Here is a 288,358-nt window from a genome sequence, read left to right as displayed (position 1 = left end):
GGTAATTTTAGATGATTACTGGTAATTTTTGGTAATTACAGGTAATTTTTTGGTAAATTTTTGGTAATTTTTTTTATAAATTTCTGGTACATTTTTTGGTAAATTTTCAAGAACTTTTTGGTAGGACTTTTTTTTTAACAAGTTAATGTTATTTGTGAATTTTTACCAACTTCTGGAACTTTTGGTAAATGATTGATAATTTTTGGCAAATTTTTGATAAACGATATTTTTTGGTAAAGTTGGTAGTTCTTTGATAAATTATTGATAACTTTTAGTAATTACTGGTCATTTCTGGTAGTTCCTGGAAATTTTTGATAATTACTGGTAATTTTTGGTAATTACAGGTAATTTTGCTAAGTTTCTGGTAATTTTTTGGTAAATTTTTGGTACATTTTTTGGTAAATTTTCAAGAACTTTTTGGTAGGACCTTTTTTTTTAACAAGTTAATGTTATTTGTGAATTTTTACCAACTTCTGGAACTTTTGGGAAATGATAGGTAATTTTTGGCAAATTTTTTTGATAAACGATATTTTTTGGTAAAGTTGGTAGTTCTTTGATAAATTATTGATAATTTTTGGTAATTACTGGTAACTTTTGGTAAAACTGGTGATTTCTCGGTAGTTACAGGTAATTTCTCGGTAATTACAGGTAATTTCTCAATAATTACAGGTAATTTCTCGGTAATTACAGGTAATTTCTCGGTAATTACAGGTAATTTCTCGGTAATTACAGGTAATTTCTCAATAATTACAGGTAATTTCTCGGTAATTACAGGTAATTTTTTGGTAATTATAGGTAATCTTTAGTAACCACTGGTAATTTCTGGTAAATACTGGTAATTTTTGGTAATTAGTAAACATTTTTGGTCAATATTGGTAATTACTGGTTAATTTTGAGAATTTTTTGCAATTACTTATTGGTGATTTTTTTGTTGAATTACTTCGGTGGCTTTTGGGTGTGGTCACTGCTAATCCTTAGTGAATTACTGGTAATTTTCAGTGCTTGGAAAAGTAATGAAATATTCATGTCATGAGTTGATTCTAAAATGTTCAATGGTTCCTTATTTCAATTTGGTTGGGGGGGAAGGTGCTGAGAGGGTTGAAGGGGAGTGGAGTGGAGTGGAGTGGAGTGGAGTGGAGTGGATTGGAGTGGAGGGAAAACTTTCATAGTTGTTCTTGATGATGCTGATTTCAAATTTGGAGCCATTCAAGCTGCATAGGTGATTTTCAAGTACATAAGGGGAGGGGGTTGCTAAAATTTGTACCTACTTTGGGAATACTGATAACTGATGGGATATGGTCTTGATTTCAAGATTTTTCAGTGGAGCGATTCTGAACAATAAATTTATTTTTAAAGTTTATTTGATTTTCAGGTTAACGCGGTGTTCGTAATGTTGAAAAGGGAGGGGAGGGGAAGGTCTTGAGAAACTCGAATCATAAATTAACATGTAAGTAAGTATAGAATTTCAGCGTTTTCGGTGATGCTGATTTCAAATACGATTTTCATTTTTGACTCTAGTACCTGGTACAATTCTCAGGTTACACGGTTTTCTGATTAGTGTTGTGGGAAGGGATGATGAGGGGGGGGGGTGTATCTGAAATATCTCAATAAACTGATAAGATGTTGTCATGTGTATCAATTTCATGGTTTTCGGTGATGCTGATTTCAAATCCGACGTCCGTTTTTAGCTCTGATGCGATTACCATATTACACAGTTTTATGAGGAATGAGAGGGAGGGGTGGGGGTGGAACATTTAAAGAAACTGATTACATATTGTCGTGCATATCGATTCCATGGTTTTTGATGATGCAGATTTCAAATCATGACGTTCGTTTTTGGTTCTGATGCGATTAGCACGATATACGGTTTTGTGAGGAGTGTTGAGTGAGGAGGGGGGGGGGGTGGAAGATCTAGAGAAACTGATAAGATATCGTCATGCATATCGATTCCATGGTTTTCTGTGACGCCGATTTCAAATCCGACGTTTGTTTTCAGCTCTGATGCGATTACCATATTATACGGTTTTATGAAGAGGAGTGGGGGTGGAAGATTTAAAGAAACTGATGACATACAAATCGTCATGCATATCGATTCCATGGTTTTAAATGATGCTGATTTCAAATCCGACGTTTGTTTTAGCCCTGATGCGATTACCTTATTACACAGTTTTATGAGAAATGAGGGGGAAGGGTGGGGGTGGAATATTTAAAGAAACTGATGACATATCGTCATGCATATCGATTCCATGGTTTTTGATGATGCCGATTTCAAATCTGACATTCATTTTCGGTTCTGATGCGATTAGCACAATATACGGTTTTGTGAGGAGTGTTGTGGGAGGAGGGGGGGGGTAGAAGATCTATAGAAACTGATAACATATCGTCATGCATATCGATTTCATGGTTTTCTGTGACGTCGATTTCAAATCCGACGTTTGTTTTCAGCTATGATGCGATTACCATATTATACAGTTGAAGGGCGGTTTTCCAAAAAGCGATAAGTCAAAAATCATGATTTCGAGATAAATGACGTTTTTAGTGCCCATTTGAAGCCATGATGCACTTGGAGTATGCAACCTGTCCTGCATGTTGCATTAGGTCTACCTCAACACGTACGTGTTTGTTTCGCGGTGTAACTCGAGTTCGCAGCGCTTCTGCGGCAGAAAAAGTAAACTGACTTATCGACTTTTGGAAAAACGATTTTTCAGTTTTTCATTTATATGATAAAACCAGTGGTGCAAATCGATGTAAGTCAACTGTTAATCACAAAACAAAAGTAGAAAACCAAAAAAAATCGATTACAAAAAATGTAACCTGTATTTTTAACAAAAATTATCCATTTTGGCAATCAAATAAAAACAAAAGTACCTATATTACGATACTATCTAAGTATTGGAAAAAAAACAATTTTCACAGCTCTACTTCAACGAACACGAAGTATTACAGTAGGTACAAAAAATTTAACCCATATTTTTAACACCAAATTCAAAGGTTCACTGGATAAATGGTGACTTATCGCGTTTTGGAAAAACGATTGCGATCTGCAACTTACGGAAAAGCTGGATTGCGAGTAAATAAATAGGTATTTTGGGTAGGTTAGGCATTAAATAGGTGAGATACAACCTACAGAACACAATGGCGTGAAAAACTCAATTTTCAAAAAACTTGACTTATCCACTTTTGGAAAACCGCCCTTCAACAGTTTTATTAGGAGAGGTGGGGGTGGAAGATTTAAAGAAACTGATGAGATAAATCGTCATGCATATCGATTTCATGGTTTTCAATGATGCTGATTTCAAATCCGACGTTCGTTTTTAGCTCTGATGCCATTACCATATTACACAGTTTTATGAGGAATGAGGGGGAGGAGTGGGGGTAGAACATTTGAAGAAGCTGATTACATATCGTCATGCATATCGATTTCATGGTTTTTGATGATGCTGATTTCAAATCTGACATTCGTTTTCGGTTCTGATGCGATTAGCACAATATACAGTTTTGTGAGGGGTGTTGTGGGAGGGGGGGTGGAAGATCTAGAGCAACTGATAACATATCGTCATGCATATCGATTCCATGGTTTTCTGTGACGTCGATTTCAAATCCGACGTTTGTTTTCAGCTATGATGCGATTACCATATTATACAGTTTTATTAGGAGAGGCTGGGGGTGGAAGATTTAAAGAAACTGATGAGATAAATCGTCATGCATATCGATTTCATGGTTTTCAATGATGCTGATTTCAGTGATTTCGAATCCGGCGTTTGTTTTTAGCCCTGATGCGATTACCATATTACACAGTTTTATGAGATATGAGGGGGAGTGGTGGGGGTGGAAGATTCAATGAAACTGATGACATATCGTCATGCATATCGATTCCATGGTTTTTGATGATGCTGATTTCAAATCTGACATTCGTTTTTGGTTCTAATGCGATTAGCACAATATACAGTTTTGTGAGGAGTGTTGTTGGAGGGGAGGGGGTGGAAGATCTGGAGACACTGATAACATATCGTCATGCATATCGATTCCATGATTTTCTGTGACGTCGATTTCAAATCCGACGTTTGTTTTCAGCTCTGATTCAATTACCATATTATACGGTTTCATGAGGAGGAGTGGGAGGTGGAAGATTTAAATAAACTGATGACATAAATCGTCATGCATATCGATTTTATGGTTTTCAATGATGCTGATTTCAAGTCGGACGTTTGTTTTTGGTTTTGACGCAATTAGCGCAATACACGGTTTTGTGATGAGAGACGAGGGAAGTGGGGGGGGGGTGGAAGATTTAAAGAAACTGATAACATATCTTCATGCATATCGATTTCATGGTTTTCAGCGTCGACGATTTCAAATCTGGAGTCAATTCATCATTTAAATGAGATCCTCTGGCGTAAAATTGAAAATAGACTTTATGAAAGAAGTTCAGCCTGTCATTAGATTTGAAAATGAAGCATGATGTTTGCACAACAGTGATTCTGGAGTAAATTTGAACTTCAGCCCTTTTTTTTTGAATATACCACAGCTTACTCGCTTTCAAGTTTTAACCTGATTAAAGGTTCGGTAAGCGTGTGGCTGTTCGTCGTTATTCCTCGATCGTTTATAATGATTTTTTTGGGTTGCTTTTTCGCTGAAAGTGTGTACTGTATACTGATGGCGTTAGATTTCGAGTAAATCGAGACTCGGTCGGGTGTGCATGTGTATAGGTGTATCCGGCGATGTGGCGTGTGGCGTGCAGAGACGTGACCGTCTTTCACGTCATCTTGGACGATGACGACGACGGACGCTCGTATAGGTATAGGTACATATAAGAAGAGAAGAAAAAAACACACCAGCCGACCAACTGCGCGGCGGCGTATGATGAGGCAGGGAAGAAGTTTACTGTTTCTGTTCTTCTAATACGAGATATAGCTGCTGCGGAGTTGGATAGTGTGCGAGAGTGAGACACAGGGTATGGAAAAGAAACACAAAAAAAGAAGAGAAAATAAAAAAGAAGGCTACTGCGAGTAAAGTAAAGTATATAAGGTAAAAAAAAAATATATTCGTTAACGCAATACGTGCGCGTTTGTAGTGTACCTATGTGTATTAGTGAGAATATGGCGTATGCCTATTGCCTGCCTATAGTGCTATAGTAGTAAACGGTACACGTACACCACGTATATACTACATACATACTCGTAGGTAGGTATATAGATGTAGGCACGCATACACATGTGAGAGTGAAGAAGCCGAAACAGGAGGATCGGAACGGGTACAAAGGCTCCTTTCACTTCATCGGGTCAGATCGCAGAAGCTGATTACCGGTCGCGATATATACGTATATAGTGCTCTGGCTGTATAGTGCTGTAGTGCTATGGTGGTAGTGTGGTGGTGTAGAGGACGGCTGACCGTGGACAGTACCCGCGTCCCTAGCCCCAGATGGTCTTCGCTGGCAGTGGCAACTGGCAATTCACGAAAAACCCCGTACGCCGGGCGATTCTGCCGCCTGTGCTGCGGATGCTTCGCGTCGTCCTACGTCGCAGTCGCTTTCCAACCGTACACACGGGACGCGTTCGGCGTTCTCGCGGACGTGCGGAAAGCGCGAGGTTCGCGGACCACGTCGTGTTCGCCGTTTTTAGCGTCGTCGTTGACGTCGTCGTCCTCGTCGTCCTCATCGTCCTCATCCTCGTCGTCGTCGTCGTCGTCATGTCCTCCCCCTTTTTTTTTTTACAGTATTTCGGTGTGCTTGCCGTTGCCTCTCTGCTTTATCCCTTTGCCACGGCATTGGCATCGGCATCGCGTAAGGCTTCGTCAGTACGGCGCCCGTCGCCGTCGTCTCTTCTTTAATACGACGCGAACGGGCGAACCGTTACCAAACGACGTTCTCATTCCGTCGTACGCCTTTAGGCTTTAATATCCTCTTCGTGAAACACGTCCCTCGTTCGCCGCCTATACCGCCCCATATTCCCATCCTCCGTACCGCTTTTCATTTTCAAACTGCGTTTTTCACTTGGCAAGGCTCGACTCGAGCTATATACGCACGTTATAGGGTGGAGTTGCTTCTTATTCAGCCGACTCGACTCGACTCGACTCGCTGCTGCTGCTGCTGCTGCTGCTGCTGATTTTTTTTTTCATTTCATTTTTCTTTTTTCGCCGTATATATATACGAGTATTTGGTGCTGATCGATCCCCTCGTGTCGCCGACTCTGGATGAACCCACGCAGGGGGAGGATCGCAGTGGACACGTGCGAGGTGCCAAATCATACGCGTCGCGGACGCACGTTGCATAGTGAAAGACCCCGCGAACCGGCGAAACTCAAACAAGGTGTGTTGGGTGAAACAAGAGGCGAGTTATTAGATTGACTATACGACGAGTACGGCCCTGTTCTGTACAATGTATTCAATACGAATTGATTCGAAATCTGGATGTTTTGATTAAATGAGATGTATGAATGAGGATGTTTGAGACTACTTTTTTTATGAAAAAATAGAACAGGAAACATAGATTGGTCAGTGGTTATATGATTGGACGAGTTTTGATGATCGAGAAGATTAAATTTTGAGGCAGCGGGGTTCTCAATGGCTGAGAACGTCTAAGAAAACATGAAATTTCAACTTTCTGTTCAAAAAGTCCGAAATTTCGCTCATAATGACCCATGTAATGGCTTCAGGAAAAAAAACTTTTTTTTATAATCCTCGAAAACAATGTTTTCTGAGAATTTTATCTTCGTTTTTTTTTTTTTTTCAGACATAGGACATACCCTATTTGAGATATTAGTCAAAAAACTATTCGTCTGTTTGATACAGGGGAGGAGGTAGCAGATCATTTCTCACACATGTTGTTTGCCGATATGAAATTTTCCCAATTTCTGTGAAAATAGGAGCAATATTGATAATTTTCAATAACCGAGAATTGATTTTCTAATGTGTAAGAAAAAACATGCAGATGGGTAGCATGTTTTTAGAAAATTGAATAATTTTATGAACATGCTGTGATTTCAGTTGAAAAAATAAAAAGAACCTGGTAGACGTCTTTTTCGCTTTTCTTCAAGTTGTTATAATAGTTCAGGGAACAGTGATAAAATTTTATAAAATTCTTCATTTTTTTTTTCACCATCCTCCCGTTGAATTTTGTTCAGTTGTGTGTCTGCAAAAAACAAAACAAGTTGAGGATTCCAGATCTTTAAAATTTTTTGTCGCTGCCGCATGAACAATTTTGTCAGCTGTCTGGATTTTTTTTCTGTTTCTCAGTTCTCAAAAAACAGCACACAAAAAAGTACTGCAAGTATTACGAGTAAATGAAAGGTTCCAAATTGCCAAGTGATCGAAAAAGTACCCAAAAAAGCGCAAAATATTTTTTTGGTCAAAATTGTGAGAAAGTTTTCTTCTTGCCAAACTGCTTCTTTAATAAAATTGCGAGAAAATAGCGCTTTTTTACCTGTTTTTTGGTCACAATCACCAAACAGCTCTGATTTTGTGCCAAAATTGAAAAACAGTCCAAAAAGTTCTGCTATTTTGGGCAAAATCGAAAAAAGTTGTGCTTTTGCGCCAAAATTGCTGGAAAAAGTGGGTTTTTTGTTCAAATTTCAAATAACTCATCTTTTGAAAAAATTGCCAGAAAATTTTGTTTTTTTGACCAAAATTATGGGAAAGTTTTGCCTATTTGCCGAAATTACAAAAAACAGTTTTGCTTTCACCAAAATTGCTAAACAAATCTGTTTTGTTTGTTTGGTTTTTTTTTTGTACCAAAATTGCCAGAAAATTCTGTTTTTTTGTCAAAATTGCATGCATGTGTTGGTGTGTTTTTTTTTCAATTGCAAAAATAAAATTTGTTTTTGCGGTAAAGCTAAACAGTTGTATTTTTCATGCCAAAATTGCTGAAAAAAGTGGATTTCTTTGCTAAAATTTCAAATAAAATCCCTTATTTGCAAAAATTGCCAGAAAATTATGTTTTTTTGAAAAAAATTATGGGAAAGTTTTGCTTATTTGCCCAAATTGCAAAGTAAAGTTTTGCTTTCACCAAAATTGCTAAACAAATCTGTTTTTTTTTTTTTTTTTTGCCAAAGTTGCCAGAAAATCCTGTTTTTGTCAAAATTGCAAGAATGTTTTGTTTTTTTTTCCAAATTGCAAAAATAAAATTTGATTTTGTGGTAAAGCTAAACAGTCGTATTTTTCATGCCAAAGTTGGTGAAAAATTTTCTCTTTTGCCAAAATATCAAACTATTTTTCTGTTTTGTAAAAATTAATCAAAAGTCCTGCTGTTTTATAAAATTTTTAAAGGGCCAGCTTTTTTGTCAAAGCAGCAAAAAAGTCATATTCTTTTCAGAGTTGTGAAATGTTTATTTTGTCATTCTCATTACTTTTAGATTACCAAAAAAAAGTCTTGATTTTTTGCCAAAGTGCAAAACGTCCTGTTGTTGGAAAAAAATACAAAATCTTACTCAGTTTTCCAAAATTTCAAAAATTCTCTTCTACTAAAATTTGTTAAAGAAACTGGTTTTTTTGCCGAAGTTTTGTAATTCAGGTACCTATCCTGTTTTTTTGTGTTGTTTTGTCAAATTTTCGAAGAGAACCTATTTTTCTTTTATAGCTGCTAAAAATCCTGATTTTTGTTGAAATTGCAAAATCTTGCTCAATTTTTCTGACTTGCAAAAATTCTGCAAAGAAGTTCTGCTGTTTTGCGACATTCTCAAAAAAAGGCCTTTATCCGTGCTCAAAATACGCCAGGGATTTGCAAAAGTCAAGTTTTGAGCGTCCCGAATTTTTCTCATGTTGCGTCGTGACAGAAAGAGATGGAGGGAGGGAGGGTGTAAACAGTCAGAAATGTGTTTTCCTCCTGAATGCGTTGAGATAGCGGTCTGAAATTTTGAAGGGGTTGATTTCAACTCATGAGTCAACCATCTCTGTGAATTCTATCAAAATCCGAATCATTTTTTTTATTCCTCTTCTATCCGCTCAGCAACCTGGCATAATCATTTTAAAATGACCAAGATTTTTGGCTCCTGGCGCAGAACCCGCGTATGACTATTGATTACTTTTGGAAATGTGTTAGTTAGGGTTATATGGAAGTGTACTGTAAAAATGTACAGAAGAAGGAAAAGAAAGGGGCACTGAATTAATACATGAGCAGTCATTTTTTGAAATAATTGAGTTTGGAGAATATATTCGGTTTTTATGGAAGTGTACCATGAAAATTACCGGAGGAGGGGAAGAAAGGGGGCATCGAGTGAATACACGAGCAGCCATTTTTATGTGTGTTAGAATGGCCAAAATTTTGGTTCCTGACCCAGTGCCCGCATTATTCAATTAAGTGAAAATATAATTATGAAGGAAGGAGAAGAAAGGACATTGAATGAATTCACGAGCAGTCATTTTTGGAATTTTGGCTCCTGGCGCAGAACCCGCTAGGGCCATTGAGGACTTTGGAAAAATATGTACTCGACTTGGACGTGTGATAATGTACTGTTGAAATGAGCAGAGCAAGGAGAAGAGAGGGCATCTTGTAAATACACGAGCAGTAATTTTTTGAGATTTTTTGACTCTTGGCGCAGAGTCTACTAGGGCCATTGAGCATTTTGGGAAATTGACCAAGAAAACTGAAATTTAGGATATACTCCATTTATGTCAAATCGGTTGGAAACTGTTTCAAAACCGTTTTGAGCTGTTCTGGAGCCTCCAGCTGATTTTTGAAACTCGGAATTCTTCCAAAATTTCATCATAAGGTATTGGAAAGCCGAAATTTACTCTGCGACCAATGTATTTTGGAGCCTTCAACAACTTTTTGAAAAATACCGTAACCTCCAGTAGATTTTTCAAACTTGAAATTTCCCCGAAATTTCATCTAACGAAGATGGAAAGCCGGAATTTACTCTGCACTCCAATTTTAACACTCTCTGAAGACGATTTCAGGTGGGTTCAAGTCATTTTGGAGCCTCCAGCAACTTTTTGAAAATTACTGGAGTCTCCGCCAGATTTTTGAAACTTGAAATTCCCACAGCATTTTATCAAATGGAGTTAGCAAGCTGAAATTCACTTCGCAAACTAATTTCAATACAATATGAAGTCGACTGCATGATGGTTTCAAATGGTTTTGAAGCTTCCAGCTATGCTTTTTGGAAATTTCAATTTTCCAAAAAACGCTATTCAACCTTTCAAAGAGCCGCTGGAGGCTCCAAAACGACTTGAAATCCACCAGCAGTCGACTTCCTAGCGTATTGAAATTAGTTTGCAGAATGAATTTCGGCTTTCCATCTCCATTTGATGAAATTTTGGGAAATTTCAAGTTCCAAAAATCTACTGGAGGCTCCAGTAATTTTCAGAGTCGCTGGAGGCTCCTAAACCACTTCAAATCTACCTGCAGTCAACTTCGTAGTCATTTGATGAAATTTTGTGGGAATTTCGAGTTTCAAAAATCTGCTGAAGGCTCCAGAACTGCTCAAAACGGTTTTAAACAGTTTCCAGTCGATTTGGGGTGTCGAAAATAGGGTTCATTTTAAATTTCAGCATTTTTGGTCAATGATTTTTCCCCTCATTTTTGGCTTGATTTTCAAAAATTCACCAAAAATCGAAAAAGGCACTTTAGCTCTTGAAATTTTGACAGGTGATGAATTTTCGCATGATCTTTCGATCTACCTCTGTACGGTTTAAAAAACGTCGTGCAAGTCCTATGTTGGAACGCAAAATCTGCGATTTTGGCTGTTCTGTCAATCAAAATAGCCGCCATTATGTTAGGAAGGCCACTTTTTTTTTAGGACAAGGGCTAGAAATGTTCCTTAGGACTCCCTCTTTAAGAAAAAAGTTGTCCTGGAGGTGTGAGGGGGTGCAATAGATCATTTCGATACCACACTCGACTTTCATCCCATTTTCCGCCGAATTTCAGTCAGTTACCAATATCTCTGAGGTCTGGACACCTAAATTTGCCCACAATTTGAATTCTGCAATGACAATTTTAGTTTGAATTGAATAGCATGCTTTCAAACGATCTATAAGCAGGTTGAATCGTTCAAACGTTAAAAGGAGACAATGATGGGTTTGAGACATGGGGTCAACCAAAATGGCCGCCATTTTATTAGTTGAACCTTTTTTTTTTTTTTTTGAATACCTAAAAGATCTATTTGGATTCATCACCTTTCCAGAATAAAGTTATTTCGTAGGCTAGCATTTATAGGATGGGGGGGGGGACAGCAATAGATCATCATGTGAGCCCCCTGACTAAGTGCCCGGAGAAGCTATATAAAGAATAATAGGGGAAACATTGAGTAAACATACAAACAGCCATTTTTGAATTTTGGCTCCTGGCGCAGAACCCGCTACGGTCATTGAGTACTTTGTAAAATATATTCAGCTTATACTGACGCGTGTCTTGAAAATATACATTGGAAGGGGGGAAGAGGGCATCGAATATCTTTGTCGTGCTGGGCGAATACATGTTCAAGAAGCCAAAATTTTGGCTCCTGGCGCAGAACCCGCGTCCGTGAATCGAGTACTTTGGGAAATGTATTCGACTCATGTGTACATATAATATGGCAATGTTCAGCGAAAATATGCACGAGTAGGAGCGGGGAAGGGGGCATCGAATAAATAACACGAGCATTCATCGCCGTTGTACGCGACATATGCATGTCGAAGTGGCCAAGATTTTTGGCTCCTGGCGCAAAGCCCGCCTCGTCCAATCGAGTACTATTGGTGAAAAGTATCCGACTTGTAAGGCAATGTACGGTGATACTATATACAGAGGAAGGAAGAAAAAGGGCATCGAGTAAATACACGAGCAGCCATTTTGGTTGAACTACGGGTACTCTCTGTAGTAGGTATAGCCGTCGACGTCGCCATCTCCGCCGGCGGCGCGGCGTGACGCAAAAATCCATGAGCCGTCACGCGAAGGCAAAGGCGAAGGCGAATGCGAATTTCATCGAAAACCCGGGAGATCGTTATTTTACGGACACGTGTAAAGAAAGCGTGGAAATTTTTTTTTTTCGCTTTTCGCCTATCGCACGCGATGGTGTTTTTTTTCTTTCTCTCGTGTTTTTTTTCTTCTTCTTCATCGCAATAAGGTTTCCGCGTGTAATGCGTATTACACACATACTACTCATAGTGAGCAGCAGCAGCAGCAGCAGCAGCAGCAGCAGCAGCAGCAGTAGAAGAGGAAGGAGAAGAAGAGTAAGAAATGTGGCGCTCGCTATATCTGAGCGTGATGATGGCGGAGTAACTCCATGTTATATCTTTCGCGAGTCGAGTCGACAGTCGACTGCGCTATTTGGCGTGTTAGAAACGGCGGCTGGCGAAAGAATTGCCACGTTCTGCTTGCGATATTGGTGGCGCGGCCCGCGAGTATAATAAGGTTCGATTCTCCGAAGTGGAAGAGTTTGCTTTCGCGATACTCTCTACTCGTCGGCATAGCGTGTTTTCTTTCTCTATCTTCATCGTCGTCGTGTCGCTCGCTCGCTCGCTCCGATGACTGTGTAGCTCGTACATTCGAGTATACGAGTAACACCCCGACACAGTGAGCGAGAAAGAGACAGAACGCGAGTCGTGTACCGAAAACCCTCACTCTCGAACAGAATTCCCCCCCGACTACATCCCTTTACGACCCTAACTGTAATTTCCTTTCTTAATTCGTTTCCTCTTTACGCTGAGAAAATATTTTCGGGCGGCCTGATAACGAAAATTACATTTTTATCCCCGAAGAGGATCGATGCGACGGTGAGTCGGGGGCGTTAAATTTAGCGATGGTTTTTTTTCTTTTCCTCTCTATCTGTCTCTTTCTCACTCTAACGTTTTACACCGCAGATATCGAGGTTGGCTCTCTTTCTCTTTCTCCAGCTGTACGGGTTTCTAACGAGCCCTTACGCTTGTCTCACTCTGCCTTCGCAGCCTTTCTTTTTCCTCGACGAGCTTTCGCAAACTCGTACTCGTATGTGTGTGTAAGCGCCATGTTGTGTGACGTACAAATAAATAGGCCTACGCGAGTATACTCGTAGCAGCAACGGATTGATTTCAAATGAAAAAGCTCGCAGCCAAAACCGCCATTCGACTGGAAAATAAAACTCTTGAAAAGAAAAAAAACCACACGCGTATTCTCTGAAAACTTATACGTACGTATATCCCTTCCAACAATTGAGCATCCTTCCACGGATATGTATAAGCATGAGCGACAAATTCGTAGGTACCTATAATATTTGTAAAAAAAAAAAAAAAATGAGCAACACGTTGATATCAATGTTGATACACAATACATAAATACGTATATACGAGTGTGTAAGAGAGGGGGAGAAAAAAGAACCGTTGTAAAAAAATTATCATCCCCGACGTAGTAGTAAGGTTAAAAAAGTCATAAATAAAAAGATTTCTCCTTTCCCGCGCACTACACAAATAAAATATGTTTAAAGTTTTGTCACATTAATAAAAGAAAAAAGAAAGAAATAAGGAAAGACACGGTTATTTATAAAAAGGAAAGATAGAGCAACAAGTGAGCTTTAGAATAAAATTAATAAACAAGAGGGGACCGGAATGTATAAAAGAACGAATCTTTACCTACTCTACAAATTCACCCTTACACACTACAATTTCATTACGGCTACTATGTAGTTATAAATGTTTTGAAGGATATATCACATCAAATTTTACAATCTGAAAACAGTGGTTCGCAAAACGCGACCCTCTCTATGTTTGTATACATTTTCTCGACGAATATCTTTTATTTTTTTTACCTTTTTTTCCTTTCATACGAACGACTACAGACCGGCTGAGTTGGTGTTTTCGTGCTCGAATAAATGTGCATTGTTTTGCGTTCTTTGACTTTGAGCGATGTTTATGTAAACGAAATGTTTATTAATGGGTAATGGGGTAATTATGTCGAGTGTGGTTGAGAGTGAGGTTTTGGAGGATTTGTTTCATGAGGAGGACTGAAAGGAGGAGAATAATGATTGTACCTCTATTTTGGTGGTATAAATGAGACTCATTTGCTAGAAAGCTTGGACTTTTTAGGTATAAAATTTGATAGAAAGTCGCATGCTTCAACATTTTAAGGATCTGCAAAAAACTCGCCCAATTAAAAAATCTTTGATTCGTGAAATTAAAATGAAAACTCTAATTTAAATCATGAGAGACTTGAAGATGGGATGAAAAAAAAGGGTTTAAATGCTAAAAAATTTTTAGAAATTTTTTTTAATTTTGAGACTTGCCAAAATTGTTGATTATTTTCTGTTTTTTTTTTTTTATTTTTTTTTTTTGCAATTTTTGCGAATGCATTCTAAAAGTAGGAGTATTGATTTTTTAAATCCCATTTTTGTCAAAATTTCCTAAAAGTTCTCTTTTTTTAGTTCATTTGTTTTGTTTTGTTTTTGTCAAAATTACCACAAAAGATCTTGTTTTTAAATGAAGATGCCAAAAATCTCGTTTTTTGCCCTTATTGTCAAAATGGCCTAATTTTTGCCATGATTCCAGAGAAAATTCAACTTTGAGATTCCCACAGGCTCGTCAAGAGCCGATGCAGGCCCGGGGCAAATAACATGTTGGGCCCCCTTTCCAACGCGAAAGGTATATTGGGGTTTTTGAGAGGAGGAGGGGGAGGGTTTGGTGTCGACTGAAAATTTGTCCATTGATGTGGGAGAAAAATATAAATTTTACCTATCGATATAATGTTTATATTTTCTTTTTGAACTCGATTTTTTTTATTTTTACAAAATTTGATTTCGGTAGCACCTCCCCAAGGGCCCCCGAGGGGTCTGAGAGGAAAAAAAGACCTCAGATTTGTGTTTCTGGACCCAAAAAACCTATATTTTGACATATCACTCGATTTTTTTTATTTTTGAAAATTTGATTTTGGTGGCACCACCCCAAGGGCCCCCAAGGGGTCTGAGGGAAAAAAAGGACCTCAGATTCGTGTTTTTCGACGCAAAAAACCTACATTTTGACATATCACTCGATTTTTTTTTTCATGTTTACAAAATTTGATTTTGGTACACCCCCCTCCCCCCAGGGGTCTGGCGAAAAAAAGAGCATCGGATTCGAATTCCTCGTTGAAAATTACTACTTTCAACTCTGAATATGGTCATAGTTTTGTTGTAAAACGCCATGCGCGTCTTTTTTCGCCATCTGAGTCACTGTGCGAGGGCGAAAGCTTTTGAAAATTTGCATTTCGAGGGGCATAAAAATTATATTTTTTTATACGAGGGGAAAGTTTATTTTTAAAAAGAAAACAGAGCAGGGCCGAGCGAGGGTGAAAACTCTTGAAAATTTGTATTTCGAGAAATATAAAAACGATGTTTTTTGCAAGAAGTTTATTTTTTGGTTTTAAAACTTTTTTTTTCTAGAAATTTCCATTTTGACTTTTAAAAAGATAAAAAACAAGCTTGAACAAAGCGAGACAAATTCTTTCAAAAATTTGTGTTTCAAGAAGTGAAAAATTGGGGTTTTCTTTCATCACAGGCCCTTATTTTTCTTGACTCTCCAGAAAATGCGGGCTCGGGGTAGACTGCCCCCTTTGTCGCCCTCTCTCGCCGGCTTTGGATTCCAAAGGATCCAAAAGTAATAAATATAATAATTGTGGTGTTTAGTTGTCCACAAAGTTCTGTTTTTTTTCTTCAAAATTGTCGAATAAAAGCCTTGTTTCTCTCTAAAATTGTCAAAAAGGCCCAGTTTTTGATTTTTCCAATTATGACAAAATTGTCACAAAGTACATCCAAAACATGAAAAATGTATTGCTTTATCGTTCAGAGGTTTGAATCATCCCCCCTCCTTTCCAAAAAAGTGGCAAATAAAAGTCGTAGTTTTATCAAAATTGTCAAAAATTCATGGTTTTTCAAGATAGGCTTGATTTTTGTACGAAACATTCATTAAGGGTAGAGGCACCAAATATGGACCACTTTTTTTTTGGAGGATTGCCACTTGAAAACTATAGGGGGTAGAAACCTCCACAAAGGCTTAAAATGAAGTTCCATCCTTCCACTAACACTGTACAAAACTTCAGGGGTGAAGGTCAATTTTAAGTACGTTTTTTTATTGTTGAGTGATGAGTGTCAAAATGACAGTTCAAAATTTTTATTGACAAATAGTTGGCTAGTATGTCTCATACGTCGGATCGTTGTAAATACGCGAAAATATAAATAAACAATTCATTCGTTTGGTCTCCGAGATACTGTGTACTTCTTTCTAGTATTGTAGATGTTGATATGGTAGCGTAAGCGAGGTTTAATAATTCGCGGAAATTAATCTGATTTATTTTCAAGTAGTAGATAATTTTTAGTCAGGTATGGCAGCGGCGGCGTGGCAGCAAGAAATAGATAGACTCAGGGCAGAAGTTGCAGATTTAAAAAAACAGCTAACAGAGAAAAGTTTACGGACTAATAATCCTCCGACGATTTTAACGAATTCAAGCTCGTACAATGTGTGGAAGAATGTTTTATATACTGAATTGAAAGAATTGGATCTATACTACGTAATTGAGGAGAATGACAGGTATCTTAATTTACAAGACGATGAAAAACTTAGAATTGATGCAACCGTGGTATCCTATATTTTATCTCGTTTGGATGAAACAAATAAAAGAAATGTGACTCACGAAACTACTGCAAAGAGTATTATAAATAGGTTAGACTCAATAAAATTAAACAAAAGTTTAACAAATGCATTATCTCTTGATCGGAAATTTTCTAATATTAGGATCGGTAAAGGTGAATCGATTAATGATTATATTATACGTTTTGACGATATTATTAATGAGTATATAGCTAGCAACGAACCGTTAGATGATCGAAAAACGAAACTGAATTTTCTGCAAGGGTTACGTGTAGTGTATAAAGAAGCTGTTGGAAAAATCGATAAGAACGAACTGGATAATATGATGCTTGATGATCTGAAGGCGAAAATTATCGACCATATAAACGACACATCCGAAGCTCAAGATAGGTACAATAATGGTGATTCGATGATGGACGTTGAAAATAATAACGGTAATGTTTTTTATGCTAATAATGATCGTCGTGATGATCGTCGTGGTGATCGTCGTGGTGGTACTAGGGGTCGTTCTCGAGGTAGGGGAATTTTACGTGGAATTTCGCGTGGAGTTTTGCACGGACGTGTTGATCGTCGAGAAAATAATCGTAATCGTAGTTATGACAATCGTAATCGTGATCGTTCAAATTCGTTCGATGGACGTTCTAAAACCTTCAGTGACATTTGTTTTAATTGTGGCGATGGTGGTCATTTTTCGAAAGATTGCACAAGCAATGCTTGGATTTGTTACAAGTGTCTGAAAAAGACAACTACTCATACCGCAGCAACATGTAGAGGTGTTCGACGAGGTAGAGGCACACACAGGCCAAGTGATCTCCTAAATAGGCAGTCACATATGTTGAGTCGATTTTCTTTGGATAATAGGAAACGTGATACGAATGGGTCGTCGTCCAAGGTGAACGCTGCTGGTACAGATGATGGAACTAAGTCTGAACAAGACGCATTGTCTGCTGGGTTAGGTGATTTTCAAATTTTGAAATTTATCGTAGATAGTGGAGCGTCGGTATCTTTGGTAAAAGATTTGAGCTTGCTGAGTAATGTTTTAAAATACTCAAGCCCTAAAAGATTGAATTGTGCAAACAAAGATGAAAGTGCAAGCTTGATTGTAACTCATGAAGGAAAAGCGATTATAAAAGGAGTAGGTGGTAGAAAGATCATCGTAAATCACGTATATTATGCACCGAATTTAGCTCAAAACTTACTTTCTGTAAGAAATTTAATTTTGAATGGAGGTAAAGTAAATTTTTCATTGAACGGAGTTGAGCTATTGAATAAAAACAATGAGAAATTTTTAGAAGGTGAATTTAACGGACGTTTTTTTATTGTTAATTTTGAAAAGTTTAATGACTGTGCCGAAAGTAGGAAAGTTGAAAACGTTGATTTTGGTCAAATTAAAAGGAAGATGGATGAAAATGAAGAGGAAAGTGTAAATAAAAAACTGAAAAGCGGTGATGAAGAGGAAAGTTATGTAATTTCATATGAAGATTTTCGTGATGAACTTACTTTGAATAAATATATCGAATGTGTAGGTGAAATTTATAATTCTGAATTGAAAGTTTTATCTGAACAGAATGCTGAAAATTTAAGGAAGAATTTAGGACTTTTGTGGCATGTGAGATTAGGTCACAGCTCAAAAGACTATTTAGAGAAGTTGAGTAAAGGTCAGACTGAACTAAAAGACGTTGTTTTTGACGAATGTTTGAAAGATTGTGAAATTTGTAAGTTGGCTAAAGCTAAAAGGTTACCCTGTAACGAAGTACGTAAAGTAAGTGATATACCGTTGCACAGAGTGCATACTGATTTGATAGGTCCGATTAATCAAGTAGGTAGGAATGGAGAACGGTATATTTTGACTATTATTGATGATTGTACACAAGTAGGTAAGGCTTATGCGTTGAAAGACAAAACTGAAGTTCATGTGTACTTTGAAGGTTTTTTAATTGAAATGAGATCGTTGGTTGGTGATAAACATCAGGTTAGGTTGATGAGATGTGATAATGGTACGGAGTATAAGACGAAGGAAATGAAAGCTCTGTTGATTAAGAAAGAAATTCTTGTTGAAAACTCTGAACCATATACTCCAAAACATAATGGAAAAGCTGAACGATTTAATGGCACGTTGATGCAAATTATCAGGTGTTTGCTTTTTGATGCGAAGTTGCCCAAAATTTTTTGGACTGTTGCTTTAACTTTTGCAATATATTTGTATAACAGGTTACCTCACCGTAAGTTGAATTTCATTACTCCCTATGAAAAGTTGTTGAAAGTGAAACCTGATTTGAAATTTTTACGAAGATTTGGAAGTTTAGGGTATGCTTTTAATCCTGATAAAACTAAATTGGATGAACAAAGTAAACGATGTTTTCTGATGAGATGTACGAATTCAGGTTACGAAATGTATCAACCTGAGCTTAATAAGTTTTTTGAAACAAAACATGTTGAATTTATTGAAAGTAAAACAATTGGTGATTTTTTCAAGTGGAATGAAAACAAGAAAGTATTTGAAGATATTAGATTTACTCAAGGTATAAATGAAAGTTACCTTGTAAGAGAACTTTTTAGTGAAAATATGATGAAAGAAGTAAAATCTGATTTTGAAAGTAGAAGTACGAATTTTGAAAATAATTCTGATAATTTTGAAAGCTTTTTAATTGAAGATGAGCCACAATCTTTTGATGAGGCTATGAGAAGTACTGAAAGTGAAAAGTGGAAGAAAGGTATCAAAGACGAAATTGATTCTTTAATTGAAAATGAAACGTGGGTATATGTGAACCGCAAAGATGTACCTAAAGGTGAAAAAATTATTGATAGTCGATGGCTTTTTAAGAAGAAGAAAGAAGTGAATGGAGGTGTATGATTTAAAGGTCGTTTAGTGGCAAGAGGTTTTCAAGATACTAATTTGTACGATGAGATGGAAACGTACTCACCTGTGGTTAGAATAAGCGATGTACGATTTATGTTATCTATTGCGAATAAATATGATCTCGATATAAATCAAATGGATGTAACTACAGCATTTTTGTACGGCGAATTAGAAAGAGAAATTTATATGGTGATACCACAAGGGGTGGCGGTTGATGACGAATTTCGGAAAAATAATGTATGTAAGTTGATTAAAAGTTTGTATGGGTTGAAAGTTTCACCAAAACGTTGGTATGAAAAGTATAAGGAGAAAATGTTGAAAATGAATTTTAAAACCTATCCGTTTCAAAGTTGTATTTTTTTTTTTTTTTTTTTTTTTAAACGTTGGTATGAAAAGTATAAGGAGAAAATGTTGAAAATGAATTTTAAAACCTATCCGTTTCAAAGTTGTATTTTTGTTTGGAGAAAGAAAGATAAATTTGTAATTGTGGTTTTGTACGTAGATGATATTTTGATTATTGGTAATGGCAAAGATAAAATACTAGAAACTAAAAAGCAGCTTTGTAAGGAGTTTAAGATGAAAGACTTAGGTATTCCAAAGAAGTTTTTAGGAATTGAAATTGAAAGAAATGGAGAAGAAAGAAAGATGATTTTAAGTCAAAAGTCGTATGTGGAGAAGTTGTTGGAAAGATTTGATATCAATAAATTTCATGCAGTTGATACTCCTATGAAGACGAATCAAAATGAAAAACATAGTAAAGAAGATACAAAAGTTGAAATGGTATCTGAAACAATGTTTCGTGAAGCTGTAGGAAGTTTAATTTTCCTCAGCAATACAACTAGACCGGATATATGTTATGCCGTGAATGTTGTAAGTAGGTATCAGCAAAACCCAAAATTAGAAGATTGGCTAAAAGTGGTTTATATTTTGAGATATTTGAAAGGTACGAAGAATTTAGGAATTGTGTATGGAGTTAAAGAAGTTGAAGGTGAAGGAAAAATTGATTGTTATGTTGATGCTTCATTAGGCACAAACGATAAAGAAGGTAAAAGTACGTGTGGTTTTGTTATCTATTTGAACGGAGATATTATATCGTGGAGGTGTAAGAAGCAAAAACACGTTGCGCTATCTTCAGCTGAAGCAGAATTCGTAAGCATGAGTATGGCGTGTAAAGAAGTAGTATGCATGAAAGAATTATGTAAGAGGATTCTCAAAATTTTCATTATTCCAACAATGTATGAAGACAACAAAGCGGCTATAAAAATTGCCAAAAACGAAGATTCAAACACTTTTAAGCACGTAGTAAAGTTGAGTTACCATTACATAAGGTATGAAGTGGTAAGGTGAAATTTGAGGTTGGAATTTATTAAAGGAGAGAATCAAATCGCTGATTTCTTTACTAAAGCATTAAATAAAATAAAATTTTTAAAGTTTCGAAAGGAGTTGGTTGACGAAGTATAGATTGGTGAACAGTGAACAATTTTGATGATTTAAATTATTATTATTTTATACTTAATCGTTGATTTTATTTTTCAGATGCGATGAATATTTGATTTGATTGTTATGGTTAATATTGATGACGATTGGATGATGGGATGATGTTTGGACCATGGAGTTTTAAAAAGTCGAAAATTATTTGCTGTAAAGTTTAAAGTTAAAATTTAAAAAAAAAAAAAAAAAAAAAAAAAAATATGAGGTGTATTGACAAATAGTTGGCTAGTATGTCTCGTACGTCGGATCGTTGTAAATACGCGAAAATATAAATAAACAATTCATTCGTTTGGTCTCCGAGATACTGTGTACTTCTTTCTAGTATTGTAGATGTTGATAATTTTGGACGCCTAATATGGACCACCTATAAAATTTCAAAATAAACATACTTTCACATTTTTCAAAAGGTTATATTTATTTGTAGAAATGAACAAAAAAACTTATTCTAAGCAGTTCAGGTTAATTTTGAATATTTTTTTTAAATTGTTGACTGATGAGTGTCAAAATGACAGTTCAAAAATGTGGACGCCTAATATCGACCACCTAAAGAATAATTTCGAAATAAACATATTTTTACGTTTCAAAACATCATATTTATTAGTAGAAATGAACAAAAAAAAAGTATTTCAAGCATTCCCATTTTCAGCGGCTGCAAAAAATGAGTAAAAAAATTCAATATCACAGATGGTCCATATTAGTGCACCCCATAAAAAAAAACTTTGCACCCAAAATTTCTGTACATACCCTCATTTTTAGCAAAAACTGATCACTCCAGCAGAAACTACATCCTTTTTTGATATTATAAACATCAATGACATTTAGAAAATTACACCACATATATATTTTAATAAAAGTTGAAAAACACACTAAAAAAAATTTTCAGTGTCTCAAAACAGTTTTTTGTAAATTTCTCAGCGAGTTTTGACTTTACAGTTGTAATTTTGGTCTCATTCGTTTTTTTGGTGAAAAATACATCAGAATACATTTTTCCCTGACAGATTGTGCTAATTACAAACGAGAAAGGGTGCTGGTCCATATTGCGGACTGGTCCATAATTGGTGCCCTTACCCTTATGCTTTAATTTTTACCTCAATTGTCAAAACCATCCAGTATTTTTTTAAAAAGTGTCAATAAGTTCCATTTTTGTCAAAATTTTTTAAAAGTTCTAATTTTTGCCAAAATTGTTTAAAGTTTGCTAAATTGGCAATTATGGTCTATTTTGTGGTGACTGGAAAGTCCAGTCTATACCACAATATAGTAAGCCCAGGGAACCTAAACTTGCCCGATATCCTTACGAAAGATATCAATCAGCAAAGGTGACGAGACACCGCAGAATAGATCAAATGACCGCAAATGATGTGACAAGTTTTATTGTAAACATCTCTGATATAAACCCGACAATGATAATTACAAATAAAACGCACAAACATTATTAAAAAAAGCACTTGCAATAGCGATTGCAAGTGGAAGCTCTGAAATGCATCCGAATAGGAACACCAGTGAAAATATACTCAACGTTTTGTAACGTCTCTAATGGCGGAGTGGCTCAGCTCGAACTAATCCGACAGAGTGCACTACTTCGTCAGTGCTGCCACTCCAGAGGAACACATCTTCCCTCTAGGTGGAAGCTGTGGGCGCATCCCCTACGGTCACAATTTTTTTTTTTTCAGAAACAAACTGTAATTTTTTATTTAAGTATGTATTCCCTTTTGTCAGAATTTTGAATTTTTCAACGCACTTCTCTTTGAATCTGGAAACATTTTGACCTCAAAAAATTTTACTCTGAGAATTGATTTCAACCCTTTTGTACTCCCCCATCCCTTCAATTTTGAAAATTTTGAAAAATTGATCTGTGAAAGGTCCAGTGTTGTCTTGCTCTGGCATGTTGTCTAATTCGTTGGACATCCTGTGATTATAAAACGTTTAGCTTTCACAGCTTTTCAAATTTTTAATTGCTGCTTTAAAACGAAGAGTGAATTTTTTTCAAAAATTAGATAGGTATGTTTTATCAAGTTGTGCTCTTTGAATGATGTTTATCATCATTTGAGGGGGAGGGTGTCAAGGGTACATTTTCCTCTCCTTCGCTCTTCACTTTATCTGACGAGCAGGGGCGTAGCAAAGTAATTTTACAAGAGGGGTAAATTCTAAGAAATGCCAACTTTGAAATGTTAAAAATTCCAACTGCAAAATCGACTATTTATCAAAACTTTCACTATACCTATACTCATCCCCTTCTACAATCATTTTTCGAAAATGTGAAAGGGAAATTCAAGTGGCGATGGCCTGAGCGAAGCGAGGGCAAAAGCTTTCAATAATTTGTAGCACAAAAAACCGAAGAACATCATTTTTGATAATAGAAAATCATTTTTTTGACCTTTGAATTTTTCAAATACTCACAATATTTTTCTAAAAAATGTAAACTTACTTTGAAAAAGGAAAACAAATTAGCCCTAGAGAAGCGAGGGCCAAAGCTTTTGGAAATGTACATTTTAAAAACTAAAATAGCATAAAGAGCTATCACAATTGTATTATTTGAAAAATAAATAGGCAAATGAAAAAATTAATAAGGGATAAGTTTGTCAAATAAGTAGTGTACAACATTATTGGTCAATTTGTCAACTGAGTCCTCAAGTATTGTATCATGCTCACATCAATTGGCAAATTTAGAATAAAAATAGCCGAATTAAATTTTAATTTATAGCGTTGAGTCAGATTGAACAAAATGAACAATTTCCTTGAAAAGTTGGCAATTTTGAGTTTCCATTTCTCAAGTACTCAGTTGGAAAAATAGGTGCATTACATTTAAAATTAATAATTGTACATAATTTATGTAGTTGGCAAATCGAATTTAATTTTAACAATTGCAAATTGTCAACTTTTCACTTAGATAATAAGTAGAAAATAAAGTTGACAAATGTGAGTTCTGAAGTTCTCAGTTGGCAAATCAAGAATGCCTTATCAGTTAGTAAATTAGCTTGATTGTAATATCGAACTGTCAGTAAAAAACGCCAACTTTTCAACAATTGATTAATTGAAAAGTCATCATTTTTGAATTTTCATCCTCGTAAACTCAAAAATGCCAACTTTTTAATTTTTCAAACCTGCCTGGGGGTACAGTACCCCCAACCTCCCGCTTGCTACGCCCCTGCTGACGAGATACTCATCAAAATAATATTGCTATCACAAACGCAATTTTTCCTCCACTAGTTTGTTGGGAAATTTCAAAAAATATTACATCCTTTTAAGAATTCATCGTGTATTTTATTTATATCACACGTGACCGATTAAAAGGACGTATTTTCCTTCTCATTTACGTTTATTTCGTTTTAGTGTGGCGAATAATATGCGAGACGAAACAAGACGACAATAGCGTAGCTTAATCACGATAAGGAAAACTTAACCGCCGCAGTCGTTTATAGGTTGTTAAGTTATACTCTGGTATACAAATAGAATAGCTTAGCTTTTCAAATGAAATTTCCATCCCGGAAATGAGTCTAGGTTTTAGTTATAGAAAGATTAAAATATACGCGGGATGCGATAATACATATAATATCATCATCTGCAAAAAGAACGACGATTCTCTCCTCAAACAACAACACAGCATTTAATGTGGTGTCATCGATAAGCTTTTATTATTGTCGGTGTTTTGTTTTGTTGCCGACGACGATGATGACCCGGAGGGCGGGGGGAGGGGGAAGATTGTGTCTGCTAAGGGTCTGGTGGGTCTGGTATTATATAATAAAGTGTTGTAAATTATGCTCGGTGTATACAAAAAAGATACACTACACGCGGTTATAGATAATCCACATTTTACGCCTCGATTGGGCTAAATTAACGCGTAATTTCCGTTCGTTTATTCGTAACTATAACGTTGAGCTTTTCGACGAGATTTGAAATTTGATGAGAGACAAATTAGCAAAGCGACGACGGCGACGGCGACGACGGCGGAGTCAATTTCCATACGTTGAATGTTGAAATACGCGTGACGAAGTCGACGTCGTCGTCGCTGTAATTGAAATGGCGGTAAAGTTTGAGGCTTTGCTGTAATCTGTTGGTAATTTGACGAAACGTGACGTAATTTGCTCCCTGTATAATTTACCAGGAGGGTGATTTTTGAGAAAAATAATTACCGCGAATTACAGTAAAATTTTGGTAATTTTTTCTGGACGGTTTACCCACGTCCCACGTGTTGATTTGAAACGAATTTTGGAATGCCACATTGACTGGTGTTTTTTATATAAAAGAGCAGAGTTTGATTTTCAATATATAGGCTTTTTTAAAAAATGCCTTATCCCCCCCCCTCACACACCCAAAATATCTAATCCTTATTTTAACAGTTGGAATTTTATAGCTCTCAAATACGAAGTTGAACACTTCTCTAGCTTGATTGTACATACAATGTATTTTGGATATGAGGGATTGAAGATGGACTTGAAGAAGGGCAGGAGGGTTAAACTTGAATGTTCTCGAAAATTTGAAAATTAATATCAAGTATGTATCCACGAGTATAATCATTTTAGCGTTGTATGAACCCATTTTGGAGGCTCATCCCTTTTTTATAATGGGTTCTTGGTGTCAAATTCATTTCTTTAGAAAATTTAAAGCACAAAAATCGATAATCGGATGTAATTTTTTGAAAAAATTTCATTCTCAGGTCGCAGTGATTATGTTATAATTTCCAATTTTTACAAAAATAATATAAAAGATTTTTTAAACAAGATTCTGACGACTCCAATGATCATTTTAAATCTTTCGATTTGGGAGGAAGGAGGGTTCAAATCTATTCAAGTCAGAATTTTTTTGTCAAAATTTTCCATCTTGAAGGAAGAGAATAAATGAAAATAAGTAATTACAAAGTTTGATTTAAGAAACGAAAAAAAAAAAAAAACGAAAAAACAATAACACTGAACTTGAGTTGATTGCTTTGACAAAAACCTGAGACTTTTTGGCAATTCTGGCAAAAAAAGAGGGTTTGATTTTTTTTTGGAACATAAGTTGATCTTAGTAGTAGAGATTTCAACAAAATTCACTCGGGTTTGAGTAGGGATGACCTTGGCTCAATATTCGCGGATGTCCAAATTTGTGGGAGGGGGCAGAGAAAAGTGAAAAATACCAAAAAAGACAAATTAAAGAGCCAATCTATAGAAAATCAAAAGTTGTATAAGAATTCCAAAAAACAGCCTTCTAGAGCAACCAGTTTTTTTTGGTGTTTTTTACCCTTCAAAAATTTGGAGCACGCCCTCACCCCTCCAAATTAATTTAGGAGGCTGAAAATTGTCATGTACATACGTCTGGAGGGCGACTTAGATGTGCCTTTTGGAGGTTTTCAACTTTTCAACCCCTCCCCACCCCTTGTCAGCTGCAAAATAGCGTTTTTTCGCGCCTTTTTCAAAGGTTCTTGATTTTGTGTCATTCCTGAAGTCTCTCCAAATTGACATACCGAAGACTGAGAGTTCCTTTTGGGTTTTTTTGACATTTCGGCCCTTCCCAGCTACAAAAAAGGTGGACTTTCGCGCCTTTTTAAAAATGGTTTTTGATTTTGTGACATGGCTGCATCCTTCTTAAATTGGCCTAGGAGGCTGAAATTTTGTATGTACAAATACATCCACAGGATGTCTTAGATGTGCCTTTTGAGGGTTTCGACTTTTCAATCGCTCCCCACCCCTTTATAGCTGCATAAAATACAAATGTAAGCTTACCTAAAAAAAAAAGAGGAAATCGTTCTCCTGCAAACAAAGTACAGAAGAGGGGGGCATGTGCCCGCCCTGAAAAAAAAACAAAAAAATACTGTTGAACATCAAAGGTCCCTTCAACTTTAAAAAAAAACATTTGCTGAGAAAGTTGTTCAAGTAGTGGACTTTTGCCTACCTTTATAGTGTTTTGTCTGTGTTTGTTGAAGGTGCATGAGTTTGGGAAAATTGTTTTTTTTTTCGACATTATGGTATGAGGAAAAACTCGATGCTTTTTGGTCTACATAGGTCAAAAAGGAGAAATTTCTCAACAATTGTGGCATAAATTGGGACTTTGAGATTTGGACAATTCTGAAAAAAATGAGACTTTTGCAATTTTGACAAATTTTTAGACCGCTAAAGTAAAAATTCATACTCTTGGCGTGTTTTGGCGGAACAGCAGGAATTGTTTTGTAACTTCTGCAAACTTCAGGATTTTTTGGCAATTTATGTAGGTTGGAAATGAGACTTTTTTCCTTTACAGAGGAGCTAGATGGAGCCTTGAAAACCAACAGACTTATTAAAGAACGCCACAATAACTGTTAAGAAGAGACTGCTAGCTTTCTATAATAAAATACTATCAGGTGCTGCCATACCTGAAGACTTCCATACAGCAATTGTAATACCCATTTTCATAAAAGGAGACTAAAACTACCCAGGAAACTGCCGTGGAATAAGCCTACTAAATGCTGCTTACAAAATACTTGCAAAGATGCTAGTGAGAAAAGTCTAGAGCCATGTGAAGCCATTAATATTGGAATGCGAAAATGGATTTTGAAAGGGAAGATCATGCATTGATGGAGTATATGCAACGAAGCTACTGATGGAGAAGAGACGAGAGTATAACCTAGAAACACGCATGTGCTTCATTGATCTGGAGAACGCATAAATGATCGAGTACAAAGGAAGAAGCTGTTCAAGATCCTCAGTAAAATCAAAGTGAATGAACAAATAGTACGCTTAGTTGAAGAAATGTACATGGACAATGTAGGGTAAGGTTGCTGAAATCATACCAGCGCCCAAATCATGCCACCCCCTCTATCGCAGAAACTATTCGCAAATAGCACTTTCTACCGATAAAATATGTTACTAGCTTGGATTTCAAGATCCCTGATACCAATATCGGGTATATTGAATCATTCAATTTTTTTTATCACGTTTTTTTAAAAAATTGCATCTTCCATTAAAAAAACTGACCTGTTATGTAAGGTAATTGCGACAAAACAATTTTGAAAAGCCAAGTTACATTTAATCCTCACAAAAGTATGTAATATTATCTACATTTAGAGATATTTATGAAAAAATTTCATCAACATCAACCTGAGTGAGGGAAACATCAACCTGAGTGAGGGAAAATTGATGTTAAAAAATGCGAGTTGCTCAAATCATACTTGTTGATGGTTGCTCAAATCGTACCATGATTTCAATACAGATATGTAATGTCATCGAATGTTGAGAAAAAAAAATATGGAAAATGGTATGCGGAAGATCTTGAAGGGCTTTTTGAAGGAATGTGGTGGAAATAAAATGGGTTTGAATGAGTGCTGCTGTAAATATGAAGTACCCAAGCCCACCTTTATTTGACATTTTGGAGGCATTGTAAAAAGTGGATCAGCCGATCAGATGAAGGAATGGAGGTCAAAGGGCGGGGGAAAACATTATAATGGCCACGTAGGGAGAATTAAAATTTGATTTTGAGGTGGTGGGAGGTCACAGAGCTTTATTTCTATCAATTTTATTCATGGGTGCGCTTTGAGAAACTGGTGGTACGATTTGAGCAACTAGGTCCCTAAATTGTACCTTTTTGAGACCTTTGCGCAGATTCAAATAGCACCTTTGCTATTTGAGATACCATTTTCGTTTTTGCGCTCAAAGGTAGGCAAAAGACCAAGGTACAATTTCGTGCATGAATGGTTTCCAAAAAATAATTAGAGCGTGGTCCAGGTTGAAAAAACTAAAAAGTGGTACGATTTGGGCAACCTTACCCTAATAAGAATAAGATCTGGAAACATGTTGGAAGCAAAAAAGATAGGAGGATGTGTAAGACAGGGATGCCCAATGTCATGTAGTCTATTCAACATCTACTTCGACAACATGATGAAAAAATGTCTGAAAACCAAGCCAAAAGGGCTAGACATCAATGACACCCATGTCAATACCCTGTTATTTGCTGATGATCAGGGGATCTTTGCTGACAACAAAGATAACTTGCAGAGAGCAATGTACAACCTTCAGAAAGTAGCAGATGAATACAGAATGAGAATCTTGTCATCAAAAACAAAGGTGATGGCCTTTGAGGGAAAAGAGCCAATACGCTGTAAAATTGTTGTAAATGGACTGCCAATGGAACAAGTCAGAAGCTTTAAATATCTAGGGTGCGAGCTATCTTACAAAGAAGAGGAGGTTGGTCAATGCACAACTTAAGATCAACAAATTCCTTAGAGTAAGCGGGGCTATAAACTGAGCCATTCCTCCAAGAAAAGTCAGCACTGAAACTCGAATAAGAATCTATAATACGCTGGCAAGACCAATGCAGCTGTATGGAAGTGAAACATGGACGATGAGAAAGGATATAAAAAGCAGAGTACCCGCAGCAGAAATGAGATTCATATGAGCCATGGCAGGATATACAAGAGGCGATAGGAGAAGGAATGAAGATATCCTGAAGGAGCTAGGAGCAGAGCCAATCATAAGATGGGTGAAGGATTACAGAAAGAAATGGTGAAGACATGTAGATCCACACCACCTCCCCTTTTTGGGGAACCGCCCTTTTTTTTAATTTCAATAACACTTTTCTCAGCTCCATTTCAACCCATTTTGAAAATTTTTCTGGAAGTCATGTATATCCTTAGTAGGTATCCCCACAAAAATTTTCAACCCCCTCCCCTCATATTTACCCCTCTTTTTTCATTTTTTTATGCCTATTAACAATTAAGATTGTGAGGTACAAAGTTTAGAAACACGTTTTTTGGATGTATTTTTGGCCCTCACACATCATATACTATATTATAAATTTTTGCTTTGGTGCGCCGTGGTGAAAACTTGGAATAATGTATTGTAGGGGAGTTGGGGGGGGGATGAAATGGGAATTTTGAGAAAAATAACTATCAATGAGTAGGGTATCGTTTTCATATGATTCAATACCGCTGAGCACGAATATGATCTCAGATTTTCTGCTACACTCATCTACCCCTCTCCAGAGCCCCTCAGCCCCCCTCAATTTTCACGATTTTCGAAATAAAGTTATTTTGATGACATTGGTGTCGTTTTCATATGATTCGATACCACTGAGCACGAATATGACCTCAGATTTTCTGCTACACTCACCTACCCCTCTCCAGAGCCACGTAGCCCCCCTCAACGTTCACGATTTTTGAAGTAAAGTTATTTTGATGACATTGGTGTCGTTTTCAAATGATTCGATACCGCTGAGCACGAGTATGGCTTCAGATTTTCTGCTACAATCACCTACTCCTCTGCAGAGCCCCTCAGCCCCCCCCCCAATTTTCGCGATTTTTGAAATAAGATTATTTTGATGATGTTGGTTTCATTGGTATGGGAAAATTACGACGACATAAGTTCATTGTTATTGTACATACAATTTCTCGTAGAATGAGCTACAGCACATGGCTCCCCCTCGAGGGGGGTGGACCCGTGAATACATTTTAGAGAATTTTCACATCACCTTATTAATTTTTTAGAATACTTTAATTGCATGTTTTATAATATTTCAGCAATTTTTAAAGTATTTTTGGAATATGTTTGATAATGTTTCTCCAAATTGATAAGATTTAATGAGTAATGTTTTGTAATTTTTTTTTTTTTTTCAGGTTAAGAATACGGCGTTAAGCTGTAAGACTACAGCTTCGACCAAGAAGTTCAACCCCACGATAACGAGTAAAAAGGTAGGCTTTTCATTTCGTTAACAATATTTTGACATATTTGTTCATTTAGAAAATGTTTTGATAATTTACTCGAGCGTGCTTAACACGTTGATATTATTATGGATGTGATGGGTAAGAATGGGTATTCGTGCGTATACAATAATTATACATCTTATAAACGTGTGTCCCTGTCCACCCACAGTAGGTATACATCTCCCAAACCTGTTCACTTGTTAAAAAGACTATACCATTTTCACCCTTATATCCCGCATACACGAGTTTGTTCCATTTCATTCATGGGTTCATTTATTCTCGATAGGTATACCTGCCTTGTGTATAATTTATAGCCATATTTACTCGTGAATGGACGCAGAAGAATACAAGAAGATTGGAAATGACAGCTAATCCGATCAATTTCTTTATTCGTTATTGTTCTCGTGTAAACATTGGGTGGCATGAATGGTTGAAATGGACGAGCCTGATTTGAAATATTTTTAGGCAGAAAATTTGTAGGAAAAAAGTTCACTTGGGAAAGTTATCGATAATCGACTCGTTTGGTAGGTAAGCAGATAGTCAGATAGGTAGGTAGAACTTGGATGAAAAAAAGAGGGCCCAGGAAAAAAAAAGAAGTAATTTAGCCAACCTTGAAAATGCTACGTCGTCGGTATCTCTGGTCTGGTTTTTATCGTAAGAATACTCGTACTCGAAGTATAGGCTCTGGCGTTCGATTGTTATTTGCGAAAGAGAATGAAGCAGCGAACGAACGTGTTAAAAGGCTTTTTTTTCGCTCTATTTCCGGTAATGAGATGAGCTCTCTCGCTTTTTGGCTCGTTTAAGTTGGATAGTAGCCGAGTTGATACCTCACTAGCAGCTCTATACGTATATACTTATACGAGTATATAGCGTAGGCAGGCAGCAGCCTTATGTACCTTTAGGGGGAGAAGGCAAACCTTCGTGAAGAATGTTTAATTCTTTTTTCGGCGTGCGGAATTTTCCGCTACAACGGTATAGTAAGACCTTCTGGAACAGGGTTTTTACTCCTCTTTTTTTCTCTCTGTCTCTCTTCTGCATCGCTGTTGCTGCGTTAAACGCAGTAAGCCGAAGCTCACAGCAGAAACAGCGGCGACGTGAACGAGAGAAAAAAATAGCGGAATTTTCAAAGGTCTTTTCGCCATTTTTAAATTGCTCGCTCGCTTCGTGTACTCTGTGCTCGCTGCTGCATTCGCTGGTACGAGTATATTCGCGGCCGGCCGTCTTTGTTCCATATGTTTATCGATTTTTTTTCGGTTGGCCAATTCGTGTGTCCGGCCGTCGTAGCATTTACGACGTACAACGACGACGATGGCGACCAACCAGAAAGTTGCAAAAAGAAAAAAAGTTGGAAAATAAAAGGAAAAAAATCTCTAGGCCTTGTACTACGACGAGTATAGGAATATATCGACTATCTGTACATACGAGTATAATATACACGTTCGCATACTTCCACTATTGTCATTGTAGGCTATTTTGTACGTACCGAGTTCATCAATTATTTTCGCAAATTATACAGACTCGCGTATCTACAACTATACGAGCAAAAGCCGCCGAAAAGAGACCTTAGCTGGAAGTACCGCAAGCTTTTTTATAGACCGTCCGGCGTTCGTCCGTCCGTCCTTCTAAACTATTCCGAAGTTGAGTTCTCGGTGTTGCTGGATAGACGAGCAGACTGCGTATAAAGTCGTAGAATTGCAAATGCGTTCTCTTTTAAAAGCGCTTTGAAAGCGCGATGGCCATAAAAAAAGTTGTGTATCATCGTCGCAGACGTAATAAATCGCCCAGAACGAACCCGGCTAAAGTACCCAGTGCTCCGATTTCTATTCTTTGGGTTGGCGATTTAAAGGCTAGATGTCGTTTTTAAAATAATATATTCAGCCTCTACGCAGCGTAGGATCTTCTGAAGACGGAACCAAAAATGGCAAAAAGTCCTGAGTTTTCGGCCAAAATAGGAAAAAAACAATTTTTTGGTGAATTTTTTTCAAAATGTGCTGTTTTATGGCAATGTTTATCAACGGGTCCTGTTTTTTTTTTCTGAAACCAAAACGATAAAGGTCGTCAAGTTTTAATTTTCATCAAAACCGTCGAGAAATCCTGCTATTTGCCGAAATTGCTAAAAACGTTGCCATTTACTTTTCAAAACCTAAAATTTTGAAGAACTTCTACTTTTGTGCCAAAATTACAAATTCTGTTCTGTCATCATAGCCAAAAATTCAACATCTTTGACAAAACTGTAAAAAATGTTCTTTTTTATTAAAATTGCGATAAAACTTTCTCATTTTTTATAAAAATTGTCAAAAAGTGTTGTTGTTGTTGTTTTTTTTAAGAATCCAAAACTGCACAAATTGTTTGTGGTTTCTTACTGAAACTGCAAAAAAAAATTTGTTCACTTGCATTACCAAAAAAGATCTAGATTTTTACCAAAACTGTCAGAAAAATGAATTTGTTGAGAAAATAAAAGAGAAATGTCCTGCTTTTTTGTCAAGACTTGAAGTTTTTGTGAAAGTTACTTATCTAAAATTTTGTTTTGTGGCCAACGTTGCAAAAAGTTAACATTTTTTTGTCTTACATTTCCAAAAAAGACTCAAAGGTCATGTTTTTTTGCCAGAATTTTTTTAAAAAAATTTCTACCATCCCTCTTTGCTGCCAAAAGTGGCCAAAAGTCAACTTATATGTCGAAAAAGTACTGGTTTCTGCCAAAATTGTAATGAAATATTGTTTAATTTTTTTTTCAAATTGCAAAAAAATGCTAGGTGGTTACTTATTGTGTATTTAAAATCGTCAAGCTGTAATTTTCTGCAAAAGTTGCAAGAAAGTTTTTTGTTTTGGCAAACGTGCTAAAAAGTTCAACTTTTTATGTGAGAGATGGTGAAAAATGTGAAATTTCCGAAAACATTCGTTCTAAAAATTGTCGAAAAATTCATCAAAAAATGTAAAAATTTTCTGGTTTTTTGCCAAAAATTGTCAAATAGTTTTTTTTTTGTACTAAAACTGTCAGAAAGTCCTACTTCTATCATGAAAATTGCGAAGAAATCTTGATTTTCGGCCCAAATCGCAAAATAGTTCAATTTTTCTTGCCAAAAAGCTCACTTTTTTTGATTAAAATTGTGAAGAAATCCTGTTTCTGCCAGAGTTGAAAATCGCAAAAAAGTCGTGCTTTTCTTGCCAAAAAATTCTGATTTATTGTCAAAAGTACCAAACAAAATAGTTGAATCAAGTCCTCTTTTTTTGCTAAAGTTGCAAAAAAATTGTACATTTTTGTGAAAATTGCAAAAAAGGTCAAACGTTGAAAAAACCTTTTAAAGAAAACTGAGCTTTTCTGATGAAAATTCTAATTTCTTGTCAATGGTGCCAAAAAATTCAAGTTTTTCGCTCAATATTACCCAAAGTCCTGTTTTTATTGCCAAAGTTACCAAAAAGTTATCAATTTTTGTAAAAATTGACAAAAAAAAATTAATAACATCAAAGAAGTTTTGATTTTGTTTTGGTCAAAACTGCAAAAAAACCAAAGTTTTTTTGCCCAAAAGTGCCAAAAATTCACTTTTTTTGATCAAAATGGTTAAATTAGGTTGTACAATTTTGTAAAAATTGTGAAAGAAAGGTCAAACGTTGAAAAACCCGTTTAAATAAAAAACTTGAGCTTTTCTGATGAAATTTCTAAATTTCTTGTCAAAAGTGCCAAAAAGTTCAAGTTTTTTGCTCAAAATTGTCCAAAATCCTGGTTTTTTTGCCAAACTTACCAAAAAGTTATCAATTTTTGTAAAAATTGCCCAAAAAAATTAATAACGTGATCTTGAACTTTTTTGACTTAATTTCTGATTTCTTATCGAAAGTGCCAACAAGTGCAAGTTTCACTTTGCTCAAAATTGTGCAAAAATCCTTTTTTTGCCAAAAAGTCATCCATTTATGTAAAAATTGCAAAAAAAATTGATTACGTCCAAAAAGTTTTGATTTTTTTTTTGTCATAATTGCAAAAACCCCAAGTTTTTTTGTCAAAAAGTTCTGATTTCTGGTCAAAAGTGCCAAAAAGTTGAACTATAAAATTGTTAAGTAAGTATCCATTTTTGTGAAAGTTTCAGAAAATGTTCAAGCGTTGAAATAATCTTGTTTTTTTTTGCAAAATTGCAGAAAAATTGAGCTTTTGTGATAAGTTCTGATTTTTTTGGTAAAATTGTCCAAATATTCAGTTTTTTTTCTGAAATTGCAATATAGTCATCCATTTCTGTGAGAATTGCAAAAAAGGTCAAATGTTAAAAAAATTGTTTAAAAAAAAACTTTGGTTTTTCTGATGAAATTTCTGATTTCTTGTCAAAAGTTCCAAAAAGTCCAGATTTTTCGCTCAAAATTGCCCAAAATCCCGTTTTTTTCGTCAAAGTTACCAAAAAGGTATCAATTTTTTACAAATTGCCAAAAAAATTAATAACGTTAAAAAAGTCTTGATTTTTTTCGGTCAAAATTGCAAAAACCGAAAGTTTTTTTGACAAAAGTTCTGATTTCTAGTCAAAAATTCCCAAAAAGTTTGCCTAAATTTTTTTGGTCGAAACGGTCCAAAAATCTTGTTTTTTTTTGGCTGATGTTGCAAAAAAGTCGTACCTACATTTCTGTAAAAATTGCAAGAAAAAAGCAAACGTTGAATAGCCTTTTTTTTTTTTATAATGAGCTGCGAAAATCTTGGACTGTTTTGACTTAATTTATGATTTCTTATCGAAAGTGCCGACAAGTTCAAATTTTTTGCTCAAAACTGTTCAAAAATTCTTTTTTTTGGCCAAAGTTTCCAAAAAGTTATCCATCTTTGTAAAAATTTCAAAAAAATCAACGTTAAAAAACCTTGTTTTTTTTGTCAGAATTGCAAAAACTCGAAAGTTTTTTTGGCAAAAAGTTCTGATTTCTGATCAAAAATGCCAAAAAGTTGAACTATAAATTGTTTTAGTCTCAAAATCTGTTTTTTGCTAATGTTTCTAAAAAGTTATAAATTTTTGTAAAAATTTCAGGAAATGTTCCAGCGTCGAAAAATCTTGTTTTGTTTGCAAAAATTGCAAAGAATTGAGCTTTTCTGATTACTGTTCTGATTTTTTTAGTAAAATTGTCCAAAAATCCTGTTTTTTTTTCTGAAATTGCAAAAAGCCATGCATTTCTGTAAGAATTGCAAAAAATGACCAATAGCGTCGAACAAATTTTTTGTTTTCGTCAAAAATTGCAAAAAGCAGGAGCTTTTCTGCCAAAATTATCTGATTTTTCGTCAGGATTATCTGGAAAATTTTTTTTTACTCGCTACCTTTCTCCTTTCTTTTCAATTTATAGTGAATTCCGAATGTTTCTACCATCTCTTAAATCAACCCATGAAATGTTCTTGAAAAAAACTGTCGATTCGGGCAAATTTTCATTTGCTCAAAATCGATTTTTCAGATTCACTTTTTATGGGGGTTTTGTAGTACTTACAATTATGTCATAGAAATGTCTTACCAGAATATGCTTAAAATACAACCTTGAGAAATCCTAAATAAATTACGAGGTATCATTTGGAAAAGGGACGTGCTTCATAGAGAACATTAACAAAATTCCCGAACTGAACGTAAGTTAAGGAATAAATGACCTTCGAAAGTATACACGAACCTTCTCAACATTTTTACTTTCTCCAAATTACTCAGAATTACGAATTACCTACTGAGTTTTTTTTTTCAATTGGACAATAAAAATTCGACTGACACAATCAAGCAGAATTTAAGGTGGTGAGAATTCTTTTTTTAAAGTGAATTTTCTATTTATTTCAAATTTGATCAGTTTTCCATGGGAAAAAAATTATTGATCAGAAATCTGAACATTGTGTTACTTTTAAAATTATAATTATTTTTCAGCCGTTGACAAGTTTTTAAATTTTCTAGCCTCCCTCCCCCCCCCCTAAAAATTGATCAGCTGAGTTATGAAAAAAGTCGATTAATGACAACATTTTTTAGAAATTGTTCTATAAAGAGGTAACGTAAAAAAAAATAAAAAATAAAAATCTACAAAAACTTTGAAAGTAAAAGTTGATGCACGCTTGCTAACAAAAATATCTATCGAACTCAGTAAAACACAATGCATTTTTCAAAATCCATCCATCCTCGTAAATCGTACTTTAACGCGCGACAATTCTCACAGTTCTGATTTAAATATTCCTACGAAGTATATACTACTATAGGTAGGTATTATACAAAGACTGGAGAAGAAAAACCGCACATCAATACGAACGTATTACGTCAGGGTTCCGGGCCTGAGCTGCGGTGCGGCGGATCCGTACAGCACATAGGGGGATGACCGGAGAGAAGTCGTAAAGAAAACGCACAAATGTAACAAGTAGTTGTCCCCCTCCCCGCCCGCACACTCCACGCTTCTTTCCGCGTCTGCTTCTTTTTGCTAATATTTATGTCAACGTTATGGGAATATTAACAAAACAACATGAATTGCGGCAACGACGACGACGACGACGTTCAACAAGTAGTTGATTTTTAGTTATGTTTTCAAAAACACACAGAAAACAGACAATCAAGAGAGTAATCCCTGTACCTCCTCGTACCCCCCCGGCAACGTCCTTTCAGTACGATTTGCCCGGCTTATATAATACTCTCTATCGCATGTATACGTTTTCGCCTCCCTCTCTATATTTCAGCCCACAATTTTATCCTACCTACCACCAGCGTGCCACTTTTTACTCTATACTTTATGTATGTATAGAGTAACAGTATACACTTAATGCAAAACGAGTCGAAAACGAAATAAGGTGGGGTGGGGGCGAGAACGAGGGCGAGGGCGCCGGTGTTCTCTCGTATTTCCAAGAGCGTCGCCGTCGCCATCATTTGTATTGTCGCTATTTTCTTTCGTGAATGATATTTAATGCTTAATAAAAGATACCCTTTACTTTTGCTGCGGTGGAAATACGTGGTGTATTGGAAAAGTGATATGGGGATGGTTTTTTTTTTGGCCGAAAAAAGGGGTTATTGACGGGTAGTTTTATTATTTGCGATGTTTGATTATGTTAATTAATAGAAAATGGTGACCTGAAAGCGTCAATGTATCGCGATTAGGGCTCCAGTAGCTTTTCTTCTACACTTGTACTCTTTGTTTGATTGTATACACGGGGTGTTCACAAGCCTGGAAAACCTGGGAAAAGTCAGGGAATTTGTTCAGTCTGGAAAAGTCAATGAAAAGTCAGGGAATTTTGGAAATTTACAGCATTTTTTACTCAAAAGTCAGGGAATTTTGTGAAAGGTTACTTCAAACAGATTTTTTCATTTCTCATAACGAAAAAATTCACCTTCGCTTTGCTCATGCAATTTTTTCGCTGGTCAGTTTTGTCATAAATTACCAAATTTCCAGAAAGTCTTGTTTTTTGCAAACATTGTTGAAGTCTTGCATTTTAGAAACTTGTGAGTTATGAGTATCATTAATAAATCTCACTCTTTAGCGCTAAAATGTTTCGCTTTTTTGATAAAAATGGTTAAAAAGCCATGCCCTTCACTGAAATTATTGTAAAAGTCTAATTTTCTGTCAAAAATAGCAAAAAGCCTTGCTTTTAGCCTAAATTGTCAAGAATTTTCTCAAGAATTGTGTTGTTTTTTGCATCCAAAAACTCCCACTCTTTTCCAATAATACCTAGTTATAATTTGTCGGGTTTTTTGCCAGAAGTTGCTAAAAAAAGCTTCTATTTCGCTGAAATTGTCAAAAGTCTTGTATTCATTGCCAGAAATCGCAAAAATTCTCAATTTTTGGTCTAAAATCACCAAAAAAAATTTTTTCAATCAAAAAGTTGCCAAATATTTTGTAGTTCCACTTTTTTGGCAAAAATTGAAAAGACAAAAAGACAGACAGATGGAAAGACGGAACGACCATGCAGTATTCAATTCAGTATTCTGTCCAGTTCATCATTCGTTTAATAAAATATGTCAGAGGGTTCAAATAAAAATTTTAAAAAGTTTTGAAAAATAATGTTCTTCCATTGTGTTTATGCTTGTATGTGAATTATTAATACAATTTTTGTTCTTTTAACAAATTGCCTCTCTTTTTAAAAATTTTGATACCATCGATTGAGCTCAGCGCATTAATATTTATCTTGATTTTTCCCACTAAAAAACTGAAAAAAAATTTCCCCGCCAAGTTTAAATAAGGGCTACCTTATTGAGCATGCAGTCATGCTTGGAAAAAAAGGTTACAACTGTAGATCTATTAACGATATTTGGAGCTCATGCCCGTTCAACAATGACCATGCTAATTTTGATGTAAATGTCGATCCATCCTCAACCGTCACTTTTGGATACCTCATGTGAATGTGAATTTCAACCCTATTTTGACACAATTGTTGATGTAATTGTCAACCAATGTTGTTCAACATTCATGTCGACAATTGGTCCAACATAGGGTCAAAATTTGCATCAACATGGGGGATCCAAATGTGACAGATGTGGATTGATCAACATTTGCTTTGAAATGTTTGTCAATATCCTGCTACAAAAAAGTTGACAAATTAATTTCAACTTGAAAAATTTATCCGAAAATGATCTTCTGAAAGGTGGCCATTGCTTGTGCTGCAAGCAGCATTGACGCAGAGGCCACCTCCAAGAGGTACAGATGGAAAGTCTGTACAAAATATGAAGTTGAACATAAACTCCTTATATTGAGAAGGTGCAATCTAATATGTACATTTTCATGTTGACAACATGATGATGTTAATGTCTTTGTGAAATTTGACATCAACAATTAAGACATCAACAATATCAACATCATTGTCAAAATTTGAGAAATCTTTGAAAATTTGGTCGAGGTTGATGTTGATGTATTTGTGGACTATCGACTTTCACATCAACAAAACATTGACAACTCCAAACTATGAAAAAAAGAATAATTTTGTAAATGCCATCACAAATTTGTTCTTCTGTTCAAACAAGATGATATCTTAAAATGTTTACTGAACTTTTAAACGCTAAAACAAAATTTTAATTCTGAAAAATTAGTTGACATAGTTGTGGACTTCATTTTTGAGCGTCAAATTTTACATGAACATGTTGATATTGCATGTTTAGGTATCAGAAATAATGAGAAAATTTCAAAAATGTTTACTAACCTGGCTTATTTACAGACAGAAAATTCCTACTAAGTAACTAATTGATGACTTTTCCATCATTATACTTATCGAAAAAAAAAAACATGGCCAATGCAAATGTCAATGTCGACAATTGTTGTGTGGGTGTAATTCATTTTTCATGAATCTGGAAAATTGGAGAAACTGGTCTGGAAAACCTGGAATTGTCAGGAAAAATCATTTCCAGAAATGAGTGGACACTCTTGACTTTGTTCCCAGTACAGATTCCTTATTATTTGTACATATTTGCAGGTCTTTGTCATCGACATTGAACTTCTTTCGGATCTTCAGAATCCTCTCATGGTTAACACAATCAAATGCCTTTTCATAATCGATTAAAACATACAATTTTTTCACTGTTTACATTCAGTAATCTCTGAATGATCATTTTCAGTAGGGCTGTTGCATCTCTGCTCCCTTTCTTTGCCACTAAGCCATATTGAGTTTCACTGAGGTTCTCATCAATCTTCTTTTCTATTCTGGCATTTATGATGGTAAGTAGCAGCTTTATGTGGGGCTGATTAATGTGATAGTTCTGTACTCTGAGCATTTTTGCAAGTTATTCTGTTTTGGTATTGGTATGAAATTCACTTCTTTGAAGTCATTTGGTAGCACACCTTCATCACATATTTCATTTATCACCTTCAAAAGCTCCTTTTTGTACCATGGTGTTATGTGTTTGATCAAGTCTGCTAGTATTAGGTATTCTCCCATTGCCTTGTGGTTTCTGGCTCCCTTCTCTTCATTCCTCAGCTGCCACATTTCTATTTGTGGTGCCTCTTCAGTGGATGTAACTTCAATTTGAGCTGGCCGTGTATCATCTCCATAATATAGTTCTTCTATATTATAATCTATCCAGACCTCTTTCATTTCTTGATTATTAACACTGTATTTTCCATCTTTCCCCCGCATATAGTACCCAGTTCAAACCCAGCTACAGAGGCAAGCTTGTGCGTGTACTTAAAAAATCTTACATGAGCTAACACAGATCATGCACGCCATCTGTTAGCAGAATCAAAAAGCTGAAACTGGTTCGAGCGTCTATATAAGTCAACACTGAGGAGCTCAGAGTCTCTAAACAACCCAGCTAGCTCCAAGGTGCTTGTGTAGATGTCATACTAGTAAGCAAGAGGGAAACCACTAGTGGAAGTTTGAAAATAAATTTCCATGAGATTTGTAATCAACGCGATAGAGGCAACACCAACATAATGGATGTTAGCCCAAATACTGAATTTGGCATAAGGGTATGCGTTGATTTGAAGAGTGATATTCCAAAACTCGCTTTGTCCATTTTTATCAAAGTTGGGTTTTCAGTGGTACCTGGTAGATGAAGTATTGACTCACATTCCTACATCATCAACCTACCAAAATGAGGTGTTAAACTCACCTAAATAGCCAATTCACTAAAAATTTTAAAAAAAATAATGTTCCAACACGCGCTTTGCCCATTTTTATTGAACTTTTTTTCAGCAGTATTTAGTGGATGAAATGTATACCAACACTCCTACATCATAAATCCACCCAAATAAAGTGCTAAACTCGCCTAAAAAGCCAATTTACCCGTTTAAAGGGAAACTGTTTTTCCTCTCTCCTGAAAAGTTGTGAAAATGGACAAAGCGAGTTTTGGAATATCACTCTTCATTTGTATAAGATACCACCTGGAGTGGTTATACGACTGAATGATGATGATATACGCTCAGTAAGTTTGATCACATGACTCCCACATTTTGGTGCTGTTCTCGTGAAAATGATAACACGCAAACGGGAACTCGTATTCTACGAGTGAATTTGAGCATAATTTGTGCAAATTGATCGACTTTTGTGAACTCGTGTTTTAAAATAATGTTTTCTGAAACGAAAGGATTCAATATCACAAGAAATTGAAGCATTTGCGCTATAATTTGATGAGTTTTTACCAAATTTTGACCTCTCAGAGACACTAAACCGATCGTAAAATCCGTCCTTAAGTACTTAGCTTGTACAATTCAGCTCATTGTTCTTCAGGAGGACACAAATAACAATTTAAAACTCTGACACTAAAAAAATTCACCGTAGATCGTTCATAATTGAAGTCGGAACTTGGTCATATGCAGGGAAACGGGCAATTCCCGTTTCCTTGCAATCATTTTCACGAGAATAGCTCCACCATGTCGTGCTCACGCGATCACGCTTACTGAGCGTATTGAGTCGAATCGATAAAATAAGGCCAATTTTTGTGTTCAGCACCTTCGAGAACATACTATTTGATATGCCACATGACTTGGGACATTTTTTTCAAATTCCCCCCAGATTTTGAGAAAGAAACATCCCTCCCTTTTTGGATCAAATCTGAAAAAATTGATAAAATCATGCGACATATCGAATAGTATGTTTTTGAAGCCTTTGAACTCGAATCTGAAGTCATTTTTACAGAAATCGGTCATAATTCGTAATAAGTCGTCCACTCGCCTGATCTTTCGGCCCGGTTCTCGCTTCACGAGCAGAAAACTCAACGAGGGAGCAACCTCGAGCGATGATTTCCTCCTCCCCTTAGCTGGTAGCAGTAGGTATAGGAAAAACGATGCCTTTGCGGGCAATGGCTATTAGCCAAAAAAAGTTCTTTTTATCTTTTGCCGCGTCGAGTTCGGTATTTAATGATGGGTGGCCGAAGCACTGCACAGCACCAGCGAGCAACGAGAATGTGAAGGTTTTTTTTTCTCTGCCAGTTTCCTATCTGCACACACATACATAGATATACTCGCATACTCCACGTATACTGAACGTATAATGGTCTATTTGGAAAAGAGGACGACTATAGAGGCGAAGATGGAGGTGGAGGCGGCACAGGCCGAATTATAGAAGCTTATATTGCGAGCGTGTTTTCTATCCGTGGAGCCTAGCTTTTTAAACGCTATACCATACTTATAGTATATACTCGTCCTCTGCTCTACTCTCTAACGAAATCGATCGCGATAAAAATTCGACACGTCGAGTCCCTAGTCCCGGACCCGGCGTTAACGTAAAAAATGATACTCTCGCTTGGTCGACTCTCTTTTTTACTACCCTTCATCCTCCTTTATCATCTTTCTCGCTTGCTCTCGCTGCATTGCATACGAGTATGTCCTTCGTCCTTTCCGATGGTTCTTTTTTCGCAGCCACTCTCGAGCCATCGCATCGCGTATCTCGTATACCTATATACCGAAACTCTAAATATATAGGTAGGTATTCTACACGGATGAGGCCGTAGATTCGTTATCACGTTTGAAATCCGCGGAGGTTTACCTTTACTACACGAGCATAGAATGTACATCTATCTAGTATGTACCTATACCTACCTACCTGTGTGTATATCTATGGATTGGATGGATGGCTGCGACGACGACTTCGAATTTCCCAACATGATTTGTCGATTCGGTTCTCTTCTAGCATTCGTTTTTTCCCAATGCCCCACATAACATTCCCCCTTCCTCCTGTCCTCATTTTCCTACATTATTTTTACCCGATGAAAATGGAAACAGGCTACCGAAAACACTGTAAGAGATCATCGTAATAGAAAATTTACTACCCCTGAAGGGCGTCAGTATGAAGGACAACGCTTAATGATCGTGCATGCTGAAAATTTCGGTAGGTTTAAAGTTATATTCAAGCAATAAACACGTGAAATATTGATATAGTGATTGGGTCATTTAAAAAATTGGAAAACCATTTGCGGAGCTGTTCAAGGAACGCGTTAATTCCTACAAGGTTATTAATTATGATCCAAGGATAGCGTGTATGACTCAATGATGATTGTTAGTTTCTCGATTCGACCCTACCATGCCACTGATGCCTTTATTTGGTGTCTTTCGATAAGAACTAGAGGAGGAGGGAAGATGCAGGTAGATCGGAAAAATAAATATAAGGTTAGATTCGAGTTCGGAGCTTTCAAAAACTTTTGATATGTCGCATGATTTTTTTTTTCAGATTTGACTGTAAAGAGAGGCGAGGATGGGGGTCCTGTTCCTCAAATTTGAGGAAAATTTTAAAAAAATTGTTCAAGTCGTGCGATATAACGAATAGTATGTTTTAGGCGATGCTGATCACGAATATGATATTTTCTCAATTCAGTCCTTTTCAACCCCCTCGAGCTTCATTGGGAGAAACCAAAAGGCCAAATAAAGAAACCAAGGCTGTATTCGGGGTTTAGTTGCGTCAAAAACATACTCAGCATTCGATATAAGTATGTATTGCATTAATTTATCATTTTTTCATTGTTTGACTTGAAATGAAGAAAAAGTGCGTCCTGTTTCCCAAAATTTGGGGAAAATTTTTCAAAAAATGTTGATATCATGCGATATATCGAATGTCATGTTTTCAAAGATGGTGAACAAGAACATGACTTATTTGTTTCGATTCGACCCCTTCCAAGCCCCTGTTTCCATTGGAAAAAATATAATAGAGGTCAAATTGAAACACTTGAAACAATTACTGAATTTCTGAGAGGCCATATACAAGCAGGCAGACGACCTTGAGGGGCTACGCAGGGGGTAACTGACATTAAGAGGCTAGACAGACGTGTCCATGACTCCAATAGACCAGATAGGTTAACAGACGACCTTGGAAAGCCAGACAGACGGGCCCAATGACCCTAAAAGAACAGGAAGGCGAACAGATGACCTTGGGAAGCCAGTCAGAGAGGTCAATCAACTCGAGGCACAACACTGACAATTGTGAAAATCCATACAGAGGGTCAATGACCTTAGGATGCCAGACAGACGACCTTGAGAAGTTAAACGGATGGGTCAATGACCTTTCGAGGCCAGACAGATAACCATAAAAAGACAGGGCGGTGATGCTTGAAATTCGTAATCGGCCTTATCGGCGTGATCGGTCGTAATGAAAATTTTGATGAAACGGTGTAAACTGCGTTATGAGGAACTGCTATGCTTGAAAAGTTGAAAAAAAGTTGCTGACCAAAAAAAAAATAACGACCGATAAGGCCAATTACGATCGATTACGATTTTCAAGCATCACCGCCCAGCCAGACGAGTAAATGACCTTAATAAGCCAGATAGACTGGCTGACAGACGGCCTTGGAAATGTAGACATACTGGTCGATGACCTTAGGATTGCAGACAGTCAGATAGATGACCTTGAGAAGTGATACATACGGGTCAATGACTCTAATAAACCAGACAGACTGGTCCATGACCTTGACAAGCCAGACAGACATGGCGATGACCTTGAGAAGCAAGACGAACGGGTCAATGACCTTGGACGGCCTGACAGACAGGTGACCTCAAGAGGTCAGGCGGGCGTATACATACGCTCAAGGGAGGTCAGACCAGAGGGGTCAATGACCTTTAGAAGTCACAAACGACTATGAAAAGCAAGACTGACGAGTCAATGACCTCAGGAAGAGACTTTAAGCCCATTCGCTTCAAAATTTACGTCACATTGATTCGCGTCACGCTGACTTTTGAGGATGGGGGGGGGGTGCGGGGTATTTTTGACATTTGGCCAAACTTGAAAAAACTTGGAAGACAACCGATCAATCATGTGAGGTTGACTTTTGAAAACTTTTGGGGGAAAATCCGTTGATTTTTTGACATTCGATTATGTCAGAATTTTGAAAATTCAGAGAAAGACTTTCTGATTTTCTGTAATGGCAGACCTTTAAAAACTTGAAAAAAATCGACTGATTTTTTTGACATTATGTCTGATTTTGGGGAAAAACCAATGAATCAGGAAAAAATCATACTTACCTATCAAATTTTCAAATGTCACTTTCTAATATTTTATCAGCGTTTTTTTTTTTTTTTAATAATTTGAAATTCTGAATACTTATTGAGTTAATTTGAGCAAAAAACAAATCAATGATTCAAAACTTTTTTTGGAGAGATTCACATCCATTTTCAGATTTAACCCAGAAAAAAAGGAAAGGGACATTCCGGTATCATTTGAGGGCAAATTTTATAGGTGTGTTCTAGAAGTTCCTGAATACGCAAATGACCTTATATTTTCAATTCGAATCCTCCCATGCACCCCAGTCACCCTTAAAGTTGATCAAAACTTGAAAATAAAAATAAAACCGCGCGATATATCGAATAGCATTTATTTTATAAGGTAGGTAGGTACCTTATTTTCTGACCAGATTCTGACACTGACCTTTTTTTAGTCCCTCAGCATACCTCTTCTATTGGGGTCCATGGTCCGAAAATGGTAAGGTGATGGAAATGTTGAATGGTGTATTTTTTGGAGGTGCTGACCAACCCCCTCCCCTTCCCCCACCCATGTTGAAAAAATGACTAAAATACTCGCTCGCTCCCTAAAATCAGTGGTGGTTTCCTTAGTTTTTGATTTGGTCGGTGTTGTATGAAAAATTGAAAAAAATCCAAGAGGATCACTTTGAAACCTTGGTGGAGGGGAAGCCGATTGAGAAATCTGGTTGCAAAATTGTGTGTTCAGTTCAGAAAAGGGGTCCTTATGGATTCTTGGGGGGGGGGGGGATTGGTATAAATTGGGTTTTTAGTCTTTTTCCTTTTTTTTTTTAGTGATTTCACTAGCTTATCGAATGTACCAAATTTCGAAACTATTTCGTTTGCAGCCATTTCGCAGCTGTCAAATTGTCATCCTGTACCCAAGAACATAGGGTGTGCCAGCGGGTGCAGTACACGATAAATTCGTCAGTGTTCGGACATCCGTTTTCGATATTAATATTCTACGTCGCGCTTTTGAAAATTCTGTTCCAACGACACGACTGACTGCGACTGTAGTAAATAACATCGGCATGGCGAAGAGAGGTACAGTAAGACAGGGAGAGAAAAGACCTTCGTCGCTGCTTTCGCATACATATATACGAGTACAATACCTCGGTGGTGGCGAAGGCGGGGCGGGGTGGGGTGGCGTCGAGTCCACTAGCAAAAAACCTTCTTTGGGTCGCGTGACCGCGCCGAAATACGCCTTTTGCCATCGTCGCCTTCAATTATTCATGTACCTAAACCTATATACTGTTGTTGGTCGTCGTTGTCCACAAAGTATTATCGAGCCGTGCTTCCGCTCCGGTCTGCAGCCGAAAGCTATACCATATACCGCGACCGAAAGCGAAAATTTTCTAACGATCGAGTGGGCCTATATATATACCAGAGACAGACCTACCTCACCCCCCCCCCCTCACCAGCTGCAGGCTGTGTAGCGTATAGTGTAAGTCGCAAATTCCATCACTCTTACCCTTTTTCTTCTTCCGAACCCTCGCTCGGTCTCTTCCTCTTCGACTACTCTTCTTGTTTCTCTTCCTATCGTCGTCATGTCGTGGTAAAAGATAAGAATAGGGATATTCGTCGCGGCGTCGACGACGAGGAGTCAATAAGACGCCTACGCGAATTCGTATAGTCGTTTTGTACCCCTTCCTCTGCCATGCCACCGGTCTTTCGTCGTTTATGGCTTTCCCAATTTGAAAGCTGAAAAAAACACTTGATGGTTTTTTTCCTCGTCGAGACGAGGGTGAAGAAGGGTACAGTGTATTGGAGTGAATGACGTGCGAGGTATGAGAAATTTATATCAATATGGTTAAGTTTCACGTTCTTCGGATTACAAACGTCTCGATGATAAAACCAGCGAGGCAAAGAAGGATGAATTGGCAAATTGACTGGGAAATGAAATAAGCTCGGGTTTTACCGTGCAGATTTTAATTCCATTCTGCCCTTTACCATCATCGAATTGCTTCAAAAATGTAAAAAAAGTAAGTGAGTATGATGGGGAGGTCTTTCGGAGATTTTCTTTCAAATGCTCCAGAAATCAACCAAGGTTTTTTTTTTGGGGGGGGGGGGTCAAAAAATTACGATGAACGGTTATGTTTTTCAAAAAGGACGAGAAAGTGAACAACGATTTAAAGCTAGAGTATTTTTTCCAAATAGATATTTTTGTAAAAAAAAAAAAAAAAGAAAGACGTGGAATAGATTTTTCTACTTTTTTTTTGTGTGTCATCTGCTGATGGTTCAACAGCTGTTTTAAAAAGTTCAAAGTGTCACTCTCGTGTCCTAACCTGAAATATGCTCATAGAGTACCTAAAAAATTATTAGATAAAATTGGGTGCGAATCTACTTTGTTTAAGAATACACTATCACTGTCTCCTCTCGGCGAGAAAAATATTGCGTACTTGTTTGTGTGAACACAGGAAATATGTACTTACTATCTGTGAAAGTAGCACTCTGGAGATTCTAAGAAACCCGGAGTAATCATAATTAACGGTGTATTTGAAGTTACGTGGACTCGTGGGGATGTTTTCGAGAATTTTTAATTCAGGCAGTTTGTAGAACTTTTCGAATTCATCTCTGCTGAGCAGATTATATTCTACAAGATTTAAAAAGATAATTTTCTTAAAACTGTCTTTTTTTATTTTTCAAATGTGAATACATGATGCTTAATAAGGGACTTGAAATTTTCAAAAATTTACCAAAATTCCAGAAATGAATTTCGGGACCTCAAATTTTGGTTACGTTTAGTTCAAAAGGTTTTTTGTTAGATCTACTCGGTAGTCCATCTCGGTACATGATCTAAAGTTTTAAAATGATTCGTTATTTTATATGTTTTTTAGGAACCCCTGAAAGGAAAATGTGCAAAAAATGACGCTTGGAATTCATTTGACGGCATTGATTCTCTGTCTAACTAATCCGATTCAGCGATCCAGCCTTTGATAAATTATTTCGACGCATAACGAATGAATAAGGTAAGATATTCGTTTTTATAACGTTATTTTTTATTTTATTAGGTACTTACGAGTACCTAAAATTGTGGACATCTTGGTAGAAATTATCGATACAATATCCATTGACATTGTGAAGATACGATGGATCTATATTTTTCTTCAAGACCTTCTTCCCTTATTCTCTCTCTTAAAGTATATAACGTTATGATAACGAAATAATTTTCAAGATTTTTCGGTATTGTAGCAAAATGAGCCCAATCACTTTTACATATTTTGATCTTCAACAATTATCGGTTTTACCTTATGTGAGTTGACTTATTTTAGTTATGAAACTTTGGAAAAATTCTGGGAATTTCTGGTAACGATAAAATAACGCAATGGTATCATTTGTAACGAAACAATCTTCTGAAGTGGCACCACTTCCTGAATAATGTTGGCAAGCGAGATGTTTAAAATTATTGAAGAGAATGCAATGATTCAGAACAATGTTCATGAGAACTAGTTTTTGGTCAGATAACGTTATAATAACGGAATTTATTTGTTTTTTTTTTGGTACTTGAAGTATGAAATTTCCTTCTGGATTGAATGTTTTCATCGTTTTTATCTCATTGTAACTTCATTTTGTTATTTTCAATATTGAAAAGCTCAGAAATTTCCAACGTTCGGAACAGTAACGAAATGATTCTTGAATAACGAAACAGAAACTTGGTTACGTTATTCAATTTCCTATACTTACTCTGAAGCGTTAATAACGTAACGGAATTATCTGCTCTTAGTTGAGGTCAATCCTCTGAACCAGAAATGAAACTGATTTCAGATCAAATAACGTTATAATAACGAATTGTTTCGAGAGTTTTTTGTACCTTGATAACGTTTTTCTTGGTTTTTGAAATTTTTCATATTGTTTTTACTCATTATTGACATTTTGATTAGTTATATAACGTTATAAAAACTCCAGTATTTTTTTGTAACGAAATAATAACGGAATGATTTTGGAAATGATGAAGACATTCCTCGAATTAAGGTGGAAATGTACCATTGAAAAGCCAATGGATCACCAGAATGTTTCCAAAAACGGATTTTCGATCGAATAACGTTATTAACGAATTGTTTTCAGAGTTTTAGGTACTGTGATAACGTTATTTCTTGATTTTTTCGAATTTTCATCGCGTTTCTTCACGTTAGTACTTAATGTTATTTAGTCATGTGAAGTTATGAAAATTTTTTTGTTTTTTTTTTTTTTTGGTAACGAAACAATAACGAAATGATTTCGATAATAACAAAACAAAATCTTCGAGTTAGCACCAACGTTGTGAAAACGTTATTTTATCGAAAACGAAAAACGAAAAAAAACGATATTTTTTAGGTTTATGGAAACATAACGTTAAACGAAAACATTGAATATATTATAACAATATTTATCATTATATGAAATGGATTTCGTTTTTTTTTTCGTTATCAATTCATTTTCTTCAAACACTGGAAATAGGTCTCAAAAATGCAAAAAAATTGGCCTGCAACTTCAAAAAAACAAAAAAAACTTTCTGCAAATTTCTCATGTTTTCAATTGTTTTAATTTTGCTCTTTTCCTGAATTTTTTTTTCTAAATCACTGAAATTGGCCAAACTTGAGGAAAATAATGAATAAAAAAAAAAAAAAAACGGTAAACAAAACGAAAACGTTATTTTTAATAACCAAACAAAACATAACTTAGCGAAAGCTCAATTTTTCCAAAAACCAAAACAACGCTGGTTAGTGGGCAAATGGACAATGGAAAATCCTACGAGTAACCAGAATGTTTTTAGAAATGGATATCTGGCAAAATAACGTTAGAATAACGAATTGTTTTTAGAGTTTTTGGTACTATGATAACGTTATTTATTGGTTATTGCTACTTTACGAGTGGAGTGTTGCGCTTTTTAGTGTAAGTGATGTCGCTTACACGTTATAACTTAATAAAAACCCTAGTACAGTTGGATATACTTTAGTAACGAAACAATAACGGAATAATTTTCATAATACAAAGAAATTCTTCATTTTGACATGCAATTGTATTATATTTAAATCCAATGAATCACCAGAATACATTTTGAAACGGATTTTAGACGTGATAACGTTATAATAACGAATTGTTTATAGGGTTTTTGCTGTGGCAATAATGTTATTTCTCAATTTTTGCAAGTTTTCATCGTGTTTTTTAACGTTAGTAACATGATCTAGTTACATAACGTTATGAAACGTCGGTATAGTTTGCGGTAACGAAACAATAACGGAATGTTTTCCATAATAACGAATATATTTTTTGAGTTAAGCGGCAAGTATACAATGACAAAATCCAATGATTCGTTGAAATATCTTTTGGAACGGATTTATGACCAAATAACGTTATAATAACGATTGTTTCAGTGTTTCTAAAACTGTAATAACGTTATTTATTGGTTTTTGCTGGTTTTCGTCGCGTTTCTTCGCGTTGCGAACGTTCTTTGGTATAATAACGTTAAAAAGTGGCAAGTTATTCCTTTAAGCCAATGTAACGTTATATTTATTTCAATTTTGTACCGCATAATGCTTAAAATAACGAATTAAGTTAGCGTTATTATCTAAATTTTGTTTTTTTTTTCGCTCTGTTGGCTTGAAATGAGATCAGTGCGTCTTAAAATCGTCCGAGAACGTGAAAATATCGAAATTACTTTGAAAATCGTAATTGTAACGTTTCGAATAACGTAACGAAAACGGATTCTTTGATAGTGATAAGATTTGGAAAATGATCACGGATGATATGTAGCTCACAGTGGGCTGTGAGCACCCTCAAAACGCCAGTAATCCAAAAACTTACTGTGGATCCTAAAACAATGGTACAATAATATCCTCCCTTATGTTTTTGGGGTCGCAGAATACGAATTTGACAATATTTTTTTGTAGGGGTGAGGGGGTAAAGGGGGTGAAAAATTCAAAATTTGACAATAATGATGTGTGATATGTCGAAATGTATGTTTTTGAGGGTGTAGATTACGAATCTGACAATATTTTTTTCGTAGGGGATGAATGGTGGGGGATGAAAGTGGTAAAAACGGCGAAAATTCAAAATTTGAGTATAATGATGTGTGATATATCGAAATGTATGTTTTCGAGGTCGCAGAATACGAATTAGGCATTATTTTTTTCGTAGGGGTGAATAGTGGGGGATGAAGGGGGGTGAAAAATTCAAAATTTGACCATAATAATGTGTGATATGTCAAAATGTATGTTTTTGAGGGCGTAGATTACGAATCTGGCAATATTTTTTTCGTAGGGGTGCATGGTGGGGGATGAAAGGGGTGAAAACGATGAAAAATTCAAAATTTGACCATAATGATGTGTGATATGTCAAAATGTACGTTTTCGAAGGTGAAGGAAGGGTGAAGGGTGGGGGGAGGAAGAATTTTATGTTGGGGAGCCGTCAAAGTCCCAGTAAGAAACATTTAAACAAAATTCACTAAGATTTTTCACTACAATTGACTGTGGAGGTCGTTGGGTCACTTTCGGTCAAAAATGGCAATTGACATCTTGAAATACACTATCTCAAGTATTATCAGCCACTGGAATTTCCCGTGCATCTACGTGAGAAAATTTTTATATTCCAATTTATGCAGCCAAGTAGGCAAAAAACGGAGTTTTGAGATGAATTTTATCTCTATAATCACTTTATAAAAACTAAAATCCAGTAAATTGATGAAAAGAACTTACTTTCAGTTGAATTATTCATACTTGGTACATTTCGACATATCACACATCATTATAGTCAACTTTTGAATTTTTCACCGTTTTCACCCCCTTTATCCCCGCCATTCACCCCTACGAAAAAAATATTGTCAGATTCGTAATCTACACCCTCGAAAACATACATTTCGACATATCACACATCATTATTGTCAAATTTTGAATTTTTCACCCCCCCTTTACCCCCCCCCCCCAATCCTTCACCCCTACAAAAAATACTATCAAATTCGTATTCTGCGACCCCAAAAACATAAGGGAGGATATTATTGTACCGTTATTTTAGAATTCATTGTAAGTTTTTGAATTACAGGCGTTTTGAGGGTGCTCACAGCCCACTGTGTAGCGGGTTGTTTTAAAATTTATTTCAAATGTCACAGTTTCGAATACGAATGGATGAATAATTGATGATTGGGGTGATGGGTTGAGGGGAGGAAGGGGTAATGTTGTCACGACAATGATGATTATGACGAAATTTGCGAGCGAATGTTTATAACTCGAGATTAGAATAAGCAAGTTCAATTTTATATACGAGCAAAACAAAAATACAAGGAGATGAGTGTGCAATTCGGTATGTTTCATCTTTTGAGACCCACTGGCCATCGGACGCGTCATAATTTATTCTTCATACCGTATTATATTATTATGGCTTTTATCGCATTATACGAGTCTGTATTATAGTATTCGGAAAGCCGAAAGCAGCAGACGAGAAATACTTTTCGCATAAAGGGGTGCGGTACAGAGAGTGTGCTGGAAAAGGTTGCGGAGAAATTAAATGACGATTGTTTTGTTTATCGTTGTGTCTATGTCTCGTCGTGGTTCTCCTGTAGCTCGTCTATTTGTGGCTGAGTGGTGGAGTGGTGTGGCGTAGTGTCTGGTATGACAGGTGGACGAGATTATGATGATTGGTCAGAGGAGGAGGAGGAGGAGGAGGTTGAAGGTTGAGATGTGATAATTGGCTAGAGAGGAGGAGGAGGAGGAGGAGGTTGTTGTGATGGATCGCGAATTTGTTGATTATGATAGCTTATAACGAAATGAATTTGTATGTAATGTACATACGATCATGATGCCCTCATGTATCGAGTGCTGCTGACCCATGTGAGGCTATGATGGTGGATGTTCGGCTGATTCGCAACGTCCGACGCGGCGCCCTTTCCCGGTGCGTTTTAATTGGGCGATTTTTCTTTTAATTGGTTTTTAAAGTGCGAGTGAGAGTATACGGCGGCCTTTTAGCGTGATGGCAGCGTGTTGGGATATTTACCCAGAGTTGGCAAAGAGGTAGTAGAGGATGACGATGAGTGACTGGGGCAAAGTAAGGGTACATAGGATGGCGCTGGTGTCGACGAGCAACGTTGGCGGGGGCAAGCAGAGGCACGACAACTGCGACTTCATCATTTACCGAGTATATGGTACGAGTATGCAGAGGCAGAGCGGCGTAGTACACGACGACGTCGACGACTACGATGGCGATGGCGATATCGAAGGCAAAGAGGTCGGCGGTGGTACGCATTATCCGATAACGTCTCCACGCTTCTAGCCTCGTTTAACACCAGCACTGGCGTCTCTTTCTCTTTCTCTCTCGCTCTCCTGTACATACTATATGTGTACCTATGACTATACATATATACGGCGGTGGCGTGAGTACCGTAGGTCTCTGCGGCCGCTGCCACCGCCACCGCCACCATCGCCAGCGCCAATGCCGCAGCAGCGGTACACACGGTCACACACTCACACACACATACACGTAAAGAGGCAGCCGTGCGTTCGCGTCGTCGTCCCATTTTGCCAAAACTTTTCTGGAGTAGCATCATTAGATGGGCGTCCAGTTTAAACCTTGCTCGGCGCTTTAAATTATATACCTACGTACCACGCCATAAAGGATGGGGTTGGCGTGTAAGGGTGGCTCGTCGAGGTGCGGACGACGACGACGATACTCGTACACTGTAGTGTGTACTAAGACGCTGTGTTTGGGCGTCGCGAGTATACGGTACGGTGTACACGCAGCAGCGCAACGACGACCGCGACGAAGCCAAGGGTTGTTGGAGCGGGGCGTAGAGGTGCACGGTTAAAGTCCACTCGGGGACAGCGAAGGCGCGGGTGAGGGTGATTGTCGCGCGCGAACTGTGAAATGCCTAAAGTGGTGGAGGGAGTATTGATCAAAGGATCCTTTTTAACCGGCAGGCGGCTTCGCGAGAGAGATGGAGATACCAGATACCCGCCGAATGTGCGTGCGAGTGAGAGAGACAGACTATAAATACGCTAGTACGTGGTACACGTTGCGCGTCGTGGCGGCAGCGTCCACGGAGGCGGCAGCATCGGCTGAAATACTGCCGAGTCTCGAATGTGCATTGCTGTGCGAGTGTGTAGATGTTGGCGTTTGAGTCGAGTGTTTTTGGCTGCATGTGTGTGTGTGGGAATATTGGGATTTTTTCCCGAATAGGTTGGATGAGGATGAGGTGTTTTCGAAGGGTGGATTTTTTTCCTTCGCGAAGTGTCGGTTGTGTTCTTCTCAGGGTTGGCTAAAATCATGAAAAATGTAAGTCGGATCACGATTCTGGAATCAATCTCGAACAAAATTCGAGTAATCATGCTACCATCTCACTGCTTGAAAGCCGAAGAAATTTTCATTAGGTACAAAATTATCTCTGTAAAGATTAATTTTGATATTTTGATGAGATTTTTCATGGCTATCAACGAGATTCGTACATGTAGATAATCATCAGGCTGTCGGTAGTGAACATTTATGAGCAGATATACTGTCTAACAAGGGAACTACCTGAATCGGTAGAAACGAAAATGAACGAATCAAAGCTAGATCTAAAGGGGCCCACCTCAGGACCCCAAATCCTAAATTTCAAGTGCTAAAGTTGATTTCTCGATTTTTGGTGAATTTTTGAAAATTGAAAAATCCGAAAAATTATCAAATAATTCCAAAAATAGAAAATATTGATGAAAAATGGAATTTTCTCGGGAAGTGGTTCAGATGACGTCCCGAACTTATTTAAGACCATCGAAATTCGTAAAACCTCAATTCCAGTCATTCTGGAGCCTCCAGCGATTTTTTATCATTTCTCCAGAAATTTGAAATTGCTGTGGAACGGCTAAAAATCAACTTTAGCACAAATAACTTTATTTGGGGCCTATGTGGGTTGCCTTTAACCATTTTTTGCGGTTGTCGCAAAAATCGGCGTCTGCCGGTTCAGCTGTAGCTGCAGAAAAATAAAAAGCAAGTCAAAATTTTACTTTTATCATACCTTCGGAGTAATAAGGTTACATCTACATGCATAAAAAGTGGGGGGGGGGTATTTTGAAATTTTTACATTTTTGGAGTTGGAGTGCACATCTGTTGTCTGTGGTGATCAAGTGCCTGGAGGAAGTTAGTGCTAACAGGACAAAAAAAAGATTATGTATGATAATCGACAGGCCAACCAACAACTTGCCAGAAACTCAGGAAGTTAATGGAATCAAAGTTGTGAGGCGATTTTCCTACCTTGGATCCATCATTGAGAACACTGGTGTGTGTGAAACTGAGATACATCACCACTTCCAGGGCACCAGAACTGCAATGACCCCTTTGAAATGAATATGGTGCAATTTGGTGATAAGCAGTAGCAGTCTGCATGGGCCAGCCCAAAATCCTGAAACGAGCCCAAATGCAATGCTATGCTGTGAGTGACATGTAGGATCACTACATTCATGTTGGGCGCCAAAGAAACCAAGCCCGACCCAACATGATTGTAGTGATCACATGAGTCACTCGCAGCGTAGCATTGAATATGGGCTCGTTTTGGGCTTTCGAACCAGCCCATGCAGACTACTAATAAGCAGTAACTGGTGAACGCACAAAACCACAAGATACTTATAGAACAACCAGAAGAAGACCTAAAACCAAAACACTTCAAAGAGGAAACCCAAGCCAGTAAATGAAATGCAGAGGCTGCTGAGAGTCCTTTGGACAGTAAAAAGAACTAATGCCTCAATACTCAGAGAAATTGGTGTGACCAACGGGCTATCTGCAGTAGTCCTGGAAGTACTTCTGATGGATCACAAGGGTGGATGCTATGGAGACAATATTTGTGCAAGAGCAAGAAGATGGTTGTTGACCCAGTGAATTAACTCCATTTGCAATGCAGCTGGCCGCAGCTTTGCCAAATGTGTGAGAAGTGCACAGGGCAGGGAGCAATGGTATGCTGGGCTATATACCAATGAACATAAACTGTATGGGTATCAGGTATAGGTATTTAGCATACAGTACCCGAGATGGTATTGGTATTTTGTAAGACACTGCACCTGCGTATAAGACAACCAACTGGCAGCCATCTTGGCAAAATATCCTGTGTAACGCCAATTTATCCCACTGGGTGCTCTTTGCAGCGCAGTAGTCGATTTGGCAGGCAACAGGGAAAAGATTGACTACAGCGCTGCAAAGAGCACCCAGTGGGATAAATTGGTGTTACACAACTTTTCTTTACCATTTCCATTCCCCTCGGCCTACAGTTTGGGTTGTCTTATTCCGCAGGTCCAGTGTCTATAGTATTTCAGTATTTTCAAATACAGATGTTATTTTGGTATCAGTATTTCAGTATTTTGTGGATTTTATTTTGGTATCTGGTATTGGTATTGGTATTGGTATTGGTATTAGTATTGTTCCAATATAATACCGAATTTAAAAGTGTGTTTTTAGGCCAAAATTGACCATATTGCCTACCTAGGTTCAATACTTATGAGAGTTGAGGATGAAAATTCAATAGAGGAGAAGGTACAATTATGGACCCAGGTACAAATATGGACCCTCCCTTGGTTTAGTGTACAACTACTAGTGCTACGGTCATGCTGAGTACTAAAAATTATACTTGTAGTGTAGTATCAATGATCCAAGTACTTATTTTGGATCCATGCATACTTGGGTGTCTCTCATCAGCAATTGTTTTTTTTTGCATGTTATTTTCTTCCCAATGGAATATTTTACAAGTTTTTCATTCAGTAATTCATCAACTTCAAATAAAGTTTGAAAAAAAAATTATTAGCGAAGTAAGTAGCTTACAATGAGTACTTTCAAAATATACTTTCATATTTGTCTTTACTTCAAGTGATTTTCATAATTTTTTTCATTTTTCATAAACTAAGCCGATTTTTTGCATGGGTATAAATATGGACCCCTAAATTTTTTTACCTAATTTTGATTCAATATTTTTTAGAATGTTGAGAAAAGTGTTACTTATTAACAAAGAAGACAAGTCCCAAAGTGTCGAAAATGAGTCATGATTTTTTTCATTTTTCACAAACATAGCCAATTTTTTGCATGGGTGTAAATATGGACCCTAAATTTTTTTTCATCTAATGTTGATTCAATGATTTTTAGAATACAGAGAAAAGAAGACAAGTCCAAAGCATCAAAAAACATCTTTAAATAAATTTTTGTACAATTTTCTGAAATATTTATTCATTTTTTGAGGGGGTCCATATTTGTACCCAGTCCACATTTGTACCACTTTATGTCACTTTTCTAAATTTCTTCTCGGTGGGTTTTCAACAAAAAAAATTTTTTTTACACAATATACTAGAGTCTTTGGCCTTTGGAATGGTATATTCAAAAAAAAATTTTGATAATTTTTTCTACCCTTTAAAGCCAAAAAGCTAGAGGGGGTCCATATTTGTACCTTCTCCTCTACAAAATAATAAAGAAGTCAAAAACTTCAAAATTTTTAAATTTTTTTTGGGACTTACAATTTTTTTTATATTTTTAAACACCTCGATTTTGGAGTTACGTTACAAGTTTTTCAATATGAAAATTCAAAAGAGGTACCAAAATAATACCATTGAAAATTATTTTGGTATTGGTATTTTGATATTAATACTGTTTCAACAAGTTTATCAGTATTTTGTAAATTGGTACTTCGTCTGTCTGCTAATTGTAGTGCCTTACTAATTGGCATTGGTAAAACGGTATTTGTAAATTTTTTTCAAAATTATGCCAGTATTGGTATTTTGGTATTTATATCTGTATACAGCCCTGACATAACTGTAATGATCAGGATAACTCTGTGTGGGGTAATAACTTATGATGAGGATGATCCCCTGCAACTAACCTTATTACTCTGAGGTATAGTGGCACCATTCTGTGAACAAACTCGAATCAAGTTAAACCAAGTTTAAGTGACATATCAATACAAATTTTTGTATGGTAAAAAATAGCCAACAATTTTTATTCGCATTTAAACCGAGTTTAGCGTTAATCTGAGTTTAAACCATGATGGTGCAACTAGCCCTTAAGGTGTGTTATGGAAAGGAACTGAATCATTTTGGTTTATGGAGGGTATTTTGATAATTATTTCAGAGGTTGTGATGTGGTGTTGTTATGACAGATATGTAAGTCTTGTTTTTTCCTTGGATCTTCCATATTTTCTGTTCCAGTGGAGTTTCAAGAAAATGTCCTAACTTTTTCTCATTTCCCATTAATCTTATTAATTTCTCCCTCCATTTTCAGAATTCCCTGATGAATATTACTAAAAAAATTGGAATCCTCCATTACTACCCTGTTCGCATCGACCGTTTGCAATGGATAGTGACTGAAGATCCTATGGTTCAGACATTGATTCAGAACATAGACCAAAATCAGATCATTGTACCTACTGGGATTTCCCCGGATGGAAAGGAATCCTACGAGTCACGTTATAAGACTTGGCTAGGTATTGCAAAAGCCATGAAAAACACCACCAATAGTTACTTGAAAGAAATTAGAAGTGTACTTAGCGGTGTAGGACTTGATGTGAATAATGAAGAATTAATTGCATCAACTGCAGCGGTATTATCTAATGTAATGTCAGGCGAATCGAAAACGGATGATATAGAAGTAAAATATCAAAGTGAAGATGAAGTCGTTGCAGCTCTAGAGACTTGGCGTATAAAAGACAAGAATCAACTTGCATTAGCGAGAGCTATTTTTCGATTAGATCTGTAATGGGTAGAATTTGTAATTATTTGTCGGTTATGTACTTAAGTACTTAAGTATATCAATTTAAAACATTCAGGTAGAAACTTTTTACGTTTAGTTCCCGAATAAAGTTTTACCCATCTACTCATTATTTTATAAACTATATGGATGAGTTTTATTTTTGCGGAAAATTTGCGTTGAAATTTGTAACTTTCGAATACCATTTCCACAGTTTTTCTGCATGCATTAGAACATTTCAGAAACTTGCCAATGCGATGTTGATGAACTGATGAGATGATAACATTTTTTTAGGGAAAAGTTTTGATCACCCTTTTCTCAAGTTTTTAAAAGTCCAACGTACTTTTACTCATAAGTATTTTACCAATAATTTACCGAAAAATGACAGGTAATTTACTAAAAAAAAAAAGATCAATAATTTACTTTTAAAAAAATAACCAATAATTTATTTTAAAAAAAGGACCATTGATTTGCTAGAAAAGCAGAGTGTCTACTGGCAAGAAAAATGCGAGAAATTGACATGTGTGGCAAGAATGCAAGAAAATAGTATAGAAATTCCTTCGAAAATCACGAAAATTTCCAAAATTTCACATAAAAAATCTCTGAAAAATTGAAGTTATCCCACCAATTTTTAAAAATGTAGAGATCAGAAAAGTCGAATCCTTCATTAAAATTGATGTTACTTTATTTTTCAAATTTCAAATTTTCCAAAGCTTTTGCCTTCGTTTCTCTCGGGCTATTTTTTAAGATGCTAGTTATGAGTAGGGCAACCCAAAATATGCTCTCATTCAAGGTAAAATATTCAATATATATTCGATTTTTTGAGGTGAAATATTCGACAAAAATATTCGATTACCCCTAAAATATTCGAAAATATTCGAAATCAAATTTGGTATCGTTTCACTCGCCTTTACAAGCACATTACAAAAATGGCTACATCGTTGGGTTTTGTTTCCTAAATCACATGAACTATTCGCAATTTCGCAAAATGGAACAAAATTGTTGAATTAAAATTCTATTTTGATCGTCAAAAAAAGAAAAAAAATCTAAGCTTGATTTAAAATTCAATCTTCATCATCATTTCATCAATCATCAATATCATCATCATTAAAAAGAACCATTTTTTTCATCTTCAACATTCTGTGAAAATGACGTTTCCTGTGTTGCGATTCTCAAAATGCAAAAATTTCCAAAATATTCAAAAATATTCAAAAATATTCGATAAATTGCAAAATATGTGGTAATTTTAGACAAAAATATTCAAATAGCAATCAAATATGCGAAAATATTCATTTTAAGGCAAAATATTCGAAAATATTCGAAATGAAGTAGGTCTTAAATGAAAGGCAATTTTCTGAAACGTAAAATGATTTTGTTACATTTGTAAACGGAGTGCAACAAAAAAAGATTCAAAAAAATATATTGGGTTGCCCTAGTTATGAGACTTTACAAAATTAAAAAATTGAATAGAAAAATTCCAGAAATACTCGTAGCATCCAAACTAGTCGAAAAGTGAGAATTTCATATTTTTTTCTGAACGAAACCACTGATTTTTCAAACAAAATTTCGAAAAATTTTCGCTCTCGCATCGCTCGAGCAGTGATTTACCTACGTTTCGATAGAATATTCATTCATAATGACGGATTTTCGGAAAATTACCCAAAATGTCGATTTCTTATTTTCTTGCTTCAACAAATAAATTTTTTAGAGAAAACTGGGGAGGGGGAGCGAAGATTTTTTTATGCGTCAACATGAGGGGGGGAGGGTACAGAACTTCATATTTGAAAGCAAGAAAAAAGCACGAAGTAGGCAAGAAAAAGGCAAGAAAAAAGCAAGAAATATGCTTCTTCGGTTTCAGTAGACACTCTGAAAAGTGACCAGTAATTTACTAAAAAAATAACCTGCAGTCATTTACTACAAAAATTGTCAGTATTTTATCAAAAAAATAATCAGTAAGTAATTTACCTACTTTCAAGAAATGACTGGTAATTTACCAAAAAAAGACCTATGATTTACAAAAAAACAAATGACTCAAAAAATGGCCAGTAATTTACTCAACGTTTACAAATAATTTACCAAACAAAAATTACCGATAATTTACCAAAAAATGACTGGTAATCTACTTTAAAACATGACCAATAATTTACTTTTAAAAAATAACCAATAATTTACTAGAAAAGTGACCAGTAATTTACTGAAAAATAACCAGTCATTTTCCGCATAAATTGTGAGTATTTTACCAAAAAAATAATCAGTAATTTACTTTCAAGAAATGACTGGTAATTTACCAAAAAAATGACCTGTGATTTACAAAAAAACAAATGACTAAAAAAATGACCAGTAATTTACTTAAAGTTTACCAACAAGTTACCAAAAAAAAATGACTGATAATTTACCAAAAAAATGGCCGGTAATTTACCAACATAATTACCAGTAAGTATTTTACCAAAAAAGTGACCAGTAATTTTCTAAAAAAGTGACCAGTGATTTACTAAAAAAGTGACCAGTAATTTACTTTAAAAAATGACCAGTTATTTAGCACAAAAATTGCCAGTATTTTACCAAAACAAATTATCAGTAATTTACTTTCAAGAAATGACTGGTAATTTACCAAAAAAACGACCTGTAATTCACAAAAAAAAAAAAAAAAAAAAAAATAATGACTCAAAAAATAACCAGTAATTTACTCAAAAAATCACTAGTAATTTACAAAAAAAAAACAAAAAAAAAATGGCCAATAATTAACATAAAACATTACTAGTAACTTCCCCAAAATTACCTACAATTTACCCGAAATTACCAGTAATTTTCCCAAAATCTCGAATTCCCAGTTTACCATCAACGTAAATAAAATGAATAAATCAGGTACCAGCAGTTTACCCGGCCTCAATTATCAGGAATTATCAGCAATCCCCCACAAATTACCAGTAATTTGAGAAAAAATTACCAGTGGGAAATTGGTAATTTTTCTAAAATTATCAGTGTGGACTGTTTGGTAGTTTTAAGTTGAAAAAAAACATAACTTTTTGACTTTTTTGAAGAAAAGCAAGACTTTTTGGATTTTTTCCTCCTCAAAGAAAAAATAAGTACTCAATTTTCAACAATTTTGGCACGAAACAAAATTTTTGTCAATTCTTGAAAAAGCGGAATTTTGGACAATTTTTGGTGAAAGGCAAGACTGATAATGCTAGTAAACAGCAGGAGCGTTTTACAACAAAACTATGACCATATCAAGAGTTGAAAGTAGCGATTTCGTAGTAATTTTCAACGAGGAATTCGAATGCGATGCCCTTTTTTTCGCCAGACCCCCCGGGGGGGGGGTGGTATCAAAATCAAATTTTGTATAAATGAAAAAAAATCGAGTGATATGTCAAAATCTAGGGTTTTTGGGACGAGAAACACGAATCCGAGGTCTTTTTTCCTCAGACCCCTTGGGGGCCCTTGAGGAGGTGCTACCAAAATCAAATTTTCATAAATGAAAAAATCGAGTGATTTGTCAAAATATAAGTTTTTTGGGCCGAGAAACGCAAATCTGAGGTCCTTTTTTCCCTCAGACCCCATGGGGGCCCTTGGGGAGGTGCTACCGAAATCAAATTTTGTGAAAATAAAAAAAGTCGAGTGATATGTTGTAATCTAGGTATGTTTTTTGGGTCGAGAAACACGAATCTGAGGTACTTTTTTTCTTCAGTCCCCTCGAGGGCCCTTGTGGAGGTGGTACCGAAATCAAAATTTGTAAAAATATAAAAAAATGGAGTGATACGTCAAAATGCAGGTTTTTTGGGTCGAGAAACACGAATCTGAGGTACTTTTTTTTCTTCAGTCCCCTCGAGGGCCATTTAGGAGGTGGTACCGAAATCAAATTTTGTAAAAATGAAAAAAAATCGAGTGATACGTCAAAATGTAGGTTTTTTGGGTCGAGAAACACGAATCTGAAGTCCTTTTCTTCATTCAGCCCCTAGGGGAGGTGTTACCGAAATCAGTTTTTGAAAAAATCACAAAAAGGAGGGGTATCGATAAGGCCATTTTTTGGCCCCTGACAGTTATCGACTGAACCACTCTTAAATTGTTGTAATAAATGCCCCAAATACGAATCCGTGGTTAGTTGACCCAAAATGACCATTTTTTGGGCTCCAGGGGTCCCCAAAGTTGCGAATAAAAAAAGAATTTTTGGAACCACTGAGTATTATTTTCAAAAACTTTTTTGGCGTAAAATATATGCTTGAACCCGTTAAACATTATACGAGACAATTTTACTATTTTCGACTCTCAGAGGCAGAAATTGGGGGGTTTTAATTTTTGGAAAATTTTGGAACCACCATTTTGAACCTACCCCTTTGAACCCCGCTAAAAAGCTTTTTACAGTTCATTATTATTTGAAAGACCTCCATCCTACCAAATTTTCAGCTCAATAAAAATTTTCGCTGGTACTCAAAAATCCAATTTTCCAATTTTTTGTAATTTAGATTTTTTGGGAACCCCTGGATAGCTGGAAACCTGCGATTTGCGCCAAACGTAACGTTTTGAAGTATATATTCAATTAACCAGATGAAAAAGTTTAATTAAGCTCCGTGTACATTTGTAATTTTGAACCCTTTTTTCAGAGCCCTCCATTTTAGGAACCCCGAAAAAGACGATTATGCATATTTTTTCAAATAAATTGAAGAATTTACATTTGGAAAACACTAGCAAGAGCTCAATAATTTTTCACTTGATTTTACCAATAATTTTCAAAATTGAGCTTTTTTGGGCCAAATTCTGAGATTTTACTTCGTTGAAATCATGAAAACGCGATTTTAACGTTTTTTCGAAGAGTAAAATCTCAGAATTTGGCCCAAAAAAGCTCAATTTTGAAAGTTATTGGTAAAATCGAGTGAAAAATTATCGATTTCTTGCTAGTGTGTTCCGAATGTAAATTCTTCAATTTATTTGAAAAAATATGCATAATTGCTTTTTTCAGGGGTGCCCAAAGTGGGGGGCTCTAAAAAAAGGGTTCAAAATTATGAATATACAGGAAGCTTAATTAAACTTTTTCACATAGGTAATTGAATATATGCCTCAAAACGTTACGTTTGGCGCAAATCGCAGGTTTCCAGCTATCCAGGGGTTCCCAAAAAATCTAAATTACAAAAAATTGGAAAATTGGATTTTTGAGTACCAGCGAAAATTTTTATTGAGCTGAAAATTTGGTAGGATGGAGGTCTTTCAGATACTAATAAACTGTAAGCAGCTTTTTAGGGGGGTTCAAAGGGGTAGGTTCAAAATGGTGGTTCCAAAATTTTCCAAAAATTAAAACCCCCCAATTTCTGCCTCTGAGGGTCGAAAATGGTAAAATTGTCTCGTATAATGTTTAACGGGTTCAAGCATATATTTTACGCCAAAAAAGTTTTTGAAAATAATACTCAGTGGTTCCAAAAATTCTTTTTTTATTCGCAACTTTGGGGACCCCTGGAGCCCAAAAAATGGTCATTTTGGGTCAACTAACCACGGATTCGTATTTGGGGCATTTATTACAACAATTTAAGAGTGGTTCAGTCGATAACTGTCTGGGGCCAAAAAATGGCCTTATCGATACCCCTCCTTTGATTGAGTTATCAAAATCTAGATTTTTTTGGTTGAGAGGTTTTATTAGTCAGTTTTTCAATCATTCGATCCGATATCGTCGGTTATTTTATATCATTACATACTTGAGAAATCGCACCTAATCGCAGAAGTAACTAACCACACACCCAAATTCTACACACTTCAACACACATTTTCACGCAATCGCGGTTCTGAAGGGAGTTGAATGAAAAAACGTATGCCTTATACATAGGTACACTTACAATTACTTCGCGTTAATTTAGTTAAAATGTAGTCGCGTTTGAGACGAGATATCTCAAGAATGGTAGCACCTCTCCAAGGGCCCCTGAGAGGTCTTAGGAAAAAAGGACCTCAGATTCGTACTCCTCGATCCAAAAACCCTAGATTTTGACATATCACTCGATTTTTTTCATTTTTACAAAATTTGATTTTGGTAGCACCTCCTTATGGGGTCTGAGGGAAAAAAGAACCTCAGATTCGTGTTTTTCGATCAAAAAAACCTAGATTTTGACATATCACTCGATATTTTTTCATTTTTACAAAATTTGATTTTGGTACCACCTCCCCAAGGGGTCTGGCGAAAAAAAAAGGGCATCGGATTCGAATTCCACGTAGAAAAATACTATACGAAAGCACTACTTCCAACTCTTGATATGGTCATAGTTTTGTTGTAAAACGCCATGCGCGCCTTTTTTCCCAATCCGAGTCACTGTGCGACACTTGAATGTGAAACACGTCTAATTGTGTTCAGATGGGTGCCCGCATGATAATGATATCCCTTCATCTTCAATAAACCATATTCACTCTTCCAAGATTGAACATGTTTCACTACGTTTTCGTACCTTTTTAAAAAATCGAAGAGTGTCTTGAAAATGTAATTTGAATAAAAATGTATTTTTTTTCCTTTTTTTGAGGGAAAAAAATGATGGTTCTTCTCATGGGCTCCCACGTTAATTTTTATTTTTCTCGATCATCTGCTGCATGTGTGTGTGTATGTGAAAACGTTTCTTCTTTTTCGTTTTTTTTCCCGCCCGAACATGTGAGATAATATGTGAGAGTAGTTAGCAGGACTCATGCATCGTGCACACAAGTGCATCAGCAGTGTGCAAAACCGCTCATTAGACGTCTGAAAAAGCCATCTTTCACTGTCATTACGCCTATAATTTTGTGAGATATACGCGACCATACGAAGAACCCCTGCCGTGCGTATGGTGGTAGAATGTTAGGTACGTCTACGTACGTAGTACGTACGGGCGAATGTGTGATTCGGCCGGGCGGAGGCGGCGTGGCGTTTTATTATCACACTCGGACTCGGGACTGCTCGTACTCGTACTCGCGCGACGCGGACACTATAACGGCGAGTGCTGGCGCGGCTGCTTTGATGACGGACGCGGACGGGCGGCCGCGGCTGATCAAGTAGGAGTGGGAGGAAGAACAACACAAGCACATCGTCGATCGCGCCGTTGTGTCGAAACATGTTCACGTTGGGACTCGACTCGGCCGTTTATTCGCGATCGTGCCGGCGTTTTGAGTAGTTATACGTGTGAACGTTGCGATCCTCGAAGGGTGTTTTTTTACGACGACGACGAGAATATTCGTGCTTTTTTATCTTTACTTACGCATTTTTGTGCGGTATTTTTAATTTTACGTAATTATTTTTCCAACGTACGTAAATTGCTACGGTACGAACGTATGTGTAATTTTTTTTACCATATTTTGAGAACCGTTTTTTCATTAGTATTTCGTATCGAAGTATTATTTTTTTCGATTTTTATTCAAATTCGCGAGATGCGTGTTTGCTCGCATGCAATTTTTTAATCGCGATTTTACCTACGTACAACTTTTTTTGTGAAGTTATTGTTTCGAGTGTGTGGTAACTTGGTGGATTTTGGATTTTCAGACTTGGAACTGCGAGTCGAATTCCCATATTGGACTGGAGTAGTGGATTATTTTTTGCAAATAGTGGTGAGTTTATAGTTGGATATTTTTCGAATATTTTTACTACCCCTATGTTTGGAGTACTCGATGTTGAGAGAATTCGATTTTTTTTTTTTTTGGCTGAAAGAGTTTTTGTGAATTTTTTCTCACGTGTTGAAGAAAGAATATTTTTTTCACGTTTCGAGTCGGTGGTTCGCAACATTTTTCCAATTTTTTGTTTCGAAACGTGCATTTTGGCTGGAAAAATTATATTTTGTTTTTTGAAACAATTTTTGGAATAGGTTTTTTTGATTACTTATTTAATCTGTTCATTTTCTTGAATTTTGTAATTCTCCAGTTGAAATGTTCCTCATGATGCCAAACCTCTGTGATAATTTTTTTAAAACTCGATTCTTCTCCCTTAATTTCTTGAAAAGGGGTGGAATTGCACTTTTTCTCCAAATTTTTAATGTTTTAACGGTTTCCATTTTATTTTTTATAAATTTACAGAAATGTTAGACACACCAAAAGTTGATGAAATTTTTTTCAGAATTTTTTCATGGTTGAAAGACCTTTGAAAATGCAAGAAAATGTTTTTCCCTCAATTTTTATCTCCTGATATGGTCAATTTTGGTTGGAAAATTTTTTTCTCACTGTTTACCCATAAAATATTCCTAACCAAACCGTTAACCTGTATTTTGATGAAATTCGTTCATTTTTTAGTGTTTTATGATTTTTGAATTTTTTTTCAAAAAATGAAATTGTGTCACTTTGAGAACTGACTTTCCAATTTTTTTTTTTCAAAAAATGGAATTGTGTCACTTTGAGCATTTCTGAGTCTTTTTTCGGGTGAACTAATTTGGAAAACGTACAGAGTACATCATTATTTTATACCGCAATTCCAGAGAAGTTGAGAATTTTGAATTTTTTTGCTCTCTTCTTCAAATTTAGATAATTGCACTCTTCATGAGTAAAAAATAGCTACTCGAAAATTTCCAAATTCGTCTTGGAGATTCGATCACTTGCTCGATAAACTCGATGAAATTAATGTTACAATTTTTTCGAAATTTTATCGAATGATTATTTTTTGATGATGAAAATTGAAATGAATTTAAATGCTCTTGCTTTTTGGAAATCTGCATTTTCTTTCGTCGTCTTGAATAATATGGTCTTTTGGAATTGCGAATTGCTGATTTTTTTTTTTTTCAATTGACAGAAAGATGTGAACAACCAGAATAATTTTTGTGTTGTGAACAGCTCTTCGATTATTTATCTTACAGGAAGATCTTCGAAGCTCTGGAAAATCAGAGGAAGGTATTGAGAAAGCATGATTTTTGAAAGCATTGATGAACTTTTTCCCCTCTAGGAAAATTGAAGAGTTACGTCGAAAAATACTCCCCCTCCCCTCTCCAAAAAAACAACATTTTTTTCCTCTTGCAATATTGAATCGAAGGAATTCGATCAGAAAAAGTTTCAACCCCCCTCCCCTCCTCCCCTCTCCCATAAAAATTGATACGCAAATTTGGAAAAATTTCCTATTATTTTTTTAAAATTTATGTTTTTTTAATTCTACTTTAAAATTGAAGCTCTAGAAAACCAGAGGAAGGTATTGAGAAAACATGATTTTTGAAAGCATTGATGAATTTTTTCCTTTCTGGGAAAATTGAAGAGTTACGTCGAAAAATACTCCCCCTCCCCTGTCCAAAAAACCAACATTTTTTCCTCTTGCAATATTAAATCGAAAGAATTCAATCAGAAAAAGTTTCAACCCCCCCTCCCCTCCCCTCTCCCATCAAAATTGATATGCAAATTTGGAAAAATTTCCTATTATTTTTTTAAAATTTATGTTTTTTTAATTCTACTTTAAAATTGAAGCTCTAGAAAATCAGAGGAAGGTATTGAGTAAGCATGATTTTTGAAAGCATTGATGAATTTTTTCCTTTCTGGGAAAATTGAAGAGTTACGTCGGAAAATACCCCCCCCCCTCCATCCCCTCCAAAAACAACAACAGTTATTTCTCTCGCGATGTTGAATCGAAAGAGTTCAATCAAAAAAAGTTTTGACCCCTTCCCCTTCCCCTCCCTCATCAAAAATTGATTATCTATATTTGGAAAAAATTTCCTATAATTTTTTTCAATTCATTTTTTTTCTAAATTCCACTTTAAAATTTTCCAATTTTTCTCAACTTTTCTCAGAAAATGTCTATATTTTCACTCATTTTTTTCTCGAATAATGATTGACAAAAAATTTTAGGATTTTTAATCATTTCCGAATTTGGTTTCCAAGTTTGTACCATGAAAAAATTATTAAAAAATGTTCACCATTCTCCTACCCCCCCCCCCCCTCTGCAGACTCAAAAAATATACTTTTTCTCACCCGGGTTCGTTCCGAATATTCTAATTCATTGTTTGGTAAATTTTTTCTCTTGCGATATGAAATCGACAAAATTCAATCAAAAAGAGTTTTTATTCCCCCACCTCCTCCAGCCTGAAAAAAATTGATATTTGGGAAAATTTCTCATTTTTTGGGGGGTTTTTTCTTTTCTAAATTCAACTTTGAAATTCAACATTTTTTCTCAACTTTGCTCATAGAAATTTGTATTTTTACTAATCATAATAATTATTAACAAAAAATTCCAAAAATTTTAGAATTTTGAATTATTTTCAATTTGTTTTCCAATACAAGTTTGTACCGCGAAAAAATTGGGAAAAGTGTTGATCATCTTCTCCCTCAATCCCTCACCCATCTAAAAAAAAGAGTTTCGACCCCCCCTCCTCCACCCTCGAAAAATAATATATATATTTCGAAAGATTTTTCTCTTCTAAATTCAACTTTGAAATTTGCCATTTTTTTCTCAACTTTTCTCTTAGAAATTAGTTATCATTTTTCTCAAGATAATACATACTTGAAAAAAAATCCCAAAAATTTTAGAATTTTGAATGAAATACCTATTTTCAATATGTTTTCCAAGTTTGTACCGTGAAAAAATAATTGGGAAAAATGTTGATCATCTTCTCCCTCTCCCCCTCCCCCCAATGTTTTCCAAGTTTGTACCGTGAAAAAATAACTGGGAAAAATGTTGATCATCTTCTCTCTCTTCCCCCCCTCCCGCAACTGAAAAAGAGTTTTGATTTCCCTCCTTCCCCCTCATAAAAAAAATATATTTGGAAAGTTTTTTCTTTTCTAAATTCAACTTTGAAATTTGCCATTTTTTCTCAACTTTTCTTATAGAAATTAGTAATTAAATTATTTTTCTCTAAATAATATGTACTTGACGAAAACTTCCAAAAATTTTAGAATTGAGAATTTTTTTCAATTTGTTTTCCAAGTTTGTACCGTGAAAAAATTGAGAACAATGTTGATCATCTTCTCCCTCTCCCCCACCTAAAAAAGAGTTTTGATCCCCCCTCCACCCTTAAAAAATATATATTTGGGCAATTTTTTCTTTTCTGAATTCAACTTTGAAATTTTCCATTTTTTCTTAACTTTTCTTTTAGAAATTAGTAATCATTTTTGTCAAGATAATACTTGACAAAAAAGCCAAAAATTTTAGAATTTTGAATTAAGTATTTTCAATTTGTTTTCCAAGTTTGTACCGTGAAAAAATTGGGGAAAATGTTAATCATCTTCTCCCTCTCCCCCCTCCTAAAAAAAAGTTTTGATCCCCCCTCCACCCTTAAAAAATATGTATATATATATTTGGACAATTTTTGCCTTTCTAAATCCAACTGTGAAATTTTCCATTTTTTCTTAACTTTTCTCTTAGAAATTAGTAATCATTTTTCTCAAGATAACACTTGACAAAAAAATTCCAAAAATTTTTAGAATTTTGAACTATTTTCAATTTGTTTTCCAACTTTGTACCGTGAAAAAATTGGGGAAAATGTTGATCATCTTCTCCCCCCCCCCCCAATTGACGTTTGCAGAAAAGTCCTGCTAGAAGTCTCGATTTTTGGCTTTTTTCCATTTTTGAATCATTGAAATTTTCTATTTATTCTCCCCTCGGTCAGTTCAGAATTCGAATTCTTTCGTTAATTTATCAATCAAAAATAATTTTTACCCCCCCTCCCCCTCAAAAAGTTGATATTAATTGGTCAAATTTTCGACCTTTTCCGCCGAATTCAACTTTAAAATTTTCCATCGAATTTTGAATGTTTTCTAAATTTGTTTTCCAACTGTGCACTCCATGAAAAGATTGGAAAAAATTGTGGCCATCTTCTCCCTCCTCCCTTCCCACTCTCAAAAAATAAAAACTCGCAAAAATGTCTCGTCAACTTGCTAGACGCTTTGTGTATCTTAAACCTCATTTTTCACCCGGAAATTTGAAATAAAATTCTGTCCAGAAGTTGAATTTTGAAAAATTACGATAAACTATTGCAAAAAAGTGCACTTTGGGTCAGTTTATAGCTCACTGAGTATACGAAAGTGAGATCTAAGGCTGACTGTATCGATAGAATTTTATTACGAGTTTTGCTTTTCAGAGACCCCATTTCTGTATTTTATTTCAATTTGAAGACTCGAATTTCTCCACATCCTGATTATTCCCCCTTTTACGAAAAAATCGTTCCTCGTCCTCATGCATTTTAAAATAACGCCGACGACGACGACGACGACGACGAAGAGCTCGTATTGTATTGTATACGTGGCTGCTGAAATCAACCCCCCCTCCCTCCTTCCCCTCTCCTCCTTGGTCTATTCTCGTTAACCCAATTCGGCGTCGAGCTCGACACGTCCTCCGACGTCGCGTCGAACGAAAGAAGAGAAAAAAATTACCCCTTTTTAAAGCGAGCTTCTCACCAACACTACCACACACGTATAGCTTTTTTTTCCCAATTCTCTTTTGTCGCGTATGTGTCCTTATACGTACGATATGTGTGCGAGTTAACTTGTAAAGTTCAGCATACGAGGAATATATGTATACGAAAGCTCCTCGTCCTCGTATACGTCGCATCGTGTCCCATGTCGTCGTCGTCGTCATCGTCGAGTTAAAAAAGATAGGACGACGTCGTCGACGTTCGAAGGACGCGCCGGTGGTCGTAATAATTCTGGTAACATATTCGTCGGCGTGCCGCATGCCGCATTATGCTTTACGAGTATTTCGAGCTGACTCGTGTACGAGTTTTTTTTGTGAACCGATAACAGAATTTATAATATAAATGTGTATAAGGCTGTGTTGTGGATGTGGTGGTAAAAGTCGCAGTCGATGTGCTGTTGAGTGTTGGTAAAGGGAGTGGAGAGTGGAGTACTTTACGAGCACCAGCACCAGCACGACCAACGCGAACGTGAACGTGAAAAACCACCGCCATCGCCACTAGCGAGCAGCGAACGCTTAAAATTGATAAGAGAAATTTATACTTGATAATATTATGCTTATAGTGCGAAATATTGGCCGACTAGTCGTCATCGTCGCATCGTGTGTGTGTAATGTGTATATCGAGCAGCGAGCAGTTTGCGACGCGACGACGACGTGTCGAAAAAAAGAGCATAATGAGGCCGAGGGCGATATTGTATCTTTACCTATCTACCTAGCACCTCACCTAGTCCACCTAACCGCCTATCGTGTGTAGTGTGTACCTCTCTATAGTTTCTACCTACATCTATACGTAGATATCTGCGAACTGCGTCACTAGCTTGCGTGTTCGTGTAAACCGTTAGCATATTAGCGATATGTTTCCAACTTCGATACTACCTATAACGAGTAAATGGTAAATCCGCGTAGATTAGGTATTATAGGTTAGTTCGTTTCGTATACCTACCTCTACCTACAAATAAGTGCGAAAATATACAGGTATAGTGTTGTCGAATGGCTCCAATATATTCAGTATCGACCCCCCCCCCCCCTACCCTTTCACTGGAAGTCCTCTCGCGAAAGAAAGATTTGATTTAGTAAATGAATCAAAAAACCAAGTTCTTTTTGGGATTTTGATGATAAATTTGAACTTTTTTTGACAATTTTGGTCAAAAAGCAGCACTTTATGGTAATCGAGGGCGATATAACAGGACTTTTTGGTATTTTTTCCAAAGGAACATGCATTAAGCAAAACTCTATTGCAATTGTCAATTGGGGGGGGGGGTGGAATCTGATTTTTTTCTGAATTTTGAAAAAAAAACTGAATTTTTGAACAATTTTTGCGATAAAACCGAGACTTTCTGGGAGTTTTGAAATCGAACTGAGATTTTGTGGTTGAGAAAGGTGGGACATTTTTTTATAATTTTGGCAGAGAAGCGAGACTTATGACGATTTTGGCGAAAGGAAACTGGACTTTTTGGTCATCAAAAGGTGATGAAAACAGGACTTTTTGGTAATTTTGGCAAAAGAACATGCATGAGAGCAGAACTCGATTGCAATTGTCGAGTTTTGGGGGAAAATCTGATTTTTTTTTCAGATTTTTGAAATGAAAAACATAAATTTTTGAAAAATAATTTTTGGGAAAAACTGAGATTTATAGAGAACTGAAATCGAAGTACGACTTTTTGGTGAAGATAGGTGAAGAATTTTTGAACAATTTTGGTAAAAAAGCGAGACTATTTTGCAATTTTGGGGCAAAAAGTGCAAAAATTGTTTGACAATGATTTTTGCAAAAAAAAATGAGAATTTTGACAATTTTGGTTAAGAAAAAAACTGGATTTTATGGTAATCAAGGGTGATATTAAAACAGAACTCTTTGGTAATTTTGGCAAAATAACATGTAGAAAATCTAAAATTGTCAATTTTAAAAAAGTCTGATTTTTTCTACAATTTTGCAAAAAACTGATTTTTTGAACGATTTTTGCAAAAAAAAAAATCGAGACTTTTTTGGAATTCTGAAATCGAAGTAGGACTTTTTGGTGAAGAAAGATGGGACATTTTCTGAATATTTTGGCAGAAAAGCGAGACTTTGTTGCAATTTTGACAAAAAACTGAATTTTTTAACATGCGTTTACCTCAACTGTGGATTTTTGGGCGTTTTTGACAAAAAAGTCTAAATTTTGGACATTTTGACAATAAAGTAAAACATCGCGATCGGTTGGAAAAAAATGAGAGGTTTTTTAATGATTTTAGTCGAAAAAGTAGAAGTTTCTGGTAATTTTTGCTGAGAAGAGGGACTTTTTTTTCTAAAGTAGCAAAGCCTTTTTTTTCTTTTTTCTTTTTGCAAATTACATTTTTTGTATAAGTACCTAAAGTGAAAAAAATACAATTTTTTTTGAAATTTGACCAAAAGAGGACAGGTTTTTTGAAAATTGTGATAAAATATCGTACTTTTTAGAATTTTGACGAGAAAGTAAGTAAAATAATTCTAAAGAAACTGAACTTTTTTTTTCTTATTCAATCATGGCAAAATACTTAATTGGATTTTTGAACAATTTTCACAAAACGTGATATTTTTGGCAATTCTGTTCAAAAAAAAAAAACAAAAAAAAACAGAACTTTGGTTACTATGAAGACATGATCATTTTGGGAAATTTTGAACCCTCCCACCTCCCTCCCCACAAAACAGAGACCTTTTTCAATATTTGGGCAAAAATACGAGATTTTTGGGCAGTTTCTGTGAAATGACAAGATTTTTTGACAATCTATGCAATTAAAGTAGGACTTCAATTCAATTTGAATAAAGGAAGGATTTTTTTGTGGTATTTTGAAACCAGTGAAATTTTGAGACTCTTTCAATATTTTTGGTTTTCTATAATTTTGTACAATTTTGATTCCCCGTCCCCTCCCCCCTCCACAAGAAACGGACCTTTCTCAAAATTTGGGGAATACAATGGGCAGTTTTTGTAAAATTGCAAGATTTTTTGACAATTTTTACAATAAAAGTAGGACTTTAATTCAATTTGAATAAAGGAAGAATATTTTTGCAATTTTGAAAACAGTGAAGGCTATTTCAATATTTTTGACTTTTAACTTTTTTGCCAAAAAATCATGACTTTCTAGTCATCGCTTTTTGACAATGTCGTTAAAAAATCTGACTTTTTTGACAATTTTGCCAAAAACGCTAAATTTTTGAACTACTTTGCCAAAAAATCGAGACAATCCTAAACTTTGGGCTTCTGACTTTTTTTGCGAAAAAAAATCAAAAATCATGAATTGACAAATCTGCCAAAAACATGGGACTTTTCAACTGTTGCTCCAGAAAATCATATTTTTCGGTTTTTGACTTTTTTTTTACAAACAATCTTGACCTTTCGAATATTTGTCAAAACCTCAGGATTTCTCGACTAAGTCATTAGGTAAATTTGTGGAAAAATTGAATTATTTTGACAAAAAAGTGGAATTTTCTGACAATTTTAACAGCGAATCCAACATTTTTGACAATTTAGCGAAACCTAAAATTATTGTTATAGGCTATTTTGCCAGAGAAATCAACTCATTTTGATTGGAAAAAAAAAAATTTCTTGGAAATTCAAATTTTGGCATGAGGTCCAACATTTTGACAATTTTGGCAAAAACGTATAACTTTAAGGCTATTTTTCCAGGCTTTTGTCAAAAAAATTTGAAAAAGTCCAGATTTTTAGCCAGAATTGGAGAAAAATCCTCATTTTTTTTTTTACAGAAATTGAACAATTTCGAAATCGACCCGATTTATTTTTAAAAGTTTAAAAAACTAGAGTAATCTTGGGTTGGTTTGAAAAAAATTCGTGTTTTTTTCTAAAATTTCAAAAAAGTACCAATGTTTGCCATTTGGAGAAAATTTTGATTTTCAAGCGAGAGGTTGAAAAACTTGATTTTTTTCAAGATTTTAATAGATAGGTATATAAGTCACAATTTTCATCAGAAATTTGAAAAAGGTCACGATTATTTAGCCAACATTTAGAGAAAGTCATAATTTTTTCCAGTAATTCGAAAATATCTCGATTTTCCAACTGCCTGATTTTTTTCAGAATTTTTTTCAAAAAGTCTCAATTCTTGTCAACATTTTAGATAAGTTTTGATTTTTTCCTAAAATTTGAAAAATTCTAATTCTTGCTAGTTTCTAGTTTTTTGGTAAGGGATTCAAAATACCTAGTGGCCCTATCATTTTTTTTTATTTTTTAAATTTTTTTTTAATAGTAAACAAGTCTTGATTGAATATCAGGAAATCAGAGAGGTGCAGATTTTTTTTATAAATGTGCAATAAAATCTTGATTTTTGCCTGAAATTTTTAAGTCTTGATTTCTTACTTTGGCAAAAAATTTTCTAGGACTATATCGATTATTGATCGATCGAAAATCTGAAATAGATCAACGATCAATCGCTAAAATATCGATTAAAGCAGCAATAGTAATTCATTATGGTTTTAGTTGAACCAACAGCTCTTGGTCCAACTGTGATCTCAAATACTAAATGCAATTTTTTCCCGAAAATTTCAGTGTTACGAATCAAAGAATTGATTCATGTTGAATTTTTTCAAAAATCAAACTTCATGCTCGTAAAAAGGACAAAACGATTTATTTTCATAGAATTGTGGAAATTTTTTTTTCGGTTCGGTTTCAGTTTCGGTTTTTAATGCCTGTTCGTAACGTTTTACGAAATACGAAGCTTATTTTATGCATACTCGTAGGTATAGGCAGGTCTTTTAGGTATACTAATACCTTGATGTGGAGTATGAGGTAAAAGAGCGCGGTGTGAAAATTGGCGCTCGTGTCAAAGTACCTGGTTTAAAAAGCCTCGCCGTCGTTTCTCCATCTCTCTTCGTATTTCTCTCTCTGGGTGTGCTTTTACCTTGTACTGTCAGTGCGATGCGACGACAGCGACACCGCGCCCGTTTCAATGGATTAAGACGAGTCTTTTCCTTCGCGTATCGTACACACAGAGTCAGATGAAGTGAGAGAGAAAGACACACAGACGGGGGGGGGGGGGTTGAAATTCGGGCTCAATATTCGCTTTGCGGCAGAAAGTCGGCCTGACGAGGTGCGGTTCTCGGCGTAATAGCAATTGCCTCGGCGAATGTGTATGTAGGATGGGGGTAGGTTGGCAGTTAGGTAGGCAGAGTGACTGTACCCCCTACGTAAGCCGAGCTTCTCAAGCGTTCGCGAGAATTTATACGCGGATAGGGATTGGGGCATAGGCGCTGGTGCTGGTGGTTTTCGCGTTATACACTTTATACAATAAGGGTTGGCGGAGTTGGCGTCGCGGGGATGCCGATGCCGTATACTCGACGATCGTGTACGAGTATAAAAGGGATGAGAACCAGCGCCAGCGTCAGCGTCAGCGAGAGAATGTCGACGACGACGACGACGATGGTGGCGTGTACCTGGTGCAAAAAATTACCCGACATTACCTGCTTGCCTGACGACGACACACCGAAGTTGCCGACGAAGCTGCCGCATCGTCGTTGCTTGAGCTGGCGGCAATGATGGGTGTAAAAGAGACGCAGAGAGAGGTGTATCGTCGTCGTCGTGCTGCGATAGTGGAAAACGTGAACAGTATACTCTAACTTTGACTGGTCCAATGTGTGCGTGTGTAAATGACGATGACGTGTATGTTATGTACGAGTACGAGTACGACGAGTATACGTAGATATGTCTACGTAGGTATTTTACACGCACGTATACTTATTCGTCGTATTCGTCTTCACTCCTCCTAACCATAAGTATGCTATATACGATGTAGAAGATACGCAGAATATGCAAGCTAAATCAGCTTCGTTCTAGTTGTCGTCGTCGTCGTTGTCGTATATATATTTATTATAATATGAAAAACGAGCATCGAGCAGAGGAGAAAAAAAACCGCGGGAACAGACAGACAGACTGAAAGAAAGAAAGAGAAAGAGCCACCCACGCTGGCACACGCTTCGACGACCATGCCCCGCCAATGCATATCGCGTCGTCAACTCGATCGTATATTGTACTTTTACTATGTATACTTGTATTACATCTACATACGTATGTACTTCCATCCAATCCCACACCTACAACACCACCTCTCGATCTAGATGAGAGAATTCCCGCCATTAACCCTTAAAGACCCAGGCTAATCCTGAGATGTTGTGTGAAAATGCTTTCAATTTCCTGAATTAGATCATCACAAGCATCACTTTAACCCACAGTTTGCCCCCCAGCCCCTTAAAGCCGTCTCGTAAAAGCCGTACCGATTTATTCAATTTTCCTTGAAAACCGAGAAAGCAAAAACCCCAATGAGGTCAATCATGGAACTGAATGATATAGTATCATTAGGTGTACTGAATGAGTGAAAGCATATCCCCAAAGAACACCCCACCCCTTTTTGGGGGGCAAATTTTCAAAAAAGTTGGTATAAAAAAATTGGACCCATGCTCCATTTTTGGATAAACATATTGATGGTAGACCCTTCACAAAATGAAATCATGAAAGGTGTGAAAATGGTGGACCAGAGCGATTTTTTGAAAATTTGATTCCCTTGTCTCGATAAAAACCCGAAAAAACAGAGCATGAATACGCAAAGTACATAATATGGGAAATATTATCAAGTAGGCTTGAAATGACAGAAATAAGAATTGAAAGGAACACAGATGCTTTGAACAGCACATAAGTTCAGATAATCTACAATCCACCCATCAAATCTGTTTATCACTCCGTGGATATTCTTTCTCGATATTTGTCACCAAATAGTTACATCCTACAAAGGTTAGCAGTACGATTGTTTTTCTGCAGAAATATCGAAATAGGTTTATCAACCACTTTGAAAAGCTTTACACAGTCAAATTGCAGCACTCCCTGGCATTTCATAATGTTCAAGCATTCATGAAGAAGTCACTATCCCTTCTCGATAATAGATAATGTAGTTCTACATCATGAAAATTGCACGAGCAGAAGTCGAGGTTTACAAGCATGAGATTGTGTCCAGCTTATGACTACAGGATTCAGGGGATTTGAGATTCAGTAAAAAGCTTTCGACTGTTGTTCAACCACAACTCTGAACTTTTGAATGTTTTGAGAAATTCCTGCTGAAGTTGATATTCTTTCTCGATATTTGTCAACAAATAGTTACATCCCGCAAAAGGTTAGTGGTACGATTGTTTTTCTGCAGAAGTATCGAAATAGGCTTATCTACCACTTTGAAAAGCTTTACACTGTCAAATTGCAGCTGTCTCTGGCATTTCATAATGTTGAAGCATTCATGAAGAAGTCACTATCCCTCCTCGATCATTGATAGTGTAGTTCAACATCATGAAATATTATGATTGGAAACAACAAATTCTGCTCAAGCAATTTTCAAGATGTACAACTTCACTATCAATGATCGGGGAGGGATAGTGACTTCTTCATGAATGCTTGAACATTATGAAATGCCAGGGAGTGCTGCAATTTGACTGTGTAAAGCTTTTCAAAGTGGTTGATAAACCTATTTCGATATTTCTGCAGAAAAACAATCGTACTGCTAACCTTTGTAGGATGTAACTATTTGGTGACAAATATCGAGAAAGAATATCCACGGAATGATAAACAGATTTGATGGGTGGATTGTAGATTATCTGAACTTATGTGCTGTTCAAAGCATCTGTGTTCCTTTCAATTCTTATTTCTGTCATTTCAAGCCTACTTGATAATATTTCCCATATTATGTACTTTGCGTATTCATGCTCTGTTTTTTCGGGTTTTTATCGAGACAAGGGAATCAAATTTTCAAAAAATCGCTCTGGTCCACCATTTTCACACCTTTCATGATTTCATTTTGTGAAGGGTCTACCATCAATATGTTTATCCAAAAATGGAGCATGGGTCCAATTTTTTTATACCAACTTTTTTGAAAATTTGCCCCCCAAAAAGGGGTGGGGTGTTCTTTGGGGATATGCTTTCACTCATTCAGTACACCTAATGATACTATATCATTCAGTTCCATGATTGACCTCATTGGGGTTTTTGCTTTCTCGGTTTTCAAGGAAAATTGAATAAATCGGTACGGCTTTTACGAGACGGCTTTAAGGGGCTGGGGGGCAAACTGTGGGTTAAAGTGATGCTTGTGATGATCTAATTCAGGAAATTGAAAGCATTTTCACACAACATCTCAGGATTAGCCTGGGTCTTTAAGGGTTAAGTCGATAAGGGGAGATCCCACTGAGCGTTGACTCGCTTCACTGACTCGAACTGTTTGTTTTTTTTTTGAAATTTGACTGCTGAAAAGGTTCACACGCTGGTGATAAGAATGTAAACGAATGACCCCTTGATCGGAATATGGTGGTGAATGAACGCCGAAGTGAATTGGTGTTGTAAGTTGCGCACTACGTTAAAGTATTTTTACTAGGGAACCTTTTCAATCCGTTGATTCCGATCGAGATGAAATTCGGATCGCTGAAAGAGCATCTTATTCGCTTTCTACAGATGAAATTCTCAGCTGCATGGGTTTATTTTGCGATTTTTTGACGAGTTTCTGAAAATGACGAAATTTTGTATATGGAATGTGTTTTGACTCAAGTCTTGTAGAGAGTCGAGTCGAGCTTCTGTGTGAAAATGATTGATTTTTTGTCAAAGAAGTATAAAAATCCGGCGTTTTTGTCAAAATTGGCTCATATTTTGTCAGAATTTTTTTTTTAGCAGAAGCCTCGAGCAGTTTTGATTTTTTTGTTTTTTGGTCAAATTGTCAGATAGTTCAGTGTTTTTCCAGCATTGTCAAAAAAATTTGGACGTTTGGCCCTAAATGTAAAGAAAAATTTCATCTTCTTGTCAATATTTTTTGGATTTTTGTCGAAACTGTTGAAATGTCTCGTTTTTTTTTTCAAAAAGGTCTTGGTTTTACTCAGAGTTATCAAGAAATGTGTCTTGATTTTTTGACAAAATGTCTGAAAAATTTCGCTTATTGTTTTAGTCAAAATATGTTGATTTTTTGGGAAAGTAGCTCTAAAGCGTTACATTTTTGCCAAACCTGTCAATAATGTTGGATTTCTTGTCAAAATTTCCAAAAATTATAATTTTTTTGGTCAAATCTTGGAGATACAGTCAAAGACTCCGATGATTTAAAAAATGCTATTTTTTCCCCCGTAAGTAGTTGCCAGAAATTCGTGATTTTTTTTGGGTGAAAAAATTCAGAAGTCCAAAATGTATGTACAATTGTCTCGATTTTTTGCTGAAGTAGTTCAAAAGTTTTGTGTTTTTGACAAAATTGTTAAAAAAAAGTTGAGGTTTTCATTGAAATTGTCAAAAAGTCGTGATTTTTTGGCAGAAAAGTTCAGGACCAAAAATTTATTGAAAGAGCCTCCATTCCTGGCAAAATGATCGAAAGTCCAACGTTTTTGTCAAAGTTGTCAGAAATGTCGGATTTCTTGCCAATTGGTCGAAAGGTGATGATTTTTTGATAAAAGAAATCAAAAGCCAAAAATAAGTATTGATAACGTCTTGATTTTTTGGAAAAATATTCAAAAGTCTGACAATTCTGGCAAAAAAATAGAGTATTTGGCAAAATTTCCGAAAAAGGTCACTTTTTGCCAATTTTGTCTAAAAAACTTGATTTTTTGGCAGAAAAGTCAAAAGCCAAAAACATTGAAAGAGCTTTGATTTTTTTTAGCAAAATAGTCAGAAATCCAACGTTTCTGGCAAATCTACAAAAAAAGGTCGGATTTTTGTCCCATATCTAATTGTTATAGATTTCGGATCTTTTGGCAAAATGGTCAAAAAGTCGAATTTGTACCATAATTTTCAAAAAGTTTGAATTTTTCGCCGAAATACTTAGTCAATAAGTGGTGATTTTTGGTGTAAAAGTCGAAAGCGAAAGAGTCTTGATTTTTTGGCAAAGTCGTCAAAAGTCAATATTTTTTATGGAAAAACGAATAAGATTTCTGCCAGGATTACCAAAATCTCAATTTTTTCTCAGTTTTTTGAATTTTGTTATCATTTTTGTTGAATTTTCGTTATATATTTTATGAATTTTGCTATATTTTTGTTGAGACTATTATGCCGGACGTCATAAAATAAAACTTTTGATGATGATGATGATGATGATGATGAAAAATCAAATCATGAAATTCTCCATTCATCTTCTCCTTTCGTGTGTGTGTTTTAGATTTTGATTTTTTGCTTTGTTTTTTTCTAGTTTTTCTCATGACCAGAAAAAATTTTGGTCCGGCCTTTTCTTTCTCCCATAAAATATTGAAACGTTTAAAAGAAGCAATAATTACAATTTGCTAAATATAAATAATGTGTTGCCGTCGTTTTTGTCAAAATTGTAAAAATGACTTATTTTTGGTAAAAATTGTCGAAATTTTTTTTTTTTACCAGAAGTGTTGAGAAAGGTTGATTTTTTGGTCAAATCGTCAGAAAAAACTTACTTTTTTAGCTCAAATTGTAGAAACATTGGCATCTTCTAGACAATTTTTTTTTTTTTTGAGTTTTCCTTGTTTTTTTTGGATCGAAATTAGTCAAAAAGGTCTTGATTTTAACCAGCGTTGTCGAAAAGGGTGTTTTTTTTGTCAAAATTGTTAAAATGTCTTGATTTTTTGACGAAATGTTTGACAAATTTCGCATCTTTAGCTAAAATACATAATGTTGAATTTCTGGTAAAACAGCCCTAAAGTGTTACGTTTTCGCCCAGAATTGTCAATAATGTTGGACTTTTTGTCAACATTTTAAAGAATTTTTCATTTTTCTGTCAGAACGAAATGATTTTTCTGGAAAGATATATTCTAAAAATTGTAGGTTAGAAAATTGTCACAAATATTGGATTTGTTGTCAAAATTGTCTGGAAATTTTACCTTTTTGTCAAAACTCCTCGATTTTTGGTCAGGAAATGTCACTTTTTTGTCAGTCGACAGTCCTGAGTTTTTTTTTCAAATTTTCGAAACGCTAAGATTGTTTGTTAAAAAAGTTAAGAGTCGAAAAACATGATTTTTTTTAGAAACAGTCAAAAAGTCCATTGTCAGAAATTCATGATCTTTTTCGGTAAGAAAAGTCAAAAGTCCAAATTATTGAAATTCGTCTCAGTTTCGTGGCAAAGCAGTTCAAAAGTCTTATATTTTTGGCAACAATGTAAAAAAAAAGTCGGATTTTTGACGAAATTGTCAAAAAGTCATTAATTTTTGGGAAAAAAGTTGGAAGCGAGGAATATTGAAAACGCCTTCATACCTAGCAAAATATTCGAAAGTTCAACGTTTTTTCCAAAGTTACCTGAAAGGTCAGGTTTCTCGCAAAATTCGTCGAAAGGTTATGGGTTTTTTGACAAAAAATTCAAAAGTCGAAAATATGGAAAAAGTTTCGATTTTTGGCAAAATACTCAAAAGTTCAACACTTCTGGCAAAAAAAACGAATTTTTTAGAAAAATTTCTGAAAAGGGTAAAATTTTTTGCCAAATTAATCTAAAAAACATGATTTTTTGGGGAAAAAAGTCAGAAGCCAAAAACATTGAAAGAGCTTTGATTTTTTTTACAAAATAGTCGAAAATCCAACGTTTCCTTCGAAACTATCAAATAGGTTGGATTTTTTTACCATAATTATTGTTGAAAATTTCGGATTTTTGGCAGAATGATCAAAAACTCGAATTTGTGCCATAATTGTCAAAAGGTCGAATTTTTTGTCGAAATAGTCAAAAAGTAGTGATTTTTTGACGAAAAAGTCAGAAGTCAAAACATTGAAAAAGTCTCGATTTTCTGGACAAACTATCGAAAGCCAACGTTTTTGGCAGAAAGGTTGTCAAAAAGGTCGAATTTCGTGCCAAATTCGTCTAAAAAACATTATTTTTTGGTTAAAGAGTCAAAAGCCAAAAATATTTTAAGTGGTTCAATTTTTTTTGCGAAATAGCTCCAAGTCCAACGTGCTTGGTAATATTTTCTAAAAGGTAGCATTTTTTTCCAAAATTGTCAGAAAATGGTAAAAAACCAAAAAACATTGAAAGAGTTCGTTTTTTTAGGGGGGGGCAAAGTGGTCAAAAAGTCTTACAAAATTTTCAAAAAAGTCTGAAAAGTTTTTTTTTGCAAAAATTGGAAGGAAGTTTTGCGTTTTTGCCCAAGTTATCTTCAAGTCGAATTTTCTTGGGAAATTGTCAAGAAAAGGTTGATTTTTTGTTGAAATGGCTTCAATTTTTGTCAAAACTGTCACAACTTCCTACTTTGTTGTTAAACCTTTTTTTTCTGTCAAAATTAGTCAGAGTCGAAATTGTCAAAAAAAGTATGGATTATTTTTAGTAAAAAAATCAGAATGGCATAAAAGTATATTTTTGAAAATTCTGATTCGTACTTCACAAATTACGTACGTAATTAAATATCGTGAATTTTGATCAGATTTTCACATCAGGTTTTCTTCATGCGAGTAAAAAAAATCTCCAAAAAAATCAGCAAATTTCCATCTCAACGATCTCGATAACTCCTCGAGTAAAGCTCTGAATACGTCGTCGATCGTGCACTCGAAAATCTCGTCTCGTGCTGTTCAGCTGCAATCGTGTGGATGTCGTCGTCGTCAAAAGCACAACACGGCAGAACGCGTAAAAATAATATCGAAAATAGGAAAACACGAAAAGGCAGCGAAGAGGCAAAGGCACCACCGGCACCAGGGCCGAAAGGGGTAGCGTCGTGGCGCCCGGCGCCTCCTGCCTACTGCGCGCGCACCCGGCACCCGGCACCCGGCACACGCTACGAGTATTTTACCCATTTCAGACACAGTTGATTTTCACAGTTACGTAATCCTTTTATGATAATCATACCTTTTATATTTTTCAAGTCTCGACTTCCTTAATAAAGAACGGATGTAATTGTAGAACACTTGTTGATTCCACGTTTTCGTGTCTCCTCCACATCGATTCATTCGTTCGTCGTTCGAGTCGTTCGAGTCGTTCGCACTCGGTCGTCTCGCGTCGCGCTCAGCCTCCCTCCCTCCTCCCTCTCTCACCCTTTTCAAAGTACGAGTACAATAATCGTATTAAAGATTTTCATACAAAAAGCTCCCATTTTCTATCCTCTTTTCTCTGTTGTGGGCTGCCCTTCGTCGTGTCTCGTGCTTCTGCTCCTGCTCCCTCGCTCTAGTAACTTTGACGGGTAGACTTTTACTACTACGACTACGAGGAAAGTAAAAGTGAATAATTGATGTCGGCTTCGTTTAATATAAAACTTTTTTTTTCACCACGTTACATTTATACGCGAGAAATCTATAAACCGAGCTCGGGCATTTCGACGTTTAAGACGATTGCTTTTTTATTCATTTTAGACGCCTGAATTCCATCACCCCCTCCCCTGACTTCCCCCTCACCCCTTCCCTTGTTCAACGTGGACGCGTTTTTCACGCACATTTCAGAGGCAGGCAGAGTGACTGACGGCGAGAAAATTGATAATGCAGTTTTTCTCTCGCCAGACGAAGGAACCCTTTGCTTGGTACCCTCCCCTCCCCCTCCACGGGTCACCTCATCATCTCGACGTCTGCGAAGTTTTCTACGCTACTCTAGCACCCATCGGACCCCCCGCAGACGGAGCCGGTACGATTGATGACGGGTCGCTCCCGCGCCATCTTACCCCCATATCGTTTTTTTATACGCAAAGGCGGCGTCGTCGTCTCTGTCATTTCTGCCGAAGCAGCGTCAGCGTCGTCGTCGGTGCTGCTGCGGTTGTTCCAATGATGAGTGAATTATCGCCTTGCAAAATGTGACTGGAATTTTTTTCTCGTTCATCTGCGGCGTGCTTTTGTACGCGGTTTTTTTTTCTCGTTTTATTTTTTTATTTTTTTTCGGCTACGCGTTGAATTCGTTTTTACAGTACGATACGATACGAACACTCTCTTGGAGCCGTATCAAAAAGGTAACATATTCCCATGACGTCATCGATATAATCTATCTCTCTCGCTCGTGTTTGTTCGAGTCGACTATACGCCTATCTCACTCGCTTGTTCGACGAGAGAGAGAGAGCTTGGGATTCGTTAAAAGTTTCATTACGCTATCGGCTTCTTTTACCCTTCATCGTGTTTTCTCATCATTCTGTCTCTGTTTCTTTCATCGTTGGATTTTTTTTCTCCTCGGTTTTTCGTCTCTTTCTCTGTCTCTCTCTTTCGTATCCTGGCGGCCTTTTTTTTTCGCCTACGACGACGTGACTCAGCAGCAGCAGCAGCGACGACATCGTTGCCCCGTTGGTGCACACAAGAGTTGGTAATTCGAGGTACGCGAATTTCCATTGGTCCGAACGTCGCGTATTTTTTCTTCTTTTTTTTTTTTTTTTTGGTGCCTTTGCTGCTTTTTTTTTTGTAGTCGATGTCGTCGTCTTTTCTTCTCTTTTCGACGACGACGACGACGACAAAGTTCGTTTCGTAATGACATCGTTATGTACGTTGGTAAATGTTTTAATACGACCGAGTCCTATCTCTCTTCTCAACGTAGCTTTCACGTTTGGGATTACAGTCTTCTTCTTATTCTGCTGCTGCTTTTTTTTCCTCTTTTCGTTCGTATCATTTCGCGTCTTATTTTTTCGGCGTTTTTCCTCCTCTTTTTTTTGTTGCTTTTTTTACTCTCATCTTTTGCTGTCTTCTTTCTGTCTCTGTGACTGGCTGGAGCTTTGGACACAGAATATACGTACACAATGCTGTTGACGATGGAAAAATAGTCTGTCTGTCTGCGGATATACGTATATTTTTTTGACAACGAACACCACCACAACGACGATGACGATAACGTTGTCGAATGAAATGTCGTTCTCGTATTTCTCAAAGGCTGTCTATACCCCCCCCCCCTCCTATTGTACGAGAGGATGAAAGAAAACGCGATGAAAAGCAGATTTTTTTCTCTATATTTCGAGTTTCGGTAATTTATTTTTTTTTTTGAAAAAGAAAATTTCGACAGAATTTTTTTTTACTGTGGGGATGGTTTTTTTTTCTTTGGGAAAATTCGGCGATTTGAAAAAAAATTGATATTGCGAAAAGAACTGGAAAATGAGTCGAATAATTGGAAATTTGATACGGTATTTGATTTTTTTAAATTTTCAAACGGATCAAATTTTTTTATTAAGGGTACCAATTTGTGGATTTTTGATTTTTTCTAAAAAATTTTGGTGGCCATAAATTGCCTGGAATGGGCTAAATGAGGTTGAAATTGTTTTCTGAGAGAGGTTTATGATGTATTTTTTGGATTTTAGGTTGAAAAACGTGAAAAAAATACTGAGGTGTGAACTTTGAAAATTTGCAGGGCACGAACCCCCCCCCCCTTCCCCTTGCAGGTTGTCTCATGATATTGATATCTAGTATCAAGGGTATTGCTAGAGTTGTACGTGATATATTTTAACGAGAAAAATACGATTTTTGAAAAAAGCAGGGCTTGTTGAGAGCTTGATAGCAAATTTTTGAAAATTAAAAATAGTGTTTTTTTTTTAACAATAATTTTTAGTAAAAATCATGAAAATGACTTTGTAAAATTATCAATACTTATCGATTATTTTAAATATTTGATTCTGCCGGATTTCTGGCCCTTTCTCTGGAGCCTGCAGCTTATTTTTTGATTTTTCTATTATTTTTGAATTTTTGATTTTCAGCTTCCCAAATTAATTTCTACCCCTTTTTGGTCAAAATTTTTAGTGAAAATGATGGAAAAATTCTGAACGAATACGCTCTCATTTTAAGCCATTTATGGAGCCTCCGCCCACTTGAGAATTTTTCCATTATTTTGGAATTTTTTATTTTTAGCTGTCTATATTAATTAATTTTCGTGCTGTCTGGAAAAACGCAAAAATGTTCAGTAAAAATGGTGAAAATGAAATCAATTTTTCACGAACCGAATTCCACCATTTTTAGCCATTTCTGGAGTCTTCTAGACGATTTTAGATTTTTTTTTTGTTGTATATTTTTTCATTTTTAGCTTCCCAAAGTTGATCATTTCCATGCCTTTGATTGTGGAAGAATCAAAAAATCGTGCTAGAGGCTTCAAAATTTGCATTGGTGAAAATTATGGAATTTGATTTGAGGCACTCGATGATAATTTCAGAACTGATTTCTTCAGTTTTACTTAGGCACTATAGCGTGTACATTCCCATTTAACGTTCCGAATTTGTACCCTCTGGAGTCTGGACAATGCAGGGTTTCAGAGGACTGCAGGCTGGTCTGAAGATTGAAGAAATGCAAAAAATTTCCATAAATCAATATTTTCGAGTCTGGGGAAGGGATCCAATTAGGCGAAAAGGCGATTCGGAGGAAAAAACATACACTTTTATTGATGGAATTCATTATTTATGAGGGAGATCGGGAGGGGGGGGGCTCTAAATTTTGGTCAAAATGGGGAAAAAAGTGAAATATAGTGTGACATATCGTTTCACAATTTTCGAGAGCGCTGAATACGAATATCAATTCATTTTTCCAATTCGACCCCTTCAGCACCCCCTCCCCCCTCAATTGACCCCAAAAATTACTAAAAACTGAAAAAATCGTGTAACATATGGTTTACTAAGTTTTTGGGAGCGCTGAATACGAATATCAATTCAATTTTCCAATTTGACCCCTTCAACACCCCCCTCCTCCCCATTTGACCTAAAAAATTCCTGAAAAATCAAAAAATCGTGTGACATATGGTTTTTCAGGTTTTTGGAAGCACTGAGTACGAATATCGATTCAATTTTCTGATTTGACCCCTTCAACGCCTCCTCCCCTCCATTGACCTTGAAAATATGTGAAAACTCAAAAATCGTGTGACATATGGTTTATTAGGTTTTTGGGGACGCTGAACACGAATATCAACTCATTTTTTTGATTTGACCCCTTCAAACCCCCCTCCCCCCAAATGACCCTGAAAATTCCTGAAAACCAAAAAAATTGTGTAACATATGGTTTATTAGGTTTTGGGGGAGCTGAATACGAACATCAACTCTTTTTTCTGATTTGACCCTTTCAATGCCCCCAACACCCCCCCCCCCCCCCCAATTGACCATGAAAATACGTGAAAACTCAAAAATCGTGTGACATATGGTTTATTAGGTTTTTGAGGGCGCTGAACACGAATATCAACTCATTTTTTCGATTCGACCCCTTCAACACCCCCTCCCACCACCATTGACCTTAGAAATACATGAATAAAACTCAAAAATCATGTAACATATGGCTAACTAGGTTTTTGAGAGCGCTGAATACGAATCTCAACTCATTTTTCTGATTTGACCCCTTCAAAACCCCCTTCCCCCTCAATTGACCCTGAAAATTCCTGAAAACCAAAAAAATTGTGTAACATATGGTTTATTTATTAGGTTTTGAGGGAGCTGAATACGAACATCAACTCTTTTTTCTGATTTGACCCTTTCAATGCCCCCTACCCCCCCCCCCCCATTGGCCGTGAAAATACGTGAAAACTCAAAAATCGTGTGACATATGGTTTATTAGGTTTTTGGGGGTGCTGAACACGAATATTGACTTATTTTTTCGTGTTGACTCCTTCAACACCCCCTCCCCTTCCATTGACTACATAATTTTTTGAAAACTGGAATAGTCGTGTGACATATGGTTTATTAGGGTCTTGAGAACGCTGAATGCGAAGATCAACTCAATTTTTCGATTTGACCCCTTCAACATCCGCTCTCCCCCCCCTTCCCCGAATTGACCTTGAAAATACGTGAAAACTCAAAAATCGTGTGACATATGGTTTATTAGGTTTTTAGGGATGCTGAACACGAATAACAACTTATTTTTTCGATTTGACCTCTTCACCCCTCCCGCTTCCATTGATCTCATAATATCCGGAAAATTGAAAGAATCTTGTAATACGTATTGACTCGTAGTTTATTAGGTTTTTGACGACGCTGGATACGAATATCGCCTTGTCTTTTTGATCCGGCACCTTGCGAGGCTGTGACAATGTGACACCTTCATGTGCTCCCAAACTTTCATGAAGATTGAAAAAATCGTTCTCATTTTCGATTTGAGTTTGAAATCGGTATTTTTTTTTTTCGAGAGACGAAACACGTTCACAAAGTGAAGTTGCGTTGCAGTTGCAGCTATAATCGTTCACGAGAATGATTCACTCGCAAATTGGGTCTCCGTCTCGATGGCGGAACAAATCGATCGATCGAAAAAACGTGTATGACTGTACGAATTTCTTGTCGTATCCAGACGACACCTACTCGTTTACAGGCTCGATAGAAATATCGCACTCTGTATTTTTTTATCAATATATCGCCTTCGCAAATCAATCGGCGCAGTGCGGTATTCACCTTCATCGTCACCATCATCATCATCATCATCATCAGGTATACGACTACGTGCACCGTGGAACGTCCGTCTTTCGTAAAAGGAGGGAAAGGCTCTCTCGTTCACTCGTGTATTGAAATTGAAAAAGAAAAAAAAAAGAACGTAATATACGTCAGAAGTGTGGTGTGTGTGTGAGAGAGAGAGATACACGATCTGGGTACCTTTACCGTCTTGTGTGAGAGCGGGCAGCATGGAGCAGGGACCGCGATAGATGAAGTGATAGGAACGCGAACAAGACCGTTAAGTGGACTGACGGGCGGCGGCAGCGAATTAACTTTCAATAGGCGTACGTACCAGTGTAGGATGGGCAAACGAGTCGAAGTCGGCTCCTAGCTACGCTAACGAGTAACGAGTGTGTTGGAGAAAGACCGACAGAGATATAGAAACAGACTGATTCTGTCTCTCTTTCTCTCTCTCTCTCTCTGTGTTTAGAGAAGAGTGTAATGTGTACTGTACGTAAAAACGTATGTGTCAGAATACTATAAGACGCAGCAGTGGGCAGGGGACGAACGCGGCGCCGACGACTATGACTACTATACTGATTGTGAGAGGACTACAAACTGTACTCTGTACTGTAGGCGAGAAAAAGACAGCGGTATCGGCAAAGACGAAGATAGAGTCGCAGAATAATCGATTCGAAAAAAGGCACGTCCATGTATGAGAGAATTTTGGCTCGGTACATAACACGACGCCACCGCTTCTCCTCTGCTCCTGGTCTTTCTCTCTTCTGTGGTGGTGTTGTTGTTGTTGTGTATGTGTAAGACTCTCGACGACGAGTGTCCTATCCGCGACACGTCGAACAAATATTTCGGCGGCGCGATTTCTATTTTTGTAAAACGCGACGCGCGACGTCGTTATCGAGCCTCTCTGTCGAGATGGCCAGACTCGATGCATCGGCGACGGCGACCGCGACGATGTCATGGAGTAGAAAAAATTTCACATCTGAGCCGATAAACGAACGATATACTCTCGTAAATTCGTGTCTGTAGAGTTAGGAAGATGAGAGATAGGAGACTCCTCTGCGTGAAACGAACATACGAGTACGAGGAGGACCGAGGATCACGAGATATGTCATGAGCCAAGATGGGAGACGAGGGTTCGTGGCAGAACACTCATCGCATCGCGTTCTGTCTGCGATCTGCGATCTGCACTCTGCAGCGATCAGACGATGGTCTCGGTTCGAAAATCCAAATGCAAAGATCCATGGGTGGCGAACTATGGCCTGTGGGATTACCAACTGCATGAACAGTGGAACACAGAATCGCGAGACGACTTGGGACTTGGTACACAGTACAGCGTCAGCTGAACAGAGCGAGAAAATAAAAACAAAAAAAAAAGGTGCTCGTCGAAAATACGAGTACTACTCGTATATACAGACAAGAAGAGGAGATGGTGGTCGTGGTCGCTGTATTACGAAGCATACGGCGCGGTGTGGCCCGCCCGGCCCGGCGCAGATCGCAGAAGAAGGTCACGGCAGCTAGGTTGTTGTAAACCGGTGGCCACGAATACTACGCCGCCGCCCAGACAGACGTAGACGATAATCGCGAAAAAAAAAGCCTGACGGCTCTGTAAAAATAGACCGAGACGCGATAATAATTAGGATGAAGAACTATACGCCACTCCGCGCCGCGCCGTGACCCTTTCTAAATAACCTATTGCCTCTCTTCGTCTTCTGTACGCTGTGTACGTCTAGTACGTCGTCGTCGTCGTCGTCCGTCGTACGAGTACGAGTACGACTGGGACTGGTGGTGGCGTGTATTTATAAGTACTAATCGCGCCGCCGAATAGCCGAACCCGAAACGACGACTCACACAGACTGGTAATCGAAATTATTTGACGAGCTGAACCGTCTTCTCACCACATAGCACTGAGAGATGCACGAATATGCTGTACAAGGTGTCCCACAAGTGCTCAATCAGCTGAATGATGGTGAAATGGTGATCGAATGTGGTTTGCTGATCGTTGGGAGGTGATTGATTGAGAAAGTGGTTGCGGTTTTTTACCATGAAACTCGATGGGAAGTCTCATATCCACCCTCACTGGTGTAGGAAGATGTAAAATGCTCAAATTTTGCATAGAAAATGGCCCAAATTCCTCACATTTTTGAGTTCAGTTGGTCCGGAAGGTTCGGAAACTCGAATCGTTGATTTTTATGGGGGGGGGAGGGGCAAAGTACTTTGCAGGTTACAAGACCATCAAAAAGTTTTGAAAAATACGATTTTATTAAAAATGAACGTAATTTGAAAACCCCTGGTTCAGCTCCCTGAAGAGTTGGTGGACTCAAACTTTTTTTGGGCTTTCTCCCACTCGAAGTCAATTTTCTCGCCAATTTTCGCCGAAATCCATGTTGTGTTTTTTTTTTTTTGAAACTAGTTCAGGGGTTCTCATACAGAGCTAAGATTGGAAATCACGGAGCATGAAAATTTATTTATTTTTCATCCAAAACTTTTTTTCATGCAGCGAAGCTTTGTTTTGTATTTTAGGAATTGATTGGAAACCGGTTGCGAATAATAAATTTTTTTCAAAAATTGATATCTAACCTTATCAGACTTTGATTTTTAAAGTTTTTTTAACTGTCGTTGAAAAGTTTTTTCTTCGTATTATGCGTTTTGAGACATTACTGAGAACTGGTTGCGTGGTTTTGAACCGATTTGAAAATCAGAGATGGTTCAATTTCTGTAATAATCTTCAATCGCTCTTGAGATATTATATTAGAAACTTTTTTTTTACGGATTATTTGGAAACTGGTTCAGAGTATCCAACTAGTCCTTGCGGTCCTGGGGTCAAAAAAGAACTTCTTTTTTGCCTGATAGTCCTTTATTTTCAAAAAAAAGTCCTTTCTGTCCTTTGTTTTTTTTCTGAATTATTCAAACTGTAATTTTTAATGAAAAATTGCGATCAATATTAAAAATCTCAATTTTTCATGTTTGAATACGTCAGTTAGAGTGAAAATACTTTGCTATTTCTAATGTTCCTTTTCATGAATTTTTATTTCATGTTATGCATTTTTTATTAATTATTATGCTTTGTGTATTCTGTAATTATTTTATTAGCAATCAATATTAATGAATGATTTTTTGTTTTGTTTCAGGTGAGTAATGTATTTTAACCGAAATATTTAAGGACATGAAAAATGTTTAAAGTATGTAAGTACCACTTGTATGTTTTTATTTTGAACTACTTATGCTATTCCTTCCATCTCTCTAGCAGTGTCATATGAATTTTTTTTAAAAATGCTGATCCCAAAAAAGAGATGTAACTCAGTTTTTGAACCTGTGATGCTAATGGGAGAGCATCTATAAACTTCAAATAGCCCTTAACCTAATTTTTCTACCTTTTCAGGGGGTTCCAAAATTTTGAAATAGAGTCAAAAATTGAATTTTACTCATGCGGATTTTTTCAGAGGATTTTTTGATGACGTCAGATTTTTGATTGGACCCCATCCACCTATTGGGGAAGGTTATGGGGGCCATGGATGAAGTCTATTTGAAAAACTATTGCTATATTCGTGTTCAGCGATATCGAAAACATACTATTTCATGTGTCACACGAATGTAACCATTTTGGGGGGTCACCCCCTTTAGGGAGGTGCTGGGGGCCGTGGACGGGTCGAATCAAAAATCTAACGTCGTATTCGTGTTCAGCGTCACCAAAAACATACTATTCCATGTGTCGCACGAACAAAACACTTTCTTGAACTTTTACCCCCTTTGGGGAGGTGCTGGGGGCCATGGATGAGGTCCTATCAAAAATCTGACGTCATATTAGTGTTCGGCGTCACCAAAAACATAGAATTCAATATATCACATGCCCCAGATTTTCTTTCGAAAGTTTCGCCCAAAATTGGGGGTGGGGCTGCTCCCCTTCCATCGAGAGATCCCACCTCGAAACTTGAATATTTCAAAAAAGCATCAAAAGGTACATCTATGGAAATTTTTTCAAAATTTTAAATGGTAGCTCCCATTCACAGCGCCATTTTGAAATTTGGAAAGTTCAACTTTCAACTTTTGAAAATTTCAAAATGTTTAAAAAGTTCTGAATGCAATGCCCTTTCGAGCTGTGAAATCAGTTTTGATCAAAGTATCGTAGTTTTGGTGGAATGGACTGCTGATGTTGAGTACCTCGAGACAATGTAAAAATAACGGAAGCCCCCCTACCCGCCCCCTGAGGGGGCTGGGACCAAACTACTTGCGGGGGTTCTTTTCTACTGGATGGGTATATATTGTAAAAAAAATTGAGCGAAATCGAAAGACATGACTTTCAAAATCGCCTTTTTTTGGTTGAGTTGACATGGAATGACCCATTGAGGAAGCCCTTTAAATTGAAAAAAGTGAACAAAATCTTCATCAAAAAATTTTGTGTTTTTGAATCAAAATTCTTCTGAACAATCATCTTTTCAAAAAAAAATCTCACCCACTCAAGCTTTTATGCTAGTTTGACCTCGTCTTATATGGAGCCACCAAAAAGTTGAAAAAAAAACAAAAAATGAAATAAGTATTTCAGGCACGATACATTTTTCTATAATTGAACCAGTTTTCAAGAAAAATCCTTTCTCGCCCCCCCCCACCTCCAAAAATATTAGTTCGATTGCATGAAGCTTCCCAAAATTGGAAAATATCAGTAATTCATTTACCTAAAAACCAATTTTACTAGTGGATAATTTTCTAACGATTTTCATGCTGTAGAAAGATATCGAGGAGAGAGAACCAAATACACGTCATTTTGTTATCATTGGAAACCAGTTTCTAAAATGTTCACTGGATAAAAAATTCAATTTGGTTATTAGTTTTTGATATTCCTACTGTCATGTCAAATAAACGGTCAATTTTTAGTGATCAATAGCATTGATTTAGATATCATTTGAATTTTTTCGGGCTTTTCATCTTGGCAATAGAAATTGGAGCCACTTTGTAGCTTTGGAACCGGTTTCAATAGATTTCTCATGCGAAAAAGTTGATTTCTGGAACTCAGTTGGTTTCTTGCAGTGAATTTTGGAACTGGTTGCAGATTTTTGAAACCGGTTTCGATATATTTTGTTGGATGGATGGTCAATTTTTATAGTATTGTAGGGATTCTATTTGAAATTTTTTAATGGATTTTTTCTGGAGTAAGAACAAGAACCAGTTTCGAGCTTGGGAACCAGTTTCAAATGTTTTCCAGGATGAACAGTTGATATTTTCAATGCTCAATGGATGTTGTTTTGAAGTTTTTTTGTGGGATCCTTCATTTTTGAATCAGCAATTAGAACTGGTTGTGAGCTGTCTGAACTGGTTTCAAAAATATTCATCTCATAAAAATTCAATTTTTTAGTCCTCAACCAGTTTCATTTGACGTTTTTTCCTGTTCTTTTGATGTTGAAACTTGTAAGGTACTTTTGGTACTGGTTTGAAACATTTGAACCGGTTGCAGTTCTTCAGAAATATTCCTTCGATGAGAACTTAATTTAAATAAACAATTATTGGTTCCTTTTAAAGGCCCCATCGATTATTGTTCAGCTGTGCAGTTTTAATTCGAACTGGTTGCATACATTTGAACCGGTTTCAAGAATGTTGTTTCAATGAATAAACAAATTTTCAGTACTCAACAGGCTTAGTTTGTAGTTCTTTCATCGGTTTCATCTTGAAACCAGTTTTTAAACATTTGAACTGGTTTGGAGAAAGTTTTCTTTTTGATAAAAAGTCCAAATTTTAGTACTTGACCGGTTTAATTTGAAGTTGAATCACTGCTTTCATCTTTACATATTTCATTTAAACCGGTTTTTAAACATTTAAACCGGTTTGGAGAAAGTCCATCTTTACATATTTCATTTAAACCGGTTTTTAAACATTTAAACCGGTTTGGAGAAAGTCTTCTTTTCACTGAAAAGTCAAACTTTTAGTACCCGACTGGTTTAATTTGAAGTTGAATCACTGCTTTCATCTTTACATATTTCATTTAAACCGGTTTTTAAACATTTAAACCGGTTTGGAGAAAGTCCATCTTTACATATTTCATTTAAACCGGTTTTTAAACATTTAAACCGGTTTGGAGAAAGTCTTCTTTTCACTGAAAAGTCAAACTTTTAGTACCCGACTGGTTTAATTTGAAGTTGAATCACTGCTTTCATCCTTACATATTTCATTTAAACCAGTTTTCAAACATTTGAACCGGTTTCAACTCTCAAGAATGTTTTTTTCAATGAAAAGTCAACATTCTAGTACTTGACAGGTTTAATTTTAAGTTCTATCACTGCTTTCATCTTTGCAGTTTTTCATTGAAACCGGTTTTGCAAACATTTAAACCGGTTTTAGAATTGGTTCCACGATGAAATGTCAACTTTTTATTGATTAAGGGTTTCATTTGACGTTTCTCGAGGTGTTTTTCCGCTTTGTAGTCAGCACTGGAACCGGTTTCAAGCATTTGAACCAGTTTTTTAAAACGAGTACAATGAAAAGCTGAAGTTGTGGGCTTCACTGATTTTATTCAAAGTTCTCATTGTGTTGGAACCAGTTGTGAACATTTTTTCTGGTTTTCAAAATATTTTCCTGATGAAAACTCGAACTTTTGAACTGGTTTTTAGTCACAGGATGAGGAACACATTAACTGGTTTCCAATTGCAAAAATTCGCGAGGATTGTGAATTTACTTGGCATTACATGAAATTTGAATTCTGAATCATTTTAAGCACATTCTGTGAAATGAAAAAGAGTTAAAGTTTTTTTCGTTGTCTTGTATTTTTTTTTTTTTTTTTTGAAATTAGATGATAGATTTTTGAACCGGTTTCGATTTTTTCAAAATTTGTCGACCAAAAGTTTTCTATTTCTCAAAAACTCATGTAGTACGAATTATCAAGAAAGAAGGGAGGAGAAAGGGGTAAAATCTCAAGTTGATGAGACACCCAATTTTAAAAGGACTGTGTCACTGTCCTGTGTGAGAAAAGGGGCAAAACAGCGTACGATCAATATTGTCGACATTCTGTAGAATTTTCGGAACACCCTGTATTTTCGTACATTTATAAGAAAAGCCACGCCGCGACGAGGGACGTACAAAAAAAGATACTAGAGAGAGAGAGAGCACACGAAGAAGCATTACGATGCGGTTTCTCCTCTCTCTCTCTTTCTCTTTCTCCTTCGATGTGTTCGAAAAAAAAACTATGCACATCTGCTGCTGTTATCGCTGCTGATGTCGCTACTTTGCAGCGACAACATCGACTCGACGCACAGCAACGAACGTCGTCGTGGCTTTTTTTTCTCCACTTATTCTTCTTCTTTATCTCTTATGGCCGGGTCAATTGGCGCGTACGATGGTTTCCATAAATAAAGGATACAGGTTGCTGCTGGAATGCACGTGCCGGTGCCCATGATACGCCGGGCTGGGCTATAGCACGGCGGTGGATGGCGAGGGGTCGCCGTCGGTCGTCTGCGTATACTCGTATATACGCTACGTGGTCATGCGAAGACGATTATGGCGACGACGATGGCGACGGACGACGGCTGTGTACCATATAATTATATATAGAGACGTAATTACGCACGCGAAATTGTTCAGTGAAATCGAGAACGAAACCATCTCTCGAGCAGGCATCGTTACTTGGTCTGGTTCTGGTGTGCCTGTGCCCGTACGAAAAGAGATGCTCGATGGTGGATGAAATATTACATGAGAATTGAGAGTGTTGCTGTGGCTGTGGCAGTGTGCAGTGTGCAGTCGGCTGCCACCAAGACAGACAGACAGGCGAAGAAAGAGTTGGTTGGTTACGTTTTTTTTTCTTTCTTCGTCTTCTTTTTTTTGCGAAGGTGTCCAGACGAAATGAAAGTTCGCGAATGGGTTGAGGATGATTTTCGCCATTCGCCGCTTCGATATATATCTCGATCTCGATGGTACTCGTATACGAGTATTAGTGAACACGAGACGAGTCAAGAGTCGAGTCGATAAAGTGAAAGAGAAGAAAGAGGAAATGCGGGCGCGATCTACTGATCCATTCGGGTCAAAGAATCGCGTCGCGAAGGTTAACAAATACTGTGTCTTCCCTGCCCCTCCCCCCCACACCTTCTCATCTTTATCGCTAAAGAGAACACCGAATAATGGCGAACAATACATACACCAGACCCGTGGTATTATTGATTTTTTAACCCAGCGGGTCACAAAAAATCCGTCGTCGCAGTAAAGGCGAAAGACTGACTTTTGGTGCTGATGTGACTATTGACTAACTGATGTACGTGTACGTGTATTCGTATAGTATATGGATAGGATGGATAGTGGATACATTACACGCTAGAATAATACCAATGCGTACTCGTAAATCCGAAAGGCGCCGCCGACGTTTAAGCCGTCTGAACTAGGTAGCCTCGTAAGTGTCGATGTCGATGTCGGTCGCGTTTCTTTTGTTGAAGAAATGCCGTGCCGTGCCGATGCCGCCAGCATACGAGCACAAGATAATGATGACGAGTGGGTGTAGGGGCGCGAGCGTTCAAAGACACAATAAACAACAAGGTTCTCTGCGATGAAATAGGGTCAAAATACGTACATGCGAACATTTACCTTTTTTTTTTCATAGACGTAAAGAAAGGTATACCTACATTGGTAACGTGGAGAAAAATCATATTTTTGGGAGAGCTGATTGAAGCTTGTTTGATATGATGGAAAAAATTGAAGGATATTTTCATCGATATTATGGGGAAAAAAGGAAGATCTCGAAACAAGAGAGTTGGGATAAATCATGGTGCCCAAAATCATCTGCTCAGTCTTTTCGATTGGAACACATCCAATAATAAATTGATTTATGTACTATGAAGTAATGCCTCGAATTATGAAAATTTGAATAAGGAGGGGGCGAGGGGAAGATAAATTTGTACCATGTTCAAGAAATGTGTGGAAAAAATATTGCATACCTATTATGAGTTCAATGAAAATTGTAAATAATTAGGAAGCCTATTCAAAGCATAAAAATTCTAATCAGAATTAATAACGCTTTTTTTTTCTGAAAAATTTGCCTGAAAATTGGATCATTTTGTCAAAATTGCCAGTATGTACCTTTCTTTTTTTTTTTTTTTGCAGAAATTGCAATTGGAAAAATTGTAAAACGATCCCTTATTGAGACCTGGGCCAAATTTAATATGGCCCCATTCCTAGGGACGAACCTGATATAAGGACAAAATACTAATTTTGCCAATTTATATCGTATATTCATATTACGATTTATAAAAATAATATTTTAATTTTCTGTTTTGGATTTTTGGAGACCCAAATGCGAATTTTTAAATTTTAAAACAAAAAATGAATTGACCCCAGCAAATCAAAGGCGAAAGGTTTTAATAATTTGATTTCGGGAGGCCTTAAAACGATGTGTTTTTTAGGAAGCTGAATTTGAAAAAAAAAAATGGTGGGACAGGCCAGAGTGAAGCGAGGGCGAAAATTTCCGAAAATTTGTGTTTTGAGAAGTAAAACAACAGACTTTTCTTTCACCACAGGGCCTTCTTTTGCCGGGCACTTCGAAAAGCGTGGGCCTGGGGCAAACTGTCCCTCATTGTCCTCCCCCCTCGATGGCCCTGTTTGCCAAAAGTGTCAAAAAGTCTCATTTTATCCAAAATTACGGATTTTTCTCTGTTCTTTTTTTTCTTTTTCTTATTCCTTTTTTTTTAACCGAAATCACAATTGGCAAAATTTTAAAATGTCCTTCTGTTTTTCTGAGATTGCAAGTCTTCTTTCGGGAGAAATTGCAATTTCAAAATCACAAAAAAAAATCAGTTTTCCCAAAAATTACCCAATTTTGAAAAAGCTTCTTTTTTGGTCACAATTCCAAAAAACAATTTTAATCACGAAAAATTTATTTTTTTTGCCAAAGTTGTTGAAAAATTATAATAGTCCGGCATATGACAATAGGAGTTATTGCACCCCCCCCCCCGCCGATCCACCGGGACAACCTTTTTTCTTACAGGGGACATCCTAAGGAACAGTTTAAAGCAAACTTGCCCAAAAAAAAGTTGGCCTTACTTACAAAATGGCGGCCATTTTGAAAAGATCATGCAATAATTTATCACCTGTCCAAATTTCAAGTGCTAAAGTGCGTTTTTCGATTTTTGGTGAATTTTTGACAATCAGCCAAAAATGAGAAAAAAAATCAAAATTTTACCAAATTGACCGAGAAAGCTGAAATTTGGGATATACCCTATTTTCGACATGTCAAATCGAATGAAAACCGTTTAAACCCGTTTTGAGCAGTTCTGAAGCCTCCAGCAGATTTTTGAAACTCAAAATTCCCACATAATTCCATCAAATTGGAGTTGTAAAGCTGAAATTTATTCTAAAATCTAATTTCAATACGCTACGAAGTACTGCAGGTGAATTTCGAGTCGTTTTGGAGCAGCAAGCGACTTTTTGAAAATTCCTGAAGCCTCCAGCAGATTTTTGAAACTTTAAATTTTCACAAAATTTCATCAAATGGAGATGGAAAGCTGAAATTTACTCTACAATGTAATTTTAACACCCTCTGAAAACGACTTCAGGTTGGTTCAAGTTATTTTAGAGCCTCCAGCGACTTTTTTGAGAATTACTGGAGCTTCCAGTAGATTTTTGAAATTTGAAATTTCCCCAAAATTTCATCAAACTGAGGTGGAGAGTCGAAATTCATTCTTCAAACTAATTTCAATACGCCACGAAGTGGACTGCTGGTGGATTTCAAGTCGTTTTGGAGCCTCCAGCGACTTTTTGAAAGGTTGTATGACTTTTTTTGGAAAATTGAAATTTCCTAAAAGTAGCTGGAAGCTTCAAAACCATTTGAAACCACCATGTAGTCTGCGAAGTAAATTTCAGCTTGCCAACTCCATTTGATAAATTAATGTTGGGGAAATTTCAAGTTTCAAAAATCTACCGGAGGATCCAGTAATTTTCGAAAAATTCGCTGGAGGCTCTAAAATGACTTGAACCCACCTGAAGTCGTCTTCAGAGGGTGTTAAAATTGTAGTTTAGAGTAAATTTCAGCTTTCCATCTCCATTTGATGAAATTTTGTGAAAATTTAAAGTTTCAAAAATCTGCTGGAGGCTTCTTAATTTTCAAAAAGTCGCTGGAGGCATCAAAACGACTTGAAATTCACCTGCAGTTCTTCGTAGCGTATTTAAATTAGTTTTTAGAATACATTTTAGCTTTACAACTCCAATTTGATGGAATTTTGTGGGAATTTCGAGTTTCAAAAATCGCTGGAGGCTCCAGAACTGCTCAAAACGGGTTGAAACCGTTTCCAATCGATTTGGCATGTCGAAAATAGGGTGTATCCCAAATTTCAGCTTTCTTGGTCAATTTGGTAAAATTTTGATTTTTTCCTCATTTTTGGCCTAAATTCGATTTTCAAAAATTCACCAAAAATCGAAAAACGCACTTTAGCACTTGAAATTTTGACAGGAGATAAATTTTTGCATGAACTTTCGATCTACCTTTGTAAAGTTTGAAAAATTTCGTGCAAGTCCGATGTTGAAACGCAAAATCTGCAATTTCGGCTGACCTGTCAATCAAAATGACCGCCATTTTGTAAGTGAGGCCAACTTCTTTTTGGGCAAGTTTGCTTTATGTAAGAAAAAAGTTGTCCCGGAGGATCGGGGGGGGGGGGGGGGTGCAATTACTCCCATTGTAATATGCCGGACTATAATGTTTATTTACCTGAATATTTCAAGTTGAGTTTTTGCGGAAATCGCAGTTATCGAAATTGTAAAAAAGTTTTTTTTGTAAGGACTATCCAGAGACCCTGTTTTGCCCGAAGTTAGACCAAGCCTTTTTTTCGTCAAAATTTCTGAGAAGTTCTTTTTGTCATGTAGTAAAGAAAAACAGACCTTCATCCTAATATGTCCAAAAAAGGTTTTTTTTTTTGCTGTCAAAATCCTTAAAAAAGTCCTGTTCTGCCAAAATTGCGAACTTTGTTTACAGAAATTGCGATTGTCAAAATAAACTCATTTTAACGAACACAAAAAGTCTTCTTAGCACCAAAAAATTTCAAAGAAGTAATTGTTTTTGTTTGCAGCAAAAATTGCCAAAGTTGCAAAAAAAAATGGTGTTCTGCCAAAATTACTTACGCAAAAGTCCTCTTTTGGACAAAGTTACAAAAAGGTCCTTTTCATCAAAATTAAAAAATACAAAATCACCAAAAAAAAAAATCGTTTTTTTGTAAAAATTATCAACTTTGTTTCACGTAAATTACAATTTTCAAAATTGAGTCATTTTCTGTGAAAATTTCTGAAAATTCCATTTTTGGTTGCCAAAGTTGCAAAAAAATTACCTATACGCAAACGTCCTCTTTTAGACAAAATTACAAAAAAGGTACTTTTCATCAAAACTAAAAAATATTCACCAAAAAAATGGTGTTTTTTTGTCAAAATTATCAACTTTGTTTCACGTCGATTACAATTTTCAAAATTGAGTCATTTTCTACGAAAATTTCTGAAAATTCCCGCTTTTTTGCCGAAGTTGCAAAAAAAAAAAATCTGGAGCCTTATCTCGGATAAAATTACAAAAAAAATCATCAAAATTATCAACTTAATGTGGCAGAAATTTCAATTTCCAAAATGCACCGAAAATTCCCTGCAAAAAAGTCCTTTTTCATCAATATTGCCAAAAAGTCCTTTTTTTGATCTAATTTCATCAGAATAATTTTTTTTTCACCTTTTTATTTGGAAGTTCTGAGTGTACTGATTTTCGGTCCTTGCTTTTTGAAAACAGAAAAATTTCACGACGAAAAAACTTCGACTCGAATGAATGTTGGTGAGATCCCCCGCCCCTCTCCTCCACTAAATAGAATCATTCATTTAAAAAAGAAAATCCTATCATAAAAATCCACATTTGTCTCAAAAATTGTCAAAAAACAGTTCTGCCGCTTTCAATTTTTTTTTTTTTTTTTTTAATAGAAAAAATGTTGGTCTGAAAAATCTTTTTTGATTTGAATGAAGTTGGATCACGTTCCATTTTTACCTAAATTACCAAAAAGTCCCGCTGTTTTCCATTTTTTTTTAACCGAAAAACTGTTGGGCTACCTCGAAAAATTTTTTCAACTCAATAAATTTTGATTCTTACCCCCTCTCCCCCCTTCCTTATTGAAACATCATATTTATACTTTCGCCCTGCTTTTGCATGATCTCCTCCTGCTACTTTTGATTTGGAGTATGAGAGATTTGAAATAAATTAAGGAAGGGATGTTGTTGAAGTAAGGAAAGGGGTAGGGATGAAATTGTTGTAAACGTGAAAAAGTCCAGATTCACGTATTTGGGTGCAATTTACAGGGTGTCCTGAGAAAAGAGCACACATTTTTGGGCTAATTTTACATATTATTTTAGGAGCTGCTTTTCCTGGGATATATGTAGCAAGGGGGGAGGATCTCCCATAAACCCAATAAATTCTTTTCTTTATTTGAAATATAATATTTTCCGTGGAACGATGTCAACCAATCATCTCATCTAGGGTCCTTATAACCAAACCATTGCGTGTTATTTTGCGATGATGCGATGTTGGTGGAATTTCCCTTTGGTAAATTGCGGTGTATGCGAGATACGAGATGCGGAGTCGAGTCGTTCTACCTTGGTCCATTATGCGCGATAATAGCGAGGATAAATTCACACATACTTATTCTGTCGGTCCTTCTCGGTCGCGGGTCGGTCGAAGAAGAGAAAGAGAAGACGACGACGATGGCGATGCGTTTTTTTTTTCGGTACCGGCGGCGGTGAAGGTGGCGACTAACTCAGCACCGCCACTCCTCTTTCCTTTCTATCTGATATATGAAAAATCCGGACCGTGTATAGCCGCCGCCGCTTGGTTCTTGGTGGCGATGATTAGCGAGGCGAAAAAAGTAATTACAGTGGCGGCGGGTCGCAGCTCAGCAGTCAGCAGTCGTATCTCGTATATGTAATATGTCGAGTAAGAGAAGAGAAAAAGAGAAAGAGAGAGTATGGTATAGTACACACACACACGGACCGAAGTTGAAGACTCGGCGAGATAGAGATGGAGAGAGACAGAGACATATACGTAGATAGGGAGTCGTTGTACGCAGGACATGTGCTACGTCTTCTCGAACCGTATACACAGTACACACGGTGCAGCTATGGCTATGGCAATGGCAATAGAGGGACGTGTAATTAAAGAGAGACAAAGACGAAGCGAGAGCCAAAGAGCGAGATGGCGAGATTACAAGGCGCTGTGGCGATGACTGTACACTGAACAGTGCACAGTGTCTTTTTTTTTCATTTTTTTTTTCTTCTTTTTGTAATTGAATATAGCGCGTTCGTCGACGAGCAGGCTCGAGGCTCGACAACGAGAATCGTTATATAGACGAGTTTAATTTACTCGACGACGACGCCGACGACATCGAAGACGATGAAAAAGTGAGAGAGAAAGAAGCGAAGAGAAAGATACACGTATCGTGTACCCGCGCAATGTGCGATCGCTATGGTGCTGGTTGTTGCTGGTGGTGTTTGGCGAAGCATCGGGGCAACAGCAGCCGGTGGCGGTATCGCCTTCACCATCACCGTCATCATCGCGGATCACGCATCGATGAACGAGGAACGAATGTTGTTGTTGTTTTTGTATTTTACTTTACTTCTTCGTGGTCCGCGTTCTGCATCTGCTTGGACTTGAGGGGAAGCTACTCTCTAAATTTGAAACAGTCAATTTCACTGCTTAGCAGTCACGACATTTTGCCTTTTTAAAGCAGTATTTTTTTTTTACTGCAAAACAGTGAAAAATTACTGAGTTGGTCAGTAAAAAATCATTTTGACTGACCAATTCAGTAATTTTTCACTGTTTTGCAGTAAAAAAAAACTACTGCTTTAACCCTTTCGGCTATGAGACAAACTGACGGATAAAATTTGAAGTGCTTTAAACTGAGTGAGGTTGGTTGCTGCCTAGAACTCAAAATTTGCTGGAAATCGCACATTCAGAAAGTATTCATGTCACAAATGGCAATAAACCTTAAATTGACTATTTTTCCATTTATGACACCGGATATCATTATAAATCAAAATCAAGCCTCCTGAGGCATCTGATATTTCAAGATGAAAACATTGATAACAAGCATTTTTGAAGATAGAAAAAAAGATGAGCTAAAATAAAATAAGTTTGTGTAAAAAAAGAAATTTTTGAAGAAAAACAAGGCATGGGACTTCAGATGGTTATTCAAACTGCAAATGTTTGAAGGTGATTGCTTGTGGGAGGATTAAAATTGATGGAAAAATCTTTGTGTTATAGAGAGCATTTTTTGAAATTTTGAAAACTTGTGTCACAATTCAACCTGAAAAGTATGACATCGTTTTCATTTTCTGACATATACATCTCTCTTGAGGTGATTTGCTTTGGTGAGTAAGTTACCTCAGAAGATGACTAGGTGAACTTTTGCGAGCATTTGAATTTTATGATAGATACTGTGTCATAATACAGCCCTCAATCTGTTTGTCATAAGGAGATAATAAAAATAAAATACGTACGTCATGTTGTGGAATTACTGGAATTACTGTTTAGAAGTCATCTTACAGATAATGAATTGATTGAACGCGGTCTTTATGACACAGTATCCATCATAAAATTCAAATGCTTGCAAAAGTTTACCCAGTCATCGTCTGAGGCAACTTACTCACCCAAGCAAATTATCTCAAGAGAGATGTATGTGTCAGAAGATGAAAATGATACATATTTTTCAGAGTTTCATTGAAAATTAGCGTTGAATTGTGACATGAGTTTTCAAAATTTCAAAAAATGCTCTCTATAACACAAAGATTTTTCCATCAATTTTAATCCTCCCACAAGCAATCACCTTCAAACATTTGCAGTTTGAATAACCATCTGAAGTCCCATGACTTGTTTTTCTTCAAAAATTCATTTTTTTACCCAGACTTATTTTATTTTAGCTCATCCTTTTTTCTATTTTCAAAAATGCTTGTTATCAATATTTTCATCTTGAAATATCAGTTGCCTCAGAAGGCTTGATTTTGATTTATAATGATATCCGGTGTCATGAATGGAATAATAGACAATTTAAGGTTTATTGCCATTTGTGACATGAATACTTTCTGAATGTGCGATTTCCAGCAAATTTTGAGTTCTAGGCAGCAACACGCCTTACTCAGTTTAAAGCACTTCGAATTTTATCCGTCAGTTTGTCTCGTAGCCGAAAGGGTTAAAAAGGCAAAATGTCGTGACTGCTAAGCAGTGAAATTGACTGTTTCAAATTTAGAGAGTATAATGGTGTGAAGAAATTCGAACAAATTGCTGCAGATGGAATTTTAGGTCTGGACTGTTGTAGAGTAGTATTTTTATTTTTTTTTTGGGATGTCATGTCTTACTCCCCTCTTAAAATGATTCGATAATGATTTAATTTGGTTTCAAGTTTATGGTTCGTACCTGGAATTTTCACATTTCACTTTTACTTTCATTGGACTTTGCTTTTGGGTCATTCCACGTCAATTGGACCAAGAAGTGGTAGGGGGATCGGCGATTTTTTTGAAATTTTTCCTGTGGAAAGACCTTTCGAAGGGATGACCAATGGCGCAAATCGCAGCCCTCTAGCCCATTTTTAAAGGCAGCCAAGGGGTGTCAAAGTTTTCGAAGTGATCCTAAATATCATCCATTTTAGCAGTGGATTACTCGATAACCGCGATACCTATCAAAATGGAACATTTTCCCATAGTTAGGGGTTTTGAAAGGATTTTTGGTGATATCATAAAAATCAGTGTTGCCACTTTTTTTCGTACAAAAAATTAGCTCAAAAAGTTTCGAAACGTAGTTTTCATATTGTTCCGACTCTCAAAAATTCTGAAAAAAATATATTATGGACAACTTTTCATGCTGAACAACATATTAAAAAATTGGGATGGTAACACGTTACAAAGTTGATTTAAAAAAATTTAAAGTTTGCAAAAAATGCGATTTTTTGATTTAGAACATGAAACAAAGTTTTGATAGCTGAAGTTGACCTGTGTGACCTCTATTTTTACGTATCTGTTGAAAAAGTTGAAAAAACACTTTCACTCGATGAAATGAACTCCTCACAAAAAATCAAAATTCAAAAAATAGACGAATTTTCATTTTTTCTTATGAGTGTGACTTTTATCAACTTTTTCATGGAATGCGTCAGAAAGAGGTCAAAATAAGACAACTGAATAAATTCAAACTTTTTTTAATGTTTGGAATTGAAATTTGAATTTTTTCGAATTTTGATGTTTTTGTGATAAGTTAATTTCAATTTTTTTAGCCTTTTGAACTTTGAAAATCAAATTTAAAAAAGGTTCCATGCATGTATACTACTGAAGAGCTGTTTCTCAATTTCAATTTTTGCGCTTCCTCCCCCCCCCTCCTTGTTGGATTTCACGAGAAAATAATTCCTTTTTTCTGGATTTCCCTTAACCCTTAAAGACCCAGGCTAATCCTGAGATGTTGGGTGAAAATGCTTTCAATTTCCTGAATTAGATCATCACAAGCATCACTTTAACCCACAGTTTGCCCCCCAGCCCCTTAAAGCCGTCTCGTAAAAGCCGTACCAATTTATTTAATTTTCCTTGAAAACCGAGAAAGCAAAAACCCCAATGAGGTCAATCATGGAACTGAATGATATAGTATCATTAGGTGTACTGAATGAGTGAAAGCATATCCCCAAAGAACACCCCACCCCTTTTTGGGGGGCAAATTTTCAAAAAAGTTGGGATAAAAAAATTGGACCCATGCTCCATTTTTGGATAAACATATTGATGGTAGACCCTTCACAAAATGAAATCATGAAAGGTGTGAAAATGGTGGACCAGAGCGATTTTTTGAAAATTTGATTCTTGTCTCGATAAAAACCTGAAAAAACAGAGCATGAATACGCAAAGTACATAATATGGGAAATATTATCAAGTAGGCTTGAAATGACAGAAACAAGAATTGAAAGGTACACAGATGCTTTTAACAGCACATAAGTTCAGATAATCTACAATCCACCCATCAAATCTGTTTATCACTCCGTGGATATTCTTTCTCGATATTTGTCACCAAATAGTTACATCCTACAAAGGTTAGCAGTACAATTGTTTTTCTGCAGAAATATCGAAATAGGTTTATCTACCACTTTGAAAAGCTTTACACAGTCAAATTGCAGCACTCCCTGGCATTTCATAATGTTCAAGCATTCATGAAGAAGTCACTATCCCTTCTCGACCATAGATAATGTAGTTCTACATCATGAAAATTGCACGAGCAGAAGTCGTCGTTTACAATCATGAGATTGTGTCTAGCTTATGACTACAGGATTCAGGGGATTTGAGATTCAGTAAAAAGCTTTCAACTGTTGTTCAACCACAACTCTGAACTTTTGAATGTTTTGAGAAATTCCTGCTGAAGTTGATATTCTTTCTCGGTATTTGTCAACGAATAGTTACATCTCACAAAAGGTTAGTGGTACGATTGTTTTTCTGCAGAAGTATCGAAATAGGCTTATCTACCACTTTGAAAAGCTTTACACTGTCAAATTGCAGCTGTCTCTGGCATTTCATAATGTTGAAGCATTCATGAAGAAGTCACTATCCCTCCTCAATCATTGATAGTGAAGTTCTACATCTTGAAAATTGCTTGAGCAGAATTCGTTGTTTCCAATCATGATATTTCATGATGTTGAACTACACTATCAATGATCGAGGAGGGATAGTGACTTCTTCATGAATGCTTCAACATTATGAAATGCCAGAGACAGCTGCAATTTGACAGTGTAAAGCTTTTCAAAGTGGTAGATAAGCCTATTTCGATATTTCTGCAGAAAAACAATCGTACTGCTAACCTTTGTAGGATGTAACTATTTGGTGACAAATATCGAGAAAGAATATCCACGGAGTGATAAACAGATTTGATGGGTGGATTGTAGATTATCTGAACTTATGTGCTGTTCAAAGCATCTGTGTTCCTTTCAATTCTTGTTTTTGTCATTTCAAGCCTACTTGATAATATTTCCCATATTATGTACTTTGCGTATTCATGCTCTGTTTTTTCGGGTTTTTATCCAGACAAGCGAATCAAATTTTCAAAAAATCGCTCTGGTCCACCATTTTCACACCTTTCATGATTTCATTTTGTGAAGGGTCTACCATCAATATGTTTATCCAAAAATGGAGCATGGGTCCAATTTTTTTATCCTAACTTTTTTGAAAATTTGCCCCCCAAAAAGGGGTGGGGTGTTCTTTGGGGATATGCTTTCACTCATTCAGTACACCTAATGATACTATATCATTCAGTTCCATGATTGACCTCATTGCAGTTTTTGCTCTCTCGGTTTTCAAGGAAAATTGAATAAATCGGTACAGCTTTTACGAGACGGCTTTAAGGGTCTGAGGGGCAAACTGTGGGTTAAAGTGATGCTTGTGATGATCTAATTCAGGAAATTGAAAGCATTTTCACACAACATCTCAGGATTAGCCTGGGTCTTTAAGGGTTAAAATGATTCGATAATGATTTAATTTGGTTTCTTTATGGTTCGTACCTGGAATTTTCACATTTCACTTTTACTTTCATTGGACTTTGCATTTGGGTCATTCCACGTCAATTGGACCAAGAAGGGGTGGGGGGTTCGGCGATTTTTTTGAAATTTTTCCTGTGGAAAGACCTTCCGAAGGGATGACCAATGGCGCAAATCGCAGCCGTCTAGCCCATTTTTAAAGGCAGCCAGGGGGTGTCAAAGTTTTCAGTGAACCTAAAATATCCTCCATTTCAGCAGTGGATTACTCGATAACCGCGATACCTACCAAAATGGAACTTTTTCCCATAGTTAGGGGTTTTGAAAGGCTTTTTGGTGATATCATAAAAATCAGTGTTGCCACTTTTTTTCGTACAAAAAATTAGCTCAAAAAGTTTCGAAACGTAGTTTTCATATTGTTCCGACTCTCAAAAATTCTGAAAAAAATATATTATGGACAACTTTTCATGCTGAACAACATATTAAAAAATTGGGATGGTAACACGTTACAAAGTTGATTTAAAAAAATTTAAAGTTTGCGAAAAAATGCAATTTTTTGATTTAAAAGATGAAAAAAAGTTTTGATAGGTGAAGTTGACCCGTGTGACCTCTATTTTTACGTATCTGTTGAAAAAGTTGAAAAAACACTTTCACTCGATGAAATGAACTCCTCACAAAAAATCAAAATTCAAAAAATAGACGAATTTTCATTTTTTCTTATGAGTGTGACTTTTATCAACTTTTTCATGGAATGCGTCAAAAAGAGGTCAAAATAAGACAACTGAATAAATTTGAACTTTTTTTAATGTTTGGAATTGAAAATATAATTTTTTCGAATTTTGATTTTTTTGTGATGAATTAATTTTAATTTTTTTAGCTTTTTGAACTTTGAAAATCAAATTTAAAAAAGGTTCCACGTATACTACTGAAGAGCTGTTTCTCAATTTCAATTTTTGCGCTTCCTTCCCCCCCCCTCCTTGTTGGATTTCACGAGAAAAGAATTCCTTTTTTCTAGATTTCCCTTAAAGCACCAACATTTTCGATTGAAAAAAATTACAAAAATTCACTTCAATTTTCATTTTTACACCAGAATTCTTCAAAATAATAATTCCCTTCTCAAGAAAAAACTACTCCTGGTCAGTGGTCTTCTAATCTATGTTAATTTATAATACTTTTTATATGGAGCCCCCTGCCCTTCTCAAAGTTGAAAACAATCAAGAAAAATAAAAAATTAAAGTTTGCAAAAATGAAAAAAATATGTACCATAAAAAATTGCTAGTAGTAAAGGCGTGAACTCGCACCCAGCTTTTTTGGTACCTCTGCACCCAGTACCTATAAACCCAGTTAGTATAGGGTTATATGGAACGTGTTTCGCGAGGCGGGATGCGGGGAGGAGGGATGGTCCGCGTGCAGGTAGTTTGCAGGTACGATGCGTGTTATCTGTTCTAGCCCTCCCACCCCTGCAGGCACCGACAACGGGTATTTCCTATATGTGGAGTGCGGGAACCCCCTACCAATACACTTGTCGCATTCGTTTTCTGCACTATGTGTGTATGTATTCGAGCGTTGAAAATCAGTATGTTTGGCTTATGCGATATGCACGATTTTTTTTGGGGGGTAGGTACGTACGTGTATATAAATAGGTAGGTACCTATACTTTTTTTTCCTCGGACGTGGGTAGGAACAACACAGTGAGTTTCAATTTTGCTTTGGGAAGTAAAATTGGAACTTTTGCATAACCTTAACCTATAAAGGGTGGAGGGTACTGGAACACAAGTGGAAGGACCCGTAACCCCCCCCCTTCCCCCAATCATTCCTTTTAATTTGATAAGTAGGTTTTAATTATTTATTCATTTAATTCGTTTGTTTAATGGGTATACATTAGTGTTTGAACATAATATAAGTAGGTACCTACCTATAAAAAAGAATACAGTGAAAATTTTCCATCATTGATAAGAAGTGTATCGTTTAGTGAAGTTGTTTTTTTTCAAAACTGAGTTATGGATATCGAATGGAAACACCCCTTTTCTGCAATTGTAGCAGGACCTTCAGGGTGTGGTAAAACCCAGTTTGTAATAAAATTTTTAAAGTACTTAGATGTAATATGTGATACAAAATTTCATGAAATTATATGGTGTTATGCTGAGTGGCAACCTTGGTATTCGGAACATCCTGAGATTCATTTTGAAGAAGGCTTACCAAATGCTGCGTTTCCAGATAATAAACCTCGTTTAGTAATTATTGACGATTTAATGCGTGAAGCGGATAACAAAGTGGTTGATTTGTTCACAAAAGGATGTCACCATAAGAATATAAGTGTGTTTTACATAACGCAGAACCTTTTTCATCAGGGTAAAGGACAACGTGATATTTCTCTCAATGCTCACTACATTGTATACTTTAAGAATCCTAGAGATAAGGCACAAATCCAACATCTAGCTAGGCAAATAAGTCCAGAGGACCCAAGATTTTTACAAGAAGCCTATAATGATGCCACATCTCAACCTCATGGATATCTGTTACTGGATTTGAAACAAAGTACCCCAGATGAAATTCGGTATCGTACCAACATTTTCCCATCTGATAAAGGCTGCTATGCTTATGTTCGCAGGAAATGAATAAATACTTTTGTTTTCTTAATAAAAAAGTCAGTTTTGCAAAATGTCTCTTAATGTGAAGAACAACATTGAGCTCCTTAAGGCTCTACCCAAAGTAAATAGTACGCAACGTGTGAATATATTGAAAAATGCGGATGTAAAATTAATTAATGCCATTTGTGAGTGTGCATTGAATACTTTAAAAGGAACAGTACCATTAAGTTCACATCAGAAGAAGAATTTAGCTCGTTACAAGCGGTTATTGCGTATGCTTGTTCAAAGAAGAGCATCGTGGAAACATAAGAGAAAGCAATTGGTTCAAACTGGGAAAGGGGTATTCTTACCAATCCTTCTTGGAGCAGCCTTGAACACTTTATTGAATTATATTACATCACATTAAAATGGATTCTAAAATCAAGAAAATGATGTTGGTACCAGCGGATGCTTGGAATGCCGAGCGTTTAATTAATCATGTACCACCAGCTCCTCCTCCTGTCCATACTGTACCTACTTATACAAACGATCCAGTAATAGCCGGCCCAGCCAAACTCACTATTCATGAGTTGGAAAAAGAAATGTCCAGAGTATTGAGTGATAACCAGCTAGATGATCGAGATAAGTGGAATATGTACTATCAGACTCTTCAAAAATATTTCCATAGGACTAATAATGTTAGAAAACCTTTGGTTTTACCAATTGTGGACCGTGCAGATGTTGAAAAGGCAAATATATCCAGAGCAATTATACCATCCCGCCAACACCCTGACTTTGAGAAATCATTACAAGATGGTACAAGAAGTTTATCTGAACATCATATTTTGGCACCATTACCCAAAACATTTAGACAGAAGGCTATAAGATTTCTTAACTGGATAAGGGATACTAATGTAATAACATGGGATGATGCTGGTACCGTGTATGTTCATGGAGAAAGAATACCTAGATCTAACATTGCAGACCTGGTGAGTGATTTTATGCGCAATAGAACAACAGTTGGACCTGCTAACGGATGGTATGCTTTTGGACATGCGTTGAAAAATTTGAATGTACCTAGAGACTTTATAGGAAACACATTTAGGTGGAAAGCTTTATCACAAGTTGCACCCATTTATGAAGAAGAAGACTTTGAAGGTGTGGAGCTAGTTGATAAATATTCACCACTTTTAAAACCTATGACTCGTGCCAGTAAACAACAGGCAATATTAGAAAGTAATCGTTTAATGAAGAAAAGACATTCTTGGTTAACTTTTAAGTAAACATGGACAGCATAAATGAAGATAAAAATCTAAAAATCTTGGAAAACTTGTATTATAACAAAGCTGAAGCAACATCCTTTTCTGGAGCAGCTCCTTTGGTGAAACGTGTAAAAAATGAAATACATTCTCAAAGAGTAAATGATTGGCTAAGAGGACAAGACACATATACATTATTCAAGCCAGCACTAAGAACATGTAAAAGGAATTGCTACATAACTAATAATATTAATGATCTTTGGCAAGCTGATCTGGTTGATTTACAAAATTTAAGTAAAAATAATGACGGTATGAAGTACCTGTTGACAGTGATCGATGTGTTCAGTAAAAAAGCTTATGTGGAGCCATTAAAAACTAAATCATCAACAGATATCATTTCAGCATTTGGAAAAATTATCAGTTCTCAAAAACCCCGTGATTTACAAACAGATAAAGGTAGTGAATTCATTGCCCAAAATGTACAAAAATTTTTCAAGGATAACAACATCAACCATTACACTACACAAAACCCAGATGTAAAAGCAGCAGTAATTGAACGCTTCAACAGAACCCTGAAAACAAAGATGTGGCGGTATTTACACTATATGAACACCCAACGTTACATTGATGTATTGCAAGACTTGGTAAATGGTTACAATAATTCCTATCATCGCACCATTCGTATGTCACCAAATAGTGTAAGTGAGAATAATATTTTACAAGTTTACAAAAATACCTATGGTAACATGGATTTACTGGATAAGACTATTTATAAGAAGCCAAAACTTCAAGTAAATGACTATGTAAGATTACGCAAAGAAAAGGGAACATTTGAAAAAGGATATGAAACTAATTTTACAGAAGAAGTTTTCAAAGTAAAGAGAGTGATAGGACATGTATTACCTGTGTATGAAGTTGAAGATTTAAATGGGGAAGTGCTTGAAGGTAAATTTTACGAAGCAGAGTTGCAAAAAATTAATTTTGATCTGAATGTTGATTTTAAAATAGATAAAATACTGCGCACTAAAGGTAAAGGGACCAGTAAACAATTGCTTGTTAAGTGGAGAGGTTATCCGGACTCGTTCAATTCTTGGATTTCTGAAAAAGATTTGGTAGATGTTTGAAGTTGAAAATATTTTAAAATGTTTAACAGTTCTTTTTATATTACCTTACCGAGCAATGCTTCGATGAAACTGTATCCTGAAAATACTTTGGCATCTTACACCAACAAACTTGCAAACAGAATTACATTGAAAGAAGATGACTGGGAAGTAGCATTGGTAGAGATTCAATACCCTGCTGTGTTCACTAATATTAAAAGTAAAGATATTTGGATGAAAATTGAACATGAAGTAAAAGATGATTCCTCTACTACTGTGATCAATGTTGCTGATGGTATTTATGACAACATCGAAAGTCTTCTACTGCTTTTAAATGAAAAATTGAAAGGTCCACCATCTATGGGTTTTGAATTTGATTACTTCAGCATAACAAACAGAGTAAAATTAGAGATTTCAGCAGCAAGATTGACAGAAATTCATTCCATTCTTCTTAGCCCCCTTCTGGCAATAGTTTTAGGGTTTGCATTACCAGAGGAATTGGAAAATTCAGTCACATTCACATTATACACAGTTTTAGTTAAGGAAATGAGTTCCAGTGCAATTTTACATGACCAGATTGAAGAGAGTTTAGCAGACTCTAGAACCTCATCACTTGCAGTACAATCCCCTTTCCCTCCTAGCTTACAGTTTGATGTTCCTCCACATATGTACATTTACAGTGATGTTGTAGCACCTAACTTTATTGGTGATACTTTGGCGCCTTTGCTAAGAATTGTCAAAACTGGAGAAGTTGGAAAAAATATTAGTCACACATTCACAGAACCTTACTATATACCAGTATTGAAGCGAGATTTTGAAACAGTTGAAGTAAATATAAGGAAGGACAGTGGCGAACTTGTTCCATTCTTGTGTGGGAAGTTGAACGTGCGGCTGCATTTTAGACGAAATGGCTCGTTATCGCAGAAATCCAACTAATGTTTTTGATGAGTATTACGAGTTACAAGCTGGTGGCAATGGTATGGCATACTTTCAAGGCTCTCCTTATCAAAGGGGGCATGGCATCGGTAGTTTTCTTGGTGGACTTTTTAGAGGCGCTTTACCATTGCTTAAATCTGGTGCAAGAGCTGTTGGAAAAGAATTATTACAGTGTGGTATTAATGTTCTTGATGATCTACCTGAGGCAACGTTGAAAGATTCAGTCAATACCCGCACTGGTAAGGCTGTTCAAAAAGGATACCAATTGAAGCAAATCTATGAAGTGTGGTCATACAAGAGTACACAGTATGATAAAAACACCAAAAAAGGTGGATTATTTTCTGAATACATAGATTTATTCTCTACCATAAAGCAGAAATCGTCGGGATACCCGCCCAATGTAAGAACAGACGAGGATAAGAAGAAGTTTGTAAAGGAATTATATGACAGGGAGGGTATAACTCTTAAAGTGGATGAAATCCAGTCTAACCCGGGACTGCGATCACTAAGTAAACTGTGCCTGAATAGGTGAGCTTCTATTTTTTTTCTTATCAATAGGTTAAGCGTATTCAAGTAGAGAATTCAAATACTTATCTCGTTTTTTTTCTGTTTCACAGTTTATGGGGAAAGTTTGGCCAGCGTAATAATGTGGGCTCAACAACAATTATAGACTCCCAAGCCACCTTGTTTCAATACTTGGAGGACCCATCTAAAGAGATTTCAAGCATCATGTTTATGCCAGGTAGAGATGGAAACGATATTGCCTACGTAAATTGGAAAGTGATTGAAGAATGCGCGGAAGATTCCAACTTCATAAATCCTATAATATGTGCACATGTAACTGCTGAGGCACGTCTGGTGTTATATGAGTACCTGGAAAAGTTGGGTAATCGCGTGTTATACTGTGACACTGACTCCATAATTTACACCGAGTTACCACATGACCTTAAAATTGAAACTGGACCATTCCTTGGTCAAATGGGAGATGAGCTGGCTACAGAATATGGCGAGGGGGCCTATATAACTGAGTTTATATGTGGTATGTTTTTTTTCTCCATTATTATTGCTCTTATTAATTGTTTACAATCAATAAATTAACTGTTCTTTTGGTGTATGTATGTGTTTCAGGTGGACCAAAGAATTATGGATATTGCGTCAAAACAGCGAAAAATGAATATAAATATGTTGTTAAGATTCGAGGGATCACATTAAATCATCAAGTCTCCAAATCATTAAATTTTGAAAATATGAAAGAATTTATCCTGAACCCTCCTCCAAATCCTGTACAGGTAAAATATGAAAATAAAATTCAACGAAAAAGGCCGTTCATGGTAATAAACTACGAAGCAACTAAAAAATATGGAGAAGTTTCATCCAAGAGACGAAAAGTGGGACTACGTACTCTACCTTACGGATACATTGACCCAGATATTGATATGGATGATCAAGATTAAAAGTTATGTCAATATTTTTTTTTTTTCAATACACTACTGCTCCTCTTTTTTTTTTTTAATACTCTGTATTTTTGTAATTAGGTATAGTTAGGTACTATTACTTGGTTCATATAAGTACTCTTACCTTATACATACGTTTTTTTTTCTTCTTTGCATTAATCTGTACATACTCATACTTTGTATTATTACTATTATTATTTTTTTCTTCTTCTTTTTCTATGGTAATATAGAAAAATATATGTTCTTTTAAACAAATGAAATCATTTTTTTTTCGTGAATTAGTACAGGTAATGAAAAATATTTTTATTGCTTAAGAATTTTTTTTGAATAATTTCCTTCTGAATCAGAAACCGCCTAGGGTCTTTCAAGTTATTTTGATACCTCTGCACATAACCAGCCAAAGTACATTTTAAAAAAAAAATGGAATAATTTTTGAAAATTCTCTATTTTTTAGTCTAAATCCCTTTCAAAAAAAAAACATCCTTCTCTCTCTAAAAAAAACAACGTACTTTTCATTACATAAAGACCCGCAGCAAAATTGAAAAAAAAAAACAAAAAAATAATAAATAGAAAAAATTTTCTGTTTTTTTGATCAAATAATTTCTCTTTTCAAGAAATTACTTTCCTCAGTTTTCCGAGCAAAATTAATCTTTATTATTATTATCCTCGTAAAAGTTCTAAAACAGAAGTAGGCAATTTTCAAAAAAAATCATGATTTTTTTTTGCTTTACCCCCCCCCCTACCCGACCCGTTTTGGTAAAAAATGGCCCAGTCCCATAAGATAATTTTTGAGATTCTACGACGTCCTAAACCATTACCATAAAAATCCAAGACCACTTTTAGGGTTCTACCATGCAGTTGAAAATTCGCCAATCGCCAATTTTTGTGTAAATTTGTGCTTTTAAAATGCTTACTTCTGAAATATTTCGCATGCTTAAATCGGGCCAAAGCATGGAAAGAAATAATTTTTGAAACGGGGGAAATATTTTAGAGCGCAGTTCTGTCGAATGTCACTCGAGATCCAACACGAGTTGGGAATTAATTCAAACATTTTTTATCTTTTGGGAATTCAACTCACCAAACCCAAAATTTTCATAGAATTTTTTCTTTCGATAAAATGGGGGTTTAAATATTTAAAAATTCGCCACAAGAAAAATCAAAAACATTTTTTCACGAGTACCTATCAAAATAAGAGCCATCTTACAGAATCGCCATTTCAAAAATTCAAAAATTCTGAGTGAACTGAATCAACTTTTCTAAGAGGTAAAAAAAACCTACGCATAAAAAAAAACTAAAAAATAAGGGGTTGTCTTGATTTTGACATTTGTACAGCATTTCCATGTTTAATAAATCCCAATTACCTACCTAACTACTCTAGAATGTTCTCGTACTAATCCCAAGTTGGCCTGCCTGAATTTCCTAACCTCTTCATTACTTCCCAAACACCACAACAAAAAAAACTGATCAAAGGAAGAATCATTAATCGCTGTCCTGAAAGGATACGAACACATACATTGCCTCAGATAATCAATTACACGCGTCTTCATCTCGTGCATCATTTGTTCCGATGAAAGAAATGTTTGAAAAAATTTTATAAATTCGTTCGACATGCTCATTAATACAAGAAAAAGCCATCGTGATAAATTTTCTGGATTCATAAGAGACAACAACAGTTGATTTTTGAAATTTGTAGCAAGATCAACGTTATTATAAGCATCGCAGATGAACTCGTTGAATTAAGTATGTAGTGTGACTAAGATGATGAGACTGGAAAACAGATCTTCCATCGAGAAAATTTGACCGTAGCAACTGCTGCTTGGAAAGTTTCGCTGTATCTTCATTAAGGTAACAAAAATTCACAAAATTATTCAATTCTTCAAAATTAGGTTCCTTTATCAACTTGACAAAGAGATTCTGTACGTGTTGGCTTGTTACCATGACTTTCTGTTTGAACTGGATAATTGTATCAGCGTTCTCAAAATACATTTCCATTATTTGTTGCAAATCATATGCACTTTTGCCAAGGATCAAATGATGCCAAGAGTTGGTTCAAAATGAGCTTCTCGTTTCGAAAGTTGCACTCCTCAGAACTACCAATAGGACCTCCAACGAAGTGTTCATGAAATTTTCAAGACGATAGGAATTGAACAGATGTAATTGGGTTGATATTTGGTTAATCGCCGATTGTTTCAAATCACTTGGAGCATTGTACCATATCTTACAACATAGCCATAACCTTTGTAGATCATGATTCTCCACACTTTTGTGGCGCGTACCTACACTCCATTTCTAACATACCCACGACTAGGGCGATAAAATTTCGCTTGTTTATTTTGTTTCTCATGCTCATCCATGTTCGAAGTATGATCCTTTCATCAGCATATCGATTTTTCAACAAATCACAGATCAGATAACAGCCTTTCCCATCGAAAAAATGAATTTAACTGGTGCTTGTGGAACTTTGGAAAAAAAATGAATCTAACAAATGTATCTCCATCACGCTCTTGGAGTTTCCCAGCGTTTCGAAATTGGTCTTGGTAGGGTATCCGATTCCAAAAATATTCCACTGATGGCCCATTACAAGGCATGCGATTACTGAACATTAATTCATCGACAGTCCCAGTCTGTAGGGTTATCCTATGTAGTTCATTTCTAAGATGGCAAATCCAATAATTGAGGGTATTCACGAAAATTAATATTATTCAAACCTATCTTCTTGCGTATAGATGGCAAAATTTGTCTGATATCGTCTTCGAAAAAATACGTACACGCTATTTTAAATTTCTCGTAAAGTATAGGTACCTACCTATTTATATACACGTGCGTGCCTACCCAAAAAAAAATTCGTGCATAAGCCAAATATACTGATTTTCAACGCTCGAATACATACACACATAGTGTAGAAAACGAACGCAACGAGTGTATAGGTATTGGGTTCCAAGGTACAGGGCAGTGAATGCATCGGACGCACTCCACGTAGGTATGTATACAAAATACCCATTGCCGGTGGTGGTAGCGGTGGGAGGGGTAGAACAGATAACACGCATCGTATACCTGCAAACTACCTGTACGCGGACCATCCCTCCTCCCCGCATCCCGCCTCGCGAAACACGTTCCATATAACCCTATACTAACTGGGTTTATAGGTACTGGGTGCAGAGGTACCAAAAAAGCTGGGTGCGAGTTCACGCCTTTACTACTATTGCTTTCAAAACATTTTTTGAAAATGGGAACCAATGATGACGATTTGAGGAACTTGAGAAAAAAGCCGATTTAAAAAAATTCAAAGTTTGCGAAAAAATGCGATTTTTTGATTTAAAACATGAAAAAAGTTTTGATCGGCGAAGTTGACCCTTTTGACCCCTACTTTTACGTAGGTATCTGTTGAAAAATTTAAAAAAACACTTTCACTCGATGAAATGAACTTCTCACAAAAGAAATCAAAATTCGAAAAGATTCAAAAAATGAACGAGTTTTTATTTTTTTGTGTGAGTGTACTTTTTATCAACTTTTTCATGAAATACGTTACTGAATAAATTTAAACTTTTTTTGATGTTTGAAATTGAAAATTGAATTTTTTCGAATTTGATTTTTTTGTGAAGCTTTGTTCATTTCATCGAGTGAAAGGGGGTTTTCAACTTTTTCAACAGATACGTAAAAATAGGGGTCAAATGGGTCAACTTCACCTATCAAAACATTTTTTCATCTTTTAAATCAAAAAATCGCATTTTTTCGCAAACTTTGAATTTTTTTAAATCGACCTTGGAACATGGTACCATCCCAATTTTTTAATTATGTTGTTTAGCATGAAAAGTTGTCCATAATTTATTTTTTTCAAAATTTTTGAGAGTTGGAACGATACGAAAACTACGTTTCAAAACTTTTTGAGCTAATTTTTTGTACGAAAAAAAGTGGCAATACTGATTTTTATGATATCACCAAAAAGCCTTTCAAAAACCCTAACTATGGGAAAACGTTCCATTTTGGTAGGTATCGCGGTTATCGAGTAATTCACTGCTGAAATGGATGATATTTTAGGTTCACTGAAAACTTTGACACCCCCTGGCTGCCTTTAAAAATGGGCTAGAGGGCTGCGATATGCGCCATTGGTCATCCCTTCGGAAGGTCTTTCCACAGGAGAAATTTCAAAAAAATCGCCGAACCCCCCTCCATCACTTCTTGGTCCAATTGACGTGGAATGACCCCCCCCCTCCCCACCTTACCATATCCAAGAAAAGAAACTTCCAAAATTTGTAAAATCAGCCCGAAATGTATGGTCTTTTCACAGGACATCCTGTAGATTGCACCCTAATACATAAATCCGTACTTCAACAACACCCCCCCCCCCCGCCTTAACTTATTTAAAATCGCTCATACCCTCGAATCAAAACCAGTAGGGGGTGTCCAAAAATTCGGGCATTATGCAAAAGCAGTACGAAAGTATAACTTATGACGATGTTTCAGTAAGGGATGAAGGAGGGGGGAGAGGTAGAATCGAAATTTATTCAGCTCGAAGCAGTTTTTCAAGGTAGCCCAAAGCATTTTTCTGGTGAATCAAAAAATGAAAAACAGTGGGACTTTTCGATAATTTTGGTCAAAATTACCGGTGATTTTTTTTCAAAATGTTTTAATAAGATGTGAAGGGGGGATGGGTCAAGTCCAACTATTCAAATCAGAGATTTTTCAGCCCACAGTCCAAAGCAGCAGGACTTTTTGGCGGTTTTTGAGAAAAATGTGGATTTTTATGACAGGATTTTAAAAAAATCAATGATTTGAATAGGAGGATGAGAGGGAGGATCCCACCAACATTTTCTGTTTTTCAAAAAGTCAGCACAGAATAATACGTGTGAGACACTCAGAATTTCCAATTTAAAAAAAAAATGAAAATAAATATGAAGAATTTCTGATGAAGTTCGATTGAAAAAAATGCAAAAATAACAAGACTTTTTTGGCAATTCTGATGAAAAAAAATGAATTTTTTGGTGCATTTTGGAAATTGAAATTTCTGCGAGACAAAGTTGATAATTTTGATGACTTTTCTGATTTTTTTCTAAGTGAAGACTTCAGATTTTTTGGCAACTTTGGCAAACAAGTTGGAATTCTACTTTGAAATTTTGTCCAAAAGAAGTCTTCTGTGTAATTTTGGCAAATCACGACTTTTTTGCAACTTTGGCAACGAAAATGGAATTTAAAAAAATTTCGGTAGAGTAAGTCTTGTTTTATAATTTCAGTTAAAAGAAGTTTTTTAGTCATATTAACAAAAAAGGAAGTTTTGTTAATTTGACAGATTATTTTTAATTTTGACAAGGACTTTTTTTTGAAAATTTACGAGTAGGTGGAAAAAATAAATCTTTTTGTGATTTTGACGAAAAAATTGGCCTGAAAGAGACATTCGTGTTTGGTAAAATGTTTTTTTTTTTCTTGCAAATCTTGACAATTGCAATTTCTGCAAACAAAGTTTGCAACTTTGGCAAGAAAAGACTTTTTTGTGATTTAAAAAAAAAGTGTTTTTTTTTGTAATTTTGACACCAAAAAAAAAACATTTTGGAATTCTGAGGGTATAGATCTGGTTTTTTGATTTTTACAAAAATAACTCGAAAAGAATTTCTTGAAGATTTTAACGAAGGAATGCTTGTGTTTAATTTCGGGCAAAACAGGGCCTCTTCGCAATTCTGGCAAAAAGGACCTTTTTTTGACGAAAAAGTAAATGGTAATTTTTTTAAAAAAAGAACCCAACTTGTGTAACTTAAATTTTTTTTGGAATTATTTTGAGCAAAAAAGAGGTTTTTTCAAAATTTAGGTCGATAGGGGACTTTTGGATAGTTTTTGAGAAAACTGATTTTTTTTGAAACTTTATTTTGACAATTATTGCAATTTTGGCGAAACAGCTAAGAATCGTTTTAAAATTTTGCCAATTGCAATTTCTGTAAAAAAAAAGAAGAAGAAGAAAGAATTCTACAGTTTTGGAAAAAATTAAGACTTTTTGACACTTCTGTCAAACCGGGATGTCGATAGAGAGGGGGCAAAGAGGGCAGTTTGCCCCAAGCCCACGCTTTCTGAGGGGGCCCGACAAAAGAAGGGTTCAGAAAAGTAAGGTTAGTGTCTTTTTCAGGACATTTGTGAAGTTATAAATATTATTTCGGGTTCATTTGTGTACACTCTTAGTTACAATTTGCTTGATTTAGTCATTTTGAAAATTATTTTTATTCGTTTTCTAATGTTTTTGTTTCATTTTGTTACGATTACAGGCCTCAGATTATAAATGCCGCTTTGCAATATGATGGCCATGCAGCACCGGAAGAATAAGCGTGGCCTGCAGCAACTATCGGACGCCCAAAAGCTCGAAGCGATTACCAAAGTGCAAAAAGGCGAAACGAAAGCGGCCGTTGCCCGAGAATTCGGCGTCCCCGAGTCTACCTTGAGAGGATGGTGCAAGAAAGCCAAACTGAACGGACATTGTCACTCGGTTATGAATAAATCGCTTCAAGTTACGTCCACAATGTCGCCAGTCTTGTTAACGTCAGAGGTAAGCACTAAGCCGAGAGTTATAGTACATGTTAATCGCCCCAAAGGGTATACCGACCTAGCTTCTGATACCACGACGACGTATAAAACACAGATCCGATATACCTACGAGTTACGAGTATGTAGGTGTCGTAGGTAGTTTTTAATGTAGGATTACGTTACAAAGATATACCGAAAGCGTCATTTCGTGCGTATTTTCTCCTTTCTTTTTTTCTAACATTTTTTCCTTTTTCTATTTTATCGAATTATTTTTTTTTCACGAGGAAAGAAAATGAAAAGGAAAAGGGTTCTTTCTTTATTTTTTTCTCTTTTTAAGGAAGGATTCAACGACGACGTAGATACTCCCACTCGCTCGAATTTATATATCGAGATACAACGAATTATCTACTAAGAGAAAGGACCAGCAGTATGATAAAATGTCAAGTATATGTGAGTTTTTGAAATGGGTTGAAAATATTATCGAGTATATTCGTTCCTTATGTTGGTTGTTCCTGATTCGGTGACTCCACTTTTTTCCCGAAAATTGCTCAAGACCATGCCTTTTGCTGGAATTGTCAGCATCTTGCATTCTGCCAAAAATTAAGAAGTCGTACTTACTTTTTACAAAAATCGCCCAGAAAATTGCAAAAAATTCTCAATTTTTTTTGTTGCTAAAAACAGTCATAAATATTTACCTTTTAGTTTTTCACCTAAAATGTTGAGAAATAATCCAACTTTTTTTTTTTTTGCTAGAGATTGGGTTCATTTTTGGTCAAGAATTTCCAAAAAGACTTGCCTTTTTCAAAAATTGTCTAGTCTGAAAGGTGAACCCCTATCTTTTTTTTCGCCGAAAGTTGGAAAAGAACAACCGAAAAAAAACGTGAAATAACCCAGCAAAGAGGTCTCAAAACTTTTCAACACATTTTTAAAAATGTTCAAAAATTTTTAAAAGTTGAACTTTTGAAAAAAAGGTTTCAGAAGTATTGTAAAACAATTGGTCTAGAACGTTTCACTTCAAAGTATAGTTTTTTTGGTGGGTGGAGGGGGAATAGAGGTGGGAACCTTACTAGTCATCTGAAAAAATGACGAACAAAATTTTTGAAAACTCGATTGACCCCTCCCCCCTCGCTCTCTTTAAAAGTGTCTTGAAAAATGAATATTATGTTGTTGTTGTTTTTTTTTTTTGTATCCTCCGCTGTTCACAATTCTGAGGAAAAATGATGAAATATTTTCATCAAATATATTTTTAGGAATCAATTTTTTATTGTATTTTTCATTTTTACAAGTGGTGGGGGGGGGAATCTAAAGTCATGACCCTTTATCACTTGTCAAAATTTCAAGTGCTAAAGTGCCTTTTTCGATTTTTGGTGAATTTTTGACAATCAGCCAAAAATGAGAAAAAAAATCAAAATTTTACCAAATTGACCGAGAAAGCTGAAATTTGGGATATACCCTATTTTCGACATGTCAAATCAATTGGAAACGGTTTCAACCCGTTTTGAGCAGTTCTGGAGCCTCCAGCAGATTTTTGAAACTCGAAATTCCCACAAAATTCCATCAAATTGGAGTTGTAAAGCTGAAATTTATTCTAAAAACTAAATTCAATACGCTACGAAGTAGTGCAGGTGAATTTCAAGTCGTTTTGGAGCCTTTAGCGACTTTTTGAAAATTCCTGAAGCCTCTAGCAGATTTTTGAAACTTTAAATTTTCACAAAATTTCATCAAAATGGAGATGGAAAGCTGAAATTTACTCTACACTCAAATTTTAACACCCTCTGAAGATGACTTCAGGTGAGTTCAAGTCATTTTAGAGCCTCCAGCGACTTTTTTGAAAATTACTGGAGCCTCCAGTAGATTTTTGAAACTTGAAATTTCCCCACAATCTCATAAAACTGAGATGGAGAGTCGAAATTCATTCTGCAAACTAATTTCAATACGCTACGAAGTTGACTGCTGGTGGATTTCAAGTCGCTTTGGAGCCTCCAGGGACTTTTTGAACGGTTGCATGGCGTTTTACTGGAAAATTGAAATTTCCTAAAAGTAGGTGGAAGCTTCAAAACCATTTGAAACCACCATGTAGTCTGCGAAGTAAACAGCTTGCCAACTCCATTTGATAAATTAAAAGTTTGGGGAAATTTCAAGTTTCAAAAATCTACTGGAGGCTCCAGTAATTTTCAAAAAAGTCGCTGGAGGCTCTAAAATGACTTTAACCCACCTGAAGTCGTCTTCAGAGGGTGTTAAAATTAGAGTGTAGAGTAAATTTCAGCTTTCCATCTCCATTTGATGAAATTTTGGGGAAATTTAAAGTTTCAAAAATCTGCTGGAGGCTTTAGGAATTTTCAAAAAGTTGCTGGAGGCTCCAAAACGACTTGAAATTCACCTGCAGTACTTCGTAGCGTATTGAATGTATTTTTTAAAATAAATTTTAGCTTTAGAACTCCAATTTGATGGAATTTTGTGGGAATTTCGAATTTCAAAAATCTGCTGGAGGCTCCAGAACGCTCAAAACGGGTTGAAACCGTTTTCAATTGATTTGGCATGTCGAAAATAGGGTACATCCCAAATTTCAGCTTTCTCGGTCCATTTGGTAAAATTTTGATTTTTTCCCTCATTTTTGGCCTAAATTCGATTTTCAAAAATTCACTAAAAATCGAAAAACGCACTTTAGCACTTGAAATTTTGACAGATGAATAATTTTTGCATGATCTTTCGATCTACCTTTGTAAGGTTTGAAAAATATCATGCAAGTAAGTCCTATGTTGAAAGTTGAAACGCAAAATCTGCGATTTCGGTTGACCTGTCAATCAAAATGGCCGCCATTTTGTAAGTAAGCCCAACTTTTTTCTGGGGCAAGAATGCTTTGAAATGTTTCTTAGGATGTCCCCTTTAAGAAAAAAGTTGTCCCGGAGGATCGGCGGGGGGGGGGGGGTGCAATTACTCCTATTGTCATATCGCACCTCGGGAGTAATAAGGTCACATCTCAAAAAAGTGAAATTTTTAAAGGAGAGTGATTTTCTTTTTTTTGAAAACTTGATTCATTATTTTTATCAACTTATAATTAATTGTGAGGAATGAATAGCACCTCATTTTAAAGATCTGGTATCCTACCTTCATTTAGCATAAGAACACATTGAAAAATAAAATCTTAAAGAGGATATATTTCAGTGTTTGGAAAACATTTTGAGTTAGAACCTTTCATTAAAGTTGATGTGGAGGCGAAAGGAAGCGTCCAAAAAAATTTCATTTTAACAAAGTTGTAGAGAATTAAATTTCCAATCGACATAATGTCGTTAGTTTTTTTCTAGAGTGCTTAGTTTTTGAGTTTTTCTCAAACAACTAAAATTTCGTGATATGTGCAAATTCATTTTTCTGAAAAGTGATCAATTTAAAAAAATTTTTCCATTTGGTACAAACCAATAAAAAATGCACTCTTTGTGACTATTTCTAACTGACAAACATTCAAAACAATCAAAACTGTTTGTTAACACTTTGCATGTACAAAATTTGCTCAAAAAAGGTGGAGTTTTTTGAGATGTCACCTTATAACTCCAAACAACTTGCAATGTTGTTGGGATTTTGAGTTAGGTCATTTGGGTTTTTTACATGATCTAGGTAATGTACCCAACTCAAAGTGTTATTTTTGGTTGAGGGGGGTCATACAAGCCCCAAAAATGCAAAAACATCAAAATCAATTTTTTTTGAGATGTGACCTTATTACTCCCGAGGTGCGATATGCCGGACTATAAGGAATCCTCTATCACACCCTCACCAACCTCAAGCGAATTCGATCAATTACGAATTCCACCTCCTAACCCCTTTGGTAATTGTCAGTTATTTTCGATGAAAAATTTGCAACGAAATGGCCATCTTTCTAGAGCAGTTTTTCGTTGTGCACATTCTGTTGGACACGGTTGCCAATGTCATGCCGGATCCACAGTCCACACATACGAGTACACCTTTACTTACGAGTATTGGACTATGGGTGCGTGTATGTGACCGGATGTCGCTGTCGCGGCGCGTAACGGCGTGGCGACGACGACTATACGATGGTGGACGGTGCCTTCGACCGGTTTATAGCCTTCGAGTGAAATTCAAGCAGAGTAGCGACGCGGTGGCCGTATAATTTCTCGTATAGGTACTTCTGGCTTCTGGCCTGACAGGCTAAAAACGCTGGCTGGCTTCGACAACACCGTCACCGTCACCGTCATCATCGCGATCCCGATCCCGATCCGGTGCTCGACAGATGGGCGAAATCGCCAACTGAGACCACTCTTCTCGCCTCCTTCGCTGTGTGTCACGCCGTAGTAGTAATAATAACAATAATAATGATAATGATAATAACAACGAGGAGAACGGTGGCTATGACGATGGCGATGGCGCTGGCAACTCATACCCATTTATCACCATCATGCTAGCCTACTCCAACTAGTCATGATGAGGTATCGCGGATAGGATACCTCTCTGGTTCACGTTCACGTACCTTTTTTTCTTTTTCTTATAGCATATATGGTATGCCATGCTAGAGCCCACCGACCACCGACCTGGGACCAATATGTACGAAGAGTCTCTTTGCACCACCGACCCCGACCGCAGCTCCACTTCTCGCTCTACGTATATTTTTTTTCTTCTCTCCAATTCCGAACGACGATACGATGATATTTATCGTTCGCCCATCGACGGACGGATATCCCGCCGCCGCTGCCGACGGCCATAGGCACCGCCATACCATCACCGCGACCACCATCACATAAACTTGCAAGTCGTACTCATGAGTATTATGCCGGTCGATTAATGCACGTACGAGTAGGTACACGAATATGCCAGAGTACCATACGACGACAGCAGGAAGGCCCCGTCGCGCCAACGGCCCAGCGGCCAGCAGCATTTCAATTCGCGAAAAAACCGGGTTTGGCTGTTTGGTGTTTACTGTCCAGTGTCCACGGCCATGTCCATCGCTGTCTATCTCTCTCGCCCTCTTTCTCTTACCCTATCATAATTATCGTAGAATGGACAGCATTCAGCTCAGCACTCGACAGAATGGATTTGTCAACAGTCCTAGCACAACAAGGTTATATGGTTCTACTTTTTTCTCACTCGGAAGGAGCTGACTGACATTTTTATGGACCATAATATGGATGTGATTGGCTCGTCTCGTCTTTAAAAATCAACAGGTTGCGTGGTTCGTCTATTCGATGAATTGGAAAACTTTTTGCAAACTTTGAAGATGAATACATTAATCTTCGGGTGGACTTTTTAGTCGTTACAGGAGGCTGAGCCATCAATGACCATAAAAACAGTAATTTTGAAAAACGAGATTTTTTGCCACTTTTTGATCCTTTGGAATTGTGAAAATCGTATTATGGATGAAATTCTACGTTCGTATAAAATAATGAATTAGGCCAGTTTGATCGGTATTATCGTAAAAAGTGTTGGTTTTCGGGATATTTTCACCTGCTGAACACGAATCTAGCGTTAGTGTTTTGTGAAAGGAATTCTTAATGCTGAAAAAATGCTGTATAGTTGATAAGTTATTTTTGCAATTCGCAATCTTTCGAAGTTCAAGTGCTTCGTAGAGAACTAAAAGTGATCTTGAATTTCGGTGGAGGGGGAGGGAGGAGATTGAAGGACTACATAACTTACATAAGCTACGCTTCCTACAAAATGGCGAAAGATAAGTTCTTGTCCGGGAGCCCACTTGAGGATAAATTGCACCCCCCTACCGATCCTCCGGGACAACTTTTTTCTTAAAGGGAGAGTCCTAAGGAACATTTCTAGCCCTTGTACTCAGAAAAAAGTGGCCCTACTTACAAAATGGCGGCCATTTTGTTGTTTTTTGGAAAATTGAAATTTCCAAAAAGTAGCTGGAAACTTCAAAACCATTTAAACCCATTTGAAACCACCATGTAGTCGACTTCATATCGTATTGAAATTAGTTTGCGAAGTAAATTTCAGCTTACCAACTCCATTTGATAAAATGTTACGGGAATTTCAAGTTTCAAAAATCTACTGGAGGCTCCAATAATTTTTAAAAAGTCACTGGAGGCTCCAAAATGATTTGAAACCACCTGAAGTCGTCTTCAGAGAGTGTTAAAATTGGAGTGTAGAGTAAATTTTCGCTTTCCATCTCAATTTTTTGATGAAATTTTTAGGAAATTTAAAGTTTCAAAAATCCACTGGAGGCTCCAGGAATTTTCAAAAAGTCGCTGGAGGCTCCAAAACGACTTGAAATCTCCCTGCAGTTGACTACGTTGCGTATTGAAACTAGTTTGCAGAATAAATTTCAGCTTTCCAACTCCATTCTGGTGAAATTTTGTGGGAATTTCGAGTTTCAAAAATCTGCTGGAAGCTCCAGAACTGCTCGAAACGGTTTGAAACAGTTTCCAATCGATTTGGCATGTCGAAAATAGAGTGTATCCCGAATTTCAGTTTTCTTGGTCAATTTGGTAACATTTTGATTTTTTCCCCTCATTTTTGGCCTAAATTTGATTTTCAAAAATTCATCAAAAATCGAAAAACGCACTTTAGCACTTGAAATTTTGACAGGTGATAAATTTTTGCATGATCTTTCGATCTACTTTTCAAAAGTTTGAAATATTTCGTGCAAGTCCTATGTTGAAACGCAAAATCTGCGACTTTCGGCTGACCTGTCAATCAAAATGGCCGCCATTTTCTAAGTAGGGCCACTTTTTTTTAGTACAAGAGCTAGAAATGTTCCTTAGGACTCCCCCTTTAAGAAAAAAGTTGCCCCGGAAGATCGACGGGGGGGGGGTGCAATTTATCCTCAAGTGAGCTCCCCGACTGTCAGTGGCACAAAAAAATTCAGGGTTAAAGGAGTTCATTTTTCGTTCATTGAATCAAAGTTTGAGAAAAATGGCTTCATGGCTTGTAAGGTCGAATTTTAGGTTCGTAGCACTCCCCCCCCCCTTTCAATTAAAAATGAACTGTTGCAGAATGATTCAAAAATAACTTTGTAAACTATCAAAATTGATTAAAATTTCGTCAAAAATGTTTTTTTGAGCATTTTTGAAAAATTTCAGCCCCGAAATTGGGTCGTGATTTTTGGTATTTTTGGATTGTCTTGTGACTTACTTACATTAAAATGAGTCAAAATTTCGCGATAAATTCAAATGTGTATTGAGACGAAAATGCTATTTGAGCATTTTTTAAAAATTTCACGCCCAAAATTGGCTCACGATTTTTAGTATTTTTGTGAAAGTGCATTGCAATTTATTAAAATGGGTCAAAATTTTGCGAACAATTCAAATACCTATTGGGGTGAAAATGGGTTTTGAGAAATTTTGAAGAATTTCAAGTTCGAATTGGCCATGATTTTTGGCATTTTTTTTTCAAGTAGTGTCTCGTGACCTATTCAAATGGATCAAAATTTCGCGAAGAATTCAAATACTGGGGCGAAAATAGGATTTTAAGAAATTTCGAAGAATTTTAATTCCAAAATTGGGTCATGACTTTCTGCATTTTTTAACAAGGTGTAACTCGACCTTTTAAAATGATACAACATTTTTCGGGGAAATCAAATACGTATAACTAATCCGATACCAATGATCATTTTTTAAAAAACATTTTTGAACAGTTTTCAGCTCAAAATTGGTTTAAAATTTTTGGGACTTTTTAAAATTTGATATGCTTGTCTCAATAAAAACCCGAAAAAACAGAGCATGAATACGCAGAGTACATAATATGGGAAATATTATCAAGTAGGCTTGAAATGACAGAAACAAGAATTGAAAGGAACACAGATGCTCTTAACGGCACATAAATTCAGATAATCTACAATCCACCCATCAAATCTGTTTATCACTCGGTGAATATTCTTTCTCGATATTTGTCACCAAATAGTTACATCCTACAAAGGTTAGCAGTACGATTGTTTTTCTGCAGAAATATTGAAATAGGTTTATCTACCACTTTGAAAAGCTTTACACAGTCAAGTGGCCACTATCCCTCCTCGATCATAGATAGTGAAGTTCTACATCATGAAATATCATGATTGGAAACAACAAATTCTGCTCAAGCAATTTTCACCTATTTCGATATTTCTGCAGAAAAACAATCGTACTGCTAACCTTTGTAGGATGTAACTATTTGGTGACAAATATCGAGAAAGAATATCCATGGAGTGATAAACAGATTTGATGGGTGGATTGTAGATTATCTGAACTTATGTGCCATTAAGAGCATCTGTGTTCCTTTCAATTCTTGTTTCTGTCATTTCAAGCCTACTTGATAATATTTCCCATATTATGTACTCTGCGTATTGATGCTCTGTTTTTTCGGGGTTTTGTCGAGACAAGCATATCAAATTTTTTAAAAATCGCTCTGGTCCACCATCCACACACCTTTCTCAATTTCATTTTGTGAAAGCTCAACCATCAACATGTTCATCCAAAAATTGGACATGGGTCCCTGTATTTTATACCAACTTTTATCAATGTTTGCCCCCCAAAAAGGGGTGAGGTGTTCTTTGGAATTATGCTTTCACTCATTCATTACATCTAATGAAACTATATCATTCAGTTCCAAGATTGACCCAATTGGGTTTTTTGCTTCCTCGATTTTTGACAATAATCAAAAATTATATCATTCAGTTCCAAGATTGACCCAATTGGGTTTTTTGCTTCCTCGATTTTTGACAATAATCAAAAATAAATGAGTCCATCATTATCGAGGTGGCTTCAAGGGGCTGGGGGGTGAACTGTGAGTAAAAGTGATACTGGTGATGATCTTATTCAGGAAATTGAAAGCATTTTTTCATAACATCTCAGGATTTGCTTGGGCGTTTAAGGGTTAATTAAGCCAAAAAGACCGATAAATATCATTCTCTGAAACTGCAAGGGAAATATTCTGAAGCTCAATGGTGCCCAGTTTTTGTTCATTATTGCCAATTTCACAAAAAAAAAAAAAAAAAAAAAAAAAAACGAAAAAAATTAGTCAAGTACGTTTTCTGCCATTTTTTATAAATTTTTTGAAAAATGCCCTCGACCAAAAAATTGTCACCGCTGCTTTCCAAAATAGTTTCCCTTCTAAATGAGCACTTTTTCGAGAAAAACCTCCCTTCCGTCCTACTAATGATGTTAGTCCCCTAATCCCAATAAACCCCCTCAAAAGTCGAATAAAATCAAAAAAAAAATGAAAATTCATCTGCACAAATTTAAAAGTAAGTACTTTCAAATAAGTAATCACATTTTTAAGAAAATTCCTCATATTTGATCCTCTTGTGTGAAGCCCTTCAAAGTTGAAAAATATGAAAAAATTGATGTCTGTAGGTAGTTACAAATTATTTGAAAATTTTTCATCTCCGAGTAGAATTCTTCCAGACTTCCAGAAAATTCTATTTTCAAGAAAAACCTTCTCCCAGCCCCCCCCCCCATCCCACAATGTTGGCACCAACATAGAAGCCGCCGGAGGTTGAATAACAAATAATCCGAAAAATTGAACCAATCGATTTTTTTTCCTCGAAAATAAAATCTCCTTTCAGAGTTTTTTCAGATTATTTCTTCCCGAGAAAAATCCTGCATACTTGTTGATGTTTCATTTTAATTAAGGCGATTGTTTTTCTTCGAATTATTCCAATTTACACGCATTGCGTACGAGTCGCAACCCTCGAAAATTATCATATGCTTTAGACGATGTCGATATCACTATCAGTGTGCTGTGTGGGCGGGGGAGGGTGCATTGACAGCCGGGACGTGAAGACGATGATGATCGACGTGTATTTCTAGGAAACAGAGGAGTCTTTGTCGGCGACGTCGTCGTCGGGTCGACCAGGGCAGGCCAGTCGGAGGCGCGAATACATCGACCATATCGTTTTCAATTCCAATTGTTTGCCAAACGATGCGATAAAAAGAGAGAGAAACGTTTGTACATGCAGCTTGCACCACGTCTTGTTGTCTGTCGGCTGATCCGATACGATATACCATTCGATGGCCAGGGCATGGTAAGCACTCGAGCAGACAGGGAGAACGTTTTACGCGAAACCAGTTTCGATTAACTGGTATTGCGCGTTAATTACACACACACAACTACAGTCGTCGTCGTCGCGTCGCTCGTCGTGTGTACCCGGTTGTGGCGAAATTTTCTCCGTCTGTCTGTCTGTCTCTCTATTTTGGCGGTCGCTGGTCGCGGTTTCGATCAAGAAGTAACAAGAGGAGGTGCAGTGGTCATGACGAAACATGGATTGTACGTAGAGAGAGAGATAGTCTTTTTGCAACGTGAAGTGAAGCAAAGGGTGATAGAAAGACGACGACGACCACTTATTGCTCGTATAAAGAAAGAGTTAAAGACACCTGCCTGTCCACTGTCCAGTATGTCCATGTTGTGTGTACCTGCTGGTGCTGGTGGCTGGTGGGTCATTCCTCCTCCCTTCTTTGTTACCATTTTATTGGTTGATCGACGGATCGACTGATCGCGACTGCTAATCGATGACGAGACACTCCGCGTAATACGTGGAAAGATATTATAGATGAAATTATTGACTGCATGATTCATATATACCTTCCACCTTCCTCTATACTGTACTTATATTATAGCTATCTACTCGTAATAAAGTAATAATAATGATATGTTTTGTGGACGGTTACAGATGGCTTATCGTGATTGTAGTTATTCGAAAGGCAGCGGCAGCGACGAAGGCAGCACGACGCATCCGTTCAGCGACGAACAAGAAGACGACGACACGGAACGCGAAGCTAAACCGCCGGTAGTCGCTATACCCATACCGGAAGAACAGCGCAGAGTATTAGATTGGTTGAATTACGGACACTATCCTCAATTACCAGTAACGCAGCAGACGCCGCCACCTCCGCCGCCGCAGATGATCGATACGACGACCACGACGACGACGACGACGGCGGCCAAGCCAGCTCAACCAGTTGTTACCAGTTCGACTTGTGATGATGTGAGAAACGTGGTCGCCAAAGTGGCGAAAGTCTCGTCCACGAAGAAGGATAAGGCGCAGTGAGTATTCGAGAGTAAAGTTACCCCCTTCCCCCTCGTCCCCCTTCCCTTGCCATCAGCCCTCAGTCTTCAGTTTGCCCTTTACTATGGTCCAGACTCCAGAATGGAGCAATCTGATTGTGTGGAATCGAGTTGGAGGGTTTCGAGTATTCTGGTTTCGTGTTTTCAGAAGGGTTCGAGCGTTCTGAGACGAAGTTTCATCCCAAAATTTCTCATGAGTAAAATCTAGCGAATAAATTAGGAAATTAAGTTTTCGAATATAATAATCTTGAAAAATTACCTTCAAGAAGCTCACATTTCGTTCTGAATTTATCGTTATAATATTTGACCCCACTCCCCCTCCCCCCACAAGCTCGTACTCGGTTACTTTTTGAATAACCGAATGACTGCAATTACTAAAATCAACTTTTGGTTACTTTTTTTGTAAAATTTTGGTCACTGGAGTTACTTTTTCCGAAATTTAAGTTTCTCTAATTTCGGTCTTGATTCGTGAAGAAAACAATAAAAAATTTCTTGATTTTTGTTAGAAATACTAAAAAACAAAAGCTTTGCCAAAAAGCCTCGTTTCTTGATAAAAATTTCTAAAAATTGTGGTTTCTCGCAAAAAATTCCAAAAAGTCTCATTTTTGCCTCCAAAAAATCCCAAGTCTCGTTTTTTTGACTGACATTATCATGTCGAAGATTATTTACCAAAAATCGAAAAAATGAACACTTTTTCAATAAAAATTATCAAAAGTATTGCTTTTTACAAAAAACATCTTGCTTTTTAGCGAAATTTCTGAAAAATTACCCTTTTTTTTCAAAAAAATTGAGCATCCCAAAGTAGAAATTTTTTTTCCAAAAATTACCAAAACGTTGCGCTTTTTTGCAAAAATTTACCGAAAAGTATCACTTTTCGCCAATAATTCCCAAAAAGTTCAGCTTTCTGCAAAAATTGTAAAAATTTTTCGTTTTTTCAAATTTATCGTCAAAATTTTCCATTGTTTGGTAGAATTTTTAAAAAATTGCCAACAAGTCCTGCCTTTTGCTAAAAAATGTTGTCGAAGGCTTCGTTTCTTGCCAAAAGTAGCAAAAAAGTCTCGCCTTTTGCCTCAATTGCCAAGAAAAGTCTCATTTTTTACCAAAAATTGGGAATGTTTTTTTTTCACTGTTTTTCAAAAACTTGTTCTAATGTGTCACTTTTTTTTACCAGAAATTATTAAAAAGCCCTTTCTTTTGCTAGAAGTGTCAGAAGTTTCGCTTTTTGCCAGAAATTGCCAAATTCTCACTTTGTTGCCCCGAACTGCCAAAAAAATCATTGACCTTTTTAAATCAAAAAGTTGCAAAATCGGCTTTTTTGCCAAAAATTCCAAAAAAAAAGGTCACTTTTTTGGCTCTAATTGTCAAGAAATCTTGATTTTTGCTAAAATTGTTCAAGTTTCTATCCAGTTTAATTTTTAGAGCTTATAAAAATAAAAAGGTTTGGTTTTTTGGTGATTTTTTTTCTGCGTTAAAATAGGTACTCGTATGTACAATTTTTTCCGTATTTTGTCATTTTTTTTTTTTTTTGGTTACTTTTTCAAGTTTTTTTGGTTACTAAAATTACCTTTTTTTTTAAATTTATTTTTTTACCTAATGCAATGAAAAATGAAAAGTTTTGTTATGAAAAAAAAAAAATCAGTATGAGTCTTGACGTCTTCACCTTTGCTATGAAAAAGTAGAACCTGGTCCCTCCCTTAGTTTCTAAAAATTATTTGATTTGTGATCTGATTAATCTATTTCTTGAAAAGGTGAGATTCTGCCCATAAATGAAAAATTTTTAAAAAATTTCTGTAGACATCAATTTTTTATTTTTCCCAAAATGGGGGAGTGAGATATTTTCAAAAATGTTCCCTGAGTTTGATTTACTATCATTTTTTCTGAATTTTTCTACTTGAGGGGCTCCTTACTTAGGGGCCAATATAATTAGAAAGGTAGGGAAAAAAATTTTCTCAAAAAGGGGATTATTTGAAAATATTTGACTCAAAAACAAAACATTTTGATGAATTGAACTTCTTTTGCATTTTTATAATTTTTTCATTTGTGGGGGGGGGGGACTAACAGCGCCACTTTTTTTACAGATAGGGAATGAATAAAAAATATGGAATTATTTTCTCATCCCAGGTAACAACTTAGGGGGTGGGAGGTGGAAAATTCGAATTTAGCACAATATGGGGTAAGTTTGGTGGGAAATGTCATCAAATTCGAAGGAATATTACGAAATACTCGAATTTCAGTTGGCAAATGGTCGAAATTTGTGGGAATTTTGAGGGGTGAGAACTGACATCAGTTAAATACTACAGTTCTTGGTTTTTTTTTCTCAATTATTTTGGAAATACATAGATATAAATCAATCTGTCGAGCATGTGGATGAAGGGATGGTCTAATGAACGCATTGTACGTAAACACGTTGTATTGAGAAGCCATGTGAATCATTTTTTTTTTTTTGGCGGTGACTTATGAGGTTGCTGGAGAATGGTCACCAGCTGTGTAAAGATATTTTTTATTGTCCCATTTCCGAACTTTACCGTTAATGATGTGATGTAATGTGTTACGTTTTGCTGTTTGTTATTATAATCATCGACGATGTTAGTCGTAGACATACAAATGTGTACTGAGGAATTGTATAGAAAAATGTCGGGTTGGAGGGGGAGGGGGGCGTTTTTGTTTTGAAATGGGCTGAAAAAAATATTAAAAATCGAAAATTAACCAAGTCGAAGAAAATAATTAACATTTTTGTCGATTTTCGAATTTTATAAAAATTGAGTCGTGATTTAAAATGAGCGCCTCTAAAAACCTAGCAAACCATAATTTGCATAGTATTTTAAATTTTTTATAATTTTATGGGCTTATTGTGAAGTTTAGGGGGTTCGTTCAGAGATTCAAAATTTGTAATCTTCACCTTTAAAAATCTGAAAAACCACGCGTCACTCGAATTTTTCAATTTTTTTTTTTTTTTTTTTTGAATTAGGATGCTTGTTGTGAGATTTAGGAAGCTCGTACTGGAAAATTGAGTTGAAATTCGTAATCAGCACTTCTTAAAACCTAGCAAACGATGGGTCACACGAATTTTTCAATTTTTTCGAAATTGGAACATTTGTTGTATGGTCTGTGAAGGAGGGAGGGCGGAGGGAGCTCGTATTAAAAAATTCGAGTTGAAATTCGAAATCAACTGCTCTAAACACCAAGCAAAGCATAGGTCGCATAATATTTCAATTTTTTCGATTTTATTTTAGGGGCTGATCATGAAATGGGGGGGGGGGGAGCTAGGATCAAAAAATTAAGTTCAAATTTGGTATAAATATCATGAAAAATGTCACAAACTATGTGTCACGTGATTTTCAATTTTTTTCCCACCAATCTCGACGAACAATTTTCAAGACAGAACCAAAATTTTCTCAGAATAAGCGAAAGTATTGAAAGTGTCACAAAATATGGTCTAAATTTTCATGGAAATTTGCAAAAATACAAAAAAAAAACTGCGAAATCACATAGTTTTAAAAAAATGAAAAATTTGTGTGAAATTTTGAAAAAAGTTATTAAAACGTAACTGAAATTTTGTGAATTCGAAAGAAATCATCCAAAAATCAGTAGAATTATAATTTGTGCAGAATTTAGACTAAAAAAAAAACTTGAAATTTTTTAAAAAACCAAAAAAAAAAGTAAAAACGTGAAAATTGTTTGAAATTTTTAAGGAGTAGAATTAAAATTTGTTCGAAATTTAAACTGAGAAAAAAACAGAAATTGTCGAATAAAAAAATTTCAAATAGCCAAAATTGATAAAAACGTCGACATTGCTTAAAATTTTTAAAAAATTGCTGAAAAATCACCAAAAAGTTGTATAAAAAAAATTGCCAAAAAAAAAGATCACTTTGTTCAAATTGTACAAAAATAACGTTCAAAAAAAGAATTAAAAATAACCAAAAATTGTAAAAATTACCGGAAAAAGGTCATAAATAACGATCATAAAAGTTTTCTATAACTAATTGAAAGTATGATAAAGTTCGATCAGAATTTTTCAAAATATACAAAAACGTGGTCGAATTTGTTGAAATGTTGCCGAAAATCCGAAAAATATGAGCTAATTTGGCAACTCTGTTTACAAATGCGCCAAAAATGAGTAAAATTGAAAATAAATTTGATTACAATTGTAGAATAAAGATAAAGAGTTCAAAAATTGAGAAATAATCGCCAAAAAATCGTTTTTTTTAATGATTTTTTTTTGTTTTTTTTTTTCAAAGTTTCAGAATTTACGAAAATTTGATGAAATTTTCTCGAAAATCTGGGATTATTTTCATAAATTTGGTGAAATATTGTGAGAATAATGTAAAATTAGTGAAAAAAAATAGTAGGTAAGTAGGTAATAATTCTGATGAAAATTGTTCAAAATTTTTTAAAATTTGCAAGACATGACTCAATTTGGAGAAATCTTGCTTATAAATGTATTAAAAATCAGCAAAACTGAAGAACATTTTTTAAAACCTGAAATACGTAAGAATTTTGTAAAATTTTGTAAAAACCTCAATTTTTTTCCAAAGTTCAAAAATTCAAAAAATTTACGAAAAGTTGGCTCCGAATTCTTCAAAATTGACTGAAAAGTTGATGAAATATCAAAAAAATTGTGTTAAAGAAGGGGGTTCTAAAATCTTGAAAATTTAGCACAATTTTGTATATTTTTTCAAAATTGGTTAAATAAATTGAAATGTAATCAAAATTAGGTCGAATGAAGCATTATAAAAAGTTGGTTGAAAGTGCCCAAAAATTCGGAAAATCATTCTGTTACCTAACGAAAAAAAAAAAAAATCATGGTTAGACTTTTACTTAATTTTTTCTTGAAAATCATCAGGATTAATGAGAGAATATTGTCAAAATTTGAAGAAAAAAATAAGTCCTGAGGTGTGAAAAAAATTCGTTTAAATTACGAATAAATACAAGAAAAGACACGAGTATCTTCTTAATTGACATAAAAATTGAAAAAACTTTACCAAACTTGTGCAAAATTCAGCAAAAATAGGCTGAAAATTAATCAAACAACGACGAGCTTGAATAAAAACTCATCAAAGAACATTCGAAGGTATCAATACATCAATGCTCCGGTGATTTTTTGCATCATTGGATGAAAAATAAAATAATTGTTATTCAACACCTTCTCCCTGCTCCTTATTTGATGATATTTCAGCTCCTCCCCCCCCCCCCCCTCTGTCCAATAAACTACCTCAATTTTGATCAGTCCGTTTCTAACACACGATTTTTGAATTTCCAGATCAATCAAAGGACCGAACAGCATCAGTGGCAGCATCGGCGGTGGTGGTGGAGGAGGTGGTAATACCAATCACCACCACACCAATAATCACACCATCATCAACCACATCAACAACAATAACCACAACAACAACAACAATCATCATAATCATCATCACCACAACAACAATAACAACAGCATCACCAGCAACAACAACAACAACATCATAATCAACAACAACAATCTTCAGCAAAACCATCAAAACGGCGTAAATGGTTTCGGCTTCTACAACTGGTGCAAATCGAATACCTCGTGCGGCGGATACTCATCGCCAGTCTCGCCTGTCTCGTCAGATAAGAACGATTCGTACGACGACGAACCTCTAGCTTTGATCGTGCCGAGCAAAAGACGTATCTCAGACCTTGAGTCTGCGCTGAAAAACCAACTCAGCAAAATGTACCAAGAACAGCAGCAACAGCAGCAGCAGCAGCAGCAGACCAACGGCAAACAAACGTTATCGGTCGAAGAAGCCCTACAGCACGGTGAAGTATTCCTCGATTGGCTGCGAGCCTGTTCCGATCCGAATGTTACCGTTTTGCAAGCCATGCAAATCGGCACCTTGATTAAAAACATACGCTCTAGTCTGGAAAGGAATCAAAATCGACGATAACGAGGTTCCCCCCAACCTCAATTCTTTTACCCACCCTTTGTATCTCTCTATTTGCGCTCCTTATGTTATGTCGATTCTTATAATCCTCGGTCGAGTTTGTTGCGATTTTGTTTTTTGTTTTGGTTTTCATCCCTCGTGTGATGATGAGTTTTCCTACCTATACGTCTTATTCCCGTTTACGATCACCCTGTTTTTATCGAGCTAAAAATTACCTACTTATTGATTGTGAGGATTTCCTTTTTCGTTTTTCGTTTTTTTTTTTTTTTTTTTCGTTATTTTGCTAGTCTTTTTAATTATTTTTCGTTATAATTACGTTGTTATGATTACGATTTCCCTCTCGGTTTGTTTCGTTTCGTTTTTTTTTTTCACTTTCGTGTGTGTGTTTTTCTTTTCTTTATTTGGAAACTCATCCCCCTCGTCCCTCAATCGGAGCGTATTTTTATTTTTGTCTGACCTCACTTAAAAGTTACTATTTATTTTAAGGTGTTTTTTTTTCTTTTGTGCGTAGCTGTCGCGTTTTTATTCCAATGTTATTCCACTTGGCATTTTTTTTCCTCCTTTATATCGTATAAGATTTGTACATTTTCGTGTTATACTTGTAAAAAGTCTCCCTGACCCCCATTGACCTTTCCTTTTTTCCTTACCTCGAACGTTTCAGTTTTAGATGAAGGACCCCCCCCCACTCTCCTTGAAGACGTGCTATATGATTATAGTGGTACTGTTGTGTTGATAGGGCAAGTATTTTAATATTCTGATGTGTTTTATAAATTTTTAATGACGTTTTGAAAATTCTAAAATTTATGATTTGGAAAAATTGATAATTTTTTTTTAATTAAAAAAATTACTGTATGTTTGGAAAATATGGAATTTTTGAAAAATTTAAAAAAAATGAACTGTTCTTGTAATATTAAAATTTTTTTATTCAAAAAAAAAAAAGAATAAAAATTATTTGAATGCAACTTTTGCAAAAATTTGAAAAAGAACTCATATTTTTTGTAAAAATGAAAAAATTGCACATTTTTTTGAAAAATAAATGAAAAAATTGCACACTTTTTTGAAAAATAAATAAAAAAATTGCACATTTTTCTGAAAAAAAATTTTTTTTAAATTTATTTTTTTGTCAACTTATGAAAAATTGTACTTTACAATGAAAGCATTTGAAAACACACCTATTTTTGTAATATTGAATTTATTCAAGAAAATTATGAAAATTTTTAAAAATGCAATTCTTCCAAAAATCTTAAAAACGACAATTTTTTGTTAAATATAAAAACTTGCATATTTTTTTGTAAAATTTGAAACCCAAAGTCCATTTTTTTTGTAAAATTGAAAAAAAAAATGTTTATTTTTTGTAAAATTTGAAAAAACAGCTGTTTTTATTGTACCAAATTATTTTTATTGATTGAAAAAAAGTGAAAAAATGCTTTTTGGATGCAATTTTTACCAACATTTAAAAAGACAGTCATTTTTTTATAAAATTAAAAAAAACTAAATCATTTTTAAATCACTTTGAAAAATATTTTTTTAAAAAACCTCCCTTAAATTTATTTTTAATTGCAATTTATCCAAAAATCTGAAAAAATCCACCCCTCCTATTTTTTTGTAAAATTAAAAAAAAATTGTTCATTTTCTGTGAAATCTGAAAGAAATTGCTGATCACGTACTTTTTGCAAATTATTGTTATTTAAAAATGAAATTTTTGTAAATTTTTTTTTTGTGAAATTGAAAACAACGTTTTTTTTGAGAATCTGAAAAAATCCCTACTTTTTTGTAAAATTGAGAAAAATTGTTTATTTTGTGCGAAATCTGAAAGAAATTGCTGATCATGTACTTTTTGCAAAATTATTTCTATTTGAAAACGAAAGTTTTGTAAAATTTATAAAAAATTATCTTTTTTTTTGTGAAATTGAAAACGTTGCATTTTTATTTGCTAAATTTGAAGAAATTGCAGATTTTTTGTAATTTTCTTTTGAATATATGATTTTTGTTAAATTAAAAAAAAATTGCATGTAGGTAAAAGTTAACGTTTTGTAAAAATTGAAAAAAAATCATATTTTTTATAAGTAGGTAATTTCTTTATACATAGAATTGCAATTTTTGTGAAATTTGAAAAAAAAACGTACTTTTCGTAGAATTGAAAAAATTGCATTTTTTTTGTAAAATTTGAAAAAGTTTTATTTTTTTTTAATGAGAAAAAATGACAATTTTTTTGTAAATCAATTTTTTTTAATATTGAAAAAAAACAAATTTTCAGTAAAATTTGAAAAAGTTGCCATTTTTTTGTACTTATACTTAATGTTGAAAAAAATAGCAGTTTTTTTTGTGAAATTTTGAAGAAAAAAATATCAAAATTGAAGAACATTTTTTAATAAATAAAAATAAGTACTTGCCCTTTTAAAGCAAATTTCATCTATACCTTTTTTTAAATGGCAGAAATTATGCGAAAAATGTGAAGTTCAGAAGGATTTTTTTTACCACAAATTTTGGATTTAATTTTTTTTTGTTTTTTGAAGAAAAAAACAGGCTGTATCAAAAAGCACGCGAGTACGCTTATCTCTCTCTCTCTCTCTCTCATTCTCTCTCCTGTTTCTGTTTTTTTTTTTTTTTTTTTTTTTTTTTTTGGTTTGTTTGAAGAAATTTTATATTTTGTATACAGTATTTAGTGATATTTATTTTATCGAATTTATCATTTAAGGATAGAAATTCGATGTTGGCATTTATCACGTGTTTTTGTTTCTCCTCTTACTTTTTTTTTGTGTACATAAATGTGCAATCGATGACAAAGAAAGAAAAATGATTTGTCAGATCTGGATTAGAAAGGTGTTATAGTTTGGATTTTTTTTTGTTGAAAATTTAGAGATCTTTTTTTATTTTTATTTTCATTTGTTCAGTTTTGTTCTTGATGGGTTCAGCATCTAAGACTGACATGATCAATATGTAACTAGTCTAGTATTTGATTGCCTATTTTTTTTTCAATATTTTTTTTTTGTTTCGAAGTCAACTTTGTGTAAATGAGAGTTTTGATTTATTTACCTACAGTTTTTCCTCTTTTTTTTTTTACATAAGTAATGTATACCGTTTGACAGAAGATGAAAATTAATTTCAGGTGTGAAAACCTTTCTACCTGATTACCTACCTAATTACTTTTAAAAAAGGTAAATAAGACGTGTATTAATTGAGTAAGAGATACGAGTATGTTGTTGGAGTATTACGTGTAGAGATATTACATTTTACGTATTGTTTAGGATGCTTTTTTATTCCCCAGCCTTGTGTATTTTCTTCTCCCTCTCTTCCTCCCTTATTTCCAATTTAATGTGTAATTTATACCGAAGAAATGTACGTTTTTTTATTGGATTTTTTTTCGTTTGTTTTTTAAGTACCTATAGTGTTTATATAGAGGATGATTTGTTTTTTCATTTTTCAGTTTCTTTTTTTTTTTGTTTTTTCTTTAAAGTACTACTACCTGTACCTATGTTTAAAATAATGTGTTACGAAGTTCTCGTTGTTATTATTTCTTTTTTCCTTTTTTTTCTTTCTTTTTGGCCTGAATTATGATCGGATTTTTTTTCTCGATGTAATTAGGTTAACTGATTATTTTTTTTCCATATTTGCCTTAATGACAATCCAGTTATCTGGTGATTGAATTGTGCTGGAGTATGGCGATTGTAATTTTTTTCGTTTTTGAATGTTTACTTACGTTCTATTGTATACTCTTTTCGAATATATTTTCATTGCAAAGTTGTACGCGAGTTTTATTTTTGTGTTGCAAATTAGATTGGCTCATTAATCAAGATTTTTTTCGAATTGTTTTTGAGAAGTGGACGTATGTATTATTTTATGGATTATTTTTGCATGTTTTAACTGTCTTTTTGAAGCTGTTATTTCAAATATTCGATTAATTTTTATAAAAACCATATTGAGCATCAGAATTGTTCGCGAATAATATGATTGCTTTCTGTTACTTGAGTAATGAAAAATAAATAAATTAAAAAAAATAAAAACTGAAAAAACAGAACCTCCAATTTGAAAAAAAATGTACAAAGCTTGAAACAAATTTTAAAAAATTAAAAAGCAAAAAAAATGAAAAAATGACTTGATAACTGAAGTTAATTTTGAGCAAAATGAAAAAGTGAAGACAAAACTGAACAGTAAAAGAGAAAAAAATAAAAAGAAAGATGAATTAAAACATTGAAAAACTGATGAATAAAAAAAATTGAAAAATAAATGAAACAAAAAATTTGATGAAATAAGAAAACTGTGAATGTAAAAAAAAAAAATTGAAAAAATAATGAATCAAAGAAAAGTAACTAAATGAGAATAGAAAATTAAACGATGAAAGAAAAGAATCGACAATTGGAAAGAAATATACAAACATTAAAAAATTGATGAATAAAAAAAGTTCAAAAAATAAAATATGTTGGGAAAAAAATGAAAAATTTATAAATCCAAAAAACGGAGAAAAAAAATAAAAAATGGTAAAAAATGTTCAAAAATTTAAAAATTGGCAAAAGTGAATTTCCTAACCTAGAATGAAACTTTTTGTTGGAAAAAGAAAAAGAAAAGAGAATAAATAAAAAAGTTGTAAAAGATGAAAAAAGCAGAAAATCTAAAAAATTTATAAAAGAAGAAAACAGTATGAAAAAAAAATAGAAAGAAAAAAAATTAGAAAACATGAAGAATTGAAAAAAAAGAAGAAAGAAGAACAAAAAGTTGAAATAAACATGGAAAATTGAACATGTGAAAGAAGAAAAAAATGAAAAATTTGTATAGAAAGATGCAAAGTAAGTGAAAAAAGGTAAAAAATTCACCAAGAATACTTTTCGACAAAAGTAGAATAAATAAAACTGCAAAAAGAACTAAAACTGGAAGATATAAAAGTTGAAAAAAATGAGGAATTTAAAAACTACAAACAATTATTAAGATAAAAGAACAGAAAAGGAAGAATTAAAATGAATAAACAAAACACTGAAATAAATTATAAAGAAAATTCATAAGAAAAAACATCTGGAAAAATGAAAAAATAAAAAATTTAACAAAATAGAAAAAACATGTAGAAGGGAAAATCACTAAAAATTGAAAGAAAAGTATTAGATGCAAAAAAATCGAATTATGGAAGAGTCAGGAAAAAATTGGAATAAAAGGTAAAAAATTATAAAAAATAAAAAATTGAAAAAAACGCAGAAAGATTTTATGCAACTTTGAGAAACCAATGAATTAAAAAAAATGAAAAAGAAAACATTTTGAGAAGGTAAAAAAGAAGTAGAAAGGAAAGCATAATGAAAATGCAAAAAAAAATTTAAAATTCAAACAAAACTAAAAAATATAAAAAGAGAAAAAATTTCAAGCAAAAGTACATAGAAAGTTGAAAAAAGAAACATTTAATCAATTACAAGACTTTGAAAACACAGAAAGTTGGAAAAATGAAAAATCGGAAAAAAAAAGAAAGTAAAACATTAGAATGAAAATCCTTTTAAAATTTAATTTAAAAACAATTGAATGAAAAGAATAAATAAGAAGAGAAATTGGAAAGAGAAGTTCAAAACATTGAAAAACATGTAAAAAACAATTCAAGATTTTGAAAAAAGGATAAGAACTAAAAAATTTATAAAATCATAAACGTTAAAAAAATTAAAACAGTATTAAAATATTTGAAAAAATAAAAAACAAAGTATTTTGAGAAATGCAAAAAATTACCAATTAAAAGAAATGAAAAAGAGGATTTGAAAAAATTTGAAAATAAACAAAATGAAAAAACAAAAAAGAATGAAAAACTTTTAAAAACTGAGAAAAAAGTGAAAATTACAAAAAAATGAATAGAAAAAAAAGACCAAAAATTCGGGGGAAATGAAAAATCAAAGGAAAATAAAGAAAAGTCTACAGAAAAAAGAATTTAAAAAGGATTTAAAAAATGAACAATTGTAAGAAAAAATAGAAAAAAGAAAAAAAGAAAATTGAAAAAAATTGAAAAAATATCAAGTTGAAAGGAAAGTGAAGAACTGCCGAAAATATGAAATTGAAAGAAGAGTAAGAAATTGGAAAAAAACAAGAAAACTTTGAACATTTTTTGAAAAAAAGAAAAAATGAACATTAAAAAAAATAAAATAATGAAAAAGAGAGAAGTAGAAAAGTAATGCAAAACATTGAAAACCCATAAACCAAAAAAAAAACAAAAAAAAACTGAAAAAAACAAAAACATTTGAATACAATTGAAAGAAAATAAAAAAAATTTCCAAGAATGTAAATTGAAATCGAACGATTGAAAGAAAATAAAAATGAAAACATTGAAAAGAAAGATACAGAACACCGCAGAGTAACCAATGAATGAAAAAAATCATAAGGAAATCCATTTGGAAACAGTAAAAAAATAATAAAAAAAACTGTCAAATATAAAAACTGTGAAAAATGAAAAAAAAAAAATGAAAATATTAAAAGAAAAGAGAAAAATTATAAAAAATCAAAAATTTCAAAAAAATAAACGACTACAAAAAAATGATTTTTTTTGAAAAAATGGAAAAAATTAACAATTTAATAGAAAATAATGAAAATTAAAAAGTTTAAAAATAAAAAATATTGATGAAAATAATGGTAAACTAATGTATAATAGTGATTAAATAAGAAAACACTATAATAAAAAAAAAAGAAATAACGGGGAAATTTATAAAATAAAAAACTGTAAAAAGAATCATAAGATGAAAACAAATTAAAAAATTGTAAGAGCATTACAAAATTTACAAAAAAAAAAAAAAAAATGGAAAAATCGACCCATTGAATAAAAAGAAAAAATCCAAACGTAAGGATTACACCCGAAGTGAATCGTATACGAACTGAACTGAATTATTGCATACTTGTTTATGCACTTATTCATTCGCAATTCAATCAAATCCACGAATCATCTCGATCATCTGCACCATTTTAACCTACTCGAATAAACTGTCTACAAAGCAAAGCCAAGTTGCAGCTTTCGTATAACCTAATTTTCTCGCTAAACAAGACGAAGCATTTCTAAAGTTCGGCTCGATTTGATCCCATTCGAGCGATAATTGTGTCAGGTTGGGCGTACATAAGACTCGGTCTCGTATTTAACCTATTGTTTATCGTTATCTGATACCTTCCTCAATGAATAAGATGTCAACGGCAACGTTTACATCATTCAATATACTCAGTTTATACGACTCGAGTCTAATAAGTACGTTAAATTTAATCCGATAAACTTCGTGAACGTATACAGTACATAAATATTCGAGTGACGAGAGAACAAAAGTACGAATATGTTGGTAAGTTGAGTAGGTATATATAAATAGGTAAATTTCACTCACCAATATCAATGGATTCGATAGCTGTTGATAAGTAACATAGTCGGCGACAAATTTAGCGCATTTGTCCACGTGGAATAATTGCGAGTATATGCTCTTGGTTGGTTTGATAGTCGTGCATACCATTTTCTATAAGTTCACATGGAAATCGTTGGTACAACAAATTATTTTTGGGTAAGTGATTTTTTTCTATTTAATACGAGGATTTGGCTTTACAGCTGATCTTGATCTTACTTGGACGTTGTGTTCATTTTGAGCGAATAGAAGAAGTTCTCGTCTTCGAGGGAATTTGGCACGATACTGGCTGTTGAAGTTTTCCACTAAATGAAACAATAATTGTTCTCGTTTTCGATAACGTTCGGTCGGTGGATCGTAATTCATGATCGAGCACGTACGATAACTCGCCGGTAAGTACATACATACTGTATGCAGGTGTAAATGTAGATGAGGTGAGCCTCTGTTTCATTGTGATTTGTGTTGCTATGGTATTTTTGGGTGTTTATCGAGGGATATGGATCGATGTACCAAGTGTTAACTATTTTATCCTATAAATAGAGCTCGGATTTTTATGCACTTAAAAAAATCATTTTATGCGCATAAAATATGCATTTATTTTGATCAAATTATGACAAAATATGCCCTTATTCATCAAAATATGCACTTTTATGCAACATCAATATGGGTATCTATAGAAAGGATTTTTCATTTTAAAGGTGAAGAGAAGGCTAGAAAATTGAGAAAAATTCAAAAAAAGGAGGTTAAAGTCTTCAATTTTACTTTCAATAATCAATTTTAGGTTAACTGTAAATCAATTTAAAAAATCGTTTTTTCAAGTTTTTCAATTTTTAATGAAAAATACTACCAAAAATGGAAATGGAAAAAATGGCCAAAATATGACGAATAGGTATGCGCTTAAAATGTCTAAAATATGAATTTATTTGCATTTATACCGAAAATATGCAGAATATGCGCTAACAAGTTGGGCTCATTTTACTCAGAATAGTATGATTCACAAAAATCCATAGGATATGCACGATCTTCTGCGAAGAATGAAATTATGACAAATCATAAAAATCCGAGCTCTAATTATCAGATTGACTCACCCTTACGCCTTGTTTTTAATTTTTGAAAATTAAGGTATTCAGCATCGCCGTTTTTAAAGGGAATTTGCAATTAGGTGGAGAGTACCTTGCACAAGGGATTCATTGCATTGCACAATGACACGTCGCGTGCCCTCCAAATGTATGTAGTAGCGCTAGAAGCCATTGCTGCGAGAATGTAATGAATCCCTCATGCGAAGATCTCACTACATTGATTCCGTCGTATCCCAAATTTCTTGTGAAACAGGCATTGAATACCTTCTTTTTTTCATTTTTTTCAGTGTAGCAGGTTTGATGCTCCTAATACTTGAACCTTGGAATTCATTTTGCGAGCTTTAGAGAGCTTTTTAGACTGTACGAAGGGCACGAATAGGGGGGTTTTTGGGTACGGCGAATCCGATTCCGGTGTTGGTTCTGCCAAAAAGCTCAAAGTTCCCTCCGAAATGAAGCTTTTTTCATAAAAGTTGAGCATTCAGTTGGAAGAAAGTTCGATCGACTAAAATAAACGAGCTTGACGTGATCAGCGATGCCGAATTACTGATAATCGACTATTCGTACACGCTATTTGGCGTTTAATCGGCTGAAAAGCTCATTTTTGAAAAGCACACATTTTTCAATTTGGATCATTTTCGATTATATTAAGTAGATGCAATGAGACCAATTTCATTAGGAGATTATAGAGTATTAAGAGGTTCGATACTCCTAATACTTGAACTTTCGAATCGAGTTACCGAGCTTTAGAGAGCTTCTCAGACTGTACGAACTGTACGAATAGGGGGGGGGGGGGGGGAGGGTTCGGGTATGGCGAATCCGATTCCGATGTTGTTTCTTCCAAAAAGCTCAAAGTTCCGTCGAAAATGAAGCTTTTTTTCATAAAAGTCGAACTTTCAGGTAGATAAAAGCTCTATCGAGTAAAATAAACGAGCTTGACGCGATCAGTGATGCTGAAATAGTAGTATTCGACATTTCTTATACATTAACCTTTCAACCCGATGTTCATTAAATGTGAAACATACGTGTTAATAAAATTGCATAACCAGTTTGCCGTAAATACGATATACTCTTGAATCTTATGGTCGAATCGAATCGATTGTTTGGCTATGGGTTTTTTTGGGACGGCAAATTTGTTTCCGACGTCAGATTCTCACTGCCGAGCTCCCTTCTACTAAAATTAGCCAATTTTTGGGTTTAAATTTGATCTGAAAATTGATTTTCGAGTGGTGCACTTTTGCCTATTACATACACGACCGTTTCCAATTAATTTGAGATCGTTGAACATGGTGTTGAAAAATTTAATTCACGAATGACAAATATTTCTAGCAAGTAGTTAGGTAAGTACTTTAAGTAACATCTTCGTCAGCAATGTTATTATTTTAACAGCGCCGTTATTTAAATAAATCCTTCGAATAATATTTCCTGATCTTTAGAAAATCTGTAGGTACATACAGCTCTGAACTGGTAGTTGGAAAATGATCGATTCACAGGTGTCCTTGAAGTAGGCACTATCTGCGATGTGTTAATTTGGTTTAGACTTCATAAACATCCTATAAAACATTGAAATATGTAGGTATCAATAATATATCGTGTGATGTAAAAATTCTAAACAATTTCAAGCTTATATGAAAAAGGATACAGGAGAAATATAAACATACTCACTTCGAAAATTGTTTTTTAACTAATATTCTCAAGTTCATAATCGGAGCTTCGACAAATAAATGTAAAGCCTATCCGATCAAGTAGCTCCACACAACATCGCCTAAGAACCACCATACCTAAAAAAATATGCGAAAATTCACATCAACGAAAACACAAGCAGACAAATTTCATCAATCTTTTCACTCGGATTACTCACCAAAGTTATTCTACCAGCTAAATTGAACGGCTGTTTTTGAGAAGAAACGTGGTACAATTGAATTATCGTGTTTATCAAGTAAACCGAGTACGTTAGACGTCCAAAGGGTATCCATACCTTCCACTCGATAAGTTTATTTAAAACACCTATGAAAGATATACGATAATATTATGTGTATTTCTAACTTTAAAATTCTTGGTTTTCTTTTTGCAGTACACTCGTATGGAATTATGTAAAGGGGGTACAATACTGCTCTATGTCAATGCAGGATTTAATAAAAATATTCGTCTGATACGAGTATTTATACCTACCTAATCCTGTAGTGAAATAAAAACTACACAGTACAGCATATGGCAATATGATTATCACATGACTTAAAGCCGCATACAAAGCGTTTTCAAATCTATCGTATGGTCTGTCGATTACATGAAACAGAAGTCCGTAATATGTGGGTAATTCTCAAAAAAAGGTAAAAATCGTGTACACATGGCAAATTTTTCAAAGGTTTTAGCATGAAATTTTTTATTTATTTTTTGATCCATTCAAGGATCATCCCCCACACATTTCACATATGGTATTGAGATTTTTAGCCCCTCCTTTCATTGGTGTACATTCGATTTTATACCCCAAATGTCCTTCGACTTGGCTGTCACACGCCATGTTTTTGAAAATGAGTGTTATAAAGTGTCATAAACTTCATTTTTTTTGGGAAAAATTGACACATTCTCATTATCATAGAACACGAAGGTCCATTATTGTGCAAATTGCAATTGCAATAAGTCCATAGGAAGCTCACATTTCACATTTGAAAACTCGTCACACACTTTTTGCGCAAATTTTAAAGCAATTTTCAATTATTTTTGCTAGCTTCCCAATCCAACATTTTTTTCTGGTGAGAGGCTGCACTGGTTCACTGTTCTCATAGAAATGTTACCCCGCGCCGTTTTTTTCAAAAACTACATTACAGCTCATTCTGATCGTACTTATCTGTGAAGTTTTGATATTTCGCAAAATCTGTGTCCTTCGGCTTGCGTTTTTATTTACCCTAATGAACCCGCCAAAAACGATAATTGAGAAAGGGAATTTATTCTACATGATAAGTAAACATTTATTACGTGTTTAAAATCAAATAATGTCCAGTAAGTAAGGCTAGAAACGAAAAAACGTTGAGATTGTCCTTCGGCTTGTCCAGCGCCCATTTGTCGTTCGACTTGGCCAAATTTCAGACAGCTGTACTTTTATCGCGCTAGTCGACATATTACACGATAATACAGGGTGGCCCAAATCAACCGATCACACTTTGGTAACCACTGGTTTACGTTGAAGCGCGTTTCAAGGATCCATGAACACGTTTGTAGGTAGCCGAGGGTTGCCGAATTGTGTTTCAGTAGAACCATTGTCGCGATGAAGTGGTGGTCGGCTGTGCAACGCGCGTTTATCGTGAAGGCATATTACGACTCTTACTGTTTGGCTATTCGCTCTTTTCGAAAACATTTTAATCTTCATGGAAAAAATTCAGTGCCTTTGCAAAAAACAGTGAGATTATGGGTTAAAAACTTCGAGGAATCATATTTTGGTGGTAAAAAAAATGATGGGACGAGAAAAAAGAAAAAATTATGTGACAGAACTCGAGCGAGACGCTAGACAGTCCGTACAGATTATCCCCACCACATCAACGCAAATGAGAAGGATGCTGCGCAGTGTGCTGCGCGATATCAACCCACTAACTTGTTCCCAAACTGAAGTGAAGACATAAGAACGAGTGTTCGACCACTGCAACGTGTAATTTACGGACGGATATGATAACTTTGCTTACCTATACCTACTGCATAAACATTTTCACAACAAAATAATCTCTCGATGCACAGAATTTCCTTTGCTACCGCAATCACCGGATTTATCAGTTTGCGATTTTTTTCTGGGAACATCTGAAGTCTATAGGGTTTATAATAATAAACCAATGAACCCTAGCAGACCTTTAAAAGAATTTATTATTGCTGATTTAGCAGATTCCTCGAAGTAATGCTGATGAAAATATTCAGTAATTTTCAAAAATGGTTCAAAAACATGGAAAACTTCCAAGTGGAATTACATCTTAACAAATTGTTTAAGCATCAAATCAAATATACAGTCTGAATTTGGCACATTTTTACTTTGTTTTGATTTTTTAATCCAATTTTTAGGTACATTTTTCTTTCTCCCATTGAGAAAACAAGTGTGATCGGTTGATTTGGGCCACCCTGTACAAGCAAAATTTGACATTTTCTCCTTCTCCACACCTCACCTCTACCCCTACCAAAAAAATAAGTCCAGATTCGAACTCTGCGGCTTGAAAAACATAAATCGACATATTACACGATAATATAAACAAAATTTGACATTTCCCCCCTCCCCCCTCCCCACGCCTCCCCCTCCACCTCTACTAAAAAAATAACTCCAGATTCGAATTCTACGACCTCGAAAACATATTAATCGACATATTATACATCGATGAGGGTCGAATCCTAATTAACACCGTTTTAGGGTGGCCGGGGTCCACAGTGGGGGGATTGAATTGAGGCCAACACTAGAAAATGGGATCTGGGACACCTATACTAATGATTCCCACTTGAAATTTTCCAAAAAAATGATTTTTGTTTTTCAAAATTATGCACATCAAAATTGACCTTTTTTTTTTGAGAATTACCCACGTGCATGCTTCACTAATCAACATGGCTAGAAGTGAATATAAACACATTCGTTTCTAAAGAAGATAAACATGAAAGTAAAATCAAATTTTAATGTTCATAGTAATCACTTTAATAATAGGTAATTTCAAAAATTATCAGCTCAACTGTGGTAAAATGGGTATTACCTCGTAATTCCTCATTTTTACTAACAAGATGATTCTTCTTTGGATGAGAAAAATGGAGGAGATAACGGAAATTGTACAGGTAGGTCGAGATTATTCTATGCTCGATGCTCCGAGATAGTCGTGTTCGTTTGGTGTTCTTATTTTTCCTATTTTGTTATGTTTTTGAAGTATGTTTTTTGAAGAAGATTAAACTTTTTATTATGATTTGAATTCGAGAATTAATTGTGTCGGAGTTCGTGATTACTGAAAATATTTCGAGTTGCTCATCAGGCTAATAATGGAAGCCTAAGTCGCTGCACCGAGGGTGCTGGTGTAGGCATGGCTCTGCCATGACCTAGGTAGGTGAGCAAATAATGTCCCTTCAGATATACCATGATTAAATGGTTTTGTATATAATTGTAACATATTGAAATAGTCAAATTACGACTTACACTAGCTTTTATTTGCTTTTTATAATGATATGATTCCATAATGAATCGAGAGTTTTGAGTTAGTTAGATGATATATCTCGATTGATGAGATTTTAGATTTAGCCAACATGAAATACCAAGATTATTTGGTTCGGCGAGATTTGAATTTTTAGTTATTTGAGTTTGGAAAATTTGGATTTTTTGAATAAATTTGTCCGATGGGATCTTAAATCTCATCGCCCTCTTGGCTTTGCTCTAAATTAGTTTAAGGAGAAGTTTCTTTTTATTTTATTTTCGAGAATGAATTTTGAATCTTCGAGAAGCTTATGTGGTGTGTTAGGGTTTTATAGTTAGTCTATTCCTACTTCAATGATCCTACCTACCTGCGTAGAATGTTCTCCTTAAATGATACCTATTTCCTAAAATACCTAATTTGAATTTTGCTCAGAATTGAAGCTGACAACCTCGTGTCAAAAATTAGTAGCATTTTTTAATTGTAACACACCACACAACTTATGTACTTTGGTGAATTTTATTTTGTATTTAATGGTAACAGGAAAATTCATTGCGCGAAATTCACTGCGCGAAACTCACCGCGCGAAATTCATTGCGCGAAACTCATCGCAGGGTAAAATTAATCGCGAGGGAAAATTCATCGCGAAGGAAAATTCACAGTTGTATAAAATTGATCGCGAGGGAAAATTCATCGCGGAGGAAAATTCATCGTTGTATTAAATTAATCTCAAGGGAAAATTCATCATTGTATTTTGGGTACCTATTAGGATACATCACAATTCACAACATATCCTATTAAAAGGTACCTAGGTATTGAATGTGACGAAAACTTTTGTACAGTGTAGATTTCCTGAATACCTAATTAATTTCAATCGTTTAAAATAAAGATGAATTTCATACAGTGATGAATTTTTTGGCTCATTTTAATGTGTATTATGCTCATTTGATTGTTGTGATCATCAGAATGTACCCTTTCTTTTCTTTTTCAGATGAAGAGAATTTTTGTTTTTTTTAAATTTTAGCTCATGTTAATTTTGACTAAATTTGCAGGGATTTAAATTAACACTCAGACTTCTTTTTAAAAATAATTAAATTCAAATGAATTATGTAAAGTGGTTAACAGTTAATTCTGAAACACCGTCTTTTTAACATTATTTTTAATCAAAATAAGATTTCAATTATCAATATAAAACTATTAAGTGTGTAGGTTCAACAACATAAATAAAAAAAAATAAAAATAGGACAGACACAGAGTTCGAAGAAGCTTGGTAATCTAATCTGAATGTTGAACTGTGTCTACCCCAATTTTTTTGGAAATTTTTTTGTTGTTGAACCCACACACTTGATAATTTTGTACTAATAATTGGTCTAAAAAAATTTGGGCGGACCCCGTTCAACGTTCATGTTAGATTAACCAGCTTCTTCAAACTCTGTGTCCGCCCAAATTTTTTTAGACCAATTATTAGTACAAAATTATCAAGTGTGTAGGTTCAACAACATAAATAAAAAAAAATAAAAATAGGACAGACACAGAGTTCGAAGAAGCTTGGTAATCTAATCTGAATGTTGAACTGTGTCTACCCCAATTTTTTTGGAAATTTTTTTGTTGTTGAACCCACACACTTGATAATTTTGTACTAATAATTGGTCTAAAAAAATTTGGGCGGACCCCGTTCAACGTTCATGTTAGATTAACCAGCTTCTTCAAACTCTGTGTCCGCCCAAATTTTTTTAGACCAATTATTAGTACAAAATTATCAAGTGTGTAGGTTCAACAACATAAATAAAAAAAAAAAAAAAATAGGACAGACACAGAGTTCGAAGAAGCTTGGTAATCTAATCTGAATGTTGAACTGTGTCTACCCCAATTTTTTTGGAAATTTTTTTGTTGTTGAACCCACACACTTGATAATTTTGTACTAATAATTGGTCTAAAAAAATTTGGGCGGACCCCGTTCAACGTTCATGTTAGATTAACCAGCTTCTTCAAACTCTGTGTCCGCCCAAATTTTTTTAGACCAATTATTAGTACAAAATTATCAAGTGTGTGGGTTCAACAACAAAAAAATTTCTAAAAAAATTGGGGTAGACACAGTTCAACATTCAGATTAGATTACCAAGCTTCTTCGAACTCTGTGTCTGTCCTATTTTTTTTTTTTTTTTTATTTATGTTGTTGAACCTACACACTTAATAGTTTTATATTGATAATTGAAATCTTATTTTGATTAAAAATTATGTTAAAAAGACGGTGTTTCAGAATTAACTTATAATCTTGACTTCAGAGGAAAAGCCTTAAAAATTTGGTTGAACTTTGGGGGGTGGTTTTCAAAATGATATCACAACATTTTATTACTAAAATATTTACATTCTTTACCCTGATAAGGGCGGGGTGTACGATTCTTTTTCGGAGAATTTTTTGGGGGATATCAGTTGTTTTTCTTACGTAGTGTGTGCAAACTTTTTTTTCAACTTTTAAAAATGTTGACAGAATTTTGACAATTTATGATTTTTTTTTGTTTCCAAAAGACAGACGAGTTCAATATCTCGAAATACCAAGAAGTTGTCATTTTTTTCAAAATATTGACATGTTAGAAATTAGTTACATTTTTTTCTTAATTCATAAAAGTTAGACAAAATATTGGCAATAGGTATTGAAAAATTTCAAATTCATTAAACTTTAAAATACATACTTCAGAATAAAAATGTTGCTGTAGTGCAGACTTTGATTAAATTTTCATCAAAAAAATCATCCAATTTTTAAACACTCAGATAGGTACTGAAACTTGAAATTCTTTCAACATTTCAACAAATGCAGCTAGTTGGAAAGTCGAAATTGATTCTGCAAACTAATTTGAGCACACTATTAAGTCGACTGCTGGTGGATTTCTAGCCGTTTTGGAGCCTCAAGCGACTTTTTGAAAATTACTGGAGCCATCCACGCATTTTCAATGCTCGAAATTTTCATAAAATTTTATCAATTAAGAGTAGGAAATTCGAAATTCAGGCTCAATTCCAACTTCAGCACGACATTAAGTTGGCTGATAGTGGGTTCAAGTTATTTTGAAGCCTCCAGGGACTTTTTGAAAATTCTTGGAGCCTCCAGCAGATTTTTAAAACATGAAATTGCAACAGAATTCCACCTTTCTCACTCCATTCAATAGAGTGTTATACAAATTTATGTTTCAAAAATCTCCTGGAGGCTCCAGGTATTTTCAAAAAGTCGCTAGAGGCTCCAAAATCACTTGAATCCACCTGAAGCCGACTTGATAGAGGAGTGCAGATTTAATTTCGACTTTCAAACTCCACTTGATGAAATTTAGAGGGAATTTCAAGTTTCAAAAATCTGCTGGGGGCTTCAGTAATTTTCAAAAAGTCGCTGGAGGGTCCAAAACGACTTGAAATCCAACTGCAGTCAACTTCATAGGGTATTTCAAATTGGCTTGCAAAATAAATTTCGGCTTTCCAACTGCATTTTCAAGTTTCAAAAATGTGCTGGAAGCTCCAAGAATGTTTAAAAATTCGCTGGATATTACTCAAACAATTTTGCAGGAAATTAATTGTATTTAATGAAATCATGAAACGAATAAATTAGGTTTTTTGTAGGCTAAATTTGAATTAAGATTACGCAAAATTTTGAGTGAACGAATAGGTATTTTAATGAACCAAAATTTTCAGAGTTTTATCCATTGTTTTATCTCCTTTCGGATTGTTTTTTTTTTTCGAAAGCACCACCGCTAGCATTTATTGTTCAAATCTTATCGAAGCCCAAAGTTGTGAAAAAGTGCCATGCGCAGTAAAAATTCAACTTCAAACTAAAATTGCACAACATTTTCAGTGAATGCGTCGTATTTTAATAAAACCAAAATATTCAGAATTGTATCCTCTTCAAAATGGGTTTTCATCCATTTCGCTAGTGTTTACCATTCAAATAATACTTACTAAAGCTTTGGTAGGTACTAACTTCACTATAGTAATTCTACTTCAATGAGTATTGAGTTGTGATTTTTACCACACATGGCTACTTTTCACCACTCTGAGTCTTAGTAACTTTCGAACAGTAAACGCTATTGTTTTGGGTAAAAAACTATCTGAAAGAAGATGAAATTTTTAAATTTTAGTTCAATAAAATACGCATTTATTCACTGAAAATGTTGAGAAATTTAGTTTGAAGTTGAATTTTTACCGAGCACAACAATTTTTTACAACTTGGAGTTTGAAGTTTTGAACAGAAATGCTAGTGCTTTTGGAAAAAAAAATAAATAAATAAAAGGATAAAATTCCGAACATTTTCTTTTATTAAACTACTTATTATATTACCAATGTTTGCTAAAAATTTTGTGTAATTTCAATTTAAATTTGGCATACAAAAAAAACCGCAATTACTGTATGAAATTGAGAAATGATTGTACCCATTGAAAGGAAATTTCATCCTCTTGAATTTATGACTAGATAAAAATTTCCCCAATCTCCTTCAGTTCCATAAAAAATGAAAAAAAAATGCATTGAGTAATTATTCATTAATAACAGCAATGTGAAAATATGGAAACGTCTATTTGGCCGAAACGTAAATTTGTCTATTAAAAAAATTACTCAAAAGAAAATATTAGGCATTAAAAAAAATTTGAAAAAAATATCAGGGTTGGGCGGGATTCGAACCGGGACCTCTGGCATGGGGATCCGACGCATAACGCACGCAGCCACGCGGCTGCTTTGTAATTCAGCCACTACAACACATTACCTACTGCTGCGCTAGATGGCAAAACTGTATGGGAATACACATTGCATTCAAATGTAACGGTCCTTTCTTTTTGCACAAATTTAGCCAAAGCTACAGAACTTAATCGGAAACTAAATGAGTTGAAATTTTAAATATACATTGTTTAAACCTGAGAATAGTCGCTTTTACTAATTCGAAAGTTCAACTGGTTGCCATTATTTCACATTTGATACTTGAAAAGTGATGAAATTGATAAAACATCAAAATTTTCGAAAGCTCTACAACCCTTAAAAATCATCCGATTAAATTGAAATTTTCACAACTTATGCATTTCGACCCATAGATTCCATTTTCAATATCAATTTTCATTTTTTCGAAATTTTGGGGTCCCAAATGGGGGGGGGGGGGTGAAGGGTCAAATTTCAAAATTTTCAAAATTTGATTCCAAAAGGTCAGAGCATTCAACGAGTAGAACTCAATTCCAAAATTTCATCAAAATTGGTTCAGCCGTTTTTTCAGTAGCCCTCTTGGAGATTAGGAAGAATTTTAAAAAAATGACAAAAAACTGCTTAACTCCAAGTCCGCGAATTTTTATCGTACAAACTTCGCTATGGTCTCAAAAGAAAGCGCTTAAAAAATTAGAAAGAATGGTACTTTCAATTTTTCAATTTGACAAACGCTTTCTCAGTAAAATGAGTTTGCGGCACACGCCGTAACAAAGAGGAGTTCCTTTCAGAAATATGTGTGCATCCGCCCTCAGTAGGTCGGATAATCCGGAGGGAAGGGCGGATGAAATTGGGTCGGATAAGCCGAAGGGCGGATAATCGAATGGCGGATAATCGGGAGTCTACTGTAGTTCTGTTCTGTTCAGAAAAAGTGAAAAATTTATTTGCATTTTTTGTACACCTACTTACAAGTGGGTCATTCCATGTCAACTCGACCAAAAAACGGCGATTTTGAAAGTCATGTCTTTCGATTTCGCTCAATTTTTTTTTACAATATCTACCCACCCAGTAAGTAAAAAAGCCGCAATCAGTTTGGCCCCAGCCCCCTCAGGGAGCGGGTGGGGAGGGGCTTCCATTATTTTCACATTGTCTCGAGGTACTCAACTTCAGCAGCCCATTCCTCCAAAACTATGATACTTTGATCAAAACTGATTTCACAGTTCGAAAGGGCATTGAATTTTGAACTTTTTAAGTATTTTGAAATTTTTAATGTTGAAAGTTGAACTTTCAATTCGAAAGTTTAAATTTCAAAATGATGCTGTAAGTGGGAGCTACCATTTAAAATTTTGAAAAAATGTCCATAGATGTACATTTTGATACTTTTTCGAAATATTCAAGTTTCGAGATGGCACTCGTTGACGGAGGGGGAGCACCCCCACCCCCAATTATGGGTGAAACGTTCGAAAGAAAATCTGGGGCATGTGATATATCGAATTGTATGTTTTTGGCAACGCTGAACACGAATATGACGTTAGATTTTTGATAGGACCCCATCCACGGTCCCCAGCACTTCCCCAAAGGGGGTAAAAGTTCAAAAAAGTGTTTTGTTCATGCGACACATGGAATAATATGTTTTTGGTGACGCTGAACACGAATATGACGTCAGATTTTTGATTGGGCCTCATCCACGGCTCCCAACAATTTTTTTGGACTTTTACCTATTGGGGAGGTTGTGGGGGCCATAGGTGAGGTCGATTTAAAAAACTATGGCTATATTCGTGTTCAGCGATATCGAAAACATACTATTTCAAGTGTCACACGAATGTTACCATTTTTTTTGGGGTTACCCGCTTTGGGAAGGTGCAGGGGGCCGTGGAAATCAAAAATCTGATGTCATATTCGTGTTCAGCGTCCCCGAAAACATACAATTCGATATATCACATGCCCCAGATTTTCTTTCGAACGTTTCACCCATAATTGGGGGTGGGGATGCTCCCTCTCCGTCAACGAGTGCCATCTCGAAACCTAAATATTTCGAAAAAGTATCAAAATGTACATCTATGGAAATCTTTTCAAAATTTTAAATGGTATAGCTCCCACTTACAGCGCCATTTTGAAATTTGAAAGTTCAACTTTCAACTTTTGAAAATTTCAAACATACTTAAAAAGTTCAAAATTCAATGCTCTTTCGAACTGTGAAATCAGTTTTGATCAAAGTATCATAGTTTTGGAGGAATGGGTGCTGAAGTTGAGTACCTCGAGACAATGTGAAAATAATAGAAGCCCCCCCATCCGCCCCCTGAGGGGGCTGGGACCAAACTGATTGCGGCTTTCTTACTTACTGGGTGGGTAGATATTGTAAAAAAAATTTGAGCGAAATCGAAGGACGGACATGATCCAAAAACGTTGGTTGAGTTGACATGGAATGACCCAAGTAGCATCTTGAATGGCCTCAGCGAAGCGAGGGCAAAAGTTTTCAGCTTTGGAAAATTCCGAAAATTTGTGATTTAAAAAGTAGAACGACATCAATCGATTTTAATGAAAAAAAAAAAAAAAAATAGGTTTTTCTTTTTGGTTTTTCTGATCTCAACATTTTTCAAATTCAATAGGTTTCTTGAAATTGTAACTCTGACTTCTGAGAAGAGTATCAAATTGACCCATGCAAAGCAAGGGCAAAAGATTGGATAATTTGTAGTTCAAAAAGTAGAACAATATCAATTTTAATGAGAGAATTCGCAATTCTGTTTTTCTGATTTCAACTTTTTCTAAATTTCATTTTCATCAATGTTTTTTTTTTTTAAAACTCTGACTGTTAGCGGAAACTTGGAAAGAAAAGACTCAAATTGGCCCGAGCGAAGCGAGGGGGAAAATTTTTGAAAAGAATAAGAATTTTGAAAATAGATTAATGATTTTGTCAACAAAATTCAGTGAATGGCAAAACTTTTACATTTCAGTTCAAGTTTTTAGTTTTTAGTTTCAGTTTCATTTTTTTCAGTTCAAGTTTTCAGTTTTCAGTTTAAGTTTTTCTCATTTCAGTTCTAGTTTCAGTTTTAGTTTCAGTTTCTCCATTTCAGTTCAAGTTTTTAACCAGTTTCAGTTTTAGTTTCAGTTTCAGTTTTCCATCACTGACTACATTCGAAAAGGAATAAAGAGAGAACAATTTTCTATCACCTAAGCGATAGAAAATGGCGCAATTCCTCCCTTTACAGAACCTTCTGTACAAATTTCAATATTCTAGCTCCTTTTCATAAAAAGTAGTGACTGTTTGAAAATTAGGTGCGCAAACTTAGGCACATTTACCCTATGAGCCAATTTTAGAAAATTTTAAAATTTTGAAAATTATTTTTAATTTTTGTTCTAATCAACAAATTACAATTCTAATTGCACAGTCATTGAAATTTATAATTTATCTCTATCAAGGAGAATAATAATAATTTTTTGGAGAAAATTTTGTCAAAAAAATGAAAAAATTTTTTGAACTAAATTAAATTTTGTGAAAATTGTTTTACTTATTACAAAAAAGTCTGAACCGCATCAAAATTTTGGTATCAACAGTATTCCTATAGAGCAATAAAATACAGAAAAATCATTAGTCAAATTTAGTATCATGCATACCCAATTTTAATAGGGCTTTGTGTAGCGCCAACCAGTGCTTTCTATTCTATAGGCCTCGCGTTAGTGCTACATCTAGCAAACATCTCTGGGGAACAATTACTGAACGCAGTAAACATTGACAAAACTAGTTTGAAACGGGTGGCTGACTTGTTATGTAAGATTAAGCTTTACCAAAAAGAGCCACCCAGTTGGGTAAAATTTCGCTCATAGAAGCCAATAAATTCGCCGGTGTTAACTTGGGACTAAACACCAAATATTTCGCTAATATAACTGCGCGGATAATTTCACCTGTAATATCGCACCTGCGCGAATGCCGCGTCCTTCGGATTATCAGCGTTTGTCTCGTATTTTATTTTTTTTATCAGGGTTTTCTCTCATGAATTCGTTGGTTTTTCACTCAAGAAAATTTTTGAATCAATTACCTAAATGAAAAAAAGCACGAAAAAAAATTATAAATTTTTATTTTCTGTAAGCTGAATCAGGGGTGCAACCAAAAAAAAAATTGGTCAATTTACATTTTATTTCCTTATTACTTATTTTCTATCCATTTTCTAAAACATCCCCATCCTCCAAAACAGGTCATCTTACAGGTCATGTAAAGCCCAGCAAAAAAGTTACTTACCTACATATTTTGAAGTGACTGATATGAAATCCTCAAAAAGTAGTTCAAAAGACGTACAGTGAGCTCAAAGGTCCTGTAAAAAATAATATTTTCATCGAAATCTATGAAATTATGCTTCTGGAAGCACTGCCTCTTAACAAATTTGACATTAAGGATATTTCAGATTTCAGTTATTTTCTGTTGAAAATTTGCATATTTTCATGTACCCTATTGATGTATGACAAATTGACGATGATTTGAAAAATTTAATTTAATTTTATAGAAGTCTCATTCTCATTCACCGAAATCTCATCATTAACCTTTCGTATGACGTCACACAAATATCAACCAAGGTTTCATTGTTCCAAGGTTTCAAAATGATTGAGGTACTGCGGATCTATTTTCGTGATCCAAAACAATCTCCCGATCCCAAACATTTTTTAGTTACAATTTTTTTGGAAAAATGTAAATTTTCAAAAAGATTCGAAGGCATTCGCACAGCAACGGAGGTGTCTAAATGTCAAAATTAATTCGCAAAAACCAAAAACGGCCGTACAATCGGCGCAAAAGGGAGCAATGGTTCAAATTTTTGTGTATTAATAGTTAGATACTACTTCCACCAATGCAAAAAATGAAAAAGTAATTCGCATTATACGACGCTAGAAAGCGTTGTTGCAGAATTCTGAAAATAATGACTCGTCAACTAGAAAGGTATCTTATGCGTAAACCACACATAAGACACCTTTCTATATCCGGTCACAACACTGAATTCTTCTTGGCGATTTTAATAGGGTTTCCCGAGGCGGGGCTCGGGGAACCCTAAAAATCGCGGAGTTGGCACGATAATGAATAGAACAGCGATCAAGATTAATTTACAAATGAGAATGATTCATGATTCAGTCACGATTCAACGTTCATTCGCTGATGTTCCGCGTTAGACGTCAATATAACGTATCCCGCGATTACACATGCAATGTTTTCAATCAAAAAACCCAAATTGTAAGATCTCTTTTTTATTTAGAGGTTTTTTCGACCTTACTCATTTTAAATGGCTTCATCACGCACTTCCGACGACTTTACTGGTCCGACACCACTCTTATTCAAATTCTGAAGAAATTATTTTACATAGATTTCAAAAAAAAAAAAAAAATAGCCCAGACTACCCTTCCTAATATCGCACCTCCGGAGTAATAAGATTACATCTTTTTTTTTTTTTTTTTTTATTTAACAAGGTTTATTACAATCTTAAGGAGACCTTAAATAAGTAATATTTCTGACTTTGAACAAGTTAGTTACATGACATGTGCAGGGTTCTCTCCAGTGAGAGTATACTCTGCTATTTTATAAAGTAGGTATCTCTCCAGTGAGAGTACTCTATTTATTTTTTATAATATCTATGACTAAGTCGTGAGGTTTTAACTGATGGATGTTTCTTTGCTTTGATCTTGTTTTGTGTGTTTTAAACTTGAGAAATTCTTTTATCCATTTTTTTAAGCAGTTCCCAAATGTCTTTTAAGCTCGCCTGCTCTTCTAGTTCCACTGGTTCATCCGATTCATCCGTGTTATTCTTTGGAAGGTTTCTTTTGACAATTTTGGCTTGTTCAGGTTTCTGAGTTGTTATCTGCTCCTGGCTTTGAGTGGTCCTTTGCTTGACACGATCAAATCTCAAAAAAAAAAAAAAAAATAGATTTTGACGTTTTTGAATTTTTGGGATATGTATGACCCCCCTTAACCAAAAATAACACTTTGATTTGGGTACATTATCTAGATCTTGTAAAAAACGAAAATGGCCCAACTCAAAATTCCAACAACATTGCAAGTTGTTTGGAGTTATAAGGGTACATCTCAAAGAATTCCAACTTTTTTGAGCATAGCCTATTTTGTACATACAAAGTGTTAACAAACAGTTTTGGCTGTTTTGAATTTTTGTCAGTTAGAAATAGTCCCAAGGAGTGCATTTTTTATTGGTTTATACCAAATGGAATTTTTTTTTTAAATTGATCACTTTTCAGAAAAATGAATTTGCACATAAATAATGAAATTCTAGTTTTTTGAGAAAAACTCAAAAACTAAGCACTCTAGAAAAAAACTAACGACATTACGTCGATTGGAAATTTTATTCTCTACAACTTCGTTACCGTGAAATTTTTTTTGAACGCTTCCTTTCGCCTCCATATCAACTTTCATGAAAGGTTATAACTCAAAATGTTTTCCAAACGTTGAAATATTTCCTCTTTAAGATTTCATTTTTCAAAGTGTTCTTATGCTAAATGAAGGTTGGATACCAGATCTTTGAAATGAGGTGCTATTCATTCCTCACAATTAATTATTAGTTGATAAAAATAATGAATCAAGTTGAAAAAAAAGAAAGAAAATCACGCTCCTGTAAAATTTCACTTTTTTGAGATGTAACCTTATTACTCCCGAGGTGCGATATGTACATAATATTTACTTATATTTTTTTCAAATTTTCAAGTCAGACAAAATAAGTCAAGTGTTGTGAAATGAGATACGTACCTATACTAACTTGAAATAATGTAGTATGTATTGATAATCGATCAGTGGTTTTGACTACAGTTTTTTGCTAGTTGAACCTTAAGCGTAACTTCACTTATTGAAATACGATTTCAAACTAACTAGCTTCGATACCTAGATAGGTAGATACTTCATTTCGGACACCTCTTTCCCCGTCCATATCAACGATTAAGGCACATCAATAAAATAAACAACAGTGAAGAACAGATGTAGCCTACTTCAGTTAGTTTCACTGGCGACAAACGTGTGACATGATTCGTAAGTTCTCGACTTTTTATTGACATAATTCCTAAAACATCATGACTTACACGTACAATCGACGTTTCCTATGTAGTACCTGTGTAGCCTACCATACGTGAAGCGCTATTAAAGACATAAAGGGAACCCTATTTGGTTGTTCGCGGGTTTAATCAATTTTTTTCCAATCTAATACGCATAAATGTGCCGATATTTCGTGTTTTTCAATTTAATAGGTACTGATGTTTAATTTTGGTCACAAAAGGTAAGTACCTACTTGCAATCTATGCATATTCTTACAGTAGTGGTGTGAAAATTATTAGACTAGCGCAATTTTTTGCTACTACATCATAAACTGATTTTTGGGTAAATACGTACTATTTAATGAAATAAACTGATTTTGAATTTTTTATATCATATCATTGAGCACAAGGAATACTTTTTTTTGGTTTGGAAGCGTTCATTTACTTTATAAAAAATTTTTCGAGTTGTAAAATGAAATTTCACCAATGAGGAAAAAATCAGTTTTTCAGTAATAAATAGGTAATTATAAATTTGTAAATCTGGGAGTAATTAAACATGGATTCCGATTAAATGGGCATCTATGGACCTTAGCCGATGCTGATTGGCCATTGGTTTTCAAAATGAAGCAGTTATTTTCGAAATGCGCCATCATTCATACTGGAATTTAGAGTTACAAAAAAGTGAAAAAACCACGTTTTTCTATTGCTGATTTCTCAATTTCAACCAAAATTCAATAAATGGGACACCAACATGACCGGAATTTAGTTGCGGATCTCTTCCCGTTAACAGAATTTTGATATCTCATTTTGCTCTCGCGAAATTCGCAAAAGAATCTTGAAAAATGAGATTGAAAAAATGCACAAAAAACAACGTTTTTCAAGCTACTTCTGCTCATGGAAGGAAAACGCGAATACCAATCGTTTCGCTCTAACCACCATTCGATTCCTCATAAAATTTACCTTTAGAATCGACTCTTGAAAACATTTTTTGAAAAATCTATCGCGATAATTTGCGAGGTTTTAATAATTTTTTTTTTTCACAAAATCGCTCATGCAGCAAAAATCGCACAATAAGGCGATCTTGAGAAAAAAGAAATGACAAAAACCTCCAAATTATCGCGATAGATTTTTCAAAAAATTTTTCAAGAGTCGATTCTGAAGGTAAATTTTATGAGGAATCGAATGGCGGTTAGAGCGAAACGATTGATATTCGCGTTTTCCTTCCATGAGCAGAAGTAGCTTGAAAAACGTTGTTTTTTGTGCATTTTTTCAATCTCATTTTTCAAGATTCTTTTGCGAGTTTCGCGAGAGCAAAATGAGATATAAAAATTCTGTTAACGGGAAGAGATCCGCAACTAAATTCCGGTCATGTTGGTGTCCCATTTATTGAATTTTGGTTGAAATTGAGGAATCAGCAATAGAAAAACGTGGTTTTTTCACTTTTTTGTAACTCTAAATTCCAGTATGAATGATGGCGCATTTCGAAAATAACAGCTTCATTTTGAAAACCAATGGCCAATCAGCATGGGCTAAGGTCCATAGATGTCCATTTAATCGGAATCCATGTTTAATTACTCTCAGATTTACAAATTTATAATTATTTATTACTGTAAAACTGATTTTTTCCTAATAGGTGAAATTTCATTTTACAATCTTGAAATTTTTTTTATAAAGTAAATGAACGCTTCCAAACCAAAAAAAAAGTATTCCTTGTGGTCAATGATATGATATAAAAAATTCAAAATCAGTTTATTTCATTGAATAGTAAGTACGTATTTCCCCAAAAATCTTTTTATGTAGTGACAATAAAAAATTGCGCTAGTGGACTTAATCGATAGCTTAGACCCTAAAACAAAAATCATAGTGAGGTTCTTCAATTTGAGTTGTTTTTGTAGTCAGGAGAGATGATCAAAGTTGCAAAAATGGCCGTTTTTGACCTATTTCACGAGTTTGTGGCGACATCAGTATCATGTTTCAAAAAAAAAAAAAAAAAGGTCATATTCGGATTCTACGCACTTTTTTAAGTAAATATCTTTACCGGATTTTTGATTTTGGAACATTCAAGCGCATACCGAAGATTTTTGTTTGTAACATAATTTTAAAACTCGGAGCGCGACGACGCTGGCGTTACTCCACCATGTAATCGTGGCGCGGAACCGTGTTCGCGCGGGCGAGGTTCTCGTGCAGTAAAAATCTCGTGTTACAAATGAAAATCTTCGGTATGCGCTTGAATGTTCCAAAATCAAAAATCCGGTAAAGATATTTACTTAAAAAGGTGCGTAGAATCCGAATATGACCTTGTTTTTTTTTTGAAAAAAAATCATGTAAATTTTTTTTTGTTTTTTAAATTAACACAAGGGGGTTGTACATTGCAGTTTTGAGTATGTTTTAGTGCAATCAGCAGTTGAAAATATGCAGTAGGTCCGGAGAAATTCTGGTTTTAGAGAAAGGTTCCCATATTAGGGCAGTTTGCCTTATATTATCATGGTAATAATCCAACCAATTAATTTTTCTACCTTATAGTGTAAATCGTTGAAATTTCTCCACAGTTCCTACCGAAGAAGAAATCGAGACTCGTAACCGTTTAACCCTTTATTACATATGTAGATGTACTATCTCACTACAAAGGTTTTTGTGTATTATCACAAAAAGCCAGCATAACCGAAAAAGACCAAGAACAGGAATATTTTTACGAAAAAGTGAACGATTCGCGTGATCTTTGCTCAAACGAAGAAGACACTGAGGAAGAAAACGCCAGCAAAGAAATCACCAAACCTGACGAAAGCTTGGTAAAAGTCAACAAAAGGTCGAACAAAGCACCACAACACAAGCAGCAGAATCAACGACCAAGATTTAAATATCATACTGTTTATTGGAGAAAAAATTTGACAAGAAAGAAGTACACACGTGCACGAAGTGACTCCCTAATCGTCAAAACCAAAAATGGAAATTATGCTCCAGAATACTGCAGATCAGAGTCACGTCGAATGCATAAATTCGTTTACGAAGTAGGTTAGATACCATACTTACAGCTTGGTCCTTTTAATCTCAAAATTATAATCCGACCAATATGTTACTTGTTACATGAATTTTACTAATTTTAGGTTTGCATCAAAAAATCATTATTCAAGAAACTCAAGAAATTCGGAAAACCTTCAAAAACGGGTAAGTTTTTAGTTGGAATTTAAAATCAGTATGAAATACCCACCCCCGCCATTCCCCTCAATTATACATACACTCATATTTTTTTTTTTTTTTTTTTGGAAACCGTAAGAATTATGATCCAATTTTGAATTCAAAATTTTTCAAAGGTACTCAAAAAATAGTTTCGTTGAAACATTTGAATTATTCACAGATTTTGAACCCATTTTGATAGGTTGCAGGGTTACTTATGAGTAATTCTACAATAATTCTTTTTTTTTATTTTCTTACTCGAAATTAGAATTGCGCAAACTTTTTTTTCGCGAGTTTTGGCTCAATAGTCATAAAACGAACTTCTTAATGCTTCGGATATAAATTTTCTTGGGCCTTCGACTTGAAAATGTCTGCTTATACCCATTTTTTTACTACCTGTAGGTAAGCTAAAAAATCACACCTGAAAGAAAGACATTTTGAGTTGTAACATTTCATCAGAATCGATCTACAGGCGTAACGAAGCGTCCTACATACAAAACAATTTTACGTAGAATAAAACTCGTAGATAATTAAATTTCCAATCGCCATGGTATATTGCCGTTAGTTTTTTTCTAAAATGTGTAGTTTTTTGAGTTTTCCTCAAAAAAACTGAAAATTTCATGATAATGTGCAAATTCCATTTTTCTGAAAAAATTTACCTACTTAGGTACCTACATTTCTTTGTTCTGGTTACAAACCGATGAAAAATACATTTCTGGATTGTTTTGAAAAATGTTTGCTCTCGTTTTGCTCGATCTGTAATTTCTTCCTCCATTCTCGTACATTATGAAGGGTTTCTAGACAATCACCTCAAATTGTGATTTTTCATACCTTCAAAGTCTGGATGCCCCCCCCTTCTTTGGAGAAATCCCCCACTGTAGATATTCAAATATAAAATTTCATCATCATGCTCTATCTTACATACAATGAAAATCAGCTCCAAATTTATGGAACGCTTGAATGATGTATTTCTAATAAAAAGATCATTTTAGCTGAAATTTTCTCCAACCTCCTCCCCCTCACTTCCCATTGCATCGCAAAATGAGTATTTTAGAGAAAAACGTATTCTAACAAGGGAAGTCCCGCACATGAGAATCTCCGATTTGAATGAAACTTGGACTGTTGGAAAGAGGACCTCAAAAAACACCCATCCCCCAATTTTCAGCTGCTCAAGTTGATTTTTCGGTTTTTGGCGAATTTTTGAAGTTTTGTGTACACAGGAAAAGCTGTTCAACTCACAAAATGGGAAAAAACTACAAATATCCATCTCTCCCGCGTATCAACAGGCCAAAGGTAGTCTTCTAGATACCTGATCGACTCATACCACCAATGGCCGGATCCGGCCTTCCGGTCAGAAAATACAATTTTTTACTTTTTTTCTCATATTTTCGGCGAATTCGAAAAATGACCGTTTCTCCCCACCACATGAACTTGAGCAGCTAAAATTTTGGCCGAAGGGTTTATGCTTGATACCTAATCGATTAATACTACCGTCGGCCGGATCTGGAATTTACATCAGAAAGCATATTTTTTGCACATCTTGTTGACCTTGGCATAAAAAACCAGATGGACAAAAAATATGCTTTCTGATGTAAATTCCAGATCCGGCCGACGGTAGTATTAATCGATTAGGTATCAAGCATAAACCCCTCGGCCAAAATTTTAGCTGCTCAAATTCATGTGGTGGGGATAAACGGCCATTTTTAGAATTCATCTAAAATAATGAGAAAAAATGTAAAAAATTCTGTTTTCTGACCGGAAGGCCGGATCCGGCCAATGGTTGTATGAGTCGATCAGGTATCTAGAAGACTACCTTTGGCCTGTTGATACGCGGGAGAGATGGATATTTGTAGTTTTTTCCCATTTTGTGAGTTGAACAGCTTTTCCTGTGTACACAAAACTTCAAAAATTCGCCAAAAACCGAAAAATCAACTTGAGCAGCTGAAAATTGGAAGATGGTTGTTTTTTGAGGTCCTCTTTCCAACAGTCTAAGTTTCATTCAAATCGGAGATTCTCATGTGGGGGGCTTCCCTTGTAAGCACAAGATCTTTTGCGAGCCCAATATTGAAAAAAACGTCCGAAATTGACGAATAAAGAATAATCGAAAAATCACCTATAGCTGCTAGACCCATGAATTTGAGGGCTTTTGGACATTTTTTTCATTTCGACTAGCATTTTATGTACCTACCTACATCAAAATTTGAGCGTACCACTTCTGAAGGTTGCTCCAATAAGTTAGAAATTGGATTCAAATATAGAGTGGTGTTTGTGCGTGTCACACGTTCCGGTTGGTGCAAAAAATATTCCTCCCATACCTTTGCGGATACAAAATTTTTTCTCGCAAAAAACACGTCTTTTTTTTGCTTAGCTACACTTGTCAAATGAGGTGGGGTAGAGGCGGATTTTCAGGTAGATATTTTTTTTTAGAGGTAGGTACCCAACAATAATCCATCATACACATAATTTCTCACAGCGGCATTTCATCTATCTTGCGCAAGAATAACTCTTCTTACCCATAAGTACATTAAAAAAAAAAAAAAACATTTTCATGTCCACGAATTACTCTTGGTAAGTATCTACCCTACAAGTTTGAAAAAATTCAGTTGGGAATTAGGTACCAATTACCAAAGATGGAAATTTCTAACAGAAATGTTAATTTCACCCTTCATGAAGAGGTTAGAGGTGAACTAGCGATCTGAAAATTTTGTCACGGAGGTTTTGAACCACAAGGACTAACTTCCACTGATTAATTTCTAAATCCCAGCCAAATCTTAGCCGCCTATGCTCTTTCTGTAAATCCATTTAAATGGATGGAAAAATTTTGTTTCTTCAAATTTTGTCGCAGCATGCATAAATGAAAAAGAATGTTTCTCGGCCGTAAAAGAAAAATTTGAATAATTTTTAGTTCTGAGTACGTTTCTTGATTAGGTACCTATACATTTTTGTAAAAACGTTAAAAAACCTGATTTCGACCTTCTTTTTTTTGGAAATAGTTTTTGCGAATTTGGGGCCTCAGTGAGGAACCAAATGAAATTTTTGTAAGAGCCAAAATATGTATAGTTTGTCAAAAAACAACTTTTATCTCATGATTTTTCTTGTAGGAACGATATTCAAGATGGTAAGGGAGATTTCGAATGTGGGAGGGGGTGCCCTCCGGAAAGGGGTGGAAGTAAAAATTCTAATACGAGCTAAATTCACTTGTTTCAATGTGAAAAGTAAGAATCAGTCATAGAGTCGCGTTCAAAGTCTAAATCGACTGTATTTTCAATTAAATAGCAAAAAAACGCCGATTCGCGACTTTTCGAGGGTTTATTGGTGGGGTTAGCGGGAGTCAACTCAAAAAATCAATTACGCCATTCGATTCGTCATGTCAAATACATAATTGCACCTTTTGAGAGCTACTCGTTTTTGGAAAAAAAGGGGATCGGTAGGCTACTTTTAAATTCAAAAAACAGCGTTTTCTTTTCAAAATGGCCCTATTTTGGGTGGCTACAGTTCCACCGCAAGTGCATGTGGGGGGGGCAGAAAATTTTTTGGGGGGTCATTTTAACTAATAATCTCCAACATACTTCAATTTCAGCGAAATCGAAGATTATACATTTTTTCCGCTCTACGATAGTAGGTACTACATAGGTATACCTACATCGAGGATGTACCTACCTACCTCTACGATACCTACCTATTTCGAGGAAGGGAGAAACATCTGTTTTTGAAAAACAGGTGTTTTTTTCAAAGACTTATGAACATGTTTTCCGACATATTCAAACTTCATGTATCAACAAAACGTCAAAAAATCAATAATTTATAGTTCTCTTCATTGCTCAACGCGATCACGAGTACACGAAAACCCCACAAAGTATACATTTAAGCAATCATGCTTTGTAGTTTGCATTATGAAATAAAGCATCAACCACACAGGGAATCACAAGTAATTTGAAAATCCTCTGAGTTGCATACCTGTTGGCTAATTTCCAATTTTCCATTGAACATTTGTCGAGAAACAGAAACGTTGCGCGTAAGAATGGTGTTTTTCAGCTGTTTCACGTCGCTGCTATTCGCGATGATTTTCGCCTTCGACATGGTATCGTTTTTCGCTGCTCACGACGGCTAGGGATTGATACGTATCTACCGCTGTAAAAGAGTTACCTTAACTATACTACCCCAGACACGGGAAACACCTATTCATTAACGTATTTTCAAGTAACAACCTGGAACCTGTACTAATTAGTTATTAAGGCAATACCATCCAATAATAAGTACGCTTTTCATGGCCGTATGTAGAGAATAGAGATCTGCGCCGAAAGAAAAACAGCGGCGGCGGCGTGTAGAGTAAAATTGGTTGGCAACGGCGCACAGTGGCCAAAAGTCGAATCTTAAAGCAAAATCTGCAAAAGGGTACCCCCGATAAGATAGGCAAAATGCCCTTAACCTCGGATTTCGATGAAACTCACAGGGTATATGTTTATAATACCCCCAAAAAATAATTTTGGGCCCATAGCCCGCTCCTCACTCACCCCACCACCCTCAGCCTGAGGGGCCAAAAAACGCATTTTTCAGGGGGAAAATTCTGCATCAGCGCGTGTTTGAAAAAAATTTATTCTGTAAACGAATATACATAAGAGGATACATGGGGGTACCTCTCTGAATTTTTCCAGAATTTCTCATCGTTTCTTCGCTATTGTGAGCAAGAGAGGTGGGGTGAGGGAAATTTGTTTTGCTCCGACATTTGTTTCAAAGCTACCCAACAATGTTTCATCAAAATTTCAGAAATCCGAGGACAGGGGCATTTCACCTATTTTACCCAGGAATATCCTTTCTGCTAACTTGATATAAGCAAAAATACTTCTGCGCGTGTAATTTTACGATCACGCGGTATAAATGAATTTTCAATTACACATTCCGAAGTAAAATTTCACGCTGAACAACTTGGTTCTCTTCAATTTCCACCATTTGTGCATATTTTTGGAGAAAAAAGTAAAAAACGTGTTTTTGAGCTTTTGAGCTTTGAGCTTGACCCACCACTCCAAACGGCCGGGTGATGATTTCTATATAGAAAGTAGACCTAAGGATACATATTTGATTTGATGAAAAAATCGTTTTGGTATGTTTTTTCGTTCCAGAGTAGGTAATGTTGATTTAAAGTGTTCTTTTGTCCCTCCTTCTCTCCCTATGCGATGAAAAATTCTAAAAAAATTAAGAGAGGTACCCGCCATGTATCCTCTAACTGTATTCGTTTACAGAATTTTATTTCGAACAGAATTTCCCCCCTGAAAAACGCTTGTTTTGGCCCCCGGGCTGAGGGTGGTGGGGTGAGGAGCGGGCTGTGGGCCCAAAATTATTTTTTGGGGTACTATACATACCTATCTACATTAGGGTGAAGCGGAAAAAATTTATAGTCTTCAATATTCTTCAATTTCGCTAAAATTGAAGTATGTTGGAGATTATTAGTTAAAATGACCCCCAAAAAATTTTCTGCCCCCCCCACATGCACTTGCGGTGGAACTGTAGCCACCCAAAATAGGGCCATTTTGAAAAGAAAACGCTGTTTTTTGAATTTAAAAGTAGCCTACCGATCCCCTTTTTTTCCAAAAACGAGTAGCTCTCAAAAGGTGCAATTATGTATTTGACATGACGAATCGAATGGCGTAATTGATTTTTTGAGTTGACTCCCGCTAACCCCACCAATAAACCCTCGAAAAGTCGCGAATCGGCGTTTTTTTGCTATTTAATTGAAAATACAGTCGATTTAGACTTTGAACGCGACTCTATGACTGATTCTTACTTTTCACATTGAAACAAGTGAATTTAGCTCGTATTAGAATTTTTACTTCCACCCCTTTCCGGAGGGCACCCCCTCCCACATTCGAAATCTCCCTTACCATCTTGAATATCGTTCCTACAAGAAAAATCATGAGATAAAAGTTGTTTTTTGACAAACTATACATATTTTGGCTCTTACAAAAATTTCATTTGGTTCCTCACTGAGGCCCCAAATTCGCAAAAACTATTTCCAAAAAAAAGAAGGTCGAAATCGGGTTTTTTAACGTTTTTACAAAAATGTATAGGTACCTAATCAAGAAACGTACTCAGAACTAAAAATTATTCAAATTTTTCTTTTACGTCCGAGAAACATTCTTTTTCATTTATGCATGCTGCGACAAAATTTGAAGAAACAAAATTTTTCCATCCATTTAAATGGATTTACAGAAAGAGCATAGGCGGCTAAGATTTGGCTGGGATTTAGAAATTAATCAGTGGAAGTTAGTCCTTGTGGTTCAAAACCTCCGTGACAAAATTTTCAGATCGCTAGTTCACCTCCAACCTCTTCATGAAGGGTGAAATTAACATTTCTGTTAGAAATTTCCATCTTTGGTAATTGGTACCTAATTCCCAACTGAATTTTTTCAAACTTGTAGGGGGAAGTCGATTTTGGCATTTATTTTACTATTAACCTCAAAATGATCCCTCCGAAGGGGGAGAGGGTGATGCAAAACATGAAATTTCGATAAATTCGAGGCGGGTATCGAAATGATGTATTTTTTCTGGATCGCCATTGGATATGTGGGTTTTTATGTCGCTGAAGTCGATTTTGGCGTTTATTTCAGCGCAAACCTCGAAATGAGCCCTCGGAGCGGGGAGGGGATGGTGCCAAACATGAAATTTTGATAAATTCAAGATGGGTATCGAAATAATGTATTTTATTGGATTGCTTTTGAATACGGTTTTCTTTTTAGGACACTGAAATTGATTTTGATATTTTTTTACCCCTCACTTCAAAATAAGCTCTCAAAGGGGGGGGGGGGAATGTGCAACACATGAAATTTTGAAAATTTGAGATGGTTATCAAAACACGTTTTTACCGGCTTTTTGCAGAAAAGTCAGGTACTGTATTTGTCTCAACTGTGACAGTTTAGGTCCGGACTAAATTTTCTTTGCATTTTGGGGTGTTGGGATCATTGTGGGACCATTAGTTTTTTTTTCAGCTTTCCTTAAACTTTATATGTAGCCGCATACACGTGAAATAAATAAATAAGTCATATTCGCGAAGTCTGTATTACTGAATCAATACATCTACGATCTACCACAACACCACTGTAGGAGCTCGCCTACGTAAATCTAACCTAGCGTATAGGGATGGTAGCAGGGCTACCATCATATGAAACGTAAATATATTTACTACATTCGGCCTTCCTGCAATTTGGACGACCTCGTCCACAGAATAATTTTACGTAATCTATTACAGTCATTATACTTAATAAGAAATCATATTTATTTTAAATTTAAACAATCAAACGTAATGTAATACGTACATCTAATTAGTTGTCATCCAAAATATAATTACGCCATGGCTTAAGCTGAGACACATGGGCCGTTGTGACATATAAATTTTTACCGTTAGAATGCAATTGGCGAATCTTATAAGAATCACTGGGTAAAATTTCTACTACAACAAGCGGACCTCTAAAAGGGGGGTCAGTTTTCTTTTTGCCAGGAGCAGATTTGAAGAAAACAATTTCCCCTTTCTCATACTTCACACCACGCCACTTTCTCGCATTGAAATGACTCGCCATTTTGGCTTGAGCTTTTGAAATTTCTTCCCTAATATGAGTTTGGAGCTCTTTCGAAGGAGTCCATTTTTTATTTCCTGACATTTCAATTACCTATGTTTTTCGTGACAACATCATTATATGTTGGTATATAACCATGCAAAGCTTCGAAGGGACTGACACCTGTAGTTTTATTTATAAAAATATTCAAATTTCGTTCCACATTGAGAATTTCGACATCTGTGTGTGATTGGCCATGAACCAGCTTTTGGCAGCTTTTACGCAATGCCTTTTAGCAGCTTCAATTTTAACGAGATCAGTCCATTGGTGCAATGCAGCAATAGACTCTAAACCTTCGAGCCAATCAACCGCTTCAATGGCACTTTGTTCGCCATCAAAATCTGGTATATCAAGAATTATTTCGGGGATTATTGGTTGAGGCAGACTTACTGGAGCGACATTAGGTCCTAAGGACATCCTCTCAAGCACAGCAAGAAAGCGTTCTTCTCGTCGATTCATCATTTCCATAAGGTTTGCCATGAGGGGATTGACCACTGGAGGCGGAGTTGGGTCTGGTTGACGATTTCTTCTGACCACTGGAGACGGAGTTGGATTTAGTTGGCGATTTCTTCTTGTTTTAATAACCATGATGATGATTGAATAGCGAATGGTCAAAAACGGTGACCCAACACAAACAGGGTTGAGAAACGGCAACCCAAAATTACGGCGATCGAAACGGCGATCGAAAATCACTGTTGAGGTCGAAAATGGCGACCACCACGTAAACTTCGATTCAAAATAAAATTATCGATTGTTATTCAAAATTGATTTTTTTTTTATTCGAAAAAAAAAATCACCCCATGGGTATTTGGGGGTGAATCCCACTTCTGATTGAAATAAATAAATAAGTCATATTCGCAAAGTCTGTATTACTGAATCAATATATCTACGATCTACCACAACACCACTGTAGGAGTTCGCCTACGTAAATCTTAATCTAACCTAGCGTATAGGGATGGTAGCAGGGCTACCATCATATGAAACGTAAATATATTTACTACACACGTAAACTCATAATCATAACGTTTTGTATAAAATACAAACTCATGCCCATCTGTAACTTCGTTACTGTGCATACGCTTGACACGTCACCCTATAGGCCTGATAGTACTCGATGTTAGGCCGCGTTATATTCATTAACTTGATTTTTGGTAGCCCTGTGGAAAAGTTGCTAATTGCCGAAACATCAATGTTTCAGGAAAGCTTTTTTTTTCAACTCCTAAGTATGCATTATAGGGTTATTCTAAACGTAATACCGTAAAGAGCAACGAGAAGACCAAACTGTATGTGGTTTTGTTTAAAACGTAATACCGTAAAGGGCGACCCGCTATATGCGTGTGTGTGTGTGTGTGTGTGTGTGTGTACTGTGTATTTAGTCACATTTAGTCACGGTCATAAAAATATTGTCGCGACCGTTTTACTGCTCCCTATTCGAGCAAACAAAATTATTATAAAACCACCTTACGGTTGGCCTTCTCGTTGCTCATTGGTTCATTAGTTTTTAACAAATCAGCCCGCTCACACTGCCATGCGAAGTTAACTCACTTATATCACAGACGTACGACGTACTACGTTTGACGTGACAATTATAACTCACCTCGTGTAAGCCCGCCTTTTCTCCATAGCCGAAACGTGGCACAGACAAAAATATTGAGAAAAGAAACAAAAAATTCACATTGAAAAAATGCATCGGGAGGAAGGCGATTCTGAAACTACGTAAAATTCTGAACAAAATGGCTCTTTGAACATTTTTCCGCGACCCCCCACTTCCGCTCCCATTGACACTTGAAAAATCAATTTTCTCTGATTTCTTGAAAATATGAAAAAATTGAACGGAGGAAGAGGATATTTGATGTACTCGATTAGGCAAGAAAAATGGTGTATTTGGAATTTTTCCACCCCCTACCCTTTTTGCTCCCACCATTTAACATTTTTTGGAGTGGGGAGGGAAATGAGGAAGATATGAAACAATTGAACGGGAGGAAGGGGATATTTGATGTACTTGATCAGGCGAGAAAAATTGCGTATTTGGCATTTTTCCACCCCCACCCTTTTTGCTCCCACCATTCAACATTTTTCGGAGTGGGGAGGAAAATGAGGAAAATACTCCTATGAAAAAATCGAATGGGACGAAGGGAGTATTTAATGTACTTAATTATCAGAGTAAAATTACGCTTTCAAAATTTTTCCATCCCCTACCCTTTTTTTTCATATTTCCCACTATAAGTAGGTATATTTGAAATTTTTTATGGGGGGAGCAAAAAAGGTGGGTGATGGAAAAATTTTGAAAGCGTAATTTTACTCGGATAATTAAGTACATTAAATACCCCCTTCGTCCCATTCGATTTTTTCATATTTTCCTCATTTTCCTCCCCACTCCAAAAACTTTTGAATGGTTGGAGCAAAAAGGGTGGGGGGTGGAAAAATTCCAAATTCGCAATTTTTCTCGCCTAATCGAGTACATCAAATATCCCCTTCCTCCCGTTCAATTTTTTCATATCTTCCTCATTTCCCTCCCCACTCCAAAAAATGTTAAATGGTGGGAGCAAAAAGGGTAGGGGGTGGAAAAATTCCAAATACACCATTTTTCTTGCCTAATCAAGTAAATCAAATATCCTCTTCCTCCGTTCAATTTTTTCATATTTTCAAGAAATCAGAGAAAATTGATTTTTCAAGTGTCAATGGGAGCGGAAGTGGGGGGTCGCGGAAAAATGTTCAAAGAGCCATTTTGTTCAGAATTTTATGTAGTTTCAGAATCGCCTTCCTCCTGATGCATTTTTTTAATGTGAATTTTTTGTTTCTTTTCTCAATATTTTTGTCTCTGCCACGTTTCAGCTATGGAGAAAAGGTGGGTTTACACGAGGTGAGTTATAATTGTCACGTCAAACGTAGTACGTCGTACGTCTGTGATATAAGTGAGTTAACTGCGCATGACAGTGTGCGCGGGAAATATAAGCTGTATTCGCATTCGCTTACATTTATGCATTCGTGTCCAGCTTCTTGAATACATATACGCTTCTCTCTACTGCTTAGTTCACTCTTGCTTCTTTCATCTTTTCTCTCTCTCTTGCAGTGTGATCTTTCACGCCCCAAAACCAGTAGGCAGGCACACTCACTCACCAATCAACGTCTTCCACTTTCAGACAAACTAGACCATGTTCACATTAACATTGTTGGACCATTAGTAGAAAGTAACATTGACGTTTTAGTTAACATAGAGGACTACTCATACGCAATGTTAGGCCACTGGTTATGTCGCCAACTCTGTGGATTTCAAACTGTAAACAAATGTGACGGTTCAGGGAAAAAGGGACCTAGTCAAGAAAAACAAAATTCCGAGAAAAACGCATTCAAAGTTATCAGCGGCGACTATGGCGTTTCAACACAATTTGGTGTGTGGGCATGGGGGGATAGTTTTTGTTGTTGTTTGACAAGTTGTATACTGTTGAAAAACAAGATTTGTTTAGGTGTTGGGGTAGCTCTGTGACGAAGGAACTGGATTACCATGTCGGAGGTATGCAGTTCAAATTGCTTATGCGGCAATTTTTCCAAAAAATTTTTTTTCAATTTCAATTTTTACAAGTTGATTTTTGACAAAAAATGTAATTTGAATGTTTTTTTTTGCTATACTATTGAAAATGAATAATGAATTTTTGTGCAAAAATTAAATTATTAAAAATGACTGATTTTTTAAAATTTTTTCAAATTCAAAAATGAGCTTGAAGATCTGCCGATCTCAAAGTTATTAACCCTTAAAGACCCAGGCTAATCCTGAGATGTTGTGTGAAAATGCTTTCAATTTCCTGAATTAGATCATCACAAGCATCACTTTAACCCACAGTTTGCCCCCAGCCCCTTAAAGCCGTCTCGTAAAAGCCGTACCGATTTATTTAATTTTTCTTGAAAACCGAGAAAGCAAAAACCCCAATGAGGTCAATCATGGAACTGAATGATATAGTATCATTAGGTGTACTGAATGAGTGAAAGCATATCCCCAAAGAACACCCCACCCCTTTTTGGGGGGCAAATTTTCAAAAAAGTTGGGATAAAAAAATTGGACCCATGCTCCATTTTTGGATAAACATATTGATGGTAGACCCTTCACAAAATGAAATCATGAAAGGTGTGAAAATGGTGGACCAGAGCGATTTTTTGAAAATTTGATTCCCTTGTCTCGATAAAAACCCGAAAAAACAGAGCATGAATACGCAAAGTACATAATATGGGAAATATTATCAAGTAGGCTTGAAATGACAGAAACAAGAATTGAAAGGAACACAGATGCTTTTAACAGCACATAAGTTCAGATAATCTACAATCCACCCACCAAATCTGTTTATCACTCCGTGGATATTCTTTCTCGATATTTGTCACCAAATAGTTACATCCTACAAAGGTTAGCAGTACGATTGTTTTTCTGCAGAAATATCGAAATAGGTTTATCAACCACTTTGAAAAGCTTTACACAGTCAAATTGCAGCACTCCCTGGCATTTCATAATGTTCAAGCATTCATGAAGAAGTCACTATCCCTTCTCGATCATAGATAATGTAGTTCTACATCATGAAAATTGCACGAGCAGAAGTCGTCGTTTACAATCATGAGATTGTGTCTAGCTTATGACTACAGGATTCAGGGGATTTGAGATTCAGTAAAAAGCTTTCAACTGTTGTTCAACCACAACTCTGAACTTTTGAATGTTTTGAGAAATTCCTGCTGAAGTTGATATTCTTTCTCGATATTTGTCAACAAATAGTTACATCCCGCAAAAGGTTAGTGGTACGATTGTTTTTCTGCAGAAGTATCGAAATAGGCTTATCTACCACTTTGAAAAGCTTTACACTGTCAAATTGCAGCTGTCTCTGGCATTTCATAATGTTGAAGCATTCATGAAGAAGTCACTATCCCTCCTCGATCATTGATAGTGTAGTTCAACATCATGAAATATTATGATTGGAAACAACGAATTCTGCTCAAGCAATTTTCAAGATGTACAACTTCACTATCAATGATCGAGGAGGGATAGTGACTTCTGGGGGCTGATCACATCACCACAACTGCTTATCACCCCTCAGCAAATGGCATCATAGAAAGTGTTGAAAATAATGTAAAATTTGAGTCATTATTTTTAATTATTTATTTCATTGTAAATACGCGTAATTCATCGTATTATCGAGATACATTGTATCGTTTATGTTTTCATCAAGTCAACAAACATCAATCGTGACTTTTAGATTTCTCTACTCGAATATCCGCGATTCTGTTCGAGTATTACTACCGTTTTGCGTTTTCTGTTCGCATTACGGCGATTTTATTTTGTTCGAATTAATGTACATAGTTTTTATATTATGTATTTGTGTAAATACATCTTTTATTTCGAATGTGCGCATCATATTTCAATAGGTTATGGGCTACAGATGCGCTAAACTGTGCCTATTTGAGATGAAATGCTAATTGAGATGTATTTTGTTTGTAACTTTATCTGAAATCGTAATCGAAGGTTCATGTGCGGTTGTATTATTCGAAAATTAGATCGCAGTCGTTAGCTGTTGATATCTAATCGCGCGTTATCATTTGATGTACAGATTGTGGATCGCAGTTGTGAGCTGCTGATATCCATATTCGCCTAATTGTATCAGGGATTATATCAAGGGTATAAAGCCTCTGTCCTGTTCCAGTGATTGGCCGTCATGGAAAGATAAAGTGCTCGACGTACTCACCTTATTTAATGCCGTGGACATCGTTGAAGGTAAATCAACCTGCCTCAAAGAACCAAAATCGACAGATACCGCCACCGACGCCGCCGAAACATGTAAGTTGATTGCAACATGGCAAAAATCTTTTCATCAAGAGAAAATAATTATTTCACAAACCATTTCCAAAGAGCTACACAGTCGAATTGCTGGTAGGCTCTCTGCCCGCGAAGCATGGCAAGTGCTTACGAAGGAATTCGATGACAAGGCAGAAGACCAAATATTCCGCGAATGCCTGAATTTCTTAAGTACCGAGTGGAATGATTACAAAGATGCGCCCTCTGTTGTTTCAAGAATCAAAAATCAACACTGCGAATTTCGAGCTGGTCTGGAAAATTGTAAAATTGAGACAGTCAATAAGCTGTTGGAAATTTTATTCATTTCGAAAGTATTACACATTCTTCTGAGTCGTTTCGAAGCTTTTAAATCGAGCTACCTTCTTCTCAATGCTCAAGCTGATAAGTCACTAAGCAATTTGTCCGATTCGCTTATCATGCACGAGCATAACGTCGCACCAGTACATAGTTCAACTTTGTCATCATCATCAAAAGCTATGTTTGCTAAATCTGGTCAGAAGAGTGGTTCGAATGTCATCGCAAAAACGTCTGGTGATCAATCCGTTCAAAATCATCAGAGAAACGCCCAGGTGTGTAAATACTGTTCTGGGAAAGGGCACTGGCTCAAAAAGTGCTCGCAGTGGATCAACGACAGTAAACCACCCTTTCCTGCTTGAGCTAACGATACTTCAGGTTGTTCGCCTCAAGTCAACGTTTCTGGTTGTTCGCCAAAACTCAACGATACCAATTCAGAACCTAAAAGTGCTCTACTCGCCGATTGTGAGCAACTGAACCTGGTTATGTCATCGTCGGATCAATCTTGGTGGATTGACAACGGTACAACGAAGCACATTACGTCGAATCGAGAATGGTTTCACACGTACGAGCCATTTTCAAAACCAAATTACGTCAAAGCTGCTGGCAGTCACGTCATAGCAGTTGGTCATGGATTGATCGAAGTTGCTAGCTTCGTTAATGGTCAACTTGTCAAGTTCGATTTGACTGATGTATGGCACGTTCCTGGTATTTTGAAGAATTTGTTCTCAGTCGTCGCGGCTCACGATTAAAAGCCAGAGAGCAGATTTTATTCGAATCCTACGTTCTGCAAATTTGAAGCAGATAATCGCGTTATGTTCACCGGTACCAGATTGAAAAATGGTTCTCTATTCAAAGCGTCGTTTGAGACCATTTTCCCAGAACCTCAGGTGAATGTTGTTGAGAGCAGCGAAATCGTGCAACTTTATCTCGAACAATGGGGCCATATCGATAAAAATCACGTTCGAGCTAAACTTGCTGAATTGGGCCTGAAGAATCGACCAAAGGAAACTAAAACCAATTTAAGCAAACCCTGTCAGTTCGATAAAGTTCATTGCAAAATGTTTGAACAATGTTTATTGACCAGAGCAGTTGGTGAGCTGCTTTCTGGTGATATTTGCAGGCCATTCGATTGTTCCTTTGGTGGTCGCAAATATCTCATTGTTATCAAAGATGATTATTCGAATTATCATCATACGTTCGTCGAGAAGGAGAAAACCGCCACAGTAGTATCTCGTTGCGTTCGAGAGGTACTATTCAAAGCTCGCGCCCTTGGTCATCGAGTGTTAGAATTCCAGTCTAGCAGCCAAGGTGAGTTCGATAACAAAGCGGTACGTTCAGTATTACGAGAGTTCGATGTTCGTCATCGTTTTACCCCACACGCAACTGTTTAACGCAGTAGCAGTGCAATTGTCGAGTTGGCGCGAACATTGAAATATTCAAATCCAGAGATTACATATCCGATCAAAATCTGGGCTGAACTTGTTACCACCGCTTCGTATTTGCTGAATCGAGTAGGCAAATCATCAATCAATGGTTCAACTCCTTACGAGATGTGGTTTGGTATACCACCGCGAATAAAACATCTTCGAATTGTTAGTTCGAAATGTTACGTTAACGTTCCAATCCAGTCACATCAAAACCTGGATAAAAAGGTACTCGAAGGTTGCCTCGTCGGATATAATGGTGATGAGCAGTATCGAGTTTACATTCCAGAGAAACGTGACATTCTTATTTCGAAAGATGTCACTTTCAACAAGAAACTTCGAGATTGCGACCAACGAGTTACCTTACTGATCAATTGAGATTTGTTAGATCCGATTGATAACGATACCGATACCGAAATAAGCGATGAGAAGAAAAGTGCACCTTCTACGTCGAAGTCATCGCTTGTTATGCCGAAATCTTCGACCAAATCGACTCCGAAAAGTTTGCCGAAAAGTTTGCCGAAAAGCTCACCGAAATCAACGAATAGTTCTTTGCTCGAGAATGACAAATTCAATGATGCTAATGATATTATCAATGACGATCTAGAAGAAACCGAGCTTCTTTCTAGATGGAGAAATTTACGCGATAAAAATCGTTCGAAATCTCAAGACGTCAATGATCACGCTAATTGCGTTGAGATTGAGATTTTCTCGGCTGAAATAGAAGCTTCAACAAAACCTTATGCGGAAGCTGTTCAAGGCCAACCTCGTTCCAATTCGAAAGACCCTATGGACACTGCAATCCATTCCATAGCCGCTAACGATTCTCCGGATTTGCATTCAGGATCTCCGGGAAAGCGATCAGACATCGATAAGTCTGATATTTCCATTTGATCATCAATTAGCAGCAAACGAGCTGCTCTACCAACGAAAACGCCAGCTGTCTACATCACATAATTGGAGACAGCTCTAGTGTTCCAGCTCGCCGGATGTCTGAGTATGATTCACTCGACAACTGGCGTATCTTATGCGAATATGCTGACGCGGCGATTTGTGGATCCAGGTAGCTGATCGAGTTACTTATCCAAGTTCATCGCCGCTATCGAAGCATCTTTAACATCGACCGAATTTGAGGATACATGATCGTTTTTTTTTATTTTTGCTCGATAATTCTCGAATTAGGGAAAGTGTTGAAAATAATGTAAAATTTGAGTCATTATTTTTAATTATTTATTTCATCGTAAATACACGTAATTCGTCGTATTATCGAGATACATTGTATCGTTTACGTTTTCGTCAAGTCAACAAACATCAATTGTGACTTTTAGATTTTTCTACTCGAATATCCGCGATTCTGTTCGAGTATTACTACCGTTTTGCGTTTTCCGTTCGCATTATGGCGATTTTATTTTGTTCAAATTAATGTACATAGTTTTTATATTATGTATTCGTGTAAATACATCTTTTATTTCGAATGTGCGCATCATATTTCAATAGAAAGAACTCATCGCAGCCTCAAACAAGCATTAAGATGCCATAAAAAAACATGGACTGAAGCTCTTCCTGTTGTCTTACTGGGATTTTGTTCTGTGTGTAGAGAAAATTTTTCTTATTCACCTGCAGAAGCTCTATTTGGCCAATCTCTTAGATTACCTGGTGAATTTTTCAAAACTCATTTAAAAACTAGCACTCTACCTCTTCCTGCATACATAGACCAACTTAAATTATGGTTTAAAACATTTTGTCCATGCCTAGCAGAGCATAAAACCTCAAGATCATTTTTTGTACATAAAGATTTAAACACATGTACTAAAGTATACATTTGTGTTGACAAAGCAAGGAAACCTCTGGATTGTGTATATGAAGGACCCTATCCAGTTATCCAGCGGCATAATAAATACTTTGTACTTGATGTAAATGGCAAGCAAAATACAGTTTCAATTGACTGTTTAAAGCCAGCATATTTTTTTATGGCGTCACCAAATGAAACAGAGGATATTAAAAATATTCCCCTACACAATAATGAAGCCGCTAATATACCTTGGTCTACACTACCATATGTGACGCGACGCGACAAAATCGACCTTCGAGCCGAAAACAAGTTTTTGAGTTGTGGGGGGTTAAAGTTTTCAGTCCAGTTCTGCTCATTTAGCGGAAGCGCTTGCATTCTAATCACGTTCTCCGGCTAAACTGAGCTAAACATAGTCTTGGATAACGTTTCTTGTCTGTTTTGTGTGAACATCATTGGGTAAAATGGTTATTTACATTGAAACAGAAGGCTCAGTCGTAATTGCGCTCATTTTTTTAAGTTTTTTAAAATTTTGTTCATTATTTCAATTTTGAAATCGATCTGGAGGCAAAAAAAAGCGTTCTATGAGAAATATACATCGAGTAAAGTTGTAGAGAATTAAATTTCCAAAAACCTATAAGAGGTTTATTTTTCTCAAAAATGCATAGTTTTTCCGTTTTTCTCAAAAAACAGAAATTTTATGGTAATCATCATGAGGTTTTTGTTTTTTGAGAAAAACGGAAAAACTATGCATTTTTGAGAAAAATGAACCTCTTATAGGTTTTTGGAAATTTAATTCTCTACAACTTTGCTCGACGTATTTTTCTCGTAGAACGCTTTGTTTCGCCTCCAGATCGATTTAAAAGTTAAAATAATGAAAAAATCAAAAAAAAATCCAAAAAATCCAAAAAATTAGCTCACTTCTGACTGGATTACCATGTATTTGGAGCTATGCAAATCATAGGGACTTCTGGGTGGTTTTAAATAATTTTTGAATGTCCGAGTACCAAAAATCCGTCAAAAAGTGAAAAATGATTTTTTCGGCCCGAAGGTCGATTTTGTCGCGTCGCGTCACATATGAAGTTGACAATTCTGTTTTAACACAAAGCGTTGCCGACAAGGGTAATAAAACACCTATTAATATTTCTTCTAACTCTACATGTACTCATGCTGGAAGATTGGTGCAGGTACCCTCTCACCTTAGCTACCTAAATAGTTTGACAAAAAATCATGTGCGACATGTATCTTGGGCTACCACTCTTGTCACCATATACAAATACAATAAAAACTAAACCATTTTTTCAGGATGTACCTTTTTTCCCCAAATCTATTTCTTCCATTCATTCAGTCATTCATCTCCTTGCAACCAGTGGTGTTTAACTGTTCTCTGTTAATTTTTTTTACATATGTACCTACCTCTTTAAAAATGTGTAAGTCAAAAACACAAAAATGCAACAAACAGTAGATGACTAATTTCTCTTTCAAACCTGTGGGACTTTAGACCCAGCTTTCTATGAGAAATTGGCCTCAGACTACTGGGATGACATCTTAGATTTGGACACTGACAAATCAATTCTTAATTCGCCTCAATCTTCACCAAGACCACCAACTCCCAGCATAAACTTGGAGAAAAAAGAGGTACCTGTTCCATACCAACCCAACAGACTGGAATCTCCACCTCCGAGGGTGAAAAGGCAGCCACCACCTCCAGATACTTACCCTTCATCCGAGCCAAAAATGATCAGATTAAAAACTATACTATCTGCACCTCCACAGCAACCAACTACAACCTCCAAGAAGAATCGCCGCGGCCTTCTTGCTAGAAAAAGGTCATGTATGTCACGTAAACGTCAACATACTTCATGTAAGATGTAAATTTGCCTATTTCTTACAAATTCTTCTTACCTAATTTTTTGCTCTTATTTTTTACCCATTTTTTCAATTGGGTAATGCACTTTTGTTATGTTTAAATTTTGCACTTTTTCCCAAATTTTTTAAGTAAAACCCATTTTTCAATTTTTTTCTTCAAATTTTAGTTGGCTCCGCCTCTAGGGGGGGAGTCTTGTAGGGTTATTCTAAACGTAATTCCGTAAAGAGCAACGAGAAGACCAAATGGTATGTGGTTTTGTTCAGGGCTTCAAACCCGAATGTTTTCGGGTACTGGTATCGGGTACGGGTACAGATTTATTTCTCAGAGAATTGGGTACGGGTATCGGGTACGGGTATACAAATTTTAACGTTCGGGTACAGGTACGGGTTCGGGTATTTTAGGTGAAATACCCGAACTGTACCCGATCTATCGGGTATTTTCGGGTATTTGGGTTCAAAATAGTCTCTATCGGGTACGGGTACAGGTTCGGGTATTCCTCATTTCATTTTTCGGGTACGGGTACGGGTACGGGTTCGGGTACAGAAATTGTTGGATTTTCGTTCGGGTATTCGGGTATTCGGGTATGGGTACGGGTACGGGTTTGAAGCCCTGGTTTTGTTTAAAACATAATACTGTAAAGGGTGACCCGCTATATGCGTGTGTGAGTGTGTGTACCGTGTATTTAGTCACATTTAGTCACGGTCATAAAAATATTGTCGAGACCGTTTTACTGCTCCCTATTCGATCATATAAATATAAGCTGTATTCGCTTACATTTATGCATTCGTGTCCAGCTTCTTCAATATAAGCTTCTCTCTACTGCTTAGTTCACTCTTGCTTCTTTCATCTTTTCTCTCTCTCTTGCAGTGTGATCTTTCGCGCCCACCTAAGGCAGTGCAAACTATAGCGCAGGCAACCAGTATCCCTGCAGTGTGAACTTTTGCGCCAGCAATAGCAGTGCGTATTTTCGCGCGCGCTGCGGCAGTGCGAATCTCCGCGCCCGCTCCCCCCTAGCAGTGCGAATTATCGCGCCAGCACGTAGGGTACATAGGTTAGGTACACAATTGGTGTATGTAGGTTGATATTACCGTGATCCGCGAACCATCAGTCCTACAGCATCTATGTTTTTCGCAAATACCTTTCGAACAAAGCATCCTACACAAAAAAATAACCAGATCTGAGCAGAAAGGAAATTTTAATGCATACTTTCCCCATAAAATCGATGTTAATGTTGAAAAACACTAAAATTCGGACCAGTATAATCAACTTTAAATTAAAATCAAGCAGTCAAAAATTCATTTTAGATGATTTTTGACCACGCCATGTGAAAGAGGAGATCTTCAACCACCAAAATCACCAAAAAGAACGTAAAAAATGATTTGTGGCAAATTGGCAATAAGCACCTTTTCCTCATGTCCTGGCACATATTAATTAGGCGCTATGTACTCAATTAAAAATTGAGTAAAATGTGAAAGTGTATAAACAGCAATCTCACGTCCCTGCTCAAACTTTGCCAGTAGACTCCCCATCACCTCGTAGATTCATATAGCACCTCATCGAAAAGTCACGTCCTAAAAAGGTTACGCGTTTGTCAAAACGTTATGAGTTTGCTGTTTAATCAAGGAAAAGGTTACGAGTTTGCCCCCTAGAATATTTATATATGTTGCCGTTAGGGAATTTACTCCAGTTCGCACCTCGGGAGTAATAAGGTGACATCTCAAAAAAGTGAAATTTTACAGGAGAGTGATTTTCTTTTTTTCGAAAACTTGATTCATTATTTTTATCAACTTATAATTAATTGTGAGGAATGAATAGCACCTCATTTTAAAGATCTGGTATCCTACCTTCATTTAGCATAAGAACACTTTGAAAAATAAAATCTTAAACAGGAAATATTTCAATGTTTGGAAAACATTTTGAGTTAGAACCTTTCATTAAAGTTGATGTGGAGGCGAAAGGAAGCGTCCAAAAAAAATTTCATGTTAACAAAGTTGTAGAGAATTAAATTTCCAATCGACATAATGTCGTTAGTTTTTTTCAAGAGTGCTTAGTTTTTGAGTTTTTCTCAAAAAACTAAAATTTCATTATACATATGAGCAAATTCATTTTTCTGAAAAGTGATTAATTTAAAAAAAATTTTCCTTCTGGTACAAACCAATAAAAAATGCACTTCTTGTGACTATTTCTAACTGACAAACATTCAAAACAATCAAAACTATTTGCTAACACTTTGTATGTACAAAATTTGCTCAAAAAAGGTGAAGTTTTTTGAGATGTCACCTTATTGTTAATGTATGTTATATGTATCGAATAGGTACCTAGCGAATATTCGTTCGATTATCTGTAACCGGTTCGGTTGTATTCGGTTCACTACGTTTTTCTTTTTTTCTTATCTTTTTCGTACGTACGAGAGCGTAATTTTCAGTTGTAATTTTATTATTGTTATTGACGTTGGAATTATACAGTCCACAATTATGCGTTTATGTGTTGTTTATTTTTCGAAGTCATTTTAGTCGAAGACGAGTCGAATATTTTCGTTATAATGATAAACAATTTGGTCCTTCGGGCCGGATATAATACTCCGGTTTGATCGGCTCGTCGATGTAATTTTGCGAAGTTCGAATGGTTTTTGATCGCGAGTTACTCGTGAATGATTAGTTTTGTTGGTTTCGGATTTTTCGATCGTGTTTATCGCGAAAGTTTTGGTGTATGATGGTGGAGACTGCAGCAGAAAAGGCTACTCGTCTCGCCAAAGAGAAAGCAGCGCGAATTAAATCGGCGAAGAATTCAAAGCGCCGTCTAATTACTGTGATCAAAAAGGATCAAGCTGATGTTAGTCGATTGTTCAAGCAAGTGCCTTCCAAAGCTTTGGCGTGCCAGATAGATGTTTTTATCGGATCATGGAGGGAATCGTTGAAGGAGTTGGCGGAGTTAGATGAAATATTGTTAAACGAGTTGGATGAAGATGACGACGATTTTCTCACTCAAGAAGCTGCAATTTTGTCGGATCGTGATGAATTAAGAAAGGATCTTCACATAGCTACAGCCAAATTGATCTCGATAAAGGAAACCTTGGAAACACCTACAGCTACCTCGACCCCAAGACGCTCTGTGGGAGCGAATACGTCAATATTTGAATCAGGTCCAGGTGCTTGTATTAGGTTAAACGATGTACCATTACCAAAGTTTGACGGTACCTACGCAGATTTCCCTGACTGGTACAATGAATTTGTATCGTCAGTAGATCGCAATGAAGCGTACAATGGTACCCAAAAGTTGTATTTGTTGAAACGCTGTATGGTAGGAAAGATGCAAGAAGCAATGAAAGACGTTGGTACGGATCCTGAGTTGTATAAGCCGACATTGGATGGGCTTCATAAGACGTATTTTAATCGGCGTAGAATTTTGGCTGAACATTTCGCGACTATCGTAGATATGCCGGTAATCAAGATAAATACGATTCGGGAGAGTGTGGATAAAGTTAAGCGAGCGATGCGCGGTATCAAGGTCGCAGGAATTGATACTCCGATGATGTCTCCGTTAATTGCATTTTTGGTAGCTCGGAAAATACCCGAGAAAGTACGGTTGGATTGGGATACAAGTAACCATGATTTTTCGACGTATCCTACCTTTGAAAGTATGGCTACCTTCCTGATAAATCGAAGTTTTGCGTTCGAGTCCGGTTCCACTGGTCCAATTCAAAACCAAGTGTCATCTCAACTGAAGAACGAACCACCCAAGTCGGTTAGTAAAGGTAAAACGATGGAAAGGAAAGTCTCTGCGGCTGCATCGAATGGTACGTCCTCAGAATCGGGTAATAGAATGTGTTTATTATGTGATGAGAATCATTTTTTAGACCAATGTAATGTTTTTCTTAAAAAATCGGTCATTGATCGTTATAATTTTGTTAAAAGTAATTCGTTGTGTTTAAAATGCCTAAAAAAGGGGCATATTGTATCAGTTTGTAAACGTAACGTTAAATGTAGTCAGTGTGAAAAACCTCATCATCGATTGTTACATCGCGAACTCGTTCGTGATAATGGTAGTAATACTAGTAGTAATGATAATAACGGTTCTGGTTCGAGCACCCAGTCAGGTACTGGCCAGGGTGGTACTACTTCAAGTGTAGTTAGTAGTGGTATGACTGATTCTGGAAGGGTTGTTTTTTTGGCTACTGCAGTAGTAGACGTTGTAGGGGGCAATAGTACGGAGAAAGCAAGGGTCTTTATTGACCAAGGCTCCGAAATGACGTTAGTATCGAAGGAATTTTGCAAACGTGCAAAATTAGTATTGTGTAAAAATGATGCGCCAATTAGTTTGATAGGTATAACGAGTAATTCAATTGACGTTACTCAGTCAGTGAAATGTGTGATCAAGTCTCGTTTTACAGATTTTAGTTTGGCCATTTCAGCTGATGTTATCAATAAAATTCCGTACAAAGTGAATAGATCAAATGTTTCGAAGGCCGTTGAAGGTTTGAAATATGATTTTGGAGAAACGTGTGAATTGCCGTATGATACAGCGGATATTTTATTAGGTAGCGAGTATGCGGAATTTATATTTCTCGATAAACGTCATTTTATTGAAGGTTTGGTTTTACGTGAGTCGCAATTTGGTTATTTGATTACTGGATCGTCGACTAAATGTTCGTTTTTTGGTCAGAAAATGTCTTCGTTTTGTGGTTTAAGTAACCTTGAATTGTCTAATCAATTTCGTAAGTTTGTTGAAGTAGAAGAGATTCCGGATGGTAAGAAAGAGAAAATTGTTGAACATGAGCTAATTGATCATCATTTTGAATCGACTTATTCGATTGATCGAGAGACAAATAGATTTGTAGTTAGGTTACCTTTGAAGGATAGTGTAGGTATTTTAAATGGTTCGTTCGGTAAGGTATGTTCGATGTTGGTTAAATCTGAAAAACGCCGATCTGTGATTGTTCAAAAGGCTTATGAAGATATTTTTAATGAATATCTTTCGCTTGGTCATATGACCAAAATTTCTAGTATACCAGATCAGCGTGCATATTATATGCCGCATCATGTTGTATCAAAAGGTGAAGATTCGCATCGTATTGTTTTTAATGCATCGTTCATGGATAATTCAGGTACATCGCTGAATTCACATTTTTTAGCTGGTCCGAAAGTTCAACCTGATTTAGTGGTAAATTTAATTCGTTTTCGTTGGAATTTGATTGGTTTCATTTGTGTTATTTTTCGCATGTATCGAGATATATTAATCCACCCTGAAGATCGCATTTATCAACGTATTGTTTTTCGGTTCAATTTCGACGATGAAATTGATACCTATGAGTTGAATACTTTAGCGAATGGTATAGGTCCGGCATCCTACATTGCGCCAAAGTGTTTAGAAAAGATCGCAACGTTCATTAAAGATTCTGATGAAATTGTTAGTAACATTTTATTGCGCGATCTTTATATGGATAATTTAGCTACTGGTAGTGATACAGTTGCTGATGCTGTGGCGATTAATCATCGAATTTATGAGGTTTTGTTGAAGTATGGGTTTCCTTTACGGAAATATCAGTCCAATTCACCTGATTTTTTAGCGCAAATTTCAAGTGAATTAATTGATACGGTGAAGGTTCGTAATGGTAAAAAATTTGTCATGTTGTTAGGTTTATTGTGGTATTTGGATGCTAATGAAATAGGTGTCAATATTCGTGAGGAAGTGCTACCTTCCATTGTAACAAAAAGGGTAATGTTATCTGTGATTTCGAAGACTTTTGATATTATGGGTATTTTGATGCCTATTACGGTTCGTGCGAAGATTTTACTTCAAGAATTATGGAAAGAAGGTCGTGATTGGGATGAGGAAATTTCAATTGAGTTGAGAGAAGAATTCGAGGCATATTGCAGGGATTTAGTTGAGGTTCAGTCTTATACCGTTCCAAGGTGTTATTTTTCGAGTAGTTCGTCGACCAGTACCCAGCTCATTGGCTATTGCGATGCGTCAATGAGAGCGGCGTGTGCTGTAGTGTATCTAAGATCAATTGATATTGATGGTAATGTTCGTGTCACGTTTATTTGTTCAAAATCGAGATTAGCACCGATGAAATCTACAGATATTCATCGCATGGAATTGATCGCAACTGTTCTGTTAGCAAAATTAATTGCTAGCATTCGTTTAGAGCTTGGTGTTGAGAAAGTGTACTGTTTTACAGATTCGCAAGTAGCGCTCAGTTGGATCAATATTGATCCTATTAAGCTGAAATTGTTTGTTTCAACCAGAGTAAAGTTAGTCAATTTGTTGGTAAATAAGGAACACTGGTTCCATATTGATGGAAAACTGAACCCTGCTGATTTGGGTACACGAGGTGTGTCTGCCTCAAAATTCATGTCGTTAGAGTGTTGGAAAAATGGGCCTGAAATTTTGCTTAGCGAGGATGAATTTAGCAGGTATGTTTCGGATGGATTTCAGGTAGTAGGTAAGGTACCGGAGTTGGAAGTTGAGCGAACTGTGTCGTTGCTGACTTATAAAAATCATCATGTTTTAGCGTTGTTGGTTCGAAGATCGTCTCTGTCAATATGTGTTGCAGGTTTAGCCTATGCAATACGGTTTATTCGTATTCTGAAAGATAAGGTTAGAAATAGAATTGTAGGTACGAACCGTGTTGTGATAGAAAAACAACCAATAAAAGAATTGATTGCATTGGTACCGTTGGTTCGAATGGAAGAGAGAGAAGATGCGTTTAATAATATTATTCGAGCTTCTCAGCATGAGAGCTTTCCGAACGAGTGTGATATGTTGTCGAAAGGTATGGCGATAGGTAAAGAGAGTGGTTTGTTATCAATCGATGTGTTTATGGATTCAAATGGTATTTTACGCTCGAGAGGACGTACGGTAAATTCTAGTTTCTCATATGAGACTAAGTTTCCAATTGTTCTTCATGCAAAATCTCGCCTGTTGGAGTTGTATCTCGAAATGATACATGATAAGTATTTTCATGCAAATGTTTCATTCATGCTGAATTTAGTTCGATCTAGTTCTTGGGTAGTAGGAAATTTACTCTCACAAATCAAGAAGATAATTCGTCGTTGTATTGGTTGTATTCGGATAAAGGCAAAACGTAATGCTCAATTAATGGGTGATTTGCCAAAAGATCGTTTTGTAATTTCACGTCCGTTTACTGTTGTAGGTGTAGATTTGACTGGTCATTTTATGCTTAAATGTACGAATCACAGGTCAGTTAAAAATTACAAGGTTTATCTGGCATTTTTTGTTTGCATGTGTACGCGTGCTGTACACATCGAAGTAGTTGGTGATTTGTCTACGGAAGGTTTTATTAATGCATTCGATCGGTTTTCGGCTCGTAGAGGTTTGCCTAATGTCATGTACAGTGATAACGCTTCGAATTTTGTAGCTACGAAGAAGGTTTTCGATAGTAGTTCATTCGATAGTAACTACAGCAAGATAAAGTGGAACTTTATCGCTCCGTACTCTCCGCATCAAGGTGGTGCATGGGAGGCGGCGGTGAAGGCGGGAAAAGCGTGTTTAAAGAAAGCAATAGGTGATCAAAGGTTGAATTTACTCGAATTGTTCAATATTGCGACAAAGGTCGAGGCAATATTGAATGCACGGCCGATTTCTTATCGTAAGAGTAATGCATTCGTGGAGCCGTTGACTCCCGGACATTTTTTGATAGGTACAGGTATGTTTGAGCCACCGGTTGACGAAAATGCCGATAATTTGAAGATCAAATCGCGGTACTTTCTGTGGAGAAGGATCGTCGATTCGTTCTGGTCATCTTGGCGACATGATTATTTGAATCAGTTAAGAATTAGGTCAAAGTGGAAAACTGAAGAGAGGAGTTTGAAAGTAGGTGATGTTGTTTTGATCGTGTCGAAGGATGAGAGCGTTTTTGAATGGCCAATGGGCATAGTTGAGCAGGTCTACCCGGATGATCGTGGGTTAGTTCGTAATGTGTTAGTTAAGTCAAAGGGGGGCGGGCTCAAGAAATCATCTGTTCAAAATCTCGTTTTGTTATTGGAAAATGAGTAATATATGATACAATGTATTTATAATTCGCTGCATTTTGGTATGTAATCGTAATATTTATCGATAATGTAATTTTGATACTTAAATGTACTTCGTTTTTGTAATTTTGGAAGTTATATGATGTTATTTTGTTAAGTTTTTTTTTAGTTTTGTATTTTTTAAATTTTTTTTGTTTTGGAAAAGGAGATATTTTTGTTTGAACTCCTTTTCGGGGGGAGAATTGTTAATGTATGTTATATGTATCGAATAGGTACCTAGCGAATATTCGTTCGATTATCTGTAACCGGTTCGGTTGTATTCGGTTCACTACGTTTTTCTTTTTTTCTTATCTTTTTCGTACGTACGAGAGCGTAATTTTCAGTTGTAATTTTATTATTGTTATTGACGTTGGAATTATACAGTCCACAATTATGCGTTTATGTGTTGTTTATTTTTCGAAGTCATTTTAGTCGAAGACGAGTCGAATATTTTCGTTATAATGATAAACACTTATAACTCCAAACAACTTGCAATGTTGTTGGGATTTTGAGTTAGCCCATTTGGGTTTTTTACATGATCTAGACTAGATAATGTACCCAACTCAAAGTGTTATTTTTGGTTGAGGGGGGTCATACAAGCCCCAAAAATGCAAAAACATCAAAATCTATTTTTTTTGAGATGTCACCTTATTACTCCCGAGGTGCGAGTTAATGTATGAAATAACTGAAACAACTAGTTATTTCATACATTAACGATTTAATGCAAGTAAATTGTTCAGTTTACCTAGGTAATGTATGAAGAATCTAGTTTCATGAAATAACTAGATGTGATCAGTTGAATCATGAAATGAGCTATTAAAAATTATTTCATTAAAAAAATATGGTGTTGAGCATAATAAAAAACATTGGTGACAAAAAAAGCTTCCAAAAATTGAAAAAAATCATTTATTACAGTACCTATGTTGTGCTCCCATGGCATTTTGAGTTGCACTTCATTCCATTTCTTACACATTGGCAACGTTTATTTGTGCACTTCGTCGAGCATTGACAGCAAACAAAGCCTTGACCATTGCCTGTGGCCTGTGCAGAAGCAACTGATCGCAGCAAAACAGTGTGGTGGAGGCAGTTGGCACATCATTGAAATTAACAAATCGTTCGTGACTTACAATTAGACAAGACGGGGAGCGGGCATACAATGACTTCAAAATTCCTTCTCCTGTTCCCAGATTGTAAGACCCTTCCTCCGTTTTCTCCATCACACAAGCTAAAATACTTCTGGCATCTGTTTTTCCCCTGTCAAATTCAGGAACTTGAACATGTATGGTATCTCCAACATCTGGGTTCGGAAAATTGAAATCAGGTTTTTTCTCATTTTCAGAGCTTGTTTCTCCAAATTTTCCTCGCAATCGTCTCTTTTTCTCTTCAAACTTTCTGTTTTACGGCACAATTCACAAACAAGTTCCTTCATTTCTTACTTTATCACTGTTTATTCATTGAATGCACACTTCAATTGAACACACCTCGTGTATGTATGAAATAACTAGAGTGTAGAAAAAATTCAATTTCATACTTTTTCATTAATATACTTTAATGGTAACATATCGCACCTCGGGAGTAATGAGGTTACATCTCAAAAAAGTGAAATTTTACAGGAGAGTGATTTTCTTTTTTTTCTAAAACTTGATTCATTATTTTTATCAACTTATAATTAATTGTGAGGAGTGAATAGCACCTCATTTTAAAGATCTGGTATCCTACCTTCATTTAGCATAAGAACACTTTGAAAAATAAAATCTTAAACAGGAAATATTTCAATGTTTGGAAAACATTTGGAGTTATAACCTTTCATTAAAGTTGATGTGAAGGCGAAAGGAAGCGTCCAAAAAAAATTTCATGGCGACAGAGTTGTAGAGAATTAAATTTCCAATCGACATAATGTCGTTAGTTTTTTTCTAGAGTGCTTAGTTTTTGAGTTTTTTTCAAAAAACTAAAATTTCATTATATGTACATAGGTATAAGCAAATTCATTTTTCTGAAAAGTGATTAATTTAAAAAAAATTTTCCTTCTGGTACAAACCAATAAAAAATGCACTTCTTGTGACTATTTCTAACTGACAAACATTCAAAACAATCAAAACTATTTGCTAACACTTTGTATGTACAAAATTTGCTCAAAAAAGGTGAAGTTTTTTGAGATGTACTTACCCTTATAACTCCAAACAACTTGCCACGTTGAGATTTTGAGTTAGGCCATTTGCGTTTTTCACAAGATCTAGATAATGTACCCAACTCAAAGTGTAATTTTTGGTTGGGGGGGGGGGGTCATACAAACCCCAAAAATGCAAAAACATCAAAATCTATTTTTTTTTAGATGTGACCTTATTACTCCCAAGGTGCGATATATACCTACAATAGTTAACCATGGAGTTGATCAGTTCTCAATTTTTCTTCAATGGATAAAATTTAGCTCTTAGGCCTGTTGTTGGATTAACAAAATCATGTGATTTTAAGCCTGTAATCCACATTGGTGACCTTGAAATGGATTTCACTACATTAGAAAAAATCATTACAGACCAACGAACTTGGAAATTTTCACATACTGAGTTTTAGGTGGGAGAAATTGTAATAAAAATCAATAATAAAACCAAAAAGGAAGTGAAAATTCAGGAAAAATTTCTTTGGGTCACAATGACCTTATAACACTGTTTAAACAATTTGATTCAATTAAAAATACTCACAACATGATGGTGTGGTTTTCACTTTTAGCTCAAGACATATTGGAAATTATAACAGATTTAGGGGCTAGAGAGAAAGTTGATGATTTTTAAAAAAATATTCACACTATAGACGATTTCAATGAAACGTCACAATGACGTCACTTGACGGACAGCTGCAACTAGCTGCAACGTGATTGGCTAATGGTGTAGCGACAATTGTTCGAAAGCGCTTTTGACGACGTTTTTGGCCCTCGATTAACATTACATTAAATGGGGAATTTAAAATCTATAAAGAAATTATGAGAAAGGTTGTATGATATCAGGGTCTTTTTCAACGCAGAATCCGAATTTAACAAGCGTTTTCCTCATTTCTTTATAGATTTCAAATTCCCCATTTAACGTAATGCTAATCGAGGGCCAAATTTGTTTGTTGATAATGAAACCGACCAATCACAGCACAGCTGTCCGTCAAGTGACGTCACTGTGACGTTTCATTGAAATAGTCTATACAAAATGTAATATTAAGCTCAAGTGATAATGAAATTATCACATAGAAACTGTTTCTCAATATTGTTGATAGTTGTTCTACTCTTCTTACTTTGGGAATAATTATAAAGAAAAAAATGTTGATAAACAAAAATGTCCTCCTGTTGCTAATTAAATCTTTCAAAAAAAAAAAAAGTAATAATTTAACTAGGTAGTTCAAAGCTTGTAACTACCACCCAGATAAATGAATGAAAATAGGTAAGTATGGCTACCTTCATTAAGATAAGTCTGTAGGAGTATGAGAGGCAGCTAAATAATGGTTGCTGACCAATGAAAAAATTATCATTTATCATCAATGGCTGCCTATCAGAAAATAATATAATTTGTGAAATTTATTTTCAAATAGTGAGAGATTTCAACCAGTCCTTATCATCACAAACTGTTATTAAGATTGTCAGGTCATAGCTGTTTATAAACCCATGATAAGTGACCACTCGCATTCATTTAAATAAATTCACATAATTAAGAAAAAAATCATTGTATTCCTTATCTATACCCCTCTGTACTCCATGTTCATACCAGGCAGTGGCCCTGCCGCCATGCGGCGCATGCAGATAGCGAAGTGTTCCCAATATCCCCCATTACTACTCATTTTTATTTTTTTTAAATATCCAAATACTTTGAATACTTATGAAAATAAAAAATATATACTTTCACTTTTCGGTCCACAATTCCTTTTTTGTGTTGCCTAGCAAAATAGAAATGAAATTACAAGGACAAGGAGTACTTAGTTACCTATATATCGCACCTCAGGAGTTATAAGGTCACATCTCAAAAAAGTGAAATTTTACAGGAGGGTGATTTTCTTTTTTTTTAAAACTTGATTCATTATTTTTATCAACTTATAATTAATTGTGAGGAATCAATAGCACCTCATTTTAAAGATCTGGTATCCTACCTTCATTTAGCATAAGAACATTTTGAAAAATAAAATCTTAAAGAGGAAATATTTCAATGTTTGGAAAACATTTTGAGTTAGAACCTTTCATTAAAGTTGATGTGGAGGCGAAAGGAAGCGTCCAAAAAATATTTCACGATAACAAAGTTGTAGAGAATTAAATTTCCAATCGACATAATGTCGTTAGTTTTTTTCTAAAGTGCTTAGTTTTTAAGTTTTTCTCAAAAAACTAAAATTTCATGATATGTGCAAATTCATTTTTCTGAAAAGTGATCAATTTAAAAAAATTTTTCCATTTGGTACAAACCAATAAAAAATGCACTGCTTGTGACTATTTCTAACTGACAAACATTTAAAACAATCAAAACTATTTGTTAACACTTTGTATGTACATTGCTCAAAAAAGGTGGAGTTTTTTGAGATGTGCCCTTATAACTCCAAACAACTTGCAATGTTGTTGAGATTTTGAGTTAGGCCATTTGCGTTTTTTACAAGATCTAGATGATGTACCCAACTCAAAGTGTAATTTTTGGTTGAGGGGGGTCATACAAACCCCAAAACTGCAAAAACATCAAAATCAATTTTTTTTGAGATGTGACCTTATTACTCCCGAGGTGCGATATGTAGAAGCAAAAAATTCTTTTATTGTGGATTTAAAAAAAAAACGATCAAAACCAGAAAAGGTATTAAAGGGCGTCTATTTTCATTTTCAATAGAAAAAAATCAAAACAGTTTTCTAAAGCTTCAAAAAATCTATCTATCAATTCTATATACCTTAAAAATCGCTTAATGTTAAAACGTTTGTCCCAGCCCATTTTAATAACATTTAGCGACTTGAAACACAAACTGATTGAACAAAAAAGTGATTTTTTCCAAAAAATTTTATATGGTCAATTTTTTACTAAATAATTATGTAGTCATCGAACTAAAATTTCGCAAAAATTGTGAGAAAAAGTGTTAAAAATAGGTTGAAACTTCAAAAAGTAATGAAAAAAGTATCAAAAAATGATGTCAATTAGAAAAAATCTGAAATTTCAGAAAAATTAGGCAAAAACTGGGTGAAAAAATGTTAAAAACATTTTAAAATTACATAAAAATGCGAAAAACGCTAAAAAAAATTACTTAAAAGTTATAACATTATTTGATGCTGTAATTACAATAACCGATGGAATTTCAATGTAATGAGATACTATAAAAGATCAGGACCAGACGATTTTAATAACATGAAGCGATTTATAACATTAACCTTTATAATAATAAGCAATTTTTACTGTATATCAAGAGAATCTTGACCCAATCCGTGAGCCTCTCCCACTTGACCAATTTTGCTCATTTCTGTTTTAAAATGTTCCTTATGGCTTGTAGATATGTCATGAAACATTTAGAATTTAAATTTGTTTAGTTTGAGCTTAAAAAATTAAAAATGCATAATTGTCATTCCACAGGTAATGGGCCCATTTGGTCGATATTGAGTTATGGGTGGGGGGGGGGGGGGGTGGTGAAGTAGACCTCCAGAGCAATCATATGAGCTGGATAGAAGCCCAAAAAGTGCAAAAAAACTTCCAAAAAAATCCATAATTAAAAATTTGAAAAACTCAACTTTTGAGAAAATCGCCTTCAAAGTTTTTTGTCTGAAAAAAGCTGAAATTTCATATACTTAATCCCAAAAGCTTCATATGTACCTAAAATTGAAGATTATTGTTTTTCTTACTCAATCTTTTGATGTTTATGAGCATTTTAAGCCTGAAAAACAATGATTAATAAATTAAAATTTTGCATAAAAATTCATTACTTTGTCCAAAAGCAAAAAAAAAATTATTAAATTACATTTTCTGTCAAAATTCAACTTAAAAAAATGAAAATTGTAAAAAAAAATTCTAAAAATTTCTACCCCAGCCCTGAGGCGCGATTTGAACCCATACCTCCTATTCCGCAATCCATTACCAATGCCACACCACTAGCGCTGCAGCTGCAGATAGCTTAAAGGTGTTTTTGAATGGTATACCTGTTACCACGGGCATATACAATTTGGGCACAAGATAAGCAAGCACACCAGGGGGTCAGTAATGACACATACAAACTGGGCACATAAGAAAAAAAGAACGAAAGGAACGCATACAAATTGGGCACATTAGAATGAGCGAACGAAATCGAAAGGAACACATACAAATTGGGCACATTAGAAAAAATGAACGAAATCGAAAAGAAGCCATACTATTTCGACACACTAGAAAATAATCAAATAGGTAAAATAGATAGGACATGTATTCACACATTATGTTCTCAATAGATTTCATCCAAAGCAGATATGTATACTTATCAAAAAAGTAGGTAGGTACTCTGGTAATTCATGTACTTCCATACACAGAATTAAACTCACATCCATCCATATTATCTGTATTAGAGTAAGTACCTAATACCTGAACTAGGTACCTACTTGCGTTTTTATGCGTAGGTTAGTTGCGACAATGAACTCACTACCTAGGTAAATCAAGTTTCAGCTGAAATTTTGATAACAAATGCTCATCTGCATTACATTTTTCGTATTCATCACCATATTTACCTATTGTTAGTATGTCAGTATCAATTACGAGAGCTTTGAAGTGTGTTCTGTATTTATTCTTATTCGAAAATTCTTTTAAAATGAGTGAACGTGTCGTTTTATCGAAATCAGTGCGTGAAAAAGACGTTTTGTGGTATGGTAATTTTAAATTTACCAAGGGACGATTGCTGAAATTGACTGGAGAACAGCATTGGCGGTGTGCGAACAGGAAGTGCTCTTCGAATCTGAAAACTATGGAGACCACGTGTGTAATTACCGAACAGCCAAAAATGAGCACAACCATCCTCTTGTTTGAATGGTTCCTACATTTTTTACATTCAAGTTTTTAAATAAAAGTTTTAAATGCGAGGTTCATTCTTTCCTGTGTGCCCAGGGTGTATGTGCTCTTTTCGTTCTTTTTTTTCTAGTGTGCCCAGTTTGTACGTGCCCAATTTGTATGTGTCATTAGAGGGCGATTTCTAGCAGTGTGCCCAGTTTGTATGCCAGGAGTGAGAATGTGCCCAAATTGTATATGCCCGTTACCACTGGGGACTAGGTGTAGTATAATATCAAGGGTATTTTTTCGGAAGTCTTTTTACCGCAAAAAATCAAAATCGACCAAATGGGCCCTTCTTAGAAAAACTTAAGTTCGGGATTTCTCCGCTTGAGGCGCACCTGCGGCCTTGATACGTACTTCAACACGTGATAGTCAGATATGTTCTACATTGAAATCCATCAAAACCTCGATTATCGGTTCTCTCGACTTTTACACTAAAAACATGATTATCTTGATAAATAGAAGCAACCAAATGGGCACATTACCTACGGAATGACACAATTTTGAACAATTCGCACCCCGGGAGTAATAAGGTTACTTACATCTCAAAAAAATTGATTTTGACGTTTTTGCATTTTTGGGGTTTGTATGACCCCCCTCAACCAAAAATAACACTTTGAGTTGTGTACATTATCTAGATCTTGTAAAAAACGCAAATGGCCTAACTCAAAATCTCAACAACATTGCAAGTTGTTCGGAGTTATAAGGGTACATCTCAACGAATTCCAACTTTTTTGAGCAAATTTTGTACATACAAAGTGTTAACAGTTTTGATTGTTTTGAATGTTTGTCAGTTAGAAATAGTCACAAGGAGTGCATTTTTTATTGGTTTGTACCAAATGCAAAAAAAATTTTAAATTGATCACTTTTCAGGAAATGAATTTGCTCATATGTATAATGAAATTTTAGTTTTTTGTGAAAAACTCAAAAACTAAGCACTCTAGAAAAAAACTAATGACATTATGTCAATTGGAAATTTAATTCTCTACAACTTTGTTGTCATGAAATAATTTTAGGACGCTTCTTCTCCACATCAACTTTAATGAAAGGTTCTAACTCAAAATGTTTTCCAAACATTAAGATTTTATTTTTCAAAGTGTTCTTATGCTAAATGAAGGTAGGATACAAGATCTTTAAAATGAGGTGCTATTCATTCCTCACAATTGATTATAAGTTGATAAAAATAATGAATCAAGTTTAAAAAGAAAAAAGAAAATCACTCTCCTGTAAAATTTCACTTTTTTGACATGTAACCTTATTGCTCCGGAGGTGCGAATTGTAACTTTGAGCTTTTATTTTGCGGTCAAATATTTCTCTTTTGCTAAGCATTTCCTTATCATCATCATCATCACATAAAAAAAACGTTGAACAACGTATACCTACTTTGCAGCTCACTATTTCTCTCTCTATAGTCAGTCCCACGCAAGAAGCATAACACTCTAACTGAAAAATTTCTATTTTGTAGCCAAATAATTCTGGTTTTTATTGAAAACCTGAGGTGCTCCACCACTTGCAAATAAATGTAAAACAGATTTTTAAATCATTTTTTATTTTCAAAGCCATTAAATGGATTGGGAAGTGTAGGAGAAAGGAAAAAATGAAGCAATATGTAAGATTGTGAAAGGTTTTTGCCTAAATGAATGTAAAATAGATCAAAAAATTGTTTCAAATTTTCATCTCAAGTAGGTACTTATTGATGCACCCTAAGTTGACAAATAAAATATGAAATTATTTGGCATTGGTTACAAAACAGAAACTTTTCAGTTAGAGCGTTATGCTTCTTACGTGGGACAGACTATAGGTAATTATTACTCATAAGGTTTTTATTTGTTATCATAATGAAAATATGAATGAACGAAATGATTTTGGAAGAAGTGAGAATACTGAATAAAATGAAACAAAGGAAAAATATAGCGTTTGAGACTGAATCATAATTTAAAAATAGAGTAGGTAGGTACCTGTTCTATGAGGATCAGAGTTGACAGAGAGTGAGCTAGCTGGATGAGTTGGAATTCAAAGAATAGCTGAAGAGTGTGAGAATGAGTGAGTAGGACAGTATGATGTGAGTGTAAGTGGGAGTTTAGGACAGAATTACAGTAAGTTAGAGGTTAAGTGAGTACTATGTACTCAGACAGTTGTATTGTGGACTTATAATTGAATACATTGTTTCAAAACCAGACTCAGACCATTGGTTCATACAACAGTACCTATAAGTTGATAAATTGAGAATGTATTTGTAAGTAAACCAGAAAAAATGGGTATTTGAAAACAAAATATATATCTACTTACTTGAAGTGAAATAAAAAGGAATGGAAAATGAATGCACGACGAGTGAGAGAATTGAAAAAAATTGACGAATTATACAAAAAAAATTATGAAATGAAACCAAAAAAATATACCTAAATTAAAACCAAAAAAATAAAATAAAATAAAAATCAATATTGTAAAAAAACTGAATAGAAATTCAAAAAGTAAAAAAAATTGAAATACATAGATTCGAGAAACCAAAAGCAAGAAATATTGCGAAAACACCAAATAGGCTATAGGTATAAAAAGAAACTAACAACAACAACAACAACAACAAAAAACACTGAAAGTTGAAAAAGCTCAAACTGTAAAGGAAGCAAAATTGAACAAAAATTGGTTGAAAAAATGTTGAAATTAATGAAAATTAGCAAGAGATGATGAGATTTTTGTAAAAATTTATATAAATTGAAGGGCGAATTGTGAAAGTCGCCTTAGTCATTTTTTTGTTCACACAACTTTAAACATTTTTTTTCATATTTCATAAATTTTAAAGGGAAAATGAGTATTGTAATGCATTCTTGGATAGGTAGTTGAAGATGTTTTTTTTAATACTTGACCATAAATTTTTTACATTACCATTGAAGTAGGACAACAACGTTTTCATTGATTTGTACAAAAATTGCTTCCAACTAAGGCGACTTTCACAATTAGTCCCTTCAATTGTTAAAAAAAAAGTGTTCAAAGCGCATTAAAAGACTAACTACAACTAAAAACCAGAAACAGTACTGAAATCACCTTTAAAAAACATCAAAAAGTGGTCAAACTTCTACAAAATTTGGAATTTTGCAATTTTTTCCTGCATCAGATATTAGAGTTTTTCACTTAATAGTGTTGAACATGCATTGGACCAATGCACGCACATCAAGTGGAACCCACTGTACCATAGGAATGACAGAAGTTCATTTTTCAATACATAATACATGCAATTCAAAAATGAAAATGAGGAACATGAACTTTCAGTCTTCAATTCCTAATAATTATGAACGATTGTGTTAGTAAAGATTAGTCGTACGCACCTACAACCGACAAGGATGAAGAAGAGCTGAAGACATTCTACAGTGAGCAGACCGACACACTATATTCACTACCCCACAGAGAAATGACCACCATCCTCGGAGATTTCAATGTGAAAATCAGAGACACCACAAATGATCACCACCCACGCGGAATCATAGGAAAATATGCCATCCAAGAGCTTCGATGTATCATCAGCACCCATGAAGACTGGTGACATGGGTTGCTCCAAAGGACCGATTTTGGAACCAAATTGACTACTGCATTGTGATCAACAAACATTGGAGATCCTCTGGCTGAAATGAATAAGCCAAAATGCTACTAGGAGCAGAGTGCGGATCAGATCACTGAATGCTCATGATGGAACTCAATTTGAAGCTGCAGATACCTAGGAAAAAACCGGAATTGCCAGTGATGAGAGTCACAAAGCCAGATGCTCTCTGCAACTCACTCAATCAATCTTTGGAAAGTGCAAAAGATAGTGCAGATTTTGACAGTGCAACAGCCAATCAACAATGGAACAATCTGAAGAAGCATGTTGAGGTGGCATATTCCAGCACCCATTCACCAAATGCCTCAAAAAATGGAAGCACTGGTTCTCTAATGAAACCATTGCAGTGATTGAAGAGTGCAGAAACATTCCACATGATGCAGAGTATCAGCAAAAGAAGAAACTACTGACTCAGCAGATCAATAAGGTCATGCAACGTGATAAGAATACCTTCATTGGCTCCATGTGTGAAGAAATTTAGTCCCATGCTGAAAAAAAAAATGAAACGTGCCTCCTATGCCAGAAGATCCACTCAGTAACAAGAGAATTCAAGGTTAGTAGGTATACTGATAATTCAAGATGAAAACAGGCAGCTGATAACTGATGCAGAGGAAATTGCCGAAGTGTGGCGGCAATACTGCCAAAAATTATATAGTGAAGATAGTGCTTCTGGCAGTGATCCTCGCGCTAGTGCCAGCAATTTAGGCACCAGTGTCAGAGATTTTGGTGGCAGTTCCAGTGAATTTGGTGCCAGTAAAAGTGATCAGCATGCCAGTGCCAAGGATTTTGGTGCCTGTGCCAGTGATCTGCATGCCAGTGCCAGCAACCTGTGAACCAGTGCCAGGAATCCGCATGCCAGTATCAGCAATTTTGGCCCCAGGAACAGGAATTTCAGCGCCAGTAACATCAATTTTGGTGCCAGTACCAGCAATTTTGACACCTGTGCCAGCAATTTTGGTGCTAGTACCAGTGCTAGTGATTTTGGCACCAGTGGCAGAGTACCAGGTGCCAGTGGCAGTGATTCCCATTTTGGTGACGGCAATCCCCATCTTGGTGACAGCGATCCTCATGCTGGTGGCATCAATCCACTGGACAAGATGATCAAAGAAAGAGAGTCTTCAATCCTCTATGAAGAGGTTGTAAAAGCCATGGAATATCTGAAAAACAACAAAGCTCCTGGCCCTGACAACATACACGCCAAAGTCTTAAAAACTGTAAGCACTAAAGTCACCAAAAGAATCCATCTCATCTGCAATCACATGTGGCAAACCTGAGATTGGCCAGACAATTGGACACAGTCAACTTACATCACTCTGTACAAAAAAGGCTCACCAGAGAACTGTGAGAATTATCACACCATATTGCTCATCTCACATGCCAGCAAAGTCCTCCTGAAGATCATCTAGCATCTACAAATGATTGTATCCATTCATGCAGTCTGAAATCCCACAAGAACAGGCCGGATTCACCAAAGGAAGAGGCACCAGAGAGCAAATCCTCAACATCAGAATGTTCACTGAGAAAGCTCATGAGTACAATGTTCCTGCAGTGTTATCCTTCATGGATTACAAAAAAGAATTCAGTTGTGTCAAATGGCAGAAATTACGGCGTATTCTGCTAGAGATAGGTGTTCCAAAGCATCTCGTATGGCTGATCAAACAGCTATATGACAACATTGGGGAAGTTTCACCCTGAAAAAGGAGTTTGCCAAGGCTGCATACTGTCTCCACTTCTCTTCAACATCTACCGAGAATATATCATCCGAGAAACACTACAGAAGATCATAGATGACTCTGATGGAGCCGATGAATGGCCCGCAGGTGTCCTAATTGGTGCCTGATGGAGCACCAACCTCTGGTATGCTGACAACACCACTTTGGTGGCCTCAAGTGTCGAGTACATGTCTGCTCTGCTCAAGTGTCTGGAAGAAGTCAGCGCAAAATATAGGCTACTGATCAACAGAGCAAAAAGCAAAGATAATGGTAATTGACTGGCCATCCAACAACTTGCCAGAGATTCAGGACGTCAAGGGAATCAAAGTCGTGAAACAATTCTTGTGTTCGGCGATCAGCAGGACACTTAAAATTCAACTTGTTTTTTCCACAACAGAAGCCAAACTGTGTTTCAATTATAGAACGCTGTTAGATGATAGGAATCGTATCAGTCGATTATACTACAGACACCCAAAAATCTTTGAGAATACTGGTGTTACAGAGATGGGTCTGTAGCGGTTTAAATTTTATTTTGCTCCTTTCTTATGTACAGTGGTTACAATACTTGATTTCAAGCTGTCTGGAAATTTTCCCTGTTCTATAGAGGCTGAATAACCTAGCCATGTGAGCTGAGTTTGTATATTTGGTGTCTTGGAATGTAATATTTACCAACCTAAACACACAAACGAATCAACAATCAGAATGTTAAATTTTTTTCAGTTTAAAAAATCAACTGGACAAAAAGTGAAATAGGTACTGTACCTACATAGGTAATTTATGAAATACCTATACCTAGTGCATTTACATGCTTAAACAACATATATCTCCGAAAATATTTTCAAAATTTGTAGGTAATGTAGGTAGGTATTTAGCCAAAATACATGCGGCAAGAATCATATTCAATTTTTTCAACAAAAAAAGGTCAAGTGATTGCATTTATTAAGCTGCAAAAAACAGTGGTAAAAAAAATATTTTCAAAATTTGTAATGTAGGTACCTATTTTACCAAAATGCAGGAATCATATTCAATTTTCTCATCAAAACAAGGCTAAGTAATTTCAACTTTCAAGGGAAAGAAAATACAAAAAATACAAAAATTACAAAAAAAAAAACTCTGAGGTGTCTTAAACAAAACGAACGTACAATAGTTTGAGAATTTTCTGCATCAAGCTTAACTGACATACTCACAAAAAAATTTTGAATTCTAAATGTTTCATACAAGTAACACATCTATATGTCAATAAGGAACATTTTAAAAATTAAAACAAAAATGAGTGAAATCGGCTCATTTTCCGAAAATTTGTAGGGGGGCCCAAAAATTGGTTTTCAGAGCATATCTCCCCCCATATGGGACAAATCGGATCAAATTTTTGGATGGCCCCTTTCTCTAAATGTAGGGTCATAAAAATCAAAATTTGGCCTTCACTATATTTTTCGCATCAAGTACTCGTCGAGAGCTTTCTACTGTATTTTTAAAAAATAGCTTCCTAGGTATAATAGGGCCTGAATGAAAACCTACTGAACTTTTTCTGGTTGTAGCTTCATTATAATAATGTGGCGATCACATATCGAATAATAATTATCAGAAATTAATCAAAAACGTTATCTATGTAGTATTGTAGTAGATAAATTGACGATGCCTGAATCATCCAATAGAACCGACAGAAAATCTTTCAATAGTTGTTTCAGATTTCATGTCGATTTTGACTGTTTATATCATCTTCAAAAAATTGAGAATTTATCTTTTTCGATAATGATACTAGGTATAATATTACGGTATGTGTCAATCGCATATCGAATAGAAAATATTAATCATAAGTCAAAATTTCAAGTGCCAAAGTTCATTTTTCGATTTTTGCTGAATTTTTGAAAATTGAATTTAACCCAAAAATGAGGAAAAAAATCAAACACCAAATTGACCCAGAAAGCTGAAGTTATGATTTCGACCTGACAAATCGATAGGAAACTGTTTGAAATCGTTTTGAACAGTTCTGGAGCCCCCCCCCAGCAGATTTTTGAAACTTAAAATTCCCTGTAAATGTCGTCAAATGCAGTTGAAAAGCCATAATTTATTCTGCAAAACCAATTTTCACACGCTATTGAGTCGACTGGTGGTGGGTTTAAGTCATTCCAGCAAGCCAACTTAAATACCTATCCTACGAAGTCGACTGCAATTGGATTTCAACTTGTTTTGGAGCCGCCAGCGACTTTTTGAACCTGTAGCCTCTAGGAGATTTTTGAAACATGAAATTTTCCCAGCATTTTATTTATATGAAATGAGAAAGCTGAAATTCTGTTGCAGAATTTTTGTTGCAATTTCATGTTTCAAAAATTTGCTGCAGGCTCCAGTAATTTTCTAAAAGTCGATGGAGGCTCCAAAACTGCTTAAAATCCCCCAGTAGTCGACTTAATAGCGTGTTGAAATTAGTTTGCAGTATTAATTTTGGCTTTCTAATGGCATTTGATGAAAATGTTGAGGGAATATCAAGTTTCAAGAATCTGCTGGAGGCTCCAGGAGCGTTGAAAACGGTTTGAAACTGTTTTCAATCGATTCGGCAGATCGAAATTGTGGTATATCCCAAATTTCAGCTTTCTAGGTCAATAATGTGGTAAATTTTTGATTTTTTTTCATGCATAGGTATACATGTAAATGCTCTGTTTTGCCTTCCTTTCATAGAGACTATAGGTGGCTTAGTTAGGTTGTAGATTTAGGAGATAGGGGACCCGAGTTCGAACCCCTCTTGGGTCAAAAATTCAAAAGTGGACTTTAAGCAAGACAAGTAGGAGCAGAAATTTTTTACGATTAGGTAGTTTAAAATTTGTGAATTCATTAATCGCGTTAGATTTTCTCCCGATATTTTTCAAGAATTCAAGTTGTCGATTAATTGTAGATAACGTACAGATTTTCTTATGATTCCAGCTTTCAAAATAAAACCAAATAATTATCGGCTAAAAATATAGTATTTATCTGTCTATGCTGCATGACGTAGGTATCGATACCTACTCGTATGTAGACTATTTTTTTTTTTATATTAGATTTTCTGCCGATTCTCCCTTGAGATATTCTTTACAAATTATCGATGAAAAATCTAATTCAAAAAAGTAGGCCCTCATAGAAAATCACTACTAGCGTCATTACTAAAAAAAAAACACTAGTAACTTTTTCGGCAAGTAGCGTCACTACTACTGACAGACGTTACTAATGACTAGTAACGTTTGTCAATAGTAGTGACACGCGCAAATTTGCGCATTTTGCACTGAAAATCATGGCAAAAACATGTTAATGGCAGCTATTTACTCGTAGACCCTCCTAGAACAACGAATTCTCCCCAAAAAAATTTTGAAAATTAAAAAAAAATTCATGCCTGGAGTGGGGTTCGAACCTGCAACCTCTCACTCTGTAGTCACCTGCCTAACCAACTAGGCCACTGGGGAAGTTGGAAGATGAGGTGTTTGAAACATTTATATGCACTTTTTAGCACTCTGGACTTTAAAAAAATTTCAAGTTGAATGATTTTTTACAAAATTAAAACTGAGTTTTTGGTGTGTTGATTTTTCTAGATAAAAATTAAATGGATATCATACACTCGTATTCGATATTTCTTTGCGAAAATGGACCCTTCCTCGTCCCCTTACCCTCGTTCCCCCCTCCGAGGGGGCTGGTACCTCGAAATTTTTTTTTTCATTTTTCGACTGCAATTTCGGCTTTATTTGCAAAAATGGACTTTTTTCCGTTCCTCTCCCCTCCTCTCACCCCCCGAGGGGGCTGGTACCTCGATTTTTTTTTAATTTTCGACTGGAATTTAGGCTTTATTCGCAAAATTCATGAATTTTTTTCCGTTCCTCTCCCCTCCCCTCCCCCTCCGAATATTGAAAATATAAATGGGGCCAGAGCAACTGAGCAAGCCACAACAAAAGTTCTTTATAATTGACAATTCTTCATTTTTTTCAGGATATAATTTCTATATTTTCACAAATAACCAATTTGGCAAAAAATTGAAATGTTAAATGATTATTTCCAGATATTCGGCGAAAAAAAGGGAGTTTTAGATTGAGGATTTCTGGTAGTTTGACTGAAATGCAGCGGAGGATCTTTTTTTGAAAAAATCCTAAAAATATCGCATTATTTTGTGATGTGAGAAGTCAATTTTGCTACTATCTAATTTTGGTCGGAGAAAGAAAAAGGAAAATGATCTGGCCCAAGCGGAAAATTTTCAAAATTATGGTTTTTGGTAATTCTTTAATTTTCACTCGTTACTAGTGTCGGCTCAGTCATTAGTAGCGTTAAATCATTCACTAGTAACGTTGAGACAGTCGCTAGTATCGCCAAACTGATCGCTAGTAGCGTTGAGCTGATCACTAGTAGCGTCAAGTCAGTCGCTAGTAGCGTCGAGCTGGTCGCTAGTAGTGTTGAGCTGGTCGCTAGTAGTGACAAGTTGGTCGCTAGTATTGACGAGTTGGTCACTAGTAGTGACGAGTTGGTCGCTAGTAGTGTCAAGTTGGTCGCTAGTAGCGTCAGTACAAGCGCTAGTAACGTTTTCGGTATCACTAGTAACTTTTTCAGAAACGCTAGTAATTTTTTGAAGTCACTAGTAGTGATTTTCTATGAGGGGGTACATGAAAAAAAAAAAGATTATGGATAATTTTTACTATTTCACAAAGTAACCGGATCCCATTCAAAAATATTGTGATTTTTACTATGAGATTAAGTAGTAAATTTTACTATGAGAATAATAAATGTTACCTAATTCTAGGTAAAATGTATTTTTTTGGCTGAGTAATAATCACTATTATTTTTGAATGGGATTGGGTTACTAAGTTAAGTATACTGAAATAGTCATTTTTATTAAAAAAAAAACTTTTCCTTGTACCCGAATAGTTCCGCAAAAATTGAGTGTTTATTGGTCGATAACATCTGCAAATTTTTGACAAAATATTGTTAACAATACTCTGTCGATAATTTTCCGATATATCTATCGATAAACAGTAAACACTCAATTTTTGTGGAATTATATTATTCGGGTACTTCATCGAATTTGATTTTTCATCGTTTTTCTTTTTCTATAACTTGTCGATTGTGCTACTGGGTGTCACCTTCTTACTGATATAATACGCAAATAAAACGCACGAGACATTTTCCATCTTTATTCCATAACAAATTATTGGTAACCGGACACTTCCCCGAATCCACTTTCCCGAAAGACGTTTTCCCGAATGTCAAAATCCCGATTTTTTTTATCCCGAATCCATTTCCCCGAATCCGTTTCCCCGAAAGACCTACACCCGAAAATTGAAAGAAAATTGAGTTTAAAAAATTTGTTTATTTTTTAATCTCCGAGATTGATGTTATTACCTAAGGAGCAGAGAGGCATAACAATGATACTTTTTATGCGAAAAGTCGAATTTTTCACTTTAAAACCTTTAAAATTGAATATTTTTTTATAAATTTTAATTTTTAAAAAGAAAAGAAATAAGCCCTTGCTTTGCTTGGGCCAAAGCTTTTGAAAATTTCTGTTTTGAGAAGTAAAAATAAAAACATGTTTTTCTTTAATCACATGCCTTTTTTTTGCCTGACCCGCGCCCTCCAGAAAGCTTAACTTCGAGGTAAACTGTCCCCTTTGCCCCACTCTCGATGCCGTGAGTAGGTACCTATTGTGATTAGAGAAAAAATTTAAAATTTTGCTAATATACCTACTAATATGATAATTAAGATCATTTTAAATTTGTAGGTACCTACCTACTCGTCTAACCGTAAGTATGAATTTTCACCCAGTCAACTATTTGAAAAGGGGAGAGGTGTCTAGTTTACACGGAGGCATTCGGGATGTAGGCGTTCGGGATATAGGCATTCGGGTTACAGGCATTCGGGATATGGACATTCGGGATTTCGGACGTTCGGGTTACTGGTTCGGGTACACGGCATTCGGGTAAATGGATTCGGGAATACAGAAATCGGGATTTTGTCATTCGGGAAAATGTCTTTCGGGGAAGTGGATTCGGGAAAATGTCCGGTAATCCAAATTATTAACATACTATGTACAAGGACTAGAAACTAAAAGTAAAAAAAGTGACTGGAGAAAAAGTCAACGTCTAGAGAGAGAAAACTTCTAGTACAAAATTGAACAGAAAGAGCGCGTTAAACTATTCATTCCAACACATACAACAGGCTGTCGTATAACGTAAAATAATGTTGCCTATTTGATGACCATATGGGAATTTTTGTATGCTATCTAACAACAACAACACTTCTCTGATAAATCAGGCTTGTTGACCAAAAAAAAAATATTTACATAACAGGGGGAGGTAAGTGGCTCTGGCTCTTTACCGCCCGCTGCGCGGGCGATAAACGCCACTTTCCTCCGCCCCAGTCATGTAAAATCGCGTACACACCACGGGAGCTAATAAAGAATGCCTCAAAGCGCATGTGTAACGCCTTCGCCTTCGGCTCGGGCATTAATTACATGCGCTCTGAGGCATTCTTTATTTTACATCCCTTGATGTGTAATATACTATTCCAGTTAAGGTTACAGTTAAACATTTTATAAGAAATTCAAATTTTAGGTTAAAGGTTACGGTTATTGGTGATCACTTTTTTGGTTAACGGTTACAGTTTTTGGTGGTGATTTTTCCAGTTGAGGTTAAAATTTTTGGTTAATGGTTCAAAATACAGTTGAAATTTTTGAAATTTTTTAAAATATTCCCTGAATTTGAAATTTTGAAGTTTGAAATTGAAAAACTGGTAACATTTCACACCTCGGGAGTAATAAGGTGCCATCTCAAAAAAATTGATTTTAATGTTTTTGCATTTTTGGGGCTTGTATGACCCCCCCCCCCTCAACCAAAAATAACACTTTGAGTTGGGTACATTATCTAGATCATGTAAAAAACCCAAATGGTCTAACTCAAAATCCCAACAACATTGCAAGTTGTTTGGAGTTTATAAGGTGACATCTCAAAAAACTCCACCTTTTTTGAGCTAATTTCGTACATACAAAGTGTTAACAAACAGTTTTGATTGTTTTGAATGTTTGTCAGTTAGAAATAGTCACAAGAAGTGCATTTTTTATCGGTTTGTACCAAATGGAAAACATTTTTTAAATTGATCACTATTCAGAAAAATGAATTTGCACACATAATGAAATTTTAGTTTTTTGAGAAAAACTCAAAAACTAAGCACTCTAGAAAAAAACTAACGGCATTACGTCGATTGAAAATTTAATTCTCTACAACTTTGTTATCATGAAATTTTTTTTGGACGCTTCCTTTCGCCTCCACATCAACTTTAATGAAAGGTTCTAACTCAAAATGTTTTCCAAACATTGAAATATTTCCTCTTTAAGATTTTATTTTTTAAAATGTTCTTATGCTAAGTGAAGGTAGGATACCAGATCTTTAAAATGAGGTGCTATTCATTCCTCACAATTAATTATAAGTTGATAAAAATAATGAATCAAGTTTTTAAAAAAAAGAAAATCACTCTCCTGTAAAATTTCACTTTTTTGAGATATCACCTTATTACTCCCGAGGCAGCGTTGTGAAAACGAAATGATTTCGTTTTCGTTTTTCGTTTTCGTTTTCAATTTTAAAAAAATTTTGTTTTCGTTATATAACGTTTCGTTTGGTTTTTTAAAAAAACGTTTTTTTTCGTTACCTAATAACGTTTTTTTCGTTATTTTTTTTACAGTACTCGCCAGTTTTTTTCACTCATATACTCGGCGAAATGTACCTCTCATGGCTATCATTCCAACCCACTTTTTGTTCCTTTTTTTGACAGTTATCATTGCTGTGCAGCCACATAGAAAAAAAAATGAAAACGAAAAAAAAAACGAAAAATTCATTTCGTTTAACGTTAAATATCGTTATAAAAAATGAATCGTTTTCGTTTAACGTTATGTTGTTTTTCACTACAAAAATTTCGTTTTTTTTCGTTTTTGATAAAATAACGTTTTCACAACGCTGTCCCGAGGTGCGATTTGAATTCAAAATTTAACAATTTTTTCAAGAAACAATTCTTTATCATCTCTTATCATTAATAATCTATATATTCATTTAAGACCGAGCCTCAATAGTTTAATGGCTAATGAGTATGATGCAACTATATAGTTTCAAATTTGTTGAACTTTCTATTCACGTTTTTCAATTTCATCTTTTAATCCTTTTTTTGATTAAAATTTCAAATCACTACAAATTACATTTAAAAAAAAAACCACTGATTATAAAGCAATGAAAAAACAGCACTTTTCAATTTTTTTTTTGATTTCTAACAAGTTTTTTTCCTGAAAAATTTCGGTTATGGTTATGGTTACAGTTCGTTTTTATCTCAGAATACAATCACGGTTATGATTATGGTTAGTACTCGTAATATTTCAAACTGTGATAAATAACAAAATGGAAGGTTTCTCCCAAGATAGATTAAACGAGAGGAATTGTAGTCCACTCGAGTTGTTGAGCATACTTGTACATATTTTGGTTGTATTCATGTTATAGTATTATTTTTGTAAACTGATTTTTTCAGAGCTACATAACGTATTTTTACATATACCTACATATTTCCAACGGTAATTACGTATTTACAAGTAATTACTGTGCTGAGGAGCTTTGCGATTTCGAACTGGTCCCTGCTGTATCCGAATTGTTACATTGAACACTTCTGTTCTTAGGCCTACAAAAGGCTTTTGGTTTGCGAATTCCACTGAACCGATAAAAGTTAAATTAATTTCAAGCGGACCAATCACAACTGCTGCTTCTATAAAATAACACGTAGACACATTTTTTTAAAAGTTCATAAGTACTTAATAAATAGGTAGGACCGTATAATATTTTCTAATTGAAAAAAAATAGCATGCAAAATTTAAAAATTCGAGAACCAAGTATAGCCTAAGTTATTAGGTTCCATTACAGTTTATAACATTGTTTCTTACAAGCGATGAACCACAGGAGTAGTCGGTCTCAATTGAAATAATCAATTTATTCAAGTATGTAGTTGGCACATACATATAAACCAATTCGGAGAATATTGAGGGCGAAAACTTGTTCCGCTAGCCCTGACTCTCCTAACCAACCAATTTCGCTAATTTTTTTTAAATGTGTGTTTCGACCCGCAGTTATTGTGTCATCAAAAAATAAAAAACCAAAATTTTGAAATTTAAGGCCCAAAATATAAATAAGACGCTGTTTGTGGAACATTTTAACTGAACACGCGTTTTCAATTTGTTTCGATGAGGGGCAACAGGCGAGCAGCGAAGGCGCGAGCCATGGGCTGGGGCTGCGGAGCTCTCTATTTACAAGGGAACCTCTAGAGGTATCACGCTCCGATTTGAACGGGACCATCATTTTTGGAAAGAGCATAGTCTAAAACCCCAAAAACAAAATTTTCAGCTGCGCAAGTTCATTTTTCGATTTCTGGCGAGCGTTTAAAAATTCAAAATTGACTATTTTTGGCGATTTACCTATGCTTTTTTAAAAAAAGTACATACGTACTTGATCAGTAAAAATGGTCAAAATAAGTTCCAAAACTAATATCAATTAACCAAATCCAAATTTCACATTTTCCAGCCGTTCTGGAGCCTCCAGCGCGATTTTCAATTTTTCCAGAATTTTGAATTTATTCCAGAAGGCGGATGAATATATGAAGTTGGACAGCTAAAAATCGAGTTGTGTATTGTACTCGACCTGTTTACCGAGTTTATCCACATTAGAGCAGATTTTGAGAGTGACACCTCAAAAGTGGTTTTTTGACCAGCTTTTTTCAAAATTAAAAAACAAAAAGTCGAAAGGTTGCCGTATGCGTGGAAATTTTCGAAATTCGCGCGAATCGCTGTATTTTTGTCCCAAAACGAACCCCCCAAGTCTAAATTTCATCATTTCCATAGTCAATTTTGAATTTTTAAACGCTCGCCAAAAATCGAAAAATGAACTTGGGCAGCTGAAAATTTGGTTTTGGGGGTTTTAGACTATGTTCTTTCCAAAAATCGCGGTCCCGTTCAAATCGGAGTGTAACACCTCAAGAGCTATGGCGATGAAAAAAAAAACTCATCACGCATTTAGCTCGAGAAGACCGATTTTTCTTCAAATAAAAATCTTTTTCATTATACATGCTACGAAAATGTAGCATTTTACCCCCGTTTACACACCGCGAAAATACACTTTTTCCTACTTTGATTGAAAAAATTCCTCTTTCCATCCAGGGATGGAAAAGAAATTCTTTTCCGTCACAGTGTGATGGAAAAGAATTTACGATACATAAGTCAATTTGAATTCTTTTCCATCTCTAGGGATGGAAAAGAAGTTCTTTTCCATCCCTAGGGATGGAAAGAGGAATTTTTTCACTCACAGTAGGAAAAAATTTTCACGGTGAGTAAACGGGAGTAAATATGCTCTATTTTTTCGTAGCATTTATAATGAAATAATATCTTACAAGATAGTAGTCAAAAATGAATGAATTCACTTTCGTCTACTGTGTTGTAATATACTATTACGAGCAAATTGATTCACTTTTTTCATTGTACAGTAATATTGATCTGTTTCTAATCGAATCGAATCATTTACGAACGATTGGCGATTAAATAAATTGATTGATTTCTTGGTGAATCATTCGCAAACGGATCAATTAATTTACAATTGATTCGGTTTTTGTCAGTGTTGCAAGAGTGCTGGTTTCAACATTTTGATGTAGGTAATTATTCACAAAATTAGAAAAAAAAGAGGAGTAAACTCCATTCTAACTCCTTTCAAAAAATCTCACTCCTTGCACTCCTCACTCCTACTCTTACTCCACTCATGCAACACTGGTTTTGTGAAAATATTGTATAGAAATTGATCTCTTTTCAAGCGAAGTGAATGAAATCGCATCATCATTGACTACGGATTGCTGATTGAACAAACTGATTGATTTCTAGGGGAATCATTCGCGAACGAGTCGATCAATAGTTACTGAATCATTCGCGAACGAATCGATTCATTCACTCATTTTTTTTGATGAATTATTCGCGAACGAATCGATTCATTTACGCAAATTTTGGTGAATCATTCACGAACGAATTGATACGTAAGTATAAGTGACTCATTCGCGAACGAATTGATTCATAAATTAAAGAATTGATCGATTCGTTGGCGAATTGTTCTTTCAAAAAATTGATCAATTCGTTCATGAATGATTCACCAAAAATTGAGGGTCGTATTAGTTTTTTGTAGGAAAGTAAGATTTCAAGTTAGGTGCCTAATGATTTACCGACTTAAAAAGTTCTTACTTACCAGCTTCAACAGACAAACTTCCATGAAATGAAAAGTAGTATGTTTTATCTACTTGCGGCAAAAAGAAAAATAACGACAAAAATAATAAATGAACGCGGTTCATTGTAAGAAATTAATCGATTTACGAGAAGTCCCTGAACGAACGTAACTACGTCGAATGAATGAAGACGGAGTATGATAACAAAACCCACAATTTTTGAATTATTTTACAGCGATGAAACCACTAGTGTATGTGTGTGTGTACATACATGTTTTCAAGTTCCTATCGATGTTTTAAGTACATATTATTGACGGATTGTTTTTGGGAATTTATGACATGCCTACCATATTTCGGTACAAAAGGGTTTCTAAAGCTTACGGTACGAGTATACCTACCTAGGTTACATGTTTTGATTGAAGAATCGCGTCATAAATGCATCTGTGTAATATACAGTACCTATAATGTGCTCACCAAATGATACTCCCCGGTGGCGTGTGCATTTTACTTAGACACCTACCTACTTACCTACCAAATTTTAATATCGTATAGGTACCTCATTTTCAGATAAATTTTCCATCTACAGCGACAACATTGTTCATCGAAACAAATGGGTGCCTACATATTATACAACTTTCCTATAAGGAATCAATCAGAAGTGATAAAATCCAAACAAGTTGACCTTATTTTACACCAAATTGGATCAAATGAATGATCGGATCTGACCACATTTGATCTAACTTGTCTGAACAGACCTGATCTGATCTGATCTCATCTAATAAAAGTAAACATGTGTGATCGGATCGATTCGATACACTGAATATGATAAAGTACCTATAGGGTCACGGGTGGTTAGTTGTCAATAATTGTTAGTTGTCAAATTGCGTTTTTAAAAGGATACATGAACGCTATCTCCACGAAACCTTCATAATAACTTCATGCTATACCTACTAATGTTCCAACATGCAAAATTGGCTACATAGCTTTTTATTTGGGGATACAGTTTTGAAAAAAGTGATTTTACAGGTGCGAAGTTACACAATGTTAAATTGGAACTTTTCGTTTTTAAACATCAAAAATACATATGTCAAAAGTAAATAAATTATACATCAATTTAAAGGAAATTTTATCACGGATTCAGTAATCACATGTTCAATTACAAAAAATTTTGAAATGAATAAAATTTTTTGGTACAAAGATGAAAAACGAGAAGTTGTTAGTTGTCAAAAAAGGGAATATTGTTAGTTGTCAATGAGATAGTTTACCAAAATATGCATCAAAGTGGGAAAATATTTTTAGAAAATTATCTATTGCATTATTGAATCATTTTTTTTCTGCCTTTCATTCTATAAAACGAATAAAAAGTTGCATTGATCGATTTACCTACGCAAAAAAAAATCAAAGAATGACCAGTCAATTTTTAAGTCGTTTATGGATATTTTTTCAAGTTTTTGGGTTTATCTAAACGTTTAGTCCTTCTCACGTGTTATCTTTTTGAAAATTTTCGAAAATTGAATTGTAAGTTTTTTTAAAATCAATAGTGAATGCGTGTTTGAGAACTTACAACAGGGGTGGTTGTTAGTTGTCACAAAAAAGTATCTCACTAAATCCACCATTAACTATTCATCACATGAACCAAAATTCAATTAAAATAAAATAAAACATGCGCAAAGAATCAAGCTTATAAGTTGATAAAAATAATGAATCAAGTTTTAAAAAAAAAGAAAATCACCCTCCTGTAAAATTTCACTTTTTTGAGATGTGACCTTATAACTCCTGAGGTGCGATATAATCCATGATACAATTAGGCGAATATGGATATCAACAGCTCACAACTGCGATCCACACTCTGTACATCAAATGATAACGCGCGATTAGATATCAACAGCTAATAACTGCGATCGAATTTTCGGATAATACAACCGCACATGAACCTTCGAATACAAATTCAGATAAAGTTACGAACAAAACACATCTTGATTAGCGTTTTATCTCGAACAGGCACAGTTCAGCGCGTCTGTAGCCCATAACCTAATAAAATATGATGCGCACATTCGAAATAAAAATGTATTCGAACATATTAACACTAATACAAAGATATATACACGAAAATAAAACGGAATAAAATCGCCATAATGCGAACGGAAACCGTAAAACGGTAATAATCTCGATCAGAAACTCGGATATTCGAGTAGAAAATCTAAAAGTCACGATTGATGTTTGTTGACTTCTCGGAAATGTAAATGATACAATGTATCTCGATAATACAACAAATTACGAGTAATTACGAAGTAAATAAATGATTACAATGTATACGCGAATTTTACATTATTTTCAACAAAACAAGATAACATCGCATCTTTCTCATCACAGGTGAGTAAAATTTCTTGAAGAAGACTTTTTCTATAAAGACGTTTGAATGGTACACACAATGATTCCTTGGTCCATCCGTTAGATTAAACTTATTGTATTTGGAGGTAAGAGGTAAATATTTCGAAACAATTCCATCACAATATTACTGATTTTGAGTTGGACTTCTGAACAATTTCAGGGTAATTTACTCATTCTTGGTAACTTTTTGTATACTAGCGTGCAAATTACTTTGGTACACCAGTAAAAGCATAACATTACACTGTGTTTCAAACCCTCGCTACAACAACCATTATAGAAAAAAACACGTTGCAGCAACTTGGTGTAAATTGGGACATTGTAGTACAACATGTTCTACAACTTGTACTACATGCAGTAACCATTGAATTTCATTTTTTGTAGAACAAACTAGTAAATGTTCAAGTACTAGGATATTTACTAGCATTTGTGGCTACTGGTATCTCTAGTGATGTGAAAATCGAAAAAAAAATTCAAAAAACCTAAAAAAAATTTCTGCTTGGGGTGGGACTCGAACCCAGGACCTCGCGCACACCACACATTGTACCACCTGTCTTACCAACTAGACTACCGGGGCTGTTGTGAGAATGGGCATTGAAAGCTTCTATATGCACCTCTCAATGCTCTGGACTTGAAAAAATTTCAAGGAAGATGATTTTAATATGTAGACAACACCAAAATCATCCGGTTTTTTTTTTTTTTTTTTTTTTTATTCTAAGGAAGACGATTTTAATACTTAAGTAGACAAAACCAAAATTATCTGTTTTTTTTTTTTTTACTCAATTAAATTTCAAGAAAGATAATAAAAAATACCGAATTTGATTATTTTTTATTTTTATTTATGAAAATAAAGATCTATTTAAATGAATTCATTAAATGAGGAAAACTGATTTATTGCTTTTGAGATGGGTGAAGCTGGTTAGATCTGACTTACAGCTTATTCAAGAATCCAAGTTTCTGATTGGCCCAAAAGAGAAAAAATGTATCCCTATCAAAATGCAAAAATTGAATGGGTAGTTTTTAGGTGCACTACTTATTAAATTAGCGGTTTAGTAGAAAAACCACCAGTTTCACAAGTAACTGAAATAACTACTAGTTCGTTTTACACAAGGGATGTGTACGTGTACATACTATGAAATTTTTCGCTCACTTCATAAAAAAAATTGAATAAAATGGTTTTTGCTATTTGATGAATTTATTATTAGCTTTTTTCAAAATCTGTATGAGTAAACTTTCACGTTGTTCAAGTTTTAAAAATAAGTACATCCAGAACAAGTTGTACCTACAAGTAGTTTTACCACAAAACATCATGTAAAGATGTTTTTGCTGATTGTACAACAAGTAATATCAAGAGTACAAGTAGTTTTCATCGTAGTACACCTAGTTACTTGTTGTAGAACAACAAGTTTTGTGTTTTCACCTGAAAACTTGCTGTTGTACAACAGGTACATCGTGTTTTTACCTGAAAACTTGCTGTTGTACAACATGTACATCGTGTTTTTTTCTATAAGGGAATACTTACCGCTAACGATTTTGAAAAAAAAAATATTGAGGGTGACAGCCCAATGCTTTACTAAAATTTAGATGTGTTTGAACCAAAAAAAAAAAAATCCAAAATAAACAATGACATGAGAAAATTGTCAGTCTTTCAGCTCAGTTTCAAAACTGTACTTCTTTAATGTTTGAGTAAAAATAAGATGATTTTTCTTTTTTCTAGTTTGAGTACTGTGGTGACAGATTTAACGATTCAGTTTAAAGAGAAAATGTTCTATTCACTTTGTTTAACACAACATAGGTACTTACTTTAAAACACTTTGAAATATTTTTATACCTAACACTTTTAAATATAAAAAACAGAAATGTTTCTTATAAGTTATTCCAATAAAGCTTGGAAGAGAACTGAATACTGTTAGTGGGTTTGCATGAGCTTATATACTAAAATACTAGTATCTACATATAATAAACAGTGTCTTATGTAAAATAACATACAGGTAGATATATGATAGGATAAAAGAGTTCTTATGGAAAATAACATACAAGTAGATATATGATAGGATAAGAGAGTTCTCATGGAAAATAACATACAAGTAGATATATGATAGGATAAAAGAGTTCTTATGGAAAATAACATGAAAGAGAATATTTTGGTGAAAATTAATGTAGACTGTGTCATGATGACCTATATTGTTTAACTGGGTAAATTTTATAATGTAGGTTATATAATCTGTCACTACAAGTACATACCTAATTACAAAGCTGCAGCAACGTTTTTTTTTACTCAATTTTCAAAGGCTTACAGTTTTGAAACCGAGCATCCTACGAAAATTTCATATGTATAACCAAAATTGTAGAGAATGAAGTTCTCCTTATTGAGATTACATTCATCAGATTTTTGCTAGGACCTACGGTTCGTCCAGTAAATGCGGAAAACTGAAAAACTGACAATTTTTTCAAGTTTATTTCAGTGAGCTTTTATGAGCTTTTGGAATTTTTTTTGTTTGGTTCAAACACATTAGAATTTTTGTAAATGATAGGGCTTTCACTCCCAATATATATATATATTTTTTCAAAATTGTTAGCGGTATTGTCGTAGCATGGTTTTGAAAAACTGTGTATTGTTGTGATTTTGTTGGTGTACCACCAAAGTGATTTGTATGCTACTGTAACGTTAACTCGCCATATTTTCATTTTGAAGGATTTTTTTTCACCAAGCATTGTGGAAACATGTTTAAATTGAAAAGAATGTGAGACTTGTAACTGAATTGCTCTGACCTCAATTTGAATTATTTTGGCGTTTTTTTTAATCACAGAGCTCATGACTACAATCCTTGCTAACTTCAGTGGATGAGTATTTTGATAACCTTTTGAACACGTTTTCTAGGGTAACATTTGATGCTCAACATGTTTTGTTCTGTACATTTTTCGCATACCTATTTCAAAAAAAAAAGAAGAAACGTGAAAAACGCGTATTTTTCAGTTTTTTTTTTTGCAAATATGAGCCTTTTGCAAACAAAATTTTAGTTGCATGAATTGGTAGGAAGAAAGTATACTTACTTAAATCGATGAGAGCAGAAAGGGACCAAGTCACAATATCGGAATTTTTTTCACGGATATGGGGGTTTCAAAGTACGGCGCGGCGGATCGACTGATGATGTCAGATTTCCGCAAAACTGCCGGGAAAGTGGTACATATTTGGGTGCAGAAAAGGGTCGGGTCCGCATTGACGACTTTTCTGCTAAATTTTTTGAATTCATTGAAAAATAACTAACATTTTCGAGAAGACCATTTTTTGAAATTCAAGTTAATTTCTGTACTGAAAAAAGAGACGAAAATATTAACAACTTCGGCAAAAAGTCTTACACCTCAAGGGGTTTTGGTCAATTTAAACGAGATAGCGGTCCAAGTGATGTTCTTAGATGTAGAATCAAGCCCCATTCGTGCCCGAGCAATTTCAAAAGAAATTTTGTCGCGATTGGGTGCAGAAAGGGTCTAAGTCCCATTTCTTTAGGAAGCAACAGCCCCGGCGCATATGATTTTTTTTTTGAAACTGTGCTAAAAATTATGTCTTGGGGTTCTCTTTTAATGACCTTCAGCATGTTTACCAAAATTTTTTGATTTTCAAATTAATCAGTTTTTTGTCATTCCTGAAAAATGCGAAAATGTGACTTAGCCCATTTCGGTTCTCACCGATTCACTTGTAAAAAGACACATTTTTCATGATAAACCATTCAACCCGGAGCTGTGGTGGTTCAAAGAATTCTTTTGTCAATTTGACCCCCCACCACTAAGTAAGTATAATGAAAATTTTTGAAATAAATCATGTTGAAAGGCCCATGCTTCCCCTACACATTTCGCGTGGTAACAGAATTTTCTTTCCACTACTCGTGAATATCGATTTTTGGTTATGCTGTCCAAAGGTGGAGGGTGGGTTGAGGGGCGGAAATTCCACTCGAAAATTTTTTAAAAGGTACCCAACAATGATCCATCATAATTTTCCAAATCTGGGAACAGGACCATTTCACGTATTTCACCTGGGAATACCATTTAACAGAAAAGCAGAAAAACCAGCATAGAATTTATTGAATTAATAGATATTGAAAAATCAAAATATCCTTAAAGTTAATCGAAATCATTGGGAAAATGGTTAAACTATGTACTTATCCACTACATTATGTAGTCAATCATGAAAATGTGAATTTCTCCTGTGTCATCGTTCAAAAACTTACTCTACACGTGAGAGACTTGTACAAACATTATTGTATAACCTACTCGTATGTACGAGATAACCATATTATATGTACAAACTACACATAAAAAAGGGCTCGTTTTCTAATCCTTTCAAACTAAAAGTAATGTTACTTGAACAATAAAACAATTACTTACCTAATTAAATTACACAAATAAACTGGCAACTTGGCTTACTTCAATGAAATAAGGACAGGGTGAGGGTAAAAATTTCAAATGTTCACCAAATCTGGTCAACATTTACAAAAGATTATGTGTGAAAAGCTTACACTAGGCAACTTTTTTTGACCTTTTTTTTTTGTGTTCGGGTTGAAAATGGGCTTAATTGATACTAATTCAGACCCTAAAACAACAAACAGAGTTGGGTTTTTCAATTCAAGTTGTTTTTGTGGTCAAGAGAGACTGTCAAAGTTGCAAAAATGGTGGTTTTTGCAACTTTGACAGTCTCTCTTGACCACAAAAACAACTTGAATTGAAAAACCCCACTCTGTTTGTTGTTTTAGGGTCTGAAGTATCAATTAAGCCCATTTTCAACCCGAACACAAATATGAGGTTGCCTAAGTGCCAACAATTAGCCTCAGCAAACTAATCATGCTTGCATGTTTAATCAAACGATTCCCTCATTCATTTTCACATCCACTGATCACTGATCAAATCTATGTACAGTAGACTCCCGATTATCCGACCTCCGATTATCCGAATTATCGATTATCCGATCAAAAAAGTGCATCCGAAGTCTTCCGATTAATCGACCAGAAAAAATCGGATAGTGTTTTTTATCCGACTTGTGCTGAATTTTTGATCAAATTTATGTCAAATTACAGTTTTGGTCTCACATAGCCTAATACTCTTTTTGATAAAAAAATTGACGAATCTGATGTGTTGAGTTCTTTATTTTTTCATACCTGACATGAGAATCAACTTTTTCTGTTACTTAGGTAAATAATTTCAAAGTTTTTAATTATACTAATTTTGGTGTCCCAACCTTTATTCATTGAATTTCTATAAAAAAATTAAAAATCGATTATCCGACTTTTTCAGTTATCCGATGTCTCTCTGCCCCAATTGACATCGGATAATCGGGAGTCTACTGTACTTCATAAATACGACCTTCGATAAATTCAATTTGCTCTATAATTTCATCCATTTTTGATGAAGCGTTATATGTAGTAGCAGCATGCTTCGTTTAATGCTGCAGAGTGCAGAAGCATCGTTAAAGGCAAACAGATTCTGAAGCGAATTACCGCGCTACAGATGTACAAAATGAATAAAATCCACTGTAGAGACAGATTTTCATCATCAAAATTCACATAACGCAAGAGTCTAGTCACGGAGCTTACATCCATAACGTGCCAAATACACCACAGTTTGGGTATTCTGGGGTAAAATAGGTGAAATGCCCCTGTCCTCGGATTTTTGAAATTTTGACGAAACATTGTTGGGTGTATTTAAAAAAAATGTTGGAGCTAAAAAAATTTCCCCACCCCACCCCCTTGCCCACTATGACCAAAAAACTTTCTTTTTTTCGGGGAAAAAATCATACTTCAACGAGTTTTGAATACAAAATTACAAATTCACCCAAAATATAATATGGAAAAAACATGAGTCTATCAACTGTAAGGTTGCATTATGGCCTCACTATCTTGGCAGTGCATTACGTAATGATTCTTAAGTTGGTGAAGATCCTATAGAACTTGGTTAATTCCATCCTTTAGGTCTTGACAACATTAGGGATCGTTTGATTTATCAAGGTAAGATGTAAGTACTCGCAAATTCGAAGTATTATTGAATCCCAGCGGGCGTCCGCGCGAATGTTATTATATCAGCGGGGGGGGGGGGGGTTGCATCGTAACATCGTAATATTATAGGTTATTATATTTCCCCCACTTTTTGGTAAAAGTATAGCGCTAGCCTATCAGCTTTCGAGATCGATTCCACAGCTTTTAGGTATAACTTTAGCTAGGTTTGATCTCAAAATCACTTCTTGTTTGTCCGTTGTGGTATAGATACGTGAGTTTGTCCAGACCAGGACTTTGGCAATCTATGAATCGTAGGACCTTGAGTAGTTAGTCCGCTTTCACATGGCTTAATCGTGAGAAAGTGTATTTTTCCATCTCGTTTGCCCTCAAAAGGGGCAGGTAAATTTGTATCTTACATGTGATAGGTGGTCGAGCACAGTGTCTCTTTTCTATTTACGTTTTATGGTGAATTTATACATTTGAGAAAACCTTATCATTAAGAGACTAATATAACCTGACTACAACGATTACATTGGAGAAACAAACCTATGTGTTATTATTTCACAAAAGTGAGCCTAATTTATACATTGGTTGGTTAATTATGTTGACGTATACGACATTAAAGTGGTATCCGCTAAGCTAGCAAGGGGTAAGTAAATAGTTCCTTCTTGATATCGCGAGTATCTGTATAAAGAGACTTGTAATCTTTCTCTCGCTAAGGAGTATTTCTCATCCTCAATCCTATCACGATAGTGCTTGTATACAGTCTAACACAACGTGAATTTTTTCAAAATTTTTTGGAATCCCAAGGGGGAGATAGGTATTGACAAAAAAAATTGAAACCACCGTATCTCCGAACCTATTAATTCTTGTACACAAATTTTTTTTACTTTCAAAAATGTATCTTCATGAGTAGGTACCTACTATAATTGGCATTTTTTTCAAATTTGTTCTCCAGGTTGGTCATCCTCAAAAACTCAAAATACACTCAAAAATGCGTTTTTTGTGTCACGAGTCACGGCACTACCAAAAAAAGCGATACCACCGGTGATATAATTCTGAAATTTTGCATGCGGGCCTCTAAAAACAATGTAAAACCAACCAACTTCTTGAAACCCCCAATTTTGGGGCCATAGGCACCCCTCCTCACCCATTTTTGGAAGATCGACAATATGGTATCGTCTTCATATGAATCGAACTCGCTGAACATGAATATGAAGTTAGATATGCAGTTAGGCCCCCCCCCCTAAGGGTCACATTGGGGGAGGGGGTTTCCCAAAACTGAGTTTTTTCGTGAAACATGCTTAAAAATAAGAAGATGGATTTTTACCAAATTCAGCAGAACCTGTCATTTTGAGTTGAAAGGTATCCTAAAGGGAGGATATGGGCCCTCAAAGATGGGGAATTTCTGAAAAAATTGTGTTATTCCACTGCAACTCATACCCAATTTGTTTTGAAAAAAAAGCCCAGTCCCAAATGAAAGTATTTGAAATTCTGCGTTGATCTATGCTATTGCCGTCAAAATCCAAGACCTTCTTTAGCTTTCCCAATTTTGGGGTGAAAGAAGATCGACAATATGGGTATCATTTTCATATCGCACCTCGGGAGTAATGAGGTTACATCTCAAAAAACTCTGCCTTTTTTGAGTAAATTTTGTACATAAAGTTAAAAAACGGTTTTGATTGTTTTGAATGTTTGTCAGATAGAAATAGTCACAAGAAATGTGTTTTTTATTGGTTTGTACCAAATGGAAAAAACATTTAAATTGACAATTTTTCAGAAAAATGAATTTGCACATATAATGAAATTTTAGTTTTTTGAGAAAAACTCAAAAATAAGCACTATTGAAAAAAACTATGTTAGATGGATATGCCTTAATGGTAACAACAATAATGTAAAAGAGTAGTTTAACCCTTCCAGCACCGTGTGGTGATGTGGTTGGTAACAATGACGTGGTCAAGGTGCCAAATGAGCCTTCCAGCTTCTTTGGCAACTGGACCAACGTGTAGTTTGTTTTCGCAAGTCATCGGATTGCCAAGTTAATGTGTACTTAAATATCGTGAGCTCCGGCCTGCAGTTTAAGAGTTTTTGTATAATTTAAGCTAAAATTAGTTAAAAGTTAAGTTAAATCACCCCAAGTTAATGTTTTGTAATTCCCTAAACTCCGAGTCAGCTTGATAACTTGTGTTGTTTTATGACAATATATTCGTTTCCACGATTTGGCATGATAAATTTATTGTGTTTGTGAGTGTACAAGTGAAATCCCATAGCCGGGGTGAGTAATTCGTATTATTGCATTAACAGTTGTGCAGTATGCACCCTATTAAACCAGCAGAGGATACGATCGTACATATGTTTGGACTGACAGCACCTTATTATTTTATCAACTAAAGACAGTAGGTATGTCGATTGGACATGTAATTCTCTACAACTTTGTTAACATGAAATTTTTTTTGGGCACTTCCTTTCGCCTCCAGATCAATTTTAATGAAAGGTTATTACTCAAAATATTTTCCAAACATTGAAATATGTATTTCCTCTTTAGGATTTTATTTTTCAAAATGTTCTTATACTAAATGAAGGTATGATACCGGATCTTTAAAATGAGCTGCTATTCATTCCTCACAATTAATTATAAGTTGATGAAAATACTGAATCAAGTTTTTCAAAAAAAGAATATCAAATTCAAATTCAAATTCAAATTCAAATTGTATATTTGAGATACATGCGGCAGCAATGCTGCCATTATATCACGTTGAGCATTACATAATTGAAAACTGTAAAAATTTTTGATTACTTATCTACGTATAAGATACAATTTTCAGATTTAAATAAAATAAAAGACATGATTAAAACATAAAAAGATGAAGATTTGAAACTATACATACAAAATCAAAATTCAAGCAATTATTGATCAGAGTAGCTAAGATATTCCTCCAGGGTGTAAAAAGCACTATTGATCAGCCATTCTTTGAGAGCAATTTTAAATTGTTTTGCAGTTGGCTGGTTTTTAACACTCCCTGGAATCCGATTGTATACTTTTGCTGCAGATGATACAGCACTACACTGGAGAAGTTTTGTACAGTGGTGGGGAGTTCTAAGGTTACCTAGTGATCTTGTGCTGTATGGATGGGTAATTTTTGGAAAGGTTATAACCTTAGTATAAACCATGAGAGATATGTCCAAAATATATTGTGATATTGTAGTGAGGATTTTATTATCAACAAAGATGGGCCTGCATGTTTGTCTTAGAGGTATTTTATAAATTGTTCTTATCGCACGTTTTTGTAGTGTGAGAATTTGCTTGACATATGATGCATTACCTCCCCAAAAAACCACCCCATAGGCCAATGTAGAGTGGAATAGTCCAAAATATGCAAGTCTGAGAGTTTTTTGATTTGTAATTTGTCTTAGCTGAAAGAGTAGAAAGTTTATAGATGACAAATGACAGGTTAATTTATTAATGTATACATCCCATTTTAAATTGCATTGAACATCAACCCCTAAAAATTTTGCAACACTAGAAACATTTGGTAGAGGCGAGAAAGTTTCTGCTACCAGGTTGGCCTCCTTGGGGGTTACATTAAAAGGCACTGTCACTGTTTTTTCCAAGTTCAAGCTCATGCCATTTGCATTAAACCAAGAAATTAAGTTTTGGAGAACATGTTGTGTTGTTTTTAGTAGTGAGTCCCAGCTACCTACCTTCAACAACATAGTTGTGTCATCTGCAAACTGAGTTAGGAGTGCATTAATGTAGGATGACAAATCATTAACATAGAGAATAAACAGTAAAGGTCCAAGTATGGAGCCTTAGGGGACCCCTATGTCTATTATTTTCTCTTCAGAAAAGGTGCAAGTCTCACCATTTAGGATTTTTATTATTTGTACCCTTTTTTCAAGGAAGGATTTTAGCCAACTGTGGACTGTACCCCTTATCCCATATTTCTCCAGCTTTCTCAACAGTATTTTGTGGTTCATTGTATCAAACGCTTTTGATAAATCACAAAACACTGCCAAAGAATTTTCACCATCTTGGCCAGCTTGAAGAATTTTGTTAAGTAAATGAAATATTGCTTGGGTAGTGTTTTTTCCACGACGGAAGCCAAACTGAGTTTCACTTAGAATGCTATGAGATGATAGAAATCTGAGTAGTCTATTATATAGCAGCCGTTCAAAAATTTTTGAGAATACTGGCGTTACAGAAATGGGCCTATAGTTGCCTAAGTTTGATTTTTCCCCTTTCTTGTGAACAGGTGTTACAATACTTACTTTCAAGCAGTCTGGAAATGTTCCCTGATCTATAGAGTCATTAAAAAGATCAGCAAGTATATGGGATATATACTGGTCAGATTGTTTGATAAGGCCTACATCTAGATCATATTTATCCCTTGAATTAGAATTTTTGAGACCTTGTATTATATTGGATACTTCAGCAGCAGTAGCTGGTAATACAAATATTGAAGAATCATTTACTGGAATAAGGGATAGTGGGTCCTGTGTTTGAGAAGAGCATACTCCATTTTTTCCAACTGTTGCAAAATGTTGGCTGAATAGTTTTGCTATATCAGCTGAGTTAGTGTATCATTCTCCTGTAAAATTTCACTTTTTTGAGATGTAACCTTATTACTCCCAAGGTGCGATATGAATAGTACTCTTGCTGAACACGATGTCAGATTTCTGCAAAACTGCCGGAAAATTGGTATTTGGGCACAGAAAAGGGCCGGATCCGCATTTATGACTTTTTTGTAAAAATTTTTAAATTCCTTGAAAAATAACTAACATTTTTGAGAAGACCATTTTTTGAAATTTAAGTTAATCTCTAAACTGAAAAATGATGAAAAAATTAACAACTTCGGCAAAAAGTCGTATACCTCAAGGGGGTTTTTGGTCAATTTAAACGAGATAGCAGTCTAAATGATGAACTTGGATGTAGAATCAAGCCCCATTCGTGCCCGAGCAATTTCAAAAGAAATTTTGTCGCGATTGGGTGCAGAAAGGGTCCCATTTGTTTAGGCAGCAACACACCACATGAACTTGAGCAATTGAAATTTTGGCCGAAGGGTCTATGCTTTATACCTAATCGACTAATACTACCGCCGGCTGGATCTGGAATTATTGTCAGAAATCATATTTGTTGCCCATCTGATTCTTTATACTTACATAGGTATGTCATTGAAAGAACTGAAAAACCAGTTGAACCAGCTCATCTAATGTACTTCCAGTGCTCAAATTTTGGTCAAACAGTCTGTGCTAGATACCAAATTGGCCGGATCCGGCCTTCTGGCCAGAAAACAGAATTTTTTATTTTTTTTTCTCATTTTCGTTGAATTTGAAAAATGACCGTTTCTCCCCACCACATGAACTTGAGCAGTTAAAATTTTTATATTTGGTGGGGAGAAACGGTCATTTTTCAAATTCACCGAAAATAGGAGAAAACAAGTAAGAAATCCTGTTTTCTGACCAGAAAGCCGGATCCGGCTAATGGTGTATGGGTCGATTTGGTATCTACCACAGACTTTTTAACCAAAATTTGAGCTCCTGAAGTTCATTACAAGAGCTGATTTTACTGAATTTTCAAATTTTCCAAAAGCATTTATAAACTACCGGATGGACAGAAAATTCGATTTCTGATGATAATTCCAGATCTGGCCGGCGGTAGTATTAGTCGATTAGGTATCAAGCATAGATCCTTCGGCCAAAATTTCAGCTGCTTATAAGTTCAAGTGGTCGGGAGAAACAGTCATTTTTCGAATTCACCAAAAATAAGAGAAAAAATTGAATCGGTGAGTATGGAAAGGAAACAAGTCACATTTTCAAAAACAATTTTTTTTGCGGAAATGGGGGTTTCAAAGTACGGCGGATCGACTGGTGATGTCAGATTTCCGCAAAACTGCCGGAAAATTGGTATGGGCGCAGAAAAAGGGCGGATCCGCATTTATGACTTTTTTGTAAAATGTTTTAAATTCCTTGAAAAATAACTAACATTTTTGAGAAGACCAATTTTTGAAATTTAAGTTAATCTCTGAACTGAAAAATGATGAAAAAATTAACACTTCGGCAAAAAGTCTTAGAACTCAAGGGGTTTTTGGTCAATTTAAACGAGATAGCAGTCTAAATGATGTACTTAGATGTAGAATCAAGTCCCATTCGTGCCCGAGAAATTTCAAAAGTTTGTCGATTGGGTGCAGAAAGGGTCTAAGTCTCATTTGTTTAGGCAGCAACAGCACCGGCGCACGTGAATATGTTTTTTTGGAAACTGCGCTAAAAGTTGTGTCTTGGGGTCCTCTTTCAATGACCTTAAGCATGTTTACTAAAATTTTTTGATTTTTGAATGAATCAGTTTTTTGTTATTCCTGAAAAACGCAAAAATGGACTTATCCCCTTTCCGTACTCACCGATTCAATTGTAAAAAATCCTGTTTTCTGACTTGAAGGCCGGATCCGGCCAATGGTGGTATGTGTCGATCAGGTATCTAGAAAACTGCATTTGGCCAACATTTGAGCTCCGGAAATTGATACGCGGGAGAGATGGATATTTGTAATTTTTTCTCGTTTTCTGTGTTTAACAGCTGTAGCTGTGTACACAAAATTTCAAATGCTCGCCAAAAATCTAAAAATCAACTTGAGCAGCTGAAAATTGAGGGGATGGGTGTTTTTTGAGGTCCTCTTTCTAGCAGTTCAAGTTTCATTCAAATCGAAGATTATCACCCGGGGGGGGGGGTCACCTTGTAAGTAAATGATTAAATGCAGCAAAAATTCTGTAAATCATCGCCAAAATTACCTAAACACATTAAAATCGCCAAAAAATGTTGAATATTCATTAAAATTTGACAAAAATGTGTGAAGATTTGCTGACAAAATTATATGAAAACACTCGAAAAAGCATTAAAATCAGTAGGTAGGTATCTACTACCTACCCAATCATTAAGAATCATAAAAATTAGATGAAATTTCAGTAAAATTTGACAAAATGCAATCAAATCAAAATCAATTAAAACCAGGGAAAGTTTACAAAATAGTAAATTTTCAAAACCATGATACTATTTCAAGTAGAAATACATCATCTTGAGATTTTAGTTTGGTCAAAATTCGAAAATTTACTCACTTACTCTGAATATGAAAGTTGGTAGGTAACTAAGCACCCCGCATACGAACTTGAAAGAATAAAATGTAAGTAGGTACATGGTTTATTAGTTGTTGGAAGGGTACCTATGAGATGTATTTTGGTACATATTGATGAGAATTATTAATTATGTATATTGAGAACGAAAGCATTTTTTTCCACTTCAAAATGATAATTGATAACTTTTTCGGTTATCTATGACTTTTTCGTAAGGTAACCTACCCTAATATGGGAACCTTTTTGTAGAACCTGTATTACTCCAAACCTATTGCATATTTTTTAATTCTGTTTCCATTAAAACGTACTCAATACTCCAATCTACAACCCCCTTGTGTTGATTTAAATAAAAAATAAAAAATTATATGATTTTTTTTCGATCAAAAAAAATTGCAATTTTGACAAAACAAAAAAAGTGGTCCTAATATGAGACCCTATGTTTTTTTTTTTTAATATAGGAAAAAAATGGAAATAGGATGGGAAAACATTATATTTTGGTTAATAAACAATACAAATCGTTTTTGTAGGGTATGTATGCCATTTTTATCAGTTCTGGTGCGCATTGAGCACATAAAGTCTAAATCTTCAGCTGTACATAGTTCACAGGCCTATTATTCAAATTTCATCCAATTTTAATATTTTGAAATGATTTTATTGCATTTTGAAGTGCTTTATGACCATTTTCAACCTGTTCCAAAAAAGCTCAATGTAATTTGTACTATGAGATGGGGTCTCATTTTAGGAAATCAGTGTGTGTTTTTTTTTTGATTTCCTCTAAATCCATAAAATCATAAAATAAATCACCAAACTTGCCAGAATCACATCAACTCAAAATAGAAAAATTGCTTATTTTGGGATATTCCAATCCATTGTAACCTATAATTTGGCTTTTTGGAGAGGTAACCCCATCCTATTAAAAAGAATATTCCTAATACAAAAACGAATTCTACGGAAAATTTATGGCCTAACTTGTACTGAATCATGTAAAGATCTATTCGTCTCGGAAAAATCCTAACCCTTCCCTCATTATACATTCTTGAAATCGGAGTTATGGTAAAGAAAAAAACAATAAAAACACTCACAACAAGCCATCAGTACCCAACACGTAATAGAAACCAACTTGTAATAAACTTTTTCAAAACAACAACTTTACAATCCAACATTGACACTATGGCAGCAAAAATCTATAATGCTTTACCCTCTGATCTAAAAAACATTAACTCCACAAAAACGTTTAAAAAATATTTGAAAAAATGGTTAGAGGTAAAGGCTTTCTACACAGTGCAGGACTTTCTAAATACTTGAACTATGTGAACACTAGGATTATAAGTTTAAGATATGTTCCAACCAATGTTCCATAATTATAATTATGTTAACTTGTACAAAGCGAAAAGGCGCACACGTACGAAATAAAGAATTGAATTGAATTGAATTGAATCGAATTGAATCATAAAATATAACATGTTGGCTGCACATTTATGTAAAGATATTAAAATTACCTTGCCTAGTTCCGAAATAATGCGTCCCCAAATACCTACACCTCTAAAAATATTTCACAAGTTCAAAAACATGTTATCGGCAATGTAATGAAAACACTTCACAGAAACTCGCCAGTTGAAAGGTGCAGCCTAGTTATTGACAAATACCTGCCAGTACATGCAATCAACGGTACAGTGCACTAATAAACAGCTGAGATATTGAAGGGTCTCATATTAGGCAGGGTCTCATAATAGGGCAGCTTACCTTAATTGTTTTTGCTTTTGAAGTTTTGAATAACTAGGGGGCTCTGCCCCCTGGCCGCTTCGCGTCCCAACCCCCGGCTCGTTCCTCGGGCTTCGCCCTCGGAACTTCGCTTGAGGGGGCTTCGCCACCCCAAACCCCCCCCTTATGACCCGTCAACCATTCCTTAATTCCCCCCCCCCCATGTACTCTGATCAGCTATGCTCTAAAACACCCGCTCACATTTAGTTTGGCATATGACAATAGGAATAATTCCCCCCCCCCCAGTCGATCCTCCGGGACAACTTTTTTCTTAAAGGGAACATCCTAAGGAACATTTTAAAGCAAACTTGCCCAAAAAAAGTTGGCCTTACTTACAAAATGGCGGCCATTTTGATTGACAGGTCAGCCGAAATTGCAGATTTTGTGTTTCAACATAGGACTTGCACGAAATTTTTCAAACTTTACAAACGTAGATCGAAAGATCATGCAAAAATTTATCACCTGTCAAAATTTCACGTGCTAAAGTGCGTTTTTCGATTTTTGGTGAATTTTTAAAAATCCAATTTAGGCCAAAAATGAGGGAAAAAATCAAAATTTTACCAAATTGACCAAGAAAGCTGAAATTTGGGGTATACCCTATTTTCGACATGCCAAATCGATTGGAAACAGTTTCAACCCGTTTTTAGGAGTTCTGGAGCCTCCGGCAGATTTTTGAAACTCGAAATTCCCACAAAATTCCATCAAATTGAAGTTGTAAAGCTGAAATTTATTCTGGAAACTAATTTCAATATGCTACGAAGTACTGCAGGTGAATTTCAAGTCGTTTTGGAGCCTACAGCGACATTTTGAAAATTACTGGAGCCTCCGGTAGATTTTTGAAACTTCCAAAATTTCATCATACGGTAATGGACAGCCGAAATTTACTTCGCAAACTAATTTCAATACGACATGAATTCGACTACATGGTGGTTTCAATTAATAGTTTTTAAGCTTCTAGCTACTTTTTACATTTAAATTTTCCAAAAAACGCAATACAGCGTTTCAAAAAGTCGCTGGAGGCTCCATAACGACTTGAAATCCACCGAAAGTCGACTTCGTAGCGTATTGAAATTAGTTTGCAGAATGAATTTCGTCTCTCCATCTGCATTTCATGAAATTTTGAGAGATATCAAGCTTAAAAAATCTACTGGAGGCTCCAGTAATTTTCAAAAAGTCGCTAGAGGCTCCGAAATGACTTACACCCACTTGAAGTCGTCTTCAGAGGGTGTCAAACTTGGAGTGCGGAGTAAATTTCGACTTTCCATCTCCGTTTGATGGAATTTTGGAGAAATTTCAAGTTTCAAAAATCTACTGGAGGCTACAGTAATTTTCAAGAAGTTGCTGGAGGCTCCTAAACGACTTGAAATCCACCTGCAGTTGACTTTGTAGTGTATTGGAATTAGTTTGCACAGTAAATTTCGGCTTTCCATCTCCGTTTGATGAAATTTTGTGGGAATTTTGAGTTTCAAAAACCTGCTGGAGGCTCCAGAACTGCTCAAAACGGATTGAAACAGTTTCCAGTCGATTTGGCATGTTGAAAATAGGGTATATCCCAAATTTCAGCATTCTAGGTCAATTTGATAAAATTTTGATTTTTCCCCTCATTTTTGGCCTAAATTGGATTTTCAAAAATTCACCAAAAATCGAAAAACGCACTTTAGCACTTGAAATTTTGACAGGTGATAAATTTTGACATGATGTTTCGATCTACGTATGTAAAGTTTGAAAAATTTCATGGAAGTCCGTTGAAACGCAAAATCTGCGATTTCGGTTCGGCTGACTGGTCAATCAAAATGGCCGCCATTTTGTAAGTGAGGCCAACTTTTTTTGGGCAAGTTTGCTTTAAAATGTTCCTTAGGATGTCCCCTTCAAGAAAAAAGTTGTACCGGAGGATCGGCGGGGGGGGGTGCAATTACTCCTATTGTCATATGCCGGACTAATTCTCATTTTTTTTTTCAGCACAACACAACATACACCTAACAGCCTAACATGCTTGAATGTAAGGCTCACCACTACAAACACAGTACCTACTATGTTAATACACGTCACGTTGCAATTCCACCACTCGAACATTTTCAGTGTATTTCAACCCTCACTACCACAAACATACAACGTCGTGTAAATGTCTTGTAAACGCCTTACTAACACTTCTCCGACTTCCGAGTCTGTTTGCTCGTTCCACTACCTGCGAATCCGCGATTTATAGATAGGAGGGTGGGTAGAAGCACTACCACAAACACGGATTTCTGTGTAAATACAACACTAACATTTCCTTGCACTTGAGAACCGTCTTCCAGAAGTTGTTTGACGGGTTTTGATTTTTTAATATAGAGAGTTTTGTGATAAACGAAAGTGGCCAGAGGGGTTTATGATGAAAAGAACGAATTTTCTCATTCTTAAGTACGCGTACCAACGAAAACTATTGATACGCACCCTACATTTAAAATGCTTCAACTAAAATTTGTAAACAAAACAATTTTTAGGTCCGCCATTGTTAATTATCAACTAATAAAATTGAATTTTTCGTTACAAAACTACGCAGTGAATAATGAACGGATCTATTTAGGATTCGGAACATAACCGCTCAAGATTACAATGATGGATGCTACGAAGCCCTTTTTTTGAAGTTTTCGTTTCCAAGCGTTATATTTTCAAGTGAAAATAGCTCATTTTACAATTATTTAAAATCATTATAATTAATGTACTGAAGTAAATTTCTTAAAAAAGGGTTCGTAGCACCTATGATTTTATCCATCTAAACAACATGCCTATCCAAAAATGAAAGTTATCCGAACAGTAGTTTTTCCGTAGTTTTGTAACTAAAATTGAAGGTTTTCACCTACTCATTTTACCTACTAAAATACACCCTTAAGTTTTCAAAGTCTTGCTTTTTGACTTAAATTCTCGTTACCTTGCACGTCTTCGAAAAATTGATATATCGATTTTTAATTTTCAATATAAACCCTCAAAAAAGTGATTCTGTAAATCAAATCGGGGGAGTGAAATGTTTTGCGCGGACAGTAGGCTTACGGACGAGCTCTTGCTAAAAACCCAATGTCCCCAGCGCTGGACCCGCTTTTTTTCGAGATTGGGGCCCAAATGGGGCTGATTTTGGGTCCGTAAATCATTTGAGGGGAGTGTGGGAACATTGCATTTTTGGATAGTGTTGGTATCGTAGATGAAAAATATGCAATGTCCCCAACCCCCCACCCGCTTAATTTAGGCTCACCCCCCCTTTCAAAATTTTGACTTTCCAATAAAAATTCATTAAAATACGAGAAATCAACATTTTTGGATGAAATTTTGTATACTAACTAATGAAGGCATGAAGAAATCATATCCGCTGAGTTTTGGTTTTTGCAAGCCCCAGTTGGGGCTGCAGGAGCACCCCCACCCCCAATTTTGAAGTTGGGGCAAATCGTCGATGTTGGTGTCGTTTTCATGTGAAACGACCATGCTGATGACGAATATCAAGTCAGATGTAAGACTACACCACTCAGTATTTGGAATGAGAAGATAATACATGTGAAAATGCAATGAAAAACTGAAGAAATTGTTAGGTGGGTAATTCTCAGAAAAAGGTAAAAATCGTGTACATGGCAAATTTCTCAAAGGTTATACCATGAATTTTTTTTTTTTTTTTTTTGGTCCATTCAAGGATCATCCCCCACACATTTCACATATGGTATTGAAATTTTTAGCCCCTCCTTTCATTGGTGTACATTCGATTTTATATCCCAAATGTCCTTCGACTTGGCTGTCACACACCATGTTTTTGAAAATGAATGTTATAAAGTGTCATGAACTTCATTTTTTTGGGGAAAAATTGGCACGTTCTCATTATCATAGAACACGAAGGTCCATTATTGTGCAAATTGCAATTGGAATAAGTCCATAGGAAGCTGACATTTCACATTTGAAAACTGTCACACACTTTTTGCGCAAATTTTCGAGCAATTTTCAATTATTTTTGGTAGCTTCCTAATCCAATATTTTTTTCTGGTGAGTGGCTGCACTGGTTCACTGTCCTCATAAAAATGTTACCCCGCAATGTTATTCCCATAACCTACGCAATGGCTCGTTCTGATCGTACTTGTCTCTGAAAATATGATATTTCGCAAAATTGGTGTCCTTCGGCTTGCCTTTTTATTTACCCTGATGAACCCGTCAAAAACGATAATTGCGAAAGGGAAGTTATTCTACATGATAAGTACACATTAATTACGTGTTAAAAATCGAATAATGTCCAGTAGGTAAGGCTAGAAACGAAAAAACGTTGAGATTGTCCTTCGACTTGGCCAAATTTCAGACAGCTGTACTTTTATCGCGCTAGTCGATATATTACATGATAAAACAAGCAAAATTTGACATTTTCTCCCTCCCCACACCTCACCTCTACCCCTACCATAAAAATAAGTCCAGATTCGAACTTTGCGGCCTGAAAAACATAAATTGACATATTACACTATAATATAAGCAAAATTTGACATTTTCCCCCTCCCCACGCCTCCCCCTCCACCTCTACATAAAAAATAACTCCAGATTCGAATTCTACGACCTCGAAAACATATCAATCGACATATTACACATCGATGAGGGTCGAATCCTAATTATCGCTGTTTTAGGGGGGCCGGGGTCCTATAGTGGGGGGGATTGAATTGAGGCCAACACTAGAACAGGGATCTGGGACACCTATACAAATGATTCCCACTTGAAATTTTCCAAAAAAATGATTTTTATTTTTCAAAATTATGCACAGTAGATTTTCCCAAATATATCTTCAAATCCTCGAAAAATTGAAAAAATGACACGTGGGAACGTCATTTGTTTGGTTTCTGAGGATTTTGAGTTTGAATATTCACTAATTTTTTTTCAAGCTGCAAGCTCTCTCCCATCAATGCCCACCCAGCTCACACATTTTGAAAAATGTGCAAGAAATTGGGAAATGAAAAAAAAATGTCCAAAAGCTCACGAAAGCTCACTGAGATAAAAATGAAAATAATTTTAGTTCTTATAGTGGTGTAAAAATTTTCAAGACTAATGTCGAAACAATTTTTTTCTCGTTGAATTCTCAATCTTTAACCAAAAATAGTTGTGGATCTCCCCCTTTGGACCGAATTTCGCTATCTTATTTTGCTCTCAAAGAATTCGCAAAAGAATCTTGAAAAGTGAGCATCAAAAAATTGCAAAAAACCAATGTTTTTCAAGCTACTTCTGTTCGTAGAAGAGAAACGCGAGTACCAATCGTTTCGATCTAACCGCCATTCGACTCCTGATAAAATTTACTTATAAATCATCTCTTGGAAAAAAAAAACAAAAATCCATTGTGAAAATGTCCGGACTCTGGAAGTTTATTAATTTCTTATTTTTCTCAAAATAACTCATACAGCCAAAATCGCATTCAAGGCGATACTGGCAGAAGTAGCTTGAAAAACGTTGATTATTTTTGGATTTTTTTGATCTCACTTTTAAGATTATTTTGCGAGTTTCTCGGAAGCAAAATGAGATAGCGAAATTCAGTCAAAAAGGGGAGTTCCGCAACTAAATTTCAATTATTTTGATGCCCCATTTATTGAATTTTGATTAAAGATTGAGATATCAGCGAGAAAAAACGTGTTTTTCGGCTTTAGTCTAACAATTTTCACCCCACTGTAGTTTCCGCATGTCCGGGACGAACCGTACGTCCTAGCAAAAATCAGATGACAGTAATGTGATAGAGAATTTGATTCTCCACAATTACGTTGATATGGAATTGAAATCTAATATCGTAAGAAAATTTCACATAGTCAAAATTGTAGAGAATTTAATTCTCTTTCAGATTACTGTCATCAGATTTTTGCTAAGATGCACAATTCGTTTGGTATATACCTAAAACTACAAAACTAAAAAATTTCTCGTTTTAATTTCAGTGAGCTTTTGTAATTTTTTTTTTGGTTCGAACACATCGAAAATTTCTTGAAGGATGGGGCTTTCATCCACTATAATTTTTTGAAAAAATGTTTTCACAGTGTTCTTGTATCGAGGTTTTGAAAAACAGTGTAATGGTGAGATTTTGCCGATTTATGAAACTGACGTTATGTCTTGTTCACTGATTTGTTTTTTTCTTTGTTTTATGTTATCGTTTTTTCGAATTTTGTATTCATTTGTATTTTTTCCATTCGTTGCTTTTTTGTTACCATTCAGCATTGTTCTTATTACAAATTCTACAAAATATTCCGTCATTCGTTTCATTTTTGTTCAGTTTTTCATTGCATTTTCACATGTATTATCTTCTCATTCCAAATACTGAGTGGTGTAGTCTCACATCTGACTTGATATTCGTCATCAGCATGGTCGTTTCACATGAAAACGACACCAACATCGACGATTTGCCTCAACTTCAAAATTGGGGTGGGGGTGCTCCTGCAGCCCCAACTGGGGCTTGCAAAAACCAAAACTCAGCGGATATGATTTCTTCATGCCTTCATTAGTTAGTATACAAAATTTCATCCAAAAATGTTGATTTCTCGTATTTTAATGAATTTTTATTGGAAAGTCAAAATTTTGAAAGGGGGGGGGGTGAGCCTAAATTAAGCGGGTGGGGGGTTGGGGACATTGCATATTTTTCATCTACGATACCAACACTATCCAAAAATGCAATGTCCCCACACTCCCCTCAAATGATTTGCGGACCCAAAATCGGCCCCATTTGGGCCCCAATCTCGGAAAAAAGCGGGTCCAGCGCTGGGGACATTGGGTTTTTAGCAAGAGCTCGTCCGTAAGCCTACTGTCCGCGCAAAACATTTCACTCCCCCGATTTGATTTACAGAATCACTTTTTTGAGGGTTAGAATATAGTCTAGGCGTTGTTTCGTTATTTCGTGGAATCGGCATACGATTACTGATAATATCAAAAATATCAACTCCATACTCACACAAAGCTCGTAAGCAACTTTACGTTTGCAGGATAACGTATCATGCATATCAAGTACTACATTTTCAAAAAAGACAGAAGAAACACATTACGTAGGAACATGTACACTTATACATACATACAGCACATGCTAGACAACAGACATACGCAGATACTACGACGCGATTTTTCTGAACACAATAAATCACAGGAAATCGAAACATCACGCCGAATACCAATTGCGTAGGTAGTACCTACCTGTGTACTTTGAGACGACAAACATATCGCATAAGACAACAGATTAACGCGCAGATATGCGACGTGATTCTTCTATAAACACTCGGGTGCGTTCATGACGTGGGTTATCACGTGTAACACTAGGTTTACAAAGTGTAGAATTTACTCATATCATAGTTTGCACAAATGCCTATAGCCACGAGTCTCACGAAGCAAGGAATATTTGAATGAAATATTGAAATAATGATCAACGTGGTTCAAGTATCCTGCAACTGACGTGAGTCCTGGCATTTTCAACATTATACGAGTAGGTACCAAAAATGAGCAAAAATCGTAGGAACTCTGTTGGATCTGATCTGGTCTGAACAGATCTAAATTGGATACACCGTATGTTCGCATTTAATCCACTCGGATAAGGTTTAATCTGATCTACTTAATTATATCAATCAGATCTGATCATGATCTATTCGGACTTGGTTAAATACAATCAGGTTTTCCCTTTCTGGTCGGATCAGATCTGTACAGATAAGTATCAACCTCCAATCACAAAGAGGTGAAATTTTCGATTTGTTTGTGAAAAACTGCGACCTTTTAATAGCAAATGACCATACTCCTACTTGGCATTGGGTTCACAGTGGCAAAAACTTCTCCGCCGCACCTGACCTAACCACCAGCTTCTACCCTTTAATTAACAATTGGGAAGTAATCGATGACAATTTCTTATCAGACCATAGGTTAATTTCATTCACAGTCGATATCACCGTTAATAAACTATTGAAAGACTCCGCATTCGTGTTGATCATGAGAAACTCTCCGAATTGATAGCTTCAGCCAACTTAGCACCTATTGATGATATTGATAACTCTATTTCCGAAGAAATCGATAATTATTATTTTGGACTTTCAAATAAGCTTGCTGACTTAGCTAAAGAAGCTTCAACGCCTATACCACCAATTCGAGTCATCCATTGGTGGAGTGACGAGTTACAAGAGCTGAAATGCGCTTTTCGGAAAATAGAAAAGCTATCCTGTAAAGAGAAATCACCAGTTTGCCGGACTGTGTTTCTTACCTTCCGCCATCAGTTTCGTAAGTTTTACCGGAATACAATACATGATTCTAAAATCAATGCATGGCGCAATTTTGTGAGTGATCAACGCGAGTGGGGACGAGCGTATAGCATTCTGGTTAAAAACAAGCAACGTCCGTTCATGTCACAGAGTGTCTCTGATCATATTGAAGATTTAATTGACTCAAAATTTCCTGACGATCCGTTTTCTGAGGAAATCCTATATGTATACGCCCGCCTTCGGTTCTCATGGTCCTCCCCCTCTCATCCTACCATCTGATGTTACTGAAGTACTAAAACACAGTAATCGTAGCTCTCCAGGTCCAGATGGCCTGGGTTACAAATGTGATCAAATCTCTTCATTTAGTCAATCCTGTAATTCTTCCCTCTTTGTACAACCAGTGTATATGTAACTCATATTTTCCCAAGATATGGAAAGTAGGCAACATTTCCTTCATCCCTAAACCTGGCAAGGACCCGGAGGCATTTGACGGGTATCGTCACATTACATTGTTGCCAACAACAGGGAAAACGTTCAAGCGCATAAGGTGCACTGGGGGAAGTTGGAATTCGGGGTAAGTTAGAAAACTTGCTCTAGCGCCTAGAGGTTTATATCTGGCGAAGTGCCATTAAAGGTGACTTGAGGGTACTACCCCTACTTCATCATGGCATAAAAATTTTCGCGATTCAGTTTCATTTTAGATGTCTTTGGTTCAATTGTATTTTGTTGTTGTTTTGAACTTGTTCTAAAATACAGACTTTCTATTTCTTAGTTTTTCGCATATAGCGGAGGATCCGTGCGTCCTAGTGAAAATCTGATGAGAGTGATCTCAAAGAGAATTAAATTCTCTACAATTTTGTTTGACTGCAATTTTTCTAGGAAGCTCCGTTTGTGATCTACGCCTCTGCAAAGTTTACCTTGTTCTGACTTCCCCCAATTGGGGGAAGTCAGAACAGTTTATATTTTATTCCACTAAGCGAAAGCTACTGCGTCAATCGCGCTCAAATTTTCACCATAGGTCAAGAACCCTTATGGGAACCTACATAATAAATTTGATCCATATTGGTTCATTAGAAGGGGAGTAACAGCAGGTCAAAGTTGAAATTGCGAAAAATCATTCTGACTTGCCCCGGTGCACCTTAATTAAAGCACAACTAGAGTTATTTTTAGAAACATATTCACCACTTAACAATAATCAATATGGTTTTCGTCGTTTTCGATCCTGTGAACTTGCTTTACACGCTGTACTAGATTGTATTAATAAGTTAGAGAATTATAAATATAGGCCTACAGTGCTGATTAGTTTAGATATTCGCGACGCTTTCGATAATGCTCGTTGGGCAGGTATTATTAATCAATTGAACAAGCCTAATGTTCCTCATTTTTTAATTGCTATTATAAAATCATACTTCTCGGATCGCCGCGTTCATTTTAAAGAGGTGCTCAAAGCAATGAAGAGAGGTTGCCCACAGGGTTCTTGTATTGGCCCGCTGCTTTGGAATATGGTTTTCGACGAAATTATGCTGATAATAGAACGCATTTGGAATTATTCATTTTGCTATGCCGACGACTCACTCGAAGTAATTGCTTCAAATTCGATTAACGTACTACGATATAGAGTTGATAAAGTAATTTGTCCAGTTATCTCATTTCTTAATTCCAGAAATTAAGAATTAAATATGTCGAAGACAGATATTATTGTATTGTTTTTAATCGCGACCCTAAACGTATGCCCAGGGCTGTTAAATTACCGTAATTTATTCGCTGGTAAAATACGGCGATAAAATACGGTAAAATACGGTATTTTACGGTATTTTTGGTATTTTACTAATTTGAATATGAAGAGTTATTTTTTGTAGTTTGACTTTGAAGTTCTGAACTTCGGACCTGCCTCTGAAGTAAATTTTCATCTGTTTTAGAGATTATAGAAAATTTTCCGTGGACATTTTTTGGAAATTCATGGGGAAAATTTTTGGTAACTTTCAAATCATAAATTTCAATGGAAATTTGGAAATTTATGAAGGAAAGATGAAAAAAAAGTGTTAATTTGGCTTTTTGGTAAATTATGGTAAAATACAGTAATAAACTTTTGGTAAAATACCGTAAAATACGGTAAAATACCGCCGTAATTTACCAACATAAATTACCTTACAGCCCTGCGTATGCCTAATGTTGATTATTTTATTATAAATGGTCATAGAATTAAGGTGCACCGGGGGAAGTCCGAATTCGGGGTAAGTCAGAAAAACCGCTCTAGCTCTTAAGAGGCTTATATCTGCCGAAGCGCTACTCAGGGGTAACTTGAGGGTACTACCCCTACTTCATCACAGCATAAAAAATTTCGCTACCCAGTTTCATTTTACAGGCTTTTGATTGGTTCTTTTTTAGTTGCAGTTTTGAATTTGATTTCAAATTGTAACCAGTGTTTTTCAAACTGCTTTTTACCTCAGAAGAAAAGATCAGTAAAAGTGATATTATAAGTGAAAGTATTCCTAAAACAATAATGTAAAACCCCAAGTATTCAATTTTTTTAAATTTTCAATTATTCATTATTTATATCGCTTTTTCTGACTTACCCCCTAAATTAGTGCTATGGGGTAAGTCAGAAAAGTGATCATTGGTAATTAGGATTCGACTTCATCGATGTGTAATATGTAGAATGATACGTTTTCGAGGTCGTAGAATCCGAATCTGGAGTTATTTTTTTTGTAGGAGTGAGGGGTGAGGCGTGGGGAGGGGTAAATTCCAAATTTTTCCTACATTATTGTGTAATATGTCGATTGATATGTTTTCGAGGTCGTAGAATCCGAATCTGCAGTTATTTTTTTTGTAGGAGTGGGGGGTGAGGCGTGGGGAGGAGAAAATTTCAAATTTTTCCTACATTATTGTGTAATATGTCGAATAATATGTTTTCAAGGTCGTAGAATCCAAATTTAGAGTTATTTTTTGGTAGAAGTGGGGGGTGAGGCGTGGGGAGAGGGAATATTTTAAATTTTTCCTACATTATTGTGTAATATGTCAAATAATACGTTTTCGAGGTCCTAGAATTTGAATCCGGAGTCATTTTTTGTGGTGAAGGTGGAAGGTGAGTCGTAGGTTCGTATGGGTGGGGGATTTTAAATTTTGCTTGTAAAAAATTCCAAATTTCTGAATGTTACTTAAGTAACAGATTGAATAAATATTACTACTACTACTACTATTCATCTCAATGTTTTCTTATACCACTAATGTTCAAAGTTGACAGTTTTTTATGTAAAATCAGAATTCAGAACATGTTTTGAAAAAAAAATGTCATACAATCAGGCAATATCATGTGTTCTTTTCTGCAGGATGATGTCAGATGTGTATTTTGGAGTGGTGTTACTATGTTTTGGGGATTTTTTGTTTTGTTTTCTCAGAAGATGATTATTTTTTCTCCTAACACGAGTTTTTCAATTTTTTACCAAGTAATACATTTTTGTACTCTACAATAAATTGTCAGATGAATTGTTTTTCTGAAGTTACCACAATGACAGCCAAAATGCCATAATAGGCAGGAGGGGGAGATTTCTACAAATCGCCATTTTCATACACGTCCGTGTATTTGAGCGGAAGTTATTTCAAATAATCATTAGTTAGCTCATTTCATTACTGTTTCAACTTGCACGGGGCACAGTAGGCCACAACCCCCCTCTCCCCAAACGTACTGGAATAGCACTCAACCCTAAAAACTAGCTCAAGATTTGAATTCTGCGACCTTGAACACATATCAATCAACATGTTACACAATATTATAGGCAAAATTTGAAATTTATCCTCTCCCCTTGCCTCACCTCCTACCCCTGCAAAAAAATTACCCCAGATTCGAATTATACGACCTCAAAAACATATCAATCGACATATTAGGTACACATTAATATAGGCAAAATTTGTAATTTACTCTCTCTCCCCTTGACTCACCTCCCACCCCTACAGAAAAAATAACTCCAGATTCGGATTCTACGACCTCGAAAACACATTACTCGACATATCACATGATAATGTAGGAAAATTTTGAAATTTTCCCTCCCCCCACGCCTCACCCCCCACTCCTACTAAAAAAATAACTCCAGATTCGGATTCTACGACCTCGAAAACATATTATTCGACATATTCCGCATCGATCAGGGTCAAATCCTAAAATCACCAATTAATTTTGTAGATTTTCTGACTTACCCCAAAGCGGGGTAAGTCAGAACAAGTTACATTTTATTCGATTGTGCGAAAGCTACTGTGACAATCGCGCTGAAATTTTTACCATAGGTTAAGAACCCTTATGGAAACCTACATACCAAATTTCAGCCATATTGGTTCATTAGTACGAGAGTAACAGCTGATCAAAGTTGAAATTGTGAAAAAACGTTCTGACTTCCCCTGATGCACCTTAATACTTTTCACTCGTTCATGTATCTTGGCGTAATATTAGATGATAAATTGCGTTGCACTCAGCACATAGATTATATTGTTGAGAAAACCTATAAGTACCTACCACTATTATTACCTCTTTGTAATAATACTTTTGGGTACTCATCTCATGCTTGTAAAATTATGTATTATGGTACAGTTCTAGCACTAATTAAATATTGTTCATCAGCCTTTTATCATAGACTATTTTTACATGATAATGTAATCAAACTTCAACAACTTCGATGTCAAATCAGTCAACGCATCATCCGATCCTATCGTACTGTCGGTGTAGATGCTGCGGGAGTTCTTGCGGGTGTTCCCTCCTGCACCTCCATGTTGCAGAGAGAAGCATACGATAGCTGCTTAAAAATGATATTCCAGTGCAAGACTTCGTTCATTTACCTCAGTTAAAATGGCTAGGTGGCAATGGCGCTTCTTTAAGAAGAAAATTTGCCAATGCTACAACTAGAGAATGGCAAAAACTATGGAGTTCAGCCAAATTTGGTCAATTCACTTACTCGTTAAGTAATAGCCAATGTTTCCGAAACACCCCCCCCCCCCTTGGTCAGATGGATTTTTATTTCACACAAGCTGTCACAGGCCATGTTGTATTTCGCTCGTATCTTTTCAAGAAAAAACGTGTCTTATCTCCGTTATGTAGCTGCGGTAAAGATGAGAATGAGACAGCCGCTCATGTTTTACTAGTTTGTACACCAGATCCTCCAATCTATGTCAGTGACACTGCTCACATCCACTATTGTTGTAAAGAAGTCCAATCACTGTGGACTCTCGAATGTAATCAATCTCATGTAATACCTCCTCCTAGATTATGATTAATTAAATATTGTCCCCTTGTTTATTCCCCATTGTATTATTTTTTCTCTCGCCCTCCACCCTCCTGACCTAGATATAATTTTTGCTTCTTCATCATATTATTATCTATTTTATTGTAGTTAATGCGAATTCTTTACTATTCCTTGTTTGTTTGTGTTGTTTGGTATGGTGTATGATAAGAACCAATAGGTATTCGTAAGTTGTTCCTTATATTGCACAATAAATTCTCCCACACCCTCGTGGGGAATGGGGACACTTGAAAAAAAAAAATATCTGTACAGATATCCGTTGATCTGACCACATCTGATTAGATTTTGTTGGGCTGATCAGGTCAAATTGGATCCAGGAAACGTCTGGATCTAATCAGATTCAACCATTTGCCACTGGGAAGATTGAAGATAGGTATTTTAAGGCCTACTTACGCTAGTCAATCTCAAAAAAGAGCTCTCTGAGAAAGAATTGCCCTAGTCATAGTCCATTGGGGTTAATTCTGATTGTGAAGAGTCATGGCGGCAGTTACAATAATGTTGAGTACTCAGATAGCCCTCTATGTGAATGTGGTGAGAAAGAAACACCATCTCACATTTTCCTTCAGTGCCCAAAATGGGTTTGCAATAGACCTCCAGTACCAATTGATCTACAAAATGCTGAACATCTCAACTACCTCAGAAGTACAATAATTCTTCACCTTAAAGGCAACGGTGTGTGTGTCCAAAAAAGCACTTTTTGAGTTAGAGTAATATGCCTGGACCACTTTTGAGAAAAACAATGTTTATTGTGCAGTAAAATTAACTTTCATTTGTGAAAGATGGACATATACTCGTACTCATATTATTTTGAGTATGTCCATGATGTCAAAAGGTAATTAACGAGTATGTCCATATTTCATGAATGAAAATTAATCAACTGTGCAATAAAACAGTCCCTACTTTAACGAGTAGTTCCACACACACACACACACACACACACACACACACACACACACACACACACACACACACACACACACACACACACACACACACACACACACACACACACACACACACACACACACACACACACACACACACACACACACACACACACACACACACACACACACACACACACACACACACACACACACACACACACACACACACACACACACACACACACACACACACACACACACACACACACACACACACACACACACACACACACACACACGCACGCACGCACGCACGCACGCACGCACGCACGCACGCACGCACGCACGCACGCACGCACGCACGCACGCACGCACGCACGCACGCACGCACGCACGCACGCACGCACGCACGCACGCACGCACGCACGCACGCACGCACGCACGCACGCACGCACGCACGCACGCACGCACGCACGCACGCACGCACGCACGCACGCACGCACGCACACACACACACACACACACACACACACACACACACACACACACACACACACACACACACACACACACACACACATATTGTGTAGTTCCAAAGAATCGAAAAAAAATTGTGCAGTTCCAAATTTAGAAAAAAAATCACTACTATCAACTGAACTCAAAAAAACTAATTTGCAACCAATGTAACGTCAGTCTGAAAGGTGTACCTACCGTAAAAACTACACAATATTGCCTACTTACCTACCTAATACAAAAATACTTGATGTTGAGCCACTTGCGTATCATCTTCATCTGTCTTAATCAGCCTCATCTGTCTTTTCTTGACCCAATTAGTTCTTGGCGCTCCATATGATTGGTTGAAGAGTTCCTCAGTGGCATAGTGGGTAGAACAACAGGCCTTTGTTAACAAGGTAACTGTTTCAAATCCAGTTACAGACAGAGCTATGGGACCAATACAATTTCGGAATTAAATTTTGGTTTTGGGATTGAAATTTTTTCATTTTGGGATTGAATTTGTTTTGGGATTTGTTCTTCAATTTTTTATTTCGGTTTTGAGATTTGTTTTGTGATTGAAAAATTTGTTTCAGTTCCAGGTTGAATCGGTTTCAGTTTTGGGATTTTCATTTCAACCATATTTTAAGCCCAAATTCACTAATGGACCTTGCAGTGGTCTAAAAAATGGGGAGTGATTAGTTTGACGTTTTAAGTGCATATTTTGCTGAATTTGTTGAGTAATTTTTATTGTAATCTGAATGATTTATGATAAATGATGTAAGATGACCATACCAAAACAATTGTTTCGGTTCTAGGATTGTTTCGGGTTCAAAATTATATTGGTTTCGGGATCAAGAAAAATAACGATTTTGGTTTTGGGATCGGATTTGAATCAGGATTTAATCGGTTCTGGTTTCGGTCCCACAGCTCTGGTTACAGAGGCATATGCTTCATTGTGTGATTAAAAATCTTACAAGCATTTTCTTTGTTAACAGAATCAAAAATCTAAAACCGGTTTGAGCATCTTTAGAGGTCAATGCTGAGGATCTCAGGGTCTCTTAAACTACCTGGCTAGCTCTGAGGTGCTTGTGTAGATGTCACTAGTAAGCAACAGGAAATTACTAGTGGAAGCTCAAAAATTAAAATTTCCCAGCAATACATTATCAATGTACGAGGGTCATTCAATAAGTAAGTTTCCCTATATTGGGAAATATTGAAGAAATTATCAAAATGGTGCGGGGAAAAAATATGATAAACTTGAAAAAATTTACAATTTTTCAATGCAATCATCATCACATTCTCCTCAAAATTTGACCTCCAGGTGGCAGAAAAAGTTGAAATGTGATAGGGTGAGATCTGGTGAATGTGTAGGATGTGAAAAAACTTCCCCATTTAATTTTTTGAGGAGGTCTTGAGTGGCACAAGCAGTATGAGAAGCTGTTTTGGCACCCACCTGGCCCAAATCTTACACATTTCAATCTGATTGTGGATAATAGTGAAAAGCTAACCAAATGAAATGTTCTTCATTCCATCAGTGACAACTTAATTACAGCTGTTTGCGCCATCCTCAACGCACATTTCCACATCACTGTGGGTGATATCCAAGGAATATGGAGTCAGATGGGTGGCCAGAGCGCTTCAAATTGTGTCCTCCTTTTCTCCCCTCCTGAAAGAGTTTCACCCATTGATGACCCATCTGGATGCTCATAACGTCTTTACCATACATTTTACTAACATTTCAGTGAATTTCCATCGCATTTTCACCAAGAGTGCACTATAAACAGACCAAACTTCGCACTTCACACTTGGCGGCAAGTTGTAGGGGTAGGTTGATGGTTTTTGTACCACAGCTTCCGCTGTAATGACACCACCAAGTTGAAATTTTTACAGTAGTGCCAAAACACCCTCAGAAACATTTCCCTGAAAACAGAACGAATTTTGTATGATTAGTTTCCGAGAAAAAAATAGGGAAACTTACTTATTGAATGACCCGTAGTATAGGCATAACACTAACAAAAATAGATGTCAGCTGAGTAAGTGCCCAATTTTGCATAGATGGTACATGTTGATCTCTAGATGATACTCCCTTAAGGGATGTTTTGTGACAATGCTGATGGTTATGATTGGTTTTGCATATGCTTCAATCATGTTGGACTGTTTTAGAAAAATTTGAAACTCAATAAAAAGGTTTCTATTTGGATTGCTAGAATTTCTTTAATAATCACCTTATGGTTTCTCTTGCTCAAATGAAAAAAATGATCTGAATCAATGATTGTAGGTGGGTAATTCTCAAAAAAAGGTAAAAATCGTGTACATGGCAAATTTCTCAAAGGTTTTAGCATGAATTTTTTTTTTTTTTGGTCCATTCAAGGATCACCCCCCACACATTTCACATATGGTACTGCGATTTTTAGCCCTTCCTTTCATTGGTGTACATTCGATTTTATACCCCAAATGTCCTTCGACTTGGCTGTCACACGCCATGTTTTTGAAAATAAATGTTATAAAGTGTCATGAACTTCATTTTTTTTTCTATGGAAAAATTGACACATTCTCATTATCATAGAACACGAAGGTCCATTATTGTGCTAATTGCAATCGGAATAAGTCCATAGGAAGCTCACATTTCACATTTGAAAACTGTCACACACTTTTAGAGCAATTTTCAATTATTTTTGGTAGCTTCCCAATCCAACATTTTTTTCTGGCGAGTGGCTGCACTGGTTGACTGTCCTCATAACAATGTTACCCCGCAATGTTATTTTCAAAACCTACGCAATGGCTCGTTCTGATAGTACTTGTCTCTGTAAATATGATATTTCGCAAAATCGGTGTCCTTCGGCTTGCCTTTTTATTTGCCCATAATGTCCAGTAGGTAAGGCTAGAAACGAAAAAACGTTGAGATTGTCCTTCGGCTTGTCCAGCGCCCATTTGTCCTTCGACTTGGCCAAATTTCAGACAGCTGTACTTTTATCGCGCTAGTCGATATATTACACAATAATACAAGGAAAATTTGACAGTTTCTCCCTCCCACACCTCACCTCTACCCCTACAAAAAAAATAAGTCCAGATTCGAACTTTGCGGCCTGAAAAACATAAATTGACGTATTACACGATAATATAAGCAAAATTTGACAGTTTCCCCCTCCCCACGCCTCACCCTCCACCTCCACATAAAAAATAACCCCAGATTCGAATTCTACGACCTCGAAAACATATCAATCGACATATTACACATCGATGAGGGTCGAATCCTAATTATCGCTGTTTTAGGGGGGCCGGGGTCCTATAGTGGGGGGGATTGAATTGAGGCCAACACTAGAACAGGGATCTGGGACACCTATACAAATGATTCCCACTTGAAATTTTCCAAAAAAATGATTTTTATTTTTCAAAATTATGCACATCAAAATTGAAATTTTTTTTGAGAATTACCCAGGTATGATAAACTGATTTCCTTATTATTTTACTATTAAAGTTTGTTCATTCTAATTAGGTCAAAGTTGTCGATGGTAACAATCAATTAGTACCATTTGGCCAGCCGGGAGAAATGTGCTTCAGAGGATACATGTTAAGTAATGAAGGGTACTACAAGGAACCAGAAAAAACAAAGGCAGTATTATCAGAAGATGGATGGTTTCACAGTGGGTAGGTATGAGATATGTATGGGAGGGGGTGAGGGGGATGCTCCAATAAGTCTCACAAATGAAGCAGTGATAAAATAGTGAATCAGGTGACATAATTATTTTGTGAAACTCATCTGATTACAGAGATAGGTTTGCTTTGATGGAAAATGGATATGCTCAGATTGTTGGTCGTATCAAAGATACAAATATAATTATCAGAGGAGGAGAAAATATCCAACCCAGTGAAATAGAAAGAGTAATAAGCAAACATCCAGATGTTATTGATGTCCAAGTATGGCAAATTTTTTCAAGAAGTGATACATTCTCATGTTGTTACCAAATAATTATCTGAAATTTTTTTAGGTATATGGAGTGACTGATGCTCGACTGGGTGAAAAAGTAGCAGCAGCTGTAATTAAAAAGGAAAATTCAAATTTGAGTGAATCGGATGTGAAACAATATTGTGAAGGGAGTGTAAGTCTTTTAGCCAAACTGAATACTTATCAACAGTATTTACATATATATAATCTCAAAACTAAATACTAGATACTCATGTTCCTTCCTATACCTACTTCCAGTTCTAACAAAAAACACATTCAAAAAATTCTACCTTTGATTTCAGATTGCATCATATAAAATTCCAGAATACATATTTTTTTGCGAAAATTATCCAAAAACTGCTTCTGGAAAAATACAAAAAGGCAAACAGAGAGAAATTTCCGAAAAAGAGATCCACGACAGAACATTAAAATAATAAATTACATACAGTATGTACTTATCACTTAGGTATCTGTAAATTTCCTTTTGTTCAAAAATAATTAATTTAATGAAATTATATGTAAGTAAGAAATTTAGATTGATTTGAATGAGTTTTTTTTTAGTTGAATTTTAATAACTACCTAAGTATAATATTGCATTTCTCCTGATGTATTCAACTTTTTTTTTTTATTTTTTTTTTTTTGAATCAAACCAAAATATATTGTGTTGTTTTATAATTAGATGGTGTTCAAAAATTTAATTCATGAAAGACAAATATTTCCAGCGAGTATAGTTAATAGCAATTATTATTTAAACAGTGTTAGGTATTTAAATAATCAACTGGTAACTGGAAAATTATGGTTTCACAGGTGTCCTTGAATCCTATCTGCGATGTTTTTATCTGGTTTAGACTTCATAAACATTCTATAAAACATTGAAATATCTATCAAACATCTACACGACTATGTGAAACTTCTAAACGATTTTCAACCATATAAGTAGGTATAAAAAGCTTGCAGGAGAAATAAAAACATAGGTACTCACTTCGATAATTGTTTTTTCACCAATATTCTCAAGTTCAAAATCGGAGCTTCGACAAGTAAATAAAAAGCTAATCCCATCAAGTAGCACCACATTACATCGCCTAGGAACCACCATACCTTAAAAATGTGAAAATTCGTATCAAGAAAAACCTAAGCAGACAAATTTCTTCATTCTTTATCTCGGATCACTTACCAAATTTATTCTGTCAGGTAACACGAACGGCTGTTTTTGAGAAGAAACGTGGTACAATTGAACTATCGTATTTATCAAGTAAACCGAATATGTTAGACGTCCAAAGGGTATCCATACTTTCCATCCGATAAGATTATTAAAAATACCTATAAAAGATACGATAATATTGTGGTTTTAGAATATTTGATCGGATGATTATAAATATTCGCCTGATAATCTACCTACCTAATCCAGTTGTCATGTAAAATAAAGACATCACAGCATATGGCAACATGATCGCCACATGATTTAAAGCCGCATACAATGCGTTTTCAAATCTACATATTATATGGTCTGTCGATCGCATAAAACGCGAGTCCGTAAAATGAGCATGCTTCACTAATAAAAAGAACTAGAAGTGAATATAAACACGTTTGTTTCTAAAGAAAATGAACATGAAAGGAAAACCACATTACTTGTATAATGTTTAGTACCCACTTGAATTAAGTAATTTCAAAAACCATTTGCTCAACTTACTTTGGTAAATTTGAATTTCTTTTTATTCAATGATTGAACTACATAAGCGGTGAAAAATCCAATTAAATAAGGAGCACATCTGGCAAATGTTGCAATGTACAAATCAGTGAACTCTGGGTTGGTCCTACAATCATCTTTCATCATACTGAAAATTAAAATTGTACATAATTATGAGGTCCGGACATTTGCTGGATTCAATTTGACCTGATCAGACCTGTGGCCAGATCAATGTTTTGATCAGGTTAGCCAACCTGATTACATCTAGTAGAGAAGTCCTGAATGATCAGATCAGACCGGATCAGATTTGATTAAATTCAGAATCCAATATGGAAGACCTGCTTTGATCTGATCAGACCTGATTAGTGGAAATTTTACCTACTTCAAGTATATTCTCATCAGTCCATATGAATGGTTCTTAAACGCAACAATAAATGTCATGATAATGGAAACGACGAACGTCAATCCTACTGAGAAAATGCCAATTTTTGTACTCCTTGACCAAATGTACAATAAGATTCCTCCAATGACAGCCAACTGAATATCCACTGATATGTACCAACTTGGGATTATGCACTGAGAATAACCAAAATAGATAATCATTGCAGGTACAATGATGAATTGATGATCTGTCATTGTATTTCCTCAGTATTGGATACATAGATATTCAGGTGTACTTCTACTAATGGATGGTGTAGCCTTAACAAATAAAATTAACAATGCAAAATCACAATTTACCTACCAGTTGATCAGGTCTGACAATGTTGCTGATGGCAAATAAACTGGCCCACCAGGTCTCCTTGCATTTGTTGACTTCATTCAGGATTTGATAATTCCAAAGTGGACCATCCCCAGTGTATGGAAATATGTATATGATGAATAATATCAAAACGCCAAATACTGGAGCCATTCTGAACATTACATGCAAATAAACGAAATGCACCAATAAATGAAAAGCCCAACGCAGCAGAAAATGATTTGTATCTGAGTGAATCCAGACATCATGAGGATCTTGAAAATTCAAGAGGGGAGGCTTGGTCGGATTCAGATCAGACTTGCTCATTCCCCTGCACTCGATTACATCCAGCTTTCTCCAGGATCCAGTTCAACTCACCCAAATCTAATTTGATCAGATCCTATAGAAAAGGTCTGATTGGAGCGAACCCGATCAGATCTGAAAATTCTCCTGATTCTGATCAAATTCAGGCTTCTCAAGGATCCAATTTGATCAAATCAAGTGTAATCAGATTTAATCTGGTCACCTTCGATAGAAGAAACGTGACTGGATCAGATCACATCAGACCCATACATTCCCCTGATTTTGACAAAATTCAGACCTCTCAAGGACCAAATTTGACCCAACCAAATCTAATCAGATCTGATTTGATCAAATAATACAACATGGGAGGCCCAATTGGAGCACTCCAGATCAGATCAACTCTTTTTTCTCTGATCCTGATCGAATGCAGTCTTCTCGAGGATTCATTAAGAACCAACCAAATCTACTCTGATCCAATCTGATAAAATCCAATACACTTCTCAAGGACCCAATTTAACCCAATCAAATTTAATTAGATCTAATCTGGTGAATTGCAACATGGGAGGCCCAATTGGAGCGCCCCAGATCAGATCAACTCATTTTCCTGATCCTGATTGAGGTCAGTCTTCTCAAGAACCCAATTTGACCCAATCAAATCTAATCAGAAGATGTATTCTGATCAGATGCAACATGGGAGGCCCAGTTGGAGTACATCAGATCAGATCAGATCAATTAATTTTCCTGATCCTGATTAAATCCAGTCTTCTCAAGGATTTAATTTTAGCAAACCCAATCTAATCTGATTCAATCAGATAAAATCAAATATACTTCTCAGAATCCAATTTGACCCAAGTAAATCTAATCAGATCTAATCTGATCGAATGCAACATGGGAGGCACCATTGGAGCACACCAGATCAGATCAACACATTTCCCTGATCCTGCTTAAAGCCAGACTTCTTAAGGATTGAATTTGAACCAACTAAATATAATCTGATCCAATCTGATCAAATCCAATTGATAGAGGAGGAATTATTCGATCAGATCAGATTAGATCAGATCAGATCAAATCAGATCAGACTCACATATTTCACTGGAGAGGCCGAATCAGAGCACACCAGATCATATCAACCAATTCAATTTATTCTGATTAAATCCAGACTTTTCCAAGATCCAATTTAACTCAACTAAATCTAGCCTTATCAAAATGGAAGCCTGATTGAATCAGATCCGATCAAATTAATTTATTCCTCTAATCCTGATCGAGTCCAGACATCTCAAGGGTTCAATTTGATCCAATCAGATCTGATCAATTCAAATCCAACGGGGACGCCCTGATCGGATCAGACCTGATTAGATCCACACATTCCCCTGATCCTGATTAAATTCAGACTTTTCAATGATCTAATTTGTCTGGGTAACTGGAGAGGCCTACTAGGATTATACCAGATCAGATCCACTCATTTCATGATCCTGATTAAATCTGGCTCTCTCAAGAATCCAATATTGACCCAACCAAACCTTATCTGATCAGATTGAAACCTGATTGGATTAGATCATATCACATCAGATTCATTCATTCTTTTGATCCTGTTCCTGATCAAACCATCAGACCTCTCAAGAATGAAGGATCCAATTTGAACTTACCAACTTGATCAGATCTAATCTGATCAAATCCAACTTACATTTTTCACTCCGTGAGAGCTCTGAAAAAAAAATCTGGTTTGATTGGCTTACCTCATCCACCTGAGTAGGATATTAGTAATTAAGGAGAATTTCCCATCTCTCTTCATAGATTGAAGTTCACAATGAAACGTCAAATAACCACTAACGAAGAAAAATGCGTCTACAACGATGTTCATGTGTGTTAGGAGTAAATCAAACCCAGTATAAAACTGAAAAATTGTGTCACTTTGAGAATTATCATCAGCACACCCCAGTAAAGTAAGTGGTACATTAGGTATAGATAGATATGCAGAAATGAAAGCCATTAATAAATTCAATCATCACCAGAGTGTCTAGTGTCTACCTACTTGTTCTTTCACAACAGCATTGGATGAAGGAAAAATGAGAGTGTAAAAAAATCGATGACCATAAATAGTAAACATGACATTCATAATTTTCAAAAAATGCGGTCCTACAAGTTCTTTAGCATCATATTGCTTCAACTTTGTGAAATTTTTGCTGAAGGAGAAAATGTTGGTTACCTCTTCAAAGAAACGCCATTTCTGTTTATCTGTGTAATGAGGTATTGCAAATTATTCATAATAATAATGTATGATAGGTGATAAATTGTTTAATTAGGTAGATGCCGGTTGGTAATGATGCCATCTCATTTTTTGATTGACAATTTTGCCACCCCCACCTGCCCCCTACTGTTGTATAGGTTCTACCTATCTACATACGTTTGTCAGTCTTTATCTGACAAAATTGCCGCTTGTGTGATAATTTATCTGAACATTTCAATATGATGGGTAAATCATCTCACACCTGAAGTGGAATAGCATACCTATATGTGAAGAAAATATGGAAAGTATTGTGTTAACAATCAAGAAACGGACGAGGTCTGGATCAGCTACATACAAGAACTGTATGGAGATGACACATAGTTTCATCCACAGAGGAGGCACCATAAATTGAAATGTGGGAGCTGAGGAACGCGGCGAAGAGTGCCAGAAACCAAGTTGTTTAAACATCTAATACCCCAGTTGGGTGAAAATCTGCTCTTACACGACATAAAAACGTGGGCAGGAGATTTAACACTTTACGCCAATGCTTTTTCTGCCCATTAATCGGCGCATATTTTATTTACACGTAAAAATCTGCCATTGATCAATAATCTTGAAAAAATTTTTGGCACTAGCGGGGATCGAACTCGAGTCCCCAGATCTGTGAGCGGAATCCTTGCCTTGCTACCTACGCCACCAGAGCACTTGGAGGAAGTGACTAAAGATTTATATACTAAGCTGAAACACACGCGCAAAATACCACATTTACGCGCGTTTTTCAGCAAATATGCGAATAAATACGCTACGAAATATTTGTGTAGCGTATTTTTGTGGTTGGTTTTTTCGACGTGCAAAAATACGCCACATAATTTAGAAGCGTAGCGGCTTTACGCGATAAAAATACGCTACGAAATATTCTCATGGCGTATTTATCAGCAGAAATTTTTTTCTGCTGTGCAGAAAATGTGACAACCTAAAAAGTTGCTTCAAATTACGCCCGTGAATTGAAGCGCGATTTTGAAAACTGTAAAATCTGCTGCATGGCAGCAGTTGAAAGTCGCGTTGAAGTATAAAACGCCAATTAAACTGCTCTTTACCGCGTATTTATTGGCAGAAGGGCAGATTTTCGCCCAACTGGGACCAGAGTACAAAAAGGAGCTGCTGAAGATAATAAATGAAATACAAGTAAGTGCACGCTGAAGGTACAAATACTGAACTGAATTGGGAATCAAAGTGTGACATCACAATTACATCACAGCTCATTTTTACCAGATTTCACGTTCTCATTTGGTCCCAAACAAAACTGTGGTCGCATAAGAAACCATGTAAAAATGGTCTGCTTGTCGATCAAATTTCTCAATGAATAAGACACGTGTTGATAAAAAACATTATTTAAAACAAAAATTCAGACTTCCTAACATAGGTATCATAATAAAAAGGGCTTTTTTCAACACAACATTTCAAAGAAAATTGAAACTGAAAAGTAGCAAATTTACATACATGCGATCTTATGGAACGCTTCCACAGGTTGGGACCAAATGAGATTGTTTACTTATGCACACATACATACACTTTACAGCACACAAAGATCTGCTTCAATTCCCAATACTGAAATTTTATTTTATTTCATTTCATTTCAGTTCATGTTTTTATCAATTCATTCTTTCATCCAGTCTTTCTGTCTTTCCATCCTTCCATATTCCATATCTTTCAACCATTCTATTTGTCTGTCTTTTTGTCTTTTTGTCGTTTTGTCCTTTTGTCTTTTTGTCTTTCTGTCTTTTTGTCTTGTTGTCCTGTCAACTTTTCATCTTTTTGTCTTTTTGTCTTTTCATTTTTTTTTATGTCAAATGGCCCAAGCGAAGTGAGGGCAAAACCTCAGGAAAATTTACAATTCCAAAAAAAGGACCACTTCAAGAAGAAACATATTTTTTTAATGTCAACATTACTCAATTTTATTGAATAGTTTTTTGAAATTCCAAGGCTCATACATCCCCCCCCCCAAGTACGTGATTTGAGTAACCTAAAAAACTCAAAAAAGTAACCAAAAAGTAACCAAAAAAACGACAAAACATAAGCAATAGGTACATTTCTAATGCCAAAAAATATATATATATATATATATATAGGTTCACAACAGCACACTTATGAACCCATGTTTGGGTTAATCTTGCATAAGAAGTGAACCAGTAGGTTTACCAGCCTTGCTCACTTTGTAACCAACCAGCAAAAAATTGGCTGAGCAAAGCAAAGGTGAATTTCCTCATAATGAGAAATGGAAAAATCTGTTTGAAGTAACCTTTCACAAGATTCCCTGACTTTTGAATAAAAAATGCTGTAAATTTCCAAAATTCCCTGACTTTTCCAGGTTTTCCAGGCTTGTGAACACCCTGTACCCTACCCATATAAATTTCAGGCACATGACGTGGCGTTATTACCCGCGAGTATCTTATATCCAAGTAAAAGTAAATAGGGTGCTCAGATGAATGAGGGAATTTTCTTTGAGTACACTGTACTAACAAAACACTAATTATGTACTACATACACAATTAGCATACATACCATCACAATCCGTTTCAGCACCATTAGAAGTTACATAATCGTATAAAGTCGTACAAATCACAAATGTAATATACGCTAAAAACGACCATCTGAAAATGAAGATGAATTTTGTTCGGTTGTAATTCCACGAAAATTTATTTTATACAATGAACTAAAAGCTTAACCTACTTACAAGTTACCCGTCTGCTTTTGACTTACTTGGCAATATAAAATCCTGATGAATAAACAATATTGTCCTGCGTTTTGCAAAATATAGGATCCACATCAATCGTCACATAGAGTCCGTTATTTTTGAATATCGGATACAACTGGTTATTCAGAGAAGCATTTAAATCGGTTGGCGTGCAAGACGATGGTACGCACAAAGCGAATGTCAGTCTTTTTCTATTCACTCGACCTGGATTTTTTTCATACTATGAACATGAAATGAAAACATGAAGGTATGCAGTGAATTATTCGGCTAAAATCCCCACTTCTGTAAATTTATTCACCATAGACAAAGCATTCCAAGCTGAAATTCTTTGGTCAAGTTCTTCGAGTGCTTCACTTTGCGCAGTATCCGAATAGTTGAATGCTACTTTTGCCAAACAGTATCGTCCCTTGATGCTGTACGACGAAATGGCCAAACACTGGTCATAATTTCCGAGATGATCGACCTTTCCAGAGAAAATCCCAGCTAATGGCCATTCTGATGATTCCATCACTGAAAAAAAAACGCATCCGAGTGTATTTTGTCTATTATTAATAAGTACGTATATGTAGATAAGATTAGATCTCAAATTCTAGTGTATCTTACTATTAATACAGTGATAATCTCATTAGAAGTAGGTACCTACTTTTTTTTTTGAAATTCAAGGAGAATATTTTTCTAATTTTCATAATAAATTAATAGAGTACAACTTTCATTTTTCGTCTATTTATTTGCCAACCTATTTTTAAGCGAGAAAATTATGCAAACGGTGTCGACACGTTTAAGTAACTTTGAACAACTTTTTCAGTTTTTAAGGATACGTATGTACTATGTACTTACCTAAATAATTTATTCATTATTCACTTTTTACGTATGTAGTACATCGCATAACTAGGGCTCTACGCATAACTTGCGCACAAGTGTTTGAAGTGTTCGATGGTAATTACCTATGTCAATTGCACGCGCATATTGCACATCCATACCAACCCAAACCAAAAAGGTATTTCATCGTTTTTTTAAAACAGGTTTTGCTCGATAGTCTAATCACTAATCAAACAATTACCGTCATATCCGTCCAAATATGTTCGAGAAGGTGAGGGGCAGTGACGTTGGAGCGAGCCTTGTAATTCTCACGTACTTATTGGAATTGATTTTTTCCATATGACGCGGAAATTGATCAAGAGGTGGGCCGAAATAGCAAAGGGTGTTCCCTCCTCCAACATTTTTTTAAAGGAATTTTTGGGAAAAATTGAAGTTGGAAACAGTTGGTAAATATCTGGCTAATTAGCATGAAAAATACTGTTGGAGGAGGGATTGCCAAAATTGTAGCTGCCTAATCAGATTTTTTGACCATCTTAAAGCAATTTTTTTGAAATTTTTTGGGATCAAAAAATTAGGCAGGCATCAAAAATACAAAAAAAATTATTAAAATTACTAATTACAACGAAAATTAATTATGTTGTTTGAAAACCTACAAAACAATTGAAAAATGAGAAATAAAAAATCATGAAAATTAAGTAAAACGCTGAGAAAATAAAAATAATATGTATGTACCTATCTACGTGCATAATGAAAAAAAAAACAAATTCGTTCAAAAAATTAAAAAATTAAAAATACATAAGTAGGTACATACTTGCCTACAAATTTGAAACAAATCCTCGCAGTTTCAAGTTATTCAATTGTGAGGGAGAGGGGGTTAGTAACTTGAGAAAAAAAATTAAAAACCCATAAAAAAAGTGAAAAAAACAAAAAAAAAGTAGAAAATTAAGTTGAAAAATGAGAAATTAAGATATGAAAACCGAAATATCCCCGACCCCAAGTTTTGATGTGAAATAAAACAATGATTAAACACCCGAAAAAATACCAAAAAAATTAAGAAAAAAATAAAAAACTGTAAGAAATGAAGAAAACAAAAAAAAGTTTAAAATCACGTTGAAAAATGAGAAATTAACATATGAAAACCGAAATATCCCCTCCCACCCCCTCCCCAAAAAATTTGTAATGTGAAATAAAACAAAGAATAGAAATTGAATTTGAAATGAGTATAATATAAATGATTAAAAAATGGAAAAAAATAGAAAAAAAAACAATAAAAAAATAAAATGTTGTAGAATCACTGAAATTGTTGAAATTAAGAAAAATAAAAACAAATGAAAAAAATGAAAAATTTCGTTGTAGAAATAAAACCAAAATAAAAACGGAAACGAAAAAAAAAACACTTGAAAACAAACACTGAAACACGAAAGACTATAAAGTGAAATGAAAAATCATCCACACTGCTTACTAGAATCTGGAAATGAGATTGATTGTGAAAAAACTAAATCAAAAAACAATAAAAATATCAAAAAATTTTAAAAAAATGAAATATTCCCCACCCCGCCACTCAAAAAAAAGATAGGTAATCAAATGAAATAATTATTTCATTTGACATATTATTATTTTTTTTCTTCGTGTTAACACGAAGAAAAAAAATAATATGAATGAATTAATCATAAATAAATGGAAATATAGCCCAAAAAAGAATAAATAAGGAAAAATTGAAATAAAAAGAAAAAAAAATCATAAATAAAATGAAAAAATAATAAAATGGAGAAAATCTGATACTTGACAAAAATTAAAAATAAATGAAAAAACAAAGAAATTCTATGTAGAAATAAATGCGATCAAAATAAAAACGTAAAGTGAAAGCTAAAAAAAAATAAACTAAAAACAAACACTGAAAGTTAAGTAAAAAAAACTTCAAAAGGAAAATAAAAATTAATCCTCACAATTTAGAATTTCGAAATGAAATTGATCGTAAAAAATTGACTCTGAATTAAGTAAAAACAATAAAATAATAAAAATGAAAAACAAAATTAAATGAAGAACTTTTTGATTCCAATTCTTGAAATTTAGTATGTACCTGATTTTACAAAAATTGAGTTATTGCGATTAACAACAAATAAATAAATAAATAAATAAACAGAAGAATGAAATGAGGTTGGTTATAATGGAAAAAAAATGCTCACTTCTGACTGCCCACGCAGAATGATTTCTAAGATGCAACTTGAACAAATCGAAATCATTTTTACAAGCAGTATTTTCCGTAGGATCCATTTCAAACTTTGTCTGTGCCTCGAAGAATAACTCCGAAATCCACTTTTTTCGAAAAAAGGCTGATTCGGCGTAATCGAAATCATTTGAAAACCTTTCGTTTTCACTTCTTACATAATCATTATGTTTAGCGGAAATTCCACAAAACAAAATGATCGTCACGAAGTAGCTTACGATCACTCTACGTATCATTATTTTATTACACACTTTCGAAATAGCCTTGTCAACGAGTAAGTACGGTAGAAAAACATGGAATCAGGCTACATGTTAGAAATAGGTAGGTATAGGCTGAAGACCTACTTTTGATTTTTTTCCAACGCAGTAGATTACTTTGTACGAGGTGATTAAAAATAAATGGCGAAATAGTACCGCGTGTTGATAATTTAATTAGTGCACTGGTACAACACATTTTTTCGTAAATTTATTCAATATTTGTTAGAGAGGAAGCCTTGACCCCTACAGTAGCATAGGTAGGTACTTGAACCGAACTTGAACATGAGAAACGTTAGGAGTACCTATATTCAATCGGTAGCCTTTGTCTTCGGCGTATTGTGCAACAAACATTACCACAAGTTTCCTGACGACGTTGTTTGTTTTCAAATTGCAGATTGGCGTCATGTTATTGAAATTTTTGACTCACTTGAAGGTTCCAACATGTTTAAACCGCTGTCCTGTGTGAGTTGATGCGTACCTACTTAGTTTTGTAGTACCCGAATACGAAAGTGTATTTCTCCATCAAAACAAGTCGCGTAGTGTGTATTCTTTTGTATAGTTTTTAAAGGTCAGATAAAAGAAGCAGTTATTCAGTGTCTTCTTCAATTTTCCTATCAGTTGTTTTGTATTTTTAAAATTTCTATCGTCTCAGCGATTTTACCAGTGCGTAATTAGTGTTTCGACTAACGGTAAGTACAAGTTGTATGTGCATATCGCACCTTGGGAGTAATAATGTTACATCTCAAAAAACTGAAATTTTACAGGATAGTGACTTTCTTTTTTTTAAAAAAGGAACTTGATTCATTATTTTCACCAACTTAAGGTATTTATAATTGATTGTGAGGAATGAATAGCATCTCATTTTAAAGATCGGCTATCGTACCTTCATTTAGCATAAGAACACTTTGAAAAATAAAATCGTAAGGAGGAAATATGTATTTCAATGTTTGGAAAACATTTTGAATTATAACCATTCATCAAAATTTATCTTGAGTTTTTCTCAAAAAACTAAAATTTCATTAAGTACATATTGTTCAAATTCATTTTTCTGAAAAGTGATCAATTTTTGATTTTTTTTACATTTGGTAAAAACCAATAGAAAATACACTTCTTGTGACTATTTCTAATGTTGTTTGGAATTTTGAGTAATACCATGTAGAGACAGATTGTGCTGTATTTTCAGTCGCGTAAGCAAGAGAAATTCGTTCTGCCTCTAGTCAACATTAGAAATAGAAATATCTAACTATTCGCAATTTTTGCAATTTTTTTTTTGAAAATGTTGCAAAATTGCCAGAAATGTGGCGAGGGAACAGAATTTTTGCGGTTCCCTCAATTTTGAGGAAAATACTCAGGTAGTTAGATACTGTGATGCTAACTATAGGTACGCGTCACAATATCTAACTACCTTTTTTTTTCGCTGTAACCCGCGGGAGGATGTGTGCGGTGGTTCTCCACTGCGACGAGGAACATTCTCGTGATGTTAAGAATGCCAAATCAACGAATCGATGCCTTTTACATATAATTTTGGGGAATATTCGAGCAGAGTGTCAACACTAGATTTGGAGCAATTTATAACAGCTTTCGAATGTTATACTTGGTATTTTATAGCATATTGTAGCTGCTTGTACAAAAAAAAAAAAAAAAAGGAAGTAAAACATGAATTCATACTTACAACACATACCTGCAAATTTTTTCATAATTTTTCAAAATAAAATGGATCGATTCGTTGATTTGGCATTCTTAACATCACGAGAATGTTCCTCGTCGTAGTGGAGAACCACCGCACACATCCTCCCTCGATTTACAACGAAAAAAAAAGGTAGTTAGATATTGTGACGCGTACCAATGGTTAGCATCACAGTATCTAACTACCTGAATATTTTCTTCAAAATTGAGTAAATCACCAAAATTCTTATTTGTGTAATCATTTAGTGGTATTTCCAGGTGGTTTTTTAAAAAAAAACCATTAAATTACAAGGTAGTTAGATTTTGTGACGGTACCTAGAAATGGTTCCGTAAAACGACCTCTAGTGGATTAATTCTCTTAGGACTTCGTGCTGAAAAATAAACGCTAGAGAAACCAGTCATTTGGCGACTCAGTGTAAGCATTGGTTATCAGTGTTCCGGAGATGAGATTGTTTATCTATATCATATTTGCGTAAATCTTATTACCCAAAATAAGTTGTGTAAGTCCAGTCTTATTTCGAAATATGAACTGGTGAAGATTCTCAAGTGATCTATTTCGAAATAGATTTGTTCCAGTTATTCTGATAGAGTTGTCCAGATAGACTCGGGTCCAGGAGTTATTACGTAAAACGACTGTTGATCCTTATTTAAAATTTCTTCTTAAAGAGGAACGTAGATGGACCTTTCCACATCCTTTATTGTTCCCATTCCCCGTGGTGATGTGCTTTAGCACTCCTCTAGCCATCTCTTTCGTAATGCTGTACAGGCTCAGTATAATTAGCTTGAGTAAGTTATTACTTTGTAAATGATGAATAAACAATACAAATAATAACTGAAGGAATTCTTATTTCATAAGGTAATTATCTTTAAGATGAATGTCTGTGTTGTGTTACGTAAAAACACTCAGTGCCCGAAAAGTACATAGGTACCGAGGTGGTAAGTCGACAGGTACCCACAAAGCTCATAGAAGCTAGGTACTGCTAGACCTAATAGGTAGCTAGCATCTGTGACGAATCCTGCACCTGGAGATGTGCATAAAATATACATTGAGTAATATGTGCAGGTAAATTCTATCTCCACAACCATTTGCGTTTTTACAAGATTTAGATAGGATACCAAACTCTTAAGTGTCATTTTTGGTTGCGGGGGGTCATACAAACCCCAAAAATGCAAAAATATCAGAATCGTTTTTTTAAAAAATGTAACCTTATTACTCCCAAGGTGGGATATGATGTCCATTCTTCGATTAGAGGGTCCTAAGTCAAATGATCCTCGGATTGGTCACTGCAATTTGTCCCCCCTGGTTTTCTCCCAATTAGACTTGCGCAGGACACTTGAAAGATTACACGTGTTGATTTGTCCAAAGAAGATGGCCATATAGCCTAGAAAGTTCTGGACCCTAAGAAGTAAGAGAAGGAGGGGCTACAGTGCCCAAGCCCAGGCTCATTTGACTTGAGACCCTCTAATCGTAGAATTGACATCATATTATTCCTGCTCAGCAGGTTCGAATCTTGTGAACATGACGTTCATATTGCCTTGACCAATTTGTCCCCCACTCAACCTGAAAAAAGAGCGGATAGGGGTTACAGCAGCTCATCAATCGAGAGCCCAAAAGTCTAGTCTCGGTACCTCTAATGACTTCTCACTTTTTTACAGATACAAACACGAATCCATGAAAGAACAAAAGAAAAGTTACTACAGAGGTGATTTTTCCGAACCTCTGAAATTGGTGACAATTGGCCAAACCATCGAACAAGCTGCCCATGAACATGCCAATGAGATGGCCATACTAATACACGGAGGACAAAAATTAACCTATGCACAAGTCTTGGAAAAGGTTTCACTAAATATAATTAAAATACAATCTTCGGTATACTAGTCAATGGGATAGAATATCATTATTCATTTACAGATTGACACTTTGGCCGCAGCCTTCATGAATTTGGGCTTGAAGCGAGGCGACCATGTGGCCATTTGGGGATTCAATACTATCGAGTGGTATTTATCTTTTTTGGCTGCGTTTAGAGCTGGCATTGTTGTGGTATGATTTAATTTCCTTTTTTTTTTTTGAAGATATTCGTCTCTTGGGACACCTTTTTTACAATGTAGATTTGGACTATGATTTGTTCAAATAAACAGGTGAATTTGAATCCACTATTTGAAGCTCCGGAGGTTTTAGCTTGTTTAAATATAGGTGATGTGAAAGCTATACTCATGGATGAACAGAATAATGATCGTAATTTCTACGATATTTTGAAAAACGCCATACCAGACATTCAAGAACACGATTGTAATACCCATATTATCACCAAACATGCTCCGTTACTCAAAACTGTGGTGATGTTCAGTGAAACAGCCTATAAGTAAGAAAATTTATGACATATAATTTGCATTAATGCTGCAACCATGATTATTATTTTTTTAATAACTCCTTTTCATTCATTCATAATTGACCCTAATGATCAATAAATTTTTGTTTCAGAGGTGTCTTCAGATGGAAAGATTTATTCACCACAGTGACCAAAGAGCAAATAAAAAATATCAGAAATACTCAACAGGAAATCGACCCTTTTGATATTTGCAATATTCAGTTCACTTCGGTATTGAAACCTTTGAAAAAATTTTCTTCACAAATTCGTATCCTATCTACAGGCTGGATCTTTCGATCATGTTCTTATAGGGAACCACAAGTAAACCAAAGGGGGTTTCACTAAGGCATCACAGTATTGTAAATAATGCCAGGTCTATAGGAAACCGCTTAGAACTGTTCAAAAAAGTAAGTACTAATTACTTCACATTGAAGAAGTCAAAAATGAACAACCTCAGAAAGTCAATTTCATCTTCACTTCTCAATTTTTTTGTAGAAAGCACGAATTTTATGCCAAGTTCCATTTTTTCACTCATTAGGAATGCTTGCTGGAGTTTTTGCATCCATTATAACAGGATCTACAATTGTTGTTCCAAGTGTCAAATTTAGCCCGAATAAATCTATAGACTCAATAATTACAGACAAGTAATGATACATTCACATTGATCACACCATTCTGTTCTCAATAAATTTACTGGTTTGTTGGTGTTACAGATGCACTGTGGTTCATGGTACTCCAACAATGTACATTGATCTTATCAGGGTAGTGAAAAATAGAGCTCAGAGTGATCCCAAAGTATACGAAAAAATATCCTCAGTTGAGCGATTCTTCAGTGCAGGAGCATTAATTTTGCCAGACACAATCATGCAATTGAAAACATTATTCAAAAACTCTAAATTTTCGGTAATGATGATTTTTTTCTGTTTCGTTCTATGAGTCTCTTTTTTAAACTATGAGCTTTCAGGCTGTGTTCAATCAATGATTACTTGGCTATTGTTTCATGGGTTGGAAACAACTCAATTTTTTTTCAATTAAGTAAATGCTTGATAATATATTTAATTCAGTCAACTTTACAGTGTGGTTATGGTATGACAGAAGCTACTGGGGGTATATTTATATCATTACCAGATGATTCTGAGGAAGTTCTTCACACTACTGTTGGCCATACTTTGGATCACATAGAAGTAATTAATGAAAATTGAGTGCGTACTAGTGATGTTAACATCAATATTGCGTATTGGTATTATTGAAATCTCTGCAAAATTCTGTGTCATCATCATCATTGTCATAATCATCAACATCATTATGATCATCATTATCATCAACAACATCATGATTTCAACAACATCATGATTGTCATCATCACCGTCATAATCATCATCATCATCACCAGGTAAGTAAGTATACCACATTATCATCAAATGTTGACCCTGTAGACAGTTCAGACTGCGTTAAAATTCCTGCGCTATGTTTTTGTTGGATATGTACTATTGGCATACCCCCCCCCCCCAAACAAGTTCACCATATGTTTATGCTATTGCTGGATTCTATTCCTTACATTTTTCACAAGAATGGTGCAAAGGTGACCATGAACAGGGGCTTTTGGAATAATTACTATCATTCATGTTTTTTTTTCAACTTATATACCTAATTCTTAGACTGTTGTGGAAAATTTTGAAACCCGGTAAAAAGGGTCTATTTGGGTTGCTGAAATTTCATCCTTATCTCACTATTCAAGTTCATTCATTTTAATTAGGTCAAAGTTGTTGATGATAACAGTCAATTAGTACCGTTTGGCCAGCCAGGAGAAATGTGCTTCAGAGGTTACATGTTGATGAAGGAGTACTACAAAGAACCAGAAAAAACAAAGGCAGTATTATCAGAAGATGGGTGGTTTCACAGTGGGTAAGTACATACAAAACAGTTTTTTTTAAAAATATATTTTTGAGAAAATGTTGTATTAACCTTCAAGCTTTATAAATGAAACAGTGCATAATATTTTGAAAAACTAAATCTGATAACAGAGATAGGCTTGCTTTGATGGAAAATGGATATGCTCAAATTGTTGGTCGTATCAAAGATATAATCATCAGAGGAGGAGAAAATATCGCACCCAGTGAAATAGAAAAAGTTATAATGAACCATCAAGATGTTGTTGATGTCCAAGTAAGACTATTTTTTTTTCAAAATGTGATACCTCCACTTTTTTTTTCAAATAAATAACTATAATTGTCTTTTTTTTTAGGTTTATGGAGTAAGTGATGCTAGATTGGGTGAGAAAGTAGCAGCATCTATAATTAAAACAAAAAATTCAAATTTGAGTGAATATGATGTGAAACAATACTGTGAAGGGAAGGTAAGTCTTTTAGCTAAACTGAATATTTATCAACTGTATTTGCAAATAATCCCAAATTAAATACCTAATACCTAGAGATGTACCTATACCCACTTCCACGTCCAAAAAAAAAAAAAAAAAACACATTCAAACAAATTCTACCTTTGATTTCAGATTACATCGTATAAAATTCCAGAATACGTATTTTTTTGTGAAAAATATCCGAAAACTGCTTCTGGGAAAATACAAAAGGTCAAACTGAGAGAAATTACTGAAAAAGAGCTTCAGAACAGAAATAAATATTAAAATAATAAATTAAAATACTTACAGTAGTTATGTAAGTACCCAGACCCACTCATTTCTAATATGCAATTTTTCTTTTACGTTCACAAATAAAATTAGTTTTTTTTTAAAATGTTGAATTGTAATAAATTCTCTCCTCGTGGATTCATTTTTTTTTTCGGAATAACTCAAATCAATTGTAGGTAATTTTATTTTTTCAATGGAGATTACAATAAATTTTATTTTAGAAGCAGTTCAGGATATTGGATGAGCAACAGACGTGTTAATAAAATTGAAGAGTGATATTCCAAAACTCGCTTTGTCCATTTTCACAACTTTTCAGGAGAGAGGAAAAACAGTTTCCCTTTAAACGGGTAAATTGGCTTTTCAGGCGAGTTTAGCACTTTATTTGGGTGGATTTATGATGTAGGAGTGTAGGTATACACTTCATCCACTAAATACTGCTGAAAAAAACTTCAATAAAAATGGACAAAGCACCTTTTGGAACATTATTTTTTTTTAAATTTTTAGTGAATTGGCTATTTAGGTGAGTTTAACACCTCATTTTGGTAGGTTGATGATGTAGGAATGTGAGTTAATACTTCATCTACCAGGTACCACTGAAAACCCAACTTTGATAAAAATGGACAAAGCGAGTTTTGGAATATCACTCTTCAATTGCATAACCAGTTTGCCGTAAATACGAAACACACATAGGTATTTTGATAGGTAAAACCCTTGAAATTCAGGGCAAATCGAACCGAAATTTTCGCTGGAGGGGAAGTTTTGCGAGAGTGAATTCATTTCCAGGGTCAGATTCTCACTATAGCGCCTCCTTTTACATGAAATTGCCTATTTTTGGGTTTAAATTTGATCTGAAGATTGGTTTTGAAAAAAGCATTTTTTCAAAATATGTAGATAACTATTTCCAACCAATTTGAGATCGCTGAACACGAGAATCATTTCCAAATTGTATTCAGCTTCCATTAGATCAAAAAATGGTGTCCAAAAATTTAATCCATGAATGACAAATAATTATTACTTTAGGCAGTGTCGCTAATTTAAATTTCCAGCACCAGAGTCTCTCACTACACAGCACTACTTTCTACGGTAATTTTCTGATTTTTTGGTTTGAATATGATCTGAAGGTTGGTTTTAAAAACGTGGATTTTTAAAAAATTGACTGTATCCAACTAATTTGAGATTGTTGAACACCAGAATCGTGTACAAATTGCAGTCAGCGCTGTCATTTTCGAGCAAATCGTTCATTTGGTGTCTTACAATTAGGTCTGAATTCACGAATGACAAATATTTGAATTCTAAGCGAGTATTTACTTCAAGTTATTTGTACATCATTGTCAGCAACTATTATCAGACAGTCTTGTTATTTAAATAAAACCTTTGAAAGTACATGTTTTGTGATTCTTAGAAAATCAGTAGGTAGATATAACTTTACTGACTCTCAACTGGTGAATGAAAAATTATTGCTTCACGAGTGTCTTTGAATCATTATCAGCGATATGTTTATCTGGTTTAGACTGCATGAACATTCTATGAAACATTGAAATATCAAATATATTTTGCAACTGCATGATGTGAAAATTCTAAACTATTTTCAAGTAAGAAAATGCTTGCCACTTGCAGAAGAAATGAAAGCATACCTACTCACTTTGTTAATTGTTTTTTAACTAATATTCTCAAATTCATAATCGGAGCTTCGACAAATAAATGTAAACCCAATCCCATCACGTAGCTCCACACAACATCGCCTAGGAACCACCATACCTTAAAAATGTGAAAATTCGCATCAACGAAAATCTAAGTGAACAATTTTTATCAATCATTATTCTCAGATTACTTACTAAATTAATTCTGTCAGGTACAGTGAATGGCTGCTTTTGAGAAGAAACGTGGTACAATTGAACTATCGTGTTTATCATGTAAACCGAATACGTTAGACGACCAACGGGTATCCATATTTTCCATTCCATAAGTTTATTTAAAACACCTATGAAAGATACAATAATATGTACATAATGTATTTGTAGTTTTAAAATTTTGGGTCTTCTTCCCGCAGGACACTTGTATGACATATAAAGGGGGTACATTACTCCTCGATATGTCAGTGTCTGACTTATCATACATAGGTATTCGCCTGATATTTACTCACCTAAACCTGATGTGAAAGCAAAACAACATAGTACAACATATGGCAATAAGATTATCACATGATTTAAAGCCGCATACAAAGCATTTTCAAATCTATCATATGGTCTGTCGATCGCATAAAACACGAATCCGTAAGATGAACACGTTTCACTAACGAAAATGGCTAGAAGTGAATATAAATACGTTTGTCTCTAAAGAAGATAAACACGAAAGCAAAACCAAATTATAATGTTTAGTAACCACTTGAATAATTTCAAAAACCATCAGCTTAATTTACTTTGGTAAATTTGATTTTGTTTTCATTCAATGATTGAACTACATAAGCGGTCATAAATCCCATTAAATAAGGACCACATCTGGTAACTGTAGCAATGTACAAATCAGTGAATTCCGGGTTGGTCCGTGCATCTCTGGTCATACTGAAATTGAAATCATGCATACATATGAGATCCGGACGTTTCCCGGATTCAATTTGATCTGATCAGACCTCTGGTCAGATCAGACCAGATTAGCTTAAGCAGACAGTAGAAATTTTGCCCACTTCAAACGTATTCTGAACAATCCATATAACTGGTTCTTATAAGCAATCATAAATGTCACCACAATGGAAGCGAGGAACGTCACTCCAACTGAGAAAATGCCAATTTTGGTATTTTTTGACCAAATGTACAATAATATTCCTCCAATTACAGCCAACTGAATATCCACTGATATGTACCAACTTGGGATTATGCACTGGGAATAACCAACATAGATAATCATTGTATAATAGTGATTTGTGATTGTATTTCCTCTGCATTAGGTAGTCTATGACATAGCCTTAGTGAACAAAACTAACTAGGAATGCAAGATCACAAATTACCAGTTGATCGGTTCTAACAATGTTGTTGATGGCAAATAAAGCTGCCCACCAAGTCTCCTTGCAATAGCCGACTTCACTCAGCACTTCGTAATTCCAAAGTGGACCATCTCCAGTGTATGGAAGTATGTAAATGATGTATAACATCAAAACACCAAATGCTGGAGCCATTCTGCACATAACAATCATGAAAATAAACGAAATGCATCAATAATATTGAAAAGCCTACTTAACCCAGTAGAAAATGGTTTGTATCTGATTAAATTCAGAAATCTTGAGGATCTTGAAAATTCGGGAGGGGAGGCCTGATGAAAGTCAGATCAGACACCACTCATTCACTCATTACCAGATCCAGATCAAATCAAGAAAACGGATGGCTCTGCCAGCTTCGCAGTTTAATACTGATGTACAAACTTGTTGCTATTTGTATAACAATAGTGGATGAATGTACTCCTATGATTATGAGAACCCACCAATAAATGATTAGAAGGAAATTTTGTCTTTATTGCGATGGTGTTGTGGAAGAAGGGCCAAACTGAATTTTTAAAGATTTTTTTCTCTCGGAGAAACACTGCTCTAACAACCGGAGATGGAAAGGTAAAAGGGCCAAACTATCTCACAGTTAAACTGAATGATGCAGCTTGGCTCTGAAACAGTTTGGCCCTTTTTATCTGTCCAACTCTGGGCTGTTATAGCCCCTGAGCGAAAAAAATTTTGAAAAATGCAGTTTGGCCCTTCTTCCACAACACCATCGATTGTATAGCCTAGTAGCCATACCTATCCTTTACAGGAGATAGCGTATACTTGCATCTATATTAGCCAGTTTCTAGCATATCTGATAAGTTTCTTTCAGGGTCTCACAGGGAGAGTTCACCCGCGAGTTTGTTGTTAGCAGCTCCAATTGTTTCTTCCCTCTTGTCATTCTTCCTTGAATTTTCCCCAGTAAGGTGCACCAGGGCAAGACAGAATGTTTTTTCACAATTTCAACTTTGACCAGCGGTTACTCCCCTTCTAATGAACCAATATGGATCAAATTTATTATGTAGGTTCCCATAAGGGTTCTCAACCTATGGTGAAAATTTGAGCGCGATTGACACAGTAGCTTTCGCTCAGTGTAATAAAATATAAACTGTTCTGACTTACCCCACATTGGGGGAAGTCAGAACAGGTTAACTTTGCAGAGGCGTAGCTCACAAACAGAGCGTCCTAGAAAAATTGCACCATATCGAAATTGTAGAGAATTTAATTCTCTTTGAGATTACTCACATCAGATTTTCACTAGGACGCACGGTTTGTTCACTATATGTATGAGAATAACTAAGAGATAGAAAGTCTCAAGTCTGTATTTGAAAACAAATTCAAAACAATTTCAAAACAACAAAATACAATTGAACCAAAGACATCTAAAATGAAACTGGATCGCGAAAATTTTTACACCGTGATGAAGTAAGGGTAGTACCCTCAAGTCACCTTTAGTAGCACTTCGCCAGATATAAACCTCTAGGAGCTAGAGCAAGTTTTCTAACTTACCCCAAATTCTGACTTCCCCCAGTGCACCTTGCATGAAAATACCGTTTTCTCATATTTTCTGTGCTAAATACTTTAGCTTTCTCTTCTTGATATCTTCTACTACGACTTTCCACTCCTCTCCCATTCTTGCTAATGTAAGTCCCACTTATTAGAATCGATTTGGGACCCAGTATGTTTGATTCTAGAAACCAGAGTATTCCATAAAGCGGAAGGATTAAAAAAATGCAAAATTCCAAATTTTGTTGAGATTTCATCACTTTTTGATGTGTTTTGAAGTCAATTCTAATCCTGTTTCAGTTTTTTAGTTACGTTTAACTAGATATGTGCAGCCTGAAAAGTGAAAAGTGAAAAGTACTTTTCTTTCAATGAAAAGTTGAAAAGAAAAGTTTCTACTTTTCACTTAACTTTTCAGTTTTCACAAAAAAAAAAAAAAAACCGAGTGACCAATCAATTTACTCATCAGCGATCACTGACCTCATTGATGAAGTCAAATATGTATCAAGTTTCACTCTATCCACTCCTGCACCTTTGCAATTCAACACCCATTTTTGATGTTTTTCAATTTTCATTACATTTTTTTCAAAACTGAAAAACCCAGAAATGTATAAGAGGCTGTAGAAAGGCTCAAAACTACCACTATTCGATTAATTAGGTGGAAAAAAATGATTTTTTTTTTGTTTTAGATAGGCAAAAAATACATCAAATCTCTACCATCGTTGTGAATCAGCGCTCCAAGGTATCTGAATTGGTTTACATTTTCAATTTCTTTCTTGAGTTCTGATGTTGATTTTGACCTCTTTATCATCTCATTTTGTAAATCTCATAACCTTGGTCTTACCTGCGTTTATTTTCATTCCATATTTTAATCCAGTACCGTTAATTTGGCCAATCATTTTCTGCATTTGCGCTTCTGTCCCAGCAAGGATCACTTTGTCGTCTGCGTAACTTATTTCATTTATTCTCTTGCCCTTGATCTTGAATCCCATTTGTTTGACTAGCACTTCTCTAATTATTTCTTCTGCATACCCCTTGAACAACCTTGGTGAGAGGGTGCATCCTGGCCTCACACCTCTCTTTATATCATATCCGTTCTCCGAGTACTGCGTTCCAATCTTGATGTTTGCACTCTGTTCCCAGTACAGGTTCTTGATTATTTGTAGGTCTTTGTCATCAATATTGTATGTATTTCTTCATGATCTCCAACATCCTCCCATGGTTGGCAAGATCAAATGCTTTCTTATAATCGACAAAGCAGCCCAGGGTTGCGGAACGATAAAACAAAACGGTATTGGTACGTGGTATTGGTATTTCAAATGTGGTGGCTAAAACGGTATTGGTTTTTCGGTTTTCATCAATTTCTACCTCAAAATTTCGGTTTTCGGTATCGGTTTTTCCAATTTTTGTGAATTTTATTTCGGTTTTCGGTTTCGGTATTGGTATTTTATCACCCAAAAATCAAGCTAATTACAGAACACTTTGGCTTAAAATTCAGAAATTGAGAGAGTAGTAGTATAAAAGTTGAAATGAGAATGAAATGAGAGGAAAATCAACAAAGAAAAGTGATCATTGAAATGAATAAACTCATTTTGTTTGATGTTGGAATTGTTTCATTTGCAGAAATATGTAAAAATGAGTACCAAAATACAGATTTTAAAATATTTTCGGTATTGGTTTTCGGTATTTTGTACCGATTTTGAAATTATATTGGTATTTACTAAATCGGTTTTTCATTTGTCAACTTATTGGTATCGGTTTTCGGTTTTTTCAATTTTTTTCAAAAATTAGGCGGTTTTGCCGGTATTGGTTTTTTGGTATCTGTATCGTTCCGCAACCCTGAAAGCAGGCAATGATTTCCCTAATCACTTTCAGCAGGGCAATAGCTTCTCTCATCCCTTTTTTCGCTACAAAGTAATATTGTGTTTTCTTTTCAATTCTGGCATTTATGATGGTGAGTAGAAGCTTTGTTGCATGGCTCAACAAAATTTACCACTTTGGAGTCCTTGAGCAGCGTACCTTCATCGTATATTTCATTTATCATCTTCAACAGCTCCTTTTTGTACCCCGGTGTTAAACGTTTAATCAAGTCTACTGGTATGAGATCTTCACCCACTGCTTTGTGGTTTCAGGCTATCTTCACCACATTCCTCACTCCCACATTTTCATTTGTGGTGCCTCCTCTGTGGATGAAACTACCATTTGAGCCAGGCATGTGTCATCTCCATACAGTTCTTGTACATATGTAGCAGTAGCTGATCCAGACCTCTTTATGTTTCTTGATTGTCAACACAATACTTTCCATATTTTCTTTGCATGTATGCTATTCCACTTCTCCTTTTCTTGCGGGCATCCATCATCTGCTTCACTTTGGTGTGCATTTCTGTAGAGTTGTGCCTTTTTTCCAGTTCTTCTATTTCTTGGCACTTCTCATACCATTTATTTTTTGCCATGGGGCCCCAATTCAATCTTATGTGTCATTTTGAATTTTGAACTTGATAGGTTAACTACATAATTTACAATTATTCACAAGTATAGTTATTAGTATTATAATCTTGAAATTTATTACAAACATGCTCACACAATTGGTTCCAACCAGATCCTACCTCTGATGAAAATTAATACGATGTGATGTCGCACCTCGGGAGTAATGAGGTTACATCTCAAAAAAGTGAAATTTTACAGGAGATGAGGAGAGTGATTTTCTTTTTTTTAAAAACTTGATTCATTATTTTTATCAACTTATAATTAATTGTGAGGAATGAATAGCACCTCATTTTAAAGATCTGGTATCCTACCTTCATTTAGCATAAGAACACTTTGAAAAATAATATCTTAAAGAGGAAATATTTCAATGTTTGGAAAACCATTTTGAGTTATAACCTTTCAGTAAAGTTGATGTGGAGGCGAAAGGAAGTGTCCAAAAAAGTTTCATATTAACAAAGTTGTAGAGAATTAAATTTCCAATCGACATAATGTCGTTGGTCTTTTTCTAGAGTGCTTAGTTTTTGAGTTTTTCTCAAAAACATAAAAAATGCACTCCTTGTGACTATTTCCAACTGACAAACATTCAAAACAATCAAAACTGTTCGTTAACACTTTGTATATGTAAACGAAATTTGCTAAAAAAAAAAGGTGGAGTTTTTTGAGATGTACCCTTATAACTTCAAACAACTTGCAATGTTGTTGGGATTTTGAGTTAGGCCATTTGGGTTTTTTACAAGATCTAGATAATGTACCCAACTCAATGTGTTATTTTTGGTTGAGGGGGTCATACAAACCCCAAAAATGCAAAAACATCAAAATCAATTTTTTTTTGAGGTGTAACCTTATTACTCGCGAGGTGCGATGTGATTGGCTTACCTCATCCATCTGAGTAGGATACTAGTAACCAAGAAGAACTTGCCATCTCTCTTCATAGATTGAAATTCACAATGAAACATCAAGAAACCACTAACGGCGAAAAAAAAGTCTACAAACATGTTCATGTGTGTTAGGAGTGGATCAGAATCAGTATAAAACTGAAAAAGTGTGTCATTTTGGGAATTATTATCACAACAGTATTTAGTAAAATCAGTCATTGCCAGATTGTCTACTTACTTGTTCTTTCACAACCGCATTGGATGAAGGAAAACTGAGGGTGTAAAAAAGTCGATGACCATAGATAGTAATTATGATGTTCAGAATTTTCACAGAATGCAGTATTGCACTTTCTTTAGAATTATATTGCTTCAACTTTGTGAAATTTCTGCTCAGAGAGAAAATTTTAGATACCTCTTTGAAGAAATGCCGTTTCTGTTTATCTGTGTGATGAGGTAGGTATTGCAATTATTTGTAATATCTAAGAATTTAGGTACCTATGTTAGGGAATGATTAGATTTGTTTTTGATCAAATGCTGGAACTATTTCCTGAAACAACATGCATACATACCATTGTTGTCCCCTTCAGTATCACTAGCAGTGGCAGTATCATATAAAGTCGTGCAAATCACAAATGCAAAAAACGCTAAAAACGAAAATCTGAAAATAAAGATGATTTTTGTACGATCGTAATTCCATGAAAATGTATTTTATACAAGATGAAATAACAGCTTACTTACAAGTTACACGTCTGCTTTTGACTTACTTGGCAATATAAAATCCCAATGGATAAACAACATCGTCCTGTGTTTTGCAAAATATAGGATCCACATCAATCTTCACATCGAGTCCGTTATTTTTGAATATCGGATACAGCAGGTTATTCAGAGACACATTCAGATCAGTTGGCGAACAAGACGATGGTACACACAAAGCGAATGTCAGTCTTTTTCGATTCACTCGACAGGGGTTTTTTTCATACTACAAACATGAAACGAAAAGTTCAAAGTTGACATTTTGTACTGTAGGTTGTATGGACTACTGAAATGTCGACATTCATTAGCCTACCTAATATGTATTTTTATTTTTTGTACACCCATGTTCAATGTATTAAAAATTCCAATTAAATCAGTTCTAGAGTTGATTATAAGAAATTGGAGCTTGATACCTATTGATTAAATTTCTTTCCTACTTTTGGTGGGTAACTAGGTACACGTTTCCAAATTGAAAAAATAGGCGAATCAGTTAATCACTTCTGATGAAAATGTGTTGGAAAAAATCAAACGTTTCTATTTTTGCTGAAATTGCAATAAATCCACAATGTAGGTACTTTGAGTTAATATTAAGTCAAGACACGAATTTTAGTCCGGATATTAGTACACCCCAAAAAGGAGTCAAGGGTTCCCAAAACGGCGTATTCCGATTTTTCAAATAAAAAACATTGCACATACATACAACATAGGGAAGCTAACAAATTCCTGAATGGCTTTCAACTCAAAATGAAGGTGTGCAAGGAATTTGCCCAAAACTCTCACTTCTGTAATTTTACTCACTATAGACAAAGCATTCCAAGCTGAAATTCTGTGATCAAGTTCTTCAAGTGCTTCACTTTGTGCAGTATCCGAATAACTGTACGCTACTTTGGCTAGACAGTATCGGCCCTTGATACTGTACGACGAAATTGCCAAACACTGGTCATAATTCCCCAGGTAGTCGACCGTTCCAGAAAAAATTCCAGCCAATGGCCATTCTGAGGATTCCATCACTGAAAAAACCGTCGATATTACATTAAATGGGAATATACTAGGAGCTGAGAATCAAAACTCACATTTGCCACCATAAACGATTTTGAGAAAAACGCGAAAAACTGAGTTAGTAGTGTTGCCAGTTGAAAAAACTGATAATACCAAAATGAATCAGTAGATAGCGCTACTAGCACACGATTCCGTGTGTTTGCTGCTTTTCACCTAGCTCCCTTCTGCTTTAATATCCAGAATCCAGACAAAGAATGGCAAATGTGAGTTTTGACTCCAAGATTTGCGATCAAATTTTTTTTCACTGTTTTAATTACGACGATAGGGAAAAGTTTGATAACAAGCTGAATTTTGGTACTCGGGGGTTTTTTGATACACTGAACACGGATTTGGAGTGTCCAGGTGAATCCGGTGTACGCTTTCCCCTTTTTTGTGGACCTTAAGCCCCCAAATTTGTTTTTTTGCGTTCAAGTCCGAAAATATGCAATTTTATGCAAAATTCATGTTTTTTGGGTCGCAGAATACGAATTTTACAATATTTTTTTTTGTAGGGGTGGGGGATGAGAGGGTGAGGGGGCGAGAAATTCAAAATTTGACTATAATGATGTGTGATATGTTGAAATGTATGTTTTTGAGGGTGTAGATCACGAATTTGACAATATTTTTTTCGTAGGGGTCAATGGTGGGGGCTGAGGGGTGAAAATGGTTGAAAATTCAAAATTTCACTATAATGATGTGTGATATGTCGAAATGTATGTTTTCGAGGCTGTAGATCGCGAATTTGACAATATTTTTTTCGTAAGGGTTAATGGTGGGGGATGAAGAGGGTGAAAAATTCAAAATTTGACCATAATGATGTGTGATACGTCGAAATGTATGTTTTTGAAGGTGTAGATCACGAATTTGACAATATTTTTTTCGTAGGGATGAATTGTGGGGGATGAAGGGGGTGAAAACGATGAAAAATTCAAAATTTGACCATAATGATGTGTGATATGTCAAAATGTATGTTTTTGAAGGTGTAGAAAAGGTGAAGGGTGGGGGATGGAGAGTTTTCGATTGGGGAGCCGTCAAAGTCCCTGGAAGAAAAAATTTGTAACATTTAAACAAAATTCACCATGATTTTTCACTATAATTGACTGTTGTGGTCGCCGGGTCATTCGGGGGCGAAAATGGCAATTGACATCTTGAAATACACTACCTATCTTAAGTATTACTAGCCACTGGAATTTCCCGTGCATCTACGTGCAAAAATTTGTTCTATTCCTATTTATGCAGCAGAGTAGGCAAAAAACGGAGTTTTAACGTAAATTATACCTCTATAATTACCAGGGCTCGGATTTTTATGCTGGAGAATATTTTTTGTATGCATAGAAGATAGGGAATTTTTCAATTATCTCCACGATTCATGAAATTTCAATTAAAATGAGCCTGATTCATTAGAGCATATTTTGGCATATTCCACCATAAAAACATATAAAAGCATATTTTGGCATTTTTTAGGGAATATTTCGCGTTTTTAGAGCATATTTTACGTTTTTGGCGGTTTTTAGGGAATATTTTGATCAATTTCAAATTTTTGCATCATAATAAGTATTTTGCTATTTTTCATTTTTTCCCACAAAATTTAAAAAACTGGCAATAGCTCGCTTGTACCTACTTGATTTTTTTTGTTTATTTTAGTTGTTTTTCATTCCTTTAATACCTAATTCGTAATTTTAAAACGCTCTATTTTGCATTTTGTTCGTGAATTTTTATTATTACACAACAATATTAGTAAAGTCGTACAGGAATTGATTTTCCCTGCAAAACAATACCCATATCGTTAGGGAATATTTTTACTTTTTAGAGCATATTTTGGCATTTTTTAGGGAATATTTAAGCGCATATTTTGGGTTTTTTTAGGGAAAGAATATCCGAGCCCTGATAATTACTTTATAACAACTAAAATCGAGTAAATTGATGAAAATTACTCACTTTCAGTTGAATTCTTCATACTAGGTATATTTCGACATATCACACATCATTTTAGTCAAATTTTGAATTTTTCACCGTTTTCACCCCCTTCATCCCCCACCATTAACCCCTACGAAAAAAATATTGTCAAATTCGTGATCTACAACCTCGAAAACATACATTTTGACATATCACACATCATTATAGTCAAATTTTGAATTTCTCGCCCCCCTCACCCCCTCACCCTCCAACCCCCCCCCCCCCAAAAAAAAAAATATTGTCAAATTCGTATTCTGCGACCCAAAAAACATAAGGGAGGATACCATTGTACCATTTTTTTAGGGTTCATTGTATGTTTTTGAATTACGCCCGTTTTGAGGGTGCTCACAGTCCACTGTGCACCCCTACTTTGAGTGACCATAGGTCAACCCCCTTTGGGTGGGAAACTTCACTGACTCTTCATTCGATGTGGAATAGTGAAACGAAATCGATGAGAAGCATTTTGCATAAAATTGCATATTTTCGGACCTGAACGCTTAAAAACAAATTTGGGGGCTTAAAGTCCACAAAAAAGGGGGAAGCGTACACCGGATTCACCTGGACATCCCAAATTCGTGTTCAGCGTATCAAAAAACCCCCGTGTACCAAAATTCAGCTTGTTATCAAACTTTTCCCTATGGAATTTTGCAAACAAAACTAAGTTTTGATTCTAACCCTTGGTTTTGAAAGTGAATTTCACACCAAAATGACTTTGATCCAAAAAAACCGAATATGTCACATTATAGAGTGTAAAACGGTATATTATCCAAATCTGCCATAAAACGTTTTTTTTTTTTTTGGCAAATGTGAGTTTTGATTCTCAGCTCCTAGACTTATAAAATGATACCTAATTAAACAGAAAAAAATGGAAAAACAGAAAAAAAAAAAGACAACAGGAAAAAATTCAAGAATGACGGAAATTGTTGAAATGAATGAACAATGAAAAAAAAATGAAAAAATTACCTATCAAATAAAATAAGAAAAAATATGCAATGAAATGTCATGAAGAGAATGAATAACAAAAATGAAAAACAAAGTAAATAAAACGCAGAAAAAATTTAAATCAAAATGAATATACTTATCATAAATATCTACATAAACGAAAAAATACACCAAAGAAAGAACAAAACAAGAAAAAATTCAAAAAATAGGAAAGCAATAATAGTAAAATATGAAGAAATAATGAAATGAAGAAAATAGATAACAAAAATTGAAAATAAATGAAAAATGAAGTATTTTTTTTTTTTTAGAAATTAATGTAATTAAAATGAAAACGGAAACTTACCCTCCCCTCCCACACCCCCCAAACTATAAGCAAAAACTGAAAACTGAAAAATCATTCTTATAGCTTATTTAGAATCTGGAAGTGAAATTGATCGTGAAAAAACTGTCTCTGAATCAAAAAACAGTATATTAACAGGTAAAAATGAAAAAAAAAAAAACAAAAAAAAACGGATGGAAAACTTTATGAAAACAATTGAAGAGCTCTATTCCAAAGTAGGTTAAGTCATTTTTTCCTCCAAAAAATGCGTTCAAAGTTTTTGATGCTGAAATTTGTTCTGTTTCCAAAGGTCGCGGTGCACCTTTCCTTTCTTTGGACATAGAACAACGATCACTTGACCCACTTTTGAAGTAAAAATCTCCGTAAAACGTGCCTTTTTTTGAAATGACTTAACCCACTTTGGAATAAAGCTCTTCAATTTCTCTGAATAGGTAGCTGTGTTGTACTGACAGCAGATGCCTAATTGAAAATTTGTATGTAAACGCATTTGAGCAAAAACTACAGATTAGATAAGTAAGTGTTAAATTATTAGATTTCAATTTTGAATTGAAAATTTTTAATAAATTGGAATTTTATTTTAAAGGTTTCTACATAAAATTGGCAGTTTCCGACCAAATCTTACCCACAGGTATGGCCCCAAAAAACAAGCAGCCCAAGGGAAGGAGCAGACTAGAGGGTGGAGCCCCCAGTTATAATGAAAAAAATACTCACTTTTGACCGCCCACGTAGAATGATTTCTAAGATGCAACTTGAACAAATCAAAATCCTTTTTACATTCAGTATTTTCCGTAGGATCCATTTTAAAATCCGCCTGCGCCTCGAAGAATAACTCCGAAATCCATTTTTTTCGAAGAAAGACCGATTCCGCATGATCGACATCATCTGGATACCTTTCGTTTTCGCTTCTTACATAATCATTATGTTTGGCGAAAATTCCACGAAACAAAATAATCGTCACGAAGTAGCTTCCGATCACTGTTCGTATCATTCTTATAAATTTTCGAAGTACCTATATCTAGCGTTGCAAATGAATAGAAAGAAAACGAAGTGAGACTAGGTACTCGTGCAATGGTACATGTTAGAAATTGACAGGGGGGGGGGGTATAGTTACTTTCGATTTTTTTCAACGCAGTAGATAACTCGCTGTAAGAATTCATTAAAAAGAGCAGAATGGCCGCGCGTGGTGCGAATTTAATAAGTGCACTAGTATGTACAACACGAATTTACTGGCAAATTTATTCAGTATTTGGGTATCCGTATGTTTCGGCTAGCTTGTTGTCTTCTTGAGCGGAGATGTACATATTGAATAAATTTGCGTGTGAATGTGTCGGTAGTGCACATGTAAGAGTTACTGACCAACGACAAAATTGTTTTGGTAGGTACCTTGAAATTAACATACTTGCACCGAACTTGAACTTGAGAAGTGTTATGAGTATATTCAACCGGTAGCCTTCGTCTTCTGCATGAACAACAAACATTTCCCAAGTTTTCTAACGAACGAGTGTGCATTGCTCATGAAATGTCGGAACATTGATTCTTAAAAGTCGAATAATAGAATCAGTTATTCAAAGTGTCTTCTTCAGTTTTCCCATCAGTGATATTTATACCATCTCGGCGATTTTACCAGTGCTTAATTTGTGTTTCAATTAACGGTGAGTGAGTACGTCTTGTAGGTTAGGGTGGATCGCCCCAGAAAAAAAGTATTCTGATATTGAAATTGAGTACTCAAAAATTGCACTTTTTTCAAATGACAATTTCCAAATAATTGATTTTGCTGAACACGAGTGTTATTTTCGAATTGCGTTCAGCTTCCTCTTCTTGAAAAAAGTGTTCATTCGTTGTCTTGCAATTACGTCAAAACATGGCGATGAAAAATTTAATTCACAAATGACAAATATTTCTAGCGACTGGTTACTTCAAGTTACATCTTTGTCAGCAATTAGTACATTATTTAAACAGTGTTGTTATTTATAAATAAGATCTTTAAATATTCGTGATTTTTATAAAATCAATAGATATAACTCTGAACTGGTAATTGAAAAATTATCGTTTCACGGGAGTCCTTGAATCCTTATCTGCGATATTTTTATCTGGTTTAGACTTCATAAACATTCTACAAAACATTGAAATATCAAATATCTGCACGATGCAAAAATTTTAAACGATTTTCAAGCATATTATTGTATGAAAAAGCTTGCAGGAGAAATAAAAACATACTCACTTCGATAATTGTTTTTTCACCAATATTCTCAAGTTTAAAATCGGAGCTTCGACTAATAAATAAAAAGCTAATCCCATCAAGTAGCACCACACCACATCGCCTAGGAACCACCATACCTAAAAAATTTGAAAATGCGCATTAACAAAAATCTAAGAAGACAAATAATTTACTCAATCTTTATCTAGAGGTACTTACCAAATTTATTCTGTCAGGTAACACGAACGGCTGCTTTTGAGAAGAAACGTGGTACAATTGAACTATCGTGTTGATCAAGTAAACCGAATACGTTAGACGTCCAAAGGGTATCCATACTTTCCATTCGATAAATTCAGTAATAACAGCTATGAAAGATACAATAATATTTTGTGGTTTTAAGAAATTTGGCCTTCTTCGTGCAGTGCTCTCACATGATGACATGTGTAAGAGAGGTACAATATCCCTCTATGCCAATGTCGGATAATAATTATATTCGTCTGATATCTACCTAGTACCTACCTAATCCTGATGTGAAATGAAAACAATAAATTACAGCATATAGCAACATAATTGCCACATGATTTAAAGCCGCATACAATGCGTTTTCAAATCTATCGTATGGTCTGTCGGTTGCATAAGACTTGAGTCCATAAAATGAACACGCTTCACTAACGAAAATGGCTAGAAGTGAATATAAATACGTTTGTTTCTAAAGAAGATAAACATGAAAGCAAAACCAAATTATAATGTTTAGTAACCACTTGAATAATTTCAAAAACCACCAGCTTAACTTACTTTGGTAAATTTGAATTTATTTTCATTCAGTGACTGAACAACATCGTCGTCGTCGTGGTTCCTTATCCTTTACAGGACATTGGAAATCGCATTTTTGTGGTACCCTATCAGGGTGAGGCGTATGCCTATTGCCACTGCGATTATTCTAGGGAATCGACGTTGTTTCGAGCTTCCACTAGTAGTTTCCCGTTGCTTTCTAGTGACATCTACACAAGCACCTTGG

The 288,358-nt window shown here is 35.4% G+C and overlaps 6 protein-coding genes across 10 annotated transcripts; 4 read left to right on the top strand and 2 right to left on the bottom strand.

Annotated features, from left to right (window-relative positions):
- The first annotated feature begins 65,738 nt into the window (after positions 1-65,738).
- On the top strand, positions 65,739-139,869 carry LOC135848001 (putative uncharacterized protein DDB_G0272516). Its single transcript, XM_065367766.1, has 4 exons — positions 65,739-66,524; positions 122,519-122,796; positions 133,375-133,748; positions 139,030-139,869. The coding sequence occupies exons 2-4, from the start codon at positions 122,533-122,535 to the stop codon at positions 139,676-139,678; spliced, it is 1,287 nt and encodes a 428-aa protein (XP_065223838.1). The 5' UTR covers positions 65,739-66,524; positions 122,519-122,532; the 3' UTR covers positions 139,679-139,869.
- LOC135848277 (uncharacterized) lies at positions 113,883-116,430 on the top strand. The gene is made up of 3 exons (XM_065368156.1): positions 113,883-115,344; positions 115,434-115,855; positions 115,945-116,430. The coding sequence occupies exons 1-3, from the start codon at positions 114,788-114,790 to the stop codon at positions 116,268-116,270; spliced, it is 1,305 nt and encodes a 434-aa protein (XP_065224228.1). The 5' UTR covers positions 113,883-114,787; the 3' UTR covers positions 116,271-116,430.
- A 24,995-nt stretch (positions 139,870-164,864) lies between the features above and the next one.
- Positions 164,865-254,959, top strand: LOC135846699 (putative acyl-CoA synthetase YngI). 3 transcript variants are annotated; one of them, XM_065365937.1, is made up of 7 exons: positions 164,865-165,138; positions 167,446-167,904; positions 168,001-168,061; positions 254,068-254,219; positions 254,342-254,453; positions 254,561-254,671; positions 254,820-254,959. In XM_065365937.1, the coding sequence occupies exons 2-7, from the start codon at positions 167,840-167,842 to the stop codon at positions 254,949-254,951; spliced, it is 633 nt and encodes a 210-aa protein (XP_065222009.1). In that variant the 5' UTR covers positions 164,865-165,138; positions 167,446-167,839; the 3' UTR covers positions 254,952-254,959. The 3 variants fall into 3 exon arrangements, with proteins under 3 accessions (XP_065222009.1, XP_065222007.1, XP_065222008.1); XM_065365935.1 differs by having other exon boundaries at positions 254,342-254,489; XM_065365936.1 differs by lacking the exon at positions 164,865-165,138 and having other exon boundaries at positions 167,425-167,904; positions 254,342-254,489.
- Positions 254,960-255,104: 145 nt separating this feature from the next.
- Positions 255,105-265,643, bottom strand: LOC135846697 (uncharacterized). Of its 2 annotated transcripts, XR_010559007.1 has the most exons (13): positions 265,231-265,643; positions 262,524-262,735; positions 262,231-262,445; positions 262,033-262,121; positions 259,276-259,478; positions 258,980-259,137; positions 256,947-257,115; positions 256,587-256,780; positions 256,208-256,352; positions 255,917-256,110; positions 255,692-255,837; positions 255,500-255,615; positions 255,105-255,379 (listed from the first exon to the last, which is right to left on the bottom strand). XR_010559007.1 is itself a non-coding variant. In XM_065365934.1 (10 exons), the coding sequence occupies exons 1-10, from the start codon at positions 265,505-265,507 to the stop codon at positions 256,067-256,069; spliced, it is 1,665 nt and encodes a 554-aa protein (XP_065222006.1). In that variant the 5' UTR covers positions 265,508-265,643; the 3' UTR covers positions 255,920-256,066. The 2 variants fall into 2 exon arrangements, 1 of the variants encoding a protein (XP_065222006.1); XM_065365934.1 differs by lacking the exons at positions 255,105-255,379; positions 255,500-255,615; positions 255,692-255,837 and having other exon boundaries at positions 255,920-256,069.
- A 42-nt stretch (positions 265,644-265,685) lies between these two features.
- Positions 265,686-272,365, top strand: LOC135846696 (medium-chain acyl-CoA ligase ACSF2, mitochondrial-like). 2 transcript variants are annotated; one of them, XM_065365932.1, is made up of 13 exons: positions 265,686-265,990; positions 268,871-269,051; positions 269,127-269,255; positions 269,354-269,577; positions 269,697-269,814; positions 269,895-269,990; positions 270,079-270,227; positions 270,297-270,486; positions 270,660-270,767; positions 271,340-271,488; positions 271,608-271,749; positions 271,829-271,939; positions 272,093-272,365. In XM_065365932.1, the coding sequence occupies exons 1-13, from the start codon at positions 265,932-265,934 to the stop codon at positions 272,222-272,224; spliced, it is 1,788 nt and encodes a 595-aa protein (XP_065222004.1). In that variant the 5' UTR covers positions 265,686-265,931; the 3' UTR covers positions 272,225-272,365. The 2 variants fall into 2 exon arrangements, with proteins under 2 accessions (XP_065222004.1, XP_065222005.1); XM_065365933.1 differs by having other exon boundaries at positions 265,690-266,217.
- Positions 272,366-273,530: 1,165 nt separating this feature from the next.
- LOC135846695 (nose resistant to fluoxetine protein 6-like) lies at positions 273,531-286,286 on the bottom strand. The gene is made up of 13 exons (XM_065365931.1): positions 285,855-286,286; positions 281,666-281,877; positions 280,879-281,093; positions 280,684-280,772; positions 280,353-280,555; positions 280,116-280,273; positions 275,232-275,400; positions 274,911-275,104; positions 274,647-274,788; positions 274,371-274,560; positions 274,063-274,208; positions 273,870-273,985; positions 273,531-273,751 (listed from the first exon to the last, which is right to left on the bottom strand). Exons 1-13 carry the CDS (start codon positions 286,129-286,131, stop codon positions 273,682-273,684), a joined length of 2,181 nt encoding a protein of 726 aa, XP_065222003.1. The 5' UTR covers positions 286,132-286,286; the 3' UTR covers positions 273,531-273,681.
- Positions 286,287-288,358: the final 2,072 nt, after the last annotated feature.

Source organism: Planococcus citri, chromosome 5 (assembly GCF_950023065.1).
Source record: "Planococcus citri chromosome 5, ihPlaCitr1.1, whole genome shotgun sequence".
In the NCBI taxonomy this organism is placed as follows: domain Eukaryota; kingdom Metazoa; phylum Arthropoda; class Insecta; order Hemiptera; family Pseudococcidae; genus Planococcus; species Planococcus citri.
The sequence above is the reverse complement of the archived record's forward strand: the minus strand, read 5'-3'. Positions and strand labels throughout refer to the sequence as shown.

Bases quoted from the DNA above. Each gene is read 5' to 3' on its own strand.
- LOC135846699 (XM_065365935.1), top strand. From the start codon at position 167,840: ATGGAAATTATGCTCCAGAATACTGCAGATCAGAGTCACGTCGAATGC. The intron at 167,905-168,000 runs GTAGGTTAGATA...TACTAATTTTAG, and splicing joins TGCATAAATTCGTTTACGAA to GTTTGCATCAAAAAATCATT. The intron at 168,062-254,067 runs GTAAGTTTTTAG...CATTCTAATTAG, and splicing joins CGGAAAACCTTCAAAAACGG to GTCAAAGTTGTCGATGGTAA.
- LOC135846697 (XM_065365934.1), bottom strand. From the start codon at position 265,507: ATGATACGTAGAGTGATCGTAAGCTACTTCGTGACGATCATTTTGTTT. The intron at 262,122-262,230 runs GTAAGTCAAAAG...CTTCATTTTCAG, and splicing joins TCAGGATTTTATATTGCCAA to ATGGTCGTTTTTAGCGTATA. The intron at 259,479-262,032 runs GTATGTATGCTA...CTCATTACACAG, and splicing joins TGCTGAAACGGATTGTGATG to ATAAACAGAAATGGCGTTTC.
- LOC135848001 (XM_065367766.1), top strand. From the start codon at position 122,533: ATGCCGCTTTGCAATATGATGGCCATGCAGCACCGGAAGAATAAGCGT. The intron at 122,797-133,374 runs GTAAGCACTAAG...GGACGGTTACAG, and splicing joins CAGTCTTGTTAACGTCAGAG to ATGGCTTATCGTGATTGTAG. The intron at 133,749-139,029 runs GTGAGTATTCGA...TTGAATTTCCAG, and splicing joins ACGAAGAAGGATAAGGCGCA to ATCAATCAAAGGACCGAACA.
- LOC135846695 (XM_065365931.1), bottom strand. From the start codon at position 286,131: ATGATACGAACAGTGATCGGAAGCTACTTCGTGACGATTATTTTGTTT. The intron at 280,773-280,878 runs GTAAGTCAAAAG...CTTTATTTTCAG, and splicing joins TTGGGATTTTATATTGCCAA to ATTTTCGTTTTTAGCGTTTT. The intron at 274,209-274,370 runs GTGAGTAAATAT...TATCTTTCATAG, and splicing joins TGCTTTCACATCAGGTTTAG to GTGTTTTAAATAAACTTATG.
- LOC135846696 (XM_065365932.1), top strand. From the start codon at position 265,932: ATGTTATTGAAATTTTTGACTCACTTGAAGGTTCCAACATGTTTAAAC. The intron at 269,815-269,894 runs GTATTGAAACCT...ATGTTCTTATAG, and splicing joins GCAATATTCAGTTCACTTCG to GGAACCACAAGTAAACCAAA. The intron at 269,991-270,078 runs GTAAGTACTAAT...ATTTTTTTGTAG, and splicing joins GCTTAGAACTGTTCAAAAAA to AAAGCACGAATTTTATGCCA.
- LOC135848277 (XM_065368156.1), top strand. From the start codon at position 114,788: ATGGCTCGTTATCGCAGAAATCCAACTAATGTTTTTGATGAGTATTAC. The intron at 115,345-115,433 runs GTGAGCTTCTAT...TCTGTTTCACAG, and splicing joins AGTAAACTGTGCCTGAATAG to TTTATGGGGAAAGTTTGGCC. The intron at 115,856-115,944 runs GTATGTTTTTTT...TATGTGTTTCAG, and splicing joins TATAACTGAGTTTATATGTG to GTGGACCAAAGAATTATGGA.